General features: G+C 41.4%; 21 protein-coding genes across 31 annotated transcripts; 10 read left to right on the top strand and 11 right to left on the bottom strand.

The window, feature by feature from the left end:
* Positions 1 to 27,158: 27,158 nt before the first annotated feature.
* On the bottom strand, positions 27,159 to 30,666 carry rps15a (ribosomal protein S15a). Of its 2 annotated transcripts, none has more exons than XM_010741411.3 (5): positions 30,546 to 30,666; positions 29,573 to 29,710; positions 29,367 to 29,446; positions 28,967 to 29,052; positions 27,159 to 27,292 (listed from the first exon to the last, which is right to left on the bottom strand). In XM_010741411.3, the coding sequence occupies exons 2-5, from the start codon at positions 29,703 to 29,705 to the stop codon at positions 27,199 to 27,201; spliced, it is 393 nt and encodes a 130-aa protein (XP_010739713.1). In that variant the 5' UTR covers positions 29,706 to 29,710; positions 30,546 to 30,666; the 3' UTR covers positions 27,159 to 27,198. The 2 variants fall into 2 exon arrangements, with proteins under 2 accessions (XP_010739713.1, XP_027138115.1); XM_027282314.1 differs by lacking the exon at positions 30,546 to 30,666 and adding an exon at positions 30,450 to 30,474.
* A 988-nt stretch (positions 30,667 to 31,654) lies between these two features.
* On the bottom strand, positions 31,655 to 45,282 carry notum2 (notum pectinacetylesterase 2). The gene is made up of 14 exons (XM_019260154.2): positions 45,175 to 45,282; positions 39,528 to 39,786; positions 38,112 to 38,378; positions 37,610 to 37,943; positions 37,414 to 37,466; positions 36,686 to 36,781; positions 36,514 to 36,574; positions 35,511 to 35,623; positions 35,265 to 35,367; positions 34,669 to 34,857; positions 34,427 to 34,527; positions 33,722 to 33,869; positions 33,548 to 33,595; positions 31,655 to 32,997 (listed from the first exon to the last, which is right to left on the bottom strand). Exons 4-14 carry the CDS (start codon positions 37,939 to 37,941, stop codon positions 32,697 to 32,699), a joined length of 1,545 nt encoding a protein of 514 aa, XP_019115699.1. The 5' UTR covers positions 37,942 to 37,943; positions 38,112 to 38,378; positions 39,528 to 39,786; positions 45,175 to 45,282; the 3' UTR covers positions 31,655 to 32,696.
* Positions 45,283 to 49,474: 4,192 nt separating this feature from the next.
* coq7 (coenzyme Q7 homolog, ubiquinone (yeast)) lies at positions 49,475 to 53,096 on the bottom strand. The gene is made up of 6 exons (XM_010741412.3): positions 52,915 to 53,096; positions 52,478 to 52,656; positions 51,590 to 51,704; positions 51,110 to 51,249; positions 49,957 to 50,025; positions 49,475 to 49,786 (listed from the first exon to the last, which is right to left on the bottom strand). Exons 1-6 carry the CDS (start codon positions 52,985 to 52,987, stop codon positions 49,709 to 49,711), a joined length of 654 nt encoding a protein of 217 aa, XP_010739714.3. The 5' UTR covers positions 52,988 to 53,096; the 3' UTR covers positions 49,475 to 49,708.
* A 14,322-nt stretch (positions 53,097 to 67,418) lies between these two features.
* Positions 67,419 to 93,303, top strand: abcc6a (ATP-binding cassette, sub-family C (CFTR/MRP), member 6a). The gene is made up of 31 exons (XM_027282336.1): positions 67,419 to 67,847; positions 70,966 to 71,142; positions 71,331 to 71,456; positions 76,224 to 76,361; positions 79,090 to 79,212; positions 80,329 to 80,390; positions 80,528 to 80,659; positions 82,025 to 82,231; positions 83,563 to 83,740; positions 83,939 to 84,100; positions 84,180 to 84,272; positions 84,793 to 84,996; positions 85,708 to 85,854; positions 85,987 to 86,074; positions 86,633 to 86,702; positions 86,794 to 86,920; positions 87,016 to 87,192; positions 87,287 to 87,454; positions 87,686 to 87,869; positions 87,988 to 88,072; positions 88,170 to 88,287; positions 88,481 to 88,688; positions 88,852 to 89,162; positions 89,461 to 89,660; positions 89,829 to 89,955; positions 90,263 to 90,364; positions 90,486 to 90,632; positions 90,753 to 90,911; positions 91,077 to 91,243; positions 91,436 to 91,630; positions 91,876 to 93,303. Exons 1-31 carry the CDS (start codon positions 67,806 to 67,808, stop codon positions 91,982 to 91,984), a joined length of 4,533 nt encoding a protein of 1,510 aa, XP_027138137.1. The 5' UTR covers positions 67,419 to 67,805; the 3' UTR covers positions 91,985 to 93,303.
* A 539-nt stretch (positions 93,304 to 93,842) lies between these two features.
* On the top strand, positions 93,843 to 96,020 carry cep20 (centrosomal protein 20). The gene is made up of 4 exons (XM_010741413.3): positions 93,843 to 93,964; positions 94,580 to 94,777; positions 95,049 to 95,133; positions 95,625 to 96,020. Exons 1-4 carry the CDS (start codon positions 93,844 to 93,846, stop codon positions 95,752 to 95,754), a joined length of 534 nt encoding a protein of 177 aa, XP_010739715.2. The 5' UTR covers position 93,843; the 3' UTR covers positions 95,755 to 96,020.
* Positions 96,021 to 100,935: 4,915 nt separating this feature from the next.
* Positions 100,936 to 126,791, top strand: myh11a (myosin, heavy chain 11a, smooth muscle). Of its 3 annotated transcripts, XM_027282333.1 has the most exons (43): positions 100,936 to 101,091; positions 104,221 to 104,585; positions 104,728 to 104,884; positions 109,815 to 109,842; positions 113,151 to 113,250; positions 113,386 to 113,412; positions 115,285 to 115,377; positions 115,479 to 115,542; positions 115,855 to 115,953; positions 116,193 to 116,336; positions 116,436 to 116,531; positions 116,676 to 116,794; positions 116,909 to 117,061; positions 117,166 to 117,339; positions 117,486 to 117,659; positions 117,816 to 117,930; positions 118,108 to 118,301; positions 118,516 to 118,637; positions 118,731 to 118,800; positions 118,902 to 119,062; positions 119,235 to 119,343; positions 119,470 to 119,601; positions 119,803 to 120,009; positions 120,166 to 120,303; positions 120,394 to 120,517; positions 120,632 to 120,803; positions 120,948 to 121,160; positions 121,248 to 121,392; positions 121,501 to 121,707; positions 121,808 to 121,912; positions 122,018 to 122,170; positions 122,336 to 122,584; positions 122,682 to 122,894; positions 122,979 to 123,191; positions 123,308 to 123,469; positions 123,577 to 123,705; positions 123,789 to 123,877; positions 123,972 to 124,095; positions 124,185 to 124,393; positions 124,513 to 124,621; positions 124,747 to 124,919; positions 125,202 to 125,234; positions 125,717 to 125,853. In XM_027282333.1, the coding sequence occupies exons 2-42, from the start codon at positions 104,244 to 104,246 to the stop codon at positions 125,224 to 125,226; spliced, it is 5,832 nt and encodes a 1,943-aa protein (XP_027138134.1). In that variant the 5' UTR covers positions 100,936 to 101,091; positions 104,221 to 104,243; the 3' UTR covers positions 125,227 to 125,234; positions 125,717 to 125,853. The 3 variants fall into 3 exon arrangements, with proteins under 3 accessions (XP_027138134.1, XP_027138131.1, XP_027138133.1); XM_027282330.1 differs by lacking the exon at positions 125,202 to 125,234 and having other exon boundaries at positions 125,717 to 126,791; XM_027282332.1 differs by lacking the exons at positions 113,386 to 113,412; positions 125,202 to 125,234 and having other exon boundaries at positions 125,717 to 126,791.
* Positions 126,792 to 126,807: 16 nt separating this feature from the next.
* Positions 126,808 to 132,202, bottom strand: LOC104927356 (nuclear distribution protein nudE homolog 1). 2 transcript variants are annotated; one of them, XM_027282334.1, is made up of 9 exons: positions 132,030 to 132,202; positions 131,569 to 131,692; positions 131,304 to 131,457; positions 130,472 to 130,620; positions 130,211 to 130,347; positions 129,556 to 129,732; positions 129,362 to 129,447; positions 129,104 to 129,249; positions 126,808 to 128,841 (listed from the first exon to the last, which is right to left on the bottom strand). In XM_027282334.1, exons 2-9 carry the CDS (start codon positions 131,652 to 131,654, stop codon positions 128,748 to 128,750), a joined length of 1,029 nt encoding a protein of 342 aa, XP_027138135.1. In that variant the 5' UTR covers positions 131,655 to 131,692; positions 132,030 to 132,202; the 3' UTR covers positions 126,808 to 128,747. The 2 variants fall into 2 exon arrangements, with proteins under 2 accessions (XP_027138135.1, XP_010739716.2); XM_010741414.3 differs by having other exon boundaries at positions 129,095 to 129,249; positions 132,030 to 132,201.
* A 3,882-nt stretch (positions 132,203 to 136,084) lies between these two features.
* On the bottom strand, positions 136,085 to 138,531 carry LOC109138791 (butyrophilin subfamily 1 member A1-like). The gene is made up of 6 exons (XM_027282365.1): positions 138,479 to 138,531; positions 138,052 to 138,148; positions 137,525 to 137,866; positions 137,171 to 137,446; positions 136,940 to 137,067; positions 136,085 to 136,425 (listed from the first exon to the last, which is right to left on the bottom strand). The coding sequence occupies exons 2-6, from the start codon at positions 138,137 to 138,139 to the stop codon at positions 136,237 to 136,239; spliced, it is 1,023 nt and encodes a 340-aa protein (XP_027138166.1). The 5' UTR covers positions 138,140 to 138,148; positions 138,479 to 138,531; the 3' UTR covers positions 136,085 to 136,236.
* A 1,549-nt stretch (positions 138,532 to 140,080) lies between these two features.
* Positions 140,081 to 142,137, top strand: LOC109139541 (lipoyl synthase, mitochondrial-like). 3 transcript variants are annotated; one of them, XM_027282366.1, is made up of 5 exons: positions 140,081 to 140,093; positions 140,190 to 140,318; positions 140,686 to 140,756; positions 140,848 to 140,959; positions 141,845 to 142,137. In XM_027282366.1, the coding sequence occupies exons 2-5, from the start codon at positions 140,291 to 140,293 to the stop codon at positions 141,889 to 141,891; spliced, it is 258 nt and encodes an 85-aa protein (XP_027138167.1). In that variant the 5' UTR covers positions 140,081 to 140,093; positions 140,190 to 140,290; the 3' UTR covers positions 141,892 to 142,137. The 3 variants fall into 3 exon arrangements, with proteins under 3 accessions (XP_027138167.1, XP_027138169.1, XP_027138168.1); XM_027282368.1 differs by having other exon boundaries at positions 141,806 to 142,137; XM_027282367.1 differs by having other exon boundaries at positions 141,504 to 142,137.
* A 2,172-nt stretch (positions 142,138 to 144,309) lies between these two features.
* LOC104921924 (pannexin-1) lies at positions 144,310 to 150,251 on the bottom strand. Its single transcript, XM_010734604.3, has 6 exons — positions 149,802 to 150,251; positions 147,281 to 147,402; positions 146,829 to 147,019; positions 145,515 to 146,016; positions 145,268 to 145,427; positions 144,310 to 145,175 (listed from the first exon to the last, which is right to left on the bottom strand). Exons 1-5 carry the CDS (start codon positions 149,980 to 149,982, stop codon positions 145,278 to 145,280), a joined length of 1,146 nt encoding a protein of 381 aa, XP_010732906.1. The 5' UTR covers positions 149,983 to 150,251; the 3' UTR covers positions 144,310 to 145,175; positions 145,268 to 145,277.
* Positions 150,252 to 152,150: 1,899 nt separating this feature from the next.
* Positions 152,151 to 167,475, top strand: marf1 (meiosis regulator and mRNA stability factor 1). 4 transcript variants are annotated; one of them, XM_027282625.1, is made up of 27 exons: positions 152,151 to 152,247; positions 152,826 to 153,036; positions 153,365 to 153,580; positions 154,422 to 154,584; positions 154,807 to 155,021; positions 155,926 to 156,043; positions 156,129 to 156,301; positions 156,622 to 157,146; positions 158,050 to 158,204; positions 158,344 to 158,505; positions 158,658 to 158,844; positions 159,010 to 159,188; positions 159,283 to 159,363; positions 159,481 to 159,720; positions 159,850 to 159,969; positions 160,083 to 160,261; positions 160,368 to 160,588; positions 160,674 to 160,816; positions 160,967 to 161,100; positions 161,264 to 161,466; positions 161,887 to 162,114; positions 162,304 to 162,543; positions 162,644 to 162,892; positions 163,034 to 163,094; positions 163,333 to 163,434; positions 163,618 to 163,782; positions 164,489 to 167,475. In XM_027282625.1, exons 2-27 carry the CDS (start codon positions 152,881 to 152,883, stop codon positions 164,680 to 164,682), a joined length of 4,809 nt encoding a protein of 1,602 aa, XP_027138426.1. In that variant the 5' UTR covers positions 152,151 to 152,247; positions 152,826 to 152,880; the 3' UTR covers positions 164,683 to 167,475. The 4 variants fall into 4 exon arrangements, with proteins under 4 accessions (XP_027138426.1, XP_027138424.1, XP_027138423.1 ...); XM_027282623.1 differs by having other exon boundaries at positions 153,365 to 154,246; positions 157,015 to 157,146; XM_027282622.1 differs by having other exon boundaries at positions 153,365 to 154,246.
* Positions 167,476 to 167,542: 67 nt separating this feature from the next.
* On the bottom strand, positions 167,543 to 182,322 carry bmerb1 (bMERB domain containing 1). The gene is made up of 6 exons (XM_027282626.1): positions 182,040 to 182,322; positions 178,083 to 178,203; positions 174,059 to 174,132; positions 171,565 to 171,679; positions 170,004 to 170,086; positions 167,543 to 169,915 (listed from the first exon to the last, which is right to left on the bottom strand). Exons 1-6 carry the CDS (start codon positions 182,143 to 182,145, stop codon positions 169,797 to 169,799), a joined length of 618 nt encoding a protein of 205 aa, XP_027138427.1. The 5' UTR covers positions 182,146 to 182,322; the 3' UTR covers positions 167,543 to 169,796.
* A 714-nt stretch (positions 182,323 to 183,036) lies between these two features.
* Positions 183,037 to 187,149, bottom strand: LOC104921926 (mpv17-like protein). The gene is made up of 4 exons (XM_010734606.3): positions 186,503 to 187,149; positions 185,683 to 185,753; positions 185,314 to 185,343; positions 183,037 to 185,080 (listed from the first exon to the last, which is right to left on the bottom strand). Exons 1-4 carry the CDS (start codon positions 186,804 to 186,806, stop codon positions 184,853 to 184,855), a joined length of 633 nt encoding a protein of 210 aa, XP_010732908.2. The 5' UTR covers positions 186,807 to 187,149; the 3' UTR covers positions 183,037 to 184,852.
* Positions 187,150 to 187,814: 665 nt separating this feature from the next.
* On the bottom strand, positions 187,815 to 192,170 carry ntan1 (N-terminal asparagine amidase). Its single transcript, XM_019263456.2, has 10 exons — positions 191,926 to 192,170; positions 191,118 to 191,220; positions 190,837 to 190,902; positions 190,649 to 190,757; positions 190,489 to 190,562; positions 190,347 to 190,400; positions 190,188 to 190,241; positions 189,833 to 189,930; positions 189,489 to 189,602; positions 187,815 to 189,324 (listed from the first exon to the last, which is right to left on the bottom strand). The coding sequence occupies exons 1-10, from the start codon at positions 192,004 to 192,006 to the stop codon at positions 189,160 to 189,162; spliced, it is 918 nt and encodes a 305-aa protein (XP_019119001.1). The 5' UTR covers positions 192,007 to 192,170; the 3' UTR covers positions 187,815 to 189,159.
* Positions 192,171 to 192,309: 139 nt separating this feature from the next.
* LOC104921928 (probable ATP-dependent RNA helicase DDX17) lies at positions 192,310 to 199,739 on the top strand. The gene is made up of 13 exons (XM_019270565.2): positions 192,310 to 192,605; positions 193,415 to 193,574; positions 193,804 to 193,900; positions 194,138 to 194,271; positions 194,398 to 194,463; positions 194,576 to 194,717; positions 194,951 to 195,111; positions 195,204 to 195,376; positions 195,504 to 195,614; positions 195,745 to 195,806; positions 196,001 to 196,060; positions 198,047 to 198,283; positions 198,425 to 199,739. Exons 1-13 carry the CDS (start codon positions 192,553 to 192,555, stop codon positions 198,949 to 198,951), a joined length of 1,983 nt encoding a protein of 660 aa, XP_019126110.1. The 5' UTR covers positions 192,310 to 192,552; the 3' UTR covers positions 198,952 to 199,739.
* A 1,259-nt stretch (positions 199,740 to 200,998) lies between these two features.
* Positions 200,999 to 208,740, bottom strand: LOC104921930 (ADP-ribosylation factor-binding protein GGA1). Its single transcript, XM_010734609.3, has 17 exons — positions 208,611 to 208,740; positions 207,855 to 207,939; positions 207,600 to 207,675; positions 207,342 to 207,440; positions 207,023 to 207,146; positions 206,413 to 206,513; positions 206,115 to 206,195; positions 205,667 to 205,804; positions 205,465 to 205,546; positions 205,252 to 205,362; positions 205,026 to 205,169; positions 204,678 to 204,727; positions 204,325 to 204,515; positions 203,915 to 204,153; positions 203,645 to 203,814; positions 203,402 to 203,512; positions 200,999 to 202,915 (listed from the first exon to the last, which is right to left on the bottom strand). Exons 1-17 carry the CDS (start codon positions 208,657 to 208,659, stop codon positions 202,805 to 202,807), a joined length of 1,962 nt encoding a protein of 653 aa, XP_010732911.3. The 5' UTR covers positions 208,660 to 208,740; the 3' UTR covers positions 200,999 to 202,804.
* Positions 208,741 to 208,780: 40 nt separating this feature from the next.
* On the top strand, positions 208,781 to 223,599 carry micall1a (MICAL-like 1a). 2 transcript variants are annotated; one of them, XM_019270564.2, is made up of 16 exons: positions 208,781 to 209,691; positions 212,553 to 212,601; positions 214,830 to 214,971; positions 215,222 to 215,322; positions 216,507 to 216,655; positions 217,324 to 217,913; positions 218,002 to 218,062; positions 218,262 to 218,695; positions 219,785 to 220,137; positions 220,223 to 220,357; positions 220,485 to 220,611; positions 220,753 to 220,843; positions 221,658 to 221,731; positions 222,034 to 222,148; positions 222,254 to 222,300; positions 222,402 to 223,599. In XM_019270564.2, exons 1-16 carry the CDS (start codon positions 209,549 to 209,551, stop codon positions 222,545 to 222,547), a joined length of 2,757 nt encoding a protein of 918 aa, XP_019126109.2. In that variant the 5' UTR covers positions 208,781 to 209,548; the 3' UTR covers positions 222,548 to 223,599. The 2 variants fall into 2 exon arrangements, with proteins under 2 accessions (XP_019126109.2, XP_010732912.3); XM_010734610.3 differs by having other exon boundaries at positions 208,783 to 209,691; positions 219,743 to 220,137.
* Positions 223,600 to 223,922: 323 nt separating this feature from the next.
* Positions 223,923 to 226,432, bottom strand: cxh22orf23 (chromosome X C22orf23 homolog). Its single transcript, XM_010734612.3, has 7 exons — positions 226,299 to 226,432; positions 225,847 to 225,940; positions 225,679 to 225,741; positions 224,952 to 225,125; positions 224,683 to 224,820; positions 224,476 to 224,576; positions 223,923 to 224,159 (listed from the first exon to the last, which is right to left on the bottom strand). Exons 2-7 carry the CDS (start codon positions 225,938 to 225,940, stop codon positions 224,061 to 224,063), a joined length of 669 nt encoding a protein of 222 aa, XP_010732914.3. The 5' UTR covers positions 226,299 to 226,432; the 3' UTR covers positions 223,923 to 224,060.
* A 2,221-nt stretch (positions 226,433 to 228,653) lies between these two features.
* Positions 228,654 to 232,213, top strand: klf1 (Kruppel like factor 1 (erythroid)). The gene is made up of 3 exons (XM_010734644.3): positions 228,654 to 229,029; positions 230,019 to 230,880; positions 230,987 to 232,213. Exons 1-3 carry the CDS (start codon positions 228,955 to 228,957, stop codon positions 231,160 to 231,162), a joined length of 1,113 nt encoding a protein of 370 aa, XP_010732946.2. The 5' UTR covers positions 228,654 to 228,954; the 3' UTR covers positions 231,163 to 232,213.
* Positions 232,214 to 240,650: 8,437 nt separating this feature from the next.
* On the top strand, positions 240,651 to 243,206 carry LOC104921933 (nuclear factor interleukin-3-regulated protein-like). Its single transcript, XM_010734614.3, has 2 exons — positions 240,651 to 240,824; positions 241,368 to 243,206. Exon 2 carries the CDS (start codon positions 241,414 to 241,416, stop codon positions 242,689 to 242,691), a length of 1,278 nt encoding a protein of 425 aa, XP_010732916.3. The 5' UTR covers positions 240,651 to 240,824; positions 241,368 to 241,413; the 3' UTR covers positions 242,692 to 243,206.
* A 2,877-nt stretch (positions 243,207 to 246,083) lies between these two features.
* Positions 246,084 to 255,962, top strand: nfil3-5 (nuclear factor, interleukin 3 regulated, member 5). The gene is made up of 2 exons (XM_010734615.3): positions 246,084 to 246,609; positions 251,944 to 255,962. Exon 2 carries the CDS (start codon positions 252,500 to 252,502, stop codon positions 254,375 to 254,377), a length of 1,878 nt encoding a protein of 625 aa, XP_010732917.3. The 5' UTR covers positions 246,084 to 246,609; positions 251,944 to 252,499; the 3' UTR covers positions 254,378 to 255,962.
* Positions 255,963 to 267,934: the final 11,972 nt, after the last annotated feature.

Here is a 267,934-nt window from a genome sequence, read left to right as displayed (position 1 = left end):
ATTCACAAATAATTATGTCTGATGTGAAAGGGGTCGCTAGTACTGACAACCCCACAGAGAGTTATCACACCCCTCAGCTTTAAGGAGCATTTTAGTGTCTTTCAGCTTATTGTTTTGGTTTTAAAGCCCGTAGCTTCACTGTTTTGGTTTTTGTTTTGGTTTTAAAGCCCGTAGCTTCACTGTTTTGGTTTAGCCTCACTGCTCTCAGCAGAACTGTTTCCAGCTGTAGCAGGTAAAAAAAAGCTACAATCGAATGTTCGGTACCTGCTCAGCACCAAACGGAAGAAAAAATTTGCGACATAGTGGAGCATTAAGCAGCTAGAGACAGATATTTCCCTTAGGAGTCAGTGAATTGCAAGCAAGGAGCTAAAGCTGAAAGTGAATATTGGACTTAAATGTGTCTGTTAGATGTGTACATAGGAACCTTGTTACTCACGGTTTCAGCTTTTTTTGCGACAAGCAAAAAGCTTTAACAAAATAAAAATATATTTCAAATGGTATTCCCATTTAAAAACTTGAGAGATGTTCCAGTCTCACAGTTGGAAATCATTTCGGGCTTTAACCATCACTTCATGCCTTAAGTATGTTCCTCAGTCAAACTGGGGTAGTCGAATTGTTAACTGTGGGTACAGCTAGTTGCTCCCATATGTTTTCCACCAAATTCGCCTCTCACAGAGATTCTCACCCAACACCCACATCATAACACAGTTCTTAAATATGTGGCTGCAGGGAGAGTTAAAGCATTTCAAATGAATGATGACTTCCTATAAACCAGATAATCCAAGTCCCACCGTTTGCCCATAAATATAGCTAGGAAGTGCAGCTACACTTGTTCTGATTACAGCATCTAAGAACAAAAGCAGAGAACACAAATCGTAATTCACTCTTTATGTGTGTGTGGGAGTATGTGTATGTTTGTGTGTGGGTGTGTATTCCCCAGAGGCAGTGATGTTGAGTGTTTGACAGGCCTTGATCAAAGGAACACTACAGTGCCAACAGATCCCATTTACTGTCCCATAAGACTTAGGATATGCAGCCTAATTAGTCCTCACTTACTCTGCTTTACGTGAGTGTCTAAGTGTGTGTGTGTGTGTGTGTGTGTGTGTGTGTGTGTGTGTTTCCTGAGTAAGCAAGTGAGAAAGCAAAAAAAAAACATTGCATGCAGGTTTTCCATGCATGTGTGGGCGTGCCAGTGAAGGCGGATGTGAAAAGAAATGTTGCATCTTTGTGCTGCTGACTTCTCCCGCAGCAGGATGAGTGGTATTATGTTTGTTCGACTGCGATGTGAAACACTAAGAGCTATCCTGCTGATGTTAAGAGGAAATGACTCAGATCAATGGCAGATAAACACTTTGATGATCATTTTCAGCTTTTAACTCGAGCTCCTTGACACACACGCTGCTTGATTAATTAGCATCCTTGAAAAGGAGGGAGATTGTAATAACAGTGATAGTAATAGGCATCTCTCTTACTACAGTAACGTGACCATCTGCACATGCAGAGCACGGGAAGGCTTGTTTATCACCACTGAATACATTTGAGTCACAATACATCTTGTATTCCATCAGATACATCCATGTTTAATTCATTTCTATGTAACAAAGAAAAATATGATTCTCAAATTGGTTAAATAAAAGCTCTGATTTTTATTACTGTCAACAAATCTCATTAAAAAGACCAAATCTTCCACTGCCTCCATTGTTGTACAAAAACTATTAAAAAACATCTGCGAGTCACACTGCTACACTGGCTGATTTAGTATGATGAACTTGGGCACTGTTATTTATTTTAAGTGTATCCCACGTTCACAATGTCCTGCTGGTGTAAACACTCTTTAGCTCACCCAATGCGTATTAATCCACGGCTGAAAATAGCCCACAACAAAGGCACTATTTACTTCTGTTTGAGGAATGTTTGTCTAACTGTGCCCAGCTTCTTTTTTTAGGAAATTATTTAGCCTAAAATGAGAGCATATATTTGTGACCCATTTTCAAAGATTTATGTCTTCCGTTGGCACCGATGGGTTTGGGGCTCAGAGCCACAAGAATGCCAGGAAAATTAAAAAGTATTGAGAGAGGGAATGTGTTTTGGTCTCTTTGTGGAATTTGTTCACGAAAAAACAAAAGTACAGATCGGTCCAGGGTGTTTTGTTTGGCATAATTATCAGTTTGTTTCAATATCATAGCAGATTTTGGTTTTAACAGGTTTTAAGAGCTACCATATTGACAGGACAGCAGATCTTCTTATCAACAGAGTGATTAAAAAAAGATTTTAATTATTTAACAGCTTGGAAACCAGCAGTCTGCACTGCAGTGATAAACTCTGGTCTGCTGCTTTTCTTGATTTTACTACAACACATCTGGCATTTCTTGGTTTTATGTTGTTGTAGAGCACTTTCTAACTTGTTTTTGAAACGTGCTATATAAATAAAGTTATTTCTATTATTATTATGTCAATAAAGTCAGGGGACCTTTGGTGTCATGGTTACAATGACTAATTAAAATCCAATGTTCTCACTTCCTCTTTTGCTCCCATCATAGTTACTGCGGAAGCTACAGGGCTTTAAACCTGTGATGTGTTGATTTTTATAGATTCTTCTGTTGCCTCTGATATTCTCTCCTGCCTTCTTCTTTCTGTATATCTCCCCTCCATCATACTGTATAACTGCATTATAAGACAACATGCATATCACTTCTTTCCTCAATAATATTGACTTAAATCAAATGCAATACGTGATAGCTTTTATTATCAAATCACTAACTCACCATCTAATAGTGAGATACTTGATGACTGATTTCACCTCTCATCCCCCATTCTCTATCTATGTCGCCTGGAGTTGTGAGATAGCTGAATATCAAGATGTTCAGCTGGCAAAACTTATCTTCAAACCAATTCAGCATCCTCAAGGTACACTGAATGCAAATGATTAAAAACGTATGACAATTGCAAATTGTAGTCAAATCCCAAACAAAGAGTAAATGTATTTATTTTAAGCAACTGCAAAAGTGTAAACTAGATGGATGTCTGAAAGTGAACATGATTGTGTTTATTCAGAGGACAAGAAATTAAACTGAATGTTGCAATGAAACTTACAAGAGTTTACTTCAGCAAGAAGTTTACAGTGTTCCAGTTTTTTTTTTGTTTTTTTTTTAACTCTAGCACAGACATGGTACTCTGCTCGGTGTTCAGACTTCGAAAAGCCACTTTTGCGTTTGGAAACAAGCAAGTCTTTATCAGTAAAGCTGGCGGACATTTAACCGCAAAGCTCATAGCCAAGTCAAGTGTCAATCCAAGTAAGCATCAAGTGTCCATCTGGTCACTTGTGCCAGTCTGCCTGCAAACACCCAGATGGACGATATTTCTTTTTTTTTGCTTTTCTGTGTTTTATGAGTCAGTCCACCAGTAATTCAAAACAAGTGTAAAGTAAAACTTGAAACTTTACTGATGTCTTCCAAAACACTTAATAAAATAATACAATTGCACATTGTGTCTTAACTTTCTATCAAATTACATAAAAATCAATTGGCAGAGCCTCCATACTAAGCAAACACACATGCATATTAATCACAGACTGAGCTTGGGTCGAGTACCTCAATTCAACCGAAAGCTGCATATTAATGTTGCCTCATAAAATAACCAACCCACTCTCAAAACTAAATGGAACTTAGTCCACAGTCACCCACAGTGCAACTCTAAGTAGACAGCATTCATTTCTAGAGAGTGGAGGGAACAGATGTGTAGGTGGAAAACTTCACAAACAGCACATAGTGTTTATTTCCCCAACCATGTATGGAAATAACTTTTGGTGACAAGAAGTTTCGATTTCAAATTTATAGAAAGTGAATTTGTGGGGTGACAAAGATGATATTCTTGTCGACAAAATGTGGAACATCTGCCAATATTTTATGGTTAAGTCTGGTTATATTTTTGTTGTGTTTAACAAATCCCATAAAATGACCAAAACCCATGATGATTGTACTAATATGTCTTTATTTTCTGTGTAGCCAGAACATTACCACAAACACGGGCACTGTTTCAAATTTAATCTTGAGTGTATTATTCTGTTGCTAAAAATAGTCCCCATAAAATACATGTTTTAATCCTGTTTGTGTAAAGTTTAATAAAAACTACAGTGTCCGGCTGAATGAAACTCTACAATCGTGACATGCTTTTAAAGATTTGGTAGGAACAAATAGGCTCGGGCTTGAGTGCCACAGACAGGGTAGGGAAGTCAAAATGTGTTGGGAATGTGGATTTGGTCTTTTTATGGTATTTGTTGACAGAAACAAAAATATAGAACATCACCAGCCTTATTCTTTCTCCCATTAATCAGAATAAAACAAACACAGAGGGGACTCCCTTACAAGAAGAGCCATTACTGTACAGTATATTACATTATAAAGGCCTGTATTAGATTTACTTCCTGGAAATGTTCACAGTTCACAATTTACACGATTACAGTCTTTAACAATCACACATACCATAAAGTGACACTGCATTTTTCACTGAATGCCCCCAAACTTGGGCTCCTTTTCCTAGGACACTATTGATGCATCGGAGAGGATGAAATTTATTCAGCTTGAAGAATTTGTGACAGCTCAAGGGTACGCATGTATTCTTTCATCAGCTACACTGAATACGCGATGAGCTTCACTGACTTTCTCCTTGCGTGTTTGTTATGGTCCAACCCCAGCGTTATGCTTTTTTGAACAATTCCTCCCTGCAACATTCAGCAGCAGAAAGCCGGAGCAGCCGCACTGAAAATGTTGTTCACTGCAGCCAGTGAAACACTCAAGCTGAGATGAGAATCGATCCTGAAGCTGTGGGTTGAGGAAACTACCATTTGAAGCCACTGTCACCAGCCACTAAAAGATTTAAACGAGATGGAAATGGTTTGACTTTGATCACCAGCTGGTTTGTAATGATGTCTTTCCAGTGAACACAATAATGACATCATCCTTACTGCTACTCCACGGAGAGCAGCAGGCTTCAGCCCTCACACATCCGCCGAACGTGAGTAAAAGATCTTTAAGAGTCAAATGTGATTTTGAAGCACCTCCACCTTCTCCAACTTATACTGCCAAGCCAATATATTTCCAGCCAGGCAGAAGAAAGGCAGGAACATGCTCGTGAGCTGGAGTGGGTGCTAAATATTTCAACAACAGCTTGCTGACAGTGAGAAAGAGACCGAGAGAGCAGGAGGTGCGGCAGGGCTCAGCGTTAGACGTTGTGGGAGCAGCAGCGAGAGGTGACAGGTTGGTGTCTGTGTTACATGAGGAAGTGTCTGAAAGCATCAGCAATCGGACGAATAACATCACCAGGAATGATAAGAGCGAGAAGTGGGCCATGGCCACGTGGCATGTTGATCAAAGAGGCATTCACAGAGTCTCCACTTACACACCTGCTGGTACAAGGTGTGTGTGAGGGGAGGTAGGGAGGCAGGAAGAGAAGAGCTTTTACTCTCGTTGACAACATGACCACAGGTGAGGAAGCCCAGCTGAGAACGCTGAGTTCATACACAGTTTATTTTTATAAATATATGTATGGAGAAGAAGAATGGAGAGTGGCTTAGGCGATCAGCTGTACATCAAGAAGACACGAAACCTAAAGAAAAACAGCAGAGGTGTTTTATAGATGTTGGACAAATATCCCATTTTCTTTGAGGAAATACAAGCAACTGTCGTCTACTATCACGCTGCTTGGTTCAGTGTTAGTCATACATTTCAAAGTCTGGACCCAAATCATGAAAAACAGTAGGGGCAAACCAGCATAGAAAACAAAAGTCTGGCTGTTTTATACCTCCTGTCTACCCATCCTTCACCCAGAGTCTGCCTCCTGAGTGTCCCAGGAAGTTCAGCGGTGCTGGAAATGTGACCTGCACACACACTTATATATATCACACATTGTCCCTGGACTATCTTCACAATATTCCAGCCTGTATCGCCTTAAATTTCAAGGGAAAAAAACATCCCTCTATCACATTAATCATCAATCTTGTGTTTTCCAACTCAGGGATCATTAACCAGAATAATATGTCTCATGTAACATCTTCATCATTGCAAGTTGTAGCATGATGAACAAATAAATGCCTATATTTGTGCATGTCATACTGCACTAATAAGCTTGTCACTGGACAGTGGCTGACAGATTAACAATTCAGCCAGGACATTATGTAACACTGTGCAGTGCTAAACTTAAATGAACTGTTATATTTGGGTTATTTCCAGGCTGGAAAGAAAATTACATAACTCTTAGGATGGGAAAGATTCCATATATAAAACGGATACTTCCGTTAACACGTAGGTAATGACTTCAAAGTTTTCAAGCAAGTAAAACTGATTCGGTTTATGTGTTCGTTAGCTAATGGTATACTCGGGTAGGGTCTATTATATCCATCCCCATTGTTGAGACCTATTTGTGCTTTGAATAGAATAAATTTTTGATCATTTAACTGCTTGTGCTATTCAACTAGTCTCCATTCTTAGTTTGGTTTGGTGGGATGACAACATTACACTTAACCTCACTGGAAAACATCCGTTCAGTTAGTATTCTTCTTTTAAATACAAAAACTATAGTGAAACTATTGATAAAAGAAAAAAAAACTGTTCTTTTTAAAAGTAGAAAATGTTCAATTAATTCAATTCAACACTCTAAAGCGGTTTTTGGGTTTTGGTATGACCACTAGCTTTTGGTAGCTAATGTTAGCAAACTTTGCTTTGACATCGTTGTGTAACTGACATTACTACATCACTTTGTTGACTTTATGGCGCTCCTCTAATTGTGCAACAGGTTTTATAATTATTCTGAAATAAATATAGTAGATTCACTTCAAACACGTTTAGTTGACCAAACTGATCCAGAGTAGAGGATGCAGTTTAGAAAATACTAAGATATTTAAAATCTTTAAAACAGCCTTTTGTACAGACAAGCAATGTTGTCCTGGTCATTTTGCAAGACAATGACATCGACCTGTTTTGTCATTAGGTTGGAGAACTTTTCGTTCATAGCATCTAGAAGTATGTTCTTATGCAACTTATCACGTCCAACAACTATTCAGGAACTACTTGTTAGACATTTATTAATTAGTTAACACTCACTACCTTCCCAGGAGTTTGTATGCATTCTTGTAAGGTGTGATCATACCTGTGCAATGGCAAATTGGAAATAAACCTATGTTGGAAGTAATCAACCTGAGAAGGAAGAGTACAGTTTGTAGTACCAAGTAATACACACCTAAAAAACACCGGTGTTCATTAAATTGAAACACCTGCAGGAGAGAGACAAGAGAGAGTTGTTTTTTAACAGCTTTTATCCTAAAACAAAGCAGACATTTTCCTCAAGCCCACGGTGTTGAATTAACATATTAGGATTATTCATTCCCAGCATAACTCAGCTATTGATTCACTCGAAGCAAAGAGCCTGTGGTCGATTTTTAAATGCTGATCAGCCGTGTGTTCGAGTTAAGATGTACAGTGGAAGTAAGTCGAGGGGTTGGGGGGTGAGAAGGGAGAGAGAGAGAGAGAGAGAGAGAGGCAACAGAGAAAGAGACAGAGACAAGGAGACAGCTCCCAGCAGAACTCTAAAACAACAGCGTGTCTTGCTGACGGATGATACGCTGAGGCCGGCTGGCCAGCCATGCGAGCAACCCATTCCCTCCTGAGCAACCCGTCACAGAATAGGATCCACATCAGCAGTGCACAAGAGGAGAGGAGAGGAGAGGAGAGGAGAGGAGAGGAGAAAGGGGAAAGGAGAGGAGGGGAAGATCAGAAGAGGAGGAGATGAAGATGAAGGGAGAATGATAAGGGAAAGATGTAGATCAGAGGGGGAAGGAGGTGAATAAGAGAAGAGGCCGGGGAGATTTGAAAAGGGCAGTTAAGCCGACTTTCTCAATTATTCATTTAGAAATCAATATGACCCCCACGCAGCGGCGAGGGAGGTTAAAGAAAGAACATCAGAGGAGGAGAAGGTGGATGAAACTCACGTGATCTTGTTTTTAATTTGTGCTCAATTATTTACCTTTGGATGCTGGTGACTTCCAAACCAACTTTACTGTATTTTCTGTTAAATGTCGTGTCCTGAGAGGACAGACTGACCTCAGTGGTGTTTTATTGTAAGGATCGAGTCGGGCTGACAATTGAAAGACAAAACAAACATGAGCATTGTGTGAGGAATGTGTTTTTTAATGACCTGCCTGGATTAGGGAGAGGGTTATAAAAAAAAAGAAAATGGTTGTAAAAATAACAATAAAACTACGTCATGGACTTACCTTCCAGAGTGCACTCTTCCTCTCATTTTTAATGCGTGGCTGTTAAGTTGTAAGGCTGGGAAAGCTGCTGACTGGTATAACAACAAGAATTACACATTAAGTGAGGGCAATAGCCTTTTGTTTGTGATCAGATCAACCCATTAAACCTCCTGACTCATCAGGTCCATGCAGTTTCCTCTCCAAACTTTTCCTTTGTGTGCCGTGGCCAGAGGGATCGAGGGACAGATCTCTTAAATGTCACGAAGACTGATGGCGGGTGTGTTAAAGTGTGGTGACATTACTGCCTCTACTCTCCCTCTTCCTAAGTCAGGCTTGTCTGCCTTCCGCACTGACATTTCGCCGGCCGTGTTTACGTGGGACTTGCTGGCCAAAATGCCACTCCAAGATTTATAGCTGTGAACACTGGCTGGTGGAGCGGAGAGAAGGTGTGTGCAGCCAGGTAGAGAGCAGGCAGGGAACAAATGAATTTGAGCATTCATTGGTTCTCCATCTTCTCACTTTCCTTTTTTAACTTTCATCTCCACCTCCTTCCCCAGATATCTACTGTCATCTCCTCTGCACTGTGAAATTCTCCCCTCCAGTTTTTATTTTATTTTATCCAAAACAACTGATTCTCTTTTTATGCTTCAGCTTTTTTCTTTTCTGTTATGCACATGCTTTTTATATTTTTATTAAATGGGGAAAATTTGCATTTTATGTTTTGTTTCTCCTTTTGTTGTTCAATAAATAATGCTGGCTATATTTTTGTTTTTATTGTCAACAAGTCTCATAAAAAGACGGAAACCAGCAGTCTCTCTTTCAGTTCTTTCAGACTCTCCTGCCGTGGGCCAAAGCTCATTGCTGAAGATGTAAATCTTTCAAAAACAGGCCACAAACTCAAACAGGAGTAAATACTGGGCCACATTTGTTGGGGACTATTTTTAGAGGTGGCTAAAACCACATTTTATGCTCTATGTGAGTATTTCCGACAACAGGAAAGTGTATGTGCGATTGACTCAAAATAAACTGCAGTGTTCATCATGATGAAGGAACATGTCACCAACAGTGTTGCTTATTAATGTGCATTTATGTTTAAACACCCTTGTTAGTAGGATCAATCCATTGTTGTTGTTGTTTTGGTCTTTTCATGTGATTTGTGCACAATATATAGAATATCAGATTTAAAGGAGCAATGTGCAATGTTGCTCCCAAAAATATGGGGCAGGGTTTCACCTCTATTTTTATCTTCTATCATGTATAATAAAGCATGCAATGTCCTTAAAAATCTACTGCGAAATTTTCAAACCATCATAACAGTAATGCCAAGTTGTGGGATCATTTATGTTTATTCGTACAAGTAAGCATAGATCACCAAAAGTCTGAATTCATACTTTGTCAGATCTGTCTGTTTTCTGAAAGGAGTTAACATCGACCCATGCTTTTCCAATTTAGTTCATAGTAAAGCTGGAATCAAGTAACATACACAGACAGATATTCAACACTCACAAAGTTGTTCAATTTCTTCTTCGCTTGTATCATCGAGCTCTGGGTGCCCACAGATGGCTTCAATATGGAGGGATGTCTGCACCTCCACTGACGCAGACAGGTTGAGAAGCAAGAGTGAAGATAAATCCACTTTTTAATCCCAAAAACTTAAATAAATAAACTCTGAGCTCTCTGAGCTACCACTGGTAAACGGCTCCAGATCAGAGCAGAATCCAACATAAATCTGTGTGTTTATCCCTCAAGAAACTCTGACTCTGCCCCTGCTGTCTCTTCCTAGAACTAGAGCCCTTAGCTGCTCTTAGCTGTTTTGGTCTCTATAGCTAATTTCCCCATTCATAACAACAACAACACATATTTTTGGCTCCAAAACAGCATAACAGAATGCTGTTACCTCTACATATTCTGTGATGGTATGATAATTGATAATTTCATTTTTTTTAAATGTTTAAACATTCATGAAATCGTTCATACCTGGTCATGCATCAAAATTCACACGTATGTCTATGTGAACATAGAGGTCACACCGTTATTAAAAAGACATATTTGTACCATTGACTCATGGGTCACAAAAACAAACAAACAAACAAACAAAAAACATTCCTGTGTTGTGGAGTACTTTAGCTGTCATATTTTAGTTCAGGATATCGACCCAAATGCACAAAAAGGTAACTTTAATAACCTACTGAATAGGAAAACACAAAATAACAAAAAGCAGCTGAAATGTTCAGGCAAAAAAAATCCAAGAAAGTCCAAAACCAAAAACAAAAAAAGGACAAGAAAAAAAAAAACAGAACTGAGGAAAGCAAGAAGCAGGAACATGGGGAAAAGCACCAAGACAGAACAAAGGACACAGATCTTGGTAAAAGATACTCAGGAACAGAATAGAGTACTCAGAAACTGACCGAGAACACAACACGACCAGAAACAAATGAAACATGATGATGAGACAGAGGTGAAAAGTGGAACAGATAATCAGATGTGGCAGGAAACACAAAGGCAGGAAGTAACACAAGACACGGAGAGGGGAGATAACCATAAACTCAAAGTCCTGACACTGACAGAAGAAATAAAACTGGATGATGAATGACAGATATACTATTAGCTTAATTTTGGACTCTTCCATCAAGAGTAAGCAATGTCAAGGAAGGTTCCTATTGGTCAATTGTTGACCCAAGTCAAATAAATCGATTCACTTCACCATGTGCGCTTCACCACTTGATCTGTTTGAAATGGATAGATTTCACCACAAAATTTCTGTTTTTTAATGCTGGTGTGACCGGGCCTTTGTTCTCAGTGTTCCTCCTCTCTCTGCTTCTCATGTCTCACGTGTTTCTAACTGACTATTTTCTACAGTTTTTTTCTTCTCTTCTCCATCTTTTCAGCAACTCTTACGAGTGACCAAAATTTTCCTTGCCATCATAATAAATGATGTAAATTGTAAGCGATGAAAATGAAGTTGTGATCACAGAGTGTCAGATATCACAGTTTCTCCGAGCCCCGTTTCATTCCCTGGGGAGAAACACAAACCATATGACAGGAAAATCTCATACTTGCAATGCGCTTCTGCCTTACACACCATTTTCTTTCTGGTTAAAAGACTCTTGTAACATTCCTGGTTAGTAAAATGAGATTTAATTAAAAAAAAGAGGAAAATATTACTGAATAGTAAGAAAGAGAAGAACACGTAAAAAGCGTAAAAACTTTTTTCACGGCTCAAAGTCACGGACGTGTACCACATAACTCTGCATGGTGATTTCCTGTGAGATGAGAAGTCACATCTCAAGGGCATTGTTTTTCTTTCCTTTATGGGTTGCATGAAAAACGTCCTTTCTCCCGCACCGCGCCCCAGCACACCGCATGTGACCCACATAAAACAGTCAAAAGGAACAACAGCCCCGGCCTATGTGCTTACTGTTTGTACACACATCATATGTCACACCGCACTGAGTGTCATCATCGCATGGTGGGGACATCAACTTCCTCTGTGGGAGCAGCTCCGCTGTATAATGTGTGGGATGCATCATTCCTCAGCCGCTGCACCAACCTCCAACCACCACAATCTCTCAGCGTGAAGAAGTGATCTGTCATGCTGGCAAGGTGGCACACTGAGTCCCACTAAAACATGCACTGTGAATGGTTTCTTTATGTAATGAACTACATCTCACTGACACCATGTGTGGATCTTTGCTCTGAATATATTCATCATGTATCAGTACATGTACACTCAGTCTGCACATCTCTTTTTCCCCCAAGATCAACATTTTAGGACATAATAATCAGCCTTGATGTTACTTGGATGAAAATGCATTTTTGACATTATTAAATGAGCTTTGGGGAGATTTTATGAGCACAGTGGGTCACATTAACGTCCTACACGGGCTCTTATAATATCTGAAAACCTGAAAACAATTACAGAAATTGGAAACAGATGGTTTTAAACAGACACAGTCACATTATTGTGATATATTGTGAACAGATAGATACGTATAAGTGCTGCAGGAATGAGTTCTAAACTTAAAGGTTTGCGGTTAACACAAGCTTAAGAGATTTTCATGTTTTGTTCCACGGCATGAAATATGTCAGTGAATAACCCAGTCGTGAATTCTGAAGCTTTTACGTCACATCAAAAGGCAGTTGTTAACAAGTGGCTAAATGAGACGACAAAGGTTGTTTGGAACATTAAATGTCCTCATAGTGAACACTTAAAGCTTTGTGGTGGTGACGCTTAAGTCATGCAACCACCATGTTTTTGGTTTATAACCAAAGCTTTTTAGCATTTACGCTTCAAAAATCATAACAGTGGTGGTCATTTGTGAAGATTATCTCGCTGATGTGTACCACAGAGCTTATTAACTGCAATAATCCAATACAAAAGTCCCAGTGTTTTTATGTTCAGGGAACCAGGACGATGCTAACTTCTGTGTTGGCCTACAAAAAAATACGTCATTCCTGCAGCACTCCATCAACCTTCACCACAGCTGCAACCACACTGTGCAGCACTGCCGCCTGAACGTACACATTAATCACGTGCAAAAAAGGAGTAACAAGTATTGGCTACAATTGATTCTATCTTTATCATGCTGTCAGTACACCTCTGACTTGGCCAGTAAAATGATATGAATGTTGGATTTTGACTCCACAAAAGTGTGATCTGCTGTGCCTGTTACTGCCTCCCACAGTGATGTCACAATGTGCTGACCACAAGCTGGAGAACACGTCTACAACTCTGCAATGAGCTGAGAAGCAGCTCTCTTTTGTAGACATGAATGTACACTTATGTAATGTAGACTTGAATGTACACTTGATTTTTTGTGTGTCTATCCCATAATGAAATGCACAAATGAAGTAAAGGAGCTGATACAGAAGGTAAAGTTGGCAGTGGTATTCTAAAGTTAAAATCTGATTGATGTCTGAGAGGTGCTATAAACTATAGCATAATTTCTTGTCAGGAGAAGCAATAAAGTGGATTGATTTCTTGTATACTACCTGCAAAAAACTAAACATAATGTATGAAATAGATCACTCACAGGGACTTTTTTTCTGTATATTTACATCTTTTCTTTTTTACTTGTAAAGTTTTAATGGTACTTTTACTTAAGTAAAGGATGTAAGTAGTTGCTGATTATTGTTGATATGCTGTAGTATATGCAAGCTTCTGAACGTTATGATGAAGACTGTTGGATTAATCCTTTAATGCTTGTATATCTAAACTGTTCACAACAGCCGCCTCTCATTTTCCTCAGAAGCTCTATTACCAGGTCATCTCTTGTCCTTCCTCCAACACTGTACAGCCCACTGCAGAACACTTGTAAGTAAGACAAACCATCATCATATCCTCTTCCATCTCTGAGGTTTCTTCTCTTCTCCCTCTTGTCTTCCCTCCATGCCTGCCAGGCTCTACCAGTCTTTCAGTCCTGCCTCCTCTTCAGGCTCACAGGCACAGCCGGTCATGATGAATGTGGAACAGGGCCCAGCCCAGTCTCCTGCCATTACCCCGTGACAATTTATTACCCTTTATCTGTAGGCACAATTAACCCAGGCCCAGGAAATAGGGACTTATCAGTCCTTCATTACCAGGACCTGCCCATGTCCTCATCCCTCCCTGTCACCTGACACATACACACACACACACACACGCACGCACACACACACATACGCACGCACGCACGCACGCACGCACGCACACACACACACACACACACACTTCAGTCTGTGCGGGGTTTTCACTGCCTCTTTTTTGTATATGGCTCGCTGCTTCTCTTTTCCATCTCCATAGACTCTCTCTCTCTCTCTGTCTCTCTCTATTTCACACACACACACACACACACACACACACACACACACACACACACACACACACACACACACACACACTCTTATTCTCTGTCCTTTTCACATGTCCTTTTGTTATCTGTTACACACACACACACTATGACTATTTTAGAGATTGCATTTCTAAACTAAAATGAACACCCAGAGAGACATGTGATCTGATCTTGGTTTTATGATCCATTACATTTACACACAATTGGCCTAAAATAAGAAAGGAAAAAGAAAAAAAGTCTTCACCATGGACAGTTTTCTTTGGAAGTGCTTTGCACTGAAGAAACAGTTCCTGCGAAATTTGCTGCTGGTGTGTTTTGAGGGATTATCCGAAAGGAATGGAGACACTCTCTGAAACAGATGTTGCTAAGAATCTTTTTTTTAAATGCTGTTAAGATTAGAAACTAAATTCATCAAATGTATTAGATAAAGCCTGGACAAATTTAACCCATGATATGTGAATGGTCGAATATCACCAGAGATAAGTGAGAAAATTCGTCCTGTAGTTTGGGTGAACTGAACCTTTTTCACACAGATGAGCCAGCAGCACGTCTATTTTTACAGCTGTTGGTACAATTGTTTATCACAAAAATAATAGTGCTGGCTTATCTTCTTTTTGGAGATAACTAGCATTTTCTGAGGAAATTTCACAGAAAATAAATCTTTGAGAAGTAAACATCAATAATTTGTACATATCCAACACATCCAAATTCATGGATTCACACAGCCATTTAATTTTGGCTTTAAAGGTCCAGTGTGAAGGATTTAGTGGTGCCTACCAGTGAAGTTGCAGATTGCAACCAAATGAATACTCTCCCACGTCTCACCCTCTCCTTCCAAGCATGTAGGAAAAAATCGAAACGCGAAATTCACATAAAAAGCAAAAGGGCATATCTAAATCAGTGTTTGGTCTGTCTGTTCTCGGATACGGTAAAAAAAAACGTGGTTCAACATGGTGGACTCCGTGGAAAAGGACCTGTTCTCTCTGTTGATATAAGGGGACTCAATTTAAAAAACACAAAGGTGATTATACACTTATGGAAACGTAATTATGAATAGTATATTCAATTCCTGCCAATAGATCCTCCTAAATTTTACACATTGGACCTTTAAAGGGCCCAAAAACTTGATAACAATGGCAGTGTGAAAACAATGTGACCATTTTTAGAGGTCACTTGATGTGATGAACCTACAGTGAATCATCACCTGAATCTGCAGCTCCCCCTCGGCTCTGCAGAGCTTTATAGCCAGTTTGTTCAGCCATCTGGCCAACAGCCTTACTGTTTTGGTTCACTCGCTGCTCTCACAGCATCATTTTCGGACAAAGCAGGCAGCTGTTTTCATCGGAAAAGCTCTAAAAACCCACTGCTCAACACCAAAGAGCACAGACACAGTTAGCGACTGCCTGGTGAACAGAGTGGAGCGTTTAGGAGCTAAAGAGCCAGATATTTCCCTCAGGAGTTGGCTAAGAAAAGGGTGTGAATATTGGACTTGCATTCACCAGGTGGCTACGAACAAAATTTCAAATGAATGATGCCGCTCTGTAACTTCTGGATATCTAAAGAAACAGTTTCCTAACAAGTTTGCAACATCATTTGATAAGAATATCAATAATAAGGTAATGAAAAACACCAAGAAAGGAGCGAGTGGGAGGTTGGGCATCAGAGAGAACAGAATATTTTCACATCTAACCTGAATAAAGGGTTTATTTCTACTACCAAACCAAAGTTAGTGATTGTTGGAACAGTGAGAAGACAAACTGAGACAGTTTTCATTTGTTTCTATCAAGTGTTACAATGTTACGAGGTAAAATTATCGTTTTTATCAATGAAGTATGGTGGCTTTGAGCGATAAACTGTTTCTTGTTAAACAAAAAGGATCTTATTCTTTCACAGAGGTCTAGCTCTGTCTTTCCATAATGTTGCTACACACTTAAAATAACAATCAGTGTTGTCCCGATTAGGCACAAAAAACATAGGAAAATATGGTCCGGTCCAGGTTGCCCATGGTTAAGATGAGCAACCATGCTACATCACAATATTATAATCCCTAATGACATATGTATAGTCTCACACAGTATGGATAATACATCAGTACGTTGCAGTTACATAATCTCTACCTTATGAATGATCGAGCTAATCTGTCCACATTATCCATGCATGTCAAGGGGATATCCTCCTAGTGTGCATCCAGCCATCAGACAATAGCCTACTATGTACACCACAGACCAGGTTGCCATTCAGGCTTATTCAAAGCTAATCAGTGCCAGCCTATGAGCGATTGCCATTGGCACCAACAACTGGCTACGCTGCTCTACTGCAAAATGGAGGAACGGTATAAAGAAGAAGAAGAAAAAAAAAAACCCCACAGTCGATCAGGTCCAGGGTGAGCCAGCTCTCCTGCAGTCAGCGCCCAGAACAGGCCTCACTGGAAGCACCCAGTCTCTGCAGTCTTATATACTGCTGCTTGTAAAATTATATAAGAGTATGAAGTTGACTAATGAATGCAGGCCCTGTCCAGTTTGCCAGGAGCAGGAGGATGATGACAACCAGACTTAAAAAATACGGACATTTAGGAGAGCTGTTATGTATTTGTGTGTGGGTGTGAGTTTGGGAGGTGTTCTTCATTTGTAGCCTTGCAGGCTTTATAAAGTGAACAAACTAAATTCATACGTTACATAAACCAGATATGATGGATGATTTATGCAACTCATCTGCCCTTTGCTCTCTGACTCATTCTTTCATTCATTTTATTCTTTCGGCAGCAGCCAAACATGTCTTCTCATCCGTCTTGAAATCTCTAACAGCTCCCCTTCCCAGAGAGAGAGCATCTCCCATGAAACTGTCGACATACATTAGAGAGACATACAGTATCTGAATCCGCTTGACGATGATAACTTTTACCCCCGTCTAAGCTGGTCGGGGGCTTCAGGGAGCTAAATCTGGGGACGCAGAGTCACTGGAAGCAAAGAAGAATCGGAAAAGCCAAGACTCCTGCTGCCAACTGATAACAACATAAACAAATAGTCCCCGTTATGCATCCCTCTTGCCTTCCTCTCTGCATTATATATTCCACTGTATGTGGTTTGAGAAATAAATTAGAGGACACATATTTCAATGCTGAGAGGGGTCTACACGTGCTAAAATGTATCCACCTGTAGACAAACAACTGACCAGATCCTGCTGCCTTGAAGGAATCCCCTCAATAAAAAACATTACTCCTCTTGTCATCTCCTTGCTGTAGGCTGCAGACAGAGATAGACAAGGATCTAAGGGAGCCAGCAGTCAGTCATTCTGGATGAAAGGATGAATTCAGCATTCAACCCCAAAAGGACCTGGAGCCACAGCGAGTTATTCTAACAGATGATGTTTCCTCAAAGACAGCAGTTTGCGAGACGTACATTCAGAAAAAAATATCTCAAATGTCTCTGTGAAATGAGCAGCATTAACACATGAAACTCCTCAGTGAAAACAGCTTTCATAATGGAGAACACTATTTCCGTCTACAGGGCTTTGAAAATCTGGTGTCTTGACAAACACAGAAAGAGGATCTTAAAGCTCATAACTCCTTCTCCCAGAGGCACACCACCAAAATTGCAACAGCTTGCGTGTTGCTTGGTTGTCTTGCCAGCAGAAGAGAAGGTAGCAGCCATCAAGGCATGCTGGAGGCAACATGCCCAAACAAACGTCCACTGGCAGAAGCCGCTTCCTTTACAACTTACAAACTGCATCTTTAAGCAAAGATTAGCTTGAGGATTACAGGGCTGGATGCTTTTAGCTCCTCGAGAGCTCCTCGATCTTTCTCCTCAGAGAGTTATCCTCCCTCCCTTTTCACTCATCCTTTATACTCATTAAACAGAATGGAGATGTGTGATAGAGTAGAAAGGGAGAGTCAGAGAAAGACAGAGGGAGAGGGTGAAAGAGAGAGAGAATTAGATTCTCTGACACCCCGCTAATTGAGCGATCTCCTCTGTGCCCGGCCCAGCCTGCCAAGTTTTAATTAGCAACTAATCAAATCAATATGGAGGCTGCCAAGCGAAGAGGAAGGCACCTAGATTGTGGGATGGCTGCCTGGATCACAGCTGCCTCTGACCTTTGCACCTGGAGGTAGTTTTTTCAAGGCTGGAAATGATGAGGGCCAGTGACACTGAGATCTCGTTGTGAGGGGGTCTGAGACGGGCGAGGTAATGATGTCTTTGTGTTGTCTTGACCGGGACTCTCTTGAGAATGAGGCCCTGTGTCTAATCTAAATAAAGGTTCAATAAACATTAACTCATCTGCTTTGAACACAGGGATAAAAGCTAGAAGCTGATGTTCAAAATGAAATCTTTTAAAACGGCCGTTTGCATGAAAAGGGGAGAGATATTTCCACCTTGTAACTTTTACGTCCAGACATAAACACCAAATGCATTTTAATACGAGACATCAGGAGTTGTAGGGATGCACATCTGCACAGCCATTTTTGCATGAATTGATGACACATGCCCACACATACACACACACCTCCCAACCCCCGTCAGACACGCCTACCCTTCAACAGAACCTTGAAAAGTGTTAATTACAGTTAACCTGACGTGATGTGTTGTGCCATCTTCAGAGACGTCCGCATAAGCTGGAGATGAGAGGCAGAGCCACTTCTGCTCTCTCATCTGCCTCGGGAAGCTGTCAACACATCCTGACCTCCCCTGGAGGCGTCCAGCTGGGTCTGACGTCTCCTTCAGCCCAGGGGCCCCCTGACTCCTACAGCTGCTACCTCTCTCACTCACACAAGTACATAAACACTTACACACACATAAAAACACATAAAAGCACAAATGTGCCCCAGAACACTAATATCCTTTAAGTTTTCCAGCGTGCGTGTACGTGCACACGTCTCATCACACAGGCCCTTGGACCACTACTGTTCTTCCCTCTCATCACACACAAAGTCAAAGTATTCATCCTCTTCACTGGCTCACGACATTTATGTGTCTCTCTTGCCCGCAAAGATAGGGATGACGTAATTGGCAGGCAATGTTGTTTCACGAAGTCTTTGGTGTTGAGAGGGCACTGACAGCAGTGCAGAGGCCAAATGACACAAACATCCTAACTGAAAAATCTGACCACAAACAGACTCCGCTAAGTGGTTAGAGAAAGAGTCAGTTAACATAAGGGTTCAGTTCCTGCGTATTTATCAGCTGCCAGTCTGTAGTCAAAGTGTCCTTGAACAAGACACCAGCTCTCTGTGAGTTATTCAGAATAAAAGCACCAACGAGTTTAACAAGAAACTGCGACTGAGTGCAGGAAAATGCCAAAACAGCAACAAGTGTACCCACAGCAGATTGTTCTAAAGCAAAGATAAGACAATATAGTTTTCCTATCGCTGCCTTTTGAGATAAGATTGTAAGGATTTTGTTCTGTAATGGACCCAATTTCTCAGATTGAAGGGATTTTCAAACTATTAACATATTTAGTAAAAAAATAAATAAAAATCCTTGGCTTTCGGAAAGGCTCTGTTTTATTTCGATAGGTATTTTCATCATCTTTGTAAACGAAACACTTATGTTCGGAGGGCATTACAGAAAAAAGGGGGTTTTATTTTTTGAGACACAGAGAATACACAACCTTAAAGAGGATGATTCACCACCTGCAAATAATAAACTGACTCAGTTATTGGCAGATAGGAGCCTGCAGCGGTAACTGCACAGAAAATGTCCATCAAGTATATGATACAAATAGAAAATGAGGACCTGCAGGAGATCCAAGGAAGAGCCTCATCCAGATTTTGTTTTTACAAGTCAAATATAACGCAGTAATCTCCCAGTATAGTTTGATGTGTGTGGGTTCAAATATTTTATTTTATAAATGCGAGACGATGCAGCGCTATGATATGGTGCTATAGCTACGATTTGATTGATCATTTGTTCAAATGCATGAAAAGACTTATGTTAACATTTGCCTGACAAATTCCCTCTTGTGTGCAGATTATTACAGTTGTCTGTGAGTAGCTGACGTTAATGATTTGAACGGCCATGAAATTCGGTATATTCATGTTCCTCACAATATGAGTTGTAATAAATTAGAGAAGAGACCCGTTGAAAGCTAATTTAGCACCATCATCCAAAAGGTCAAAGATGTCTGAGAAACCTGCACATGCTTAACTCTGATGCATTTATTTCCCTGCTCTCTTCAGGATCAGGAAAACGTTACTTTGTTTACGACCAAACAGAGAGAATGACATTCCCACCAGCCTCAGCTGTACCTTGTGTTTTGTGCCAGTTAAACATTACATTATGCTCATTTGCCAAGTGATTTTGTTCAAATCACTAAAACTCAAGGAGCAAGGAGCTAGATGTCAGTGCAACCCTCCAGAACCACAGTATAGTACAAATTAGCAATCGTTAGCATGCCACCAAATTGTAAACTCAAATTGTGAACACCATTGTCACACACATTGTCAACATGTTAGCATCGATGACAGGATGTACTGCTTCTTGTGCCTCCCAGTTAATCTAAATATCGGCAGACCTGGGGCAGGCTAGATGACAAGCCATCTGTAATGGAGCTTGCCTGTCAATCAAAGTGGTCATGCTGTTAATTATGTGCAACTTTTCACAAAACTCGCCCTCAGTGCAGTTGTTATAAACAGGGAAATTGGTTATAGAGACCAAAACGGTTGTCTGAACCAGGCCGTAAACATGTTTATCTCTGCTGTAAAGTTAGGCATTTTAATATGGGCACTTATTGCGTGCTGCTTGAGGAATTACAGCTTCCGTATGCTTCATTTCCCAGCCCCTGAGGTTGCCGCTTGGTTAACATGTTACCAAATTACAATCTTTCCCTAATCCTAACCGACCTGTGGCAGATCAAAATCAGTCACGTGAGTCGTGTTTGTGATGGCGGTTTAAGAAAGTCCTTTCAAGGATCGCCAGCTGATTGAGGAGTTTTTCAAATTTGATTGGTTGTTTAATTCGGAGTACTTGTTGAGTCCAGTAAAATTCTGTGTGATGTGATGAATGTTAACATTACTTACCCACTTTTATGATTTATTTAAGCCTAAACAGTAATCACTTCTTACGCTGTTTCCTGCGGGGCATACTGTAGCCTACATCATCCACATCTGAGGCTAAACTGCACTGTAATGCTCAAGGTGCTCTATAGCGGACAAATGAGAGGCCTAATTAATAATGGCAGCCTCTCGCTGGCACCTCCTGGCCTCCCTGTTATTATATGTACATTAGCAGCTTGTGTTCATTGCCTGCTAATTTACTGTTGTTTAACATGCCGTGAGGGTAGGAGGACGAGGATGGCTGCTGTGTCGCTTACCTGGAAAACCTGGGCATCATCTCCCCAGCAGCAGCAGCAGCAGCGGTGGGATCCCCTCGTGAGCCACCTAAGATGGGACCCGGAGGAGCGCGATGCCCTTGAGGACAGCCAGGGACTGCAGGGCAGAATGGATGGCTGCATTCACAGCCATAAATTCACTGCTTCCTAACTATCTCATTCATCATATGCACACCAGACTCCTCCGCACCGTGAATACACCAACACACATTCCCACACATGCACACTTCCCACTCCTGCCTCCCTGGTTCGTCCTAGTAAATAAGGCATAGAGACAGAGATAGGGCAGAGAGTGAAAAACATAGAGATAAGTGTATCAGTGCAATGACCATATGACAATGCACAGTCCTCTATTTCACCTTGGAATGTGTGCATTCGTTCATTCTTCCCTACAAAAGATACATTTTCATATCTTCTTCTCTGCTGGTCACCATTAATTCCAGACTTTCCTCGGGTTTCTGTAGATAGGGCGTCTATCGGAGCCGCATTGGGTGGTGGAATAAATCACATGGCTGGAAGAAGAAGTGCAATGCAGAACATGATATCATGCAAAAGCAGTATAGTAACATAAACAAGATGTGTTTGTTTTGCACGGGAAGCAGGCCTGCCTGAGACGGTGTAACCTTATAAACTCAAATCACTTTTATGTGGTTGTTTACACTGATGCGAGAGGCATTGTCTGCTTTTGATTGTGTGGTTTCCGACTTTTCTTTCCACATAAATGCAGACTTTTATTTTTTTTTTTTGTGACAGCATGATCAAAGTTTAGATAATTCATCTACTTTTATCACAAAAAACTCTGAGCTGTATTGTTTCCCCGAAACAACCTTCAACCTCTCTCATCAGATTAAATATCCAGCATCGTTTCTCACCCTTTGTCTGAATCTTGATATTAAAAGGATATTTAATATATACGTTTATAAGCAAAAAATGGCCTCAGTTCACTTCTGCACATCCACTTTTGCTTTTCTAATCGTCTTTGTTTTTCTCCCTCATTTCACTGTGACCCACTAAGTGATTTATGGCGGCTGAAGACAATGTAGAGCTGAGTGAAAAGAAATTTCTCTCTTTTGACTGTATCCACGTTTCATACTTTTACTGCTATTCCAATATTAATTCTGTTATCTCTGAATCAATCATAATTAGTCTTGCTGCTTGCCAGCCAGTCTGGCCTGAATGCAGGATGAGGACCAGGACTGAGGAACACTGAACATGAGGTATATTTCTACTGCCCTCAAGTGGTCAGCAGGGGAGCTTCAGTCAAAGTACAAACAGAGTTAGTGGTATTAGACCTTACTGACACCATCAATTATCCCCAGTACAGCTGGACAAGGGGGTTCAATGAAAACTGATGGCATGATAGCAAGCAGCTAATAAGTTTCCAGACTCCAATGATCAGTCGCTCGGTTTTCTGTGGTAATGGATGTGATGTTTGCACAAGGACCTCAGTGTCAACTGTAAAATGCTTTCTTCCTGCCAGGAATTTGCAGCATTGAATTGCCTTGCTCGAGCTCCATCATCATCACGCTGGGAAAGAACACCGAGAGACCAAATCATTTCACAGCACACTCATTTTTCAAGCCCAAGTCGCAAAGAGAATTACTTGAGGCGATGGAGATTTTGTCTACAGGAATGACAGAGGTTAGGCGGTAGAACAAAAATCAATGCAGCTGGAGGAGCTCTATTTCAACACTGGAAAGACACATAACAAAACATGCTATTTACTCCATACTTTGAGAAAATGTAGACTGTAATTCTTTACTTTTTTTTCTTTTCTTTACCACAATAATAAAAAAAACACAGACAGACAAACAGATTCAGTAATTATTTCATCCTGCAGTGCGATTGCAACATCGTCACAGCTGGTGGACTGCATTAGGATGAGCCCTGAGACAAAAAACAAAACAAAAAAAACAACACAATTCAAAGGATCATCCAAATAACAACACACCTCCCCCATTATGATATACAGCGGTGTGAAGTTGCAGAATTTTGCTTTTAGTTGAACAGGTTTTGAGATAACTACCTTTTCATGGGTCCCAAAAACTGTTGACTGTGGATTATCCAGAGCAACTGAGTCTGTTTCTAGGAATATGTGTTGCAGGAAAAAATAAAACAGACATTTTATGACTTCGGCATGTTTTGGGAAGCACAAACAAATTCCAATCCGCATTGATTTAGGGATTAGCATTAGCATGGTGGTGGCTGAAAAGTTATTTCAAATTTAAATGTACTGGTTGCAACTGTTGTTTCTAGAACCAATAACTAGATGTCATTGTGTAGGTAAAACCTGTTTTACATTAGAAATCTTTCTTTGTTTATTTATTTATTTTTTCTGTTAAGATTTTTTATTTTTTTGGTTTCTTTTGACCTCCAAATTACCAAATTTATTGATTTTGAGGTTGTTGATTTGTGAGATGAATGCTTATTGGGAAATCTTTTTTTATTGAGTTGGTGACATAAATTTCAAATATAGAGTCAAGTCAATTCAAAATGATCTGCTAGGTTACATACCATTCACCCTATAGCTTTCCCACTGTTCTATTCTGCCAGCGTGCGCTCTGGTTTAACCGTCTTAGATTCTGTGCTAAAGAAAACATTACACGTATAAGTGTGTCATCATGTTTTCATAAGTACAGACTCAAACATTCGGCAGAGGCTCACAAAGACACAACCGAGTTGCTCTCTCACTCTCTCTGCCTCTGGCTCTCTCTATCAAAGCAGGCCAAACAGCAGACTTTTTGTTTCCATATTAATGTATTCTATTTGTTTTGAGAGCTGCACATCTCTTCTCCTCCACAGCGATGTTTTAAACCCTTCAGGGACATCTCAGCTGACATATGGTGAAGACTGGAGAAACATGTTGGAGGCTGCCAGGCTGTGAACCCCGGTCCCCAGATGTATGGTGGCACATTGTCTTCAAACAGACTCTGTCACTGAAAGAAACACCGAGAGCTTCGGAGGAATGAGGGAAGCTTTTCAGAATGTGCCTCTAACTTCACATATTTTCCTCCTCAAGCCATTTTCAGTTTGAAAGAGCCTCGGGTCTTTAGTCTCACTGCTACAGAGATGTTCTCAACGCTACTTATAGCTACGCTGCTTATCTTGGGGAGCTAGAACGAGTCTGAGGTGTGTTTATACTGCAGTATCTTCACCTAATGCAGGCTAATAAATAATAGAATATTATTCACTCATCAGTAGAATATAGGCAAGATTATATGAATGTTTTAATTATAGCAGGCTGCTAAATCTTTAACTCAGTGCTATCTTTCATTTCGCCTCTCATTTATGAGCCTTTCAGAGAAAATGAAACTTCTTCCTGGAGTTTACTTTACGTATAAGTTTACACTAGAGCATCTGTTAATGTCAAACCTTTTCAGCTATTCTTTGTCTTGTACTGTTGTTACAACCATATTCTTTCTCACCATTTGAGCGGGAGTCACATTTTATAGTATACTAATAACATGAGGTGGGTGTTTTATAGGTTAATCACAGAATTTATATGCTCATTATATTTAGATTTGATTATTTTTAGGTTCCCCCTTATATATTAAATGGACTCGATCCTGGCTACAGCCATGTCTTATGGGGAATGGTGTCCATTAAAGGACCAGTGTGTAGTTGCTAATAGCAACCCCGTCAACTCACCCTCTCGTTCCTAGTCTAAAGGAGAAACTACGGAAGCTGCAAACTGCACAACAAGGTGTCTTTTTAGAACAAGTCTTTAGTTTGTCCAGTCTGGGCTACTGTAGAAAGATGGTAGACTTTGTAGAAGAGGCCCTGTGAAGTCTCGAAATAACAAAACCACAGCGATTTATATTTCATTTTACTTGAATGAAAACATAGCTATGAATATTATATTGCAAATATTTAGTAACTAGAGCCTCACAAATTTGAAACACTGAACCCTATTTATTCAGGTCAGCTTTGGGTTAAACATGAAACTGCATTAACTGGATACAAGAATTATTGTTAATAAACAAGAATAAAATCATGCGGAAACACTGACCTTATGTGAAATCATTTTGAGTAACTTCTCAACTTTCTTTTTGATATTTCAGTCTTCAGTTCATTGCGGCATTTCATACCTGTACTTTGTTTAGTAAGAACATAGTAATCTTGATGAGCTGTGAGAAATTAATTATTGCTTTTTATCCCCTTGAAAGGGTATGTAAATGTCACTATCCAAAGCTCACCAGAAATTCATTTTCAAAAGCAGATTTTTGCAGATGTCTCCCCAGGGGAGGATCTTTAAGGGGAAGTCTGACAGAGAGATATTTCTTTTTCAAGGTATTTCTGTTTTATTGTAAAGTTTAAAGTGAAGAAAAAGTCAACAGAGATGGGAGAGAGCGGTGTTTGAGGCTTTTAAGGTTCCTGGGCGATTTTAAACTGTCACAAAGTGATCAGAGCATCTGACCAAACCAGTTAAGTCCTGGTTCGCTCTTTAAACTAAAGTAGCTATTTGATACATAACAATTTGTTTATTTCTTGCTGCCAAGACAGCTGACCCTAGATGGTTTAACGTCAAAAAGGCTCACTGCTAACAGAGCATGAAAGCCGTACTTCTGTTCGTACAGCTCTTCTGAACTCTGAGATTGGTATCCTGGCTAGCATCCCCGATCTTTTAAAACAGTGGCAGCATAAGAGTTCCCTTTTTTCTTTTACAAGGCAGCGTGCTTAAGTGCTGTGAAGCCATGAGGGACACAGGCAGTCTGCGTGCTCTTAGCCCACAAGGAGCACTTGGACAGAGCTGTTGCATTAGTGAGCTGTTACTGCTCACCTTCAGAGTCTAATATAAGGTCAGCAGCCAAACTCCAAAGAGGTTGGGGACGAGACAAAACACACAGAGGACCCCCAGAAAAGGTCACACTGGTTCTGTAGGGGCAGAAAGCCAGAGCTTTTTACAAGCTGGCAGCCATGTAGCAAAGATGTACTCTAATAGCTGCTGGAGCCACAGCTTCAACATAGAAGAGTTTTGCTTATACATGTAGTCCTCTGAGGTGTGTGCCCAGGTCAGGTCACAAAATTCAACCACTTAGGGTTGTTAGTCTCCGTAATGACTTTGTGGTTTCAACCGTCATCCTCAACAGCTGCTGTATGTGAACGCATTATCACTTTCAGTTCTCGTTGATAGATTTCACAAGCTTTCAAAGTTGATAGAATGTTTCCACAGTCTAACAAGTATCCCATGTAACCATGTTGTTGCCTAGTTTGAGTCCAAATCCACATCTCGTCTTTAGTGTTTAGACTGTTCAGATCTGCTGTCATATGGTGCCCCTCATTTTTAAAAGCAGAAACAGTTTACCTGCAATTGACGCCATTGAACATTGTTCATCCTTTTAATTTTCTATAAGCTACTTTCTGATGTATATATATTATTGTGTTCTGAGTAGACCATCTAAAAACAGATCAGTTTGTTTCACAAAGACTCAGTCATAGTCAAGTAGTGCATGTACCCTGCGTACAAAGGCTGAGTCATGCACGCTCCCCTCTCCCTTCAGCTGAGACTATCAACTAAAGGCAAAAAGACCCCAAAAATATGTTACTTCTGTTTTTTTTCACTTTTTGTCTACATTCTGTATTTATTTATTTTTTTAAAGGGGACTAAATCAAACACTGTTGCAGCCACCTTATGTGCATTCACTAAGGTTTTTCTCTTGTCCAAAGGACTGCTTTAGAGCTGACAAAAAGCTGCAGTCTTTTAAAAAGCCGTCTCTCCACGGACAGACACCGCTTGAAATAAGTCACAGCAGACTAGCAGCTTTTCTCTGGTTGTTTTTTTTATTTGCAGTTCTTTACATTTTAGAAAAAGAATCCAAGGATTTTGCCTCCTGTGTGTTTCCGTCTGGCCTCTTCGTGGTCCATGATGCCAGCTGAGGTGGTCAGCACAATGTATCTGTGAAAACACAAGTCGATACGTTATAACACGACTCAGACTCATCCATCACAGCAAGTGAGATGCCCAGTGTGCAAGATATAACAGCAGTAATATGACATTTATAACATTTCAGATTGTCGTGACTCGACTGTCAGAGGCCTCTCAAAACATCAATAAAAAAAACTTCAACTGAAGACTTCAAAAAGCTACAGAAACTATTCTATGACCTCCAGTTTAAACACTTTAGTAAGCAGTATGAAGAAAAAAGACGCAGTACGTCCTCCAGTGAATGCATTTAGCTCCATGGGTAACTATCAACACCGGGCAGGTCAATAAAACGGTGTGCACAGATGGAAAAGCCATTTTGAATATAATAGGAGCACATAAAAAAAGAAACGTGTACTGCAAGTTAAGCAGCATTCAGACCAATCACAACACTGACGCCAAACTGAGAAACACATTTGCTACTTTGCTTGAGAGAACATGCTAACTTCTCTTCAAGCCTAACCATAACAGGTAACATTAAATGACCGACGTGAGCTTCAGTCCAGCTCATGACCTTTACATCACAGTCCCTACTGTCTCCATGACATCCTGCTGAAGCAAAAATGCCACAATAGCAAAGACAAAACTATTTTATACTCTGGCTGCATGCGGCAGAAAATCATTTTGGGCAGTGTCACAAAAAACGACTCACTTCTAGACAACTAAACAGCCAGTGTCAGTGTTCTCAGTATAACAGCAGTCTGTCATCAATACCGGTAAATCTGTTTAAACGAGTCAACTCTGACAGATAAATACAGCAGATTAAGTTATGATTCTGTACACAATCAAGTCATGTTCATTGCCCGTCAGTGTGCAATTAGGCTCATTTTAGGCAATTCCATAATCAACACATACAAGATGCATTTAAGCCTCTTCGCATCAGAGATAGAAACAATGCCAGTCGCTCTTCACTAAAGTCACAACTTGTTTGGCATCTTCTCTCTCAGACAGGATTACTGCCCTGCACACACAGCTCAACTTGATGGATACTAGTCTCTTAGTAACATCTACTCTGTCTCAGTGACAACGTCAAACAAACACTAATGAAAATGATTGTAATGTACAGTCGTCCCTCGCTATAACGCGGTTCACTTTTTGCGGACTCGCTGTTTCGGATTTTTTCAGTGTAATTTTGCATGCTTTTTTTTACAGCGTACTGTACAGTATGAACACGCATTGTGTTCTGCGTCCTAAATTGGCTAAGGGAGAACTGCACGTGTTCTGCGTCCTGATTAACTAAGGGAGTACTGTACACAATGCGTGTAAAAAGGTGTATAAAAGTGTGTGTTTTTTACGGCCTTAAAACATGTATAATAATTGTAAAACTTACTTCGCGGATTTCGTATATTGCGGGTTATTTTTACAACGTATCCCCACGATAAAACGAGGGACCACTGTATAGTCAAGTCATGCAGTCTTAGGTTTTCTTACTTTGATGGGGAAAAAGCAAGCAAACAAAAAAAAAAAGTTTGCCAAAGCAACACGGCAACAAAACCAAGGATTACAGCAGGTAGGTTGAGCATGAACTCAAACCACTGTAGTAACTACCTCGTGTGCAAGACTAGGAAACCATAGGGCTAAATCTCCGGTTACCACCAGGTGATTCAACACGTCCTTGTTTAAAAAGTTAGTATCTGTGATTCTCACCCGAACTGTCTTGAAGGCAGCAGGTTGTTCTGCCACTTTTCCAGGTCCTTGAGCTGGAGATCAAAACGTGGACTGATCACGCCACACTGGAAGATTAAAAAAAAAAATCCCACTGGTTTAACCTCCACATTCACACACATACACCAGGTAACAAATAAAAAGATACAGGTTGCTTCTGTGTTAGCGTTAGTATTTCCCCCCTTAACTTGGGCTGCAGCATTTTGCACATAATAAAAAGCAATGACAGACTATACAGCCGATCAACATGACCAAAGGCACCGTACTTTAATAGAAGCAGTTGCTTAGAAAATAGTTTATCTGGAGTGGAGAAATTAAAAAAAAGGGAGGGGTAGTTTAGATTAATCCACGTTTCACTTACAATGATAGAGTGGTAACTCACCTTGTTCAGCCTGCCTGTGAGATTGACAACAATTTTCCCGGCTCTATGGTCGTCAATGATCTCAAACTCACCAATGTAACCTGGAGGTAACAAATGACAAACATCGTTAGGCAACACACTTCAAACTACTAACTTCTGTGGGTCACCTTCCAGCACACCAACATACATATCGACAGCATAATGTTTCATGGTGGACGTTTGCTCACCGTGCTTCATCATGACGGTTAGGAAGCGCACAATAACCTTGGAGCAGGGCCTGATGAGGACCTGGCGTTTCCCACGCTTCTCAGCATTGTTGATGCTTTTCAGAGCATCTGCGAGAACGTTCATGCGCACCATGATGCCTGCAGACACATTACAGACAAAACATCAGGAGGTTAATATAAAAAATAAAAAAAAACACGCGAGTTTGAACTTAAGCGGTGCCTAATTTCATATCGCAGCATCCTCAAACCATTTCACACAGTCCCAGAGGAGATCTGTGTGTTCTCACATGACCGAACGATGTGTGCCATTAGTCTTTGGTTTGAAAGGAGTGTTTCTTTTAAGAGTATTAAAAGGAAAAAACGCCGGGACAGATTTAAAAACGGAGCTGGAGGTGTAAAAGTAGTCCTACCTGTGTTAGCACAGACAGGGTAACCTCGCACATTAACACATTAGGGAGCTGCTTTGTGAATATTTCAGTGAATCAAACAGACTCGCACCGTTTCTCTGACATGACACCGAGCACAGCCTTCATCCCGAGCATGGTGCTTCATGAGCACAGACCAGCTAGCTGCCCACCTTAGCCGACTACATTCACAAAGCGCCTCATAACACCAGACAGACTTTGTTCAACGCAGTTTCGACCGCGTATTAAAAGTGTTACATACAGGTAAAAAACAGAGGAGCTCACAGGTGTGACTTGTTCAACGTGAACAGACGCTTGTGTGGCGGCAAAGCTCAGAAGTTATCGAGGCGCATTGAACGCACAGACTCCAGGGCCGGACAGAGAGGACGGGGGGGGAGGAAATATGTCGCCCAAATGTGTCAAACTGAACACACCAATCGACACGATAATCACCGCAAATGATTAGTACATACTTTGGCTTTAGGATGATCGCGGAAATTGGACATTTAACGCACAGATGGCTTAGATATTTAAAGGATTGAAGCTGACAGTGTAGAAAGGCATCTTACCGGTTCTGCAATATGGCGGAAAGAGGAAGTAGAAAAAATCTGCAGTGCATTATGGGAAAAAATCCGAGAGTTTTTTTCAGGTCGAGATAAGTCACAGCGCCACGACACGACACGATAGTAACGATAGTAACGATAGTAACGAGCTACGTGACGACATAAGACGACACCAAGTGTATCTGCACTTTAATGTGACATAAATCTGTTTATTTGACTTCAATACCTTTTATTATTTCTAAACATTTTTTTATCGTAGCTTTTTATGTTCACACATTTATTTAATGTAAACAATCCTCAGATCAGTTCACGTCAAATATGCTGCACAAGGCCAATTTATTAAAATCTTAATTTTGTAGACATTACATGAAGAATCTCAGGCAACTGTGTGTCAAATTTAAAGCAGCACCCCCCAGTGAGTAGGATGAATAACTGCATGCACCATAGTTTATCCAACATATGTATACTACTGCACAAATACACAATAGAGAATATGATATATATGTGTGCTTCAAGAGCAAATATGGATGCATTTAGTTCATTTTTTTCTTTTCTTACAGTACAATCATAGATTAGGTTATCATTGTTGTGATATCTGGACAAAGCACATTACCTTCACCATCCAGGTGGGTCAGAAAACAGGAGAGGTGCAGCAACATCATAGGTCAGACATTATGTCAGCCGCTTGCTTGCCTGTTACGCCCACACTCCTCTGATGTGTTCCTTTTGGTTTGCAGATTTGCTAGCAGACTGTGAGGGCATGATACTCCAACGTGGGAATTGTGCAATGTACGTTTAAAAATGTTCTTCTGCTGACCAGTGGCTTTAGATTATTTTACATTACATTACATTACATACTTTGAAGAGAATTTGCAGATTTTACCACACTGATATGAACAAATGATCAAAATCAAGCATGGATCACGTCTGTTTTCTTCATTAGCCCCATTGACAAAAACTAAGAAAAATATTAATATCCAATTGGGGTTGAGTAATTAAAATTTCCATTTTAATCCTCATTGAATATAGATAACAATAAAGCTGTCAAGACAATGAATACACCGGACTGTATGAGCCACAAAAGTAGAAAGAGTTCATGTTCTCAGAGCCAACTAATATCTTTATTCCCTGTTTCAACATGTGCAGCAGAACAGTCTGATACATTTCAACAGCAGGAACAGTTCTTGTGAAATCCTCGACACAGTTATTGGAGTGTCTAGATGAAAATGAAACATCTGTAAATGCCTCGCAGAACTAGCATGACATTGTGAAAGAAGAGTTTTAAATGTTGACATTGAAGATTTCCAACAGTCTGTATTATTTCCATGTATATAGATTATCCTGACAACTGAGCGGTGAATAACCACAGCGTTACTTACTCTTTTTCTTTTTATTCCAGACTTCACGTGTCAAATACATAAACCTACACAGAAGAATATCAATAACTAATCACACTTTTGTCTAACATGCACATAAAATCATCTGTATTATGTAATATATAAATGAGTTAGTATAGTATCAGGAGTTACAGACTAAAAAAGTCACAAAAATCGGTGTGTGCAAAAAAAATCTATTGAGTTAGTGTTAGCACAGTTTTTGTGTGTTCTGAGTTGTATTTTATTGTGTAGAAATATGACTGTTAGTTAGAAAGAGCATAAATAAACCTTTAAAGCTTTAAAATGCTAAAACAACTACACTATATAGTGTGCAAATGTTTCTTTTTAATGAGTCCTGTCCAAGCAACATGTTTGTATCTCTGACATTTCAGCTTCTATTCGTTAAAAGTATCCAACCCTACTACCATGTTCTGAAGTTTAATTTTCATGTAGAGTGATCAGGATGAAAGTGTGTTGTAGGAGGTACAGTATGTCCAGTCACCTGCTAAAACTCAAAGCTATGCAACCACCTTTTGGTTTAGACCCAAAGCTCTTTCCTCTGGTGTCCATCAAACCACTCAGTATCGGACACAGTGACATACCCACCAGCCAAGTCACCAATTTAACAGACACATGAAGCATAATGGAATGCTGAGCAGCACAAGACATAGTAACCAGATTTCTGTACTATTTCTATGGTTACATTAAAATTTCAACACATTTTTTCCCTTCTAGTAAGCCTTTGCACGGCTATCTCTTAAGCTGCTATCCACTTTTACACTTAGCCACCATTGGCCATGCTAGCCAGAGAATCTGCATCTCCCTGGGGATCCAGGCCCAGCTTCTGGAGGTCAAGGCCCATTGCTACCAGCATCTGGAGCAGGGTGAGCTCCTGCTGGGTGGCCTGGTCCACCAAAGCTGGGCAGGTGGGGTTACATTGGGGCGTCTGGCAGGTGTCCACCAGGTGGAAAGGACAACCTTTGGCAGGGGTTCTGTTGTTGCGGGTTGCCTCTAGACTCCTGTCCCAACATTGCAGGGCACGTGGCAGAGAGGTGCCTCTAACTTGGAAACTCATCCAATTACTAGAAGAACAACAAGACAAGGAAGTTAGGGACTAGAAATAAACAGAGGCAAAGATAGAGACAGAAAAATATAATGATGATGGTGTTAGGGTTATTGTGGACCAGGAAAGTGTCACCAGTGAGGTCATGGTTTGATCTCAAGTTTGCTTTTGGCTCATTATTTTAGTGCAACAAGTGTAACATTACGGAACTGCCACTACAAAATTACCTACAATGACCTTTGACCTTCAGTGCCTCCCATAAAGAATCATTGCCCTCAATAAATACACCTAACTTAGCCTAACTCTATAAACCAAGCTAAGACTGCACCGACCCATCAATGTCCATCTGTGCAGCAAAATGATGAGTATGTTCAAGGGGTACTGAAGGGTCAGGGAAAGTGTGAAATGGCATTTGGTGACACAGAGAATGCGAAATGATGAATGAGCAAACGAAAAGAGCAGCATGAGCTCACTCGGTAGAGATGACGACTGGTACGGGGGAGAATAAAATGAGGGACGGAAGGCATAAAAATGCATTACCACCACAGGAGTCAAATATCCATTCTTACCTTTTGGTAATCACTGTGTGGGAGAGGCAAGATGGAGCAAACACAGCCCTGAAAAACATACACAGAAGAACACAACCATCTCTAAACTTTAGTCCATTGTCTATTTGAATCACCTGGTGCATATAAGATCTGTGGTTATCATTATAGCTTTCAAACAGTGTGGTGGGAACTTACGTGACATCTCTCAGCGAGTTCTTGAGCTCCCTGCCCAGGTTCTGTATGTACTGCCACTGCTCCTGAGACAAACTCTGTCCTCCCATGTAGATGTTCTCCACTCTCAGCTGCTCCTCATCAAACAGCCATTGCACAACAAACAGAGGGGCTACAGGGAAAACAAAATATCAATATTAAAGATGCTCTAATGTATATTTAAGTTAACAATGGATCAGGTGGATAAAGGTGATGTCAAATGCGACATTTTTAGTGATGAACCTGCAGAGCTTTATAACTTGTTTCAGCTCATTGCTTTGGTTTAAACGTATGGCTCTCATCAGCGTTGACTCAGTGAGCAGCTGTTTTTAACACAAAAAATGAGTTGTCTACTACGTACTCAATAACAAATGGCAGACAGACAAAGTTAGCGACCAGCTGGTGAACATATTGTAGCATTTACAGTAGCTAAAAAGCCAAATATTTCCCTTGAAAGTTGGTGGTTGTCAGATCGACAAAATATCAGCTGTCCAGGAACTGAGGGTTTCTGATCCAAGATTTGCAGTGTGTTGCAAAAGATCACACGCTCCTTCTGCTCAAGTAAAAGACACTGGCATATTTGCAGAGTCTGTTCATTTTCAGCTTCTGAATGAATTAAACATGCAGCTCTTATATTATTTTTTAACAGTTTAAGTCAAACATCTTATTTAGGCAGCAGGCAACACTCACAGGTCAAGGTAGAGTACAGTTTGTGGCCAAAGAAGCACTGCCACTCCTCTCCCCTCTTATAGAGCTGCCGACATCTGTCAGGGACAACCCCATTCCACAGCCTGAAGAACACAACACAGGTCGTCAGCACAGACTTGCTCAGTCGGTTTAACACATCGCAGCCAACTATAACAGCACTATATAGCAAAGATGTTTCTTCTCAGAAAATCTATATAGTCTGACTGAAGAATGCATGACTTTACCTGAGTCCTATCTTTATAGCGTCTTCAGGTGAGCAGGAAATAGTCTCGGGGCAGTTAGGTGATCTCTGCTGTTTACTCTCTAGGAACCACCCAGAGTCCACAAGGCCCCGTACCTGAGCATCTGCACCGAGCTGCTCCAGCTGACTGGCCACCCTCTCAATATTCAGCAAAACACCTGTTCCACCAGCGCTACAGGGGAGCCAAGAAAATCCAAAATTAGTTTGGCTTTGAGAGTGCAATTTTTGTTAGGGCTGTCAAAATGACGGCACACGCCAGCCAATAGCATGAAAGTCCTAATTTAGCAGCTTTGCATTAAGTCAGTGGATCCTGTTTTAGGGCTTGGGGGTGTCCCATTTAACCATGTTGCTAACCTGGGAGGAATGTTCACCATTATAGGGCAAGGCCCTTTAATAGGAATTATGTCATTGTTCACAGTTGACTGTAAACATCTTTATTGTTGACAAGAGAATGCACCCAGAATACAGCTTCTCTTGTTTAATGTTAGGCGTGGGGATGGTCCAGATGGGACAAAGGATGTAGGATCTTGTTCAAACAGTGTGGTCAGCATCAGAGCGTGAGCTATAAAACAAACTCACCTTGTGCCAGACAGCATGACAACCTTGGCCTGCTTGATTCCTTTGGGGATGAGGTCTTTGATGACCTCGCGGACGATCAGGGAGCCCATGAAGGTGTACTCAGCTGTGAACAAATGCACACATCAAATGTTTGGGAGCACCAAACTAAATAAAAGGTTAGATTAATTATGTTTTCTTATAACCTGAATGGAGGCACAGGATTTTAATTATTCTTATGATGGACTTGAAGGATCTAAAGAAACGTACTTGCATTTGCATTTCTATCTCTCTCTTTCTCTCTGCCTTGTCGCAGCCTTGGAGGAGGGGTTGGGGCAGGCCCAGTGCCACTCCATACATCACTGGAACAGTATGGGATGAATCTGCAGAAAAGAAGACAGTCACATTTGTTATACTAAAGTGTGAGGCCCTCAAGACAATGAAAATCAACTCAGGCTGCAGTTGGCCTCTTCAGTCATATATCAGAAATTGGCAGACCTGTGCTGCTATAAACTACTAAAGCAGCAAACCGCCTGAAGTATAGTGTAGTGAAGTGAACAAGGGTGCACCACCATGCATTTTATTGCTTATGAACACAGAACATGTAATTATATTTTTCAAGGCAGTCTTGCCTTAAAGGAGCACTAATCAATATTTTCATATTAACACTGAATCAAGTGGCCATGTTTAACGTTAACTAGGATACTCAAACAATAAATCCACAGAGACTCTGCAGTTCTCCTCAGTCATGTGGCACATTGTAGCATCTTTAATTTCATTGTTTTGGTTGTTCAGCCTGCAACTTCAGTGTTTTGGTTCAATTAATGCAGCTTTAAAGGACCAATGTGTGGGACATGTGGCAAACAGTGTTGTTTTTGCAGAATGCAACCTCCCTCACCTCACTCTCCACTCTGTGTGAAACTAGGTGGCAGTGAAACACATGAAAAAGATGAAAGACCCTTTCTAAATCCAGTATTTACTTCATTCTGGGCTACTGTGGAAACATGGCAATTCAACATGGTGGACTACGTAGCAGACTATAGATATAAAAGGTTCATTCCAAGGTAACAAAAACACAATGATTCTTGCAGCCTCTCAAATCATGCACAGCACACTAGACCTTTAAGCTAAAAAATTAAAACAACTTGAGAGGCAAATAAAACTGATTTCCTGCTGTGTATTTAACTTTGTCCTGTTCAGCATGGATGGGGTCCATGTCTCACAAAGGTTTACAAAGGAAGATACAATGAGGACATACCCCACAAGCACTTACACAATGTTTGCATTATGCCAGTGTGGGTTTTCCTCTGCCTGAGAAGATAATATTCCAGTTCCTGTAAACACAACAATCACAGATGAGACTGACTTCCCTCTGTTTGTATGTAAAACAAGTAACATGATGGGAACATGTGTGACATGCATGCAAGCATGGCCAGCTGACCTACCTCTTTTTGTTTGGGGCCACCCTGATGAGCTCATTAGTCGGGGTATATTTTGGTACCTGGAATCACAGGTCTCTTTGCTGTGACAGCACCATCCACCTAAAAATAATAGAGACTAATATTAGACTTTCACATCAGGCACAGCAGGGAAGACCCTTGTTAACCTATCATAGAGGCAATGTAAGGAATGGACAGGGAACAACTGCACCTGTAGCCTGGTCTGCTGCCGAGACTATATAATGACTCAAAGTTGGACAAAAAAGACAAATGATACCTTTAATTTGCAAACTGTCAGCACCCAATTTGTTGAGTGACTTGTTTTTTAAACAAAAAAAACCCAAAAAATTTCCTCCAAACACAACAACAGTCATACAGTGGCTCATGACATATACAGGGGGGAAGAGCAAAAGCAATTTATTCGGCTCTACTGCTCAGAATAATGTAGTAATAAATCCTAAATCCTGTCAGAGAAAGCCACTTCAGCCAGGTAAAATGTTTGTTTTTGTTTTCTGCACTCTCAGAATGCACACATTAGTCAAGCTGGAGGACAATCCACAACAATTCTCCACCATCTTAAGTCTATCAAAGTGACAGGCAACAACCTAAAAAGGAGTAAAATGGAAGATGACGGGACAAGATGACATCCCCATCAAAATTCCAATGAGGGCGTCACGCCAAAACAAGCTGACCTTTCAGGACCAAATGAACCAGATGGGGTTTTAAATACTCACCTTCCAGAAATAACAGCCATCGGCGGCTTCCTCTGAGCTCCTTTAGGTAAAACCTGTAGAACCACAAATAAACAGGAAAGAGGAGATGGTGAAGATAAAGCAGCCATGCATGGACACACTGGTGTTATATGAAGCTTCTAAAATCACTGCATTAGTCAGCAAGCAAATAGCAGAGTAAAACAAGTGAAGATCTTACCCAGCTGCTGTTCCATCATTACAGGTAACTTGGTTGTTCCTAAGGAAGTGTAGCCTCATATCATCTGTCGGTTGTCCAGCTGTTCGAGCACCTGCAGCACCTTCCTGTCCTGCTTCAGCTGAGCCTCGATTGCCTCCAGTGCCTCCAGTGCTTCTAGTGGTTCCAGTGCTTTCAGGAGTCAGATCAACCACGGATGTAGATTGACCAACATCAGCCCCTTGGTTCCCACCAGTCTTCTTGGTGGTCTTTCCACTGGCTTTAGCATTACGGTTGTTCTGACACCAGATTCCCCCGAGCAAAAGCAAGAAAGCAACCTGACCCAGTATCTTCATATCTGAGGTAACATAAGAAAAGATACATCCAATGCATCAATACTCAGACATAATCTGACTTCTATATGCAAAACATGAAAAATCACAGTTTCTAGGACCTGATCTAATTGTCTATAATTTGTCTAAATTAAATCCATAACTTTTCAATTAAAACTACAAAATTAACTTACCTCTCGAAGAAGAATCAACTTTAAAGATCTGGCGGATAACTGGTGCTGCTGAGGAGACGCTGAGAAGTTCAGAGTGCAGTGACCAGGTGTGAGAGGAGGATGCCAGTCGTCAGTAGTGATGAAGCCTTGACCAGGTTTTGATGAAGCCCGCAAATCAGCGGTGAGCTTTATAGTGCCACCATATGGATCAGATTTCCTCCCATTTTCTCTTGGAGCTCCTGCCAGGGCCTGAGATAAACTGCTGACGACACACCGCGAGGGGAGGTACTGGATGGCCAGTGGCGAGGAGAAAAGATAACACACGCATCTCTTCAACATATTTCAAGTCTTTGCACACACCCACCACTCTCCCATCTGAGCAAGGCTCAAGAACAAGCTCTCCTTCCCCCATCGTTCTCTTCTTCTCCCTCCCACCATCCACCTCTGATTGCCAGCGTTTTGATTTAAACATCTACATGGTTAGCATAACTGCATAACCCCTTTGCGTGGTATGTGACCCTGAGGTCATTGGAGCATACACCTCAAACACTTTCCGACACAGGAATGAATAGTGCCGTAAGGTTCCCGCACGGTCAACAATTCAGCCGACACTCTCAAGGCACAGGTGGTGGAAACTCAAGTTAGCTGTGGCACCATGCGCAATATACATGTTCCCAAACTTTTTCAAACACATCAACAGTTTCTCCATAAATTTTACAATAAAATTAAATATGGCACTATTAATCCCACTGGGAGAAAAACAGGACCCGAGGACATTAGTGGAAAGATGCAAGGGTGACGTGTCTGCCACATACCTATAACTTACTGCTCCAGTAAGTTAGGGGCTTCCAAGCCAAGTCCCTACAAACTAAACTACTCCGGATATTTAGGTGTTAACAAATATTACATAACAGATTCAGATAACAGCCAAGTAAAACAATTCTATCGTGCAGAGTGTGTGATAAGTTGTCTTTACATATTGTCGTGTGGCAGGTTAGGTTACTTTGCTTTTGGTGAACAAAGAGAGAGAGTATTTGAAACTGACCTTTGTGTTGGATAAACCTCCTTTGGGGAACCAAGACCAAAAATGTGTTGATGGACCCCTATTGACCCCCACAGCACATGGCAGTTACATTATTTAACCAAATACCCAGAAACCAATTGCTACTGTAAGATAGAAATAATTAGTTGATTGGCAAAAATGTTGATAATTGATTAATCATTTAAGAATTTACAGAGAATATTTGTTGTTTTCCTTCATTTTCAATGATACTTTGAGTTTTTGACTGTTGGTCAAAAACAATTTGAACATGTTAACTTGGGCTTAATGATGCACATTTTATAAACTAATCAATTATTAAAGGAATTTATAGTTAGATGATTGAAAATTATTGTTGGTTGCAGCCTTATAGTTCTCCAGTGATTGATTAATACTACCTTGCTCAAGGGCCTGTGGAGGCTTGGGGCCTCTGGGTAGTTGCCCGCTTTACCCAGTTGGTAATCCAGCCTTGTCCCCCTGGGATTGCTGGAGGGTGACGTACCAGTGAAGGATCATGAGCTCCATAGCTCTAAAATTCTCATCAATGAAATGTACACCATCCCAACGTGTCAATCACAGCAAATAATGATCGCTTGAAAGGCCAAAGGATGATCGTGGGGCTGCTGGGGCTGAAAGGACTGCAGAGTGGCAGCAGGTCTGCGAATGAGTTAAGGACAGAAAAAAAGAATACACCCATTATAATAAAGGCAATAAACCTTTAGTTCACATCTCCCTTAAGAAGATTGGACACATTGACAACAGCACACACATTTTCACAATTGCACTTGAAATATGAAACAGATGAACAGCTATATAATGATTTCAATTTTGAAGGGACACATAAAAACATTATGATTAGGTCAAACATGTAATGTAAAATAGGTAGCAAAATGTCTGCCTTTATTCTGGGTGTGTTGAGGATTATCTCTTTCAGATAAATAAAATCATACAGTATGCAATAATCACCTAGCTATTTAAAGACATATAAACAAGGCAGACAGATTTATCAAGGTTTGTCTCATTGCTCTGGCAGAAAAAATGGTATTTTTGTCTCATTTTCAAGCATTTCATGCTATTTTAGCTACTTTCAACTATGGCCAGAAAGAAAACAAAGCTACTGAAAAATATGTCTGTGAGATCATATGCACCTACGCGCAATAAAAATGTAGCCTAAGGACAACACTATACTGAATTTGATCTACCGAGCTGAACAATTCTTCATTCCTTCAGGTGTCTTGAAGCATGCACACCACCATCTGTCTTCCCAGAAATCAATGCAACAATCTGTTTAACAGATACCTCAAATAGCTGAAAAACGAAAGAAGTTGCTGTAAATCTATCACTGTTTCGCTAGAATGTCACGAACAGAGAGATGGCATTGCTGCTATTTTGTTTTTCTTTGATATGGGATTGGACAGAATGATACGTTTTTCACAGCAGGCTTCAGATCAGTGGATTAAAGGGAATTTGTGTTCTACACCTCCAGTGATTCAGCTTCTACAACTTGTCATGGCTTAAACTTTGCCCCTCTTAGCATCTACACAAGACATACTCACATGCCATTACACAAAAAATGAGACTTGACACACTTACATTTGTCTCTTCACCTCTGAAAAACAAACATGTTGCATAACGCATAAAAGGCTCATGAGACATTTTGAACTTCAGCCTGACAGGGGCAACAGCTTGACCCTTTGTGCAGTATAGGGGTCATTCTTTCTCCTCTTGCGCTGTTATTTTTCACAGCCACCCTCCAAGGTCAGGAAACCTAAAGCCCGGGTGGTCCGGGCACTTTGTCTGTTGAGCATGTGTGTCATCACCAGCCTCAAGAGCTGAGGGCTCAGCCACGAGCTAGAATGTTTGTCGGCTGATAGCTTCAAAGAACAACGAGCCAGAGACAGCAGTCATATGCTGGATTCTTACGCCTGCAATGTAACACAGAAAGGTTGCGACTTGCAGGTAACAACCCCAAAGTCTAACCGTATGAACAATAAATTCAAACCATAGAGTGGTTCAATCAACAAACTCTATTTGTATCAAAAATGAGGCAACAAAACCTTCTGTAGGGTCGTGATGCATACCATGATCATGGATTGCAGCTCCCTTTGCCGTGTTGCGTGTAATTTGACAATCTGCAACAGCATCACTCTGAATCTATATTGTCACCAGCAGTGGAGGGCATAGCTGGGGAAAGAGGCCCATGATTAATTGGAGATGAGAGTGGCATCTTTACAAGCCACATGAAAACAAGCTTCAGGCGAGAGACATGAGACCTGGCAAGAGTAACACTGCCAGAGCTCTCCGTTCAATCAGTAAGGATGACAGACGGGGTCTTAGCGGGATCGGTGTAAAGTGCTAGGCCACTGCAGGAGGCTAGCAGGTGGGGTGGGCAAAACTATCCCTAAAACCAGGTGTTAAGAGGCCTTGCGTGGTAACCTTCTGCAGACTGCCAATGCATCAGTGTGATAGATTGAGGAGGGGTCGTTGGCAGGGATACAAGGTGTTGGATTCACGACGGGGTGGGGTTGGGGGGGCGGTTGTTGCAACAGGCATAGAAAAGGATAGCTGACAAGTGAATAAGTTCTGAGTGTTACGAGAAGCTGCAGCTCATTCTGCTGAGCCCCTCACAACCAGCTATTCATTCTGTTCACCTTACTGACATGCCAGGCACACCTTCATCCAGGCAAAATATGTTCAGCCTCTAGTATGAATGCCACAACCACAATCCCAAACAGTCAAAGATGTGTAAAGGACAAATTGTGAGATTAGAGAACTAGAAATATCAGATCACAAACGTTAGAACATGCAAATGTTTACAAGTGATATATATCAAGTAATGCAGCCTGCATATGAGCTGCTACTTAAAAAGCTGTGGCGATAAAAACCTTTTGGGTGGAGGTCACTTTTGGGAAGAAACAGAGTATATGGGAGAAGAGTTGCCTAAAATTCTGTTTTCTTGCCTAAGTGGTTCTGATGGTGTTTGGGGTGGGGTGGTGGGTGTGGGGCATACTGCGCTTGAGTAAACAGCTTGAAGTGTCTTTGGGGCTCATGACACAGTGGAGTAGCAACGTGGCCTTGGAGTAATGCTGCATGAACCACCAGACCTGTCAGTGCAGTGATGGATACCAGCGTTGGGGTCACGCCATGCTCAACTCAGGCACTCGACAATATGTCCGTCACATAAGTCTTCACACCTGATCAACAATACAACTCTCACACTACACCCAGTGGAAACAGTTGCACAAGCCCCATCTGATAAGGGAAGATACAGACAAATGTCACCTTGATGTGTACTTGTTCATTTAATATCATGGTTTAATTATGTATACTTCAGATCTTTGTACAAATAAACTCCACACCCTTAAAACGCTTAAACATTCTCCAAACGGTCCAAACATATGTTTACCTACTGCTGTACAGCTTTGATTTGAGCTAAATGCTAATGTGATGACAATGGCAATGTTTATCATGTTCATCATCTTAATTGAGTCTCTTAGCATGATAACATTTGCTATTTGTCACTAAACTAAACAGCTAATGTTAGCTGTATTGGTTTAACTAGTTTTGCAGGTATTTGGTTATAAGTCAAAGGAACAGACAGTGAAAAGTCAGTGGTCATCAACCAGAGCGGACTGCAGTGGACCATCTTCTCCATATAAACATCAAGAGAACCCAGGTCATATGTTTAAAACACATTCACATGTGCAATTAGGATAGAGTGGCGTGGTACTGGACAATGCTGAAAACTTACAGTGACAATGGAGCCAAGGAAGACATCAAAGCCAGGATTAACAAAGCTAGAAATGCCTCTTGTTCAGTCTGCCCCATCTGGAATCCACAGGTCCAGGTCTGAGGTCCACAGCCTCAAGACATAGATCAGGCTTTACAAAAGCAATGTGAAGTTTCTACTGCTGTTACTGCTGTATGGCTCTGAGTGCTGGAGAGTCATCAAAAATGAGCAAAACATGAGCATTCCTCAACGCCTGCCTCTGCACAACCCTCAATATCTACTGGCATGACGTGATATCAAAGAAGAACCTGCGTAAGGTCACAGGCTGCAAAAACAGAGAGAAACAAAGCACAGAGATTCTACATTTAATGTAACAAAGTCAGACTCCAGTGGCATCTAGCAATGTAGTAGCTATTGCCACCACCTCACTTCACCATCTTCTTAGTGTGAAGGAGAGAGTATGGTGGCCCGCAAAATGTGTGCAAAACATAAAGAAAAGAAAGGTTTAGGGGGTTATGATTTATCCTCCGGAGACCATGAACATCTACTAAATTTCCTGACAATCCTTCCAGCAGTGGTTACTTTTTTCAGCTCTGTTGGACTGACAACATGATCATTCAGAAAATGTGTCTACGTATTCATTTTGTTCATTGCATTTGCATTGCATTGCATTGCATTTAGCAGACGCCTTTATCCAAAGCAACTTACAGAGGAGGACATAAGCTGAGAAAGGTGTAAAGGAGCACAGAATAGTAGTTAGTTTTGTTAGTTTTGTTAGGCAGGGAAGCATTCTCGAAACAGAAAGGTTTTTAGAAGTTTTTTAAAGGTCGAAAGGGATGTTGCTGTTCTAGTAGCCATTGGTAGGTCATTCCACCATTTGGGGACGACCACAGAGAACAGTTTAGAGTGACCTCGCTTTGCGAGAGGCGAGGGTACAACTAGACGGTTTGTATGAGTGGAGCGTAACGCCCTGGTCGGGACGTGAGCCTTTAGTAAGACGCTGAGATAGGCAGGGGCAGATCCTGAGGTGGTTTTGTAGGCTAGCGTCAGAGCTTTGTGTTTAATTCTGGCAGCTACAGGCAGCCAGTGCAGGTCGCTGAAGAGTGGGGTGACATGTGACCTTTTAGGTTGATTGAAAACCACTCGCGCTGCGGCATTCTGGACCATTTGCAAAGGTTTGATCGTGCAAGCAGGTAGGCCAGCCAAGAGCGAGTTGCAGTAATCGAGGTGGGAGCTGACTGTAGCCTGAATCAGGAGCTGAGCGGCATATTGGGTCAGGTACGGTCTGATTTTTCTAATATTGTACAATGCATAGCGACATGACCTCGCTACGGAGGAAATGTGTTCAGAGAGAGAAAGACGATCATCTAGTACCACGTCCAGGTTTTTTGCAGCATGGTTAGGGGTAATAGTGACAGTACCAATTTTCAGGTTGAAGTCATGGCAGATTGACTCATGGGCAGGGATGACCAGGAGTTCGGTTTTTGACAGATTAAGCTGGAGATGGTGGTCTTTCATCCAAGTTGACAGATCAGAGAGACATGCGGAGATGCGTGTGGAGACCGTGGTGTCGTCCGGCTGGAACGACAGGTATAGCTGTGTGTCATCGGCATATCAGTGGTAGGAGAAGCCGTGTGAGCGGATAACATGGGACAGCGAGGTGGTGTAGATGGCAAACAGAAGGGGACCCAGCACCGACCCCTGCGGCACCCCCGTGGAGAGGGTATGAGTCGATGACAGACGACCTTGCCAAGACACATTAAAGGAGCGTCCAGCGAGGTAGGACTCGAGCCAGGAGTGGGCAGAGCCTGTAATGCCCATGTTAGCAAGTGTGGTTAGGAGTATGTCGTGACTGACTGTATCGAAGGCAGCCGATAAGTCGAGAAGGATGAGTACCGATGATTGCCCTCGTGCTCTGGCTGTTTTTAAGGCTTCTGAGACAGATAGTAAGGCTATCTGTTCGAACATCAAGTTATGATAAAAATAAAACCACACCCTAAAAATGTTTATGTATATTGTAGATGCTTCAAATTATCAGTTTGTCAGTCCATTTGTGTGGCACATGCAGTATAAATACATCTACATTTAGGTGTAACCCCAGTTGAAAGTCTAACTCTAAAATGTACTTCTTGAACCTCTTTAAAAAAGGAGAGAAATTGTACGTGCACTTCAGGGTTTCTTCACCACTATCGTGGCTGTGGCTATTTTCTGAATGCCAGTTTGTAAAAATGATCATGTGGTGACATGAAACAGTTTTTAATCACAAAATTTGATTTAAAACAATTTACTCTGATGAACTTTCCTCAAAGACTGACCTTGGTGTGTTTTTTTCTACCCCCAAAGCGATTGGTAGATGGCACTGTGTGACAGGCCATAAATCAGATATTCCAGCTGAAGTGATGTCAGCGCTTTGCATCATGTGTTGTCGCTGCACACTGTGAAGACATATGGACACGTGGTCACAGCTCTTTCAGGCCACACACCCCTTCAGTCACCCAAAAGATTTATTATGGGTGCTCAGATGCACGTGAACATGTACTTACATTGTACATCATTCAGCAAATAAATGTAACATATGTTTGTCACAAGCAACAGAAACATATGTAAAATCATGAACAAATTCACTACGTGTGACACAATAATCTAAAGCATACAGTGACATCACTCTACAGGTATTTATATGTATAGACATACCACAGAACAGTAAAAATGTTTACTGTTTACTATTTATAGAGTTGCCTCTCTGCATGTGGCTGTTTTTCAGCCCATGCTGCTGTATGTGAATAGTTGACCTGGATAACGAGAAGTATATGAAAAGCTCTACTGAGTCACTTCGAGTTAATGGCCCCTCACTTCTGAGAACCCCTTGTTAAAGGGTCAAGGCAATGCATACTCTAATAAGCATGCACATGATTTGTACATAAAATTTATGGTGACATGACAGTTAGCATATGTGTTAGCTTTATCATCCGAGGCAGTCAACTGGGCTGAGCTCATCAGACAAAACTTAATATCAGCTCAGGATAGATCAACACTCATGTCAGACTTTCTGCAAACTGATAGACCTGGCAGCATAATGGGCTTAAAGTAATGAAATAACAGGGTGATATGGAATTGAAAGGAAAGTGAATAGGAACATTAGTAAAGATAATAATTTTTATGCGTTGAGGGATTGGGAAATACAACTAGATGTAGGTCAGTACCTTTAAGAAATAGTAAGGAGGTCAAGAGTTAAATGAGGAGATTGATACCACTCTAAAATGTGTTTGTTAAATAATAAAAGCTACAGTCAGCAGCCTCTTAACTTATCTTAGCATAAAGAGTAGAAATAGCGGTAAAAAGCTAGCTTGACTCTGTCGAAATGTGCCTTTTAATCTGCACAAAACACAAACTAAAAAAACAACCTGTCGCGGTTTTACAGTAACAGCCTGAACTTCGTTCTGTTGGTTGTCTGGCAACCTCGCGTCACAGTAACACCAGGAAGTCAGTCGTTGTGCTAAGCTAAGCTAACGGACCGCTAGTGGACTGATTTGTTGTATGTAAGTGTGAGAGCGGCATTGATCTTTCATCTCAGCAATAAACATTATGATCTAACATCAGAGGACACAACACATACAGTTTAAGTGTAACAAGTTATGTGTATGTTAAAAACTATATATATATTCCATAATTTAAAGTGTTTCATGAGAAATTATTTTGTTGTATTTTAGTACATGTACAAAACTTATCTATGTTGAATGTTGTCAGACATTAAATTAGTAGTGATTCTGAAATGAAACAATATTTATGCATTCCCTTTTGGCTTGTTGTTAAAGCTGCAGATAGACCTTATGCTACATATACCATGAACACCATAACGGCCTGCTGACTGACAGTCTACATATATCCAAGCCAAGAAGCAATACAGTCTGTATCCGAAAGGTTTTATGACTTATAAGGATTTGTATTATTCATGCTGCTGAAAATTTACAACCTCAATTATTCACGGGTAGCAAGACTGTCCCAGTTTAGTTAAGTTTTATTACCCATTTCAAAATCTCGTTGCCAATGTCTCAGTCAGTGTTTCAGCAGATTCCTTTGGACCTGATTCTGAGAAAAGAACCTAAACAATTCACATCAACTCCTGATGGCCATAGACAGATACAGAAAGTATAAGCATTTCTGTTTTAGTGAAATTAAAAGTGATATCAAAAATCTATAGTTAAACAATGGCAGCTAATTTAGATGTAAGGTTGATGGTTTACAGTTATTAACACCTGCGTTTTGACTGACTCATCACTCCTGTTTTCATTTACCAGTAATTTCGTCACCTAAAATGGTGCTACAGATGGAGCTGTACATTTGTTGCTTTATTTAAACAGTTGCACCTTGCTATAAAACTGTCAGCACTATTAATCTGGAACAGAGATAATATATGATGATCTCATGTTGCTCATGTATAGTAGGTGACCTCCTCTGACTGGTGAAGTGAGCTTTGTGCCTTATTGTTCACATCAAAACAAGAAAAATACAACTTTTGTTTAGTGCATATAATATAGTAAGAATTCTTTAATAAATTAGAAAATGCAGAAACAATTGTTGCAGCACACGAAATTGGGACTTGTGTACAGTGTGTGCAAACCTATAAACTATAACCAATTAATATTGTCAGAAAGCCAGAAAATCTTGAACGCATATAAAAGAAGTTCAGGAAATATTAAATAACGTGTAAAATAGCTACAACACTGAGGCAGCTCTTATCCTGCTGATAACGATTTTGTGGTGTACAGAAATATTTCTAAAAAGGTCTTTGACCACTAAACTATAGTTTAGTTTTACGTTACTTAATGAATGTACACCATCATAACAAAGTTGGGGTGGGGGGGGAGCTTAACCCTTGAGGTCAGGTCTGATATGCAAACCCACCACAGCTAAAATAACCCATCTGACCTCATGCTAGGCAAAATAGATCAGAGCATGTGAACTTAGGTAACAGCTCAGCTCTTTGAAACATTTTTATATAGACACTGATGTCTGATGAGGTGAAGAATTAAAGACTTGAATAGATTTTTGTTAACCTAATGGTTATTTTCGTGATCAGTTGATGATCTATAAAATATCAGTGAAATAACATTTCAAAGGCTGACTGATTTTGACAAGAGTCTACAACTGTTAGCAGCAATGCTTTGAGATAAATGCTAACATCAGCATGCTAACATGCTCACATTGCTAACATGCAGTTACGCAGGTATGTTTACTGTGTTCATCATCTTGGTGTGTTGCATGCTAACATTTGCTAATTCGTACATAAACTATAGCTAAAGCTTATGAGAACACCATAACCCAAGTAATGGACAAATGCTAAATGTACCTTTTGACCTCATGATGGTTAAATGTCAGTGGATTACCTAGTCATTACAATACATGGAGGAGGGCATAAATGTGTGTACCAAATGTCATGACAGTCCATCCAATAGTCGAGACATTTCACTCAAAACCACAAGAAGAAAAAGCAGGATCACCACAATGAGGATGTCATCAGGGCGCATCCCCTGGGTACCATGAATATCTGCACAGAATTGAATGGCAATCACAGACTGTATAAAACATGGACATAGTATCCATGACATCAACCATACAAATGTTTTCAATAGCATATAGTCACCTTGTGTGTTTTCATTAGGCTACCTTAAAATGAGCAGGTCTTCTTACAGAGGCCACCATGTTAAACTTCAATGTTTCTACAGGACAGACAAATAAAACACTGGGTCTAGATAGCGATTGTAGCTTCTCCTGTGGAGGATGAGGTGAGTTGGTTGCAAACTGGTTTATTAATTTGGCTGATTAATTTACTAATTGTTTCAGCTGTAGATTGAGCATAAAATGTACATTGATGTGTTAGAGCTCTGAACCATCATCAGACAAGCAAATTTGGGTATTTTCTTCGGAAGAAGGGTGTTTTCATCACTCCCAACTTCCACAGACATGTAGCTTGAGGGTGTTTAGGTGGATCATGTTGCCCAACCACCCAGTAGGACACTCCTTTCCTCCCATCTGTTTACTGTAGATTGTATAGTATGAAGTTTTCAATTTAACCAACCCTATTGCCTACGGGAAACTATGAAACAAATAACCATCAAAGGATTTTAGCCCTATCAGCCCCACCATTGACCATAAATCCCTATATCAGCATGCCTCCAGTACATGAAAAGGCTAAACCATGGGTAAAAAGGCCTTGGCCTTGTACTCAATGTACAGTAAGGACAAACTGATATTGACTAGGAGGGGAATGAACACTTTGCTCAACCCGCTGAAAGGACTAATAGATTAGGGGCCCCTGGACAAGCCTCTTGTCAATCCCTCTTTCTCTGTGACCTAATGTCCCCAGAACAGCTGTGTGAGGGCGCTTACAGTAGCAGTTAGGCCAAGATGACAAGCCATTGCTCAGCTTGATATATGAACTACTACATGTGAAACAGGAGAGTTCATTGAAGGGTATGATGGCTGTGTATGCGGGTAACAATATGTCCTCATTACATATAGTTTAGGTATTTTTCTTTTGGTGAACGGCAGGCAAAAGATCTTTGTCTTCTGTTAGTTCTCCTATTAGTTTAAGTGTAGCATTGCAACAAGATTTACAGAGACACAAGAGTGTAGAGATCTGCTGTTTAATACAGTTACCTCCACCTACTTAAACAGTCCATGTGTTATACACTGTATAACTGTGAAAATTTGTATACAATACTTTTATTCCAGCAACAGTACAACACCTTGTTCCAAGGTGCTTCATTTACAAAACTGACTTTCAAATTCAAGTTCAACTTATCAAAACAAACACTGGTGAAAATTTTTCAATATTATAATACACTGTTACACACGTTCAGACACATATATTGCAGCTCTGCAGCCTAACTGTATTGCATTTTTTAGTAGCCAGTATCCAGGTACCTAAAAGACAAAACAAATAAAACCTACTTAGAATGCAGTGCATTTAAATAAATTCATTAAATTCACCCTTTTAAATGACTATTGATATTCATGTGTTTTGGTTTTTAGCTTTTTTAAAGGCAGTGATCACTAAACATTATCAACCAACCACGTATATTAAATATACGTACTGTTTCAGCATCATGCTCCAGTCCGGTGTCATGATGCTCCATCTCTTCGTCTCTGAATTCCTTTATAACCTTATAAAATAAACCATAAGATAATTCATTCAGTGAGTAAACTCGGTTATAACTAGACATATGTGCTGCTCTGACAGGACTGGCAAAAAAGGAGTGTTGCTCCAAACTGCTGGTTATATGGAAACCATTTTCACTATTTCCATTCAAAATTAACTGGATGAATCAACCGTGATGGCCACATATGTTCTGTAACATGATCAGACAAAATGACAGATGAAATCACCGTCTTTGAAGGAGGTCTAGCTTCGTGTGCTAAGTGTTGGTTTGACTCATCTGGAAAATATCTAGATGTGCAGGAAAAGTCTTTCCCTTTTACCAAAGATAACTGGCCATTTTCAACCATTTTAATAGTGGGTTAGTCATGTATGCAAATGAAACACGCTTTTGTGGCTTGGGGAACCTTTCCAAACTTGGAAAAACCTGCAACAGTGACCAGTGATAAATCTCAATAGCCTCAATGCTCTGGATAACACTGCCTCCCTTCAAGTCCTCCTTTTGAATATACAGTCTCAATGACCACTTCACCCAAGTTTCATCTATATGGGCGGCTGTGGCTCAGGAGGTCGTCCACTAATCAGATGATCGGCGGTTTGATCCCCGGCTCCTGCATGCTCTGCATGTCAAAATGTCTCGCCAAGATACTGAACCCCAAATTGGTCCTGAAGACTGTGCCACTGGTGTGTGAAAGTGTATGAATGGTTAGCTCCTAAAACTGATGAGTAGTTGGCACCTTGTATGGCAGCTAATGCCATCAGTGTATGAATGTGTGTGAATGGGTAAATGAGATATGTAGTGTAGAAGCCCTTTGAGTGGTCGGAAGACTAGAAAGGCGCTATATGAGTACAGTCCATTTACCATTTAATTTCTTCCCCAAGCAATGTTTTACATTCATTTTTACTGTTACATTTAATATGTGCACACATACACATGCATATAATACACCAACCTGAGGTAACTCTATAATCACACTTTCATTTCAGAACTTTTCCCTCTGTCTTATTTTTTCTTGCTCCCATGTATGATCACCACAAAAAGGTGAGACAATGTAAGTAAGTTAACTTTGAGAAAACAGTGACTGACTCACTTGTAAAAGTTCAGTGTATCTCTCGGGGTCCTTCTCCATCAGTGCTCTTATTTGGCTGTTGTAATGTTCTGAAATGCTCTCCTCCACCGCCACAGTGCAGGCCATGGCCCCTTCTTTTCCCAGCAGTGCGGTGGATGCACCTGGAGTACATTTAAAAACAGAATGAACGCACAGTTCAGATTTAATAAAGACACATATGCATACACATGACCTAAAAAACTGCAAGAGAATAACTAGTGAAATAGAGTTTAAGCTAAGTAATAACTTGTTTATATACTTGAGTGGACGAATGCAACATGAAGACATTTTATCACTCCTACAGCAGATACAGCTTTAACATTATACAGGTCAAATTATTATAATAACTTCAACTACATACAGTAAATCCCAATCCATGTCAAAAACTTTTGTTCTTCTTCATTTGTTTTGTTTCGTTATAACTTACATAAACCCAGCTGTATGCGTATGGGCCGTACCAACCTAACACAAACCCAGCAACGTTCCAGAAAGGCAACAGTGCTGTGGGACGAACTCTGTTCTCAGCCAAGATTTCATTGAACTTCTGAAGGTGTTTCTTTTCTTGATCCCACATTTGCTAAAGAAAAACAAACACGGAGAGTCACTCACAAATAATCACAAATTATGACCTTTATTAAATCACAATATAGCAACTAGAGATGGTTCAGCTTATGAAGTCCAACTATAGTTCATTCTGTAGGGATTTAGCTGGGGAACCAGTGGGCGGCCGGTTCAATTCCAACATGGACCAAAGTATGGAGGGTGGACTGGTGGCTAGAGAGGTGCCAGTTCACCAAGTACGCAAGGTACCTAACCCCTATTTAGGTGAGACTGCTACGCATCCATCTCCTCTCTCCACATTTACATTTAGTCATTTAGCAGACTTAGAAAAATGGTACTGTGACAATACTAGATTTTAATTTAATGCAGGCTGCTACAGATAGCCTTTTCAGGTTGTTTGAAAACAAGGTGCGCCACTGCGTTCTGGATCATCAGAAAGGGTTTCACTGTGCAGGTTTGGAGGCCCGTAAGGAAGGCGTTACAGTAACCGAGTTGTGAGATGACCACAGCCTGTATCAATAGTTGGGTAGCACGTTGAGTCAAGAAAGGCCTGATTTTTTTTATTTTTTTTATGATGTGAAGTGCGAAGCAGGGCGAGGCGACATGGAAAAGCATGTCCTTCAAGCCGGATTTGAACAGCGACCTTGCATGTCTATGGGCCCTTTGTCTGTGTGTGTGTGCGGTTGTATTTCAGACCTATGCATGAATAAAGGATCTAGATTTTGGATGAAATGTGTAACACATGACCAGACTGTTGTCCAGAGCATGTTAAATAACACTGTTACATACCTGGATCAGAGGTCCAGTCCTAGATCGACCCAACACTGCCATCTGCCCGGCATAGATGCGGTTGGCCCCGTATTCACCCGCGTGGTCCACGCGCAGGATTCGGTCCAGCATGTCCTTCTCCTCACTGTCGCGCGGGGTCGGGACCACACTGTAGGCACGTGAGTTCACCTGCAGGGGCACTGTTGTACACAAGCTGTGGTTATCTCATAACACCGTAACAAACACGACTTTAAACATGTTTTAAGGACGTCACGGCTCCATGTCTGTCCGTGCTGAGAGCTCAAACACGTGTTACACCAAACACGTTCAGTTTTAAGCTTGATGTCGTGTCAGCAGTTTCGTAGTAACTACATATAAAACACTGTTTTTAGCATTTTTAGCACCTCGGCTAGCTCTTAGCAGTCGCTGCTAAAGTAAACTACACCCCCACAGCTTACCTCTGCACTTTAAACACCGACGAATCATCGCTGGAGCGACAACACATACAGCTGTGTGTGCGGCTCTCTGCATGACAGTCACTTTGTGGTTTAAATACCCGCGTTACCAGAGAAACGGAGAAAAATGTGTCATTGAAAGTGTCAAGGGGTGGACGTGTCGCAGACGCGTGACGTCACCGCACTACGACTTGCACACCACACTTTGCATAGTTATTATATATTATATAACATTTTCAGTTATTTATTGCTGAAAATGTTTATGTGATTGTTTTGGATGTACTATATGGGCTCTTTGACCTTAACAAAAATAGAGGAAAAATTAACATTTATTATCAGTCTCATCATGCTGATGGCGAAATTTCATATTCATAAATGTAAATCTACTCGAAGAAAACCATCTTTTGTTGTGAGCTCAGGCAGTACATTGTTTCCATTTGTTGTTGTTTCCAACAACACAAAAGCAATTGAAAGGGTTAATATTTGTGAACATTTAAATATACTACTGTAAGCTCTTTCTCCCCCTGCTGTAGAATATACATGTGAAATGTTTTTGTAATGTAATTTCTATGCTAATCTTGTTTGTGAAGCAAGTTCTAATAACAAAATAAAAAAAAAACTTTGCATAGTTATAATTCATTGTTCACTGTTGTTCTTCAGAGCAGTGAAAGTGTTAGTTAGGAGGCACAATGGCTCTAAATATCATATATGCAGGCTCATGCATAACATTTGATTTGACTACTTTATTATAATAAACAATCTGCAAACAGTCGCTCGCCTCTCACAAAGCGAGGTCACTCTAAACTCTTCTCTGTGGTCGTCCCCAAATGGTGGAATGACCTACCAACGGCTACAAGAACAGCAACATCCCTTTCTACCTTTAAAAAACTTGTAAAAACCTTTCTGTTTCGAGACTGCTTCCCTGCCTAACAAAACTAACAACTACTCTGTGCTCCTTTACACCTTTCTCAGCTTATGTCCTCCTCTGTAAGTCGCTTTGGATAAAAGCGTCTGCTAAATGCAATGTAATGTAATGTAAAAACAGTCACAACGGATATGTGCTTCAGTGTCAAACATAATTATATTATGTCATTGGGATGATTCTAGTCTCTAAAACACAACTGTCCCAGGAGACACTTGAGACAATTGATATAATTCTTTTGACAGTGAATGATAGTTCAGGAGTTTTTGTTTTTTTTAAATGAGATGTTACATCTAATTGTGCCTGTGTGACTGGAGAGCTGACAACTGTGAAAAGAAAACTATACTCTAGTAAATTCACCATGTCTGCTGTCATACTACTGTAGCAGATGATTCATGGGTCACATTTTGTGGGCCTGTGCAGCTCCAGGTTTTGTCACTAGATGGCATTATGTTTCTCTAAAGTTCATCTTGCTGAAATTCACAAATTTGACTGAGCTATGTGATGTTTGTCTTCTCTAACAGGTCAAAAATTAATCAGTAGCCCCAAAATATTCAACATAAAGGCCTATGCAGCTGCATGTGGGTACAGGAAGTGTATGATTAAATATGTTATTCAATATTAAATAACATTTAACCTCATGTTATGTTTTCTGTGTGGTATGAATCAGAAGAGCCCAGTGGCATCTGTTACATACTCATCCATCTACTCTCTACAGCTGCTTCTTGCTGTGCAGGGTCAACATCCTGGACTGGACTGTCACATGGTTTTAACACAACACAAACAAGCAATTTAGAGTTCATGTAGCGCACCTGGCCTACATATCTTTGGCCTGTGGGAGGAAACCAAGCATTTAAAAGAATAAAGTAAATACAGAAAATTACCTTTTGGCCAGACACTCTCTGCTTTGCTTTCTGTGACAAACAAATCTTGATTGTGTATTTTGTTTAGGCTCGTTATGTAAGACTGAGCCTGACAATAAGGCAATCAGGCAAAGAAAATGGGGTAGACTGGGGAGTAATCAGAGTCATTTTTGAGCTATAGATGGCAGTGTTGCACAGATAAAGAGCTTCTGGGGCAAGTTTTACCTTTTAAACTCCTGGTTGGTCACAGTTTTCATTATTATTTCAGTTTCATTGTCATTGCAGTGTGGCTCTCCAAACAAGACATGCAAGAACAATAATTCAGTTTTTCAAATGCAACACCAAAACAATAAGTCTATAACTCCTGTTTTTACTTGTATGTGATCTGCCACTGTCATTCACTCTCATTATATTAGTCAGCATTATATTGTAATGCCTGTATGACTCCTGTCTTCAAAGACCCGAAAAAAATCACGAGTGTCTGAAGAGTGCATAAAACAGTGCTGGGAAGCAGGAATCTGTGGAATGATGGGCTGACTGCTGCAGAGCTGTGATGGTCATGAGTAAACAAGGTCAGGACAGTGAATGGTGGGGCGTGTCAGTTTTCTGTGTGTGTGTGTTTGTGTGTTTGTGGTGAGACACCGGTTATGTGTTTCCCTATCTGTCTGTCTGACTGTGGGTGGCTACGCATGTGTGGCTGCACATCGGTACGTGTGGGTTGCCTTTGTCCTCTCTGTGTCTGTAGGTCACAGGTGTGAGCGACGCTGGATTAACAACAGGGATAGGTGTACGACTGCTCTAGGGATCCAAATCCCCAAAAAGGTGTGAGGTGACAATGCTAACCAGAGCAACACCATGCTGCCAGAATGAGGTAGTTGCACGGTGTAAATAAATATAATTGCACAAGGAGATACAATATGATATAGACTATATGATATATGGTTGTGTTAAAGAGTCTGACTGGCACTGGAATGAAGGAATTAAGAGACTAATCACATTTAAGCAGATATGGTGAAATTGATAGAAATAAGGTGTTTGATTCCAGTAGTTATGGAACAACATTATCACACATTTGGATTTGTGTTTCTGTCCACCTGATGAATGGCTCTGTTTATGGTCTCTACCAACTCCTAAAGGAAATATCTGACTGTCTAGATACCAAATTCTCAATTTCATTCACCAGGCTTAGCTCCATATGTTCACCATGTTGCCACTTGTCTGCTTGTCTGCCTGCTGTTTGGTGATGAGCAGGTAGTGTACACCGGCTTTTTTTTTTCTTCTTTTTTTTTTTTTTTTTTTGTTCAGAAAACAGCTGCTTGCTGTGTCTGACAATGACACGATAAGAGCAGGGATCCAAAACAGATATGTTGAATGTCAGACAGCTTAACGATGAAGGGAAACTTGCTATTAAGTGTGTGATATCTTGTTTTTGTTTTGTTTTTTAATTATAGCCACTTTAACCTCCACTATCACCATGTGGCACACTGCTGCCACTGCCAAGGGCAAAGGCAGACTGCAGCATATCATTTGCTCCACCAAGAAGGTGATTGGCTGCAATTTGTCATCCCTCCAGGATGTGTACTCCAAGACCAAGGTGTGCAGATAAGGTTTTAATTAACCCTAGACACTTCCCCACTGCGGTCCATCAGGACCAAAACCTCACACCACAACAACAGTTTCCTCCAATCTGCAGCTGGCATTATCACTAAGTCCTGAGATCCCCACTGACACCGACTCTTTAAATCCCCCTCTTTGCATGGTAGCAAGTTAATTACTTGTGTTCAAGAAACATAAAATCAATCAATAATCAAATCAGATAATCAAAATAATACCAAATTAATATGCAAAAGTAACAGGAACAGGTTAATCCAGGCATGGGTGTGAGGAGTCACGAGATGGATACCTGAACATTGCTTGATTCATTATGATGTCAGGCCCGCTGGGCCTTTAAATGGAGGTTGAGACTGGGGCTTGATGTTTGTGGACAGACCAGAGTGTGTCTGGCACACTCGGTACACATGTTTGGAGGATTTGTGGAGAGAAAACTGAGCCTCTTAACACAAGTGGTTTTCAGGAAAGCTTTGCAGAAATGTCTGACAGGTGTAATGTCTATCCCAAAAGCGCAAACAGACTCAGTCTCAGATTATTGTGTAATGGATATATGAAGTAACCAACAGTAAAGTGTAATATTTTGTGGTGCAATTGAATGAAAGAAAGACTTGAAGAAATGTATGGTTTTGGGGTTTTTTTTGTGCTTGTGAGTGAGCTGTGGTCAATGAGTGGATTAAAGAGCAAACCACAGAGCTATAGAAAAAGTGAGACCAGCATATGTAAGCGTCTATATACCTGTATGTGTGTGTCTGACTGTGTTTGTGTAATGTTTGCATGCATCCATGGACGTGTGTGAGTCTGCACACCCTTGCTCCGAGGCTCTGGTCAGACAGTGCATAGCTGTGGTGGGACTCAGGCTAAGCGCCTCAAGACTACAGTGAGTCAACAATGTCTGCTCTCACTGAGAGGAGACATGATAGGTCTTGTCTCATTTGGTCCTTGACTGGTGTGGTGGGACACCCTAAGCTTGTGTGTGTGTGGGTGGGTGTGTGTGATGCGTGCATGATTTTAAGTAAAATTAGTTATTTACCCAGATGTAAAGTCTATGACAGCAACATGCGTCAGTGTCTGCGTTTATGCACGTAATATTGTTTTTGACAACCTTCTACTCGAATAAATATATAAAAAAAAAGAAAAAATGAATTTGGTTTGGAGCTTTATGAGCAGGGGCGTCCTTAGGCTTTCTGAGCCTTGGATGATATTTAGCTTTGGGGTCAACATCTAGATGTAGAAACTTGCAAACGTCTTTGTGGAAATGGTTGTGTGGGTGTGTTTTGGAAGAAAGCAATGAAAATATAAATTGACATTATGCCTAAAACTGTTTTTAAAATTCCCATGGTGAGAATAACATGAATTATACAGCGATCTATCATTACACTTCCATAAAGTTGGGGTACTCACAAGAGACGGATTCACATTTAAAGGAGCAGGGACTAAAATATCCTGACTTTTATTCCCTGGCGTGGGTCAAACTTACTGACGCTATAAAGAATGGAGGCGTATGTGTGACATCACTCAAAAATCCACCCTCAGTTTAGTTGTCATGAACGAGGAAAATTAGCTACAGAGACAAAAAAACGTTTTTTTGTACCAGGTTGTAAACATTTAACATGGATGCTTATGGAGACTGACTCGTTTCTGTAGCCAGCCTCAAGTGGTCGTTTGAGGAACTGCAGTTTTTGGCACCTCCGCATAGGCTTCACTTCACACCCACAGACTGCCGCTTTTTGGATCCTACATTTCCCATGATGCAACTGGGTTGCTGTCTTTTCCCGTCTGGTAAATATTTTGCTTTTTTCAAACCCCACAACCACAGTTTGAAGTGCAAGTTTCCTGTTTTCTGATTAAATTTATTACCAAGAAGCACTCCCTGCAGCGCTACAACATGATGGATAAACTCAACTTTATGTGTAAAATTGTTGAAGTGGCCCTTTAAAGTCGATTCAAATAAAGCTGGATGAAAATAATGTCAAACGTTACGGTCATTAGACACTTGAGTGGGATGGAGAAACAACCACACTGTGCTCTACTTTCCTACTGCATGAGTCTTACAAAACAGTGTTTGTGAAATTGTCCTTTGAATCTTTCAAAGAAAATGTCACTTTGTAAAATGACTCAGGAATGACAGTATTATCCAAAACTCTTGTAAAAGCTCTTTTATGTGCATGTTTACCATAGCTACTGGCACCACATCGAGCCAGTGCAGGCGCCAAAATGAAAACAAAAAAAGACTTATACATACAGTTTCAGATCGTACTGGAGTTGTTACAGTTGCTTTGCAGCATTTGGAAATGGACACTGACTAATACCTTTACCAGAAGACCATAATGCAGGCTTGAAAATACAGCCATAGCCCCCTCATGACTGAGGTAATGTAGCAGTTGTTGTTCACTTATACCATAAGTCAGCTCTGCCCATGAGTATACTTAAATGCTTGTTTCATAAATATGCTATATCCTCCTATTTCAAGTCAGGGTCACAGTGTGGGGTTGGCTTCTATCCCGGCACAAACATATTCACTGTCACACCTAAGGAAAAGGCCCCAGTTCACCAAACCTGCATGTTTTTAGACTGTGAGCTGACACTGGAGCACTGGGTGAAGAACGGGAAATGCAAGAACACGGGAAGAACTATGGCTCAATAACCCTGTCCCATGTGTGTTTACTTACCAGGCCTCTATGGATTTTGCACATTCGTCCTGTGTTTCTGCTTTTTTGTGCTGTGACACCATGCATAACTGTTACAAACACTCCTGCCATTTTACTTTATCAAGCCTGCTGTGTGGGTTGGTGTGTTGTGCTGTTGTTGCTCTCTGCTTTTGAGCAGTTGTGAAACACTAAAGATGAATTCCTCCCATGAGAAGTGATAGAAAAAGAACAAAAGCATGTGGAAAACACACACAGTCCAGTGACCAGACTTGCTGTGAGGTGACTTTGTGTCACAGTTCTTGAGATTTTAAGATTTGATCAGCTTTATTAGCTCAACCTCATTACTAATTCTGATGACAAAACAAAAAAAACAAAATCAGTCTGCAAAATTGCAGTCTTTATCATGTTTCCTGGTAGAATTGCTCCAGTTTTGACCCGATTAATCAGAAGGTCACAGTACAAGATCAAAAACAGGAAGGTGCTGTTAGATGGCTTACAGTTTGGGTTGCGCCAACCAGAGTTGCATGTCGTATTTATTTTTTTTATGACTTTGGAGGAGCATTTTTGATGTTCACAAAAATTGTTTGGGCTGCCCTTAGCTATATAAATTCTTTAACTGCATGGTATTCCCCTGGAAAACAACAGTTATTCCTCCCAAACTGTTACAAAACTAGGTTAAGAAAGAAATTAAAGTTATGCAACATTGTTTAAAAAAGCCAAACATTTTATGGTTTGGTGGTATCCCTCTGGAAAAGGCAAGATGTCTCATAAAATAGTACAAAAAAAGAAGTTCATTTTCTGATTTAAATTCACCAAGTCTCCAAAAAACCACCATCTAACCCTTTTTATAGATGGCTGTACAAGATTAAAACCAGAGGAAAGTGATTTCCATTATTGAATTGTTTACACTCGAAAATCTATCTTGTGCACCATACAGACCCAGTTAAATTGCACTCTGAACCGCCTGTTTTCATGGACACTGGAGAGTGTATTTAGCTTCGTCTGGTACAAGTTAAATGGCCCTTGTCTGTCTGGCACTATTCCTTCCAGTGATATTTTTTTTAAACCAATGGGATGGGAGATAACTGTTTAAATCTGTTCCTTATTGTAGGGGAATTGAAAACTTATGCATGTTCAGGCAATCCTCGTCAAGACACTTAGAGAGATTTCTGAATGAACCAGTTGGATAATAACAACTATTTCAGATAGGAAGCCAATACAGAAAACACTTTCATGGCCAACCGACACAAGACTGTTTAGATGAAACATGTAAACAAGCTTGGGAAAATGAGTGAAAAGCAGCCTACAGGCTAGTCAACAGAAATTAGATGTGCCTCAATGGCAAGCTCAGACACATCAGAGGGTTTATATAAAGAAGGTGTGCTCAGTATGAGAATTAACCAAGATGAAACTGTGTTCATTTTTGAATAAAAAGAGTCATTGTTCATATCTGATACAGAAGCTTAGTATAGAGTCATCATTTTTACACATATTTTCAAACACAGAGGCAGACACATTTAGGGAAACAATCCATTTAAAGGGTGTGATGGCAAGCCAAGCAGCCCTTCATTTATGAAACCTGTCATTTAACCAGGATTTCCTGTTAGCCACAGGATGTGGCTCTTTTTTTGCTTTTTTTGCTTATGCCAAATGGTTTTACCGGAAGTCGTGTTTGTACTCTTTGATTTACAGAGTGCAAACTGTTGGTTTACAGTGCATGAGTACATACTGTAGAACAAAAGGCCTTGAAATAGCAAGCTGAGTGACGAGTGCTACTGCTGAATTTTGGATAGGCCATGTAGACAGATACATGATTTATTGGGGTGTATGGTGCTCATTTTTCCAGCATTTTATGACTTTATATATAAAAGAGATGGATAGTATGAATACATGGAAATAATGGTATTTCACGTCACGTCATTTTGCCACTTAGGTGCTGTTAGGATCGTTACTAAAGAGCATATGTTAACTTTATTTCTTTCTTTGTTGCTGTTATTGTGAAACAGCCATGACTCAAATGGGTGCTAAACAGCTGGCAGCGATCCAAAAGGCATAAAATGGGAAGAGGCGAAACAGACCAGAATTAAAACTGCGGCTGACATCTGCGGTTGTCAGAACATAGAAATATGACATTATAACAACAGCCGCCAGTGGTAGAAAATCTGCTGGTCATCACTTCAGCATATGACCACAATGTATTCATCCCATTTGTTTTCCACCCTGAAACACAATGTTTTTAGAGAGCACAGGGAGTGGATGATTCCCTAATAAATGTCACAGCCACGATCTTGGCCTCCCCCTCAGTTTTTCTTGGGGATATTTTTAGAGGGGCTCGGTCCACAATCCACAAGTGAAAAGGCAAGGAATTGTTTTTGTTGATGCTCTTCTTACCACTTCAGTGCGGTGACTCGTGATGAGCTGGTGCCTCCTACGTCACAAAAGGCCAGAGTGAGTGGGAAGCAGGCTCCGGGATCTATTAAGGGGGGAGCCAGTCACCCAGGTTATTGGGCAATGAGTGACGGGGGAATGTCCCGTGGATTTCCACTTGGTGCTATTTTAGGGCAACTGCAGGTCTGTTTTGAGTTTAGAGAAAAGCCACAATATCCTATTAAGCATTGTTAAAGTAATTGGGCAGTGTTTACTCAGAGAGCCTGCCTGGTTAAACTGAGACTCTGAGTCTTTGGATGTATAGATGGATAGAAGATTCCAAGGATGAATGGAAATAAATCAATCCACAAGTTTAGTTCAGATATGTCCATATAAACCAATCATAAAGAATATACTTAATCTGTACTTAAAGGACCAGCAAGTAAGATTTTACTGAGCCTTCAGCGATATAGTCACCATCCTTCCTAGCATGAAGGTGGAACTACCACAAGGCCACAAATGCATGAAAATGAAAAAGGCCCTATCTAGATTGAGTGTTTTTTGTCTGTTCTGGGCTACTGCAGAAACATGACGGTTCCTGACGGTTCAACATGGCAGAGCCTATGGAAGAGGTCATCATCTGTAGAAGGGTTCGATCTATGGTAACAAAACAGCAATTTTTATTTTCAGGTGATTATGCACTAATAAGACATAGTTATGCATATTATTTTCCATTTCTGCCATATTCCGTAAATAGAGCTCTTTTAAACACAACTTCATATGTTTAAATTTAAGGGCACATTTATAAACTTTGCTATTGTTACGAGAATTTTAAAGAAAAACCCTTAAATAAGGAGGACCGGATTCAAAGTATCAAATTTTAAGTTGAATTTATTGTTCATGTACAAGAGGAGCATTTCACAGAGAAAAAGGCTCCCCGAAGAGCTCTGACAGTTGGTTCTTATACATTTTCCTTAAAATGGGCTGTCTCAACCCCTGCAAATTGTTAACAGACAATTTGCATAATATAGCATCTAAACGGTTTTCTTCAACATATCCCTAATCAGTAGCCAATATATCCCCAACCTAAATGTCACCTCTCTGACCTATCCCTCTATTTATACGTTAGCCTGAACTGTACCTTAGTCCCCAGACATGTAATAAATAGGAACAAACATCATATAAGTTAAAACATCTAAATAGCAGTGTAATCCTAATTAAATAAACAGCTATAAATGAGAGATAGATGTGTGAACTCCTGATTTCTTGCCTGCAGCTGCAAGAGTCCAGCCATGCTGTGGCCTCCTGGCTCACATCCAGTGTCTCAACTTTGTTTGGATGGACTGTGGCTGGGTGCTGTGTGACACAAGCAGGTCAGACCCAACCAAAACTCACCACTGGCTGACACATAAAGCAAAGCTACCCAATGTTGTGCCTGTGGCTTGAATTGAGTACTCCAAATAATTCTAAAAGAGTGTGAGAGTTGTGACGCGTCATCTATTTTGATTCTATTCATGGAGTAAATGCAGATGACTGAATGATTATAAAACATACTAATTGGTTTTTTTTTTGACCCACTGGAAAACAATAAAAGCAATCTGTCACATTCCTGTACAATTATCATGTTAATTTTATCCAGATGTGTCTAATTTTTTTTCAGTTAACAGGGATGATTAGTCATCCCATAGAGAAATAAATAGCTTACATCACTTAAATACTAGTTTTTATGATGGTTTACTTGATTTCAATTAGCAGAGCATTAAAAACATTTTTTTTAGAAGAAAAGACTTCAAATAAGGTCAAAATGTTTTTACCATCATTGCAGATCTTCCATTTACTGTAAAATGAACTAGATTCCTTGAACTGACTTGTGACAGACAGTGATATAGTCTAAATTGCTGATGATAGATTGCCTGCTAGTCTGATGAAACTCTAGAGAGGAAGTGTGTTTCTTCTTCTTCTTTACAGTGTTGACATCATAAGAAGTCATTGACTCATCGTATCATCCAGCACCGGTTTTGGCTACATTTGCGCCCTGGGCGGTCGCCCACATTGCCCATAGCTAAAACCGGCCCTGGTATCATCATCATATATGATTTCACAATCATTTCTAACAATTTAAAGTTGTTACTTTATTGAGAGAAAAAAAACAACAAAAAAACAACAACAACAAAACAAACATTAAAGTATGTAGAAGCAAGCATGATAAATGCTTAAGCAAATAACTGACAAGTCTTTATTTACATTTTTTGTTGGAGAGAGGGTGCTCAAAACCAATCCCGCACCACCTCTGCCATTCCTGGCTGGCTGTTGTCCCGTGTGGTTTTCCTCTGAGGGGTAATCACAGTACCAGCAGGACACCTTCTGGTTCCAGAGCAGTTGAGAAAATGATGGGAGGCCATCTGCTGTCTGAGGGGAAAAAGAGCATCTTTACTGTGTCTGAGGTTTGGAGATGTCGGGTTGAGATTAGAGTCACACAAAAAAGAAAAGAAAACAAAAACCGGGGCCCAGCAACTGTCTTGCTAATTCTAAATTGGTTGTGTCTCTGAATCTTGCATAAGGGGACTAAAATGTGAGTAAATGTTTGTTGTTGTTTTTTCCAGAAGAAGGCCAGATACACAGCTTTTCTGATGAGTAGGGTCCTGTGTGCAATCAACATTTTGGGAAAGATTTATTTGCTCTTTTTGCCAAGAGTTAGAGAAGATCAACAACCAAAGGATCAAACCAATTAGCTCATCGTGCCTTGAGCTTCAGATGTGCTGTTTCCCCCACTTCATATTTACTGAACAGATCTGAGAGTGGTATCAGTGTTCTCATCTAATAAGTGTTAAGAAGGCAAATACCAGTAAGTGTATTTCCCAGAATACACTAATTTGTGTGTGTGGAGCTATTTCTTTAATAGGGTGTGAGTAATCAAATTCAAAGTATTTGGACTTCTTATGAATGACTCCTCAGCAGGTGCCAGGGCAGTAAGGTGGTAAATACTTTTCAGCTCATATCACTCGCAGAGGCATGTGAGACTGGTCTGGAGTCTACAGACTGAGGAAGCACGTCTGACGCATACAGTACTTATCTTTTTCCCCCATATCAAGTAGGGACAGTCCTGCTGAGAGACAGGAAGCAGCTCAGAGTCAAAGGTTAATCTCAAACTACGGAGCGAAGCAGCAAGGTCAGAGTAAGTTGGCACTGTGGGTGAAAGCAGGAGGGAGAGAAGCGGAAGACAGAGCCCAGTTATAATTGCTTGCGTAGGCTGAGACATCTGAATTTACAGGCTGCGCTGGAGCTGCGCCACTCATTTAAGATGCTTATTTAAGAGCAAAGAGAGAGAAAAAATACAGAGCAGATATTTTGTTCACTTGTTTCTTAATCTGTTTTAGGCCCCTCCCTTTGCTTTGAGGTTGCTAAATTTGTCTCCCCCTGCTCAAACGTAAGAAGCCAAAATGACACCATTATTTTGACTAGACTGTTTTTCCTCCCAGGGAGAGAGGCCAGAGGAAGTGTAGGTGACCTAGACTGGTTAACCACTGCTTTACCACGGGTTGGCTGGGGCACTGCCACCCCCGCAGCCACCCTCCGCATCCACCGCCTGCCAGGTCCACATTACTACTACTACACGCCATGACCGCAAGTGGCCCCGCTCCAGTGCCAGACTCCCATCAGGTCCCTTGCTGGGTGCTTTCTATCCCTCTATTGGTGTAAACAGTCTGCCGTCTGGCCATCATCTGGCACAGAGCTCCTTTAGGTCGTATTTACAGGCCAAATGTGTGTATGTTTGTGTATGTTAACCTGTTTTGGGACTGTACCAGCAGTTTGCACAGCTCTCGGTCTTCAGTGCACACAACTACTGCGTGTGTGTTGTTTTTCTCCTGCTTTTTCTCCACGAGTTGCAACACATCCAACCTCAAGCTGCTGTCTGGGACCAATCAACTGAAGAGTCTTGGCTCAGATTCTGCAGTGAAGTTTATTCTGGACGCAACAGGGGTGATATTAAACTAGAAAAGCCATAGAATATATGCGCACATTTACCTACAACCTTTATGGAAAAGGTTTACAAACAGACAACGCAGCAATTTCAAGACAGCACGTAAACTTGGTCTAGGGGAGACCACAGTACACAGGGCCCCTTTTTTAAAAAAAGTTCTCACACACCCCTAAAAATGTCCTCCTACAGCCAAGGACCAGATGTTGTCATCGGTCTACTGTTGATTAGAAAACACAAACACACGCGGCCGCAGAGATTCAAGCATGTCAGAAATGTGAGTAAAAACAAAAAGGGACAATATGCTGAGTCTCTTTCTCTGTCAGTGTTTGGCACACGGGTATTATTTGGGACAAAAAGGTAGTACTGTAAACAGTGCAGCCTGTGCTTCAGTCACACACACACACACATACGCATACTGCCCGCCCTATTGGTTGTGGTACACTGCCTGAGGTGTTTCGGACCATTTCTTGGTGGTAGCAACTCACTACTCAGGCTGAAGGACTGAGACATAACAACAGTCGGTCAGACCATGGGTATTTGTTTTGTTTAGATCTGTCTGACAGCTACATTAGGCTTTGTTACACTAATTTATTTTGTCTTAATCTTCCATTGGGTAACATGGAAAGCCAGCAGGATAAACTTTGGGGAGAGCAAAAGGTCATTCTGAACTTCCTGACCTTGCAAACACCTCATAACAAACCACACCCAACACACCATCATCAGTTCAAAATATTTATTTCTGACCAAGATCTTTTTTACCATAATTATAGTTCAGGTTTCCTGTCCTAATGTCACCCCCATAAAATAACACACTTTTCAAAGAATTTCACATTTCATTGAATTCACGTGTGTCATGTTACAGTGCACCAGGAGCTAACTTGAAGTGCTGAATTAAAAACACTTGCTGGAGAAGCTTGGAGGAGAAACATAAAGTGATGACTCATTTTTAAAAGAATAATAATCTCATATTTGCACAGGGCGAGACACAGGGCCTGGTGGTGGTCTGCTTCTCTGCCGAACTTTCCATGTTTCTTCTCTGCGGTGATGATGGCGGTGATGGTGTTAGTCCCAGTCGAGACGGTGTCATACTTTCCTGCGCAGCTGCTCTGCTGAAGTTTTCCCCTGTGTCCTGACCAGAGTGACCATCATCACGCCACCCGATGATGCTTTTCAGCAGACTACAAAGAGCTTTAAGGACACACACTCTTGTTTTTAGGCTTGTACAGTGTACGAAAAGGTCACATTTTGTTGTATTTTGGTAATTTAAGAAGATCTGTCCCCATTTCAGTATGTCAGAGTGATAAAGAGCACTGATAAGCTGCTGTTAATGTCACTGTACTCCGTCAACTGAACAATCAAGTCCCTTTTTATTTCCCTCAGCGTCCCTTTGCTCACAAAAGAGAAAAGGTTTCACACGTAAGGCTTGTATAATTTGCACAAAGTTGTGTAATGATTTCACATTTTCCACTTACATAGCAAGTTTCAGTGCAGTAAGATGACTAATTAACCAACCATACTCTCTATTCTTCCCATATCAGCAAGTTTTATTTAAAAAAAATGGCATGTGATGCTTTGTGCCACCGTGGTCATTTTCCATAAGGAATCAGATTAATATGCATATCTAATGAGTGAAAAACAATATTTCGTGCCTCACCCAGTATGTTAGTGCTAGAGTCCATTTGCAAAGATGTTTCCACACATTCATGTTAATATGCGTATTGTCACCGTGGTGATACATATGAATGGATTTGACACAATAGTGACTAGAGCTACTAATATCTTAGGTTTAAGCATATAGGGGGTGAAATTATGGCAATTATGTTATGTGAGTGTTGCTGGTCTCAGTTTTAAAGGTATGTCTGTGCACAAACAGACTCTGTGTGGTCAGACGACTGGTGGTTTGGGATGTGGGGAAAAGAAGGGGAGAAACGAGGTAAGGGGCAGTGAGTGAAAGTGGGAGGAGTACGTCTGAGTGTGGGACTGTCATCCCATTGAGGGGAGTAGCTGTGGTGTTTTGATTGAAATCCAGCAGATGTGGGAGAGAAAAGAGGGGTGAGAGAGAGAGAGAGAGAGAGAGAGAGAGAGAGAGAGTGAGAGAGAGAGAGATATTTCCACCCACCCAACAAGGAGACACACTCATAAACAGCAGGCAGACGGAGTGAGAGTCAGAAAGACACAGGATCCTAGGGTAGCAGCAGTTCAAACAGCGAGGCAGACAGAAACAGAGTTTCACTGAGAGAAGATGTTTTATTAAAGGGGAGGAAAAGTCACACAGACACACTCCAACACACTAATAAACAGAGAGAGAGAAAGAGAGAGGGAGTTACACCCAGACACACAGACAGGTAGGAACAGGCAAAACCCAAGATACACTAGCTAGAAAGCAAAAGTCTAATAAGGACACAGATACTTTTCTCCCAGTCACACACTTACAAACACACACACACACACACACCGGTGCTGGTGCTCCTCAACACGTGGAGGAAGAAGCAAGCGAGTGGATGGATGCCTTTTGCAGACTCAGTGGCCTGGACCCTCTGTGGGTGAGTTTGTGATGCATTCACTGACTCTGAACTCACAATATTTTGTGTATATGTGTGTGTGTGTGTGTGTGTGTGTGTGCGTGCTTGCGTGTGTGCGTGCGTGTGTGTGCGTGTGTGTGTGTGTGTGTATGTTTGCAGATAATGTAGAGCCATGTCTTGTTCACTTATAAAGAGTTTGATATTTTTGGTACATCAAGCAAAGTTTTATTGTCACAAAAGTCATGCTTGTTTGATATACAGTATCCCAATATTAATTATGTTTATTAATGTTAAGCCTGCTGTTTATGTATATTTATGTATAACACACTAAGATGATTAATATGTTTTACTTACTCTCTCATGTAAACCGGTTATTCCTGACTATGGATGTCATTTTGTGATTCATATCTAATCTATCTAATCTAATCTATTAGATGTAACATTAGCCACATTACCATGCTGTTCTTGTTTCATTGGCAGTGTGGTGCAGCTCATTAGAATTTGATCAGGTCTTTACTTTCTATTACTACATAAAAGAATGAGAAATAATAGGCTTGTGTGTAGAAGAGGAAGAGAGGGGATTTGTTAACCTAAAAAATGTTAGTTGGCAGCGTTCAATCGAACAGGAAGAGAATCCCCAAACCAAACACTGACCTTCTCAGTTTGCTATGTGAGTGCACTAGAAATCTAACCTAAAACAAGTCTGAATGGGAGAACTTATCTTTGATGCGATTCAGTGTCAGTGTCAACATCACTCTGCTCTGTTATTCAGCACAATGAGATGCTCCGAGGTCACACTGTGTGAGCTGCTGTTGCTGGAAAGGCTTTTTAGTCTTGTACATTAGCAAACCTTCACATTCTGAATCTGGGCTCGAAAGTAGAAGAATGGCCGCAATCCAACTGGAAAGCAAAATTATTGAATGCGCTTGATCCCATCTTGCCCCCTTCCTCCTCTACACCCTCCTCCCCCTTTCTCTCCCTCTCTCTCTCTCTCTCTCTCTCTCTCTCTCTCTCTCTCTCTCTCTCTCTCTCTCTCTCTCTCTCTCTCTCTCTCTCTCTCTCTCTCTCTCTCTCTCTCTCTCTCTCTCTCTCTCTCTCTCTCTCTCTCTCTCTCTCTCTCTCTCTCTCTCTCTCTCTCTCTCTCTCCATGTCTCTCTCTCTCTGCCCCCCCCCCTTTCTGTTTCTCATTATGACTCTTTCTTGTTTTTTTGCTCCTGAAAAACCTCAAAACATCTACAAAGTGAAAGTAACCATGTGTATCTCATGCAGCTGTCTTTGCCATGAAGGTTCAAAGAACAGATGCAATGTTCTCAGCTACATTACATCCATCACGCATGCATCGGGGATGTATTTGTCCCACGTTGCCTGCAGATTACCTACAGTTATAGTAATCAGCTATACGCATAGTTTTAGGATGGCGTCATTGCTTATTCATTGGTCACAGCCCTAGGGTAGCACTGGGGGTTTATTTGGCTTTAAATACAGAAGAGGTTTGATGCAGAAACACATACCATGTAGTGTATTTAGGGTGGAAAAATTTGAAAGGGGCCAATTTAGGAGGTAGAAGTGTATTTAGTTACTTTATTTTTACATCAAAATGTCCTGTAATTTGACAAACAAGACAAAGTCTAGGTGAAACTGTCATGAATGATCGATGCCTTCTAAAATGAGCGTCTTTACTTCATACTGTATATGCCACATACTCACATTAGACACATAATGCTGTTTTGCTCATAACTCAGTGCAAGGTTCCCATAATTTAACTTATTAGCACATGAACTGGATGAATTACAAGGTTATTAGTCACTGCATTGCTCTATCAAGTCTAGAGAATGTAAAAAGGGACGTTCAGCAGATTTGAGTTCACATCACTGTGTTTGTCAGGTAAAAATAGACACCTTGCTGCACCCACACTGTTGGCACTTCCTAGTTTTACTGAAACCACTTCATCCAAGGGTGAGAAACAGGATAAGGACTGAGCAAAATGCACAAGAAAGTACCTGGAGAGGGTTTGACAAGTTGGATTTCTCACATAAAAGTGCTCTGTTCATCTGTCTGCCATTGACCGCAGGAGTCAGAAGAGTCTGTGAAAGTAGCCTCCCACTCACTGCCGCTCAAGAGATTTATCACTTAAATGGATTTTGGTGCATCAGTGCTCACAGAGAACACTAGTATACAGTATGCAGTAACCTGGTATGTGTACCTACACATATATTCTATGGGAAATTTAGGTAGCCTACAATTAGACTCTGAATCAGAACCCTTGCGGCAAACAGTAAAGATTGGTGGTATTTCTGAATTAATCACTGTACATGCTGTGACGTGCCACCTCTCAACCCAACCAAGCAGCGGCATCTTTCTGAGTGAAGTGCGTCTTACCTGTCGTGGTTCACTGACAGGGCTGTGGGTTGACGATTGTTACATAATGATCCAACAGCTGCCACCAATTGTGCCCTCTCTCCCTTATCCCACTTGGGAGTCTACCAGCAGGGCCAGACTGCTCCGCCGTGCTAGAAGCTTTAAAACCACATCCTGTGGTGACTCCGCAAGGGCAGCATCGTTAGCACAGCCAGACACCCTGCCCCTCATTAGGCCTGTGAGGTGATAAACAAGGGAAGCAAGACAACAACACGCCACTTAGCTTCTGGTATTTCTTTTTTTGAATAACATAAAACCTATGCTTCTGCTGCTGTTACATAATCTCAAACCTTTGGCAGCTTTTGCCCAACACACCTCGTCTGCATGGACTTTTACTGTTTATAGGCTTCATTATTAGTATAATCCTTGACCTCACATTTTAATGTGTTGACAGCTTACATTGTGCTACTCAAATTAGGAAACAAGCCAGAGACGTGGTCAGAAAAATTCCCAAACTGACTCAGCTTTTTAGCAAGAGAAAAAAAGGCCTCTTTCAACTCACACTCTCAGGATTGGGCACAGACACATTTTTTGTTGACTTGCTGTGGTTTCACTCTCCACTGCCTTGATGGATGAAACGTAGGACTTGCACCAAGTCTGAATTCTCTGGACTTGGCCCTCGCCTGCTCTGTCTCTCAGATGATAGATATAATCTCACAGTTTTACCTCAGTTTTTGACTCTTAGACATACTGTGTTTATCTGAACTTCTCTTTGTTGCAGGACTGGAACCGTACGTGGTACACTGCCAACCCAGACCTGACCCAGTGTTTTCAGAACACGGTACTGGTGTGGGTCCCCTGTATCTATCTATGGTTGCTGGGCCCTTTCTACTGCCTTCACCTCTACTGCCATGACCGTGGACGCATTCAAATGTCCTGCCTCTGCTCCGCCAAGATGGTGAGACACAGACTTTGGCCAGTCTTCAGTTTATTGTTCAAAGCTTTTCACACGACTCAAATCAGACACAAAAGTTACATTTCTGCCAGTTTTTCTCAACAACGTCAACAGAAATATACAGGCAAATGTGAATGTAGAACAAGCAAGTTTCTTCAATCAGTCTTTCAGTACTTTCCTGTCCTGTTCAGGTGTTGGGTTTCCTGCTGGCTTCCTTTGGCTTTGTGGAGTTCTTCTACATCCTGCTGGAAAGGAGCCAGGAGATCCAGCAGCACATGGTCTTCCTTCTCAGCCCAATCATTCGCAGCATGACTGTGGTAAATACTGAGTCTCTTTCCTAATTTTGTGCTTACCCACATGTTTATATCTCTGTAAACAAAAAATTATCACACATTTTGTATGACACTTGCATCAGTATGTTAAGGATTGATGAACAGGTTCCTGTAAAGTAATGGCACTAATGCATGCAATGTGTGGAGCAGAGTATAGCAGAAAAGACAAAAGTTCATTTCATACATACCAGTGAAATATGTATTTATGTATGAACCTATATAGACTGCCAAGGAATCATTAGTTTTACAAAGTCCCAATGCATCCACGTTAACTATTGAGCAATGGCACTGATTTATAGTCCAACTGGCACATCTGACATCCATATGCGTCGCTCTGAGTAACAGAGAGGTTTTGGGAATAGTAGACATGTGAGTCCTGCTGGCTCACATGTCAAAGCGTAGACAAATGAAAAAATATATAGTCTTTGGACAGTATGTTGGCCAGACACTGAGGTGCAAAGATGCACAACCAGGGATAGATTTATCGTGCTGCAGGCAGTGCAAATATTACAGTACCCCGTAAACACACTGTGTATTTGACCATCAGTCATCAGAGTGCAGAGTACATATGTAATGACATCAGTTACTATTTGATGTGGAATCAATGCATGAAAGTAGGTGGAAAGTCTCAGTGCAATGAAAAATGTGATTTGTAGGTGCTTTGTAAGTGTCATAAAGAAAGAATGTATATAAATATATTAGATTCATGCTTTTAGAGGTATATTCTCTTCCAGGATCTTCCAAGTTATTAATATTAATATATTGTATTATATATTTTATTGTTTCCCCCACATCACTTGTGAACCCAAGATGGACGTTTAGTCAGTCATGGACTCGCATGCAAATAAGTTGTTCAGAGGTGGACGTGCCTTGACTAATCATGTGCTCTAAATCAAGCTCATTTGAATCTCTTCCAATCTTTTGGTTCATCTTTAAAAAAAACACAAAACCGCCAGATACAAAGGTGATGAACACACAATTGTAGCCTATGTTAGACCTAATTATATAGAAAAGGTTCAGTCTTTATATAGGCTACAGGTGTGCTGTTAAACTGGAAGTTTTGACGCCAATTTCTTCTTTTAGCGCCATTGTTCTGACCAAAACTGTATTTAAGGTGCAACATGTTTAATTGCAATGCCTCTGCAGGAAGGAAGAAAAGATAAAGGATGAACCGTTCATTCAATTTCTATCAGAAAAGGACCCGAGGTTTTGAATAAACAGGACCATACCCAAAATCCATAGTATATAGTACATAGTATCCACATGATTTTGTTGGAGAGAAACAACTCAAATGTTTAGATCCAAATCAGCGCAAGACCTGCAACAGATGTATGCGGTCTAGATGAGATCTTTAATCTTTACAAATGTTGTTTGTCTCTTCTCCTTACAAACAACTTGAATCAAACTATTATGCCCCCCCCCCCATACCTCAATCATCTTAGCATATAAGGTAGGCTACAGAACTTTATTTATAAAAGATAAGGGCTGGTGTGCAATTAGAGAAATGTTTTCAGTGGTTTGTGTTGATGGAAACAGCCCTGAATGTTTCTCACTCCCACTCATTTTTGGCAGATTTTAAATGATACTTAAATGATGAGTAGGAGCAAACAGAACAGGGGTGCAGTTCACAACATGGGTGGTGTGGCAAGCTTAAAATGTTGTTTATCTTCAGCAGGAGTTGTTATAAAAATCAGGGTTACACAGCTAGTTAGATGTTTTAACTTATACGATGTCTGTTCTTATATTATATGTCCTTAGGGCACTTCCCTTTATTGCCGTTTTCCTGAGACTGGCAGGGTAAGGTAAAGTTCAGGTTAATGTATAAATAGAGGAATTTCAGAACAGAATGAGGCCTAGGGACAGGTCAGAGAGGTGACATCTAGATTGGGGACATACTAGCTACTCTTTAGGGGATATGTTGAAGAAAGCTGTTTAAATGCATTATATGCAAATTGACTGTTAACAATTTACAGGGGTTGAGACAGCCCATCTTCAGGAAAATGTATAAGAACCAACTGTTAACGCTCCTCAGAGAGCCTTTTTCTCTGTAACCCCTTTAGTGTGTTGCAGGGTGAAATGCTCCTCTTGTACAAGAACAATGAATTCAACTTAAACTTTGATGCTTTGATTCCGATCCTCCTTATTTAAGGGTTTTTAAAATTCCCGTAACAGGAGTGATATATGAATTACAATGCAGGACAAGGGTGCTGATTCCACATAGGGAGGGTTGCTGTAGCCCAGTGAGCCTCTAAAGCTGACCCACAGAACTTTATAGCTTTACTCACAAAGCTTCCTCTCTCTGCAGCCTTACACAGGTCCTGCACAGTCTCACTCTCTTAAAGTCAGACAGCAGTTCCCACCTGTGGTCTTTTCAGACTACTGAGTAAATAACAGCACGTGTTTCGGTAAAAATACACTGAGACGTCTCTTGTATCGAGGTATACATTTCAAAAAAGGTTGTTTATTTTGAGGATTTCATTTATCACAAGCGGTGGGCAGACAACAAACTAAACAAAATCATTAAGTGCTTGTTGTCAATCTTTTGCCAGACCTATCTTTATAAAAGAACATAATTATCTTGATGTTGACTGCAGCCACCCACCACCACCCGTTCCCTGGGTGCAGGCCTGGAACACTGTGCTCTTGTTGCTCTGACCAGCCTGTTTTGTTGCCCTTCAATGTATGGGAATGGTTTTGCCTGAGTCAGTCAACCCACGAACAAATCATGGTCACTATTGATGAAAAGTACACACACAACACTGACTATAATCAGCAATACCATGACGTAAAACTCCTATTCCTTCCCCAGCACTGCACACTTCCCAAGTAATTATAAGGTAGGGTTTTGATTCGGGGGTTAGTGATGGACTTAGTTCCACCCACTGACTTGTGCAAACAGATGGGATGATGGTTTGCAGCAATATGGCAAGTCAGAGTGGAAGGCTAGGAATAGGAGGGTCGTATCCCTGTGTCAGCTATACGTTTCCTTCACTTATGTTAAGGTTCAGATTTTGGCTTATTTAATCTCAACCACAACCTCATAATCGTTTAGGACTTTAAGTACCCACAGTCAAGGACATAATGTTCTTGCTGTGGGCTTCTTACCAACTGCTGTACTCTGGGTCTGATAGATGTCCCATAGACAACTTGAGAGGTTTCTCTTAAAAGCAAGAGCTGGGGAAAAAAATCATGGTGCCATATTGGATTATATTTTTTTATTCACTTTCCCTGCTATCATCAGCCTTGTTACCAGATATAGTGGCAGCTGTTTTTAATAAGGAAACTTTAGCACCAAAAAGCTGACAAAGTTACTGACTACCTGGTGAACCGAGTGGACAGATATTTCCCTCAGGAGTTGGTGGAGACCAAATTAGAGCTAAAAGGAGAGTGATTATTGGACACAAACACCTCCAAATAAATACTATTGTTGCTTCATGTCAGCCAGATGTGTAAATAAGCAACTGTCTGCACTATTTTATAAAGTGAGTAAAGTGAGACAGTCAGTCAAGACAGAGTATGAAAGTAACAAGCTTCAAATCTTTGGGCATTCGTGTGCTTGGAGTTTGCTGTATTCACATCCCCTCTGTAGGTGTGCCTTTGGCTTCAACATCCCAAAAGACATTCAAGTAAAGTGGACTGGAGACTCTAAATTCCCCATTGGTATGATTGTAAGCGCCTGTCTATCTGTACTCATCCTCCAACAGAATGTGTGTAGAGGAAATGAATGAACAAGAGAATAAATAATCAGTGTGTCACCAAAGCAGATACATGAGAACCTTGGATATTGTTTACATCAACCATCACACATCAAGATGCTCACCCTGTTGACCACCACAGAAATCTCCACAAAGTGTATCAGGTTGTTGATGGGAAAAACTTATATAATTACCAGACCGCTACAGTTTATAACAGGACAGTTTTGTGGCTCATCTCAAAGTAACCAATGTGGTACTCAGTTTAAAACCGACACCCGCTTTCTCTCCACTTGGTGATGAGCTGGCATGACAAAGTGACGTCTCACTTGGCCAACTACTCAGAGTGGGACCAATTATAGTGGTTCAATGGCAGATGCGTGACTCCTCAAAATACAGGCAGACAGCTGTGTCCAAACACTGAATCAGTCCTACTTTTGAGAAAACATTACAGCATGGAGTTTGTTTTCTACGGAAAGTATTAAATAACATTAAGCAATGTGTGCAGGGGATGCAGCATACCGTACATGTGTCACTTTTTATAGGCGGAAATCAGCCAGATCACATCTGTGCCTATGGCCAGGGAAAACCCTGAAAGTTCCTTCTCAAAACCACCTTCAGCTGCATTAGATCAGCCTGAATCTGATTATACCCTCCATGCTCTGTTGGCAGTAATATCAGCCACTAATACAGGATGGACAGTGCTTTTTTTGATTCAACTCAATTAAAGTGGAGTCATTTTTTCCCAGAGGAACTCCATCTTGGCTAAAAATTCACAACCAAAACAAGCTTAGCTTAGAATAAAAGCTTAGAGCTACATAGATACTAGCTATAATAAAGTTCATTGCTCAAGTTCAAAAAGTCATTTCATACTTGGAAATCACGTTTTCCCGTCAGTGGAGTCGCTCCAGGCTGTTCATAAACGTGGCATCACAGATTTGACTTTTGGCTCACAGCTCTGGCTCATGGTGCAGAGTTGTTTCTTCTCTCATGCTGCAAGAACTGCACATGTGAATTCTTAAATTAAGTCTTTTGTCTCTCTATGTGTGTCTCTCTCTAGATCTTGGCCCTATGCATCATCCAGTTGGAAAGAGTAAGAGGCTGTCGTTCCTCTGTATTCCTTTTCCTGTTCTGGGTCTTGGCTGTTGTCTGTTCCCTGGTGCCTCTCAGAGCTAAGATCCAGCTGGCCTTGGATGAGGTATGACTTTTATTATGGACTATTAACACTTACTATACCATTTAATATAAAATAGAAATATCAGTACTATGTCCTACTGTATGTATTAACACATGATGCCGATCATCCAAAAACCTTTCAACAATACTGTCTATATTAAAGATGAGGAATAATTCAGAGGTAAAGTAAATGTCTTTTTCAGGTTTGAACTCTGTGACCTGCAGTGTCAAAAGAAACTGTGCAGGACTACCCATAGTCTAGACATGAAACTCCAGAAGCACAGCTTGAGATATACCCTGTGTCAGCAAACAGTTTCTATTTCATCCCCCTATTTCAACCAAGGTAACCTAAAGTTAACCAAGTGTTGGAGGATGACACTGCCAATTCTGGTCAAGCTTGTGTGTGTTTAAGTTTTCCTTTTCTTCCTGTGTCTCCTGTCAGAGACACTACAATCATTGTTGTATGGGGTAGGTTTTTATTTAGGCGCACGTAGCCGTGGGGCAGTCACATTTGCATTTCTATAAAAAACACACAAACACACACATCCATATTTCTGTTTTATCGTCCTCAGTGTGACATTCCCACACTGCTTGGGGGAGAGTAATGATGGCCCTGGGATAAATTCTGGTGAGACATGGCAGCCCAGGGTCAGACCAGAGGAACGTCAGTGCTGTGTTTATGAGCCTACACTGCTGTAAACACAGCCAGATGGAAATCTATGCATCCGCACATAATGCAAGGCCATTTAGAATTTTGGCACAGATGTTTTCTTTTCATGCATTCACACACGTGCGCATATGATACATACGTGGACACACATATATTTCTTCATATCATATATCTACATCTCGATAAACCAAATTCATATGACCAGATTCTGTTCATCAGTTTTTTCAAGTGCAGTGCTTTGTTATAGGAGTTAAGGGCACCACCACACATTACAGTAGGTACAACAAGACTGATATTAAATGCTATGCTGCAGTGTCAAATATGCAGAAGATGCATTCATTATTTCCAGTGCACAAGTTGCCTGAAAGTCCTAAGATGGAGCAAGGACCGCTCACTGCACCCTAAAACCAATAAAACAAAGGAAGTTATTGTTGAATTTCACTCAAAAGTTAACTCCCATTGAAGTTCAACATTTGGAAGAAATACGCTTACTCACTTTATCCCCAAGTTAGATGAAAAGAATGATACCACTCTGACATTTCTATGGTAAATAAGAAGCTACTGTGAGCTAAATAAGCTTAACTGAAAACCAGGGGGAAACAGCAAGCCTGGCTTTAAAGCTCACTAATCAACATTTCCTATCAGATTTGTTTAGTCCCTAAAAGAAATGTGTACAAAAATTGAGTGTAAAAACAATGTTTTGTGATTTTATATGGTGTCCATCTAGTATACAAGTAAACAAATAAGAAATAACATTAAATATATAATATATTTAATATATAACATATAGTTTTAGGTGCTGGTAAGCACATTTTGTTACCTTTGATGGAGCTAAGCTAGTTGTTTACCTATTTCCAGTCTTCTAACTAACCTCTGCTTGTGTCTAGCCTCTATATTTAGTGCACAAACAATGACTCTCAGCTAAAAAAGCAAATAAGTGTATTTCCTAAAATTATAATATAAAGATAGATATAGGATAGATATTCAGATTAAATTAATCAGATAGATCAAGAAATCTGACATACCTCACATACCAGATTATTACATTATTTTCTTGTGCTTTTGTGAACAAAAGTGTTGTCAGCTCACATTTAAATATTTTAGACATTTTTTAAATATTTATAAAGAAAGTGTCTAATTCACATTGCAGCAATGACGGCTCCAGTTGACAGAGTTCATGTTTGTGGATTCTTAGTTGCTTGACCTACATTTTTCCCACTCTCCCTCCAACCATGCTGACCCTGTTTTTCACTATGTGGCCGGATCCATTTGGCCCCTTCATATCTCCTTTCTGGGCACAGGACCACATTTTTCAGAGAAAGTCACTTTACTGTTTACCATGGCTCTGAATTTCATACATACCCCTACTGCTGCACAGGAGGCTGCTGTGGCAGTGGCGTTGACCCAGTAGTTGACAATGCCTCTGCCAAAACCCACAATTTCTCTATGTCAAGAATAACATGTGAGTCCTACATTTCACAAAAGTCTCCGAGTGGTTAATATCACAGCTGCACCCTTGATTGAAAGCAAGGCTGCTGGTTTGTAAAACCACAATCTCCCTATTTACAGATACGGACTCTTAGCGTGACTGAGGCTGCTTTAACTATCGCTTCATTTATATAAAGTACACCATTAAAGACTTTGGGTTTTCACCCTGATTTAGCTTAAACGTCCAAAATACTCTTTATTGTGTCTGTGATCTTGGCATAAAAAAAAACATATCCTCTGCTATACAATGTGTAAGCTTGGGAAAAGCCATGTAAAGAATTTAGTGTTGTTGTGAAACTACACACAAAGCCACAGTGAAGAGAAATAAGACTGTATGCCACAGGATGTTGTGTGATTTGTTAAGTAACGTTGAAAGAGATGAAACAGCCAAAACAGATTTTGAAGGTCTTGATGCAAGGAAAATGTTATTTTTCTGTGGCATGTGCTCTGCCACAAAGCCAATTAATTGTGTCTTTGGTTCAAGATAAAAGTAGAACTCATCTGGAGTAGTTTAAAGCAAGAAAATTGGAGGAACTGTAAAGATTCTGGTATTTTGAGCTCTGTCCTTAATCTTTGTTTTCCTATTCAACAGGGCATTGCCTCTGATATTGTACGGTACCTCGCCTTCTTCTCCTACTTCACAATCCAACTAGCCCAGCTCTTCCTGTGTTGTTTTGCTGACCAGCCTCCAGAGGGAAAAACTGTCTTGGAAAAGGTAGGCAGAGGAGAATGTATCCCACTTCCGTCAAAAACCTTCCACTCCGATCCAATACCCAGGAAAGAAAATGCCTGAGCAGCTATCTTGTGGTTTTCAACTTTTGTTGTCAAGACACTTTTCCCTTTTGGAGGAAATGATGTGATTCAACTCCCTCCCTCTTTTCTCTCCCACTCTCACTTCACCACTTTGGCTTCCTATGAGGAGTGTGTGAATGTGTGTGTGTGTGTGTGTGTTTGTTTGTTTTTCTCCTGCGTACCATCAACGCAACTCACTCCGTCAGTGTTGGAGAACATCATGACCGCTGCAACCACACAACAGCACAGGCATCACTTAATAGTCATCTCACTATCCCATCAAACATGAGCGTGAGGAAATGTTTTCAAGCTCAAAATAGCAAGGTGGTTCAGGACAGATGACAGGTGAATGAAAATGATCTCCTAATCAATCAAACAGACACGTGACATAATATTTCCCTGGTGATAAACAATCAAAATAGCTGGAAAAGTCCCTAACAAACTCTTGGCCAGTGGTAAGGAGGAGAAGCCGCAGTCTGGCGTGGTAGACACACCCATTGGTCGTTCCTTGGTGTGTCCTCCGCTTCTTCCTCCACCTACTCCTCCTCTCCGCCCCACGCTCTGGTTAGAGTTACTCACAGGAAGAGAGGAAGCGAAGGGACGAAGAGCAAGAGTGCTGGTAATGAAGAGAGCAAACACCCTGGTGAGGGGGAGGCAGGGTGGAGAGATGCCATAAAGCATGTGTGAGAGGACAAACTTTCTGTATGTGTCTGTACGTCTGTGTGTATGTGTATCCTCCTGTTGGAGAGTTTGTTGATGACACATTTCCGCTCTGTCTGCACTAGACCTCAAAACGTCATCTTCATACTGAACTCTATTTATTCTGTCCTGTGGGAGTTCATGGCCTCTGCACAATAGACCACCTGATTGTACAGAGCTGTTTACACACATTAGCCTTCTTAAACACACTCCTCACAAGTGTACCATTCAACCATCAACGGGCGGCCTCTGTGAAGCTGTGTGTGTGTCTCGAAAGCCTTTAAGCGGCAAGAGATTTATTGCGAAAACAACACTGAGTCTGGTCTTTAATCTGTTGCAGAATCCCTGTCCCGTGAAAGATGCCTCTTTCCTGTCAAAGATCCTCTTTTGGTGGTTCACTGGGTAAGATGGTTCTTCAAAACCCTTTCATTTTTAGGCTTCGGCTGACTCACTGCAGCAACAGTGTGTACTTGTTTACAATAATTTGTGTGTTTTGTTGACGATTATCTGAGTGAATCATGTCTGCACTCCATCCTCAGGCTTGTTGTGAAAGGATATCGCACCCCACTGGCAGCAGAGGACTTGTGGACCCTGAGGGAGGAAGACACGTCACATAAGATTATCTCTGAGCTGCAACAGGACTGGACAGCTGAGTGTGCCAAAATTCAAAAGTGAGAACTGATAATTGATGACAGGCAGTGTTCAGGAACTGTAATGGTCACCATGTTCACAATCCTACTTTAAGTGTATTAGCATTCCAATATGGGAAGGCATGCTGCTTAATGAAAAAGTAGAGCTGAGTCTGATGGGAATCACCCAGGATATTACAGTTTATCCAAAAGGAGGCATGGCTGAACACCAAATCCCATGAAAATCCAAAAACAGTTGAGACAATTTGCTCAAAATCCACAAATGTAACCCTCATCGTGGTGTTACATTAAAAAAATCAGACAATTGGGGCAGTCGGTAGCGTAGTGGGTCACTCCCCCTCTCTCTGCCCCCTGCTTCCTGTCTATCTTCAGCTGTACTATCATAAAAGGCCCAAAAAAAATCAGACAATCAAAGTCAGTAGTAGTATTTGTTGTAGCACTTGTTGAGATATTTCAGTCAGGACCAAAGTTTTGGACCAACTCAGTGTAACACAGCTGTCACGTCATGTCTTTATTGACGCAACCAAGGTTGAGACATTTTGAGTTTTAGTCCGTAGCATTGGTCAAGTTCTAAAAACACTGAATCCTACATTTCCCACAATGCAACCGATGCCTGCACACATCTCCAAGCCCAAGCCTGATGATCTCATCAGGGTTATTTTTGTAGACTCTTGCTCCACATTGAGCCATAGGAGATATAATAAACTGACTTTTATGTAGAAAATCTTAGAGTACCCCTTCAGTGGCCTTGCGATTGTCTGACTAATCTTCTATGTTTATTAACCAATAGTTTTAGCAAGACTTCCCAGAGACAAGATATATGCAGAACATGCACATGCTGTCTTTCATGTTTCCTCTGGCCCATGTGGCTTTCTATTTTTACCCAGACTTATGATCCACCATACAGCTCTGACTATTGTCACAGCTTAACAACCAAAGAATCACTTCCATTTTATTGCAATGTGGCCAAATGTCAGCATGGTGCCGGTTGAATTAATTGCCCAAGCAGAGCATGGCTAAGCTATGATTGCGGTAAATTGTAACTCAGGATGTTTCATCACCGGAGGCCTTTTGGGCCAAAAATAAGTCCAAAGGAGTTTGAGGACATACTGCACCATAATGTCAAGACAAGAGCCCTCTGTCATTTTCAAAGCTTGTTAACATGATCCAGCGCTTTGAAGATAAGTCGTTAAGTCCAATAATTATGTCAGCAAATAATGTTTTAAACTGCTGCTGGCAAAAAAGTCCATCAGTGATGTTACGAATAACAACAGTTTTTTTCTTTTCAGTCTGTTTCACATTAAAGACTTAAAAGGCGCCAGCACCATGTTGGGCTATCTCTGACACAGCTGTCTTGTCTGTAACTGCGCTCTCCCACTATGACAGGCAGGAGAAGGCCTTGGCGTCGGGTGCTGCATTGGGGAGCAGACTGCCAGACCAGGCTCAACTTCTCAGGAAGCTGCAGAAAGAGCAGAGCTCTGGCTTCTTCCTGCTCAGGACGCTGGCTCGCAAGTTCGGTCCATACTTTCTGACCGGTACCCTGTGTATCATATTCCACGATGCCTTCATGTTTGCCATCCCCCAGGTGCTCAGGTAAGACTTAAAAGACCACCAAAACCCTAAGTCTGCTCTCACCATGAGTTCACCCTGGCAATAAATAGCTGTGGTGTGCTGTGCCAACGTTTGGAGATATTAGCTCTATCCCAACCCAGTAAGCTCAGGGGTATTTGGTTTGTGGTGCAGACAGTCCCCAAAATAACGAGATAATCCACAGATGTTCTTGTGTACACTTCACTCGTTCTGCATGAAAATAGAAATTGGGCAGTTGTGCTTTGATAACAACAAGTTGTCAATAAAATTGCTCATAAAATGGCAACTACTGCATGTAACTGTGTCATTATATCTGGAAAGAGATGTTGTTGTTGAGTTTTTCAAATATAACTTCAGTGCTCGGACTCCCACAAACCAAATGGCATTGAGTGCACCGTATTAAGGGAAGCTGCAGCCAATATCTCCAAACCTCAGTTCAGACTGGAATTACCTGAATGGACAGCAAACCAGGCTAGAGTAAAAATAGCTTTTATTGTGTTTTTTGGGATGAACTGTCCAAATGAATTTGAAGATTTAAGTTAAAGCGATGATATTTTTGCAGCATGATAATTTAATTTAAAGGGTTTAGCAGTAAACAAAAATACCACAGTCTATATAAATAGATAGTTACAGCTGTATAAACAACTCTTTGGTTATCACCTCAGATATCACCTTCATTGTCCTATTTTCAAAGATTTGTGACACCAACAACCAAACAACAACAGAAGCTGGCAGTAGTGAAAACAGGTCATGCTGACCCCGCCACCCGCCGGACCATCCCACTAGCCAGACTGGAATGTTGTTGTTGATGCACAGCACAGAATCAGTGGAAGTGTTAATTACGGTCATGGAGCTGTGAGCAAGAAAAGTAGACGAGACCACAGTCCTCTGTGCTCCAGTAAGGGGGAAAAGGCAGAGAGGGAGAGGAGGCTCTAAATGGCAGAAATGTTGTCGGACCACAATAAGGGAGCCGCTGGCCAAGTGTGAGGGCAGCCCGGCCACAAGCTGAGCACTGTTGTGCAAGCCAGTCGACCAGTAGCCACAGCAGCGCTCCAGGGCCATTGGTTTCAGGCACACAATGAAAGTCAAATAATACCAGATCGAATGAAAAAACACACAAAAAATTCATGTTGACAGGGTAAAAACCTGTTTGTGTCTGCTTTGTATCATTCACTACTTTCCAGGAATTATCATACATAGTAGTAGGGTTCTGGTGCTGCATATTCATGACACTAAAGTGCACTGAAGGTTCAAACAAAAAAAAAAACTGAACTGTGTGCAAAATACTGAACATCCCAGTAAAGTATTAATCATATTCTTCTCTTCCTCCACAGTCTTCTTCTGGGTTTCATGAGAGATGAAGATGCTCCGCTATGGAAAGGCTACTTCTATGCCACTCTAATGTTCCTGCTGTCCTGTCTCCAGTCCCTCTTCAACCATCAGTACATGTACACTTGCTTCACAGTGGGGATGAGGGTGAAGACAGCTGTTATGGGCTTGGTTTACAGAAAGGTCTGTATCCATGGATATGTAGCCGCTAACCTCTAGACACAATATAAAAATGCTTTCTATCCTCCCAGACAAGAAAACAGTACGCAGTGTATGATTAACAGCTTAAGCTAAGATGAATGATTGTCTGGAGAGTGTAAATTTATTGTACGCAGTGCGCTGAGAGCTAAAATGTCTTTGTCTCTTTTGTTGTCAATCCAGTCTTTGGTGATAAACAGCGCTGCCAGGAGGACTTGCACTGTGGGCGAGATTGTGAATCTGGTTTCAGCAGACACTCAGAAGCTCATGGACTTTGTGGTGTACTTCAATGCTGTCTGGCTGGCTCCCATTGAAATTGCTCTTTGTCTATTCTTCCTCTGGCAGGTATGTCAAAATGTAGTGTTTTCGCAATGGCGCTCATTTAAACCAAAAAGCCCTTGACACTATTCTTTGTTTTATTCAGCATCTTGGCCCATCAGCTTTGGCAGGGATTGCCACCGTCATTCTCATTTTTCCACTCAACGGATTCATCGCAAAGAAAAGAAGCAAGCTGCAGGTAAATGCTGTTACAGGAATCCTTCACACTTTCACTCCAGTAGCCCTGACATCTGGCATGTTAGGTCAGGGATGCCACAGCTGGTTTAGATAGTGGCTGAAGAGCCGTGTGGGTGTTTGGCCTGGATGGTACATTCTCTCTTGTCCTTTTGATGTCTGCCTCATATAACATGTTTGAAAAACAATGAGAGGAAAGGGTGGGCAGTAGGAAGACATAATTTTCTTTGGAAAAACAACAGGCGGTTCTGTAAATTTGGATGCCAATTTAATCGAACTTGGTCTTGAATGCGGTGACCGCATCCCTGGCCCTTTGTTGTTTCCTTGTCATAAAAATCACTAAAATGTAACAGGCAATAAATTCTTACAGAATTAAACAAGTTCCATGATGTTCAGGAAAACTGGAAGCTGTAACTAGAGCAGACAAACCCATGTTCACAAATGCATGTATTTGCTTTGGTCTGGTAATTGTCACAGTGACCCATTTTTTTTGTAATAAAATGTCAAAACATCTTTGTCAACAGGAGATTCAAATGAAGTTTATGGACGGCCGCATCAGACTGATGAACGAGATCCTGAATGGAATAAAGATCCTGAAGTTCTATGCCTGGGAGAAGGCTTTCCTGGAGCAAGTTTTGGGCCACAGAGAAAAGGAGCTCAAAGCCCTGAAGAAGTCTCAAATCCTTTACTCCATTTCCATTGCATCCTTCAACTCGTCGTCTTTCCTGGTAAGAGCACTGAACTGAAAAAGCTATTAATAAAACCTCCAAAGTTGGCTTCAAGAATGAGCCTGGTTATGTTTCCATGAAAAGACCAAAACCAGCAATTAATTAATTCTGCTAACAAAAATGTGTTCCCAAATCCCAAAACAGAGCTTATTCCACTGTGCCAAAGACCTACCGGCCTGCAAAATGTTGCAGGGAACATAAATATATCTACCTAATTTTATGGCATGTTTTTGAAACATTTCATCAAAAACCACAAATGCGAATCCCATGGTGACGCTAGAGAAAAAAGTCAAAAAACAGTCACCATCAATGTCTGTACCAAATTTCATCTTGATTTATCCAATTGTTAGATATTTTGTGTCTGGACCAAACCACCAGACTGACAGATCAACATTGTCTTCTCCAGAAACATGCTGCTAACGTGGCAAAAAATGAAACAAAGAAATTAAATTACATACTTGTGACCCATTTCATGTCTTCAGTAGGATCAGCTCGGCGCTGAATGCCACAGACAGGGTGGAGAAGTCAAAGAATACTGCGAGACAGACTAATGCATTGCTGTTGGTTTTTGTCTTTTCATGGGCTATATTGACAATTAAAGAAATTGAGAATAACACCAGCCTTATCCTTTAAATTGTGTCTCTAAAGATCACCTATCACACAAGCCTTTGCCTGTAAAGTTAACATTTAGCATCTTTTTTTCCCCAAAAGATTGCCTTTGCCATGTTTGGAGTCTACGTGACTATCGATGACAGGAATGTCCTGGATGCACAGAAAGTTTTTGTCTCGATGGCTCTAATCAACATCCTGAAGACCCCACTTAGTCAGCTTCCATTTGCTATAAGCACGACTATGCAGGTAGATGACATTTAAAGTATAAGTCATGATTGCTGTGAGATGTTTTCCCCATCTGTGGTGCCTGATGAGGTTTATTTTCACAGCCCTATATGACAGATACAGGTCAGTTAACCAACATTGACTCTCTTTTAGGCTATGGTTTCACTGAGACGTCTGGGAAAGTACCTGTGCTCCGAGGAACTCAAAGTGGACAATGTCTCAAAGGCTCCATTGAGTTCTGGTAAGAACTCCACCCATGTATAAACTATTACACTAAATGAATAAACTTACAATACTGCTCTGTTTAATTTAACCAATTTCAACAATCTGTTCTCCATACTGCTTGAAATCATAGGCTGTCATAATCAATATAAGCAGCCCACATGATTTTGTTGTTTATATCTGTGGGGTACCACAGCCTTGTATGGATCATGTGCACTGTCACTTCCTGGGTCCTGGGCTGACTGGTAGACAGGGTAATTATAGGATGTTCCCATTTAGTGGTAAAGCATAAATCACAGCATGAATTCAGACATATGATTCATAGAGAAAAATACTGCACTCTTCTGTCTATAATCTGTCAGCACTTCCTAAGACAGCTTGTGAAAAAGCAACAGCTCTGTAATTTGTATGATTAAGCAAATTCAGTTGTAATTACGCCCAGGCGGCACTATGACGAGTAACTTCAAGGAGGAGATTTTGTTTTGAAAGTTTGTTGCTCAGGTTGAAAGAACATGCCCTTTCTTCAGTGTTTATTGCAGGCTTTGTTCATTTTACTCAATCTTTCTGTTTTGTTCAGATGGGGAAGACGTGGCGATAGAAAACGGCACTTTTAGCTGGTCTGCAGAGGGCCCTCCATGTCTTAAAAGGTAGGAATTGTAAAAAAATAATAATAAAGAAAATGACTAAACCCTGAATAAAAACAAAAGGAGACTGGACAATTTCTGTCTTTGCTGACAGGATCAACGTGCATGTCCCACGAGGTTCCCTTGTCGCTGTGGTTGGACATGTGGGCAGTGGAAAGTCCTCTTTGTTGTCTGCCATGCTTGGTGAAACAGAGAAAAGAAGCGGCCGTGTTGCTGTTAAGGTACTGAGTTCATGTTCCATGTGCAAGTTCCATTCATATTTGAGGGTTTTCCTTTAATAAATACTGACAGTCTCCTCTGACATCTGTCTTCACAGGGCTCTGTGGCGTATGTGCCCCAGCAAGCCTGGATCCAGAACGCCACAGTCCAAGACAACATCATATTTGGCCGTGAAAAACTGAAGACATGGTACCACAGAGTGCTGGAGGCCTGTGCACTGCTGCCTGACCTGGATATCCTACCTGCTGGAGATGCTACAGAAATCGGAGAGAAGGTATGAAAATTGAGAAATGGAATTCCTATAAAATTTCTTCTTGATTCTAAATCTTCAGAGTTTTATCTAAACTGGAATAACTGTGTTTGTGCAGGGACTGAATCTCTCAGGTGGGCAGAAGCAGAGAGTAAGCCTGGCCAGGGCTGTCTACAGAAAGGCTGATGTGTATCTTCTAGATGATCCATTGTCTGCTGTTGATGCACACGTGGGTCAACACATCTTTGACAAAGTCATTGGACCAAAAGGAGTCCTTAGGGACAAGGTAATGCATGTAGCAAAACCCGTAACATGCAATTCAGTCTGTTCAGTTGAGCTGCAAAGAGCCAAAACATGATTTTACAACACCTAAACCGCATACAAGCATGTGACCTGCACTGTTGTTATAATAATATAGAAACCACCACTTTGCTGAAATCTTTGTTTTCAAGAAAACCTCAAATTAGTGTTGGATTGTGCTTATATCCTATTCTGACTTGTGTGGCTTGCTATACAGACCCGCATCCTGGTGACACATGGGATGAGCTTCCTGCCGCAGGCTGACCATATCCTCGTACTGGTAGATGGCGAAATCACAGAGAGCGGCTCCTACCAGGAGCTTCTCAGCCGCCATGGAGCCTTTGCCGATTTCATCCACACCTTCGCCAGCACAGAGAAAAAAGAGAGCGCCATACAGAGAGGTGAGGGAGATATGTGTTTCTTTGCATTTTGACAGTTCTTAGTTCTTAAACATATGTTAAAAATAAAAGTAAATGTCAATAAACAATTATAAAAAGAAAAACTTTACTTTTCTTGTAGCTGGTTCCAGGAGGTCCAATGCTCGTCTCAGCATGGTTGACTTCATGCCATTCTCCAGAGACCTGTCACAGGAGCAGCTCATTGGGTGCGTAAACTAACACATGAACTGTAAAAATTTTCATAAAGATGTTTGGCATCCTTTTTTTTACAAAACTGATATCTGGCCTCTTCATATCCTCCAGGGGTGACACCACTAATACCAACCTGCAGAATATGGAGCCTGTGTCTGAAACAGACCAGGAACAAGTCCCAGAGGATTTGGGCAAACTGACTGTGGTTGATAAGGCACGCACTGGAAGGGTAAGTTAAAAACGACTTGTTTGCTAACACGTTTGTCATATCAACTTTTAGTGTCTTTAGCCTTGTTTGTTTCTGCTGTCCCCAAGTAGCTTAAAAACAATTTAAATGAACTTGAAATTGTTGATCCAAAGATAAAGATAGAGTTTTCTAATTCCTTGAGATTGACTGGTACTTTTGTGTTGTTCTACAACAGGTGAGGTTGGATATGTACAAGAAGTACTTCAAGACCATTGGCTTGGCCATCATCATTCCCATCGTCTTCCTGTACGCCTTTCAGCAGGGCGCCTCACTGGCCTACAACTACTGGCTCAGCATGTGGGCTGACGATCCAGTTGTTAATGGCACCCAAATCGACACAGACCTGAAACTGACCGTCTTTGGCGCACTGGGCTTTGTACAAGGTTGGTTAGCAACATAGCATAAAAATGCGTAGATAAGATCAAATACAAGGGATGTAGGTTGCTCTGTTTAACTGAAATGTTGATCTTGAAGATAGGAAATTGTTCCCAAAAAAATTTCATTCACCCCTAGCTCTGATTTAATGAAACTTACCCCTCTTCTCAGGTATCGCCATCTTTGGTACGACTGTTGCGATCTCGATCTGTGGCATCATCGCCTCTCGCCACTTGCACATGGACTTGCTGATCAATGTGCTTCGCTCACCCATGTCTTTCTTTGAGTGCACGCCCAGCGGTAACCTACTCAACCGCTTTGCCAAAGAGATTGATGCCATCGACTGCATGGTCCCCGATGGCTTGAAGATGATGCTGAGCTATGTCTTTAAACTCATGGAGGTCTGCATCATCGTGCTGATGGCGACACCTTTTGCAGCTGTGATCATCCTGCCTCTCGCTTTCCTTTACGCCTTTGTACAGGTACATTTTTCTTCCTAACATTTAAACTCACCACTAAAGACTTTGATGTTTAGGTTTTTCTGGAGAGAGTTATGTTAAAGGTGGCAGCGCTAGAGCTGAGTTCCATTATAGTGTGTTATTGGAAAGCTCTGTGTTCCAAAACCAACCCTGCTGATTTTGCCGTTCACTTGTGTTTTGTTTCCCACCTGCTGACATAGATGTTACACACATTCACTTTGAATTATGGGAAAGCCCTCAGTGCTCCTTGTTGGTTTCACTCATTAAAGCTGGTGTTTTACTTTTCCACTGCGGGCTACAGAGCTTCTACGTCGCCACATCCTGTCAGTTGCGGAGGCTGGAAGCTGTGAGTCGATCGCCCATCTACACTCACTTCAACGAGACAGTGCAGGGTGCCAGTGTCATCCGGGCTTTTGGCGAACAGCCCAGGTTCATTCTGCAGGCCAATGAGAGGGTCGACTTCAATCAGACCTCCTACTTCCCCCGATTTGTGGCCACCAGGTGAGATGATGTGATTATAATGTGATTTAATTTAATTTCTATATTATTCAGCTGCAGTTTATGATGAACGGTGGTGATTCCAAGAGTTACCACGATTGCTGACTTTAGTAATGAGAATACATTTTGGAACTTGCCATCCCCACAGCTAAATTAATGTTACATCCACAGGTGGCTGGCAGTCAATCTGGAGTTTGTTGGTAATGGTGTGGTCTTAGCAGCTGCCATTCTCTCTGTGATGGGAAAAAACACCCTGAGCCCAGGCATCGTCGGTTTGGCTGTGTCACACTCCCTCCAGGTAAAAGGCTCTGCCCACAGACACACTCATGTATATGTTCGTACAGTAGCACTGCTGGTGCCCCAATACCCTACTTATTATATATATATTATATATTACATAAGTATATATAACATTGAAAGACGGCCAGTTTCACACACCACACAGCCTTGTACGACTCATTCCAGTTGCATGCTGCATGTGGCAATTAGAGGTTAAACTGGAAAAAGTGAAATATAAATACATGGCTTTGCTCAGTCAGCAAATGCATTTTCAGTGCAGTGAAGAAATCGATTTTATTTAAACCTCATTGCATTGGATTTCACAGGTGACTGGAATCCTGAGTTGGATTGTGAGATCCTGGACTGATGTAGAAAACAACATTGTTTCTGTGGAGAGGGTCAATGAGTATGCTGATACTCCAAAAGAGGTCAGTGTTTCCACACGCATACACAAATGCATGATGAGTTGTTGTGATACATTTGCAGAGTGCGTTTCCAAGTAACAATTTGGACACTAAATCCAACACCCTTTGTTATTGTCTCTTTCAGGCCAGTTGGAATATAGAGGGCAGCTCCTTGCCTGTGGCCTGGCCCCAGAGAGGTACTCTAGAGTTCCAGGACTACGGGCTGCAGTACCGTAAAGGCCTTGAGTTGGCTCTGAAGGGCATTACCTTGAATATTCATGAAAGAGAAAGGGTGAGTCATTTTATATGATAAAAGCAGTTTGCAGTCTTTTCAAGTCTCCATCCTGGATCACACAATTGCTTGAAATGAAGAGTTATGTCACACATAACTAAATCTAAATCTCTTTTCCAGGTTGGAATTGTGGGTAGGACAGGAGCAGGGAAGTCCTCACTTGCCCTGGGAATCTTCAGGATCTTAGAGGCAGCAAAGGGAAAGATCTTCATAGATGGAGTCAACATCGCAGAGATCGGACTGCATGACCTCAGATCACGCATTACTATCATTCCTCAGGTACGACAGCAGTAATAACAGAAGCTGAGCTCTGGCTTTCATCACATAAACTGTTTGCACTAGGTGCAATCCATTATCTAATGTTGACTAAGCTGTTCTAAATTGTATTGATTTTTTAATCTGGACAGCGTAATGAGGAACAACATCTGCTGTTCTCTCTCCTAGGACCCTGTTCTGTTTTCAGGCTCCCTCCGGATGAATCTCGACCCCTTTGACACTTACACCGACGAAGAGGTGTGGCGTTCGCTGGAGCTCGCTCACCTCAAAAACTTTATCTCTAATCTGCCTGACAAACTCAACCATGAATGCTCAGAGGGAGGAGAAAATCTCAGGTACACACGATTACACTGATATGACACACTGCAACACAGTTAAACCGCTATTATTATTATTATTATTATTATTATTATTATTATTATTATATTTATTTATTATTTTATTATTATTATTTTGTCAGTCACTATTACAGGGATATCCACACAAATATGCAAATCTAATGTGTGGTCAACTCTTTCTCTGTGCAGTCTGGGTCAGCGCCAGCTGGTCTGCCTGGCCAGGGCCTTGCTGAGGAAAACCAAGATCCTGGTTTTGGATGAGGCAACAGCTGCTGTGGACCTGGAGACAGACACACTCATCCAGTCAACAATCCGCACACAGTTTGAAGACTGTACGGTCCTGACCATTGCTCACCGTCTCAACACCATCATGGACTACACCAGGTAGCTACTGTACATTACAGTTCACTAAGTAGTCAAAGTTTTGTGGTATTTAGTGGACTGATAGAAAGCTAATTAGTGACAATTTGTATTATCAGTTATCCATTTCAAGTCACTGATCATGTAAAATACAAAATATTTGATAGTCAAAGCTTCTCCAACTACATTTAATGAAATGCTAATGACATGTCTAGTTATAGACCTGCTGGGTCTAAAATCAATCTCCCTCCTTTTTCAATGCTTTACAGAGTGATTGTCATGGACAGAGGCCACATTTCTGAGATGGACTCTCCAGCCAACCTAATTGCACAGCGAGGACAGTTCTACCGAATGTGCCGGGAAGCTGGTCTGGTCTAAGTCTTCACTGGGCTTTGTACCATGGAGCTGGTGTCTTGGAATAAAGATGTGGCACCTTATTTGTGTGGCTGTCCAACTCACGTTAAATCGGGCCATTCCAAGCTTTGTGGCAGCTCAAAACGCCTCTACCCACAAGGGCATTGTCAATGAATCTCAAGAGCAGCTGCTGACGCAGTCCCTATTTGTTGGTTTTTTAACACACACAGTCAGGAAAAGACATTGTTAACCTCAGACGATGAACATTTAAAAGAAAGCTACAGTGGATTGTTAGGAGTCTTCAAGCTATAAATATTGTATATAGAGTAGTGGAGTCAGTTTATTCCTTGTAAGGATTAAGCCAAGAACTGAAATGAACCATTTGAGTACCACAAATCTTAAGGATTTTCATTCTCTTTTTGAATGGAAGCTATATTATTTTTGTAGTTTTTGTAAGCGTTATGAAGCACATGACCTATTTTTTTTTAATGTTGTCTCAGGCTTAAACGTTGATGTTTACTCACACTTTTTTTTTTTGCCTTGTATAAAAAAAAATTGTAATTGTAAATTGATAGAAATCTATTTTGTCTTCTTGTCCCAGAAACTGGGACAGGAAATACTCTGACACACTGACCTTCAAAAGGTTCACCCTGGCAAACGAAGGGGAAGTGAGGTTTTCACAGCCGTCAAAACCTGAGCTGGAAGCAGTCAATTTGGAGTTTTTATAAGTCAGGGAAAAAGAGGAAAACATTGATGTGAGCCAAGACATTAGCAAACGTCCAACTATGTTGTGGCTGTTGTTTATTTCTGTCAAAGTAAACACATAAAAAGTCAATAGAGACCTTGCTGGTCAGATTTAACCTGACGCCGGTAGTGAAAACCGCCGTGAATGAGGAGAATGCCTCAAAACAATGGTGATAAGTCTCTGTGTGATTGTCTTTGCCTCCACCACACAACTCAGGCCATACATATATATGTAGAGATGAAAAAAAAATCAGTATTGTTCTTTTGGTGCTGACATGACAGACTGTAAATAGTCCACGTTGACCTTTACTCTTGATTCAAAGAAAGAACCCGATGAACTTTTCAAAGAGAAGAGGCATTTACTGTTTTTGTCTTACTGGTTTAGACAATATATTCTAAGAGAAACCCTATAGTTTATTTATGTCATATGACAAAATGCATTAAGTGTCCTTAAACTTCTGAGGATTGTATTATATTTATACTTTTTATAACAAAGCTTGTTCATTTTTCACTGACCATTTACTGTTAATGTACTGTCTTGATCCATACATCATGCTGGATAATAAAATTTATTTGAGTCTATAGTATGGTTATACTTGAATATACAAACTTTGTAAATGAGTGTGGGGAAATGCTCAATAAAAACACATTTAAATATAAAATGGTGATTTATCAGAAGGCTGTGCTCCAGAAGGAGCCCTCTGATGAATGACAGCTGACAGCTATAGTGACGATTTAGTTGTAAGCATTAATATCAGTTGCACAACTCCAAGTCGAGTCTTGAGCCGGCTGGAGGACATCTCAAGGCTTAATGAGCAAATTCAAAAAACGGGTGCATGCCATTTAGGTCTCTGATAGCGGATAACCATTAAATTAACACATGCCATGTGTCATGCACATGCCTGTAAAAAGACCATATTTCTATGCATGCAACCAGGGATGTGACTGACTCTGAATCCATCTACATTCAGGATGGATTTATTATTAGGACACTGACTGTCCTAATAATACACAATAATAAAAATAACAATGTTGACACACATGTTTAAGGGATGTAAAGCTTAAAATAATAATACACATCACACTGATATAGTATCCATGGTGTAATGTTTGCACAAAGAAATCAAGCGGTGGATGTGATGCGTGTCCATGAACAGGTTAGTTGTAGTTACACTCTCCGGTCGGTAGATGGCAGAGGTCTGCAGGCAGACCGTTTGTTTACACATGTTGCAATGGCGACCATCACTGAACTGAAATGTGGTAAGCGTTTACTGCCATTCCTGATTTTGTCTACTTATTACACTCTTTAATCAAACTAGACTAGATAAACGCCTGCAGTGCTTTACTGTGCACGTTAATTAAGTTGCTAATAGTTTGCTTAGTTTACATAAACCATCACACGACGCACTCACCGTGTCTCCATTCAAAAATTCAGCGATTTTTTAAAAGCTAAGTGACCCTAAGTGTTTAGGAAGGTTACTCACGCTTTTCTTTAATGCTAAAAATCTCTGTTTCAATTCGGCATATATAAATATGAGCTAGGTGCCGCAAAACTGTAGGTTTTCCTGGATTTCACACTAACCGATGGGTATAAGGAAAAGGTGCATTTATTGCCATTAAGACAGGGGAATAATAACCTCACATATCCCGATTCAAAGAGCGATTCTTGGTGATTATGATACACGATTGAGTCAGATTTGAAGCGGTCTATATATTTGTCATTTGGTAAGGTATTGTTAAATTTGCAAATGAATAAGTGAAGTACGGCAAACGTTAGAAAGAAAACCCGCCCATTCATGCTGCATGTTAGCTGAATATACGACAAACAAAGTAATGTAACCTGCTTTTTAATCCAACAAAACGTGAATATTTTAGCCGTGAGGGATACACTGGAGTCCCGTGGTGTGCTCGGCCAGCTGAAGGCTCGTATCCGGGCGGAGGTGTTCAGCGCCCTGGATGACCAGCGGGAGCCTCGTCCGCCGCTGTCCCACGAAAACCTGCTCATCAACGAGCTCATCCGGGAGTACCTGGAGTTCAACAAGTACAGGTACACGGCGTCAGTACTGACAGCAGGTGGGTGGAAAGATGCCAACATGACTAGTGATTTCGCAAACATGACCACAGATGTGTGCACCAGTCACATGTAAATAATTGTGACGTGTTCTGGTTGTTGATCCCTCTCCAGACATTACGGGAATGATCATTTTAATGGTTTGATGAAAGTTGGGAAATGTGTCCTTGCGAAAGAAGTACTTTACTTAAACTGCACTTTTTGAAACACAGCCAGTCACTATTGTAGAGCAAAGTGTACTACCAACATTAACTCGGCTGTTTGTTTTCTCAGAGTCAGGCCAAGCTGAAGTTCCTTTGGACAGACAGTTCCTGGCAGATGAGCTGAAAGTCACAGAGGATTTAAGCTCCAAGTCTGTGTAAGTATAGCCTGCTATCCAACTCAGTGTTCAAATATTTATTCAAACTCTCCTGAGGTGTGCTCATTTTTCAGATAATAATCTCAAAAGGCTCTGTGAATCATTTCCGTTGCCACAGTTTCATCTTAAAATACCCTTTTTAGATTTTCAGTAGTTCAGTTCATCCTCACCTTGCCTTGGAAAAATATGACATTCAGTTTGGGTTGTTAAATTACATAATTTCTGTTGGCTCAAAAAATGCATCAGGCACTGTGATCTGGTTTGTGTCACTCTCATATTACTGTTCCTTTTCCTATCACGTCTACTTCTATCTCTGCTCACCATCAGGGATATAATTATCCATTTTGGCAGAGCATGCTCCAACGTCACCATAATAACCTGCGTCCAATTCTGGCCCAGCTATCAGTCAACCCATTTTCTCTTACTCACTCTTCCTTTAAATAAAAAAAAGTCAAAATGTTAATCGCAGGTTTTCACATTTTGCTCTCCAGGCCTCTTCTCTACGGCTTGGTGAGCCACTTTGTCAACAGCAATGATAATGGTGAAAAGGTATTTCTGCGAGGAGCCTCTCTGCCAGCGGGTACTACTGGCAGCCACACAGTACCTGGACCTGATGCTTAAAAGTTGATGCTCTTAGTCCTGGAGCAGCATGGACTGAGAAGACTCTTTTATACTCCAATAGATGATTTGAAGTGTTGCAGCATCTTGTTGGATTTGATCTTCTCTATAGTTTTCACCTGAGTGTATCAGCATTAAAGCACAGACTGTATGAATTCTGCTGAGCTGCTAAAATGCACAAAGCCTTTGTATTGCTTTTAAGTTGCCAGTCACACCAGATGGCCTTTTTATGTTTAGGTTTTAATATCTGCCTTTAGATTGACCATCAATCCTGGTGGTATTACATGTTCTCAATAATTCAGGTTTTATACTTTTACATTGTCTTTTAGTTGTTCAAAAAATAAATGTTTTATATTTATTCACTGAACTGAGTCAAGATCATTTGTGGAAGTGCTGTTCTATTGGCCACCACATGGTGGCAGCCACACCAAAGAAAGCAGAAGACTGCTGCTGCTCGAGGACTGACTGGTGATTCTTTTTTGTAAGCTGTTGCAGCCTCATAGACACTCCATCTCTAACTAATGTGTCATTGTGCTTAAAACAGGGTACTCTCACTGCATTAATACTGTCCTATAATATCCTATAATTTACATTATGTCAGTTCAATAATGTAAGTTATGTAATGTAGTTAACATTTATTTGAAACAGTGTATGATCAGAAGTGTATTTGCAAGTACAGTACGTACTTAAGTAGCATTTGCTTTATGTGGTTTTCATCACCATTTAACTAGTGATGAATAACCTGCACCTAAATTTACATTCACTTACTTTCCTGTGATTGTCCGAACATTTTTGGCACTCATTGTGTCGGCCTCTGCAGCTGAACCCACCCATGTTGCCCCTGCACTCTTGTATTTCAGCTAATAATATCTCGTGATGACGATGATGTTTTATCTTGGTTTCTTGAGTTGAATGACACATCATCCATATTTGTTTATGTACTTACTCTCTTGCCTTTTCCTCTCTTTTGCTGTGTTCTCTGGAGCTTAGGAACTGAGGCCCAATGACCTCCCTAAAAGCTATGATAGCAATATTAAAATTACAGTAACTGTGCAGGAAGCAAAAGGTCCTTCCTGGGGTGTCGTTTAGCTCAGTTAGTAGAGCAGCTGCCCCATGTACAAAGGCTGCGGCAGCCCAGGGTTCGAATCTGACCTGTGGCTTTTTCCCACGTGTCATTCCCCATCTCTCTCTCCCCACATTCAAGTCACTCTTCAGCTGTCTCTATCAAATAAAGCTCAAAAAGGCCAAAAAAATATCTTGAAAGGTCCTTCCTGTGATTTGAATAAGCCATAAAAGATGCACCAACTCTTTAAGGGCACACAAACATCTCCTGCAAAACCAAACCGTTCCCCTCTCACCATTTAAGGGAACGTGACATTCTTATCTCACACGACTTAAAACCCAGAGTTTCTGGAACTGATTGTCTGCATAATTATTTCTCAGTCTGTTTACTGATGCTGGTCACTGTATTACACCATTTATTCCATCTATAACTCTAAACTGTTTTGGAAGTGTATTTATCTTGTCTCCTTTGCCTTTGATAGATGACATCATAGCTCCTAAATTAGTTCATTGAAACACTGAACTGATAACAGTTTGCACACAGTATAACTTGGTGAATTTACCCGTGCCTCTGATGGAGCAAGGAGCTGTAAAGATGAGACATGATCATTTACCATCAGCGTAGTTTGTGCAAGAATATGTAATGTACCCTTAACTCAAATGTAGTGTACACTTAACTCTATGTAGTGTCCTAATTTATTGGTTTTTAGGCCCATTAGAAAGGATAATGTGTTGTTTAATGCATATGGGTGCTGAAAATAGAACCGAAGCGAGCCTCATCTGAGACATTTGGAGTCTGAATTTACTCACTTTTCTTGGAACAAAACTTGTTTGCCCTTAAAGGCTGTGGCCCTGAGGCACAGAGTTTATTGGCACCAGATATGAGTGTTCTCTTGAAAATGGCTATATAAGCGGAACAAGTTGAACAATGGCACATGATTGTTCATTTGGCGGTTTGCCCTATAATAGGTAGCATTTCTCCTCCGCTGTATAAATTAGTAGTGTGTAAAAGAGACAGCTGTATAAATACTATTGAATGCAGTGGTCTTTTGACTGCAGCGGAGTGAACTGATGTTTGCCCCTGGGCTCAAATTAGAATGCAATTGCATTCCACGAGGGTCAAACATATCCATAAACATATTTTCTCTCCAATAGACGGCCATCTATGGACATGCGGGCGAAGAAAAACATTAAACATACTGTATGTAAGACATCTCTGCAGTGCATGTTGTTTTTATTGTGTATTTATTCAAGCATGTTGCGTTAAAGGACGGTCCACATGTGTGCTGACAGCTGTTTAGTTAGTTGAACTACAAAAATGTGAGTCATGCAAAATCAGTTGTAAATTTAGTTGCCGTCATGTATTTTATTTTTAAATTAGATATATTCAGTATGATTCTGTCTAAACCATCCCTCTCAGATCTGATTTACTGACTACTATTAATATTATCATCCTTCACTCAGGCTTTTTATCCATGTTCACTCCCTCTTCCTCCTCTCCTCCTTGTCGTTGCAGACTTTTCTTCGGTTTATTCATTGCTCTGAGGAATCACTGAGAGATTATTCTCCATCTTAGACAACCAGAGGGGTGGGGTGGGGATGGATGCGTTGGCCAAAGTTCAAAACAGACTTGTTTTGTCAGTACACGGTGCCCCAATACTTAAGTTTTTTAGATTCCTGTCCTCCCTCCTCCTGACGTTTATCAACCATACATCACATTTAAGACAAATATAGAAGTGGTCTTTTTTTCTGACAGCAGCCAGAGAGTAATGATGCTATAATATGCAAGTGAGGATTAGTATAGAGAGCAAAGCAGTGTCATGAAGTTTAGTGCATGCAAAAATCATCAGAAATATAAACTGTTGTCTTAACAGCATTCCCATGGTGTGCTGTAAATTGGGAAGGTATTAACCATTCATCTGTCAGGGTTAGCTACAGGTAAAGAAACAACTTTTGTTTGTTTGAACAATGATATTGGTGCTGGACCATATTTAGTCACTTGGGCTCGGGGTGCTTGCCTGTGCAAGACTTTGAAAGTAACACACAAAGCTGCCGAGATTCCATACAGACCCCACTGTCCTTATATGGCACACACTGCAACCTCTCTGTTCAGTGTATCTGCTGCTTTGTCTCCCTCCTCCTCCTCCCCGTCTCGTTCTTCATCCCTCCCTTTGCCTTGGCTCTCGCCCTCCATGAGTTTCTCAACCCTAGTTTCTCCTTACTTAACGCCATCCCACCTCCTTGATGTTGGCCAGAGGGAGCCCTGAGGTCCTCCATGCTAGTCTTCGGTCTTTCAACAGGTTTCTCTCTCTCTCTCACACACACACACACACACACACAAAACAGGCCCCCAGCTATCAACCAGGAGCTTGATTTATTGGAGCAAATAGATCGGTGTCCTTATATAGGAAGTTCCATTGGAAAGAAGCTGGAGACAGGAGGGACGGAGGAGGGTAGGGCTGTTTGGGATAGTGGAATGCAATGTGCGTAATGACAGAAGACACACACACACACACACACACACACACAGAAAACACATTCATTATGTGAATTATGAGTTATGTACTCGGGGGGGAATCTCTTGGAGTGGTTACAGTAAAGGGGGATTCCTGTGATGGGGACAGCTTGCCTTATGAGGAGTAAGAGCAGATTGCATAATCTGGTGGTTTTAGTAGTTATCTTCATCATGTTAATACTAAATATGTAAATATATATCATGTTATACTAAAGATGCTAATACTGAAAATACCCCAAACCCAACTTTACATATGAGGTAAAAATAGTCCTTGGGACTTTTTCACCGATGACATTTTAAAGCACAGGTGTACATAATAACATTAACAATGTCATATCTTACTGGGACAGTAGTACAGAGCCTTCGTTAGTGTTAGTGTTGTATTCAAAATATATAAGTACTTAAACTTTGCTTTAGGAAGCAGAGTGAGAATATTTAGTGTCTATAAATGAATGGCATATTCAGTATCATATATCAATTTCTTCGTTAACACCACCCCACCTTCTAGGGGTTTGGCCAGAGGGAGTCCTGAGGTCCTCCATGTTGGAGGAGCCTATAAAGTATCCTATAAATACAAGGTATGCTTTTGAAGTCAAATCTTAATCTGTAAATGCTATAGGTATATAAGTATTAAGTAACATAAAATGGAAAATAAAGTGCAAAATACCTCAAAAGTTCATACACAAACCTTATCTGACATCGAGGGGGTGTCAGTGATGGGGGACAGCTTGCCTTATGAGGAGTAAGAGCAGATTGCATAATCTGGTGGTTTTAGTAGTTATCTTCATCATGTAACCCAATATTTTACCTGACGTGTTGTATACTGAATAATCCTCACAACAAAAAAGAATATAGATGCTAATACTAAAAATACCCCAAACCCAACCTTACATGTGAGGTAAAAATAGTCCTCGGGACTTTTTCACCGATGACATTTTAAAGCACAGGTGTACATAATAACATTAACAATGTCATATCTTACTGGGACAGTAGTACAGAGCCTTCGTTAGTGTTAGTGTTGTATTCAAAATATATAAGTACTTAAACTTTGCTTTAGGAAGCAAAGTGAGAATATTTAGTGTCTATAAATGAATGGCATATTCAGTATCATATATCAATTTCTCCTTCGTTAACACCACCCAACCTTCTAGAGGTTTGGCCAGAGGGAGTCCTGAGGTCCTCCATGTTGGAGGAGCCTATAAAGTATCCTATAAATACAAGGTATGCTTTTCAAGTCAAATCTTAATCTGTAAATGCTATAGGTATATAAGTATTAAGTAACATAAAATGGAAAATAAAGTGCAAAATACCTCAAAAGTTCATACACAAACCTTATCTGACATCCTATAGCACACAGACACATCATGTCCTTGTGCCAACTCACCAACTAAGAGTTTCCCCGTTTAATTACATCGACTTTATTATCAACGTTTTATCAGCAGGAACCTCCTTTCAGCACCCCTTCATTCACATCACATCTTCCTGTGACTCGTCAAAGCCGCTGGTGTCCGCAGTGCGCATGTCCTCTGCCTCTTGCGTCGCTGTAATGGATGCTGCCTGCCGCGAGACGATGCTGGAGGAGGAGGGCCAGCTCGCGCGGCTCCACCCTCGCGCAGCAGTCCGCAGTTTAAATGGTAAAGGTCTGAATTTGACGGGGGTCATTTGGACTGTTCGTTTTTGGAGTACCTCGTCGACACCGGCCGCTCCAGACCCTAACTTTCCAAACCCAAAGCCCCCCTGAACAACAAATTTCTTCATATTATGTAAGTATATGATTTACTGCACAGTGTTGTTTTATGAGTGGAGATGCTGCAGTGCACTTGTCATCCCTCTCACACTTTAAGTGCCCAGAGGTAGGGGGGTGTATGTTGTTTATCTATGTGCTAAGATTGTGTGGAACAAGATGCCAGACAAACTTTTATATTCATGTACTTTTATTTCCTTAAAAAAAAAAAAAAAAAGTTTTATTAGTTTATTTATTACCTTGCATTTTTCTGATGGTGTGTGTTGCAATTTGCCTCACTTCTTTTAGTTACTCATTAAAGAAAATGAGACCATTTTGTATCCAGACAGGTTCCTGGGTCTACAGCGCATCATGCATTGAGTTTATTAATAGTTGTCATGTATACAGTACTAGATTCATGTATTTAATCTGTATAAGTGTTTTTAGACAGTAAACTGGTTGTCAAAAAGATGCTGCATTCACTGCACAATGCTGCAGTAGCTATACAGCAAACTAGTAAAGGGGAAGTTATGTCTGAATAGCTCAGTAAAGACACCAGCATCACTCTAACCATGGAGTTTCCTGTATTCCAAATATGGTTGTATAAAGCTGCTTGTCTGTCTTGTTTGCGGCTGAAAAATCAGCCACCATTGTCAGAGCTGACAGTACTGATGTTTTTTACACGTCACCAGTGAAACCAGTGTCAGTAATGGCTTTTGAAGGAGTTGATTTAACTTGATGGATTTGTTTAATTGAATTGTTTCAATTGGTAACAAAAAAAACCAAAAAAAAACAAGCATTTCTCTCATTTAATGTCCTCATACTGACAATAAACACTTTTGACATATCATTTTCGACATCTCTCAAAGAAAAGGAAGTGACGCGTTGAGAGTTTATTTGGTTGCCACGTCTGTACTTAAATGGACAGTCCTGCAGCCAAACACAGAGTGGGACCTTATCTCTAATGGGAGTGTCGTCATTAGTCTATTTTAGTCTTCATGATTTAATTATTTTCACGGTGTGATCCTCATCAGGATACATTCTATACAAGGAACGTGCATGGAAATCCTAATGTGTTAGGGTTTATTAACAAGATGATAACGGGAAGAATGTTTGTGAAACAAGCCAAGAGAGGAAATGAGTAAAATCATTCACAGGCCCTGCAGGTCAACCTCTTTCATCCACAAATAGAACGGTCACGTAGTCTCCTGGGTGACAGTTCCACTTGTTTATTATTATGAGGAAAATTGAGCTATTACACATCATAGATTTGTATAATTTTCTCTCCTCAGCCTTGGTGTGATTAAGATCATTGCTGACAATGATAGACAGAAATGTGACACTGCTTTGGGTTGATGGTTTGCACTAAACTGAGCAGGGGATTCGGTTTGTGTGCTGCAAAGGGTGTTCCTGTTCCTGTTCCTGTCTTAAAATTAATATTCTTTTCAGTAATTTATGGTATGACTGTGTCACATTAATTATAATGCAGTATGGGGAGCTTGGTCTGCATGTGGTGACAAACAAAGTCTTGTAATGGCGCTGAGCCCTTATCATCCTGTAAATTTCCAGTCAGTGTGCATCAACCTGTTATCCTGTCAACCTCACTTCAGACGGCTGTCTTCAAGATACCCCGGCTGACTACAAAGCTGTGTTGACACAACACAGACAGCGAGAGGAGGCTTTACAAAGGCATTAAGCCACAGTGGTGAGGAAAGTTAAAGAGTCTGAGGAGGAGGACATTGATTGGCTGCACACCCTTTGCCATGGGGTGGACGAGGGGGTGTCAGGAAAAGTCTATTTACTTTTATCTGCAGAAATCGCCGGTCATCAAAGCATCAGCTGCTCCCTTCCTTGTTTCCTCAGAACTATCCTTGCCTCATTGGACTTTGGCTCTGCAGGTTTTGACAAATAGGAAGTGTCTCTCTCTGTCTACAGCTAATATTTAAGCAATAACTTTTAGTAGTTTCTGGGTGGCTTGGTTTGGCTAGTCCCTAGGGTACATTTAAAGGCTTTTCTCAGAAGACTCAAGTGGGCAAGTTTTACATATTTCCCACTCAATTAAGTGTGTGCCAGTCTTGATGTACAGAGTGAAGGAGGGAAGTAACAGCCTGAGTCCTTGTCTGTAATCCAGGAATCACAAAGTTTTTCTATTCAGTAGTTCAGATGCCACTGAAATTTAACACACGCTATGGATTGTAGTATAAGACTCACTGGTAGATTAAGACATATAGTGCAGAACATGGTGAAATATTTGCTACCAAGCTGTATTTATGACTTATATATATTAATAGTTAGGTTCAGGTACAGTTCCACTGCAGAGGTACTACTCCCAGACATGCTCCCAGTCACTTGTTCATGATTTAGCCACTGCCTGTTGCATGCAAAAATGAATGCCGCTAGGGGCCCATATGAAGCATGATTGTAAAAAATCTCTGGGCCCCCCTGAGGCTCCCTGCCGCTGTTATCATTTTGGAGTAAACGACGAGGCCAGTAAGAGACATACTATTCCCTATATGGGCTTTGTTTGGGAGTTCACTTGCCTTGCTGTTTAGGTCCGCAGAAAAGAGTCCTGCTCCAGAGAAGGGGCCCATATATGGTCATCACAGCACGAGACTGAAGCCTCCTCGCAGAGGGAGAGAGAGAGAGAGAGAGAAAGAGCGAGAGAGATGGAGGGGGAAAGATATGGAAAAATGGATCTTGTCAATTAATAACTGGCTTAGTGATTGTGCATGGGTAAATGCCAGTTAGTATTTCAGATAAAGCTGTTGAGAAAATGTACTTGTATTTGTTACAGAGTTTATTCAATCTTTTGTATCTCAATTGGGAGGGGAATTGTTTGTGCGTCTCCCTTGTGGTGTATGTGAAAGTGTAGGGTCGAGGGGGGGGTGGAGGTCTGTGAGAATAACTGCACCCTGGAACTCCCCGATGGATAAAACATATTAACTCTTTGAGTTACAGGCAGGAGGAAACTTTTTGGAGCACGTCTCCTGCCTTTTCTTGCCTTTTCATCTTTATTTATTTCCTTCCTTCCTGCCTTGCTTTGTTCCCCCTTGCTTTCTTTCCTACATTAGTTCCTTCCTTCCTTACTTCCTTTTCACCTCCCTTCCATCTTTGCCTCCATTATCATTCACTCTTTTTCATCATCCAACTCATTTGTTTCCTTCAACAGTTGGCCCTCCACCTTAATCCAAGATGTCTAAGAAGGCTCCAGCCGATGACGAGAAGTTCCTCTTTGTTGACAAAGACTTCCTGAACAGCCCCATGGCTCAGGCCGACTGGTCGGCCAAGAAGCTGGTGTGGGTCCCGTCAGAGAAGCATGGCTTTGAGGCGGCCAGCATCAAGGAGGAGCACGGCGACGAGGTGCTGGTGGAGCTGGCCGACAATGCCAAGAAGATGACAGTCAACAAGGATGACATCCAGAAGATGAACCCCCCCAAATTCAGCAAGGTGGAGGACATGGCTGAGCTCACCTGCCTGAACGAAGCCTCTGTGTTGCACAATATCCGCGAGAGGTACTTCTCTGGCCTTATTTATGTAAGTATGCAGTAAAAATATATAAATGCTCCCACAGTCATACACTCACACTCTAATAATGTGTAGTACAAGATACAAGAACCCAAACATGTACCAGCAGTCCTCACACATGCTCTATCTTCCATGTGATCTCATCTCTCAGACGTACTCTGGCCTGTTCTGCGTGGTGGTGAACCCCTATAAAATGCTGCCAATTTACTCAGAGAAGATCGTTGACATGTACAAAGGGAAGAAACGACATGAAGTCCCCCCTCATATCTACTCCATCGCTGATAATGCCTACAGGAACATGATGCAAGGTAAGATGTGATATCCAGGTCTACTCATGTTTATCTGATGGAGCAGAGGTATCATTCCTGGTCTTTTTTTTTCTTCCTTGTGTGCTTATAATGAATGAAGTGTCCAGCGTTTTGTGTTTCTAGCTTTATTAGCTCTGTGAACTGTCCAGAGTTACTCCCTGCCCAGTATCCAATAACTGAAACTGATCTGATCAAACACAGAGGCACATAACTAATCAAACTGTTAGCGTATGCGGTTCAAAGCTGCTGGTTTCCTGTGTGTCCATTTGATTTCTGTCAAACTGAAGTGTTTTCTGGGTATCTTTAAAAGCTTGGAATGTGTGAGCTGTGGTATCAGCTGTTAAAAGTCTCAATTATGTCTGAGTGATGACAGCTGGCAGCATTTATCTCTGTCATGTTGACAAAGTGGTTAGTAAGAACAGCAAACTGTCAGGCTTAGTTTCAAATGCAGAACGGTATTTATTATTATGTACAGTCCCAGCCCCATAACTTCAGCTATCTGCTGGCAGTCCAGTACAAAGTAAGTGATAAGTGGCCTGAGCAGAGTCACACTAACGATAAATGGCTCTTGGAGAACCCTGCAGTGGTACGACTTTAGAGCATCTGGTTTCCCATACAATTTGATTCCTGTGGTTGCAGGGGGTCGTGCCCACTGGACTTGATGTTGGCGTGAGGATGGTCTCTCAGAGGAGTTGACATCTGGATTGAGAGATGGGTGGAGGGCCATTAAATATTTCCTGCTTCAGCAGCCTCCCCTTCTTCAAACTGTATTCATATCTCTTTTGGTCACTCCTTTCACTCCTTTAGTTTGAAGAGTCATCCAATGAAGCAGGATGTTTGGACAGGACTTACATAAAAGTTAGGAAGTAATTGTTTAGAAAGCCTCAAAGAAGATGGGATATACCACCCAACCCTACTGGCTGCAAAGAGAGCTGCTGAAGCTGTTGTTAATCCTGTTAGATCCAGTTAGCCAGCTGAAAACAACATTTCTACTACACAAGAGAGGGTTCGGGGATATAGATGTCAAAGTGTCTTAAAAATGATTTTACTGTTTACATACACTGTACGCAATGTTTCACTTATAGGACTTTTATTTGAGAATGAAAGATAGCATCATGCACAGAAACAAGCTCTTACAAACTCCCCAAATTGGTCCAATTAAATGGGTCTGAGATTGTACTTCTCTCCTTTAGTTTGATGAGTCTTTCGCTGAAGCAGGATGTTTGGACTGGATTTACATAGAAGTTAGGAAGTAATTGTTTAGAGAACTTCACTTTCCCAAAGAAAGTGGAATTATCTGCTAAAACTGATGATAATGCTGTCAAATCCAGTTAGTCAGCTAAAAAAAATACATTTGTGCTACACAAGAAGAGATTGGGGGGTGTAGATGTAGAAATATCTTTCAAATGATTTTTCTTTTTATTACATATACCGTGGATCACATATGTCAATAGGACCAGACCAGGGATAGAAAATCCCAACAGAGAAAAGGCGTTTTTCCACTCAGGGGACTTCTGTTTAAGAATGTGAAGATAGCATCATGAACAACCACAAACTCGTGTTTTTGCAGCACGTTAAGGCTTTTTACACACTTACCTTTTCATTGTGTGTCCATAACTTAATTTACTTCAACAGATAAAATGTTGCGTTGCAAATCTGCACTCCATAAGAACACACATGTTTGATATTAGTTTGGTGTTCTGTCATTTTCTAATTTAAAGGTCCAGTGTGTAAGATTTTGTGGGCTCATGTCAGATAAAGACAGTAATTATGATGCGATGATAATGATAATGAAGACAACAACTCCCACAATCTTTTGTGATTGTTTTGATGTGAGAGATCACGTTTAAAGCATCCACCCATCCATGATAACTTGTGTAATCACAGATTGATATTTTTACTGAGCCTACTATGAGTTTTGTGTTGACTCCCATATGATGTCATATGTCAAGAATATACATTGTTACACACTCCATTCCACATTAATCTAACTGTACTGACTGTTGTTTTCTGATAAACTACACCGTAAGCTAAGGTTTTGAGTTAATGCTATAAGTGGTGGTGAAATATCAATATCAATATCCACCTCTAATCTGTGGATGGGCATACCATAACATCAGATTAAATGTTAAGATCATGTTTAATTTGCTGCATTCTTTTGGCACTATCATTGTAAATATCGGAAATCTGCACTGGGCCTTTTATAATGTGCCTTAATGCTGTCTCTGGCTTTAGGTATGCAAATGTCACTAAGATGTGTACATTGGAGGATCTTAAATTCCATCAGGCTGGTATACAGGAAACTATTGTATTTATCGCTGCATCTATGCTGTGTAAACAAATTGTCACAAGTAAACAAGAAGGGGAGGATTGATTTGTGTTTGTGTGGGTGTTTGGATTACACTTCTTCAGCTCATCGCTGCAGAAAAACACATACAGCTGCAACTTGGAGGCCATTTTCGGTTCACACACTTCGTACCACCCACGACACTATGAGCACAATAAAACAAGTGCGTCTCGATATGCTGCATTTATTTCAGACTAAACAAATCCCACGTTTACTTGGGCTCATGATATATGAAATGACGATTGATTGAAGCTCACAGACCACCCATTCAGTCTTCAAAAATAAAACATGACTTTATACTGATTTGTATGGCAAAGTAAGCAAAAGAAGTCAGCAGCAAAAGCAATGACTAGACTGTCAGTCAGAAATGAGGTAATAAACACTTAATAAGAAGCTATCACACAATAGGGGCTCTATCTATTAAGTGAGTTTTAAAATGTGACAGAAATTTTGTCATGGGAATGTTTTTAATGTGTTTGTTTCAAAGTTTAAGTTGAATTTATTATTCTTGTACAAGAAGGAGCGTTTAACAGTGCAACACACAAAAAGGGGTTACAGAGAAAAGGCTCCCTGTAGACCTCTAACGCTTGGTTCTTATAAATTTTTCAATGGGCTGTCTCAGACACCTCCCCACTGATACAGATAATATCATAACTTCCTTTTTTGGTTTTCTGGATGTTTCCTTATCCAAATAATACTACCCTAACATGTCTCTCCTGTCCTTGTACTATTGATTTATAATGATCTCTCCCTGCCAGCCCCAGTAAAACAGGCCAAATTAGGGAAGTGCATGAGACATGCAAAAGACAGGATACACACACACACACAATTTATGAATTGAACCCCAGTATAATCCTAATTTTTATAGATTTTACCACAGTGACCTCTTTAGATAAGTTGTTTAAAAGCCTGCGATATCTGATTTAAAGATACATTACCTGTTTGTGTCTAACATGGGTTCAGATTTCTGTGAGGGCCCAGATGTGGTGAGTTGCTTTCACTAATTTGTGAGGTTTTAAAGAAGAGATTAGCTGCAGGTTTTGATTTGCAGGTCTCATAACATACATAACAGGCAAGGTCTTGAAGCTGTTTCAAAGACTGTTATCCAAGAAATGTAAAGCTTCAGAATAATCTTAGGGTTTGTTGTAGCATACGTGCTCTCAAGAGTCCTCAAATACCAAAAGTGTGAGAATAAAAACTGCACATCTATTAACCATATGAGCCATTGTGGCCAGCAGGGAGTTGTTATTGTTGATGCATTAGTGGGATTTCCCATAAAGTAGTGATTAATGATGCCGGATGTTCTATACTGAGTGCTATAGTATGAACACTTCACATGTTAGAGTGGAAGTGGTGCATGACTAAAACAAATCCAGATAATGCTCTGTAGCTTTGAAACATTGTTCCTGAAGGCTTGGCTGAGATCCCATTTTCTCCGAAATTGGGCTTTAGTCTTTGATGTCAAAGAGATAAAAATATGAAATTCCCACAGGGATCTGCTGTCCCCTGCAGCCGATGACTGATGTGTTGTTTTTTTGCACTCCCAGTGTATATACAGCGCTTGCTAGACAGACAGACTTCAACATTCTCATGTAATCAGATTTTAAATTACATTACATTACGCAACTGAATGACTGTCACAGAAATATTCTTAATATTTGTGACAAACAGTGACAGAAAGTGTTGTTTTTGGATGTTTTACAAGTTAAGTTCACAACTCTGGCCACTTCCCTCTCTCCCTCTCTATCTCTCTCTCTCTTTATCTGCCTTAATTAGGAAGTGTAGAGAGGGAGTCTGCAGCATTTGTGTTTGTATTTAAGGAATGAAACCAGTGGCCAGCAGCCAGTTCAGTTCAAAGCAGACCGTACAGTGTAAATGCGTGTGTGTGTCGTGCACATGGTAAATCACAGTATGAAAATGATGACACTGCACATGAGTAATGCTCTTCACCGTCTTTTTCCCACATTGGAACATTTTTCGCAGCACAGCTTAAGGTGTCATCTGCTGAGAGGTTTAATGTCAAAATCTGACAGCAAAGTTATCTTTTGTCTTAGCAGTACTCTCTGTACTCCCCCACGGATGGTTTGCATTGTAGGATACAGTTACAAATAGCCTTACATGGAATCAGTGTATTCTCCAAGGAGTATTTTTGGAGACAGCATAATGAGTCATTGCTCAGCACATTCAGAATTGATTTTCATGGTTAAAAATCAAAGTACTAGTGGGAGTTACATGTTTGTTTAGGCAGACTTTGCAAAGCAACCTCCAAAAGTGTTGAACTGAACTGAGTCCCAGGTGGTGTCTTACATTTAACTAGATTGATCTTTATTCATGGAGAAAGGCTTGTGGTTTGACATGTGGTATGTACAGTAGTGTACTGTGTTATTGTGTATGACTGTACAAATATCCTGGGGCCAGACATAGTGCTGGTAATACATATTTGTACTTTGGTTATTGTAGATTCCTCTGGTTTACCACATCATTTTGATGTCTTTATAAGTGATCCAGGCACTCACATCCTGTATATTTGTGAATGAGTTGTCGCAAAATGTGTCTAACCCTATAAATTCTTTGTTCTTACAGATCGTGAGGACCAGTCTATTCTCTGCACGTAAGTAAAAACTTGATCCCTATCTTTTTTCTTTTTTCTTAGATGTCACATGAATGAATGCTAGAAGGAAGGTTTTATGTGTAAATTGTGTATGTGTGGAAGAACAGTTACATAATGCTTGTGTAAACGCAGAGTTAAACAAATGAGATACCTCTCTGCTCTCTCAGCACACAGCCTCAAACAGCAAGAAATCATTCATAATATCACCCTGGTATTTGGAGGTTTCTGGGTGGATGCAGAATGCTCTGGGATGTTGAGTTATGTTGCAGTGAAATGTGTGCTGTATCGAAATGATGCCGAACTGGATGAGCACTAATGCGTCCACAGCACTCCCAGAGGGCTGTGGCCTTGCTCCCCTCTTGGACCCTCGGTCAGGAAGTACACCCTGCATCCTGATGGGAGAGCCAGATTAGCTCTCCAAATGTTTGGGCTCCATTTTGTTTGTTTATTTCAAGCTAATTATTGAGAACTTTGACTGAGGCATCGTTCATCCAGGGACAAACCAGCCTCCTTTTGTCTGGCAGTAATAGCCTGATCTTTGGACTGGCCTGAATTTGACTTTAAGTCATCAAAAGTTAAATCAACAAACCCAGTAATGTATTTTTCCTTTCTTGTTTTAGTGACTTATTGGCTTTGCGTGTTGTATGAATGCTGTATGTATGCCGAGGCCATGATTCAATTCAGATTTTCTGTATTGCCTTCGTCTTCTAGGAACTATTGGCACTTAGGTCGCTCTCTACAAACTAATTTTCCACTCTTGCATACTGAACATGCCACTGGCTTCTATTAAAAATAAAAATGGACAGCTTACATCATCAGAAGGATAACTTTGGAGACTTTTATGCACTAAATTGAACAAACAGAGACAGACCAAATATGAGATAAAAAACAAAAACCCCACATATCATAGCGCTCCCTAGATGGACCTACAATGTAATGTGTTCTTTTCTCACTTCAGTGCAGTCATTTGAACTGGCTGATTAGCATCACGGAGCTGGTACAGCTTTACGTAAACATTGCAGTGTTTCCTTTCTTTCACATTAGCACCATTGCTGCTCAGCATTCAGTGCTACCATTAAAGGAATGAAAGGAAGGACTCTTCCCCCTCAAGACTCTTTCTACTCTAAATTCATGGTGAAATTCACTGATGCCAGGATGCAGCTAATTCTTTAATCGCATCAGCGCATTTCCTTAACTATCAAGATTTCTTTATCAGATGGAAGATTTGGTAAATGTTGCTGGTATTTATGTGCCTGAAAAGTGATGGTTAACAGCTCTGGTAACAAACAGTTGTCTCACATAACATAAGACAACTTACATGAAACATTAGTTAAAACAGTTTAAAGCAAAAAGCTGAAACAGTCTCTATGGAAGTCAATTTGAGCTACAGCTGGTCTCAGCCTGGAGCCATATATGGGAGAAATGTTTCTGGTGCATTATGGAATGTCATGTATGACGTCCTCCTCCTTGCCTGTGTGCAAACACACCATCCTGTTCACATACACACATGTTTAATTGCACTGTACTGCATGTTCTTTGGCGGTATTGCTTTTACAGCCATTTATCCCAGAGGCCTTCCACATAATTTTGCTTTCTTGTTCTTAAAGCCACCACAAACTAAAACTTAAAAAATATCTCATACCTCTCTGATACAGTGTCAACAAAAAACGTAAACATGTAGCATACATTGCAGAGCTGTTTTCATATTCCTCAGATTCGTCCTCACAGTAGAAATAATTTGCCATGGGAAGTAGCTGAGAGCCAACTAAATCCATTCTTGAGATGTTGACATTTCATCTCAGCAGGGTCACCATTTTCCTTGGCATAATATTCAGCGCATGTGTGTGAAATACTGACTGATGGAATGAACATAGTGGCCATGAAGTGACAGGATGTTGCTAAAGAGGGCAGAGTGCAGCCTTTTCTGACCCTGCTGAGGACTCGAAAGCAAAAGCAAATATTAATAGAATCACCTTGATACTGCTTCATCAGGTCCAATCTCAGTTGTAGACGGTTTTTAAGGTTTTTCTTTATTTTTTTTTTTGCAGAGAAGTCTTAAAATATTTGTATGTGTATATATATATATATATATACATACATACATACATACAAATAATATATATTGTAATAATATAATCAGAATAATAATAATAACAATAATTATATATATATCTATATATATATATATATCATATTAATATTTTTAAAAGGGAACAGCACACATATTTAAATAAAGCATAACAACACATCTGAATATTAGCAATATTGTACCCTTGGTGAAATACTCTGTCACTCTACTGTCACCTGTCAAGCAGAGGTAAGCAGGGCAGTTTGATAGGCACTGTGCTAACAGCTGCCTACAGTAGGAGCCTGGATGTCCTTAACAAACCTGAGCAGGATAGAGTAATTAGATTCCTCTCAGAGCTGCCAAGCTTCAACGTGGGGAGCATCCCATGCCTTTTATGGACCCATGTCTGAAGATGTGTCCGTGTGTTGGGCGGCTAACTGGTGGCTCTGGTATTGTTCATGTCTGGCTTTCTAAGTGTCTTAGATCATTTTCTGGAAAGAATGCGTTCCTGCTTCTGTTTGAAAAAGTTTGACTTAACTGTTTAATTTCCTTTAACAAATCTTTAGCACCTTTTACTCTGAGATTATGTTGTCAGGCCATTAGTTATCTGCTGCTTACAGACAGACATTTTTTAAAAGGCATGAATCAATATTTCATGAGAGACACTTATTTACTTTGTTACAGAGAGTTGGATGAGATGGGTGTTACCACATTCCTCATGTCTGTTACCTTAGCTTAGCATAGACTGGAAACAGGGGGGAGCCTGATTCTAGCCTAAACATTAAGATGTATACCGCCTTATTTGCATGTCATACAACTCTATCTCTCCCCTCTCTGTTTTGTGTCTTCTTCTATTAATTAAAGGCAGAAATGCCAAGAAAATTCTTCTTTAAATCCTTCTTTGTTTACAACTATTCCTTTAAAGGTCTAAAATAATTGAAGGGAGGTTTTAAAATCACATTTTCCCATAAATAGGTATTGATTATGAATGTGATAGCAGGTCGAAGGATGAGGGCATACAGGGATCAGTGTAGTAGACAGACTGAACAATAACATTATGCTTTGTGTCAGACATTGGTGCAGTTATCTCTGCTGCACATGATTTCCATTCAATTAAACCGGTTTATTGAACTGTGAACAGAGCACCTGTCAGTGCTGCTTATCTTCTCATTCTCTCTCATTCTCTTTCACTATCTCTCCTCTGTATCCTTTAATCCCTTGCTCGCTTTTTCCTCTCTAGTGGAGAATCTGGTGCTGGAAAGACCGAGAACACCAAGAAGGTCATCCAGTATCTGGCTGTTGTGGCCTCCTCACATAAAGGCAAGAAGGACAGCAGTGCTGTAAGTATCTGCACGCAGGAGATCATGTTAAATTAAAAGTTGAAGTTTCGGATCTGTCAGCCAGTTCCCTCACACTTCAACATATATAGGACACTGTCCAGTTTAATCATGTATATCGCCATTTCCTCCAAATAGCAACAATCAGGAGCACAGTTTGCCTACGTGAGTAAAGGGGAATGCCCGGAGTGTGTTTCTGTGTGTAGTGTTTGTGTGTTTCCCTTCCTTAGGTTAGTTAAGTGCATGAAGAAAGTGTCACTGAGTTAGCCAAAAGAATTTCTTTTCTGTTGCTAGTTATTTTTTTCTTACACCAAGGGTCAAGATCCCAAGTCTTGCTGTTCTTGAGTTAGAAGAGGTGTACTCTAACATTTGTATGGGTGGTTTATCTGGTTGAGTTTTGTATCATCCATCCTTCTATGAACACCCTCTCACTGCCAGCGGAGATGAGATTGAAGCCTCCCTGGCAGTGAAAGGGTCTCTCACAGATCAACGAGCACAGTGTGAGCATGCCCATCTCCTGTTCTTATCTATCAAACACAATGAAAATACCCCCCTCTTTTCCTCCCCTCCTCAACATCCTCCCACTCGCTGTTTCCCTTGAGGTGCGTCGATGGCTGTCCTGTCCGGTCGCGTTTACTGTTTTTTAAACGTGTTGTCAGACCGACACCCTGACTGGGCTAAAATGAGCTCCATCATCCTCTATAAGCCTTAAAAACTCTTTTTGAACAGCACTTTGTGGTGTTGTTGTAGGTGTCACAAGCACTCAGAGCAATGCTTCTCTTTACTGTTACCCCCATGTACACAGGGTCTTTGCCCTAGAGGATACACCACACAGTATGTTGTCCTCGAGGCTCCCATGGACCTCGCCTGTACAGAAATAGCACTGGGTTGATCACTTTACTCAACTTTCACTTTCTCTCTTCTTCTTGCACTGCTTTGACTCAGCCAACTGCTTCTCTGTATCGATTTGAGTGTTTTATTTATTATTATTAAAAATGTTTAAGAACAATCTTTCCCAGCTATCGCATTCTTGCCATTTTGCTCTGCTCTGTTTCTCTTCTTGCCTTCCCCCAGCGACTTAAATGAGACCCTCCCCTCTGCTCTGTCAAATCTGAACTGCATCTCCCGAGCTGGTCTGTATCTTTCCTGTTTTTCCTGAAACATTTTAAAAAGACTGACTTTGATCACTCAAGTTCAAACTCATATTCTTTTTCTGTGAACTCACTGAAATTACTTTAAGCTCAGTGAATTAAATGTTTGAACATGTCCATCATTCATTTTCATCATTGTTTTCATGGCCCTTCTCTCCATCATGACTTTAGCTCGTTTACAGGGTATCTGAAGGGAGTGTTTTTAAGCGAGAGAGTATTTAAGGTGGAAGTCTACAGCACCTGACCTTGATGCTAGCCTGACACAGACCCCTTTGATCAGGTGGATTAGCTCGATGCAGAGTGATGGGGTGTCTGCCTCATTTACCAAGCCATCATCCAGCTCCACCCACTGGTCACGCTGGAAGCAAATCACAGATGTTTGTGAATCATTTTAACTCGCTGACACATTGAATGCAAAGACTTGCAGGATTTCTCAAAGGTTTTGTAAAGTTAACATTATTCAGATGCCTCGCCTGACCTGACATAACCTCACTCATCACTCTCTCTGTTTTCACATCAACAACAGCCGCTTCTCCTCATTTTAACATGTCCTGTCAAAGGTTATGGAGAAGTCTTTAGGTCACGTGTCTGTGTAACATGCTGAAGAAAGTCCAAGAAGATTAGTCAAGAATTATATTGTGTATATATATATATATATATATATCTTACAGCTAGTTATAGATTTACTTGTCTGGAAATTTCTATTCCAAGTCCTTCTACTTGTCGCTCATATATCAGTGATGATATTCTGATAAACCTTCCCCGGCCCATACCCACCCTGAACCACTTCATTCCCACTGATCACCACCATTCACTACACCACAACCCCAGAAATCAACCAGTGCATAGTAATAATGTTTCTCTATATCACTGTTACTGTCACTAGGGGGAGCTAGAGAAGCAGCTCCTGCAGGCCAATCCCATCCTGGAGGCCTTTGGAAATGCCAAGACCATCAAAAATGACAACTCCTCCCGATTTGTGAGTTTGACATTTATATCCAGACAACTCTTTTACAATTTATATATTATGTGCATGTTCTCTTAAATCACACCATCTCTTCCTGTAACTTCTTCTAACAGGGTAAATTCATTCGGATCAACTTTGATGTGACTGGTTACATTGTTGGAGCCAATATTGAAACGTGTATCCTGTCTGTGTGGGTCCATGCAGCTGCAAAGCTTTTGTTAAAGCAAAAGGCCTTAAATAAGCAGTTGTTGTTTCATTTGACGATAGTTATTGGATGTTTTGGTCCCTGTGTTTTTAGATATGTAATCCACAGATGTACCAGTGCTGCCAAAGTCATGTGACACAGATTATTATTCTTATTTATGTGTCTTTTTTAAAATCTTATTGACGTAATACAAATCACAGAGAGGGAAGCAGATTAGCCAAAAATTGCTTTGAACTCAACCCTCCTCCACACAAAGTGTATTCTTTAACATCTGAAACTGTCAGACCTGCTGGAGAAGTCTCGCTGTATCAGACAAGCAAAGACAGAAAGAGCTTTTCACATCTTCTACTACATGATCGCTGGTGTCAAGGACAAACAGCGGGGTGAGTTAAATTTTACTGCTTTTCTTTATATGCCAATGAACACTTTAATTGACATCATCACTGTCTGTATGACTCTGTTTTGGTTTCATTTTGACTGTCATGCAAATCTTTTGATGTCCATGAAGTTGGATAATTCACTTAACGCATAGAGGTTTATGTAATCCGTCTACTGATGTTAAACTGAGAAAGACTGAGCTGAGAAAAAGTGCTCAAACTGTCCAACTTTGTTATATTTTCAGAGGAGCTTCTTCTGGAGCCCTTCAGTAATTACCGCTTCCTGAGTTCGGGCCACGTTCAGATCCCCGGCCAGCAAGATGACGAGATGTATGAAGAGACTATGGAGGCCATGAGTATCATGGGCCTCACCGAAGAGGAGAGACTCGGTATCAGTGGCAACTCTAATCCTAACTCATCTCAGATTAAGACAGGCTACTCGAAGTGTGATTAGAGCTGGCTCTAAATGTCAAACTTCTGTGTTTCAGATATCCTGAAGGTGTGTTCCACAGTCATGCAGCTAGGAAACATCGAGTATAAGAAAGAGAGGAACCAGGAGCAGGCCACAATGCCTGACAACACCGGTTAGACACCACAATGTCTCACTATTAGAAACTTGTTACCAACTTCCACAAACTAAAATATAGTCAAATAATTATATCTACAGATATACAACAAAATGTCTTTTCAAAGAAATATACCAACGTATTTCACATCTTTCTCTCTAGCGGCCCAAAAGGTGTGTCACCTGCAGGGCATCAATGTGACAGACTTTACCCGTGCCATGCTCACCCCTCGAATCAAAGTGGGCAGAGAGGTTGTGCAGAAAGCACAGACCAAAGAGCAGGTACTACAGGGAGTGCACCGTGTCAGACTATCACATCAACAAATAGCGCACTTACTAAACACTTCCAGTCACTTTGATCTCTCATCAGATATGTTCTCCATGTGTGTTTGTTAGGCTGACTTTGCCACCGAAGCCCTGGCTAAAGCTGTGTTTGAGCGTCTGTTCCGCTGGATCCTGGCCCGAGTCAACAAGACACTGGACAAGACCAAACGTCAGGGAGCCTCCTTCCTGGGAATCCTCGACATCGCTGGCTTTGAGATCTTTGAGGTGTGAACATGTTGCTAGCTGATGAGTCAGAAACCAATAAGCTGTTTTTATTATTGACACACACATGATATAGATCTTTAATTCTGTTTGTTTGTTTGTTGCAGGACAACTCCTTTGAGCAACTGTGCATCAACTACACCAATGAGAAGCTGCAGCAGCTCTTCAACCACACCATGTTCATCCTGGAGCAGGAGGAGTACCAGAGGGAGGGCATCGAGTGGAACTTCATCGACTTCGGCCTTGACCTGCAGCCCTGCATTGAGCTCATTGAGAGACCAGTGAGTGGCCTTGAGACAATAAAAGCACAATTTCATTTAATCCCCACCCCCCTTTCATTCATCAAGCCAAGTTCTCCTGCTTAGTGCAGATATTTTGCAATTCAGTAAAATGTTTCTTAATTTAAAATTTTACTCAAACTCTGCAGAACAACCCTCCAGGCATCCTGGCCCTGCTCGATGAAGAGTGCTGGTTCCCCAAAGCCACAGATATCTCCTTTGTGGAGAAACTCTTAAACACACAAGGGAACCACGTGAAATTCGCCAAAACTAAACAGCTGAAAGACAAGACAGAGTTTTCTATTTTCCATTATGCTGGGAGGGTGAGTATGAGGGAATGTGTATTATATGATAAAACCATGATATGGAATCCCCTGTTGAGGACATACTTTAATAATTTGGTCAAAAACATTTTTGTAATGACCATTGATATTTTGTAAAGAAAACAACATTTCATTGAAGCTTGTGTGGTTTTGTAGGTGGACTATAATGCCACGGCCTGGTTGACAAAGAACATGGACCCTCTAAATGACAACGTCACATCACTGCTCAGCAGCTCCTCTAGCCAGTTTGTGCAGGACCTCTGGAAAGATAGTAAGACAAACATACCTTACCAACAATTGGTTGCATTTATATATGTGATGGATTTATCATTATTATTTATGCTAATAACTAACCATATTAATTTGAAACATTTTACATTTTATCTGCATTAAAATTGTACATGTTGGGGCTTTTATTGACAATAGAATGATGTGTTGTCTACTTCAGCGGACAGAGTGGTGGGTCTTGACACATTAGCCAAGATGACAGACAGCTCCATGCCAAGCACCTCAAAGACCAAGAAGGGTATGTTCCGCACGGTGGGACAGCTCTACAAGGAATCTCTGGCCAAACTTATGACCACACTGCACAACACCCAGCCCAACTTCGTCCGATGCATCATCCCCAACCACGAGAAGAGGGTAAAGACAAGTGCAATGTCACAAATGTTTCTCGCAAGATGCAGCTAATTTAAACAGAGTGAAAAAAGTCAGGATAATAGGTGACAAGAAGACTGACTGGTCATGTTGTTTAAGAGGAGGTCAGCTGTCAGCTGTGTTGGCCTCTGTGGTAGATTAATGATCTGTCCAGATACAATTGATCAATATAATAAAACTAAAATGGTGTTCTCCTCAGGCAGGGAAGCTGGATGCTCACCTGGTCTTGGAGCAGCTGAGGTGTAACGGTGTGTTGGAGGGGATCCGAATCTGCAGACAAGGATTTCCCAACAGGATCGTCTTCCAGGAGTTCCGCCAGCGGTGAGTGTTATCTAACTTAGAAAGTGCTACTAGAGTGTATAATATTTCTGTAAACCTTTCTCAACATTTCTTTCTGTCTTTCCCGTCTGGTAGTTATGAGATCCTGGCTGCTAACGCTATCCCCAAAGGATTCATGGATGGCAAACAAGCCTGCATCCTCATGGTAAACTCACAAGTTCAAAATTCACCTCCACAATAACTGATCATTTTGTATTTTGTTTGTATATGACCGTCCTTTTTCTCACTGATCTAATGTCTGTGTAGATCAAGCATTTGGATTTGGACCCCAACCTGTACAGGATCGGACAGAGTAAGATCTTCTTCCGCACAGGAGTGCTGGCCCAGCTGGAAGAGGAGAGAGATCTGAAGATCACTGTGGTCATCATTGCTTTCCAGGCTCAGGCCAGAGGCTTCCTGGCCAGAAAGTATGAATATACATGTGTACTCTCACATAATGAATAGTGCTGTGCGTTTTGACTGTTTACAAGTTCAGTATCTAATCTTTTAGATAGTATTTGTCTCTTTTTATGTAGCAGTAGTGTGAGTCTTTTTGCTTTTTATCATACATGATATATTGTTTTTTGTTGTATTTTTTAGGGCATTTGTCAAGAGACAACAGCAACTCACAGCCATGAAAGTGATCCAAAGAAACTGTGCTGCCTACCTCAAACTAAGGAACTGGCAGTGGTGGAGACTCTTCACAAAGGTCAGCTGATTATTCTGCGTAGGAACGCAACAACACCACAGTACAACAATATATTTGAGGCTTTTCTCCTGTGTTTAATGTAGTCCATCTTAAAAATGTGTTGTTGCCCCTCCTCCTGAACCACAGGTTAAGCCTCTGCTGCAAGTGACCCGACAGGAGGAGGAGATGAGTCTGAAGGAGGAAGAGCTCCAGAAAGCCAAAGAAGTTTCTATAAAGTTTGAAACTGAGCTGAAGGAGATAACCTTGAAACATGCATCGGTAAAGTACAAGGACACATTTCTAAACTCTCTTTTGCCTACATTTTCTGTCGCAGCCATTTAAACCTGTGTGGAAGCATTCCATTTTTTATTTTCAGAGGTTATTTAACAAGAGCGAAACCAAGCCAATAAGGTTTTTTTTAAAAAACGTGAGTCTACTACAATGAAACTGAGCCAATTTTTTCCTGTGCATCTACTGCAGGTTCTGGAGGAGAGAAACGCACTGCAGGAGCAACTTCAAGCAGAGACTGAGCTGTATGCCGAGGCAGAGGAAATGAGGGTCCGCCTGGGGGCTAAGAAGCAAGAGTTGGAGGAGATCCTCCATGAGATGGAGGCACGACTGGATGAAGAGGAAGAACGTGCTCAGGCGCTGTTAGTGGATAAGAAGAAAATGCAACAGCAGATGCAGGTCTACACATCTGTTTTTGTTCATAAAGTTATTGTTTCTCGTAGCTGTTATATAGATAAGGAGCGTCACCTCGCTTATTTCCACGCTCAGATTTGTCCACTCTGATGATATGATGAGATGCAGCAGCAACTAAAGATATGGTTATTTTTCATGCAGGAATTGGAAGAACATTTGGAGGAGGAGGAAGATGCCCGCCAAAAGCTGCAGCTGGAGAAGGTTACCTGTGAGGGAAAGATCAAGAAGCTGGAGGATGACATCCTGGTGATGGAGGACCAGAACAACAAGCTGCTGAAGGTACATATAGATAAACTGGCTCTTATATTGGTCAATCATTAGAAATAAAGTAGACTTTGGCAAATTGATTACCTGTTTGGTGTTTTGTAGGAGAGGAAACTGATGGAGGAGAGGATTTCAGACTTTAGTACCAACCTAGCAGAGGAAGAGGAGAAGTCAAAGAACCTCACCAAGCTTAAAAACAAACATGAGTCCATGATCTCTGAACTAGAGGGTAATCATGTGCCATGCTTTAACACCCTTTAATGGCATTACTAATGTTACAATCTAAGCCACACTTGTAGTTTTTAAAAAAATGCCAATTGATGTCTCCCTGCTATACTTCTAGTCCGCTTGAAAAAAGAAGAGAAGAGTCGACAGGAGCTGGACAAAGCTAAGCGCAAGTTGGAAGCAGAGTCGAATGACATGCAAGAGCAGATAGCCGACCTGCAGGCCCAGATCGCTGACCTCAAAGCTCAGCTCGCAAAGAAGGAGGAGGAGTTACAGAATGCCTTGGCGAGGTAAAGATCGATCAAGTCCATTTACAGATTTAGTCTTCAATACTTTATCTAAGGCAGTAGCACCACATCAGCTTGTAACTTCCTGGAAGTTATTTCTTGTCATGCTAACAAATATCCTCATTGATGCACTTTTCTTCTTCTCAGGTTAGAAGATGAGACAGCGCAGAAGAACAACGCACTGAAGAAGATCAGAGAGCTAGAGGGACACATTTCCGACCTGCAAGAGGATCTTGACTCTGAGCGGGCGGCTAGGAACAAGGCCGAGAAAATCAAACGGGACCTTGGGGAGGAGCTGGAGGCCCTCAAGTCTGAGCTAGAAGACACATTGGACACCACTGCCACACAGCAAGAACTCAGGTTGGTCATACAAGACTGTATGAATGTATTCAAAAGGAATTAAATGAAGTTATTATATTATATAACGTGCATGATCCATCCATACAGGGCCAAACGTGAGCAGGAGGTGAACCTGCTGAAGAGAGCCATTGAGGATGAGAACCGAACCCATGAGGCCCAGATACAGGAGATGAGACAGAAACACACGCAGGTTGCAGAGGAGCTCTCAGAGCAGCTGGAGCAAGCCAAACGAGTAGGCCTGCATCATTTCATACAGCGCTGTTAATGCTCAGGTGTTTTTTCAAGTTGATACCGTTTCTAAAAAAGACAAACACCTTGTATTTTTATTCTTTCTGTTCAGGTGAAGACAAACCTGGAGAAAGCTAAACAAGCTCTGGAGAAGGAGACGTCAGAATTGACCATGGAGGTGCGCTCACTCAGCCAGGCCAAACAAGACGGGGAGCACAAGAGGAAGAAGCTGGAAGGTCAGGTGGCAGATCTGCAGTCTCGCTTCACCGACAGCGAGAAGCAGAAGGCCGAGCTGGGAGAGCGCTGCTCTAAGATCACTGTAAATGACTATAAGTACATCAGCACTGTAAATTTTTTTAAAAAGCTATCTCACTGATATGCAGAAATATCCCAGCAACCTCAACTTTGTCTACACACAGGTTGAACTGGAGAGTGTGACAAACCTACTGAATGAAGCAGAGGGCAAGAACATCAAACTGAGCAAAGACGTTAGCAGCCTTACCTCCCAACTCCAAGACTCACAGGTAAAGTTTAGAGCTGCATATGTTATAATCCCAATACAGTCTACATGCAACCTCTTCTATGACAAATATACTACATAATAACATTTGACTGGTGTGCTGCAACAGGAACTGCTAGCTGAGGAGACACGCCAGAAACTGCAGTTCTCTACAAAGCTGCGGCAAGCAGAAGACGACAAGAATAGCTTGCAGGAGCAGCTTGAAGAGGAGATGGAGGCTAAGAGGAACGTGGAGAGACACGTGTCCAGCCTTAATATCCAGGTCAGAGTTCAAACTAGGGGTCACTAATTTCCAGGTTAATCTATAAGTCATTAGGCAGAGACGTTTTACCGTAGGTGAGGTCTTAAGAAGTTAGCAGAGACATTGGCGGCTGAGCAAACCTCACGTCTTCATAATAAGTGCCTCAACAAAGTCTTCTGTCCTCAGTTGTCGGATTCAAAGAAGAAGCTAGATGAAATGACAGGAAACATCGAGCTGCTGGAAGAAGGTAAGAAACGTCTGCAGAGAGATTTGGAGGCAGCAAACACCCAGTATGAGGAAAAGGCCTCTGCGTATGACAAGTTGGAGAAGACCAAGAACCGCCTCCAGCAGGAGTTGGAGGACACACTGATGGACCTGGACAACCAGAGACAGAATGTGTCCAACCTGGAGAAGAAGCAGAAGAAGTTCGACCAGGTCAGTTAAATCAGAAAATAAATGACACAATAAAACTTTAAAACTACTTTAATTACTATGACCTAAAACAGTGTTTTCTGTCCTCTCTTGACTCCAGATGTTGGCCGAGGAGAAGAGTATCTCCAGTAAATATGCAGATGAGAGAGACCGTGCTGAAGCCGAGGCCAGAGAGAAGGAGACCAAGGCTCTGTCTCTGGCAAGAGCTCTGGAGGAGGCCCAGGACTCCAGAGAGGAGCTGGAGAGAGCCAACAAGGCCCTGAGGACAGAGATGGAAGACCTGATCAGCTCCAAGGATGATGTGGGAAAAAATGTAAGTGCTAGAACATTGTTCCATTTCAAATATCACTGAATGTGATAAAATACAGTAGCTAACTTGACAATATATTGATGATAGGTCCACGAGCTGGAGAAGTCCAAGCGAGGCCTGGAGGCCCAGGTGGAAGAGATGAAGACCCAGCTGGAGGAGCTGGAGGACGAGCTGCAGGCGGCTGAGGATGCTAAGCTGCGTCTGGAGGTCAACATGCAGGCCCTGAAGGCTCAGTTCGAGAGGGACCTCCAGGGACGAGATGAGATGGGAGAGGAGAAGAAGAGACAGCTTGTGAAGCAGGTAAAAGAGGCATAAAATATCTCGTCGTCCACATGGATTCATCCTGATCTGATCCACAGTCAGAGAATGTCAAATCAGCTGTCTGTAGTCTGAACAATGATGCATATCGACTGCAGGTTCGCGAGCTGGAGACCGAGTTGGAGGATGAACGTAAGCAGAGGGCCCTGGCGACAGCAGCAAAGAAGAAGTTGGAGACAGACATTAAAGATCTGGAGGGACAGATTGAGACGGCCAGTAAGGGACGGGAAGAGGCCATCAAACAGCTCCGCAAACTCCAGGTGAGAGAGTAACTACAGCACCAGGTTCAACACAGGACAATAAGTGGAACTGTATTAAATGGACTCAGCATGTACTCAGTAATACTATTGTACAACTAAACCACCAGGCCCAGATGAAGGACTTCCAAAGGGAGCTGGAAGACGCCCACGCTGCCAAAGAGGAGGTGTTGAGTTCCGCAAAGGAGAGTGAGAAGAAGGCCAAGAGTCTGGAAGCTGAGCTCATGCAGCTACAGGAGGTAATGTTTGATTTCTATCAAGGCGGCATCATGTTTCAGAACAGAGGCTTGAAATAAAATATTCACCTCTGATATGTTTCTAGGACCTGGCTGCTGCTGAGAGGGCACGGAAGCAGGCAGAGGCAGAGAGAGATGAGCTCTCCGATGAGCTGTCCAGCAACTCCTCTGGAAAGTGGGTGAAGATTTCACTCTGTTTGTCTGCGAGATGAACGCAGAAGATGAATTATGTTTACATTTGTTTTTTTTGCTGTGCTCCGCATGTGCAGGTCAGCCTTGGCGGATGAGAAACGTCGCCTGGAAGCTAAGATCTCCCAGCTAGAGGAGGAGCTGGAGGAAGAGCAGAGCAACATGGAGATCATCAACGACAGGCTGAGGAAGAGCACGCAGCAGGTGACTGAACAGTAGCGGACGCTTTCTGCATTAAAGGGCTCGTGAGTGCAGAGGCCTCACCCCTCTTCTTGCATACTTTCCCTCCACAGGTGGATCAACTGACCAACGAGCTGCAGTCGGAGCGCACCACCTCCCAGAAGAACGAGAGCGCCCGACAGCAGATGGAGCGCCAGAACAAGGAGCTGAAGGCCAAGCTGCAGGAGATGGAGGGCCAGGTCAAGTCCAAGTTCAAGTCCTCCATCTCCGCCTTGGAGGCTAAAGTGGCACAGCTGGAGGAGCAGCTGGAACAGGAGAACAGGTCAGGGACAGAAAAAGATTATTTCTTATTAAAAGTTTTGTGTTATTACACTTATTAACAGTACTATTACAATATTAGAGTACTTGTAGTCCTCTCTAAATTCTTCTTTACATTCTCAGGGACAAGCAGGCATCTGCCAAGACCATCCGCCAGAAGGACAAGAAGCTCAAGGACCTGATTATGCAGGTGGAGGAGGAAAGGAAACAGGCAGAGCAGTACAAAGACCAGGTACAATCACTTAATGCACCCATGCTCAAACACAAGCCTGTACATCTTGTCTGTATTTTGACAGTGAACAGATCGATTGATTAAAAGAGTACTAAGTTTGCGTAATTACTCTGTTCATTTACCAGGCGGAAAAGTCGAATACCCGCATGAAACAGCTGAAGCGGCAGCTAGAGGAGTCGGAGGAGGAGTCTCAGCGCGCTACAGCCGCCCGCAGGAAGCTGCAGCGCGAGCTGGATGAAGCCACCGAGGCCAATGATGCCATGAGCCGCGAGGTCAACTCTCTCAAGAGCAAACTCAGGTAGGACGGAGTGACCTAGCGAAGAAGAGTTTTTTCTTAGGTAGGAAAGACGGTTCGTCTTGTTCAACTTTTTATTCCTGTGACCTTACAACGGGACACAGAATGGTAAATAATCTGTGTTATGTCTTTTCACCCAAATGAATCAACTCAAATAGCGTAAACTATAACTGTTCTCAGGTCAGTTACATTTGAGTGCACACTGAGTCATTTTCAGAGGGTTGGTTATTTAAAGCATTCAGATGGCCTTATTGAGCAAAACAATGGTGTCCATCTCTATTCCAGAGGCAACCCTGAACCCAAGGAGTAACACAGCAGGTACCTCTGCGCCTAAAAGTTACCCCATCACCGTTTCTTATTAACTTACTATGACTTTTCATTCCCGCACAAACTTTTAATGCTCTTAATTTCTTCCATTGGGCCTAACTGAGAGAAACATGGCTCATCAACTTCATAATTTCCATAGAAAAAAAACAGTATACTGGGCAGCGAGTGACCTGCCATTACATCAATTTCTAACTGGTGGCCATATTTTTCTCAGTGCTTGGTTTAACTGCCATAAACCAAACTCATTCTCCTGAGCCAGGAGTCAAATGAGTTACAAAGATAACCAGCGTGCTTGAGCTGTTACCAAAGCACAATCTGTATTCTGTACTTCATCAACACCCTGGTTGGTTTTTAAACAAACTTTAACCAGCTCAGGCACTGTCACATAATCACGCCTCTCACTATGGGGATATGTTTTCTGTCTTTGTATCGCTGTCTTGTGTGTGTGTGTGTACATCTCTGTGGGATTTTAGGCGTGGAAATGAGCCCTCCTTTGGCAGCGCAACTCGGCGTATGGGCGGAGGCAGAAGGGTAATCGAGGATGCCTCAGAGGAGGAGGCCGACTCCCAAAGCGACTTTAATGGAACCAAGTCTGCGGAGTAAGGGATGCCAAAATAACCAGAAATCAGAATTACCTACCAGGGCAAGGACTGCCACTTCAACAGCAAAAACGTCAAAGCCTGTTATGCTATCTAGTTCTTCCATATCACTTCAAAATATATATCTTATCCCATTTTCCAATAGTGTACTGATCTTTCCGCACCTTTTCTTGACACACAATAGTCAGAAGGACTTGATAACAACTAGGAAGTGAGGTTTGTTGGCTCTGCTGATGTGTGATTTGCTGTTCCTTTTATTTTATTATTTTATTTTTTAATTGACACTGTTTTGTACTGCACTGAATGACTGTGTCTTCATTATGCCAGGTTTTGTACACAAGGCGCCTCTAATTACCACGCTAACCTGCCAGCAAAGCCTCGGGTCTCCACAATACCATAGAACTTAAAAGCAGAGACATCATGTAAATCTATGGATCTGTAACTATTATCAGCGACTGTCGTCCTGTTGCCTGTGACTGCTGTTAGTGTTTCAGAGCGGCACTGAAGTGGAATTAAACGGATTGGATATGTAGATACATTTCTATACACAATCTGCATCCAGTCAGTGCTGCTTGTTTGTACCCCAACAAACAAATATTTAGCTGTCCTCTTACATTTTCTAAAGTCACCTTTATATATTATTTGCACCTCTCTTGTGCCCAGATGTGTTTAGATTAATTTTGCTCAAGCTCCAGAATGTTTTCCAGACAAGGTTTAGGGTAACCCTCAACTCTCAAAGCACGATCCAGATTTCAGTATTAGGCACTTAGCAGCACTTCATTTTCTTTTTCGGTCCAGATTTATTGTCCATGTTCAAAAAGCCCCTGATGACCCTAAGCCAACTCATTCTCATTGATCATGTTTAATGTAATCAACTGATGTTTACATGACACCAAACGTATCTATTAATTGTTGAACCACCTGCACAAGAAATAAAGATCTTTAAAAAAAAAAATAAAAAAAGCTTTGATTTTTCTCCTTTTAATGTTTCTGTCTTGGTCAGTAACTCATCACAACACATCGTTATTCTGTTCAGATCAATAGAAAAACAACAACAACTGCAAACCATCAGGATCAAAGTTGGGTATAGTACCTCAGGCACATACAGTTTAAAATCCAAACACAGAAGCAGTTGCGGCGGTGCTGCATACAAACAAACACCAAGTACACAGTGGTCATGGATAACGATTACAGTTAGCTCGTGTTAGGAAGGTTAAACAGCAAAGAGTAGCAGGATATCCAGTTCTGATATGTACGATCCACACGTTAATCCCTACACATAGGCTACGCTGCGGTATGCAGTGACGACCACTGTATAAACACGATATTTAGATATGCACTGTAATATTTGCTTGATGAGCTGCTGGATGGCAGTAATGACAAATCAAGATTAACCAGAAACATTTCAGTTTATCACTATTTTCCCCATTTGTCTCTCACTAAAAGGCAGGAAATGGGTTTTTAATATAGGCTCTATATACCTACACAAATATACTATGAACTGTGCTTATCTTTGACCTGTTAAAATCTATTATTGCTTGGTATTTTTAACCTTTTGGCCCACTATATAACTCTTGACAGCAGACAAGAGGTCTCACACCTATTAGGGAATTATTACTGTACATTCAGTAGTTAACAATTGCCAATCTTACTTCTACACTCAACTAAAAATCAGTATAAAAGTTATTCGTAACACTAGAGAGTACATCTGCAGCATGGCAAATTAACATCTCATCTCTGAGGCAGAAAACCTATTGCTATGTCAGTTTCAGAAGCGTTGCATAACAGAAAATGATGTCTGCTAAAACAAGTCTGTGCAATGGCAGTATGGGAGTGGGCAGCTGTGTCAAACTGAATTGAAACAATGCAAGATTTAGCCTGAAGTAAAGTGATAGTGCCTCCTTTCTAGGAATCTGGCAGCATTAAGAATGCTTAACCCAGTTTGAACTCTTGCAACAAAGCAAGGCCTAAAAAACTGAAGAGGTAATAACGACATCGATGAAGGCAGCGATGGCTAAAATACTAACACCAGTTCCTGGCAGCGACTAACTGATTCTTAACTTTTCATTATTGAATCTCTTCTAGACAAAGAAAAACTAATTATGGACTCAGCTTTGAAACATTATTCAAACATCTTTTTCTTCTATTTTCAACCAATGATATCTCACTTCTCTACAAGAGAGGTTATTCACTTGGGCGTTGTTCAGTGCTACATTGTTTGAGCCCATAGTCGAGAGAATAAAGAACAGACTTATTCATGTTTTTCAGATTCATACAGAAAAAAAAACTACCTTATTACTTTTATGTTTGATCCATTTTTCATCAAGTTTATCAACACTTTGGTTCAGACTTATAATAATTTATACTATCAACCCTTTTTATAAATCACACTCCAGTTTCTTGGTCCCAAAATCGGGGTACTATCTAGTGGCTGTTACTAATGTAATGATTGACGGGCAAAGTGCGGCAACAACCCTAAATGTGTGTTTGAACAGCCCTGTTGTTCCTGACCCACCACGGAAAGCAAATCAGAAGACACAGAAGGATTGCCTTCAGATGCTACCCACCACAGTGTCAAAGATACAATAGATGATACAGTGTGCGCAGTACAGTCCTCATTCTTCGATTTTAAGCTGTCGTGCTGCTTCCTATGAGAGCTGCTATGGTGTGATACTAGCCTGAGGCAGCAGAAGTCCATGCACTGATTATGTGGGGCACTGGAGGAAGGAGAGTGGGCTGTCTTGTTCAAATAGTACAGCAGGGCTCGTGATGGCAACGGAAGACAGCTCAAATTCCCATTGCTGGAGTTCATTTAATGGAGGGGGAGACAGAACAGGGGGTCTGTGTCAAGTTATTGAAGATTGGGGAGGAGGTGGTGGGAGGTGGTCTGCCCTCCTTTCTCCTCTCATAGCAGAATCTTGACCCCTCCCTGTGGAGACTGGGCACCCTGGGAGACTCCTCTTGGAGGAGCTGGTCCAAACTCTAACCGCTTCACTAGACTGCAAAACAAGATGGAGCACATGCACTCATAAGTGCAAAAACAGTGACTCGTTTCATATTCTAGCATTTATTAATGAGTCGGTAGTTTATATCAGGAAATCAACAGCAGAGTTGCAGAAAGCTGGATCTTGAGAATTGGACAACTCAAGTTTGCTTAAAAATGCCTTACATATTTAATGATACATTCAGCCAAGTACTTTTTTTCCCCCCAATCATTTCAACTTTAGACTGCACTGCGGTTGTTTTCCTCACCTTTCGTACTGAGGAGGGGGGCTCATGCTGGTGGCTTGGACCTCAGGGCCTCTTTCTAAACCAGAAGGACTACCAGGGCCAGCCGGAAGTGCCGGTCTGCTGACAGACGTGTCGTACACAAAGTCTCGACAGGACGCCAACTTTGACTCCAGATTCTGGCAGGGACATCAAGAAATTATCGGTCAGCCCATAAATGGAAAATCAAACATGTCATTTGTAAAGCTGTATTCACTGGGGACTGTACTGCTATCATTTTTAATCTCTTACCCCAACTTTTCTCAGCAGCTCCCCGACAATGTTGAGTGCAGATATTCTAGCAGACGTAGTGAGGGGAGTCCCCGTTAGACCATCACCTAAAACAGAAACAGTCATGAGCACATTAACACATAGTATGTTAATGTAAAGTTGGTATATTTACTGTCACTGAATGGATTACTGCAGTCAAAAGTTTTTCTGTTTACCTCGTCGGATACTGGATAAAGGGGGCGTGGCAAATGAGCTGATTGGTTTGGAGGGTGTGATGGGGATGGATGGGTTACCAGCTGAGGGACATTGTAGATCCACTCGATCTGTGTCTTTGCCCAGGCTGCTAGACGGTCGTCTTTCCTTCTGACGCACAGCCAGCTCCTGGCGAAGGTCTGGCGCGGACAGGATGGATACACAAAATCAGCTTTCTGTAAACTGATAAAAGATTCCAGTGCTACATGTACCACAGCAATCTAACATGCTCAATCAACCAAGCGGCGAGACCAAGAGTCAACTGACAGCGATAGCAGCAGGTGCCAGATCACTCCTGGCTCAGCATGTCAGGGCCCCAACATTAACAATAAAAGCAGATATAATATAAACTATGATGGATGACGGACTTAAGTTTCACTGAAAATATGTCACACCACTGTAAAATTTATAGAAACAGCAGTACAAATATAAATTAGAATACAACTACGCATTAGATCAGATATATGATATACAGGAAAGCATGGACAGACGGGATTTGGAGAATTAATCAAGCTATCAAAATTCACTGAGTTAGTCAGTTTGTAGAGAAATCAGCAGTTCTTGTAAACTTGAGAAGCTGCAGTGAGCATGTTGGTGTGTGTGTGTGTGTCTCTATACCCCTGGCTTCATCTTTGAGCCTCTGAACAGACTCGAGCAGATTCTCTTTCTCATCCAGCTCGCTCTCAAGAAAAGCATTCCTCTCAATGACGTGGTTCATTCGCTGCTCAAAGTCCTCCAGAGACATGATGGTAGCCCTGGGACAAGCAGAGAGGATGGGCCAAGAGTTAACAATACTGGTTTACAGCGATACAGTCCAACTCCGCGTGGGTTTACGGAAGTCAGAGCTCGCATTTGTGAGATAACGACAAAGACGCTGACCTTTTAGTCCTCTCCAGGTCGTCGTTGGACTGTTCGAGCTCTCTGATATATTTCTGCAGGTGATCTCTCACTGCTCTGGTTTGTGCCAGATCTTCCTCCAGGGTTGAGATGTGCCTAAAAGCATCTGAATGCTGAGTCTCAAATTTCTCCTGCAAACAGCACACAGACATCATTCATTCATTGATATCGCCAGCTTTGCAGTGTCACCTCAGATCAATGCAGCTGCCAACATATTTGAATAAGACATATACTGTTTCATAGCTAAGAGGAGAAAAAAAAATCCTGTTGAATGTCCTTTCTCCTTCTTGTCCCCAACAACCTTTAAGCAATCAGTTTTTTTTTTGTTTTTGTTTTTAGCACAATCCTGCATTCACTTCTTTCATTAATGTTCTCTTCCCCATGGACCAATGAACAAAAATAGCAGTCAGCTGCCTTATAGCTAGGCAGCAATTTTCCTAGTTGCAGTGGCAATGATATGCTTAAATTTGGGTTGGCTAAAAGCCTGCCTGCCTGCGTGTGTGTGTCTCTGTTTTAATGTCTGACAGAAAAAGCAATTACATCTCCTTCATCACCGAACCCCCTAAGTGCTCCCCAGGCACCGCTATGTGGCCGCCGATTACTTCACCATCGCACCACATTTACATGTCTATAAGGCCTTTGTGTTGTGTTGTGTGTGTGGTTTTATTTCAGGCTTATACGTGTAAAAAACTGAGTGAAATAATTTCCCCATTGAGGGATTAATAAAGTAACTCATCTTCTGATCACTAACTGGAGCGCCACAGCTTGTCCAGCTCCGCAGGGCAGAGATCTATTTATAATCAAGGTGCTCTACCTTTAAGTTCTCCAGCTCCATACAGAGTCGGTTGTTGTCCAAAAGCAGCTCCTTGTTTCGACCCTCACACTGCTTCAGCTCTGTTTCCAGCTCGGCTTCATAGTCTCGACTCATCTGCTGGAACTCCTGCAGCTCCTCCTGAGCCTCATCCGCCCTGATGACAATGCAGTGTTAACTACCAAGGATAACTCACATGTGTACAGCTATAACACATGATTATTATTATTATTTAAGTGACCCCTTACAGAAAGCCTGATGATGTTACCTTTGCTGATGTCTCACTGCCTGCTCCTTCCAGAAGCCCAGCTCCTCTGCCAGAGATGCAAACTTGCGTGGTGTTGGCTCTACCATGTCTGTTTGTGTCAGGATGATGGGGATAGGAGAGCTAACTGTGAAGTCAAAACACAGCACATCCTCATTCAAACCACAAAACTGTTGCGGTTAGCGAATGCTAACCAGGTTAGCTAACCTAAATATACAGCGCCGTGCATTTTGTACCGGTACACTGAGGCTTGGAAAGTAGAGAAACGCGTTTTGGCATTTGTTTTTAATCAAACAGGGAAGAGTAGAGCTGGGAAGTGAACGTGTTAGCTACTTTTTAAAGATAACAGCTGTGGAAAGTGTCAAGGCTAAGCTGCTCGGCTAAGCTAATGTGGCTAGCCGAAAGCGACTTAGCCAGAATCTGTGAGCCCGACACAGTGAAACACAGAAAGTAGACAGACTCACCTGCACGTCAGGGAGCGATTAAAACATGTTATCTCCGAGGGGGTGTATTCAGAGCAGAAGTTTATATTGTCCGGATTTGTGTAACAAACGGATTGCACAAACTAATCTCTCATTACGTTAGGACGCTGCCCGACTCACCAACCAAATACAAACGGAGCTGCTGTTCTCGGCCGCTATTGGACAATAGAGATGACGTTGCGAAAATGTTATCCAATCACATCACTCGACGAGCCTGTCGCCGCGGAGGGCGGAGCCTAGCGCCGGCGTATTGTGACGTATGGTGCTACGTTACAATACGCTAAAGTTGTGCTATCTCACCCATAGACACATGTACATAGACATATATACATAGACATATATACATAGACATATATACATAGACGCCACATTGAGCGCTGAATCGTACGTCCCCCGCCGCCATATTGGATGTGGCAGATCTGCCCGTAAACTAATACAAGGAAATGGACTGAACTTCATAAAGCGCCTTTCTACAAAGTTCTTTAAGTTAATGTCTCTTATACACCCATTCACACACACACTAATATATCTGGGAAACAAACAGGCACCAAAAACAACGTATGTAACTTTTAAAGTGATGATTATAAATGTTTACTCCTTATGTAAGCACCAAACCAACGTATGTATTTTTCTAATGCTGAGTGTTTACAGCTACTAATGTGTGTAACACCGTTACTGTGATTGTAGGAGCCAAATTGGTCATTCTGTTTCATGAGTGTTGTACTCATTTGTGCCAGTAGGTGGCAGTACCTAATTAGGCTATTGTTTGAGTCTATATAGGTAGGTGGGTTAATCAGCGCAGGGGCGCTTGCTGGGGAATCTATACGGTTTTTGACCGTGCCATGGCGTGTAACGCCGCAGGTCAGAAGTGTATTATTGTGGAAAGTGAGTACTCGTGAGATGGCTGTGTGTATCTTAATAAATATGCAACATAATCAGTAATGCTTGGACAGGCTGTGTTATGCACCTACACTGGCACCCCGTACAAGCCCTTAACCACCAGCGTGCGCGTATAGTGACAAAGGGCCACTATATATATATATATATATAATTATCTAAGAATATTGGCTTTTGTTCGACTATCCTGTTTACTGTGTTTAAGAGATATGATACAGGGTTGGATAAGATGTTTAAAACAGGTGTTGGTTGTTCTATGCTAAGGAATTGCGAGGCCCCGTGACTGTGAACGTGTAATAAACGACGGCGTGGTCCGAGCCGCAAATACGACAGCCGTGTCTGACTCGTCCCTCCTCTACACCCCCCAAACGCAACACAACCTGTCTCCAGCCAGCGTGAGGAGACCCCTCTCCAGGATCAATGCTCGCAAGGCTGCAGGACCTGACAAAATTCCTGGTCGTGTGCTAAAGGACTGTGCAGAGGAGCTCACAGATGTCCTCACAGATATCTTCAACACTGCCCTGAGCCAAGCTGTTGTCCCCACCTGCTCCAAGAGCACCGCCATCATCCTAGTTCCAAAGAAGACCTCTCCATTCTGCTTCAACGACTACCGCCCTGTGGCACTGAACCCCATCATCATGAAGTGCTTCGAGCGGTTAGTCATGCAGCACATCAAATCCATCCTCCCTCCCTGGACCCCCACCAGTTTGCATATCGGGCCAACCGGTACATTGATGATGCAATCTCCACCACCCTCCACTCAGCTCTCACTCACCTGGACACTAAGGACTCATATGTGAGGATGCTGTTCTTAGACTTCAGCTCAGCTTTCAATACGATCATCCCCCAGCAGCTGATAGAGAAACTGTCTGACTGTCTTGGACTAAACACCTCACTCTGCAACTGGTTGCTGGACTTCCTGTCCGGAAGACCAGAGGCAGTCCGGGTCGGCAGCAACGCATCCAGCACCATTATGCTGAACACATGGGCTCCCCAAGGATGCGTGCTCAGCCCCTTACTCTTCACCCTGCTGACCCACGACTGCACACCAACACGGGACAAGAGGGAAACGCAATTTCAATTCTCTGTATGTCCTGTACATATAGCAGCATTGGAAATAAAGTTGACTTGAACTTGAACTTGAACTTGGACTTGAGAACAGATGAGGAGGAGCAGGAGCAGGAGGAGGAGGAGGAGGAGCATTCCAAAGTCACTGGCAGTTACATCGAAATGAAATTCAATAATATAACTGATTCAACTCATTAAGTCTACCTGTCACCTTTTGCACTCTGTGTCTCAACACTCCATTCCAAATACTGGAACATATACTTCATATCATATGTGATATGCTGCAGCACTTTGAAGTTATTGATTAATATTCAGATTAATAATCAGTCCTTATTTTCCCAAATAAGTGCTGTAGTGTAATCTGTAGGAGATCAATGAAGTGTGTAGTGATTTTGGTAATGATCTCGTAATTATGAGATCTTTTCTCGTAATTATACAGGATAGATAAGGTGTCTATTTATTTATTTAAATCCAGTGAAATTCTGTTACAGGCCTCAAGCTGAGTCACCATGGTCTCAGAAGATAAATGCCCTGTTTTCACAGGAAAAGAAGAGACAGAAGTCAGTCCGTACGTTCTCCATGGCAGGCTGATAGCTGTCTTTTATTAAACAGAATTTTACTATTTTTCTTTACTTGCTTGAAACAACTAGGTTTTCACTTAGTTGTTTCATTCACCAAACACACTCCATAAACTGTCAAAAATCAATAAACTGTATCATGTTCCCAACACGGGATTAAATCACAAAACACATCTGTGTCTTCAAAGTTACATTTCCACAGTTTTTTACCAAAATAATCATGTTTTACTTTTGTTTTTAACACCTTGAATCTCCATTTTATGGACTCTACTACTATACTGCCCGTATGAACACATCCTATACACGTAAACAATAGTATGAGCAACGTGTCAGCGTACTCTTTTAACCTGACTCAATACATTAGCATGAACATTCACATAAAACACATTAGGTCATCATGGCAGAACTCATATTACACATCATTCTTAATTCGGTACCTGTTACACTTCGGATATACAGTCACTCATGAAAGAAAATGAAAATAAATTCCCAGGAGCCCTACAAAACTGAGAGAAAACATTGTGGTGAAATTATGGATCGGCACTCTAATACTCTCAGTAGAAAACATAACAAACTGGTTTATTCTTTTCATACAAAAAAATACATAAAATTCAATTTAAAATTTGTGACCATACACATTTGTAGGCGTCACAAATGCAATGCGCTTCCGTACAAATGTAAAGCCTCAGAACTCAGAGCTCAGAGAACAAGACATTGCTGGACAAGGGAAACTGTCACAACTAGACATTGATGAGGTACAACAACGAACATGCTAGGAAGCCAGGACGACAGGTTAGAGGGGGGATAACAACCCCAACAATCCCAACAGAAAAAGGAATGAATGAGAAAGAGATGACAGTTAAAGTTACCTGTATCTCCACTGTCAGTCACTGTCAGTCAGCACCAATGTCATCCATAGTCTTGTACACAGTACAGTCTCCTGTGTACTGCGAGGAGACTCCTGAAAAATTCAGTCCAGTACACAGGAGACTGAACTAACTGAAATCTACTTTTCAAATCTAAAAATCAGCAAATATGAATCATTGACAGACCTCTCCAGTTAAACTGTGTGTACTTTGTACAGTTTAGTTTTAGTTTTAGTCACCAGTGTGTACACCACGGTCTCAAAGTACTGAGTCAGAGAGTCAAATTAACTTTTAAACTCTGAACTGGGTCTGGGTCTCTGTGAACTGGAGTCAAAATCCATATATACACAATACATATTTAGGGTACATATTTACATATTACCCAATGCTTGGGTTTGGGTATACCACACAGATGTGTATCTCTATAGATATATTGTTGTTGTCATTTTATACTGTATTAATAGTAATAATAATAATAATATATTTTATTTAAAAGCGCTTTTCAGAGTACTCAAAGACACTTTACAGAGAAGAACATTAAGTCATCAAAACAATATAGGATAGTTCACTAAAAACACATTAGACATTAAACATTAAAAGCAATTTTAAAAAGATGTGTTTTTGTTAGAGTTTTGAAGGTGGGCAGGTCAGTACAGTCACAGATGTGTTTGGGGAGAGAGTTCCAGAGGGAGGGGGCAGCTGCAGAGAAGGCTCTGTCTGTCTGTTATGATTATTATCTAAAATTATCAATCAGCCCCAGCTCTCAATGTTCACTACAACTCAACACATCAGATGAGATGTTCCAGTGTCACAAAGATTTCCTGAGATGTTCTTTTCTGCCACCTCCTGGTTGTTTTTGGTCACTTTGGGAGGTTTCAGTCCATGTTCAAAGCAGCGTCTCATCTTTTGTCTTCTCGACATCTGATGCTGGTTGCTGGTCCTCCCGTTGCTTCCTCCTTCCCCGAGCGTCTACATGCATCAGAAGGTTATAAGTAAGACTTTTTAATGACTCTGTTTAATTAAACTTGAGGTCAATTTTGCAATAAAAATAAACACAACTGTAAGAGCCATAATGACAGTTTTGAGAGTGTTTAACAATTTAGTTGTAAAATGTTTGAAATGCTCCTTTAGGTTGATTGTTAGTGATGTCACAGCCACTTAAACGTCAGATATGGTTAAGCAGCCAAAGGAGCAACACAGTTTTTTGACGGTTCGTTTAAGATTGAATCTTGTAACTTTGTTTTTTGCTTTTAAAGTAAAGTTTTTGGAAAATAGTTACTTTGTCGGAAGCTTCATTACCAGTCAAGCTTATTGCCGATGGTTTGCTTAATAGTGGCGGTAAAGAGGATTATTGGATCGATAAAAGATTGCCGCTACAACAACATTTCTTTTGAATGAATCCCTACACATCATAACAGGTGGTTAAAAAGTTCTGACAGTAACTTGACATAAAAAAAAGAAAATGGAGGTGTGACTTACAGACCTGCTTTTTTAACCATAATAATCTGAGCATCACCCCCAAGAATCCAACACTAATGATGATGATGGAGAGGATGATGATGATGATGGAGAGGATCACGGCAAACTGAAATGAGGTCCCGAAGAAATGAGCTGAAATGACAAAAACCAAACAGCATGATATTTATAGAAAACTCGACCTCAATTGTTAAAAAACAGAAACAATATGTTGAATTTCTTTTGAACTCTTTATAACCTGGAACATAGATGTGTGTCTCTCTGGTCTGGTTGATGTTCTTCTGTTGGACTCTACAGGTGAAGCTGTCGCTCTTCTCCACAGTCAATCTTCTGCTGACAGTATAGAGGTCATCAGGACCTCTGACTGTCTCTGTAGGTCCAGCAGAGAGGAGGTTTCCCTCAGCGTCCAGCCAGAACACCTCAGGCTCTGGATACCAGCCTTTAGCCTCACACTGTAAAACCACCTCTCTGCTCTGATTGGAGACAAACTCTATGACGGGCGTGGAGATGACACCTGATGACCAGAGAGGAGGAATTATAACATACGTCACTGATTTGTATCAAACTGCTCGTGGCAGCAAGTCTGACTTACCAACAGTGAGTTGGATGGACGTGTGCTTCATCAGTGAATTCAAGATACACAAATATTTTCCTGTATCAGAAATTTTCACTTTGAAGATTTTCATGGAGGCGTTTCCGTTCTTCAGTTCATCCACAAACAGAGCGGTGCGATTCTTAAAAGATGGATTTTGACTCCTGTACACCGGTCGTCCATCTTCATGAACATGGATGTACTTTGGGTCTAAATCAGTTCTGGTCCACACCACGGTCTCTGACCTGACATCCATGGGAGGTTCAAGGTGACATGGTAGAATGACATCATCACCAGCCAGGGCCACGATCGGTTGATGTGAACAAATTAACTGTGACTGCTCTGCAAGGAAACAAGAAACAGAAACAAACATGAACAACAGTGAAAAGTAGAGAAGGTGAGAACAGCCGTGCTTTCTCTGTAGCCTCACAGAGCCTCACTGTGGCTGTACATTTATGTTAACGTCTACTTCTTTCCAACACATGCACACATCGATGTGTTACTGGAGTGTTTTGTGTTGAAATTACCTCCAACAGACTGAAGAACCATGAAAATGAAAACACTGCAGGTCCTGAAGGACAGTCCATCACTGGGCTGGATCTTTGGCTGCAGCATGCTGGACTCCTGAAAAGTTCACTTTGCAGTTACTTTGTGCTCCATGTGACTTCAAAACACTTCATCTGCACAGACTAGTAGAAAACACTGAGGCAGAGGGGGATGACAGTGATACAGCTCACTGGATAGCTCAGTGGTAATGCTGCTGACTTTGACACGAGAGACTAGGGTTCGGATCCACCTTAGAAATAATACACATAAATACATACACAAAAATAGGAAACTATCACAACTACAAAACACGAACACGCTACGGCGAGGGGGAGCCAGGACGACAGGTCAGAGGGGATAACAATCCTAATCCCAACAGAAACAACAAAGAGAAAGAGATAAAGTTACCTGATGGTGTCAAGACAGTCGGTACAGTACTTCATGAGAAGGAAGGAAGTTATCCCACTGATCCCACCTTCACCTCATACACATCTTGTGCTCCCTGCTCCCTGCAGAGTTAAATACCTGGGCGGTGAGACAAACCAAGTGGCAGATAACCAAGTGACACTAACCTGACTTGTGTGAGCTCCCTTGTGCAGGGAGCACAAGCTCTGACATTGTGCACCTCCGCGCACCTGAAGAGACAGGAGACTTTTACTTGGAGGATATAGGCATAAATTTGGTTTCCTTATAAACCTAATATTACCTATAAACATAATAACGTATGCACGTAACGTAATGCAATGTTTTTTATTGCATTAGCTTCACAGTTGTTACAGGTCTTTCGATTAAACTTGTTTTAGTCTTAAGACGAACAGACCGTATCAGACGTTTTCACTACTTTTCCAAGCAACCAGGATCCTCGTGGTGCTGTAGAATCCACAACTACAACAACATCTTCAGGCATGAAACTTCTTTTTTCCTTTGTCCATCTTTGTCGTTTTTGTAACAATGGCAGATACTCAGCAACCCATCTTTTCCAGAAGAGATTTGCAATATATTGAACTTGTTTCCATCTTCCCTTTCATATAGATCTTTTTTTTTTTTTAAAGTCCTGGTCGCAGAAATGGCCTCTCCCGAGGTGTCTTTAATTTGTGTTCTCTGGAATGCTTTGAAGCACTTCCCGACTGTTGTTACTGATCCATCTTGTGACATTGAAACCTCCTCTTCTGCAAAGAGCTATGAGGTTCTCAACCATGATGATGGCAGTCTCTTCAGAGGGCAGACTCTTCAGAAGAGCGTCCAGATAAAAGTTTCTCTTGACTGTGTCAATCACCTCTGCTGGAAAGCTGGTTTGGTTATCTTCAGCAGTCCTCCTAAGAGCAAAGCATGCACGGCTGGGTGAAGATACTGCCCCAAATAAATGGACAGTCATGCGATGTTCTACTAGACCACGTTCAAGATTACCTTCAGGCCACCACAGGAATCTTACAAAGTCCACGGCCACCTTTACTTGATAGAACATGGCTTGTATGTCTGCCATTATTGCCACAGGATCCTGTCTGAACCGCATGAGAACTCCTACCAATGAGCTGGTCAGGTTAGGGCCCTGTAGAAGTCGACTGTTAAGTGAGACACCTTTAAATTCTGCTCCACAGTCAAACACAACTCATAATGTTCCCTTTCTTGGGTGGTGAACTCCATGGTGAGGTATATACCACACCTTACCCTCACGTAGTTCCAACTGATGTTGTGGCACTGGTTCAGCATATCCTTTGCTAATGACGTCAGTAAGAAAGTTTGTGTACACACTATGAAAACGTGCATCCTTCTGAAGTTTCCTTTTCAGACTGTGAATACGTAGCTTGGCAACACAGAGGTTGTTTGGCATGGTGACATTTTCTCTTTTGAAAGCTAATTATATTTTCCAAAGTAGCTTTGACACAGTGTCCTCTGTAAAGGTTTGCAAGAACTATAAATGTCCACAAATTCATAATAAACCTCAGTGATGTACACATGTCTCTTTGTTTTGCAGATATCGCTGATGGAGGAGCAGCACACTTTGCTAAGACCTGAAGGAAAGGTATAACCTCCTGTACATTTTGGATTGATCCAGTGTTTTCTATCTTACATATCTGTTCCAAATGAATAAAGCAGCTCTCTTGTCGTCCTCATGAAGGGACCCTCAGCTGCTGGTTGAATGTCTGACGCCTGATTTTCGTGGTGACCTGGCAGTGGTGGAGAAGATCACCCTGTCTGGGTTAGACGTGTACGCCCACAATGTGGATACAGTCCGAGAGCTGCAGAGGTACTGACAGACACCGAACACGTGGCCTCTGTGTTTGACCAGCTTCTTTATGTGTCGGCTGGAGTTCCTGAGCTTGTGTAAGATGCTAAATGATCAAGGGTAGAAGCTTAAACATCTAATGTCTGTTTAAACATTGAGACAGACAGTCTGACTTTGCAGCTCTGCCACAAGAGGGACATCAGTCCTAGGCAGCAGCACAGTAATACACTCATTAACCAGCAGGTGGTAGAGGAGAGCCAGTTTCCCTGTTACCTGTCCATGCTGGTGTGCACGCTCGCCACTCACTCACTCACACACAGACATACTTGTACAAATGTTTAAAGTGTTTAAAGTATTTCCTGAGCGCTCTGTTGTGGTGATGTTGCAGAGCTGCGAGAGGCCGGAGTGGACTGTCTAACACTGGGTCAGTACATGCAGCCCACCAAACGCCACCTGAAGGTGAGAACATTATCTCCTCCTGTATTAAAGCAACAGAAAGTGGATGTTTGGTGAAGGAATGCTCACCGTGATGGTGTTTGTTTGGGTTTAGGTGGAGGAATACGTCACTCCAGAGAGGTTTGCCCACTGGGAGAAAGTTGGGAATGAAATGGGCTTCGTTTACACAGCCAGTGGGCCGCTGGTGAGATCGTCCTACAAAGCAGGTGAGAGACGCACGTCATCCTGCACAGTCATGACATGAACAAGCTGAGGACGTCCCAGTTTATTCCAGTGACTTACAGGACTACTTTATTCTACAGCTGCACTATATTTATACAAAACAATTGAGTTTTTAAAATCAACATATATCCTGTAACGAGGAAGACCAGCTGCACTTGTTTCTCTGTTGTCCACATGTTGTAAGTTTGTGGACAAATATCCAAACTTAACAAATTATTTAAAATTCATACCTGTAAATATTATGTTGGATTTTCTGGATAATTGATCTAACTCTTATTCTGTTATTCTGGTAAAATATTTCTAATTAAACATCAATCAAACTTCAAATCTAAGTTTTTATTTAGTTTTATTTCAAAGCTATTGTCTTTTGTAAGAAATATTTGCTACAAACCATTTTAAAGCGGCACAACATGTATGAAACAGGATTTCCACGCTTACCCTCTAGTGTTATTTAAACTTGCAGATGTTTTTTCTTCTGCTCTTCTTCCCGACCTATAAACCACGCACACATCGACTTTACTCCTGCAGCTTCATCAGCCGAAGCACAGAAGACACGTTTCATTTACAAGTAGCACAAAAAATTAAAAATAAGGCCGTTGGTATTACATAAGGGTTGAGAAGTGACATTAATATGACTCATTCTTTTGCACTTGTCTTCTTACTGTTTACCTGTGACAACCCGGAGGGGCTGCAGTTTAGGGGAAGGGGATGAAAGCGAACAAGCCTCAGTTAGAAGCCTGAAGATATGGAGATGCTGTCCGTGTACTCCTGCTAGAAATACAAGCTGCTGTTTGCAGAAGTTGTAATTGTCTGTAATCTCTGCACCTCAGGGGCAGGAGGGCCCTAAATCATGAAATCCTTCCTCTCAGGGGGGCACCAGAGTTCAGGCGAAGAGCTACTGACCTTTAACCTTTAACCACGTGTTCGCTTCATGAGCTCTCTGATGTCTGCTGCTTCAGGACGGATGATTTAATGGTTTGATGGATTCTGCAGCGGCTTCAACAAATGATGTACAACACAAACAAATGTACAGTATGATGATGATTTGTTACACTTTATATGACAGTAGAAAAAGAGCGATTTGAGCCCTTATTGGACTTTAAGAGTACTCTTGATGTCTCTGTATCGGCTCAAACTGGATCTAAAACTTGTGTTGTGATGTGAGCAAGTTTTACACACTGAACAAAATTAAACTAAATCAATAAAAATGTACATTTATATTTAAGAATTAAAAACTCTCAGCCCACATGTGCATAACAATCCTAATCCCAACAGAAACTGTCAAGACAGTCAGTACAGTAGGAAGGAAGTTATATACTGCTACGGTGTGTGAGCTCCCTGCTCAATGGTATGCGGAGTTACCTGCAGAGAAAGCTGTACTGTACGGAAACTGTTCAAGGGAAACAAACTCGTAACATAGGTTGACATTGCAATACCGACGATTTGTCACGCTGATACCGTAAAAGGTACCCTTCCTTCCTTCCTTGTATGAAACACTACACATCACCATTGATTATGACTGATAAAATAAAAAGTTAATCACTTCTTTAATGTGCTTTTTATAATGTCTGTTTTTAGACAGAGCTTGTTATCAACTTTTGAGAAGGACAAATGAAATTTCCTGTGTGCAGTTTGCGCTGGAGCTGTACTGTGTATATATTCATATACAGTAACAATTTTATTCATGGAAAGCTTTCTGGGCTGCTCAAAGGATCACAAAAGCACCATGCAGCACACTCACCATGTGAGTTTTGTTGAAGAAATCATCAAAGTCGAATTGACATATTTGCTAGGGTGTGTTTTATTAAAAAGCATGCCGTCACACTGGTAAATTGACAGTCACAGAACATATCTGAGCCACCTCAAGCTGACCCCAAGGTCAAGACCATATCCCCCGATAACTCATCAACGCTTTGAGATAGGGGCCTGAAATCTGCACCTGCGCATTGGGACAGCATGGTCGACCACGGTGTCGATTTTCAGACCCGTGCGCCCTTCGGGAGGGTCAGAGGTCAGCCATTCTGTACAGATTAAATGTTAAATATAAATAATTCAAGATTTATCATCACAGTAACAGTGTTACACACATTAGTAGCTGTAAACACTCAGCATTAGAAAAATACATACGTCGGTTTGGTGCTTACATAAGGAGTAAACATTTATAATCATCACTTTAAAAGTTACATACGTTGTTTTTGGTGCCTGTTTGTTTCCCAGATATATTAGTGTGTGTGTGAATGGGTGTATAAGAGACATTAACTTAAAGAACTTTGTAGAAAGGCGCTTTATGAAGTTCAGTCCATTTCCTTGTATTAGTTTACCGGCAGATCTGCCACATCCAATATGGCGGACCCGTTGACGTATCGCGACCAACGACCAACCCGCTCAATGCGGCGTCTATGCATATATGTCTATGTATATATGTCTATGTATATGTGTCTATGTATATATGTCTATGATCTCACCGTGTTAACCCGGCACGGTGCGACAAGGAGCGACGTCTGACTTTTTAATGCAAGATTGTGAAAGTACAATTTTATTTTTACATTCCATTGCTTCTAGTATTTCTCCCACCCAGTTTATATATGTCACAAGGAACATCAACTCACTCTCACAATTCAAGTCTGCACTTAAAGCCCACCTGTTTATAATAGTCTTTCCCATCTGATTGTCCCATTTTAACCTGTTTTTAATGTTGTATTCTTGTAATGTGATATACTTTTATGGTTCTTTTTGTTTGTTTCTGTTATTTGCTGTCTACTCTCACTCATTGTAAGGTGTCCTTGGGCGACAGAAAGGCGCCTATGAAATAAAATGTATTATTATTATTATTGTTATTATTTAGAGGAGGTTTTGCAATGCAATACCTATACGATGCATTCCCACAAAGAGAAGCCTCAATAAACAACATGAACTTTTTAAAAAAAATCATATTTATTGCAGGGAAGTTGTTTACATTATAATGAAGTGTACAGATGTTTGCTAGTGAGTTAGTCTAGTCTATTGTAAATGTGACGAGGAGATGGAAATGTAATTTATCCATATTTTACAATAACTTGTACATAATGGGCACATATCTAGGAATTTCTAATGATTGGATGAAAGCAATAGGTTTTTTTTTTACTATGTATGATTGTTAGTAAGCCAATACACCTTTTTCGCAGCAGCCAAATCGACATTAAATAGTAGGATCGACACAGGTGTTTCCAGTGATACTAATTACTGTAGGTTCAGTTCCATTTAGTGCAGCAGAGACTTTCCATTGAGCCAACATGCACCACAGCAGCACCCTGACCCTGTTTGACCTGGATGGAACTGAGTGTTAATTAGTATCATTGGAAGCAACTGTGTTCACCTACTATTTAATGTCAAAATAGCCAATGTTTAGTATTATAGTTAGAATATTTAATATCTAAAGGCTGGTAATGAAATGAAACCCGTAGTGATAGAACTGAGAACAACAAATGTCTTTAATTGTATGAGAGCCCATGAAAGTCTGAAAAGCTTTACCTCTGACAATAATTGACATTTTATTCATTCATCATTCATAAAATGCAGAGCTGCCATCAGTTTGGACAACCCGAGGGTTTGTTATTTTCAACATGCACATACAGTATACCATCCGTTGTTAACAGCACCTTTATGCACAAATAATCACGTTTTACAATCCAGACAAAGCTAGTCCAGTGGTAACTAACTAGCCATTTATGTTTTTGTTATGGTGTATGGACAAACTACATCAGTCACTTCATCCTTTTTTATTATCAATACATCTAAACCGTGTTCAGAAACGTCTCTTATTCTAACATAAAGGGCAGGAAGTAGGCTTTTGCACCTGGGAATTTAATGTACAGATTTCAGCCCAAGGAACATGGCTTATATTATAAATTATGACAGGAAGGCATTTAAGATCCTGAGAAAAGACTTATAGAAACAAATGTAAACATTGGAATTTCATTTTAGACAAATAAAACAAAGTCAGGGGTCAGCAGCAGATCACCTCAGACCTGAGACCCGTGTATTCAAATATTCAAATTTATTAAAAATGAGACATCTGAGAGGTAAAATGAGGTGGAATACCCCACCAGAAATTCAGATAAAGGTACAGTAAGTGCACAGGTTTTTCTTCCAGTTCTTCTTTTCCATCATGGCAAGGCTTCTCCTCAGCGGGTCGATCATTCAGTGACAAGACAGGGAGATCTGAAGGTAATAAGACACATTTAAAGTCAAATCCACCACATAATCAGTTCAGTTCAATAAAGTTATACTGAAAGACTAAATGTTCTTCTTACCTTAGAGGAATCATTCTTCAGCTTTATTAGTTTCTGTGTTTGTCTTGCGTGAGCACGTCTTCTTACTGTCCAACACGTCAGTCTTCACCTGACCCAGAGTTTGCAGTAGGCACATGGTGTCAAACCCCTCATCACCAGCCTCTTGTAACAACTCAAGCACCTGTAAATAAGACAATGTTAATTCTCAAACACAGGTGACATATCTTAACCACCGCACTGGACCTTCCGTATCTGTGCTGGGACCCACCTGCAGACACTTAAATGATTTGAGTTCGCTCAGATTCTCCTGCAGGAACAACAGATAGATACTGAGGTCGTTGTAAAAGGGTGTAACCACACCCAGAGCACCGAAGCCCGGCAGCATCTCATAAGGCCGGAGGAAGCTGGAGCTCTGGCGAGCTGGTCCGAGAGAGGCGTACACCACCAGCGGAGCAAGAAGCACATACACCCCCAAGTTGATGTAGCTGAGCAGCCCGAAGACACTCACTGCCACGAGCTTACATTGTACAGCAGTCGGCACCGTGCTGTCGTTCTTCAGAACACCTGTGCGCAGATTACAGGGAAACTCATCGGTGAGAGACGCCAGTCGGATGTAGTAGCCAAGGTAGAGGCAGGCCAGCAGCAGGATCAGCAGAGTCAGGCCCCGACATGCAAGGTACTTGAACACTAGGCTGCGAGAGAAGCGCTTGGTCTTCAAATACTGCTCCACTAAAGGGTATTTGAAGCAACCCTCAGTCACGTCCAAAGCACTGTAGCAGAAAAAGGCACATGAGCACCATTAGCATGGGGTGAGAAGAACTCTGAAATAGTATTTACCTGAAAAACAAGAAATACAGTGACATTCCCCTCAGCTTATTCAATGCTGTTTTATTTCTTGGATGTTTTAGCAAATTAAAGCCACAATGTGTGGATTAATAAAGGCCTTTGTGTTGTTATCATCCCATTCATCAGGAGTGAGGCACTGGCATGCATTGCATTCTGTCATCATATGTTTTTTTTAACACTGCCACTAAGGGGCACCAAAGACAGAACATTTCCAGTTCTGTGTATAGTTTTATATAAGCAGTAGCTTAAATGTGTAGTCACTTATAGACACAAACAAACAAACACAAAGAATGATTACCCAACTCACTCACGTACTGTACACTACATGTCCAGCACCAAATGGCAAGGTTTGAAACTAGCTGGTCAACATAGTGGAGTATTCAGCAGCCAAAGAATCAAATATTTCTCTTACTCTAGTTGAATCTTTATGCTGCGTAGATAGGCAACTGTTTGCTGACATTTTAGATATAACAACTTTATGAGGCGCTTATATGTCAGGGCTGATTACAGCTTGTTGTGCTACGCCAAAGTGACAAAAAAAAAGTACACGCAAGCTCAACCTGATAACGTGGCAATTTTATCTCAGACATTATCGGTCAAATGACAGCCCATACTACGTTTTTATATATGTGGTCTGCTATGTTGTTCCCTTCCTGATGTGTCACATCTCCCACTAAAACTGTGTAACAGTAAATTGGTGGGTAGATCTGGTGGCAGGTAACAACATAGTGTTTACCTCTGGGTGTCCTCGGCTGCATCTTTGGATGCTATATTCTTAGCCAGTCTGATGGCACGATTATAAAAGCGGTCCAGCTCTTCCATGATGAAATTGAGGTCAGAGGAAAGTTGGGGCGCTGCAGTGAAACGCCAGAACAGTGCCGGGATGTACAAGAGGATGGCCAGTGAGAGCAGGATGTATGGGAAGAACTGAGGGACGAAAGGGAGGGACAAAATAGAGAAAACAGAACAGAAGAAGCCGAATTAGAAGAAAAAGACAAACATCCAAGATGGATTTCTGGACATCATTAGCATGCCTTTAACTATAGAAACCATTTAGCTTCTTTAATCTGAGAAATGTGTAGTCAGTTTGTAGTCAGTTGATCAACGCACATCTATATCTGATAGTAATTTACCACAAATCTGGATGCCCTAATTAGTATATTTATGAACAAACGTTTGGGCGTGTACCTTGTGCAGCCATAGCGGTGAACTGTCGGCTTGTTTTTGGAGTGCTGCCCAACAAAATGAGTCCACATACGCCGCCTGTCTCCAGGAGAAGTTAGTGGGAGCAAAGCAGCTGATCTGTGTGCCTGTATGAGGAAAGTGAGGAATTAGTCAGAGCTGACAGGCATTGTGATGATTCAGCAAAAAGAAACAAACACTACAACAACAGCCGGCCCTCCCTCCAACTGCAGGCATGACCTAATTTGTTGGTGGGCTGTTTTCAGCAAAGTCTGTGCCGATAATTATGCAATCCTCTATTATTGTGGGTGTACAATGGAGAGTTCAATCAGGCAAATACAATACTCAAATGACCCAGATAATCAACAGACAGTATTATTTTGGCAGCACAGGAGCTCTCATATTAATATGACAGAATGATGCTTTAAACAAACTGAGCATATTCTCATTGTATTATTCCCGTTTTCTGTCCAGTTATATCAGCTATAGTAGTAGTACCTGTTGTATAAAGTAAGTCAACTTGTGTTTGTGGTCGGAGCGTGAAGCAACAAGCTTTCACATAATGACAGAAAAGCTAATTCTGTCAGCGGCTGCCTAACTTTTACAAGTTCTGCACAAGAGATAATGTTAAACACAGAATGAATGCTAATTTTCTATAGCTATAATCTCATCAGATACTACATATATTTTCAGTAACTTTTATGTTTTTATTTTGAGTCTCTTGAGACTGTGGTGGAGAGGAGGACACTGAATAAACTCTTCTCCATCATGGATAATGAACAGCACCCTCTCCACCACACAGTGGACAGACAGCGGAGCAGCTTCTCCCACAGGATGCTACAGCTCCGCTGTCGAAGGGACAGATACAGGAAATCTTTAATGATTTAATTTATTAATAACAGCTAATAATTTACAGTCACTGCACATTTCTCCTTTCTTACTTTGCACCAAATCAACACTGCCAATTTGCTGTATATACTCTTGTACAATATATTTTATTTACTATTACTATTTTGATATTTTATTATGTATAGTTTGTTCTTTATATTTTTATTCTTATGTTGTCTATTGTCAATGTGTGTAATGCTGCTGCTGCACAGTAATTTCCTAGCTTGGGATAAATAAAGTATATCTATCTATCTATCTATCTATCTATCTATCTATCTATCTAAAGTAAGATCAGTGGTAGAAAGGAACAAAGTACATTTACCTGTGAAATGTACTTAAGTAGATTTTTATATACTTGTACTTTACAATTATGTCCTTTTCGGGACATTACACTACATTTAAGAGAGCAATATTTCTTTACTATTATGATGTGTGTTATGATGTGTGTTATTAAGTTACCTTGCAGTATATAAAGTACTCTCGTTTAAATTATCTCCACCTTTACCTGACATTAATAATGTCACACATTAATGCATCACTCATTATAATCCAGTGATGTGATATTAAAAATATCATTCTGCGTAATAAGCACTCTAACCTATTGTTGGTACTTTAAAGTATATTTTGAGGCTAAAATACTTCTATTTTGTATGATGTAACAGGAAACACTTTGTACACTGTGGTATTGGTCAGTAAAAGGGTTGAGTACTTCCATAATAGTCATAAAATATTCATGAAAATCAAATGATGACATTAATGACGTCATATTAATCATTAATGTTAATATTCACACGTGTTTTTCCTACTGTGACATACCAAATATCTTTAAAAAATACTGTGAATTTTGCACATTCCTGCCAACTGTACAGCTCTTCATATTGTAATATTTGTTTGATATGTTGTTGTGTACTTTCTTTCGTCCTTAGTTATATTTTTATTTAGGCTATATATTGTTTGTTGTTATGTACCAATATACAAAGGCAAATCCCTTGTATGTGAAAGTCTACTTGGCAACATGTACAGAAGTCCATACTGCACCTACTCTTTGTGATTGTTATGGATTTAATCAAGAAAACCAATGCTGGATAGTGGCCATCATATGCATTAGTGATAACCACAGCTGTGCACAGTAACAAAAGTTATTGTTAGGCTTGCAGCTCACTGGATCCACCCTGTCTAAGTATGAGGCGCCTCTAGCAGGACTATCAGTATTCACAAATAACATTAACAACAACAGACTGTGGCTGTAAGAGGATTATGGGGAAACTGCTCATGGGGCTGTAGATATTTGATTACATTAAATGTAGAGGTGTCTGTCAGTATGTGAAGCTGTCCATGCACATGTGCAGGATCATCATCATCACAGCAGCAGCAGCCTGACTCAGTCTGGGCGTGAGATAAACAGAAGGGTGGAGACATAAACCACACCTTCTCCAGTTTTCACACCTCCCTCTGTATCTCCACCACATGCATAAACACCACATTGCTTCCACCACCGCGTTTGGAGTGAGACAAATATGCTCCAGCAGTGAGTGTAATAGAGGGATAAGACGACAAAGAAGCTCCACTGGACTTGAGTTAATACTCACGCCACATGATGAAATTATAAACCTCACATGTCACAAATTCAAACACTCACCCACGGACACCTCCTGAGCAAAAGCGAGTGAGATGAGAAACAAAGGCAGTCCCACCGCTAGAAACGTGACTATCTTGTCCAGGGCCAGCTCCAGACGCACCCCTTTGTACTTCCCCTCCGTGGGGTCCTTCAACAAAAAGTCGGAAAAAACGTACTCGGTGGCTACGGTGGCTATCGCCATGACGGACGGGAACAAAAAGCCGGTGTCTGTCTAATTGATGGAAGAGCCGTATACTCTTTTCAATTAGCCGAAAGCGAACTACGTCTGAGGTTTAATTTAATTACAGAATAACTCCCTCCCGCCGTGTGGAAAGGTGAACAATGTATAAAGCACGGAGCAGTTATCGTTTGTCCATCTCCATTCAGCCGCGGCACTGATGGTTGAACCTGCTGTCCCGTTACAGTACCCCAGGCATGATCACAGCAACAGGGGGGGAGCTGGCCGCCTGCCAGCCGCTAGAGGGCGCTGTGGTGCCGGTAAGTGCACCTGCTAGGCAGCATTAGCCTGATGGATCCCGGACAGTGCTGGACGGTGCCACTTTAACTATAGTCAGTATATGATTGCATTTAATTTTCAGTGACTTAAATTAGTAATTCAATTAGATATAGAGTGTGATGGGATTTTCTATCCTTAGGTTACACGGGGTCACGTGTGGGCCTTGGCAGTATTAGTTGTTTGGCTTTGGTTGAGAACAGTAGGTGCCAGTCTATCTCAACACCCCAGGGTCGAAGAGGCCTTATGTTGCCTTCATAGATAGCTGGCCGTTGACGTTTCTTTAACATAAATAGACAACAGTGTCTCCAGACTACAATGTGCTGTGACAGTAACACTAACATGGGTAAAGACATTCTCTTTGGCTAATTCTGGGCGTATAGTATTTGTGGTGTTATCTTTGGGTTTAAAGTCTATCCACCAGCACAAGTGCGGCAGAATGTGAGATCGACTCAGGCACTTCTGACGAACTTTGAGAGTGTCTCTAATTCTCCTTGGCCAAGCATCAATAAATATTACAGCATAAGACATCAGAGGCTCCTGAACACTTTTTTTCCATCCTGACTTCACCACTGACCTTTGACTTCAGCAATTTCTCCACAACATAGAGTTTTTGTGTTTTAATATAGTAACTGTATTCAGTGGTGGAAGAAGTAAGTACATTTTACACAATGAGTACTTTTTTTTACTTCAAAGTACTCATGCAGTATGCAGGATGGCTTCCTTCAGTGTTACTATCATATTACTGGATTATTATTAAAGGTCCAGTGTGTAGAATTTAGTGGCATCTAGTGGTGAAGTTTCAGATTGTAACTGAGTGAATACCTCTCACCGCTCCCTATAGATTTAAGCATGAAAGAGAAACTACAGTGGCCGTGAAACTTGTCCAAAGGTCCAATGTAGAGCAAGTCTTTGGTTTGTCCCTTCTGGGCTGCCATAGAAACATAGCAGTTCAAGATGGCGGGCTGAATGTAAGAGGACCTTCTCCCTCTACAGATATTAAAGGGTCACTCTGAGGTAACATAAACAATTGTTATTTTAGGGTGGTCATACACTAATGAAAACAGAGTCATGAATATTATATTTCATTTCTGTCAATACATCCCATTAAAGTTACACACTGGACCTTTAGTGGGGTAATTCAGCATTTTAATGTTACAACTGTAACTGCTTTACGTGCTGTTTGGATAGAAAATATTCTATTTTAGAAGATCTTAGAAAATCTTAATCTGCTAAATATAGCTGCCAGATAAAGGTAGTGGAGTAAAAGTCTAATATTTGTATCTGAAATGCAAGTAGTAGCTGGAAATCATATTTAACTACAGTAGTTGAGTACCCTCCACTTCTTAGGAATACTACTATACTATACTATACTACACTATACTATACTATAATATAATATAATATACAGTACAAGACTTTACTTACACAGGAAATAGGATAGTTGTATTATAATTATTCAACCCCAAGACTTTTTGGGGGTTGAATAATAGAGAGGCTCTTTTATTATAGGGACAGTTTTTTAAATTAATTATTACATCTTATACATATTTTAAATTAAATTATTACATCCATGACTTTATTCAACAAATAATGTTTACCCCAAATAACTCAGAAAATGATGACATGCAATAGAAGAAATCATATCACTTTGACTGAAAATATAAAAAATAAGTCTCTCCATTTTTGTCCATTGATCATTTATAAGGACATACATCTGTAAGATAAATAAATATTATCATATGCATATAGATAAAATGCACGATTTTTCCTGTTAAGTTGTCCGATATACAATGATAATGTACTAAATGCCGCTCACTTGATAAACAACAATAACATTTGCGACAGCTGTGCGTGCTTTCTGGCAAATGTAGGTTACAAAAAGGTGCGGGTTTCTAGGGAGACAGACGGGGGGAGAGCGGTCCTTTGAGGAAGATGTGAGCGGCCTTGCAGGTATCTAAACAACAAACTACTCTGTACATTTCCCGCCGTTACCGAAACAATATTGCTTTTATCGTAAAGACAGCGGTGGCATGTCGGTGGGGGGTCGCTATGTGTCAGTTAAACGAGCTGACTAACGGTGTCTGTTGTTAGCTTAGCTCCAGACAAACGTTAAATTAGCTCATGTTAGGCGGCAGCCTGGCTAATCAACTCGGCTAACCCCGACACAAACAACAAATGATAAATAATACACTCAGACTGACGGCTTTAACGGGCGCTAGCTGGCGGCTAACGTAACGTCGGTAGTTTTACACGACTCGTTTCGGTCTGTCGTGTTAGTTAGCTCCGGATAAGCGATTCAAACTTTACGCCCGTGTGATGTACACAGACACAGACATGCCCCCTTTTGGGTTTTTTTTTTAAGCTGGTGTTACGAAGCTGTGCTCTCACAAATGAGTGAGTGAGTAAGGAGCCACAAACACAAAGGTCTGCATGTGAACGGAAATAACCCCTAACTCGCCGGGTCATTGAGAGGTGATGTAAGAGAAACTAACCGGTGGAAACTTTTAACTTTCGGTTTCTCTGTGTAGGAAAGCATGAGAGAGAAACGAGACGAGAGTATGGTGAAAGTCCTCTCCGGGTTGTATGATGGAAGGACTGGAAAATGAGCGATCCATATGCAGCTCTAGTCCCTACCCATGGCTCAATCACCCCAAACCGGAGGCCTCAACCCTGCTATGGAAACTCAAAGACTGCTTCTCCACCTATGAGACGACCTCCCTTCATCACAGAGATAAAGAAGTAAGTGTTTATCCGAGTACGGGCCAAATATCTGTACACGTCGGTGCAGGTATCTCACGAGGCGGCAGTCCTGGAGATGCTGCGGTGAACTTTAAATTCAGCTTTTGATGAGATTTAATAGTATCTCCTTTTTGGATTTAGCTACAACAAAACGATGTGAAGTTTGTTTAATCCTGGTTGTCTCTTGCTTTCATTGTGCCCATAAACTCATCAAACACCCATTTATGTTCTTTACATGCAATGTTTGTATGACTTTTGCATACATATTTATCAATATTTCCATAATAAGAAACAATAATCTAACAATACTGCCTTTTTAATGTTCCAGAACAATTACATGGACAACAGAAAGGCCGTGCTGGAACTGAAAGATGTCCCTCCTCCTCCTCCGCACCATACTTCCTCTTCCCAATCATCCCAGCCCTTCTCTTCTCTGGCCCCTCTCCCAATGCCCCCTCCTTGCTTGCCTCCTCCTCAGCTTACACAAGACTCCCACCAACCACCACCACCGCCGCAGCAGCATCAAGAGGGGGCTAGCCCCAAAGTAAGCATTTGCACTCAGTGTGACTATTGCAGAACAGATGGCTATGGGTTATTGGGTGGCGGAGGTGTTGTCGGTAGCAGCAGCAGCGTTGCTGGTGTTGTGTCCGTCTATATGGCCCCAAGCTCTGTGGGTGCCCCCATCAGCAGCAGCAGGTCTGACTCATGCTCTGTAGCTTCATCTGTTCATCAGTATAAACATAACCTGAGCTGCGGAAGTGGAGGTGAAGTCCTCGATCCTCTGCTTAGTCTTGGTTACAAACCTCAGCTCCTATCCTCTGTCGCTACCTCACAGCCTATTTCATCACATCCCTACCTCTCCTGCTGCTCAGGGCTTCTGCACACCTACCCATCTGCACCTCTGTCGTGTAGCCAACCCAGCCTGTTTACCTCCTCAGCGCCTCTGGCTTCCTCTCTCCCCTGTGTTTCCACTCTACCCACTCCCTTGCATGGCTCTTGCCTGGCCTCTTCTGGCTACTACACCTGTGGTGTGGACTGCTGCCCATCAGCCAGAAGATCCCAGAGAAGCACACTCGGTGATCACCCAACCACCACCACCATCACTACTACAACCACCTCCGCACACTTCTGCTCTAATCCTATGCACCTAAATGTAGAACGCACGGTTTGTGTGAAGGGGGCACACTACTGCCAGGACTGCCTGCTGAAGGTTGGTGGAGCTTTTGTTTGTATTTGTGAATGAAGATCACTGTGGGTGACTTCTGTATGCATGAATGACCCAGTCTGGTTTTGTATTTGTCTTTATAAACTGCATTTGGTATCGTATTGCTTGCTGATATTTTCTTTCTGTTTTCCCAAATTCACTGATTTGTGATTATTTGCAGCCCATGAATGGACTGCCGTCAGAGTCCGACAAGGTGTGGCCAAATATTCCTGTTCCCCACACGGCTCCTATTCCTATCCCAATCTGTAATGGCTGTGGCACCTCCTCTGATAGCATGATGCTCATGCCATCGACCAGCCTTGGCAAGACTGGCCAGAAGTATGGTTAGTGGACCCTGCAGTACAGCTGAACTCCTGCACATATGTTGTTCATTGGAACTGAAATGGCAAGCTATTTGGGCTTTTAAGTGTAGTGTAGTGTACAAAACTTCCATCAAATTTATCTGCAACATCAGTGAGATAAGTATTAATTAATAGGACTTTAAGATGGTTTCAAACCGTCAAGCGTTTGTTGATTGAAATCATTGTTTGCTATCTGTCTGCTAGGTTCTCCAGAGAGTAGTGGTCCTGAGAACATCCCTCCAGTCGGTGTCTTCTGGGACATCGAGAACTGCAGCGTGCCCAGCGGTCGCTCCGCTGCAGCTGTGGTCCAGCGTATCCGCAGCCGTTTCTTCCAGGGCCACCGCGAGGCAGAGTTCATTTGCGTCTGTGATATCAGCAAGGAGAGTAAAGCCGTCATCCAAGAGCTCAACAACTGCCAGGTACCAACAGCAATGTGTTTTATGCTATTACAGATAGTGAGTGCTGAGTGGTGAATAAAAAAAATGGGCCAGCTGTGTCAAGTTATGTGTGTCTTTATACATGGTGGGTATACGCTTCATAGCTGCGTCTTAATAGCCTACCCGAGCTAAACATAGGCTTTGTCATGATAAAGAAATCCATGGTAAGTTAAGGTCGATTTTATAGTGTACAGTTGGTGTAGTTGGTAGCTCCTTCTAATCTTCCCAATTACCCCAGCCTTTCTCTGTGGTGCCCTCTCCCATTGCCCCCTCCTCATTTCTCATTACACAAGACTCCCACCACCACCAACAGCAACAACAACAAGGAGCTAGCTGCAAAGTTAGCATGTGTGCTCAGTGTGACTATTGCTGAACAGATGGCCATGTGTTATTAAGTGGTGGAGGTGTTGTCGGTAGCAGTACTTGGAGCAGGTGCACTGCACTTCATGCTTGGGGGGAGAAAGGCTGGTCTGTTGTGCTGGCTCTCTGTATACACACTTGGCATGTGAGAATGAACTGTATCCCATCACTTGCTTCAGCACTGGGCTCTGCCCCAGACCTGTCAAAACCAGGATTCACTGTCTTCCCCTCCCCCAACCATGTCCTTCTTCTCTTTTCTGTACATGCAATAGTATTTTTACATGATGCAGTAACGCGTGACCTTGGTATATTTATTTTTTTTCTCTTCATGGGCACTCTGGGGCTCCATACTGTTTGGCTAAGACGAGTACATTCACCATTAATTTGGGCGTATTTACTCTGACTTTAGACTTGGCTTCAGTCGGGCATTCGCATTATGTTCCATTTTATTTTGCACCAAATCAGATACTATATATTGAAGACTTAAAAAGTAAAGCTATGTATGCATATTTTGTTGCTTCATCAGGTTACTGTTGCACATATCAATGCTACAGCCAAGAATGCCGCCGATGACAAGCTTCGCCAAAGCCTCCGACGCTTCGCTGAGACCCACACCGCACCTGCCACTGTCGTACTAGTCTCCTGTGAGTCCAGCTCAGATTCATCAACTACAGCCACGACACATAGAGGATTTATTGATAACGAGAGATATCTTTTCATTGGTAACAGCTGACGTGAACTTTGCAAGCGAGCTGAGTGACCTGCGTCATCGCCATGGTTTCCAGGTAATCCTGGTCCATGGCAACCACACATCTTCAGCCCTACTGCAGCACGCCAACTGCCACGTGGCCTTTCAGGAGATCACGGCTGATCTGCCACCACGCATGCTTGTCAAAGCGCAGGTAGGCTTCACAAATGCTTCATTAGGACCTAAAAGACTTTTTTGATTGACTCTGTATTAAATGAGGTAAGTAGGTGCTGGCAAAATTAACCAAGGACAATTTCATTATAGTGTGGACGTAGTAAGATGGCAGACAGTGAGGCCATTGGAATGACTTTGATCATTTGTTTACACAATTTTCTTTTTAGAGGTGATCACAATTTTCTTTTTTCAAATTGTTGTTCTTAGATGAACAACAATTTGGACTACTGCTTTCATTTTTTTTAAAGTGTAAATTATACAAACCAGACAGGCGCGCTGTCTCTTCCTCCCCTCCCTCAGCCCAGTTTCAACCTCCTCTATGCGCACAACCTCCCTGTCAACTGTGACAAGAGCCTGCGGAACGCTGTGAAGCTCAGGCTCCGCCGCCTGTCAGACAACTGTGGTGGCAAAGTGCTTGGCATGTCCCAGGGCACGGCAGTCCTCCGTTTTGGCAGCCCTGAGGCAGCTGCGCGTGCCCGCAAGCGAATGGAAAATGAGGATGTGTTTGGCCACCGAATCAGCCTCTCCTTCTCCCCGCGGCCCCGAGATGATGCAAGTCCTGAGCCTGAGCTTCAGTCTCGGTCCCATCACTTGCTTCAGCCTCAGACTCTGCCCCAAACCAGTCAAAACCAGGATTCAGTGTTCGCCCCTCCCCCAACCATATCCTCCTTCTCTTTTCTGCCCCTGGAGAAGCCCAGGTCACCCAGGAGGCCACGGCGAACAACACGCCCGTGCCACACCCCAGGCCCAGTGCCTGAAAGGCCCTACAGCCCCAGGAGGGGGTGCAGTGGGCCTCCCGGTGGTGCTCCAGCCAAGCCCCATCAGGTCAGCAGACTCGTCAGTGCCTGCTTCCCCTTAACCTGCATTGCCCCTATCATTGTCTGGGCTGCATTGTAAATCTCAGTAGCTTCTTTCCCGTCCAGTGTCCCTCTAAGTGCTGCTTTGACTAACAGCTTGTAGCTGCTCCCTAAGCTTTGTCTGCCTGTGCTATGTAGCATGTATTAATTGCTGTCCTGCATGTTCATTGGTCGTTCATCATTTATGCATGATATAGCTTTTGTGCTTTTTTTCCTGGCTGTGTGTTGTCCTGTATATCAGTGCTGATATACTGCGTCTGTGTTTTGTGCAAAGTTTGATCCATGCCTCTATTTGTTGTGCTGCTGTATTTCCTGACCTCTGGTGGGTGGAAAGACTGACTTGTCTCCTGTTTCTTGACTATAACTAACCAGACCTGGAAGTCTCGAGAAAATGTTCCATAAACCTACCAACTAAAACTAGGGATGTGTATTTTAAAAATTCTCTGTAGTTGGAAGAGAGACAGATTTGAAATGTACTACCTGACAGGTAACTATCTCAAATCTCTTTCATAACAGCCTCCGCAGCTGTCATAATGGCAGCCTTGTTGGCTGTTTCAGGTTGGCCTTGCACTCAGTGTTCTTGTCATTGCTTTAATCAGAGCAGCTAACATTGTGTATACTACAGTGCGTTCAAGTTCAGCCAGTTCAAAAGTCTTAACTTTCCGAAGAAAGCAGATGCAAAATAGCTTCTAGCAAGTTAATTTAAAATGTGCATCCCTAGTTTAAACCTAATGACCAGTAAATAAAACCTCAGTTCATTCCCTTGCATGGTTCTTTCCATTAGCTTGACATGCACACACACAAACACAGCAACGGTATCCATCCCGTCAGCACCCACAGTAATAACATCTGCTGCCTCTGTCTGATCCAGGAGCTGGGTAGTTTGGAGGGCAAGCCCAGAATGGGCTTCCACCTCCCAGAGAAAGGACGCACCGCTTCCTCTTCACCCCACAGCAATGGTGAGACAGGAGTCCTGGATCAGCTGTCCAAGCCTGGCCTCACTGGAGAATCCATATACAGGAGGAGGTATGTGCAGAATGCCAAAACACCTCTACATACACACAACATACTTAATACAAAATATCCGCTTGTGTGGGCAGTTTATGTCTTGCTGTTTGTTAATAAAGGTCCTACATGTCCCTCTCTTTTTCGTGTCTTCATGTAGAAGAGAAGGCTCCAATCCTCGCAGTGTGAATGAGTCTCCTGTCGAACAAGTGGACAGGAGCTCAGGGGAGTTCCAGATTAGTACACCCTCAGCCTTCAGCAAGTTGAACCTGCACAGGAGTTTCAGTCCCCTCGTTCTGTCCCAGGGCTCCTGGTCATCCAGGTAATATGTCAGGTTTAAATCAATCATGTTTGATTAAAGTTGGCCTTTTTTATTATCATATTACTCGCGCTACATATAAAATCTCTGCTCCCTCACATTACATGTAATGTTAGTTGTTATTTAAAACGACTCTTCCCTTTGTCTAACAAAAGGAGTGCGTCCCCCTGCCTGTCCAGCCGGTCCTCACCTCTTTTGACTGCTCCTCGCAGTCCGTGTCCTGAAGGTCCTCCTCAGCCTTTCTCAGATGGGGCAGAGGTCCAGGTGGCCAACCTGGACTACAGAATGTCCCGCAAGGATCTGCAGCAGACTCTGCATGACACCTTCTCCCGATACGGGCGGGTAAGACCTACTCCAGTTGTACTGATTTAATGTATAAATCAAATATACCTGTATCCATGCTTGTGTCTTGCCTTTCAATACGATTGTTTGCAGACTTTCTGTTTTGAAACGAGATTCACACCCATCTCAAAACATCTCGTTGTGGGTGCGACTTGTTTTGTCTAGGTGAAAGCGGTGGAGCTTAGCCCCCACACTGACTATCAGCTGAAGGCCACAATCCAGATGTTATTCCTGCAGCAGGCCATAAGTGCCGTCAGTGGCCTTCACCGTTATAAGATCGGTGGCAAGCGCATACAGGTGTCTCTGATCACCGGTGGCAACAACAAATCCCTTGCCATGCTCAGGTACAGTTGAACATTTGAGATACAAATACATATTTTCTTCAGCTAGTCTGTTTTTGGATCATGGTGATTAAATTTCAATTCTTTCATTATACAGCACTGAGATCATCAGCATTCTTCAGGATGCACCTGCCAATTGTCTTCCCCTCTTCAAGTTTACTGAGATCTATGAGAAAAAGTGAGTTTGTCTCAACTCGAGGCTTTCAAACATGAGCACCTTTACTCATACTTGGAGTGTTAGTGTTTGTTCTGCTAAACTATATGCTTGTCATGCTCTTCCCTCTTCCCCTCGCAGATATTCCCGTAAGCTCGTGGTTGGGGATCTGTACAGGCTACCGGAAGTGGTGGCAGTGCGTGAACAGGGAGGCTCGAGGCTTGTCTGTCTTCTGCCCAGCAGCCTAATCCGTCAGAGTCCACTGGGTTCCTCCCAATCCCAGGAGGGCTCCTCCTCTACTAGTGGCAGCCCTGTGGTGTTTGAGGAGCTGGAGTACCATGAACCTGTCTGCAGACAACACTACACACAGCAGGACTTCAGGTTGGGGTTAGAATTTAGCATAAAATGCACATGGTATAAATGATTTATTCCACAAACGTGTGTAATACAAGATGCTGAACTTCATGCTTCTCCCCATCCAACTATTCATGGTTTCATTTTTATTTTTAGTGAGGCTGACTTTGACCCCGACTCTTATAAAATCCCCTTTGTCGTGATGTCTCTGAGCACCTTAGCCTCTGAGGTCCACAGTCTGTTGCAGTCACATGAGGGAACTCTGCCACTGCTCAGGTGACAAACAGCTCCTCATTTTATGGATTCAAGTTTTGTTTTTTTCCTTTTATCAAACGGAGCATGTTTTCACACAGTATGAAGTCAATGATGTGGTGTATTTTTCTCTTTAGTTTTCCAGAGTGCTATGCAGCAAAATTCAGCCCTCTGCAGCTGGGCAATGAGACCCTGGAGGGTGGCGTTTCTCTGGAGCACCTCATTACTTGTGTTCCCAGCATCACAATAGTTACAGCTCAGAATGGCTTCAAAGTCATCAAGTGGATCCACAACAAACCACCAGCACCAAACTCCGGTAGGAACTTTTAATATCTTGAAATCTTGTTGCCCTTCACGTAGTGCTAACTCTACAAGTCAGGTAGAACAGTTTCTTTAAAAAATGTATTTTTCTTTTAATACAGAGCCATGGATTCAGCGCTGCAAGAGTCCGGTTGGCAACCCACAGCTCATTCAGTTCAGCCGAGAGATTATTGACCTGCTGAAGAGTCAGCCTTCTTGCATCATGCCAATGAGCAAGTTCATCCCTTCCTACCACCATCACTTTGCCAAGCAGTGCCGTGTCTCAGACTATGGCTACTCCAAACTGCTGGAGCTTCTAGAGGCCGTGCCACATGTCCTGCAGGTATTGACGAGGATCACACACACTTCATCACATATTTGCACTCTTGTTTGTGTTCTACATATTCTGTGATTTTATTTATCTATAGATCTTGGGTATGGGTACCAAGCGTTTACTGACCCTGACCCATCGTGCTCAAGTGAAGCGCTTCACCCAAGACCTGCTCAAACTGCTTAAATTTCAAGCCAGCAAACAAGTGGCCATCAAGGACTTCATGCAGGCATACCATTGGTCAGTCATCATCACTCGGAGCTGTAGATTTTCACGTTGCCTTTTGTCTGTGAAGTCCCTTCATTAACAGTTGGAGAAAAGTGTCAATATAAGTGCCGATCATCAGAGTCGTGGTTGTTTTGTGACATATTCTCATACGTTGTGTATCAGGTGCTTCTCCAGAGACTGGAGGATAATCGACTATGGCATATGTGACCTGATGGACCTGCTGACTGAGATTCCTGATACCACCATCACTATTACACACCAGGACACAGACACAGTCATCTCTGTTCCCAAGAGAGGTCTGTTTTAAAATGTTATATGAAGTGAATGGTAACCATACTCTTCACTTAGTCCAAAGCAAACATCTGTGAAGTTGTTACATATACGCAGCCAGTTGAAATGTGTGTAAACCGTATGAGCACATGTTAAACTTGCACCAATTTGCCTCTTATTTGCCTGCAGAGCGTACCGTGGAGGAAATGGAGCGCACCAAGCAGTTTGGGAAGGAGGTGGTGGATCTTCTTCGTCACCAGCCTCACTGCCGAATGCCCTTCAGCAAGTTTATCCCCACCTACCACCATCACTTTGGTCGTCAGTGCAAGCTCAGCTACTACGGCTTCACCAAGCTCATGGAGCTCTTCGAGGCGATCCCCGACATACTGATGGTGAGTTAAGAAGACAGTTTGTACAGTGTGAATAATTCCTTGTGGTCCTCTGTGCTCCAACACTGAACTATGAGGAATTGATATTGACCCTCAGGACAAAAGGGAAGTAAGACTGAGAAGTATAATTATGGCCCCTCAACATTTTGACCAGGATAATTGAGTGTCTGAGTCTTAAATTTCTATTCTTTATATTCTGTGCTTCTTTTGACTGACTTGCTCTTTCACACTGATCTGCTCATGGCTCATCAGCTCCCATAATATTTGCTCCTCTGTACTTTAATTTTTTCCTCATATGTCCTGTACTGTAATTGAACTTTTCGTTTAACATTTTTTAAAATCCACCTTTATTCAAGCCTAAATGTCTCCTCCCCTGTCTCTGTCTGAACACTAATTTAAAAAAAAAACTTGTACCTTGGTCAGGTGTTAGAGTGTGGTGAGGAGAAAGTGCTGACACTGACAGAAGTGGAGCGTATCAAAGCTCTGGCAGCTCAGCTGGTCAAGCTGCTCCGGGCTCAGAAAAACTCCAGCCTTCCCGTCAGCCAGCTGCTCACCGAGTACAGCAAGACTTTTGGTTATGGTCTGCGTCTGCAGGATTACGACGCCAGCTCCCTGCCGGCTCTGCTGACCAAACTCTGCCATGTTGTCAAGGTAAAAAACAAAAACAAAAAAAAACGCCTCTAAGGATTAGTTTTTGTGCGGGAAGCACACCAACACAACAACCATCTAAATGTAAACTCAAGTATAGTTTGTGACCCCCAATAGCACAGTAGATGATAGTTGAATTTATTTAATTTTAATCAACTCAACTCTGACATCCTGTAAAATGTCCATTTCTAGGTGGTGGATGGCTCTGAGGGTCGGGAAGTACAGCTGATCAACAGGAAGTCTTTGCGCTCGCTAACCTCCCAGCTCCTCAGCCTGCTCATGTCCCAAGAGGAGGACCAAGTCAGCAACGGTCTCAGAGTGGACGTGCTGAGTGAGCAGTACCGGACCGTCCATGGAGCCCTACTCAACCCATGTGAATATGGGTTCCTCTCCCTCAGCGAGTTGCTCAAGAGCCTGCCCTACCTCGTGGAGGTGAGTGGACGAGTTTGTTTATCTTCTCAGTCCAGCTCTAGTTTACCTGAACTCCCCACACAGACGGAGCTGACTGCATTCCATTTTTTTTTCTCCACAGTTGTACCATGAAGAAAGTGATGACAACAATGCTGGCGTCACGGCCGGTGGTCGTGGTGAGGACTGGGTGAGGCTGACCAGGCTTTATCAGTTTGCCCGTAACATCCGCGCCCTGCTTCACACCTACCATTACAACCAGATCTTCCTGACGGAGTTCCAGGGGGCTTACAACAAATTTACAGGCTGCTCCCTCGAACCACGTTCCTATGGATACATCAGTGTCGATGAGCTGCTCAGCGCCATTCCACAGGTGGGAATATATTAGATATTGCAGCACATCTAGAACTTGTGAAATGTGTTATTCAAATCTTCCATAGCTTTAACATTATGACTGCATCCTCTACAGTCCTTGTAGTTTATTTTTGTCTTGATTGTGATGTGTCATCATCAGGTGGTCTGGATCAAAGGGCACGGCCGCAAGAGGATTATCGTTTTGAAGAACGATATGAAAGGTAAAGATGACGATGGACATCTTTCTCATAGTTCACTTGTTGAAGTCAAGCCTATTATCAAAAGCAGTCACATATTCAGACAATCCATAAGATCATTTCAGTCAGGGGTCATTACTTGGAGGTATATGTGGGAGCTGCCGGACAATATTTGCAGTGATTTCATGAGACGGTGCCTTCTCAGTGTGTTGAAGCTGTATAATGTGGATATGTGTGTGTGCACATGTGTGTTTTTGTTTAGCAAGGGCAAGCTCTTCAGCCCCCAACAGCCCTCAGCCAGAAGAGAACATGGAGAGCCCGAGAGACAGCCCAGTTAGCAGCGCTTCTGGAGCCCAGAGTCCAGGTAAGACAGGACACACACTTATTTATATTTATATAATTATATATATTTAATTATTTATATATACACACGCGTATGTAGCTCAGATGCTTTTTTTTTTTAGGTATTAAAAATACAATCAAGTGCTTAATGATTTTTTTTTAAGTACCCGAGAGATGAATAAAAAGCTGTTCCTTTACCCGCCAGATGGCGACACAGCATCAGAGTCAGAGCTGCTGTGTCTGACTTCACCAGTAGACCTGCTGTGTGGTCCTGTACCATCCTGCTTGCCTTCACCTCAGCTCCACCCTGACCCCATTCTCCTCCAGGAGACAGACCTGATCCACTTTGAGAAGACTCCACCACCACCAGGTCAGTCATGGGTTTAAAATGTGAATACATGAAACTCAGCTTGCCATTTCATGATATAGTTCTGGTAGTATTGCAGAATAATTACACAAGCCCGTCTAAGATATATTTGAAAGATTTGCCTGCAGGATGTGCTGATGGTGCATCCAGATGCTCTGCTGTCCTGGTTTTTAACATTACGTGTTTTTTCCATAGAGAGCGTATGATAAGATGGATTACATTTCATATGGGATAGGAAATCGTGCCTCTCACTTCCATGTTTTTTTCCCGTTATGGTGTCACATATGAGCCACACCGACAGTTCCCTTTCAGAAAATTCGAATTTCATCAGCATTTGTCATGTCAGGGGGGCGTTTGAGTTCAGTTTTAAGTAGTGGTTTCTTTCTTTTTCAAAATCTCAAAACCAAGAGTGGAATATTTTAAATAGCACTTAGGACCCTTGTTTGGTGAAGATGTAAATTTTTTAACAAGGCACTTTTCATGTGTTACTGTGCTGAACCTGACCAGTGGGGCTTTTAACCTTAAACAAATCTGAGGTTAATGAAGCTTTTGGGTCAGGCAAAGTGCAAACACACAAGAGCATTACATTCTTAAAAAAAGCAAAGGAGAGCAAAAATACATTTTAATGAGTACGTTATGTTGCTTCATTTGCACCTTTCCTGTCTTTCAAGAGGTGTTTGCTCAGTCTGTACTGTGTGTGTGATTTCAGAGAGTGAACCTGCGGTGGCAGCTGTCGCCGGCAGCACATCTGAGCTGCTCGGCAGCACAGAAAACTCCGCAGCCACCAAGCCTCCGCCGCCCCCTGACATGAAGACCCCGCTGTCAGCGGAGAGTCCCAGCAGAAGAGCCACACGCAGTAGAATCAAGCTAGCTGCTAACTTCTCTTTCACCGCAGGCCTCTGATCCACACACACACACACTAAGCAATACTAGTTCACACATAGTGTAACTCTAAATACAAGAGTTGACCGGCTACACTGAACACACACCGCACAGAAGTGACCCCAGAAGAGCATCGGTATCGTCCCCTCTACATCCCACACAACAGGCTGTTGCATCCTTCTTTCTTCTTTAACTGCTCATCGTTGTTCTTTGTTTGCTCGTCTCACAATCCGATGGCATTCACCAAGCTGTGATTTTTCTTCTTGCAGATTCTCTGCAATTCTTTAATTTGCCAAAAAAAAAACCTACTGTAACCTGTGTTTGATTTCATCCGGAGGGAAGTTAAATTATATTTCCATGAATGTGAATCTTCAGTTTTGAGCCACTTTGTGTCAAAGAACACTCACTAGTGAACGCAGGGTTTAAAGTATGAGTTAGTTGTCACTGTATACACAGTATTGGGTAATTGGGGGAAACACTAGAGATGAGTAGCTAAGTTTTCTATGTAAAATCCAAGAAATGTAGTTGCCCACGTTCTGTTTATAAGATGACAAATAACAGAAGGTTTAGAGATGTTTTGTTCATGTACCATATTGTGAAACCTTCATGCAATCCCCAAAGACAGAGCATTTAATTTAAGACATTCATTTTTGAACTCCTTTCAAATTTTTGGGAGATTTTGCTTTGTAGATAACTGTAGACATGACAACCAAACTGGTCGCCGAGCACCTGCCTGTTTCATGCTTTGTCTTCTTTTGTGTACAGTTTTTTTAAAGACGTAGCTTCTCTTTGAGGTCTATTCTCGACTTTTGTCTCTGTTTGTAAAGTAGCCCAAGGACAGTATTTTCAGTTGCTTTTATAATATGCAGAGTATTTAGTAGTCTGTGGAAGAGTTTGGCCTGAATGTGTGGCATATTTGGTGGCAATTCAATGATGAAGGGCTGAAGAGATAAACATTGCCTGTTCAGGTGGTGGCTTTTATTAAAGGACGCTAACCGCTTTTGAACAGTTCAAACATCGGTGGCAAAGTTCTGATTGAAGCGCTGCTCTCAGGAATTTTTATTCTTGTTGTATTTTTGACTTAAGTTATAGCAAAGATTTTGGCTTTGTCTTTCCAGAGGCCACTAATGAAGGCCTGAAAGGGAAAACGGCTCCTTAAGACTCGGGCAACGCGTGTGCTTGGGCAGCAGGAACTGAGGTATACTTTTGATTGTTGGGCTTTAGCCAGCAGCCAGTGTGTTTGTGTTGTTTTAGGTGTATTTTGTCTGTGTGTGGTTTACACTGGAGTCGGTGGTGTGAAATATGCATGGTGTGCATAAATGAGTTTATGCATGGTGTAAGCCCAGGAGGAGCAGACAGGAACAGACGATGGTAAGACATTCTTTAAGATCGGACCTTTTATTTCCACCATGTTTTAGAGATCTTAAGAGTTGGCATCACCCTGGCAGTTGCCACATAAACGCTCAAGGTTTTTTAAGTTAACCTTGTCGCTCGTAGTCGCTGCATCTGTGGTGATGTCCACGCCACCTGAGTTGAAGAGTTCAAGGGGAGCAGTGGGCACTCCTGAGTTTTTTGGTTTTAAATGACAGGGTGAATGGTTGTAAGTTTTTAGGGAGAAGAGATGTGACGGGAGGCGGTGGGCTGTTTTGTGGACCACCATGGGGGGCTCTGGGCAGCCTCCTGAACAGACTGTGACGTTGCACACAGAGGGACCCTCTGCGGCTCTCTGGAATCTGCCGGGCTTTTACAATGGCTTGTATTTGCCACGGTGCCAAAGGAAATCGCCATCGCACCTCCCCATACCTTGCATCTCAAGTAGAGGAGTTTTTACTTAGCGATGTGTGTTTGTTTCTGTTTTCCTCTGTCTCATGTGTTTACAAAGCCGCTGGCTGCTGAGTTGCCACCAAATGATGTCAGCTGCATGTGAAGTTCAGCACAATCCGGGTGCTGCTGCTGCTGTCGGAAGGTTTGTTGTGTTCAGAGAAAAGGTTCAAAGAAATGGGTAAGAGCCCATTTTATCAGTTTCTGTCCAGTACAGTGTTTACATCTTTAGGCAGTGTTGTGACACAAGTTTTCTTTGTCAGACTTGATTTTTGTCTTGGTGTGAAAAGCCTTCTTAAAAGATGAGAAACCATCTGCCAACGCACCGAAACGGCAATGGAAAAAATGTTTTTAATTCGGGCTGTTAGGGTTCACGTCTCTCCTGCAGTGTGTCTAGAAACCTCTTTTGATTAAAGAATGAGCAGCTCACAAGAAGTTAATGATTTAGAATTAGTAATGATAGAAAGGGGATTAAAATGCTGATTAAAATGTATTACTTTTTGTGAATTTCAGCAAACCCTAGCTCTCCCTAGTACTACAGTGGCAACTAACTCAGATGAATACATTTAACTTCCCTGTTTTAGCTTTCTCTTTGTTTTGGTTACATCAGCGAGAAGCTATAGTACCTGTCAAAATATGCACTTTTGCATAGTTTTGGTTCATGAAATGCATATGTGAAGTTAGTTAGTGGCCAGAGAGTGGTTGAAACATGTTTTCGTGTCTTTACCTCAGTTTAACTATCTGACCTTGTTCAGTTTTCACGTTGCATGACAGCATTTCCTTTTATTCAGCAGTGTCCTTCAATCTCCTGCCTTGTTGTTGTTGTTTTTGTTTACTTAGTCAACAGTTGTCTCACTGATGTGTCCTCTCCACATTCGCCTGACCCCCTCTGTCACATCGCTTCACTGCCTCACTGCACCAGAAGTCGCTGTAACAGTCTAATGTTGTTGAAGGGACCAAAAAGATTTCGGTAAATAAATTTCACAAGCATCACTCCGGGCTCCTCTGTGTATTTTGTTTTTTTGCAGTTGTTTAAAAAAACATATCACTCAATCACAAATCCTGAAAGATGCTCTTTATTTAAACATATATGTACAGGTAGTTTCAGCTTATTTTCTGCATATTTGTTCAATAATTCAACATTAGGACCTTCATAAATTCACTACTACTACAAGAACGCCAAGTTATCAGAAGGAAGGTAAAGTGACAAAGGGCAACACTTTGCTTGACATGAGTCACTAATGTCCTAAATACACTCAAACATACACCGTCTATTGGAGGCATTTACAAGAAAATTGCATTCGTTTCCTGGTGTTTTATCATTTAAAAACGCAAGATTAAATTCAGAGGATGCAAGTTGTTTGTCAGCAATATCCATAATATCTATGAATGATGTCATATTACCGCAGTCCGTAACTCCCAGTAGCTGTTGTCTGAGATGATGTGACTGTGGGGAATGAGTAATAAGTAGAGTGGATCACAAAACTTGGATAAAATGATGAGTATGTGTTGCATTTACAGGAGTTAACCAAAATTATGAAACGTCATTGGCAGGAACACTGTTACAAAAGTGGGTCAGATGAGGTTGCATGCTAGTTAGTGTTGGCCTTTATGAAGAGAAATGCAAAAGTCTGGAGACTTGAAGCCTGGTTCTGAGTTTGTCAGCTAGAGATGAAAGTGTTTTTAACCACCCAGTCAAATTTGAATAATTACAATATCGATAAATCTATGAAATTAGGTGTAGAAATGAGCAGTCGTCTCAGCTCCATGACTGTGTGGGCGTGTCCGCTAAAGGTGCCACGCCCACTCAAGCAGCAATTTTGAACACTGAGCGAGATGAATTAATCTATCTCTGCGAGGGGTGCAGTGGTATGCTCAGGGTGGCCTCAGCGTGTCATCGAGCCTCCCTTTTAAGACCGCCCAAGAAATCCTGGACTGAAAACTGGTGATAAACAGTTTTAACCTTTAACTCTACTTTTCAGTAATGTATTGTTCAAAGTCTTTTCACGTTTTCAGCAACTATTTTCCAACATATTTAATATATTTTGAAACAAATCTCAGAATTGCAGCCGTCTGCCTTTTTGAGCCTACATAAAAATGAAATCAGACCTCAATGCAGTATCACTGGATTTACTGCAAGTATATGATTGACGCATTATTGTACAGGCGTGGTGGGTTTGGACTAACAGGCACAAAATTCACAATATTTAGACTTAAATGATCATACCATGTTTTATCTAAAAAGAAACAGGGAACCTTTCCTGGGGTGTGCATCGTTCACTACCTGAGAAGATCCATCAGAAACACCACCGTATACAGCACTGCATATGTCCGCATATTCCTTCATCTTACTCCCACTGTTTGTTTTTGTCTATGCAGTTTGTGCATTTTTAAGTAACATGAAGGACGATTTGGCCTCTCTGAAGTTCTGTTTATTGTCTCACGTTGCTTTGAACATTTACATTTGCTTTTCAGATTTCTTTTAAAGCAGGCTAATGTGATTTATTAGCATTCAGTCTAATATGACCCAGCTTTGTAGCAAGTATTTCTGTGTGGGTTTTGTATTTTCAGTGACACAGATAAGAGAATTAAACTTCTAAACTGGGCAAAGGATGGACTTAAAAATATTGTTCAGCTCCAGTACAAAAGCATCCACCAACTCTCACTCTTATTCGGCAGCCATAGTGTTAGTTTGAACCACGCGTGCTCGTCACACCTGCGATCAATGATTAAAAACGTAGAGTTGTGGGTCTCCTGAAAGTGAAAGAGGTTCACTGGTTGGTGTTAAAGACCTGAAATGAAAGAATAAATACCCGTTGTCAAACATGGCGGGACGATAACAGATGTGTTTTTCCTGTCAGACAGAGAACCTCAACATTTACACCTCACTGTGTGGACATTGTGCTTGTGGTTCTATAAATGCTCGCACTGTCTATCAACCACATGATCATAGACCATATTTTCATCTCAAAGGAATGTTACATGATGGAATGACCCAATCTGACTCATTTAAGACATATATATTTATCAGATTTTTATTTACAGTTCTCTTTCCTTCATAAACACCATGGACGAGCTTACAGAACCTTTCTTACTGTTCCCCTCGAGTACTGATTAGGGATCAGTTTCCAAACTCTTTGCTGAAACCAGGTGGATGAAACTCAAATAAGGATCCTGATTCCTGAACAGTTTCGAGGGGATACACAACTAACTGAGGTCCTCTGAGTCACAGGAAATGATGTATGGCATGTCACGTGACGCGAGTGTGTAGGTTCTGACACGGGGGCAGGGGTCGTAAAGAGGTCTGTGTCAGTTTACATGACGGCACACTGGGTGGCTCCACAGCAATCCTTAATGATGGCCACTCCTGACTTGGTGATGGATGGTTTGTTGGGAGGCGGCTCCAGGATTTGTCTCTTGGGTTTTGGAGGATCTTTTGAAGAAAAAAAAAAAAGATGAAGGAAGTGAACAATACACCTGACTGTGTGTGTGTGTGTTTTTCTTTAAACACCATCACTCACGTTGTGTGACTTTAAGCTTCTTCTCCAGAGGCATCAGCTTCAGTCTGAGAAACTCAGCCATCTCCTTGTCCTCCTCTCGCTCCCTGAGTTCATGAAACAGTCACACATTTTAACACACCGCAACTGATTTATAGGACTGGCCATTACATGCAGAGCACACAGCATAGCACATGACCCCAGGCTCACCCCCCAGCCCATTCTTCACACAGATCTCTGGCCTGGCTCCTCCTCCAAAACCTTGGTAACTGTCATGTCTGTAGTCATGTTGTGATGTATAATGCATCTATGTATCTATATATACAGACCATCCTTGAAAGGATAATAAATAATATATTTTTAGTTGTCCAGTACTCAAATCTATCGTTAATGTCATCGGTTACACCTCTGCCTTTCCTACGATGACGAGGCAAAATGCTGTTTCCGTTTCAGTCAGATCACAGAGCTAAGCATCTGTTCCTCTATGATACTAAATCCTTTATGATCTTTGGAAAAACCCAGAGCTTTATCTGATTAAAAAATATTCTTTCTGCTGCACAATACAAAAATAAAAGATTTTAACCCATTTGCCAAATTGCATTTGTAAGCCAAGAAACGATGGCAGCCAGATGTAAGATATCTCCTTGCTCCTGTTTTTTTCTTACAACACAAGATGTAAATGCATTATTTTGGCTCATATTGTACAAACAATAAGCAACGATTTATGTCATTTTGCGGTTTCTTATCATGCATCATTTATAGCTACATTAGCCACTACACAGCTCAGTAATATAAATCAGTCAGTCCAGCACTTTAGTCCAGACTGAAATATCTCTACAGCTATTGAATTTAAATGTGTTGCCGTGTAGTACAGATATCAATGTTCCCCAGGAATCCCAATGAGGGTCCCAATGAACCTCTGGTGGTGTTTTCTTCTAGCACCACATTGTTACTGCTGGTCAATTGCTGATGGATGGTTCATCAAATTTCAGGTTAATTTAACATAATATATAATAACTTTGGTTAGGCCTTCACTTCAGCCGCAGCCGGTGTTTTGTTCTGAAACAGAGCTGCTAGCGTGGCCTTGATTTTGAAAACTTACTTGGTGCCTCATAAAGAATAATTAAATACACAATTAAATGAAACTATCTTCACCTTTCTGAACTGATCTTTGGAGTTGCTCAGAAATCCCTCACAATTTGCTCATCCAGTGTTTTCAAAGCAGCCTGTGATTTCACATCATTTTATATCACAGAGTTATCTCTGTGTCACACTCTGTGGGTTATCTGTGGGTGCAGAGGGGGAAATAGAAAATGACAATGTAGAGCCATGGCCATCAGTCACCCACACACACACACACACACACCAGGCAGTGCTGTGATGATAAAGTGACCCTGTACTCCCTTCAGTCATGCTCACATTTACTCTAATGAGTCTCCTTCCCACTGTTTCTCAGCCATCTTACGTCTATCAAATGGAGACATAAACAGTTATATCCAGCACTGTCTGAGAAAACAAACACGCTGTCAGCTCCCGCTGACGTCCTCCCAGATATTATCTGCTCCTGTGTGCGAGATCGCTCTACCTTAATCTCTCCACCTCAGCATCATCGACCAGGAAATCCCTCTTCTGCACCAGCTTATGGATCTTCAGGATCAGCTCCTCTTCCCGCTGCTTGTGCTTCTTGGTTTTTTCTTTCTCTGGAGGAAAGGAAGAAGAAAAAAGAGTCAGAGTCATAAGCACATCAGTAAATGGATAAACTGAACTGACACCTTAATAGTTTACTTTTTTATTTTCTGTATGTTTAGTTACTTGCAATTGACCTTAACAAACTGACCTTAGAGCAAAGTCAGCTGGCTCTTAAACACTGAGTCACTTCACAAACAGATCCTGAATTCTAACCTTCATGTATAATTTATAACAAATAAAGCACTGACTTAATTATGCAAATTCTCCTGAGCTTTATTTTGGTTTCATTTAGCAAAGGGATTTGCATTCACAGTCACAGAGATCCATGGACGCAACATCCTCTTTGCTTTGTCTCTTGTTCCTAACCTTCACAGTCCAAAGCACAGAAAAAGACACACATTAACAGACCAAACAAACTGCACACACACACACACACACACACACACATATGTTCACAGACAGCTGCAGAGGTAGGCTGTCGGACACTGCTTGTATCTAGGCTAGGTGGAGAAAAAAGGGGGCTGAAAAAACGACTGCAGACATCAGCTCTTTCTTCTATCCGGAAATAAAGTGGAGCGTTGCAGCTAAAGTGTATATTCCCCTGAGGGCAGAACAATCTGAGGGGCGCATGGCTACAATGTCAGAAGAGCAGGAGAGGCAGCAGGGTCTGTTTGTCATGTGACTCATTGTGCAGGAGCGAAATAAGGCCCCAACAACTGCATGAGGCCCCAGTGACTCATGGGAATGTCAATGAGGGGTGTTTTTTGTGTGACAGTGAGCTGTTTGTGTGACCAGTAATCCCAAATGCATAAAGGGCAGACCAAATAATAGGGAGGCTTTACAATAAATGCAGTGTAGTCAAAGCTGAAGTGAGGTTTTACCCACCTGGAGGAAGTATCAGTCCACAATTACAAGACTGAATCATTTTAAATTCGATATATTTAAATTTGACTACTTGTCAGGCAGCAAAAGTAAATAAAGGGTTCAGTATTTGTCCAACACAATTACATTCCTGTATTTTTTTAGATAACAAAATATGGAAAAGCCAAATAATGTTCCTTTTTTTCATTCATCACACAGTCGTACAGCAATCAAGATACAAATGAAGACCTGTGATGTGGTCAGAAGCTCCAGAGCAAGTGTATAGGTGGACCTAAAAGCCAGATTATGTTCTGATGAAAGTATTTAAATAAAACTTTCTCACTCCTCATATTCAATGTTGAATTCATGAGCAAAAAAATGCAACCTTGTTTAAGTTTTGCTTCTGGCGTGGAGTTTTGCTGTGCAACTGATTTTCCTTTTCTGACTGTGACTGTGTCAATGACTCTTTTCTACAGCAACTACATTTTGACGTTTGACATTATTCTGTGATTGCCACATGATGCCACAGTTACAAAAGTTACATAGGATTGCTTTAAGTTGGGATTGTTAACTTTCTTTTTTTGGTGTCTGGGCCAGTGCTGGTTCGGGCGTTGCACTCGGGGGAGTCATGACTTCAGCATTTTTAAAATCCTGACTACAGCTCTGAATCACATCAGCACCCTCAGCAGCACAAATTAGGAGATCAGAAACGGCCACAGAGGTAAATCAATGCCTTTCTGACAACAGCCATACATTCATTCAAACACAAGATTCACGACAGTGGTGTTTACTGCAGGACTGTCCACTTATTTTGGACTCAGGCTTGCCAGGTGCTTAAAAAAAAACCCTGTGATTGGTTGGTTTCCTGAAACAGCTGATGAACATCTATGTGTCTTGTTACCATGTGTGCGTCCTTGAACACGACACCAGCTCCTCCTGCTCACCCACACTAACATATACGCTCACTGAAGACTGTTGCCAGGTTCTCTGCCTGCACGTGCTCACATACCGTATGCTTCATGTATGTGTTTCTGTGTTTGAAGGAGCTGACGTCACTTTGGCACACTCTCGCTGCATTTTGAACCCCGCACTGAGGAGTTAAACCGATATTTGATTCTGTCCTCTGCCAAACAAAAGCATCCAGGGAGTAAAAATGATTTTCTTTTACTGAAATTCATTTTGGACACCTTACCTGGAAAGCAGCCCCTCAGCTCATATTGCCTTCACGGTGATGATGCATGTGTGTTTGTGTGTGTATGTGTGTGTATGATTATCATATTTCCAGCACATCCCCGAGACTTATGATCAATCCTGCGTAGTTTAGTCTAACGACACTTCCTATAAATCACCATGACGTCTGCTGAGGTTATGGGACTCTGGCGAGCTGCAAACAGAAGCACTTTCTGCCAATAGTCCAAACAGGGAGCGTGGACACTTTTGCACACAGAGGATCAATTCTGAGTGGGTTATTTACTGATATGCTTACAGCTGGTTTTCCTTATGTTGATATAAGTGTGTTTGAACTGTACCTGGTACTGCGACAATCTGTCTCAGCTCCTGCTTTAAACTCATGATGTCTTTGCAGAGCTGGATGTCATCCATCCTGAAGAAAACGAGAAAGAAAACAGTAAATCCATCAGATTAAAGAACAACAGATATTATTAGCTGCCTCCACTTCAGTCTGAAATGATGTTAGGCAGAGTTATATCGTATAGTGAACCTTGAAAGAAAAGCAGCATCCATAAAATGATAGAAAAATGACCTGTCAGGTACAGAGTTTATGTCTTGATGAAGTGAAATATTCCATCAGTGTCCGAAAGAATGAAGACTCATTCACACAGACGAGGTTAAACATGTCAACTAAGGCTTGGAGAGAACAATTATATGTTATCTGTTAACTCTGGGGTTACACAGTGGTGCAGCGGTTAGCACTGTCGCCTGATTGCAAGAAGCTTCCAGGTTTGAACCCTGGAGTTTGCATGTACTCCCTGTGTCTGCGTGGGTCCTCTCTGGGCACTCCGGCTTCCTCCCACAGTCCAAAGACACGCAGGTTAATTGCTAACAAAAATTGCCCAATTGTGAGTGTGAATGTGCCCTTGCAACTTGTCCAGGGTGTATCCCAGCTCAGTGCTGGCTGGGATAAGCTCCAGCCGCCACGACCCTGATGAGGAAAATGGATGGATGTTAACCGTATCATTCCCAGGCTTTCACATGATCTCACTGTCAGTTAACATATGCTGTATGTACTTCCTTGTGTGTTGTAATTGTGATCCAAGCAACATGTCCACATCAGAGCTGTGTCGCATTCTCTTTGATGGGGATGGAGGCTTTTCAGTTTTCAGTGCCTACCTGTGGTATTTGTTTGGATTTGAGGAAGGATGAAAATGTGTTTTAATAACACAACTATATTAGGTTGAATACATAATATATTTTAAATGCAGTGATTCACATAATTCTCTTCAAATAATTCTGTTTCTTTCTGGAAAAGGGCAGAGACAAGGATAGAGAGAACTAGGACTGTTTTGTCCTTGGACTGCAGTAGTGAATCTAATTTAATCTATTCATCCTGTTGTATAAAACATCAGAGCACTATGAAAGACCCAGAGCTCAAATTTCATGTTTCATTTCATCCAAAATAACAATTAAAAATGATTTAATATTCAATTTTTGATATGAATCAGAGAAAAGCATTATATTTTCGTGAAAGATGCATGTTAAAAACTGCTTAATAAATCACTGAAACAATTAATCAACGATTCAAATTGACCGAATAATTGATTGATCAACAAATCATGTTAGCACTAATCTCTGTGCCGTCCTGTGAAATCCACTCATGCACTTGTCATTTAGACATCACGGCCTCGAGCACCTGACATGTCACTCATCAGGAGAGTGTGTGCAAATGGAAACATGCAACATAAATCCATCCATGCTGCTCTCGGAGCCCTCGGGGGCCTCGACGTTTTCCCCTCTTCGCCGTTAAATCTCCACCTCTCCCTCTCTGCGGAGCAGTGACAGCTACCACAGAATTATTTCTCCCTGTGATAGATCAGGCCGATGACTCATCCATAGCCTCCTCCACCCTCCTCCTCCCTCTGCATTTTGCTCCGTTTTACACCTCCCTCCTCGTTCCTTCTCCCCCTTGACCCCTCCCTTCAGCTCTTTTCTCTCCCTCTGTCTGTTTCTCTCCCTCCTTCTGCCTTGTTTTTCACTCTCTCAATGCTATCCGTGGATTCCAGCAGCTTCTGCACTCTGACAGTCCATCTGCTAGTTTGTGCGCAAGTGCGTCTGTGTGTGTGCGATGTGTGTTTACGAGCCGTCTTGAGTCACACAGAGCCTGACAACAGAGACGTAAGCAGTAAGCAGCGTGGCGGCCTAATGAAGCCTTTCAAGTGGGCGTGTGAACCAACATTATCAACTGAGTGAGCTCTCTAAGATGTGTAGGAGCCTCAGCCGTCACACTGCAGATGTTTGGGGTGTAATAATGCACATAATATAGCGTTCAGTTCAATATGTTAGACAATCTGATGAAGTTTCAACGCACATAAATAATACAGTGGCTTGTATTACCACTATCAATTCAGTGTTGTACTGGTGCAATATTGGACACTTCTTAGCAATGTTATGCATTTTTTACTGTATTAAACACAACAAGATGTGCTGTCGCAGCTCGCCTGTTTAGTTGTTGTTTGATTTATCACACATACTGTGCAATAGACCTTTTTCACAGCAGCCATTTTGACATGAACTAGTAGGGTCAACACAGGTGTTACCAATGAATCTAATTCATTCGTATCATTGGGAACACCTGTGATGACCCTACTATTGCATGTCAAAATGCCTGCTGTGAAAAAGGTTTATATATATATATATATATAATATATCTATATATCTAGATATATATATATATAGGGACATTGTTCATGTTTTTATATGTTTCTTAAATCATGTAATCAATATATCGTGATATGGTAACATTTAAAAAAAACAAATGAACTGAAATGATGAATGTTTTATGCTAATCCAGCACATTAAGTAGCTCAAGTACTTAATTTTATTGATGACAAATATCCTCCTGTTCATTGATTTGCAACATTTCCTCTCACAACCAGGCATATTAAATATAAATAAAATAAAATCTCAGACTGGTTGATAAATTATTTGTATTGCCTACGACCCTACATGTACTCTGAGTCTGTATTAGAGACGTGACAATTAGTTGAATTAGTTGATTAACATGAAAGAAATAAAAATAATAAATACATTATTTCAGGTTCTCATGGATCGTGGCTGCTGCTGTGATCCTGCCCGACGCCCACTACATATATTATTACTGTCATAATTACTACCATATCTGTTACTGTAATCATTTTTATCATTCATTGTGATTCATTGTCATTTTATCAGTCATTGTAATTGTACAATATGTTTGTGTTGATTTGTCCTGTACACGTGACATCCATTGCACGTCTGTCCATCCTGGGAGAGGGATTCCTCCTCTGTGGCTCTTCCTGAGGTTTCTTCCACATTTTTTCCCTGTCAAAAGGGTTTTTGTGGGCAAGTTTTTCCTCACTTGAACCGAGGGTCTAAGGACAGAGGGTGTCACTCCCTGTACAGATTGTAAAGCCCTCTGAGGCAAATGTACTTTGTGACTTTGGGCTATACAAATAAAATTGATTTGATTATTTGAGTTGGGGTTTTTTTAAGCAAAAATGCCAAATGTTTAGTAGTTCCAGCTGCTTAAATGTGTCCTTATGTTCTGCTATTAGTATTGTAGAAAACTGAATATCTGGCCCTTCTGGACTGTATATGATTGTGAATTATGCTGCCCACGTTATATAATATCTTATAGTGCACAGGAGTTTACTTGCTCACATGCTGTGATGTGAAGCAGTTGGCATAAATGAACACTGAAAATACATAGAGAGACTGTCAGATTATTATTGCAAGAGGGTGGTGATGATGAAAATAATGATTGGTGGCAGCTGTGGTCTGTATTGAGATCTACAGTAAGACATCATAGTATTAGACTCTGTCTGATTAATTAGTCAACATCCATGTAGTCATGCTATATGCAACATTATTGTGATAAAGGCAAAGTGGTTTTAGACCCACAGTTGTTCATCCCAAACACTGATCCATAATTCTTGAAGCTAATGTTAATGAGGAGCCAACGAGTTCACCATGGTGACTCATTCAGCTGTTATTGGCATATCCAGTCATCTGCATAATCAATGGACAAATGGGCTGCCTCCCTCATTACTGAGCAGAAGAGCCAACTTCACAGGGAGACAGCATTTGAATGTCTTTGCAGTATGTCATGAGAGTCCATGTCCGTGGCTGTGTCATGGCAACGCAGCCAACCTCATTTTATATCCAAGGCCAGCAGCGGGGATTTTTTATGAAATTGCACTGACTGAATCTTTGTCGCACTAGACCACGTTTGTACTCTAGAAGCACTAGACTACGTTTGTAGACTAGTGCTTGACTAGACTACGTTTGTAGTCTAGTGCAACAAAGCAAAAACGTTTGTTTCACAATTTAGCAACTCACATGAAACGCAGCTCGGACTCCCGGCGTACCAGGACTTCTCGCAAGCGCTGGATACGTGCCATCTCCACCTCAATCTCCTCTGGAGCCATGGTGCTCTCTGCCATCGACACATCTGAGTGACCTGGGAGGCAGGGATGACAGTAAACAGTAAAAATGAATGAGGAGGAATAAAAGAAATATAGGAGGGAAACATGAGAGTTTAGAGAGAGGAGAAAGGAGAAGAAACAAACATCCAACATCCTGGTGGTGAGATTGTTTTCCTCCACAAAGACACGTCTGTTACACGCTTCTCTTCACATTGGACACTGTTTGTTTATTACAGAGAAAAAGACACCCTACACATGGCCAACGCCTGTATCTAATTTGAGCTAATGAGTTAACTGTAAATATGCTTTACTATGATTTCATGTGACAAATGCATCCAAGAGTTCCTAATTTCTGTCTTTTCATCCTTGAAAACTTTCCCGTAGAGTCAGCATCTTGACATTTCTCACCTCGTCTCCCTGTGGCGTGCCACCTCACATCGGCCAGGAACGTGATATTTTGGAAAGAAGACAGCGTGTGTAATTGAGAGAGCTGATTTGTATTTTAAAGTCGCAGCAGTGCTTCAGGCACGAATGACTCAATCACTGAAGATGTGAAAATGTGTGTGATGTGAAGAGAAGCAGGATTCAAGCATGTATCTCTTCTCACGGAAAGAGAAAAAAATACAGTCATACTGACGTGGATTAGTTGCTGATTGAGTCATTCTTCCCTGAACCGGACCTCTGACCTTAGACTCTCCATATCTGTCACTTAACACTTTCTACACTGACCAAACACTGATTGCACTGACCACTGCAAATGCTGCAGCTCTTGTAACAGGCTGACCTTTATGGGCTTTACCAGCATCTTGCAAGAAACCTGCAACAGTATGAATGGTAATTTGCCAATACAAATATATGTCATCAATTTAAAGTGTGGAAATGAGGAAGCTGGTTGCGTATTAGGGTGTTGTCTTTCTCCCAGTATTAGTATATGTCTCCATCACGAACCAGTGAAGATTCTTATCAGAAAGCCTGCATTAGGTGTGGAATTTCAAATGTGGGAACTTCAACCGAGCAAGTAGCATCATGTGAAGTGTATGATCCAGGGTTTTGGAGTTAAAAGTCAGGATATCTGGGCCTTTGCTGTTTAAAGTTTGATCTGTCTCTAACAAGTTTGCCGTTATGGAGACCTCTCCGTCTCTTCGGGCCTGAATCGTTAACAGTTATCTTGCACTTTTGTGCACAACATGAATATTTCACAGAGTGAGAGTGGATGTGAACAAAAACATGCAGTTGAGCCTGAACCCTGCAGTCCTGTGAAACCATTATGACTCCAAGTAAGAATTCACTGATGTGCTGGTTATGGTCTTGACTCAATTAATCATGCGGTGTATAATATATCAGAGTCCAAAGTGATGTCTTAACGTGGTGTTTCATCCCATCAACAGGTGAAAAACCCCAAAGATATCCAGTTTCTAATCACGGAAAGCAGAAAATATTTACATATGAGAGGCTCAAACCAGAATGTCTTTGGCATTTTTTGTTTAAAAATGACTTAAAAGACAGCTTCACACTTCTTTAGAGTCCATTATTTGGACACTTACTTGTCCATATAGACATTAAAAGAGTGAAAGTGTCCATGCTGGCTGTGAAGTGATCCTAACACGACTGCACTGTACAGGACAAAATCCCCATCCCACGAGCTCACAGGTTTTTGAAAAACAAACTCTTTGCATCTTTAATCCGGAGCTGCCAGATGTGATGCATGACATTTATCCACAGTGTGTCTTGTAACAGAAGAGGACTGGATCAGCTCTTCTTCATCCTCCTGCAGCAACATAAACTGCAGTCTGCGTTCGTGGTACTTTTCATGGGTGCTTGCTGAGGACAGAGCTGACTCACCACAGCAGACAGAAGTCTGCACAGGAGGGCCCTGGCTTTGTTTGTGCCAACGTGTGAGCTGACAAAAGACGCCAAAATCAAAGTTCAAATGATGGAAGAGCAGAACGATATGAAACACAGCGGGGGTTAAAGTTTGATAAAAAGTTATTTTCTTCATCTCTGTGACTTGTTTTTCTTTGCACACTCATCTCTCTCTGTCTCACTCGTAGCCACATGCTTACCATCAATAAGACCAAGCCGCATTAAGTCCAGAATGATGGCAAAACGCCAGCTCAATAATGTATTAACAGCTCCCTCTCTGAACAAGCTGCTCACACATAGACACAAACACACTCAGCATTAAAAACATAACACGAACCAAACAGCATTGATACTCCCTAATTAAAAGCAGCTTGTTCACCAGGGACCTGTGAGGTTAACTGTGAAGTTTCAGGCCAACACAAACGGTGCTGCTCTTCACATCACCTGCAGATGTAAACCAGTTTACTCACACACATAATTAATCAGTTTGAATTACCCCTGTTTCATTAAAACAAACTGGCTCATCAGTGCACTGGAGAGTCTGGATTGAGCGTGGTGAAGCGGGGCCACATGGGGCTCGCCAACAGGGAAATGTCAGTATCTGACAGTCAATGCAGACGTCTCTGACACATCCTGCAGTCACACTGTGTGTAGACTGGCGCTGCTGCCTCTGGATCACACCTCCCGTCATAAAAAAACACACACACAAAAGCACAAAATGCAAGATAAACTCTTTGTCTTTGTTTTAGAAATAAGAGAAGATAAACCTGCTGTCTTGTTTTCTGGCTAAATGCGTGTTTGTGGTAGACACACAGAAAAAAAAAGAGAGAGAGAGCAATGACTGGATCTGTGTCTAAAAATATCTCCTGCATTTTTTTTTCTTCTTCATCTTCTCTGACTTAATCTGGAAGTTTCTTCACACCCTGCGCTCCTGTGATGAGTTATCCTCAGTGGAACCAACTAGGGCACAAGGACGACGTTATCACTTGGCTGCTTCCGTCAACACATGCGTCATTCACAGAGCTTCATCACTTTGATAATAGGAAAAAAATAACGGAAACATCTAAATACAGCGACCCCGCAGCTAATAATGTTTATTCATGTCCACGCCGTGTTTGCTCGGCTTCATGGTCGATTTCGAGGCTGTCGTTTAGGGTTTGAGAGCTGATAAGTAAATTGACCGAAAATGAATTGTCAATTATTGTCATGCATCACACAAAATCACACAAAACATTCTCTGATTCCAGCTTCTTAAAAGTGAAGAATTTTCCTGTTTTTCTTAGCTTTTTATCACTGTGTATTTAATAGTTTAGACTGGAAAACAGCAAATCAAAGACGTCACAGGCAGAGCTATTTTCTCATGTTTTCTATATCAAACGATCAGTTAATCAGCAGAGGCAATAACTGTTAGTTGCAGCTTTAAATAGGACAAATAAGATAGATGCAGGACAAAATGATGGAAACATTTAATCCGGTCGCTTTATTTGTTTTTAGCTGTAACTGTTAGAGAGAGTGTTATTGTTGTGCACCATTTCAAGTGATTCCCAAAAGTCATGTCAAGTGCAGATATAGCATTTTGAAAAAAACTCTCCTTCAAACTGCCAGCTTTCACTCATTTTGCCATGAACTCAAGTATTCTTCTCAAAATGTGAACAGTATTGATCAGAGCAGAGGACCGGGGTGCATTGACTCATGCTTTTTCTTCATGCTCCTGCATCAGCTCACACTGAATCAGATGCATATAAGTTTGAAAATGCGCTGGGCTTGCTGTGTTTGTGCTACATTCATTGGCCCAAATTCATGCAGGCACACATAGTGTGCATGTAGGGGGGTTTTAATGGGCCTTTCAGCAGCAGCAGGGCAGCGTTATTGATACGTCCCAAACCTTTGTGAGTCACTGTTAACCCTTTAGGCGCCGCATGCTCACACAGTAAAACATATGCCGAGGTGATAACTTGCTATTCGTGAGCATCAGGCTGTAAAACAAACATCACGTCTGCACGCTCACCTTTGTCCGTTGTCCATGCCGTTTCCGACACGGCGCCGTAGCTCCTGAGCGCGCGCTCGGTGTCCGAAATAGATTTCTTCAGTTCCATGTCGGTGCACGCGCGCATAAACCAGGATATAAACGAGTCTCGTCTGATAAATCTAACACTGTGTGTGCCTCCCCTCTAGATAACTCAGTTTCACCCGGTGACAAGGCTCCAGCGACCCGAGACGTTGAGCATCTTTCTTCAAGCTTTCAAGTCCCTCGACGTGCGGATGGAGGTGAGGATGCAGTGAGCATGCGCAGTGCGGGCTGGGACGTGAAGGCTTGGGAGACACCCACTGGCACCGGGGGGACATTAAAAATGAAACAATAGGCACACAGTTAATCCAGAGTCGTTATTGTCAGCCTGTCCAAGAATCTGTTTTAGTATATCTGAATGTCAAATCTCTGAGTGGATATATTTCATGTATTCATCATTAATAAAAGGTTATGGAAGCTAACAGGGGGTAACAGCTCTTTAAACATTTGGTCTCTAAAGTCAACCTCCAGTTATTTGGCAGGTAGAGATAAACACCAAATGTTAAGTGGCAGGTGTTTACACATGAGGCAGTCTGGTTGAATATGGCAAAGAGAGATGAAATCTGTTTACAAATGTATTAACTTAATTAGGTTTTATTTAATATTTGAGGTCTTAGAAGTATGGAGAGATTGAAAACACAAAGCTAAAGGAGATAAAAAAGCTCCATGCAGCAGCTGGCAGGCCTTTCAAAGTACATGCTGTGCTCAATAAATTCCCACAAGAGATGGAGCTGCAGTTGCATCTAAACGACGAGTAATAATTCTATCTAAACACGAGCCAAAATAAACCTGGGGTGCACCTTCGATGGCAAAAATATCAGATGAACTGTGAAGCATGAGGAAAATACTGTGGGTCAGTTGTATGATACTGAATGAGTTCATGTACGCAACCAGAGCTCAATAATGTACACTCACGCAATAATTCAATGGTATGTTTTTAATTTATTCAATAAATATGATTTACCTGTACCACAATTAGTGCAAAATGTGATCAAATCTTTGTTTCAATACAGTCAGCAGCACTGACAGACATTTCAGACTGTGTGTGCAGCAAACTGATCTTTGAATAAGTTAATAATATTACCCAATGTAACACATCTAATCTATAATTAGAAACAAACACTCCAATACTACACTAATATTAATTTAATATACTTAAGGATGCAATTTAAAAGATGTCTGATAAAAAGGGATTCATGTTGACATTGGTTTTCTGTACCCCAATTCAAACAATTTGTATGTTATGTATCATATAATTTAATTCTGACAGATCAAATAATAGAATTACACATGGTCTCTATTGACAACTACATTTTAGGCTCAATTACATCAGAAATAAAACAGAGAGATCTCTTAGTAGTGTGAATAAAAAAGCTTTTTGATCATCTGCCTGAGGTGGAAGAGAGAAGTTTGACCTAAACATTTTAAATTCTATATTTAGGAATAACAGTCAGCTCTTGAACTGAAACGAACTCTTCTATTTATAACTAGGAGGGCACTCAGGGTGTACAGATATGCAAACACAACCACTATCTATGTTTGATTACAGTTGACCTACCTCACAATGTTAATGTGAGTGAAAAAGAATGTCTGCTAACCCTAAAATTGGCCCACACTTCATCAATCCACCAAGTTTATGAGAATCTGGACAGTATTCTTTCCGTAACCCTGCTGATTACAGCACTCTCTGACGGAGGTCAAACTGACGTCTGTAGAAAACTAATAACTAGAACAGCAAACTGTATGGAAAAATTAGGGAAGGTGCAAAGAGAGACGAGCACTCAACAGTATCACATTAACATAAAGTCTGACAACAGGCAGGCAGCATTTCCACATTCAAGTAAATGTTTGAGATTTTCATCAATCATTGTTAGACAAGTTCAGAGTAATCTTCAGTAGTACATGTAAAGAGATAATGGTTCGAAATGTGGAACTCAAAAAAGCATTTTTAGATATCTTTGAGTGTTTTTAATGTGTTTGTTATGTTGTTGTATGAATGATGCACTCATACTGCACCCCCTGTTCAACTTGTTATGGTCCTTGTGTACCTGCATATACATTGATAACAAACACTCTAGATAGAATATAGTATAGATTATTGATAGCTGTGTATTTGGCACGTTTTTGTAATCACTGTAGACAGTCCTTAGAGATCAGGCACTCTGTTGCAGTCGCAGTCTAAGCAGTTGTGCTAATACAGGCAGTGTGACAGAGTAATGTGATGTTTAGAAAATGTGTCCAATTTTATGAAGTTATGAAAAGTCTGAGCTAAAAGGTTAGCTGCCACTCCACATTGTGGAAACAATTATTTCCCACTCTCATTCCAGATTTCCAGTGTAAAGCAGAAGACTCTGGAACATCAACCTTACTCTTTCCCGGACAGAGAAGTCCTCATAAATTATCCCAATCATGATTAAGCAGGGTCCATTTATAAAAAATAAATAAAAAACAGAACCTGATGAGAAATACAGCATGGTTTGTCACTAGATAGAAAATTGGGACTGAATTACATTTCCCCACTGAGGTGATGTTCTGTATGAATATTAAAAATATAATGTATACACATTCCATTTGCTGGATGATGTTTTTTAAAGCACCGTACAGTGTCACAAGGATGCACATTTTTAGTTCAATCACCCCGGTGAGACTTTGAACTTGAAACTCTGGCAGTGATGGCTCAATATCAACCTCAGACAGCACCGCTGTCCACTGGACCAGCTTTCCACCTCCATTACAGAGAGACTCTACGCACATCATTTCTGAGCAGGTTTGGATACTACTGTTGCCTCTTTGGGAGAGTCTGCTTTCTCCTTTGTGGATTCTGCTTCATCCTCTTTAGGAGGGAAAATCCACGCCAGAGCAGCACCGGCCGTGCCATCGCCGCTCTGGCGTGAGAAGCAGAGGAAGGTGGCCCAGACGAAGGCACAGCAGCCGGTGAAGGTGGTCCGCACGTACAGAGGCACCAAGGCAAAGTTCAGAAACTAAAGAAAAATAAATATTAGAGTGTATTTATATCCTATGTTTACATGTCAATACATAATTAAGATGTATTATTTGAATGGTCCTTTCTAAAACTAGTTTGTTGTGAGATTTTATTGTGGAATTTAAACTACAGTATCAAGGATCAAAATCATTAATGAGTGGATCTTTGAGCTTACATTAATTACATTTTTACAATAATTAACATTTATTAATACAAGATTTTCATATTTACCTGCATAAATGGCCAGAACATTAGCCCGGTCTGTAAAGAGAGACAAGGAGAAGGCACACAAATCTTTTGTAGACTTACAAAATGTTCATGTGAAAACCTACAGCCTGAAGCTATGTGAACAAAAACTATGTTTGTACTTTAGTGACTGAGAGGCATGTGACTTAACTGTAACGTAAATTCATCAGGAGAGCTCCCCTAAAACCAAATAATGCATTATAACTGATGATCTATGGATATACAACAGATAAACTGTCTATACATATTGATTTAGGCACAGGTTAACTGTCAGAACATATTACAGATGACACCTTATATAGTGGTGAGCACTCTGAAGACGCTAACAAGAAGCACATCGCTGCTCGTACTCACCTTATACGTATTGAGGAATTTTTCTCTCCAGTCTTCTGTGATGTCCTCCTTACCCTCCAAGAAGCTGACACCTGGGTGACACAAACGACAGTTCATCTGTCAGCTGGAAAATTATCTGTTTTTTTTTATGTCTGCCTTATATAGAAACAGGATAAATAATCACCATGATGTGTTTTCTCAAGCTGTGTGACAACATTGTCTTGCAATGACAGCATACACTGCGTGGTTTCAGGGTTGTATGTACAAATTGTATATTTTAATGTAGTTTGCTGTTTTGGCATCAGATTTATACAAACTAATCTACTATAAGGCTGGTGTACTTGTTGTGCCAGGTCACCCACACACCACTTTGTCTTTGTTTACTGAATGAAAGCTCACCTGCAGCTCTTACTACTACTACTACTACTTTGTGGATGTTAAAGGGAGTGTTCAGCTGTACTGATGATGTGATGTTTGATCTTGTACACACCGCTCATACAGATCTAACATTACCTTCTCTTTGCATGTTATCTGTTCACTGTCTTTCACATGACCTCTGCTCAACACGGTTTGTTTCAGTGCACAATGAGCAACTTTACACCACACAAGAGGAGTAAAGTGGACTTAGGTCGAGTTACAAATTGATAGATATGTGATCTGTTCTGAGGTTAACCATTAACTGGCCGGCGTGCTCTCGTCGCTGTGACCCGGTGAGCTGTGCTGTGAGCAGCACTCCTGTCTCTGAGTTATTGGTCAAGTATGCGTGTACACAAAGTGAATGTGACTCCGGTTCACTGCACTTACACCAGAAACAGAGCTGGTTCTCCTGTGAACTACTCACCTGTGTAGAAGACGCTCGTAGCCAGAGGTGCCGCTGTGGTCTGGTCCAGGATCAGCTTCCTCATCACCATCCCGGCAGAATTCCCGGGAAACCTCCGCTCCAGGAACCGCATCCAGAAGAAATTGAAGTTACCATGGAAACTGAACGCAATGACGGCGACGTTGCGCGTGTGCCTCCAGTCTATCTTCTCCCTGCGCGAGAGACACTGGTGGACGAAGTCCCCCCCGGCGAACAGACAGCCGTACAGCGTGACGTTGGTGACCCACGGAAAGCGACGGACATGTCTCAAAAACGGCTTTATCATGATTGCACAGTTATTACCGCCGAGTGGAATGATATGCAGCGTTAGTGTTAGGAAAGTGTATAAGCTAGACGAGTGTAATAAATTATACAAGCGCCATCTCTGTCAGCAAACCTCAGTCGCATCACAAACACTGTGTATTTACCGTCCGGTTTTCGATGGGAAACGCTCACAAACAAACAAATAAACAGATTATCGACGACGAAATATATGTGTTTCTCATATAATTAACGTCATACAGTTAAATAATCTCTGATATCTAATATCTGGGACACTTGGTCGTCGTACACCATCCGACACCCGGCACGGGACTGCGAGTGTGACACCGGCCGGTGTTTTCCGTCGATTCTGCGTAAATGTACTACGCCCCTTTTTACGTCAAATAGTACGTAAAAAAAAGTCCAGGAGGCTATGGTTGAAGGGTGGAGCAAATTTGTGAATACCATGCTCAAGTTATAGAAGGAGTACTACATATTTTCTATGATAATTATATAATATTTATGTTAATATATATGAAAAACTGGTATTTTTAAGTGTTTCAGCACAAATGACCTTCAATTTCTTGGGTTAAAAATAAAGGACTAACATAATCTCTCTCCTGTTCTCTCAGACTCCTGTGTATCTTAGTGCTTCACACAGGATCAGCTGAAAGAGACAAATGTTAATTTCAGTAACATTCTACCAAATAATAGTAACGCTGAAAATTGCTTTAAAAAATATGGGAGTTTTCATACAGGCCTGTTCACCACCAGATACAACAGTTTAACTGAGATGATCAGATGGCTATATGATGCATCAGCTGGGGTCGTGGAACCAGCTGATTCAGGACTTCTGAGGCCAATGTCTATATTTACACTGGAGAGTTTGATGTTAGCTGATTGTGAACAGTGTCATTATGGACAGTGTTATCAACTGGCACTGGCAAAACCTCTTTTAGTCTAGTTAGTGCTGAGCTTTAGTTCAATCAATTTTCCACTCTTCATTCACTCTGAACACTCAGGCATTTCAAACTAGATATCACCATTTACATTTATTCAGCATCAGGTACAGTATGTTACAATAATAAGTTGCACTGAATGCTTTAAGCACCTTGCAACTTTCTGAATAACACAACTGATGAAAAGGCCTTATACAGTGTATGTTTTCATTTTTTAACAATTTCAGAAAAGACAGAACTAGCAAAGCATATTTGGTTGAGTTTGACAAGAATTCATACCACTGTCTGCAGAAGAGTACTCTACACATTAACACATGCAGTTTCCTAAAACATACACATTCATAGCAAAGTATACAGCAGTAATGTAGTGTATAGTAGTAGTAGTATGTGATCAAATATCATATTCTACTCTCATCAGGAAGGTGCATTTGTAGAGAAAAATAAACTTTGCTCAACTCTTCAACAATGCAGAGTGCAGCAATTAGTATTCTCTTCCCTGTTTTCATTGTTTTCAACAAAGTGCCAAAATAAATAGATTCTTTAATGTAGTTGCAGCAAGTTTTCCACCTGTAATTATTCCTTAACGATAGATTGGCTCTGCATTTAAGGACCATACATGTGGTTTTACATGTTTTTTGCCCATTAAATACATATTGTGCATACATTTTCAAAGCATACTTTGTAGTTTTTCAGAGCAACGTTTGATTTCCTGGTGACTAACATTATCTGGCAAACAACAATAAAAAGGCAATTAAATGAAGTTTGATTTCTGGATGTTGATTGGTTGTTGTAGTATAAACTGATGAATACATGCAAGCTAGGGATAAACTAGTTTGTTGTAGTTTTTGGGCTAAAAAAAACAACATACAAAACAATGAGAATTTGTTGGGCATAAGACAACAATGTTAACCATTTCCTTTGAGAATCAAAACAGTCAAGCATAGTAAGACATTAATCTGGACTGACAGCGATACAGCAGATAGCGAAAGGTGCAGATTTTACACCACCTCACAAGAGTGAAACAAGCGCAAATTCGTTATGGCAGCAACCAAGTACATGCATGCATTCATGCATTCACACAAACACTTGAGCTCCATGGTGAATTTCAGCCTCCAGTGACGGAAAGTATGGCCACAAAAGGGTAGGGAGACCAGCCAACCAACCGACAAAGAGAGCTATACATATATAAAATGAAGTGTTACAGGCATGAACAGAATTCACAAGTGCTTCCTCCACTCTCGCTACTGGACCAGCCAGCCAACCACTTGTGGGTTACCTCCATGTTAAGACACGATAAACAAAGAATAGACAATGGGTGGATGGGTCACAGTGTATCCAATGAGCTGAAAGGCAAAAAAAAAGTCAATTTCCATGCTAAGGTTGAATGAGAGATGGAAGTATTATGTACTAGTACTATGACTAGTCAGCTCTCTCCCAGTCCCCTGTGTCAGTCCTGTGGTAGAGCTGTGGCTGTCCTCCGGGGAACAGGCTATCAGAGTCGGGGTGTTCTAAAAGGAACTGGATGGTGGACTTCATGTGCTGGACGAAGTGTGGTGGCTCAGCCATCGGAGAGGTGGACAGGTACTGGGCAAGAGAGAGAGAGAGAGAGAGATACACAAGTCTGCAACTTTCTGGATTGCTGCTTAACACTCACTTTTGTAGTGCTTTGTGTGAAAAACTGTGAATTATAACAATGGATGATGTCGATCACCTTTATTGGACTACTAATAATGTATACATTCCTTTACCTTTAAAATTGTGTCATCATCTTGTGACAACCAGAAGGCAATATCCATATTTGGAGACCACTGGCAAGGCTCTATTTTAACAAGTCCTCGACTTGAGTCATATATGTCAACCATCTGCAAGAAAACAAAGTAGAAATTATAATAACAATCTTTGCCTTTTGTTTCTGTTTCTATGTGATTTTTTTTACAAAATAAAACAATTACTATTAATAGTTTTTTTTTGCATAAAATACAGTGAAATAATAGTGAATTAAATGTTTTATCTCATTCATTGACAAAAGTTTCATTCACAGAAATGTCCAGTATTCACCCTTCAGAAAACATCTTTTTGTGACTTAGAGTACCTGTCCCCCAGTGAAGGTCCTTGCTGATCGCAGCTCCTCTGCAGGTCCTTTATGAGTGAATGACGATGGGAACACATCCCCTGTTTTAACATTCACCCCTGTGCAGAACAGTGTGACATGCCATGAAAGTCAGGGTGTGCCAAATTATATTGTATTGAGTAAACTGTTGAGAACAGCTCAACAGTTATTGTAAGTTATCAACCAAAAATATTTTTCAGTATTTTGTCAAATCGCCATCAACAGATATACCCTGATATATCATGATGATATTTTAGGCCCATATTTCCTGCCTACCTCTACATGAAAGCACTGAATCCCTCTCACACTGTGACACTGTAGCATATTTGTTACTTACCTATGCCATAAACGACAGGCCTATGAGTTCCATCAACAACAATGTCATTCATTTCTACAAAAACAAAGAACAGAAGGGTTAATTGGATGAAGGTCTGGGTGAAGACTAGTAGAATATTTCTAAACAACAGTTAACAAGTCAAACAGATATTAAAGTTACCTGTGATGCAACATGTTTCCAGATAAATCTCCTCTTTCTGTTTGTGGAACGCTGCTATAAAGTGGAAAAAAAAGTTGTTCTGTGTTACAAAGCTAAAAATTTAAGCTGCCATTACAATGAGACATAATTTAAAAGACTATACCCAGTATGTTAAGGCTGAGTTTATGGGATGTTTTTGACTCATCATTAAATCCCCCGACAAGATGGAGCTCGAGTCTGCAAAATGGGAAGCAAAGGAAAGACAATTAAGAACAACTGAATAGAATGGGTACTTTTATTACGCGTGTTTGTGTGTTTCATACCTGCCCTCCTTACTGACGTTACTCAGTGACGTGACAGCTTTTACAAGGAGTGGGACTTCACACCAAGTGCTGGAACCATCACAATGAGCAAGGCAAACAGCTCCACTTCCTAATAAAATTCAATCACGTCAACATTAAGAGCAGGCATAATAAGGCACGCCGCATAAATTCAATAAAAAGAAAGTTACCAGTGTGTCGCAGCACAACCAAATGGCAGGTGGTGGCATCGTCAGATCCAATTACCGAAACACAATCTGTGATAGGTAAGACAAAAACGCATGTGTTATCATTATGATCCAGAGTGGACTACTAACTGGGAGCTGGTTAGAGGCTAACAAATAATGAAAGTTCAGTCAAGAAAAATCCACCAGTGCTCCTGATTCAAAAAAACATGTTTTGACTACTTGATGAATATGTACTGTACTATATGTATGTACTAATATATATATATATAGACATATTTACTCACTGTCTGCTGGCGTTGTCGCAGCAAACTCTCTCTGCTGGACATATAAGAGGCACTTTGGGTCGACATCAACAAGTGACTTGGAGCTAAATTTTCTTCCATTTTCCTGTGGCATGAGAGTAAAGATGTATCACTTCAAAATATTGAACTGACCCTTGGCTTTGTGTATATGTCACATTCAAACCAAACACTACGGTATTCAGTAGTATTGCTCCTAGGATGCAAAATGATCTTTTTGGTTCACCAGTCAGTATATGTTCAATAAATGACCTGTTTTCCATGAAGTGAGTGAAGCAAATCTACCAGCCACCTGCATATTTTAGCAGCATTTGTCTGGTGGCTGAAGACTTTCAAAATAAGAGTCCCTTCAAAATAAGAGCCCATTAAAAAGGCAATGATGACACAGTTTGTTGTATTAGTACTGAATTTGCTGAGCAGTGTCAATAATAATGTATGGGGCGACCTGGCCAGAGTCAGGCAGACTCAAAATATCTTTAGAAATGTTTCTAGTTTCTATATCCTGTTTATTTGTACATACTCTGCACTTCTGGTTAGATGCTAAACTTAATCTCGTTGTCTAAGTATTTGTTACTTTGTGCAATGACAATGTAGTTGAATCTAATTTAAAAATAGTTGTCATAGAGAAGGAAAGGTTAGCTTAAACATTACATTTCAAGTGAATTTCTTTACCATATTCGTTACCGTATCACTTTAGTCTGTCATTTAGTGATTACTTACAGAAAAGTACTGTTAACTGGTGACTGCAGCTAGCTCGGCTGGCTAAATGTAGCCACACTTTGAGGAAACAAACCTGTAAATGTGGATATTTGTCGAACAGTTCCGCTGTCGAGGTTAAGCGGCCAAGTCCTCTGTTTTGAATGAACAAAGGCATTTCCTTAAATGAAGTCCACTTTAACTGGTTACCATACTATTATGCAGACTACTGACTTCATGTTCTCATTGTCTTATTTGACACATATCGCTGTGAAACATCGGCTTGAACTTCCTGCGAGGTTTTCTTCTTCTTCTTCTTCTTCGACCGTAACAGCGGCAGACACGCGCGCACAGATCTGTCACACCGCCGCCAACCGTCAAAAAGAATCGAATTCAGCATTATTACGAAGCAAATATTTTTACGTAAACTCCGTCGTGTCGCGACGTAGCTACGTAGAATTACTAGCTGACGTTACGTCGCTGAAAAGGGCAGGGAAGGGAAGGCGCGACGCGGCCGTTTAGCGACGTGACGCATACAACAATTGTTTACCAAAATCCCGTATTTAGTCTAATAAACATATAGTTTCGCGTGTGTAAATGACCGTTGTTGCGTTATTTTGCACGTTATAACAGCGCACAACCTGCAAGAAACCCGCTGTCAAACGTTAAAGCTAACTTTACAAATACTGCGGAGACCTAGGAGTTGTTTTTTCTTTTCGCCAAAATGAGAGGGGGATCTTCCTTCGGTGACAGAGACAGGGACCGTGGACGAGACAGGTAGGTACAGCACTCACACATTTAAACAACACGCACACAGACCACAGTTATTTTGAGCCAGAGTCAGTGTTGTTGTTTCAGCCTCCAGTGTGGGCGGATAAGTGCAACACGAAAACAAAACCCCCTCAAGGCCTCTGCTGCTCAGATAGTGGGTACACATTGCACTTAGTTGTAGATGACAGAGCATTTTATACAAGTGCAGCATCAGCTTAAAATAAACTTTAAGGCAGAGCCAGGATAAATGGTAGAGGTCATGTTATCGCCAAAGTCTCCAGAGTGGAGCACAAATATCTACTGAGAAATGTTGGCCTGAAGGTGGCGCTGGAGGGGAGGTCGAGGGGTCACCAATATGAGCTGGTTTGTGCTGCACACACAGCACATTTCAGGCATATTTTAGGCATTAACCCTGCTAATATTACACTCAGCTAAAAAAAACTACTAAAAAAAAACACGTAGGTTATAATAATGAGTAATAAGAATAACAAATAAAATGATTGCATTTTACAGATTACAAATATGAGAAAGAGATATAGAAATGTCTTCAAATTGACATAGAACATCTAAATTGTGTGCAACTTACATCTGCAGACTAGTAGAGCTCTATAGTGAAGCAGTTCATGTACATACAGTCGGCATAAGCCTCCTTGTGGACTGGAATATAGAATTGCCACACTGAACCTCTCTGTCTCAGTGTTGTGTTTTTGTATTAGTCGTATGTGTATATAGACACAATTTAAAAACTACATTTAAAAAAAACGAAAACATGACATCTTAATGTCTCAAAATGTCTCTTGACCCTTCTCTCCCAGGCCACGGTTTGGGGCCATGAGCGGTCGCAGTGGACCTCCACCAATGAAGTTTGGGAATCCTGGTGAGCGTCTCCGCAAGAAGAGGTGGAACCTGGACGAGCTGCCAAAATTTGAGAAGAACTTTTACACCGAACACCCTGATGTCCAACGCATGAGTCAGGTAAGTCTTTATATCTCTCTCTCCCGTACACGCACAGAGTGAATCATAAAAAAATTGAGAGCATGCCAAACTATTACGGTGGCAATCAATAATTGTGTTCTTGTTTCAGACAATATTGATACACAAAGCAACTGGCCTAAATGAAAGAACAGTCATGCCTTTTAATCATCTATGTTAATAATTTATATACCAAATCCAAATGTATTTTCTCTCTCGCTGTTCTATCCAGTATGAAGTGGAAGAGTTTCGCAGAAAGAAGGAGATCACCATCAGAGGCTCCGGCTGTTCAAAGGCAGTCACCGCTTTTCACCAGGCGCAGTTTCCTCGTTAGTAAACTCTAATGTCTGCACAAATGATCTCTGGGGAACATTAGAACATTTCATTCACTCACTCCAGCACCAAGGACTACAAACTATCATTTGTTTTGTATTTTTTATCATTCATTTGGTTTGAAGTACATTTTATTTGTACAATTTAAATTCTTTTAAGAAGGAAATATTTAGGGGTTAGGGGTTGTCCTTCTCAAAGTAAAATGTCTTGTTGATCCCTCCTTATTCCAACAGAGTATGTGATGGATGTGCTGATGCAGCAGAACTTCAAGGAGCCAACAGCGATCCAGTCTCAGGGCTTCCCTGTGGCTCTGAGTGGCAGGGACATGGTGGGGATCGCCCAGACCGGCTCTGGAAAGACACTGGCTGTAAGGGCTGCCTGGATAACATGGCCATGATGACACTTTATTGGGTGTTAAATTGCCTGATTTTAATTTTCTGTGCCATGATAGTAGGATAAGTTGTCTCTTGCTTTGTGCTTTTGTGCCCTGCAGTATCTTCTTCCTGCTATTGTACACATCAACCACCAGCCCTATCTGGAGAGGGGAGATGGTCCAATTGTAAGTACAAGTTAGATAGGAGTGTTTAGTGTATCTAACTCATATTACCTTAGTGTCAGGATACAATCCGTCTCTAAAACCTCCCTCATTCCTCTTCGCCCTGTCCTCCTAGTGTTTGGTGCTCGCCCCAACTAGAGAGCTGGCTCAGCAGGTTCAACAGGTTGCATATGATTATGGCAAGTCCTCCCGTATCAAAAGCACCTGTGTCTATGGTGGAGCACCCAAAGGACCACAGATTCGAGACCTTGAGAGGGGTGGGTATGGTTGTAGACAAGCACATGTATCTTTCAGAATAGTTTGAGATCCACAACCTTTATGTCAAAAATCCTCTTCAATATATACTTACATTCCCAGCTTTCAAATCAAATCAATTTTATTTGTATAGCCCAAAGTCACAAAGTACATTTGCCTTTGCAGAACCCCCGCACCAAGTAGACAACAAAGTATCCAATAATGGTTGTTTGTTGTTCACTTTGTTTGACGCTAGGTGTTGAGATCTGTATCGCCACTCCTGGTCGGCTCATTGATTTCTTGGAATCTGGGAAAACAAACCTGCGGCGCTGCACCTACCTCGTGCTGGATGAGGCTGACCGCATGCTGGACATGGGCTTTGAGCCACAGATTCGCAAGATAGTTGAACAAATCAGGGTGGGACAAAGGCTCCGTTACCATGACTACTGATTTTAAAGTGATCACCTTGACTCGTCAATGTAGAATTTTGCCTTCTCTCTTTCTTTCAGCCTGACAGACAGACTCTGATGTGGAGTGCAACCTGGCCAAAGGAAGTTCGGCAGCTTGCCGAGGACTTCCTGAGGGACTATGTCCAGATTAATATTGGTGCTTTGGAGCTCAGTGCCAACCATAACATCCTGCAGATTGTTGATGTCTGTATGGAGACCGAAAAGGACAACAAGTAAGGATAGTTAGTGGGAAAATATCTGATCCAAAATGACATTATCACATAAACTGCGTGTCCTTTTCACACAGTCGAAACTGAGCTATCACACTGATGCGCTGTGATTGTCTTTTCGTGCTGACAGACTTTTTCAGCTGATGGAGGAGATAATGGCAGAAAAAGAGAACAAAACCATCATCTTTGTGGAGACAAAGAAGCGCTGTGATGATCTTACCAGGAGGATGAGGCGTGACGGGTGAGAAACGACAGACTGTCTGTTCTGACACAACATGACAGCAGCTGAAGGATTATGCAAATATTTCATAGACAGAAGCTATTCAGTGTGTTCTCTAATCCTGCAACATCACTGTGGCTTTATTTTGCAGGTGGCCAGCCATGTGTATCCATGGAGACAAAAGCCAGCCAGAAAGAGACTGGGTACTCACAGGTAAGAATATTTCCTATTCAGTCCACTACACTCCTGCCTTTTGTTGTTTTCTTTGTTTTCTCATCTAGACTTGTGTTCATCCGCTGTACCAATAGTTTTAGAGTTCACAGTCACCTTCCTTTCTGCTCTTCCCCAGTTTTATTTTTTTGCTGTTTTCTGCTAATTTCCGACTTTTTTTTTATTTCATCCTCCAGAATTTCGGAGTGGTAAAGCTCCTATACTGATTGCTACCGATGTGGCCTCTCGTGGTCTGGGTATGTCTGCTCACACATACAGTTCATGCATATTGTCTCACATGATTGTCTCTTGTCAATCTTTTTGCATTTTTTTCCTGTAGTTAATACAGTATAGCGCATCAAACACTTGTAGAGTGACACAAATAAACACCTTTGCAAAGTTATAGGTAAGGGTAAGTATATTACAGAGTAGACCAGCTATGTTAAGAGTAGATCATCTCACTTTTGTCAGGTTGATATGATGACAGTTTGTCCCTTTTTTCTACCAATATTCCATATACAGCTGGTAAAATATGTAGTATTTCAGCTAGAGGGGTGAAAATAATAATGTCACCTGTTTGTAGTGATGTACAATGAAATAAGTCTCCATTACTAGTATGAACTGTTAGGTCCAGTATGGATGATTCAGGCCTTCTGGTCTGCTGGGTTTATAGTCTGTTTCTTGTTACTGCAGTTTAAAAGCTTCCTTCAATCGGGGCTCTTTGGCACGCTGCTGCCTGAAAGGAGGGGTGTGCGGGCCAACGCTCCTGTGCACCTTTTCTTATATCTCCTTCATGGTGTCAGTACAAAACAAATGAAGATGCTGCTCATGTTATCCAATCTTGCACATAGAAGATAACAAATTGTGCAAAATGATACATACTGTTATGTTTTGCAGATACATTTACATAGCAGAATTACCTCCGCTCCACTAACTGGATGGCTAATTTGACATCTAATTTGTTGTCAGGATTAATGTGAGAAGGGGGGATAAATGAAGTGTCTTTGACTTGCCAAAACCCCTATGACCGTGTCCTTGTTCTTTTTTCCCCTCTTCTCCTCTCAGGGTTTGGCAGCACACGGCAGCTGTAACAGTCTGCGCTGCTGTCACTGCCCCCCTTCGTCACATAAAAAAAAAAGCTCAGCTAATTTTAGAGGAATTAAAGCCTCTCTTATTCTTCTTGGGTAACTAAGATCCCCCTGCCCAGTATTGTCAGAGTTTGTAAATCCAACGAGCCTTCCTTGGGAGCAGCCTGAGGTGCCTGTATGTCTGCCCAACGGTCTGTCCCCAAAAAAGCAGACAGACAGGGGAGAGAGAGTTAGACGGGCTCGTCTGGATCCAGTCCTGGCCAGGGTCTGAGGAGGGTCCCGCAATGCAGCGAGAGAGCAACAGAACCAGCCGTTGTGTGCGTGTCTCTTGAGGTTTAACGGTTCTGCTCCCGTCTGACGTTGCTGGTGTGAATCCTGTCTCCCTCCTCCTCAGCCCCTCCCTATTAACCAGGACTGATCAGGGGGGACTACCTTTGTAAAAACAACATGAAGGGGGTAAGTACCTCTCCGCCCCTTTCTCTTAACTCCTCCATGAGCTCACCATATTTTCAGGTACTTCCATCGTGCTTATATTCCAAGTCAAAAGAATAGCAGAGTTTTATCCTGGCACATCGTCATTCTGTTATTCATTACTGAAGTGGCTTCCCTCTGTCATGATGGAGGGGAAAAGGTTATTGATCAGCAGTGCTGTCAGAGCCCCACGTCTTCTGTAATAAGAAACAGACTCCTTGTCTTCACACATTCTGACCAATAATCACCTTGGTGTGAAGATTGCAAAGCCTAAACGTGGTTTCTGTGTGGTTTTACCTCAATGCCATGCTCACTACATGTCACGTGAGTGTGAGGACCTGAAATTAAGTTCAGTTTGAACTGTATTATATTAATTATTTTAATGGTAGTTAACTGAAATGAATCTTGGGATGTATGGACAGCAGGTAAGCAGGTAAGTTACTTTATTTGTTTAGATTTTAGATTTTTTTTTACTTAAATAATTTTCAACAATATCCTCTTAAATCTATGTTTTAAAGATTTAATTAATCATATACTGTATATTTATTTATTTAAATACAAACATAAGCACTTGAAGTGGATTTAAAATGATCAATTCATTCTCCAGAAGCTTTTTCCCCCTTGAGATGATCTTTTTTTTTTCTTCTCCCCATGCTCTAAAATCAATTGTTGTTTATCCACAAGACGTGGAAGATGTCAAGTTCGTCATCAACTATGACTATCCCAGCTCCTCTGAGGATTACGTCCACCGTATTGGACGTACAGCCCGCAGTACCAACAAGGGCACTGCCTACACCTTCTTCACCCCAGGGAACTTGAGGCAGGCTCGAGACCTTGTCCGGGTGTTGGCGGAGGCCCGGCAGGCCATCAATCCTAAACTGCTTCAGCTTGTGGACTCAGGGCGCGGAGGAGGAGGAGGAGGTAAGAAGGACTGTCACCATTTTTCACCTTAGTGCATCAGTCGATTGGAGGGTAAAATAGCATAGATGGGAATATTTAAGACCGTAGATGTGGTGGAGAGATTGTTATGATTTGTTTGAATAGTTTTGTTGTTTGTTACAGGTGGTAGAATGCGTTATCGTGGCAGCAGCTCCAACAACCCTAACCTCATGTATCAGGAGGAGTGCGATCGCCGCATGCGCCCTGGTGGCGGCGGCGGTGCTGGTGGCAGCAACAAAGACAACCGCGGCAGCTTCAGTCGAGATGGCCGTAACAGCCGCGATGCAGACCGCTCCACGTCCTCCTCCTCTTCTTCCTCCTACAGGGACAGAAGTCGGGATCGCAGGAATAGCTACAACTCAGGCTCAGATCAGTACCAGAGTTATGGCGGCAGCGGGGGCTACAACTCCCGCAGCGGTGCCAAGTCCGGCGGGGGTGGAGGTCAGGATCAGCCTAGTCAGCCTCAGGGTCAGTTTGGCCAGCCTCCTCCTCCTCCTCCTCCACCTCCAGCATCAGGGATCCTGCAGCCTCTGATGGCTCAGCAGTTTGCTCCACCACAACCACCGCTCATGGGCTTCATGGGGCAACCACCTTATCCTTTTACTTCTCCACCCCCTCCTCCTCCAGGTCCTCCACCTCCCCGCAAGTAGAATTATGAGAAGGGACCACTGAGTTAATTTGTGCTACTTGGTGTAACTTTGTTTTAAATCTCCAACTCTTATCACCAAGAGCCGGGGGTCTGAAAAGATATATATCTAAGGAGGTAAGGGCTTGTATTTTTGATTTGTTTTGTACTTGTAATACCACGTGTGGAATTACAGTTTTCCCTATAGAAAAGGAAACCTAGAACATTTTACCCTTCAACATCAAGTCTCACACAGTCACTCTCAATCATGTATCCTGGAAAAAAACTAGCTTCAGGCAAAACCCTGCAGACTGGATTTCACCAGTTTGTTGTGTTAGGATGTGGTTAGAATCAATAACTGAGGCCTCAGTGATTCGTGGTTGAGATTGCTTGGAGAAATAATAGATACCGTCACATTCCACACGCCGTGTCTCAAAAATCTTTGATTTATATTGTTTGAGGGAGACTTTGAGCTTTTGACTAGCAATATATTCAAAGTGTGGCATTGATTTTTAGGTTTGTTATTCTGAACACTTCCAAGTTGTGAATCTTCCCATAGTTTTGATACTATGCAACCACTATTCTAGTTTTGTTAGCGTGACTTTAGATATCCTTGAACTTTTTCCTGCCCTACAGTGTTTGTATTTACTTGTAGCTGTTTCACTCACATATTGTTTTAATACGCAGATCAGCCGATGCTGTCTCATTTTCATGTGGATCGTTGACTAGAGTGAAGTTTGTTGCTTGTTTCCTCTTTCATTCATTGTTTTCTTTTTACAGTGCGTTCTTAATAAATACATAAATGACTCAAAGCTGTATTTTCTCTTTTGCAAATTCTTGATATACATCAGATGAATCCACTGTACAAATGACTTTATTTGCCTTAAATACACATTTGCAGTACATTCTCATTCAGTACCCAGTAGTATGTACATATATGTCACTTTGATTGATAAATATACACGATGACATGAAGCTTTTATTTACATTAGGAGCATTCTCAGAAATACATCTGTATAGGCCTCGTCACAACACTTCGGTTTTGTTGTATTTGTATGAATCTTGACGTCGGATCCAGTTAAGCTAATTGACTCAATTGACTGGTTGTTTTCTTCTTGCCAGTCCTCGATCATGTACGAGGTCAACTCAGACAGCGGAGCATGCACACTGGTCATGTTTGAGTGACTTCTTGCAGTGTACTGCAAACTAAAGTTATTTAAAAGAATGAGGTAACCAAGAATGGGGAATTTTATCCATAATATATTTTGTAAAGGGGGAACTCTAACCTACAACTTCATAGTGTATCTTAAATGCACTTCACTGAATACTAGAGCCAGTCATGAATTAACATGGACATGTCCCTTGTCCTGTGTTTCAGGCAATCACATTTTTCCAGGTCGAAAGAACGTTGCGATAGCTGGTTCTGTAACTTCCGCTCCATCAGTGCAGACGGGGATAACAAATCACAGATGACTCACTGAGTTAATACACCCCAAGCCAAGACCTGTCAAGAAGGAAGAGCTTTAGTCTCTGTCATCATCATCGTCCTAACGTCTTCTACTAGAAGCCAGGCCGCGCTAATTTGAACATCTACTGATAGAACTATTTCAGTCGTGTGTACAAGTTAAATCTGAATCCGACTGCCTCGATGCATAGTTTACAGCTCGTCATCCTGGGAGTGCAAAGGTTCACTATTTACAATCTGATTGAGACATGAAGGACTGAAAGGTGGTTACTGAGGCTACTGTTGTGTCTCATTATTGCTGTCTTCCTTCCAGTCCTACACAAGTTAGTCATGTAAATGTATCCGTAAACAAATAGATGATCAAATCTCTGTGGAAATGAAGTAACTGATTCTATTAGAGCAGCCTCTCAGAATGATTAATGGCACTGTGATGTCAGTTGATGTGAGTTTATCTGCTATATGAGATGTAATACTTGTTCTCAAGTATGAGTGAATCAATATTACTTAGTGGGTAATTCTTATATTGATCCTGCAAGATGCTCCAGCTCTGTTCTGATTAGTAGTTACACACATTTGAAGTTTGACATGTATTTAAGAATCTTATCTCTCCAGTCTGCCTCCAATCTCATTTTATTTTAGTCTTCATGATCCTAAGAAGTGACCGTGGACCTGTGCTCCAATCAACTCAAAGATTGTGGATATTAGGATGATTCTGTAGCATCATTTGTTTCACAAAGTCTTTTTTTCTGAACAGGACATGGACATCAAACTAGTCATCTGTATACCTATATGTACAAAGCAAACTGAAAAGTCAAACATTTCATCCCAGGCACATGTGGTAGAATCAAAACCAGATGTCAGCAACGTCAACTCAGGACTTCACGTCCCTCTTTGGGTCGATCAACAGTAGAAAAGCAGCAAATGAGAAAAGACTGTAATAGGGAATGGTTTCCATGTGCAAAACTTAAAATAAGTGCATGAATGTTTGTGTAAAATAAATCTCCAAATCAGAATCCTGAGTAAAAAAAAAATAATCTCAAAAACAAAGAAAAGTGGAGAAATTAAAAGATGAAATTCAGCATTTCAACCGAGGGTGGAGACGCAGCACCCTTCCTTCATAGTGCCTCTTTTTGTTGACATGTGGGAAAATCACAGGCGCAAATAACAAAATCAACCATGGTTGAATTCCATTTAGTTGCTTCAGCTTCAGGGTCCTGGTATTGCATGTGCTGGCTCACTGTCACACTTATAGAATAGAACAGAGCCATTGTTAATGTTGTCAGTAACACCTGTGACAAGTCTGCTGTGTTAAGAGACCTGCTGTCACTCAAATATAATTTCCCAAAGCGTGACACAAATATTAAAACAAAGACAATAAAATGATGTAGCTATTCATTATTTATGCTGACTGGAGACACAGATTACGTTCTCCTGATACTTTTCCAGTTATAACAATTTCAGACAGTCTCTACTGGACAAAAGGGAATAGCACTTGAATGACTTCATTGTGTTTATAATTAAATTTATCGTTTTAATTTTCCCTATGCAGCTCTGTGTTTGACAAATCAACAACAGGAGGTTTAATTAGTAGTTAGGTGTAAGTTAAGCCTGACACCATTTGACTATTAAATCCTCCTGCAGAAATAGTGCTGCCACTTTATCAATGCGTTTGCTTGATATCAATTTCAATTGTAATGATTTAGTTTCATTTTAAAATATCAACTATTCCGCATCATAAGCTGAATACTTTGGGTGTTTTGGCTGTTGGTCGTGCTGTAAACACATTTAAGATATCACTTTAACGGACTGAAAAGGGTCTAAAAGAAAATCATGATCTGTTGCAACCCTACTCTGACCACCCAGAACAAACACTAGACACACAAATTACAATAATCAATACATGTGGGACATTTTTGCTCAAGCCGTCCAAATTTGGGAATGCATCGGACACTTGCTTTAAGGTTGACCATTCTGGTTTTGTAAACAGAAATAATGCGAGACACGTTGCTGTTACATGCAATTCACATGACACGGGGACATCTGAGAGGATTGTTGAACAGTATGTAAATCAGACAAATGCACACATTCGGTTTTTAAAAAGGCTCAACTTGTTTCCCCCATAAGTCACTGCATTGAATCAAAGTTTTTGACAGTTTGCATTGGACTGATTGTTGGAAGAAAAAAAAAAGAAAAACAGGAACACAGATGATTGATGATTAAGGACGGGAAGGCTGTGAAGGAAGGCACAAGGTAGAAGCTGCTTCCCACAACTGGTCTCATGTTTGGATTACCAAACCGGAGTTTGAAACCGCTCAAGTGTAAAGAGGCCATCTTGCCTCGACGACGAGGTACAACTTCGACCTAAATCTAAAAGGAAGCAGCAGATCAGATAACAGGAGGGTGGTCGTTCTCACTAAAGGTTCCCCCATGTGTTTGGAGACGGGAATTGGTCCACATCACCAGATTCATCATGAGATTTGTCTCCCAGGTTGAAAGTCAGCTTGTACCGCAAACGTACTTTTTCCTGGAACACGAGAGAGAGAGAAAAAAAAGTCATTACAAAATGTAACAAATCACCAAAAGGGGAAAGTGTGCCTCATTGAGGTTTACCAAAAGAAATATTGTTTGCATGTTATTGGGACAAACTTTAAAATAGCAGAACAGTGTGCACAAAATTTGGACCTACTCTTTTAAAAACTCACTACATGGTTAAAGTTAAATGAAAAATAAAAAGGTCCCCTACAATACATATCTCATTGTCTCTAATGATGTAAAGCAATATTAGTTTAAATGTTTTGTTTGTTTTCTGCAAGTGTTCCGTTTCAAACATGTACCAATAAATTGTGCTCTGACAATCAGATTATATAATTATCATAAACTCTTAGTATTTCTGAGGTTTCACAATTGTTTTTATTAACTTACCGTCAGTAACATTCAGGGCAATGTGAAGCTCGTACATCAAACAATAGCCGACAGTTTGAAAATTAGGAGGGGTTGAGTGGCAGAGTACCTTGTAAGGGTTAGCCAAGAGCAGGATCTGTGTGACGGCAGCTGGAGGCAAGATGGGATTGAAGGCCGGGAGCTCAGTACTAGAGGGAGGCTGTAGCTTCACTTTCATCACCTAGGCAACGCAGACACCATGTTAACAGGTGATATTCACAAATAACAGTATTTTAATTGAAGGATAAGTTGTTAGTTTTTTTTTTGGAGTTCCTCTGCTGTCATCAGTAAACAGAAGACAACAGGAACCCACCTTTGGCACAGCTGCCTGAAAGCGGATGTTGGTGACAGGGATGGGGGCCGAGGACAGCATTGAGATGATCACCACCAGTACATCAGGCCGCGATGGAGGACAATCACGGGCAAAGGTGAACAAAACCCGGAGACTGTGTTTGTCGAATACAGTCACTGGTAATAAGCTGCCTGAAATAATAATAAATAAGAATAAAACAGAACATGAGGTAGAGAAATACAGAGAGGACATGACACGAAAACCACACACAGCCTCACTGCTTATGCTTACTGGGCTTGATTGATTCCAGAGGCACGGTAACGTCAACTAGAGAGATTTTGTCATAAGGGTCAGTGGGATTGGAGAGGAGGAGAGTGTCAGGCTGCTCTGACTGGATGGCCAGGCTAGATGTGGGTCCCAGAGCCGGACCAGGACCAGAGGAGGTGGTGGTTGCATTTGGAGGTTTTGAATTGGTGCTGGACTTCTGTAGATCTCGTAAGGTGACTCTGGATTGAGGTTGTAGTTTATCCCTGTGTGGCAGGGAAACAGAAAACACAAGTTACATGATGTGTGCATGTGAAATTTTTTTTAAATTTTAAAAATACATAACTCCCCCACGAGTGATTTACCAGTGCTGTGTAGTATATTACACTTCAGGGCTATCAGGTGCATCAGCTCCTTGTAATGACAGACACACTTACCATTTGACCTGCTGGCTCTCTGGAGGTAAGGACTGCTGTAACAATGTCTTCCCCAACAACTCCAACTCTTCCATGGGTTTAGGTGGAGCAGCGGGCCCACCTACTGGTGGAGCCTGTGGAGTTTGGATCACAGCTGGTAGCAAAACTGCAGCCGGGACCGACGTAGCAGACGATTCTGTGCTATCAGAGGACTGAGAGAACAAACAAGAGGTTAAAGTACAGGGAGGTGATGTCTAAATATAATCAGTATTGAAACCTCTATGTGTGAATCTTTATGTGATCATGGCATATATTTAAATGATTCTGAGGGGAAACGTGTTTATCTGTACAAGAGCAGTACAGTGTCATCTTACAACTTGCTGAAAAGTGTTCTGAGAGTCGCAGTTTTCCGTTGCATTCAGTCCTGAGAAATCAGAGACAACAAAATGTTTTAATTACAATTCATTTCCAATTTCTGCTTGTTATAAACATATTAAAAACACACAAACATAATTTGTGTGAATGTGAATGTGTGTAGCTTTGTTGTGGTCTGTCCAGATGTGGCGTGCTGGGTTTCCAGTCAGCCAACAGGAGGGATACACAATAGCCAATGGAAATAGGTTACACCTGTGCTGTGCTTACACTGCCGTCTTGACTCATTCTGGGCTCATTAAAAAGTTAAACCTTTGTGTTTACAAGCCAGATGAGTTTTTTGTGCTTACCCAAAGACATTAGTTCATCGTCCAAGAGGCTGATGCCGATGTTCTGAGTCAGGGTCTCTAGGTTGGAGGGTTCTGGGTGGGACGGTGCTGTGTTGGCTGATGCATTGAGCCCCATCAGGTCTACTAGTGCTGAGCTACTGCTGCCTGATTTGGACAGAGAATACTCATCTGATTTCTGGCAATGAAAGATGCCAAATCACACAACTCACTGCCATTTTCAATCTACCTGCTTCTGAGTGCGTGGTTATGCCATCCTTTGACACATCCTCCCCCTTTACCAGCTGTCTGTACATGTTGATGACCTGTGTCAGGCTGTCATTGGCCTGTAAGATATCCGCTGCAAGGACAAAAAAAAAGGCTCATTAGAAACGACAAATGATTCCATTCATATATGCCTTAATATGACATACTGTCAAAGTCATGGGGTCGGCAAACTTACCCAACGCTTCATCACTATCCTCTGTATCACTTGCTAATCGGAATAATGTGGGCCTCATCTTTTCACAGCGCTGGTACAGATCCTGCAAATGGACGCGTGTTAAAACAAACAAACAAAACAAAACACCAAAACCAGTCTGTGGTGCAAGCAAAGATTAGAGACTGTAGCTGCAGCTAGTTTTAATGTGCTGAGCTGTGCTCACTTTAATGAGCTCCTGGTTGCTCTGGGAGCAGCTCTCTTTGCTGTAGCCCTCCAGCAGCTGGCTCAGCAGGCTGACACTCTCCTTCACCTCCTGGATGGCGTTCACCCTCTTTGATACCTTCTCCACGCGCTTTTGATCCTGAAAAAAAGAGCGATAAAGCTTCATCTTAAACTGATGCTATCACAATAAATATGCAAGTATGTGGGTTATACAATACATAGAGAATCTTGATCATCAACCGGATAGTTTCTGATTTCCACATCCTTTGTTAAAGTTGAAGGATATCGAGTGCATAAATCACACCAAAATAAGAATCAATATTCAAAAATGAATGCTATCATGCTACATAATCAGCCATTTATTTTGTGCAAATGGAAAAAAACAAAACACAAATACAATACACATGCATACTATACAGCACATGTGTTAAATAAAATTGTTGACATACCTCCTGGACCATTTCCTTAATGAGCTTGTTTGCTGCTCTTAAATCTTCAGGGTGGGTGCTGTTTAGTAAGCGCGACAACATCTACAAAAACAGGATAGGACATAAGTGGAGAGGAAAGAAAATAGGAAAAGTACTTTGTAAACTTCAGGCCCCTTAATGATTTTCCCAGGAGGTTCGCCTCAAAAAGGGATTCGCTGGGTATAGAACATTCTTAGAAATCTAATAATACACAAGTCCTTCCTTTTAGAGACCTATTCAGAGCAATCGGCACGTCTTCATCATCACTCATACGTCATACCTTGGATTTCTCCTCATCCTCAAAGAGGGCACTTTCGGCTCTGGGTGGAGGGGGTGGAAGGGGCTTGTCATCAGGAAGAACGGGATCCAGCTTGACAATGCCTGGAAGGGAACAGGGACACCTATTAACCTCACTTGTCAACAGCTCCCATCTTATATACGTACACTGTATTTATTTCTCAGTTACAGAATCTAGGTCACCTCCGACTCCGACGTGCTCCGTAATGTTGATGATGGATGTGACAGTGGTGCTACAACTCTGTGCCTGACACTTCTTTTAGATAAATGTGCGCACATTACGATAAGAGAGTCAGTTTTCATCTGTCAGAATATATCGGTGTGCTACAGATACGGTTTATACACAACCCTACATGGGAGCCGTTTATCCTACGGTTAACTTTAGTGTTTAGTGCATTTTTGAATATCACTAGAGTCGACTAAGCATGACTAAGGACATTAGTCTCATGCTTGGGGCTTACAAACAAAAAAGAGAAGTGACACAAGCTTGTACAAAGTAGCATTTGTTCAAATCAGGAAAAATATCAGGAACCAAAAACACAATTATCAGTGAAAAATGGGAACTAAAAAACAAATCTCCTGATGCAGCTCACCCTGTTTTTTCAGCATCTGATAGGCGTCTGCTATCTTGGTCTCATCAGGCAGCCTCACCGTCCAGCTGTACACCATTTCTAACACCTTCTTCTTCACTGGCTCTGGAGCCCGTGCACCCAGATACTGCAGAGAAGAAGGGACCGATGCGATTAACTACAACAACTAGACAAATACACTGACGGCTGGCCCACTGTAGTTTTCTTTAACTTTTCCTGTAAGTTTTCTACAGCCACATAAAAGCTAAAAAAAAGAGTCCTAAATGTCATAGATGTACAGCTGCAGCCAAACTGGTATGACAGCATAAAAGAGGATCATTACCTTAGGTGAAACCACCTTGATGAGCTCATTGAGAAAGCGAAACTTTCCCACTTCACTGTGAAATCGCTTCCCACAGCTCTTCATGCACGTTTCAAGAACCTGAGAATCGTTTAAAGAGTGTTTATTTACCTTTATACAGACGCGCTTTTACAGTAAAAAAACATAGCAAGGAGAATCCAGTGTGGCATTTTGCAGCCTTTTACACATGTTAGCTGAATAACACTTCCCCTTTGGAAGTTTTGATGGATGACCTCTTACCGTAAGCGCTTGCATAGCTTCCCACTCCTGAGGGGACTGGATTTTATGGGCCAGAAGTCTGGTCGCAAGCTGGGGGCTGATGAAACAAACTAAAGTGAAACCATCTCTTTACAGGCATACAAAAGGAGTCATTAATACAGTAAAACATTAATCAATAAAATAATTGTTTTGGAATATTGTGGAGACAACTACTCTGAAACGGTGTAATATTGTTCACCAACATCATCATCATCATCATCATCATCATCATCTCACCCTTCTGGTTCATTGTTGAGCTGATCACAAAATCCCTTGATATTGTCCCAGTCCGTCTCCTTATTCAAAGGGTTAGTGGCCTTGTCTGCATACAAGAAGAAACAAACTGCTTTAAAACTGCGGCATGTGAGGAGGGTTTATTTTAGCTTTAACAAACAAAAAAAACATAAGAAAACATAAGTCTCCTGACATCTTTTATTAAGTCTGTCAACCTCTCAGGCAGTGACAGCTCACACTCACAGGTCGTAGTAAAACGCCTGTGCCATCAGCTGCAGCCTCTGGCTGTTTTCAATATGCAAACTATCAGCTCTCTGGTTTGAAGCAGATGGAAAAATCATGTGATTACAGCAGTAGCAGCAGTAGCACAGCTCAGTTCCTGCTTGTGCCTAATGTTGCCCTGGTCATATGAAGAGGAAACGGCCAGCAGCTAACTGGCTAGTTGACGTGTTAGCATTGAGCATTTGTAGGAGGTTTACATTTAAAATGTCAGGACTGTGCAGCATTGTCAACAATAAACAAAACGTGAGCTTAAAAAATCAGAGCTGACACGTTATCTGACTGAGTTAGGTTCTTATCGACAGCTGCACTTTCTGATTTGATGACTCTCTTAAAAAAAACAAAAATGTATTCCCCGGAGAGAAACCGTGACGGACAGCGGTAAATTCAAACAGACGACATATATCTCCGTGTTCTCGTATCAGGCTACCGCCTCGCGTTCAACAGTGAATCTGATATTACACAGTATTGCTGACTTACTGATGCGAGACTGCAGGCTGGCCTCATCTGGAGGCGCCGCCGCCGCCATCTTTCGGGGGTTCTAAACAAGTGACCGCTCTCGCGCGAGCTTTGTAACGTCTCGCGTGCACACACGTTGGGCTCCGCAGCGCCGCGTTTGGGCGGGAAGAGGAAGCGCGTGAGACCTGAGGGTGACAGGCTGGCTGCCAACGCTTCAATCAATGCGGACAGGGTCGGTCTAGCACCGGCGTTTGTCTGCTTTCAGTCTTAATTATCCGGAATGTTTTTATTATTTTATTTTTATTACAGTGTGCTTTAATGTGAGTGTCCTCGAGAGGGCGGAGCGAAAAGCGTGACAGACTTTTTATGCAACGTTTCAAACAGCCGCTTTGCAGTCACTGCAGCAGCAGCAGCAACAAACAAAACCCGTATTGTGGTCCAACACCTCAAGGAGGAAACTGTCACCTCTCCTCTTCGATAGAAACCGCATCATCGCCCGACACTGACAGAGACTCTCCTCCAGTGAGCCAGCGCTCATTTTGAAGACAGACCCGGGCTAGCAGCGGGCTAACCCACCCACCCACCTTAGCCTGGTGAGCTAAGTTGACTACGTCGAGAACTTTGTTGGCGTGCTAGCAACTCTGTTAACCCGGAGGCTCTGCTCGAAGGTTGGATGCGGTTATCTGAATAAGTCGGTACATAAAGAGGGACGCCCGATGAGCTAATATCTAGCTCGCCATGCTAGTTTTGAACGTGCCTCGCTGGCTGTTAATGAATGTGTCGGATCGGATCGGGTCGCCGGGTGTTGCCTAGCCGTCGCCCCCTTCACTGAAAACGCTGCTGATGACTCGTCTATGACTGGAGAAGAGACTTTGTGTTGTCTCCTGTCACCACCGGGACAAAGAAACCCCATCTGCCTTTTTATTTGACAAGAAAAATACTCGGATTTGTGCGACGACATGGGATCTCTGAAGGCTCTCCAGGAGTGGTGTCGGATACAGTGCGAAAATTACAACGATGTGGAAATAAAGGACATGTCCTCGTCCTTTCGGGACGGGTTGGCGTTTTGTGCCATTATACATCGTTACAGACCAGAGCTGATGTAAGTAACCTAAAGTCTGATCATCTAACTAAGTTCATGTGGAGCTGATGTAGGTTAATATGAGGGAAAATGATTTGACTGGCTTTAGTGAAAGGTCGTTTTGCTTATTGATGTCTTTCAAGTCCTTTAATGTGGAAGGTTCTTATTTTAATCTACCCAGGATACAAATGCAGAACAAGTTTTTTAAAAACTTCACTGACCTTTTAACAAATATTCAATATTTGTTAAAATATTGAATATTTTATTTGTTTTATTTGTTTTTTGAGCATTTTTTAGGTAAAAAGCTGCTTTAGCACATCTGAATGTGATATTAAAGTAGCCAGTAAAAGAAACATGCAGTTTATGTAATATTTGTCAAAAACATACGGTTTGATGAAATTTTTGTTTTGCCCCAAAACACTAGTAAAGAGGCCAGTGTGCTGTAATTAACTCAGGCTGACACGCCATGCTCTGTCTGTAACAACACACCCCTCCTCTCTGCATTTTACACACACACACACACACACACACTCACCACTAACCGCCGCAGTATCAGTGTTACTTAAAGTGACTCATTACAGTGATGAGGAAATGATGACATGCCATTGTTTGGTAGAGCCCAAACACAGTAAACATCTTACTCATTAACTTACTCAAAAAAAAAAAAGACAGATAACCAGCCTCTCAGTGTTTTCATCTTCCACACGAGAAGGCCGTCACGTGTCCGTTACAGAGATGTTTCTAGAATCAAGACAGGTAAATCGTTTTAAAAGTTTCCACTATTTTCCTTGTGACAGTAAGTGATGTCGTAATCTGTGACCCTCATATGACTCACGTCAGACATACATCTCTCTCTTGTGGAGCTGCTGTTGACAGCATCAGGATTAGTAGTTTGATTCTGTCTGAAACAAATCAGTGAAGTCTTGTTGTTGTTGTTGTTGTTGGAGGATTGTGTAAAAGCATGCAGGACAATGACTGGTGAAGTCCCTCCTTTTGTCCCAGAGGAGAAACTGTACTGTGTCGTGACGGGATGATATGAGACAGTAAGCATGTTGCTCATGCTGTTAACCTCTCAGGTGGTCCAGTCTTTCGTGAGCAAATTGGACCATGCTTGGATGGTGGGAGAGCAAACATTCACTGGACCGGCCACTGAAGGACAAGTCAGTGAAGTGGAATATATCTGCAAACACAGCACAGCAGTAAAGCTGAAATTAAGAGAGCGAGGAAATCCTTAAACACCCAGCTTTCAGGCTCTGCCTCTTCAATTTGTGTCCCAGCACGCCTCCTCGTTCGGCCCTCTGCAATGCCGCAATGGCCCAACCGAACTCGCTCTGATCCAGACAGACAGTCCGTCAGAGTAATCTGCAGCTGAGACCTCCGCCTGTCAAACTGGATTTAGCTCTAATGTTGGAGCAGGCCATTGCAGCGCCATCGTGCACTCTGCGGCCGATGTATTCTAATCCAAATACATCAAGTCGATGTACAGGAAAGACGTTAGTACGGCAAACGGCCTCATCTGAATTTGATCCAAGGCCAACTGTCACTTAACCCACTGGAGAGGGAGTAGATATGGCTGCAAGAAATCATCCAGGGCCTAGTTAGCCAAATTGCCTGGGACAAAAATTGCATGTAAATTGAATTGTGTTCATGTGTGCAGCTCCTGTTCAAAACAGCAGTGCAAGCAGTCACATCATCTTTTTTTTTCATTTGGTCTCATCTTCTCCTCTGCTAAATCTGATTATGACGTATTCACAGGCTTCATTTTTTTTATTGTCACGACATCACTAAATCCCTAATCCCTGTACTCTGTGGCACAAACTCTTCCAACAAACTGAACCAGGTTGAGCAGACCTACTGGTTCACCCAGTTTTTGATCATGTGGATCCTAAATGTCTGACACGCAGTTCACACACACCAGTCTACAGCAGCCGTGATTCCCAAAATAAACCTTTGGAGTGAGACTCTGAGTCACAGCGGATTAGGTTCGCAAATTTGGATCACTCAATGTGCTTCATCATCCATGTCAGTGTCTGCTGGCACCGTCTGTTCTATGAGTGAAATTACGTCAGTTTCCGTGATGTTTTTTTAACGTTGCTGCAGTCCAGTCTGTTAGTAGATCTGACACTGTGGACCTGTTTTGACATGATCTTGACATTATAGCTGCTGCTCAGTATGTTTGTGACCATGGGAACTAGATTAGAGAGAACAGAGGTCACTTTGTGTGGCTCCAACACGGAGCTCTTTCACAGGGTTTCGCCTTCTTGAGATTTCCACATGGTCTCCACAAGCTCCAGGATCATGGTGTTTTTTTCCACCATATTGTTGTCCCACTTCTACAAACTTGTGGCAACACAACCGCGCTTTTATCCCAGAACACCTCAGACATTTTCTAGTTTTACTGCAGGATGTTTACTGGTGAGAGGTCTGCCTTCAGTCCCTCGCTCCAGGCGTTTCAGAGCGGAGCCTTGTAATTATCAGCCCATCACTCCTGTTTGATGCAGCCACTTCTTTCCTTTTGTCCTGCTGGTGTTTCCACATCAGACACCATTTATGTGCAGTCTCGGAGCAATTGTCAGCTGTGGTAGTCGGGAAGCTTAACTGCTTACCACTCCTGCCTGTCATGCTGTCAAGCCAATAATAGCTTTTTGATGGGTTATAACATAAGTGGAAATAGGTCAGCAAGCTAAATACAGTATCGTCCTGTATCAGCATGACTTGTACAGTTACAGTACTTCTTTATGGTCTTCCACGAAGGTTCTGATACAAGAGGAGATACCATGCGGTTTGCGATTGTTGTTGCAGGCTATATAACTGTACACTAGTTATCTGCACACTCAAGCTTATTTCAAAGTCTAACAAATATTTCTGTCTTATCGTTCCAGAGATTTTGGCTCGCTGTCTAAAGAGAACGTCTACGAGAACAACCGACTGGTGAGTCAGTGTTACAGCTGTGCTTTGTCGTTTGAACACACCTATCTTTCTGTGTAAACGTGATGATTTCATTTTGTGTGACAGTTGTAGGGAGGGTTATGATCTAATGCAGCCCTGCTGGGTGTGACTTCATTGTATTTGACCCTGTGTGTGTGTGTGTATGTGTGTGAATGTTTGATGGATGGCAAAAAAGGGAGAGGGAGGAAGCCAGAGCATTCAGGGTCACAAAAAAGTCCCTGACATAAGCCTCTGGAGAAATCACGTAAAGAGGGTTTTAAGTGCAAAAGTGCTGAATTTGCAGCTTAAGTCAGTGGATTGAAACCAGCGACCAACTTTTTAAAGTCATATTTGCCTTGTTGGGTTTTTCCACATCGTCGGTAAGCCAGCAGAACATTGAGGGATGAAATGGGAGTCTCCTCATTTTCAGTCTGAGCTAAGCTTTGGCAGCTCTTCACTGCTGTTTACATTTTATCCAACAGCGTACAGGGAAAGTGAAGTAGCTGATGGTAGCACCAAAAACAAACCCAATGCGTTGGCTGTCGTTTTGATTTGGAAGCCTGTAACTCACTGTATCTATAAGGCCTAAGCCTGACTGAAAACATCAGACTACTTTTACTATTAAAGGAGCCAGATGGGAACGCTCTCCCAGCACTCTGTTTACATGTGACTGTCACAGGTTCCTCCCTCGTTGTCAGTGTTCCAGCTAAATGAAGAAGCACCCTGAATAAATGATGCAGGTAGTAAATAAAGTTAGTGTGGATGTCAGTTTCAGTTCCCTCTTCTTGCTCACAACCTGGCACTGGTCCACCATGCACACATGTAATCTTGCTCCTGCTCTTGCACAATGTGTAAAATGTCTACATTGTGAAAATCCAGTTATAACATCAAAACACAAAACCTACATTCATTTAAAATGTAACTTCAATTGGCCATAAGCTGTTTTGAGTCACAACGTCCCCGTAAACTGTGAGTGCACACGCCACAGACTATAACTGTGCATACTGATGAGTCTACGCTCTGACGTCTGGCCACGGGTCATGAAAGGCAGGTTGCGTTGTCAGACATGAGTTTGACCTGCTTCACTGTGTCTTCCTGCAGGGTGTATGACTCATAGGCACATCCTGATTTAGACTCACTGCAAAGAGCCAAATATTTCAGCTACTACAGCACTTATCTGAACCGTTAATCATATATTTTTCATGTAAAATACAAAATAGACCCATTAACATTTTTCATAAAGGATAGCAGAGTGGTTATTTTGTTGCTGTGAAATAAGTCAGTGTAGTGAATATGTTATGTTCACTTTTGGAAAGTATGTAATTTGAACAGCTTGTACAGTGTACAATGCACTTTGATTAATTTGGCTTTAGTTCCACTTTGCCCATGTGTTGCATTTGCTCGCTGGATTATTTCAGTGCTGCATGACTGCCAACGATTATATCCATGTTATGTAACCTTACCCGCTCTCTCATTTCTTTAGTGGAATTTTTTATTAGACTGATGGTTATCCTCAAAGAGCAAAACATAACATTATGAGCAGATGAGTTGCTGTTTTGGCAGAAGAGTCTGTTTATTCAAGGCATCGAGTATGCGCTGGTTGGCGGACCATGGCAACCATCTGAAGATATTATTCTGCTCTCAGTTTCTGCATGTTTACATGGAGACAAATAACCTAATTTCTGTGAACACAAAGGTGAAAGGTTTAGTTTGAGTAAATCATTTTCATGGTCTGCAGTATGCAGACTTCCTGAACAAAACGTACTTTCTTGTTCACCTCTTCTGGTTTCAAGTCACACACATAGTTTTGGTTTTATCATATCAGTTTATCAGTCTCTGAGATTTTTCATGTCACCTCAGTACAGTTAAAGTATTTTGTTTGTTTTGCTTGAAGCACTGAAACTAATATTTCAACAGCAACATGTAGACCATAAACATGAGCCTTGTTATCCCCAGACATAACTGTTGACACCTTCCATTGCAGATACTTTATATCATAATAGTTTTACCAAATCTGACCCAAATATTTAAATAATTTTAAATAATGATGGGGGAATGATGACATTTGGATTAATCAGATAACTGCCTTTGGTTTGAAGTAGAAACAATTTCTATTTTTATATTAATTTATTATTGGTGTGCACGTAAGCACACAGAATACAGTTCCTCTGCGTTGTTATTCATCTCTGACATCTACCTACCTCCTTTTTTCTGTCTTTGCTTCATCGTAGGCGTTTGAAGTGGCAGAGACACAGCTGGGGATTCCAGCCCTGTTGGACCCGGAGGACATGGTGTCCATGAAAGTGCCTGACCGGCTCAGCATCATCACATACGTCTCTCAATACTACAACTTCTTCAACAACAAGTCTCAAGGTGGGTGCAGATAATTCTCTTGGATTTTACTCAGGGACGTTTTAAGGTTAATGTTTTCACAATATATTTCTTTAATTTGATGATTTTGACTCATGGACAAACATCATTTAGCTTGTTACTCACCTGAACATAATGCCAGAGCCGCCCTCTGTACATCTTCAGTTAAATCAATTTGTGTAGTTCATAGGTATGACAGCAACTTACAATACATAATTAGTTTAGATCATTAACCGATGACTTACTTTTGCAGCAAATCCTCCTTGCATGAAAAGGCTGAGTTCTGCCGGTCTCAATGAGCCAGCCCAGAAGAGGCCCCCAACCCCTTTGGAAGACAAAGCGGTTGAGTCTGAGGTAAGAACAAGACTTGGCACCAGGCGAAAGTGTAGAGATGAACAGGAAGTACTAGTATTAATTAGCCTAGGCCACACACAATACATGTAAAAACGGCATCACTACATTATTTCTGCATGATACCCTGCATGTTAACAAGCTGTATTTCTTCAAGTAACATTTATGGTGTCCTTCTGGAGGCCCGGATAACGACTCTGACACCTGACATATGACAGTATAATTCTGCATGCTCTATTTGGGGGTATGAGGTGATCAGGTCTGTACAATACAAATCCCATTCTGCTGTTGCAGTACAACAATGTACAATATCCACACGTGTTCTTTATAATTACTACTTCCTCTCGTGGGCTTTGTGCTGCACAGCAGGGGAAAAGCAAAGCAACAGAGGTCGAGTCTATAAAGATAGCTTTTGTATCCTGTCTCTCTTTTCTTTCGCATGCCTTCAACTTCTTTCCTACATCCCCATACTCCCATACTCCCATGTACTGGCATCTTCCTCCTCAACTTCCTACCCCCCCCCTTCAGATGGAAATCCATTCCACTCCCTCCTCTTCCTGCTCTTCTTCCTCCTCACATCTGATCCCCCCTCCATTCTCTGGTCCTGAGCCTAGGCAGTAGGATGGGGGTGGGGGTGGGTTAGGAGGTGAAGGCAAAACGGTTAGGTCAGTCTTTTTTAACCATTTCTTGTACATAGAAGACTAACCGTAGTGCTGTCCTAACACTGTGTGCCAAGTTTTGAAACATGCTGCTTCTAAAACCTTTTTTTACTAAACATAGCCAATTAAATTCAAAATGAAATGCCTAAAAGCAACATATCAATCTTAAATATGAATCATATCCAAAATATGTGACCCCCAGAGGCACTAACCCAGCTGTTTGGATTTTGTTACTAATAAAAACTTGTTTTATCATGAAAAACCTTTTTTCTATGAGTCAAATTCTCTTTTAAACTGAAAAAGAAATGCAGTAATGAACCACATGAATCCATGAACAATAGATGTTAGAGTAACCAAGTAGATATAACTATAAAGTATAGCTAAACAGAATGAACGATCCACATCCTGAAATCCTGACTCCGTGTTTGATCTCCCCCTCCCCCATTACTCTCCATCTTCCCCCCCCTATCCCTGACGTCTCCCTCCTGTACCCTCCCTGCGAAACAACGTCTCCGTTGCTTGCACTAGCCGAGCCAGCCCGCGCAGACCGGCATAGCAGTGTTTGGAGCGGTCAAGCACAGCACGCTCAGCAGCACCTGCTCCGCCTGCCAGAAACATGTCCACCTGGTGCAGAGGTTTCTGGTGGATGGCAAGCTCTACCATCGCAACTGTTTCAGGTGAATAGTGCAGCTATGGCTAGTGACTACCTCTGCTTTATAGAGACTTTTTTTAGCTACGTAACCATGATACATTTCGAACAATGCAATAAAAACCTCTTTGAGCTATAATCCTTACGGTTTTAGTTGTGGTTGATGTGGCAACACCTGGTTGTTGGTTACTGGTGGTAACAGCAAGTGCAATTCAATACTACAGTTTATATACGAGCAGCTGGTTTATCTATTTACAAAGCAGGCGGCCACACTAACTCACATTGTGTCAGTTGATCATTAGCCTGGAGTCTACCAGTTGAATTCTTTTAATGTGAACTAGCAGCAGTAGGAAACGTTTAGTTTGTATTAGCAGTACATGCATGCATCATTTCCTGTCAATTTCTCATGGGTAGAATAGCATTTTGAATGGCGGACCCTGCCACTAACAATGAAAACTGCAATATAGAGGCACAGAATGTGTGCAAATATTTGGCTGTTGCTGACCATAAATGGTTTCACACACTGGATTTGATTTCATGAAAATCGGAAGGATTATAACTTTTTGAGGAGGGAAATAAATGTCAAACCATACCAGATGACATGTGTGTAATGTTTTAATAGACTTGTTCCCATGTTATTAATCATTTGAAGCCTTATAGCTCAGTAATGTTTGACCTGTGTCATTGTTGTCTCAGATGCACAGAGTGTCACAGCACTTTGCTTCCTGGATCCTACAAATTAAGAAGCAACTCTGGAGTGCTGGTCTGTACACATCACCTTACAAAGCCCGGGCCAGCCAGTCAGAATGGCCGGCCAGATATTAGCAAGAAACCAGCGGTATTTCAGTCTGCCAGGATTGGTCGCAGCACAATACCTCACACCTCGCCCTCAGAGAGGGACCAGGCAGAGAGCGCTTCTCCAGTAAGCCAAACAAATGATACTGACATGCCTGCCAAAGACTCTGTTACTGTCAGTGCTGTTACAACAAATGAAGCAGACTCTTTGGAAACAACAAAAGACGTGGACAACGGTGGAGTCACAGAAGAGATACCACGTTCTTCTTCTCCTCCCAACCCTTTTGACGAAAGTGATGAGGAGGAAGAGGAGGAGAAAGAGGAAGATACTAAAACACCAGCCAAATTAACGACTAATGGGGACCTCCCTCCTACACCTGTCAGTCATCAAGAAGGTTCCAGCCGACCAGTACCTGCACCACGCCGGGTTTCTGAACCCACCCCTCCTCCTCGTCCTGCACCTCGGGTGCGACTACTCCGTACAGCAGACGGTGGGTGCTCACTGCGGTATATAATATTATAGATGAAAACAGGAGCTGTTGATCTTTATCCTCTTTAACATCTCACTTGAAATCACAGGTGAAAGCCAGAAGCCTCCGACTCCTCCCAAACCTCGAGAGAGATCACAGTCACCTGGAAGGTAGCTCAACTTGTGTTAAATATCTTTTTTTTCTGTCCATTGCCACCATTTCACCGGCTTAAATCATATCATCATAAGTCTTTCTCTGTTTACAGCATGCACTGTAGTCGTTTGCCCCTCCATGCCTCCGTTTGGCTGTACTTTGTTGTCCTCCCTGTTTGTGACCCCACCATCACTGTCTGTGTGTCTCACTGTCCAGCCTGCCCAGTGGCACCCATAAACCCAAAGACCCACCTTGGCTCGCCCTGGTCCAATCAGAAACCAAGAAGAAGAAAGCCCCCGCCCCTCCCCCTGCCGGCCTGGCAACACCTCCCAATACAGGCTCTCTGTCCTCTCTCAAAGGGGAAGGCTCCAGACCCAGCACGCCCCCTCCGCCTGCCAACCCATTCGACGAGGAGGATGACGAGGAAGAAAATAACGAGGTGGAGGAAGAAGAGGGGACTGAAGGTGGTGCAGTGCCACCCACGGTTGTGGCTAGTCACCCATGGTACAGCATCACCCGGGCTGCTGATGCGACAGGTGGACTCACTCCACCTAGTGGAGGAAGCTCATCCCGTTCTGCCAGCCCAGGGAGCGCCAAGAGCAAGAAACGGCCGGCACCTCGCGCTCCGCAGCCACCTGCAGGCCACCAAGGTCAGTTTAACCAGCATTATATTTGACCAAGCATCAAACTAAGACTAGAGCTGCCTAACTGTCTGTTATTTTATACAGTGAACAAAATGCAAAGACAAGACATTAATAATATTAGTAAGTCTGTAGTGAGTATTTGCTTGTGTAAAATTTATTTTCCCTATCTCATAAGGTAGTTTTGAGGGAGACGCGTTTGCTCTTGTTGTCGTTCTCTACGCTGCCACTAAAAGTTATTAAACAAGCAGAATTTAGACATGTATTTTTAAAACTATTCTCTCTTTTGCAGTATTCTAGTAAACAGGTTTTGAGATGAAACTCTGAGAATTTCAGCTTGATGTAAGACTTTCAGCCACTTTTATACATACTTTAAATTTATTGGATCAAATGTAATTGGATTGTTCAGCGACCTTGGTTTGCGGCAAGTGACGCGTGCTTTATTTGACTGAGGTCACATGATTGACTTGGCAAGTCAACACTGAACTTTTTGGCCTAAAATGATTTACCTAACCCTCTGAGGTTTCGCAGATGAGCTGGTGTTTTTTTGAAAGCTCCACAATTAGTCAGCTACATCCTGTAGAGTGTTTTTGATCTGTTCTGTTGTGGTATTTCTACAACCTTTGTTATCAGCTACACTTGTCTTCTGCGGTCCACCAGGTCCATCATATCTTCTGAGTTAATCAGAGTATTCTTTCTACGATGCACCAAACAGTTAATTAAAAAAACACAACAACATTATTTTTTAGCCCTGTGATAGTCTGCTTCACTGACAGTACCACTTCCTCACAGACATGTTGTCACCACAAGCAAAAGTAATAACAAGCAAAAGTCACACCTAGAATCAGTTTCATACTCAAATTGAAAATGCAAGCCGGCACAATGAGAACAAACTGGAACAATGAGGCTGGAGAACACAGTGTGGTGTTGTTTATAGATGTTCATTGTCTTTTGTTCTTCTCTCCCATCCTCTGTCCATTCTGTTCAAACCGCTTTGATTCCTGTTTCATTTCATTTCTGCTCTTTGGTTTTTACTAAACCTTCTTTCCTCTTCAGTTCTCCCTTACTCTCAGCCCTCCTCTTGCTCCCCCTCTCCAGCTCTCAGCACAGAGAGTCTGTCTTCTGGCTCAGACCACAGTTCCTCCCAGCCCCCGTTGAGTGGCAGTGCCAGCAGCGACCAGCAACACCCCTTCACCAAGAGCGTCTCAGAGCCTTCAATCTGTTCACCGTGTGACTCTGTGGCCTCTCCTTCCTCCTCGTCCTCCAGCGAGCGTCTTCCTCATCCTTCTCCAGGCCCCTACCCTTCTCCCATGCCATCAAATGCCAGCTCAGCTCCAGCCACACCACAGACTGGTCGCAGCATGAGCACCAAAGGGGCTGGAACCCCTCCGCCACGACCTCCAACGACCCCCAGTCCATTGGCCTCAGGAGCCTCCCAAGCACATAATAAGGTAACAGGGCCTCCTCTAAGCAAAGCAGTATAGAGCAATACACTTTGCATATTATACTCCAGCTGTGTATCTTTTCTCATTTTAGCGGATCTGTAAGGAGAACCCGTTCAACAGGAAAGCTTCTCCCTCCCCTGCTAAATCCAAAACCAAACCACCAAAAGGACCTCGTCCTGCCAGACCTCCAGCGCCCGGCCATGGCTTCCCTCTCATCAAACGCAAGGTACAAAAACCAAAGGGGAAACACGGACTGTATGCATTAACTCTGAAAAAATGTATAGAGTGGATATTTTCACGTCTGTGTCAAACACAGAAGAGCAAGTACTCAAGTGATCCAATCATCCATCCAGGTGCAGTCAGATCAGTACATCCCAGTAGAAGACATTCACGGGGAGATGGGTCAGCTGGAGAAACAGCTGGATGAACTGGAGCAGAGGGGAGTGGAGCTAGAGAAGAAGCTGCGAGACAACCCCAATGGTAACACATCACACTTTACTAAAATGGCTGCTCGAGCTTAAATAGCTCCCAAAAGATCCCAAGACTTCATCTCAAAAGAACAATACATCATAAAAGATTAAAAAAAAAAGTAGATAACAAATATGTATGTGTGTTTTTCAGATGAGGATGAGGAACACCTGCTGGTGGACTGGTTCACTCTCATCCACGAGAAACATCTTTTAGTACGAAGAGAAGCTGAGCTTGTTTACACGTAAGTGTCAGACTGCAGCGAGGGCTCGTTCACAGCAGACTTATTCTGTGTAATGTTTTTTATTAGTTTGGGAAAAACAATTAAGTGTATGTTCGGATAGGGACAGGCAAACCGGACGCCGGCAGCGTTTTTCAATTAATTTCAGTGGGGGTCGTGCGTTTCCGCACCGGCAGCCAGCAACACAGGCGTTGCTGCAGAAAAACATTGCCAGCGCCCGGGAGAGAAGTTAAGTCAGATTTAACTTTTGGGAAAATGGAGCCCATGTCACGTCCCGCAAGCCAATCAGACACTCGATCAAACCTCCACAGACAGCCTGAAAGCAGAGACTATCCAGGTGAATTCACAGACTAAACTCTGATAATCTACCTGTGTGTGTGTTCTGACTTTATTTCATGTACCCAGCTTCTAAATCTGAGTCCGACACGCAATTTTACGCCGCAAAATAGAGACATGAAGAAGTTTAATTTGATTTGTGTCTGATGATTAGAGAGAGAGTGCTTTGGTCGAGAGACATAGAGTTACAACAACAGAGAGCGAGCGCCGGCCTTGATAAAGCAGCAAAATAAAAAGTTATTTCCTAAACAGCGGTTACATTCAGCAGGTATAGCCACGCCTACAGCAACCCACCTCAGCTCCCCCCACCTGCCTGTCCCTGTCTGAACGCTCACTAAGCGTGGTTAGCCATTTATTGTCTATTGCAGCTGTCTTATATTGTAGCTCATTATATTTTTTACGTAAAGATTTTACAAAAAGTTTAAAACTACATTAGAGGAAATTTGTGTGTAACGTACGGTGTCAATGTTTCTCACTGCAGAGCGAAGCAGCAGAACCTGGAGGAGAGGCAAGCTGATGTGGAGTATGAGCTGAGGTGTCTCCTCAACAAACCAGGTGTGTTCATTCATCATGTTGAGACTAGTCAAAAATGATTGTCTGTATGTGTGTAACGCTTGACTCAGGTTACAAAGCAACTTACTGCAGTTCACCTGTACACACAGGTTATATTAAAAAGAACCACTGTAGTTTTTTATCTTCTATCTACAAAAATAATCATGTTCCCAGCCAGAATTGTAGATGAAATAGGGTTTGAATCTAGCTGATGCTCTACTGGTTCTTTAATAATATATCTTTTTTAAAAGTTAACCCAAAAAAACCCAGATAAAATTATCCATTATCATCCCTCTCTTCTTTAGAGAAAGACTGGACAGACGAGGATAAGAGTCGGGAGCAGGAGCTAATGGCTGAGCTGGTTACCATCATTGAACAGCGCAACCAAATTGTCAACAACATGGACCAGGACAGGCAGAGGTAACCAATGACTGGTAGTTAACTGTGTAACTCTGCACTATCCCAGAGTGTATTGATCAGTGATTCTTTGCTACTACCAGCACTCTAACAGTCATTCTGTCACAGGGAAGAAGAGGAGGATAAACTTATCGGAGCCATGCTGAAGAAAAAAGGTAGGATGACGAGTTAAAGATTCAGCAAACATAAGATGTTCTCACTTGTTCTCTCTCTAATGTGTGAATCTTCTTTGCTTTCTTCTTTTCATCCTCATCAGACTTTCATAAGGATCCAGAGGGTGAGCAGCAGCAGCAACAGCAGCAGAAGAAAAAAGGAGCAAAGTTCAAACCCATTAAGGTGCTGAAGAGGCTGAGCCACAAAGGAGAACCAGGCAAAAGCCCCCGCAAGGAGAAATCGCCATAGAAAGGACACATTCTCCTCCAAGAGGATATGAGACGATTTTAATGAGACCGAGGAGACAAAAATAGGACGTAAGAAGACGAGATGAGTTCTCCTTTAACTGTCATTAACGACTTGAAGTGAAACCCAGAATCCACTCCACTCACATCTTACGTCACTATTTTCAGTTGTATGTTGTTGTTTTTTAAAGAGACAGTATAAAAACTCAGCCGCTTTAAGAGCCGACATGTTTGCAAGCTCTCTGACCTTTCAAGCTAGTGAAGAGTAAAGTAGGTTTCCAAATTACTGCACTGATTTGTCGTGTTCTGCATCACTATCCCTGCATTGCACGGCGACTCTACCCTGTGGGCCTTTATCAAGGCTCAGCATAGGTGTGTTCTGTCAGTTCACTTTGAGTGAAGTCAAGTTGATCCCTGATAGCTGTAAGGTTTTTATGTTTTACTCTGCTCCTTGAGTACTCGTGTCCTCTTTGATTCCAAAGGTCTGTAGATGAATATCTGAGAACGGTTCATGTCTCGTCTCGTTTGAAACTGTGGTACTAGTGAAAGGAAAGAGTTTTTTTTTTTTTTAAGATGAACTCTGCTTTAAATTTTGCAACATCTACCCTTAAACGCTCAGTCAACAATGGATACCTAAGCTCTTCTTCTTGTTCTTGGTTACATCAGTAGTAGTTCTGCGATGGTGTCATTTGTGTAAATGCATATCATCAAAGGTGTGGATGAACGTAGATCCAGTATTTATGTGTGCGCGCGCGCGCGCGTGCGTGTGTGTGTGTGTGAATGGAAACAAATTTGGAGACTCAAAATCAGATTAATTTAGAAAATGTTAGGTCTAGTGGGGAGCACTATAGAAAGTGTTAAGTTGTCTGTTAATATGAAAGGTCATACAGGCAATAAAGAATATTAGAAAAGTTAGACATACAGTATTTTGACACCTGTGAAGAAGCAGTTTAACAGTTTTAACCGTTTGGGGAAAACCTGAATATGCAATCATTAATTTATATTTTACTATGCCTTTCTGTACGTTCCCATGTTTTGCCTTAAAAATAGATATGACATGAAAAAAAACAACATTAATATTGTTTGTACGAGTGCCATTTATTTAACTGCAGAATTTGTTTGAGCTAATGTGATGTCAGTATGTTTACTCATTACTCAGTCATTTAGAGTCGCTTATTTGTCTACCATTTTAGAAACTGTGTGTTTCTGCTCTGTGCCTGTTCTCCTGTCCAGCTGAAACCAAGGGCTTCTGTAATGTCACATTTCTGTCAGCTATACATTGTCCTAAAACAGCAGCAGGATTTAAAAAGAAAAAAAAAAATACTGACACTGGAAGGCAGAGGAATAAAATAACTTAAAGCAAGTAGCTTGTGGTTTTATTTTTTGTAAATTTAATGCTGTCACTGCCTGACCTCACAGTGCAGGCGGTCAGCTCTAACTACCACACATAACTTAGTATTATCTAAAGATGAGGTTACATGGCAGTGAGTTTTCTCTCCTCCTGTCTCTTAGCGAGTTCATGTTTTCTGTTCTGCAGTCAGCGCTTCCTCCTGTGATGTCAGTGCATCCTTGTTGGCACTGCGTTTCTTTTCCAACACCTCCAGTTCTCGGATTTTCTGTTAGTGGAGACGTGACATAGCACAGGTTTGAGTGCAAGTTGCATTTGAGAGAGATTAAATAACACACCCTTTCTCTGTCAGTTTGTATGAAATCTGAACCTAATCCTTCCTGAACACTGACTGACGCTGGCGCCATTTTAAGGATCTATTTATGTTGCTATCGATCAGTCTGTCAGCATTTAATCGTATTGTTTTAAAAGAACATCACACTGAACATTCATAAAGATAAATCAATGAAGATTGAACACCCATGTTACTAAAAGCTTTTTCAAAATCAATAATATTATCATTTAAGCCAATATTTCTTGTTTACCTGTGATATCTCTGTGTTGATGATGTCGATGTACTGCTTCTCCTGGCCCAGAGAGGCCATATGTTCCAGAAACTGTCTTCTCTCCTCTATCTCTTCCAGAACTACAAAAGAGACGGACAGGTTAATATTAGAATTAATTAATGGGCTTCAATTGAGACAGCAGGTAGTTAATAACTCTACATCATCTTCCTGTGCAGTCAGCCTCACCTTCCTGGAACTGGTCTTTGTCCTCCTCTACCTCTTGATTCCGACGTGTAGAAACATTTTTGGATGATGCCGGTGTGGGCTCGTCTTTTCCTGTTGCCAAAATATTTTGAAGCCTCCTCTTCTCTTTCTCCAAGTCTCCTAGGGTGAAACAGAGGGGAAAGAAGAGTTACATAATAAAGTTAGCCTAAATTTAGTGATGAATGGTGACCAACAGTGTTGTTTGTTGTTTCAAGACATAAAATAATAACTACGTCAGTTTCAAAACATACTTATAGGACCAGGACGGAATTTTTCTCTCATGTAGTTGTTCCCAGAACGACAAGTTTCAGCGCTGCGTTTCTGAGGCTTTCCTGGCAGACGTCTCTGGACAGATTTACTGGCTTTAGGCTGAGATGGGGAAGCTGACGGTGTGGAGTCAGAGGTCAGTGGTAAAGGTGCTCCATCTGGGGAAGTTTAGAAAAGCTTTTAATGTGGCAAACCAGTATGTAGTACTGCTGATGCAGTGTGACAGTACTCCTAAACAGTGAATGCAATGTGAGCTGACAGCCTAATGTCGGGGAGGGAAACACTAGTGGGCTCCTATTATCATAGAACATTTGAGCCTGGATGTATAACAAGATGTTCTAAACATTAGTTTATAATATTTTAACAATATATGGAGTATGTATACTTGATGTCTGTGTATGACACAGTGCTACTGTTGTGGAGAAAACCTTCCAGAACGCAATGAAATAACAACACGGAGACAGCTGCTTGCGAATCCGAACGAACCTTTACTTTTACTTTTCACAACCTTTTATAGCCATTTTTACGTCATTCTTACATCACTGTTACATAGTAAAATCACCAGATCTGGACCCAAATGTCCTGTACTTTCTTATAATCATATGTTGGTGTTCTGAGCGTCACATGAACGTAATATTGTCTATGTTTCCCATGAGCCTGCATGGTGTGTGTGTGCTCGAAACAAAACCAATCCAAACGTCTCAAACTTACTCTTGAGGCATTCGTTGATCTGTTTTCTCTGGATGTTGGTGAGCCTTGATTCCTGCATCATTACTGAGGACCAGGAGAGAGTTGAGTGATTAAAACAGTTGTTTGTACACCAGCAACTCCTTCATGTGTGTTTCCCCCCATCCACATAGGAACAGTGTATCATCTCACATCTCAGCATGTCCTGGGTCTCCTTGCTGTACTGTGTGGCTCTGGGGTTGTTCCACAGTCCACCGCCAACTCTGCTCTGTGTTGAGGCCTCCATCTGCAACACACATACACACACATAAAAGACACGACAAGAGTTTAATGTTATCTTTGTCACATTTAAAGAGCTACAGCTCAGTTTTACGCTGTGATGATCATGTTATTTAAAGACAAATCCTGGAGCTGTAGACACTGACTGATTTAGCTATACTGTTAATAGTGTGACTAATGTGACAAATAAAACCTATTTGGGAGTAATATTATGATAAACTACAGCGGTAAGATCATCAGCTCAAATAGCAACACTGTGTTTAACAGCTAGATTGGTGCTAGGTGGCTAACGTCAGAAGGTAAAGGTGACTCTGTATGAAAGAAACAAAGGAAAATAAATGACATAACAAACCAAAAAAACTTACTATGTCAAACGTCGCGTCTTCTTTTTAATCACAAGTCCTTCGTAAACACTTAGCGTGAGCTAACTTCGGTTGTCACAGCGTTACACGGCAACAGTCTGTTGCTATAGCAACCGAGCAGCTACAAGCACCACCGCAACGGCGACAGGACTTTGTCCTCTGAACTTAAGCTGTGTACACACTGTTTTCAGTGTCACGACAACACTGCGATAAAACACTGAATATCTGTAAGTCTGTAAAGGTCTGTATTTTTACCGTTTATTTTGTCCTAACGCCGTAGGCGCAATGACAACACATGACCACTAGATGGAGACAAAGACATTGTTTAGTCTGTGTAGTTACTGTTGCTATTGTGCAGAAAGACTATCATTATTAAAGGGGTATTTTTAGTGTGGTGATACCAGGAAAAATACATCATTAATACCGCTATGATGTTTCTCTTTGCTTTGCACACAGGAATCTTCATAGATTTATGTCGTATCAGAAAGCCCAAAAGGAATAAGAAAGAATATTAAGAGTTTGTGTTTCTAAACAAGGTCATCACATTAGAACACTTAACACAGAGAAAAGTGACCTTAGTTCAACAAATTAAAAATACATTATTTTAATGTTTTATTTCATATTTTACAAATGATTTCATCTGCATCTTAAGGTACTTATGTTATATAGGACATTATTTATGGTATTGTACAGGTATCCCTCAGGTGTCATCTGTTCTTCTGTTGGTGTTCTGTCACATGAAGTGAACTATCTTCTGGCAAACAAACAAAGAGCAGATAAACTTTATGTGACGAGCTTAAGGCCATAAACAGGCTCTTTTTTAGTGAAAGTGTCCAACATAGTTTTCAGCTTGTGTCGTGAAGATCTTGTGTAGTCGTCACTCTGAGGGAAAGAGAGAGTCTTTATCAGTGGCAGGCTCATCATCGGAGGTCAGCAGCAGTCAGGAGTCCATTATCTGGGGAAGACAGCAGCTTGCCTCTGCCCACGTCAACAGATAAACAGCAGCCAGGCTATAATCACCTTTCACACACAGGTCTTCTTAGAAGTCAGAGCCGCATGTCCTCACCGAGAAGACAGAGACCAACCTGTATATGTGTGGAGAGAGTGATGAAGTTACTGCTTCAACAAAAAGGAAGGATTAATTGCAGACTGATTACTGAATCAGAAACTGTGTTGCATGTTGGTGTCTTTGTTTATGAGCTATACCAACCTACTTACCTGTTTACCATTATTCACTAATACCTTGTTATAAGTATTCATATATTTTTTATTTGATTTCATTTAATTTCTTTGTTTATGTGTTCACATTAAATGTCGTAGTAAAAAAGTAGCTCTATAATAAAAGATCATTACATGGACTGAAACATGTTATTTACTGTGCCTGCACCAACACACTCTGCACTCTGTGCCAAAGCGTGCTTTATAAAATAGTAGTAGGACATGAGCTGTTTACTTCTGAATGAACCGTAACACAGAGACCTCTGCATTACTCTGCAGTGTAGTTGATAGTTTCCGGGTTTTAATTATTTATAGTTAGTTATCACTGTATCCTTATATATTTTGTTATTTTCCATCTTTATAAAGATTGAATTCATTATTGCTTTTAATACTTTGTGTAATTTTTGCAAATCAGATGTCAACATTCATGAATTTGCAGCAACTTTTTTTTGGAATTGTAACTTTACCAGAACTGTATAATTCTATATTTTTTTTTGACTGATTGATTTAAATTTATTTCCAGACTGTAGATAAACAGTTGCTGTCACTGTGAGGATATTAAAAATCCAGCAATCTTTACTTGCATTATTTATTTAAGATAAAACTCAAATTTGTGTGAATCCTCACCAATATATGTTTTTCTATTATGACTTTACACCTATAGGCATGATCATTTGAATAAATTAGTTTGAATTACTTTGATAAATAACTCCATAATAATTGTTGATATCAATTACAAGGATATATTTAAATTGCTGTACTGGTAGCCAACGCCTCATAAAACTTTGAAAGTGGCCAGTCTACAGGTTTTAGCAAATTTTGAATATGTTGTTGCCCATATTGATATACTGGTAAAGATTCAGTAAAGTTATCATACACTGAAAAGATTATTTGATCTTAATATTAGTCTGGATATAAGAATGATGCTTTTAATAAACTAATGTTTCTTGGTGAAATTACATCTCTGTACTTGTTGATTTTTTTGCTCTAAAACCCACAAAACAGGAAGACACTGAGTTTGAGTTTTTTTTAGTGATTGTAAATGAACAATCTTAATGGATAGAGAAAAAGGAGTAAGTAACTCAGAAACTCACACTTACGCTCCACCTCCTAACGGTCAAAACCTACATGAAAAAGAGAGATTTGAAGTTAGACTTGCAGCTGACAGCTATAGACAAGATAGAGGAGGGAGAGATAGTAGGGGGGGGGATTGAAGAAAAGGAGACAGCTTTGAGAACCTGTTTTTGCGGCCTTTTAGCGCTCTGAGTGGACTGTAACTGGGATGAGTGGTCTGGTGAGCTGGACTTTCTGATAGCTAAGGTTGAGATGGTCATGTGAAAAGTAAAAAGAGAGAAAAACCAAAAACCAAAAAAAAAGTAACAAAAGAGAAACTTCACTTCTGCTGCTGCCTCTGTTATTCTGCGTCATATCAAAGTGCTTGATGGCTGTTACACAGGCTGTGCTCCCTTCTTTTAGCTCCTTCTCCAGCCTCGCTCACACCGGTGACAACATGAAAGTAAGTATCAGGTTTGCTTCAATTTGTTTGATTCTTATACACTGACAGAAACAACACTTGATTTAAAGAGCTGGTACCAAAGTAATATGTGTATGGAACATAGTATGATCTATATTATTGTGCTGATTATTTATTTGTATCATGTAAAAATTCTGTCACTTAATATTGAAGTGGCAAATGTGTCAGATTTGCACTATAATGCTGAAGTTGTGATTTGTCTCATAAAAGTTTAAACTTTTACATTACACCTGCCACGAACATTAGTCTTGCACAACTTCTATGGTTGTAACAGGTTAGGAAAAATACATCCAGTATTTTTAATGCGGGTGTTTTAGAGAGTAGCTTCGTATTATGTAACAAAGCAGTTCTGAGAAGTCTGAGAAGATACTCTTGAGAACTTACATACTGTGTCACTGAAGGGGCCCTTAGTTGTTGTTTGGGAGGTATATACTTCTGATTTTTGATGAGTTCTTATAATATAATAATAATTAAAAAAACAAACAAATCTGAAGATCATCTACAATGCAAGTGACGGAAGACAGAATCCACAGTCTGTGCAAAATGTTCACTTGAATCTAATAGTGTATGAGTTTGGCATATGGTCAAGTGGGTATCTTTAGATGTTTACAGTCTTGCTTTGTTGTTTCTTGCTGATTCACAGTGGAGCGATTGTAACACAAAGTTTTGAGGTAAAAAACAAACAAACTGTAAAATCGAAGATAGACACTTGATTTGTCTAACTCAGACTGCTGTAGCTTCAGATGAACTCTGCAATGTATTTTTACATAAAGCCGTGGATTCTGTCCCCCAGAACTTACACTGCACATGTATTAGAAAGGAACAGCCAGTGTGAACACATAATAATAATGCTAAGTACTATTTTAAGACAGCATTGTGGTCTTACTTTTTAAATACAAAAGCAATGTGCAGGAATCTCTGTTTAAAAAATATGAGATAATCACTTCTCAATGCTCTCCAACACCTTCTAGGTGTGGAAGTCTGAGAGTGCTCCTCTCCCTCTGGACTCTCTAAGCAGCAAACTGTCACCAAACAGCTCTGAACAGCTGCAGGTCACTCAACAAATGGCGGAGGAGCTCCTGGACGATGAGAGCCAGGCATCCTGGGACATTGAGTTCCTGCTGTCTGATTGGAGCAGCCCATCGCCTGACCTCAACCCCTCTTTGGACCATACTGATCAACGGCTCCCTCAGTTAGACCTAAACAGAGCGTACCAAGAGGCGGCCATGTTTAAGGACCAACCAGTACAAGAGCACCTGCAGATGAACAATGGTAGCCTCATGGCGGATCTCCTGTCCCCTGTTGTATCCACAGTGTCGGTCCAGCCAGAGCTGTACCATCATGGTTATACTAATGACCAAACAGGTCTGAGTTCATTTCCTGGTCGACCAAATGTAGATCAGTTTGGCTTCCCCGAAGGAGACAGTGTGGAGAGGCAAAGCAGAGGAAACCTCAGTACAGTCTCATCAGGTGACTTTAACACTTACTACCCCCTGCAACACCCCTCCATAGTGACCTTCCCTGACAGCAGGTTCATACCACCTCAAGCTGTGACCCCTGACCCTCGACACTACAGCTATATGCCACACTTTAACCCCAACGGCAACCTTTTCTGTGACTATGGCCACAGCCAGGCCACTGGTCATCATCTGCCCCTTCACCGGCAGCCCCTCCTTGTTGGACCACAGCTGCCCCCTGGTGGGTTGGAGGGGAAGCGTGGGCGAAGGCCTGCCGGGAAAAAGAGGCCCGCTGTCCACAGCTGTGAATACCCTGGATGCAGCAAGACCTACACCAAGAGCTCACACCTCAAAGCTCACCTGCGCACCCACACAGGTACACCCAACTGATTCTACCACAGAAACAACAAAGAATTACTCTTAAGATATGATTTCATGCGTTTGTCTGGTAGTAACCATCTCTTTTATTGTTCACTCTTCAGGGGAAAAGCCTTACCACTGTCCTTGGGATGGCTGCAACTGGAAATTTGCCCGCTCAGATGAGCTGACACGTCACTACCGCAAGCACACGGGCCAAAAACCCTACGAATGTCTGCTGTGTCAGAGGGCCTTCTCCCGCTCAGACCACCTGGCTCTGCACATGAAGAGACACACTTGATGCTCTCTCTCTCTCTCTTACACACACACACACACACACCACAGATACATATACACACACAAAACCACTGCTACTTAAACAAAGAAAATAAAAATACATTAAAATATAGGACACAATATGGTGATTTGAATTGACTCTCAATATGACCTAATATGACCTTAGTACACTGAGAAGATGAATTTGGGACCTCAGATATTAACTGAACAGTATTAACTTGTAACTGTACTTGGTTATCTGGCTGGTTAACAATTGTTAGTCTAAAACATTTGTTTTATCTGCTTGTCTGTTTCGAAAGATAAATGGGATAACCTGAGCCCAAAAGAACAAATTTTGTCCTTATTCATCCAACTAATGAATTGACGACCAGCCAAAATGTCAAAATCAAACCGGTCCTTTTAAAGTACAGTCATGTAATGTAAACTAATGTAAAATTAGCACGCTTTCAGCAATAAGAGCCACTTGGACAAACACTGTACACACTGTGGGCATGTAGGCAGCAAATATTAACACTAACAAGACCTACCATTAATGTGTGTAATATGGGTTAGAACACAAACAGTGTATCCTGTTGGTCAAAGTCGTGACTGCATAGTAACAACGCTTAGCTGTATTACTGCCAAGATTATCTGATATCTTTGTCTGATTTCCAATAGAACATTAGTTAAGTGTAATATAGTGTAATATTAATTGTAATACAAACAAGCCATAAAGTACATGCTAAACTTTTTGATTAAATGCAAGCTTATGTATATTTGTCACTTAAGTTTATGTTTGTCTGTTTGGGTCTGTTTGGCTTTTGTTTTTTCTAGTCGAGCAGAATTTCAAACTGTAAATAATCTGCAGCTTTCGCTGTTGTTTATAATCATCTGAAAATGAGCAACATATTTATTAACATAATCTTTTATATCAGCAGAAGATATTATATTAATGTACAATGTTTTTTTTATTCTCAAAAGAGTGCTTTAAAGTCTTTTAATTATTGTTTTTATCTTCATAATTCTAATAAAGAAGTAATGCTGTAAAAGTGTCTTGGAAAAATAACATGAATTCCGGATGATATTACAGTTCATTTGTCAAGTCGTTATTAGTCTTTCATTAGACATGATTTTATCAACTCAGCATTTCACGTGCTGTCCTTGGAGATCTAGGCTATAAAGAAGAATAAACTATTATTTTCCTGTGTGAAATCATCCACCAAACACATCTGGAAAATTTGGAACATGAAGTGCTTAGACTTATCTCCTTTTCTTACAGTGGCAAAAACGGTCCATTGAGAAATGAGTAAATACAAAGTGTAAAGGCAACTCTTTGGCCTTTAGATGGCAGTTTTCTGCTATCCCATCAGCGCTCATGCCTGCAGGCTGGTACAGGCCGTTGGCAGTTGAGTGCAGTGTTTCTAATCTGGGTGAGGGTGAGGTTAGGACGGGAATCTGTTTATGTAATTCGGTTCACTGATTCATCCTGATTATGTCAGATGATGGAGGTCATCATCACATTATGGAGCTTCCTCTATCTCATGTAGCCCCAGGAAAGTCAAACACAAGGAAAAACACAAATGCACACTTATTTACCAGAACACACACACACACACACACACACACACAAATGAATTTGGATCTAGAGGAGAGATTCTTTTTGAGTGTTGTTTACATCTAGTGTGATCCATGGTGGAATATCTCCATCAGAGTTATTTCAGCTGCACAAAACAGCACAAGTGAAAAGTGTCAGATGTTTTGGTAACGCAAATCACAGTATATAAATCCTTCAAAAGGAAACTGCACTTTTGTGTATCCTTTGAGTTATGATCACATATTCATTTGAATCCCAAAGATGAATTACACTCAGCTGTATTTAATCTGGCTGATGTTTCATTACCATTACTACCAGGTTTACACATTACACATTGGCTTTAAAGAGTCATATTTAACTTGCAACTAACCAGGAAGCTCTGATATTAATGACTTTATATAAGTACCTGAAAACTAAAGAAATATGGACAACTCACATCAACCAACATCTCTCGATCAACGTAAATAAACCCAAATTGAACAGATGTGTTGTTATACTGTCAGTATCTTTCTAACAAACATCTTGAGTCATCCAATAATGTGAACGCTCACAAGTTGTTAACCTATCACGTCTCTACCATCAATCATCTATGATGTGAGCTCCATGTAATATGAATATGAAATATGCCATTGTGCTGCATTATGGGATGTGAAGTTTTTCGGAACCTGATCAATATTTGAGACTAAAAGTCTCAACCTCTGCTTCCCCCATGCTTCTTTTATGTAATCTGTCCCCAATACATCAGTGCCAAATATACACACATGAAGTAAGTCTGATAATTGTATTGCCACAGATTTGTTTGTTTTCATGTGGCGTTCAAGAGTAAGTGATTTGGGATTTAGAGGTAGCATGAGGACAGAGGCGGAGCTCTGACCTGTAGTGCCCCGAAAAGAACAAACAATGAAACTCTTACACAAATCCTCTTTTTTACTTCCACTTTCCAGTTCCTCCTTCCATGTTTACATCATGTTATGCCTCTACAGATGGTATTACACAGGCATTATGCATTCATTGCAATATTCAAGTCTGCAAAGCATGCCATGAAATATTCAAAGTTTCTGTGTGAGCAGATAAACAGGTCAAAGGTTAAAAAAATGTAATTATTTTAATGTTTGTGACCAGACCAAAGCTTAAAATCTAGATACAATTCCAATAATGTAATGTTTTTATGTGAATTCGGTTTCTATTAGCAACAGCTCTCAAATTTTAAGTTCCATTTTCTGCAAATCCCCATTGCTAGATGGAGAAAGCTCATTAAACCACTTAATTTGATTGTTTTGTGGGGGAAAAAAACAAACATCATATTTCCTTCTTCTCTACCACACACAGACCCGGCAGAGAGAACAAGGCTTCATAAACATGGAAAACACAGAAGAACAACTTGAATGTTGACCAGCTGAAGAAAGGGTTTACTGGGGACAGATGTGTAATTAAATTCCATCTCTCTTTCTTGTTTTCCTCTGTGGATAAATGGAGATTAATTGGTCGCTATGTATAACTTTTTCCCATGCAGAGGGCATTTCAGGACACTTAATCAAATGAAAGGGAAGGAACAGCTGAAAAAAGGCGTCAGTACAGATGAGATATAGTCAAACCTACTATTAATAATAATTACTGCAGTAAAATAATAAAACCGATACCCATAATAACCCATCTATGTAATGCATTTATATTTTGATGAATGCTATTCTTTAGCTTTTACTTAAACTTGTGCTCTGCATTAAGCTGTTAAGTTATTTGATTTTCTCATTTAGTAGCTGTTGCATGAATACGCTTTTTTGTGTTTACTTTTCATTGAACTCTGTGTGGTCAGAAGTATGTCTAATTCAGTCTGTGCACATTAAAGAGAAAATCCATCATGCATATTTGTGTGGCGTCAAACAAATCATGTGACATCCAGACCCCCCCACAGCTACAGCTATCATGGATTTAAAAATGAAGGCAACATTTTCAGCTCAAATCTATGCCAACACTTGTCATTTCACTTCTTTCAAACATAGTATTGTTTCCTCATCCTGCAGGCACAGACACACTGTGACATCCAGTGAATGGCAATAGTGTGTGAACTCAGTAGAACAACAGCTTCAGTGAGAAAATGCAGGAACATCTTTGACACAGTTTCAGCCACGTTAGTTGAACTTCTGCACACACAGCAACAGCCACAGTGAAACTTCGACACATTCACTGTACAGTATATTCTAGTGTTAATATTTTAGAAGCTCTGCCTCTCCAGTGAGCATCTATAAATAGATTTTCTCTGCATTATTAAAGCCTGCTACATCCAGACAACACCGATACCAGTATTCAAACTGGCATATCAATCTACAGTATGCATATATCCAAACTGGTCTTGTCCAGCAGAGTAGCATGAGTACTTTGTATGGATGAGTGGAGTTATCGACCGTTCTGTGTGTTTTGCTATTACACAATCTCACGTAATGGGAATCTTGGCCTGAAGTCCGAAAAGCAGGATGAGGATTAGAGTGGTGAAAGCTGCTGCAGTACTGAGACCGTTGAAAGGGACTCTGAGTCCAAGTGGATCAAGGGATGTAAAAAGGAAAGAGAAAGAGAGAAAGAGAGAAGGGGAGAGGGAGAGAGGGAGAGAGAGGGGGGGGTATGAGCAGATTCCCCTTATGCGAACTTGAGCATACACACAAAGTCAAACAAGGCCACTGTCCGCTCTGTGCTCAGGCAGACAATCACTTTCTGCTTTCTGTTTCAAGGATCTAACATGGCTTCACATACACATTTGTGCTCTGTACTTATGAGTGTTGACATAATACATTCACTAGGCCCTAACCTTAAAAATAAATTATGTAACTCTGCTAGCATAACAACACTTCTTTTTCAATTTAATGCTACACTGACATGTAATTGGGTGAATTGTGCCTCTGCCATTCCTGTATGTCTGTTCTTGCATTTTGTGACTTTGTGCTGAGGCGACAGTCACCCACGAAAAGTATGTACGGTTTTATAGCACTAAGTCACACATCACCAATTTGTTCCTTAATTTTGGTGAAAGTGGAAATTTCCAGATGGACAGTAAATTAAACTGCTGTGAACTGTAGCTGCTGATAGCTAATGTTAGCTCAGTTTGTTAGCCAAACTGTAACTGTAACTGTAAGCACGGTGAGAGTGTTAGTGTTTGTACTGGCACCGCAGGCTTTTTGGACCGCCACGATGAATGTAGAATGATAAATTATGGGGTAGATGGGGAGCAAAGCCAGTGTCGACATTGCACTTTGATACAGAGGGCTACCAATTTGCTTTAACTTTAAAGGGTGCTTTATTGATTTACAATAGGGGGACTAGAATGGTCAGAATCAAAGCTGCACAAACTGAGATATCCTGACTTTTATCTATGGATTGAGGAAAAAACGCCACATGCGCATTGTTCTGCTCAGAACATATGCTACCCTTTGATGTTATTTATCAGGATTATACAGCCTCCATGGTATGTAGTAACATACAGTATACACGCCTAAAGCAATAAAGATAAAAGCAAGCATATAATGAGCAACTGCTGCTCAATCATTGCGACACTATCGATGATGAAATTGCTACCTTTTGCCAACATCCTGGCTCCTGGTGTTCTTACAGTCAGTAATTGCTTTAGATATGAACTGACTGTGAAGGACATTATACAACACTAAAGTGAATTTAAATGTTGTATCAAAGATGCCCTGTAGAATCTCTGTGTAAACAAAATATTTTTATATTTTCCTCCTCATGAAACATTTGCAAAGCCAATTGTTTTCTTCTTCCTTGTCTTTGTGGGTCCATTTCTGCATTTATTGCTCCATTATCACACATCTTGATCAGTGAAATAATGTGAAAACTATTGAATACTATTATGTCACCGGTGTGAGTTTGCATGTTTGTCCTGGACTCATAAAAAAGAATTGCTCTACAGCACAAATAATGGTCATAATCTCCACAGGATACCTTTAATCTAATCTCTAATCTAATATCTAACCCTAACCCTAACCCTAACCTTTAATTTTGACTACTGACTGCCAAATAAAATATACCATTGCACACACACACACACAACATTGCTTTCATTTTTTGCACAATGTCGCAGTTACATAATCCAAGGTACAGAGTGGGCACATTGTAAGTGAAGCATGTCCAGTCATGCAGCCATTGTTGACTGTCACAGCATCAACCTTGAAAACATCACATGGGGTTATGATTAGAATCATGGAGGAGCTGATGTTCAAAGATGAGTCAGTTCAGTGTCTGTAGTTCAAACACACTGTAAACTTTCTAATAACTGCTCCATTTCTGCTGTTTTCATGTAAGCCCAAGCACTGAATTTCGCTTCCCCACTCTTTCCAGTTCTCTCCGTGTGTCTGTCTTTTTTTCAGTCTTTCCTCTTCTAAGTCTCGATGGTGAAGAGGAGGTTGTATAGCTCAGGTCACAGTAACACCTGAAATTGTTCCTTGTCCTCCTGGATCCATTTTATGATCTATATGTATCTGTTGGTATGTCCTGTACACGCCACATCTATTGCATGTATGTCCAGGGAGAGGGATCATGTTATAAAAATTAGGATTACACTGCTATTCAGATGTTCCTATTTATTACATGTCCTGAGGGCACTTCTCTTTATTAATGTTTTGCTGAGGCTGGCAGGGTAAGGTAAAGTTCAGGTTAATGTATAAATAGAGGAATTCCAGAACAGAACAAGGGTCAGAAACAGGTCAGAGAGGTGACATTTAGATTGGGGATATGCTGAATATTGATTAAGGGAAAAAAAAAACGTTTAGATGCTGATATTGTCTGTTGACAATTTGCAGAGGTTTAAGGCAGCCCATTATCGACTGTATAAGAACCAACTGTCAGAGCTCTTTAGGGAGACTTTTTTTTTCTCTGTAACCCCTTTTGTGTGTTGCACTGTGAAACGCTCCTTCCTGTACAAGAGCAATAAATTCAACTTAAACTTTGATACTTTGAATCCAGTCCTCCTTATTTAAGATTTTTTTTAATTCCCCTAACAGATCCCTCTTCTGTTCCTGTTGTTTCTTCCACTTTTTCCCTTGTTACATGGCACTTTACAATCTGTAATAGCAACTTGAGGCAAACTGAGAGTCTTGCATGAATGTGCCGGAAAGATTACAACTCCATGAATAATTCTACCTAACCTCAACACAGCAAATGTCTTCTTCATTCTGACAGAATAATAATATCCCATGTTGTGGTTTCTGTGCTGAGACAGAGGCACTATGGTGAGATGGCACACTCTGTATTCTTTTTAGGTAGACTTATTAGGTATTAACACATGTTTATGGATTGGACAGTGAAGTCTGTGAGTGAGTTTTCCTTGAGTGAAATGACTCATGACATTAAATTTGGTAACGTTCAACATCATTCATGTCCCCCTGAGGATAACTTGTAATACCTGATGATGGTCAACATTTTAATTTGTCTAAAACTTCACTTTATGACCAAATACCTGTAAAAATAACGACAAAAATATGAAAATGTTAGCATTCTGACACACAGAGATAATAAAGATGGTGAAAAAACATGATTTTTTTCACAGTCAAACTTGTTAAGATTGATGTTGTTTTGCAGTCTAACCTCGTGTTCAGGAAGCTGCTAGCAATTCTAGAAAAATATTTTCCAAAGAGATAATCCTGAAAACAGGAAGAAGGAACTGAAATCAAAATGTTTCATTTGATCTAATTTGTTGGCAGCTCATTCAGCTGAACTTTGGGCAGCAGTACAGTTTTCTTTTCACAGAATTTCACCCTGACCTCCTCTCGCAGTCTTTGTACACCACGGCATGTCACAGCCTTGTGCCAACACATTCAAACTGATCTGTCAAGATCATAGAAACACGTCAATACTGTCTACTAACCAACTACTACAATAGAAGTTAACTGTTGTTTTGGGGAAACTGGTGAGATTGACACAGAGACAGAGAGGTCCAGTGTGAAGCATTTCCACGTGCAGGGAGGAAGTATCACTGTCCAGCAAAACACTCAAACAATGTTCCTTTTTTTCTGTTCAATCTCACCCCAACTGAACTTCCAGCTCTGTGCAGTCCTCATATGCTCTGTGTGTGTGTGTGTGTGTGTGTGTGTGTGTTACATAACAGCTCTCTTTTCCATTCAAACTATTTACTGGCATACGTGACTCTCTCTGTAAAGCCATCTTTACATTCTTCATTTACAATACACGGTTATATAATTTCTTTTTTCTCACTGGTGCAGTAAAACAGTGATTAACTTCTATTGCTCTTACACAGTGAGGCAAAAAGTCTCTGGAAAATGAAAAAAAAAAAAACATACTCAGTGTGTGACATTACACATGCTCATGTTTGTTCTTTGAGAGCAGCTGGTGTGTCTGACAATCTATAATCTAATTCTATGATCTATAATGATGATATAATGTTGTGAAGGAAATTAAAATATATTCATATGTTCTATTTATGCATATATCTCTGTAGAGAAACAAAGAGGGCACATACACAACACATATTTCCATGTAACTGTGTTACCTTGAACTTCTCGTTATTGGTGCTCACCCACAAAGAGCAAATGAGGACAACTCAAGCCACTGTGACTGCTGTCCACACTGGCTTTTGTAAACTGGATTACCTAATCTAATACAGGAATGTAAAAAAGTGCAGGAGAAAACAGAAACCTGTAGTTGACGTGCACAGTATCTAGGGTTAGATATCATTTAAAAACTTGCAGTATCTTCTACCAGTATCTTTAAAGTGAGGCTGACACCAATAAAATACTTGATTCGATAACTTGGGGATGAAGAAGACTTGTGAAAATCATCCAGCCATCCACCCTGAGATTTTCTCCATGTTTGTCACATTACTTAGGCGTGTAGTATAGTCATACTTTCCAATGTTAACTGGAGAAGTCAAGTACCAATACCCAGCCCTAACTTTTTTGTTTCAGAATCAGAATCAGAAATACTTTAATAACCCCAGGGGGAAATTATAAAATGTGTTTGTTTGTTTGCTCAAAATACAACTGAGGCTTGTGGCAGCATTTCGAACTAGTTTGTGCCAGTTTGAAGAGGTTTAATTGAGTGAGACAGCAAATACAGCAAGTTGTGTTGTTGGAATCAGAGGAGATATAGATCTGTGAGTCATCCGCATAAAAAGAGAAACTCATGTTGTACCTATAAAAGATTTGACCTTGAGGTAACATTTAAATGGGGCCAAGAACTGAGCTTTGAGGTACTCCATAGAAAATAATTATTTTATTATTAATAATTATTAGAAATTTCCATCGGCCTTGGCTGTGCTTTGCGTTTAGAGCTAATTTACAGCTGTTGGCATGCTAACAACTAAAAGGCAAACACTGTAACATCAGCATGTGAACACTGTCCATTTTGAACATGTTAGTATGATTATGTTAGCATTTAGGTGGCCAACTGAGACTTTGCCCTATATGTAATAAGTGAATATAAGAAAAGACACTGACCTGCCACAGAAGCACTTTTATCTATGTAAAAGGACACATGGTGTGTCAGTCAGAATAATAACCCTCAACAATAAAAGTTTATGGAATTTAAACTCAGACAAGGTGTACTGAGGTTTGCACCGGTTACAAGGTGAGCTATAAACAGGTTATTGCAGTATGCTGCAGTTTTTAGATAATTTTTACTATCTCTGTGTAATTACTGGCACAAGTAGGTCCTTGAATGCCTCATATCTGAGGCAAGCATGGGGACAGTTTGGAGCAAAAAATTGTTGGTTAGACTTTCTTGCCATGCATGCATTAAACCACATGTTATTATTTAATCAACTTGTTCAGGTTTATTTTGAAAGCAGCAGTTTTGTTGCTGTTTAATCCGTGTTTCTCTGCTGGTTTGACTCAGCTGGCTTCCCGTTAGGGAAGGAGGAGGAGAAGGAGGAGGGGTGGAGGGGGGTCAGCCGGGGTGAGGATCCGACCCTGGCTGAACCAGACATCCATGGGCTGAACCGAAGAGCGGGAGGGGGGTGAGGAAACGACAGAGAGATGCGGAGCTTTTGAGGAGCAGAAACATCGGGGGAACCTGTGAAGCTCCACGTGTCTCCTCTCTCTGACTGAGGAGATCATCACCAGCTGTTTGATTTGCAAGTAAGATCGCCTTTATTTTCCCCCTGAGCTTCATCACTACAGTAATTTCATTTGTTTTTATGGTGTGAGGTAATGTAATGCATTTAGTTCAAGCGTTTTTCGATTATTATCATCTCATATCGTATGTAATCGCATGGGAATTTAATATGTGCTCTAGATTACCTTATTATTTAGGGTTTAATGAAAACACTTGTAGTGATAGCATTAATTGTGAATGCCTGGTTATGACACTGGGTAGCAAATAATTAATAAGGAAGTTTAAGTTTTTAAGGAACAACAAACATTTTGGATTTTTGGATCACATTTCTCTCTTTACCTCTCTTTATAAGAGAGTTTGTTATAGATATGATAACTTGTTGTAAAGAGGATATATTCATGTAGTTTTATTTGACTGCTTCTTAGTGTTCATTTAATATGAGAGCTTTTCCTGCTGTGAAATGCATGCAACATTTAACTCGCAGCAGTTTAATGCCGATTTAATGTTTGGCAACCTTGTAAACAAATCGTCTCCTCACCCCATGTGTTGTTTGTTTCCACCACTAGGTGGTGCCATTACAGCACCCGTCACAGCTCCTTCAAGTGTTTGATCATGACAGGTCAAGCTGTGGGAAGCATCATCCAGGAACTGTCAGTTCCCTCACTGCTGGCAGTGGAGGGACTGGGGTCCAGACCTTGTGAAAGAGCCGGGTCCTTCACTGATGAGGCTGTTTCTATACTGACCTCTACAAGCCAGCTGGCTCGAACCCTCCTGGGTTGCACCTTTGCCCTCAAACGCAAAGACAGCCTCAGCAGCACTGAAGCTAAAGCTGGTAGCAGCTGCGATGAAGACAACAGCAGTCATACACGCCGCAAACGAGAGTTCATCCAGGAGGAGAAGAAAGATGACGGCTATTGGGACAAGAGGAAGAAAAATAACGAGGCAGCCAAGCGGTCCAGAGAGAAACGGCGAGCCAATGACATGGTGCTGGAGCGCCGAGTCCTGGGCCTGCTGGAGGAGAATGCTCGCCTGAGAGCTGAGCTGTTGGCGCTGAAGTTTCGCTTCGGCCTGGTCAAGGACCCATCTAATGTGTCTATCATGCCACTGTCTGCACCCCTCTGTCCTCACTCAACACCCATTGCAACACATTTCTATCCACCTCACACTGATGCATCCCCATACCACAGTGCACATGACAATGCAACCACCCACCTCATCCACCCTCACCCTCACCCTCACCCTCCACCACAGGGTCCCATCTTTGGACCGAGGGGAGTCGGGCCTCTGTCAAATCATAGTTTATCCGAGGAGTCCGGTGTCTCCACCTCATGTGGCTCAAATGTGAGCAGCCCTCTGTTTTTTGATGGCACATTGAGTGAGCGCAGTGGGCCTTCTCCGAGAGAGCTGGTGGAGGAGAAGCATGGCTACGACTCCCACATCTGTCCCTTGGAGGTCAACGAGAGTCAGTATGTAAACAGACAAGACTCGCCCGAAGGTTTGAGGAGCCTCCCGCACAAGCTCCGCTTTAAAGGGCCCAGTGGTTGCAATGAGGGAGGAGAGCTGTCTCCATCCTCTGATATCAGACACAGTGGACCACCTGTAGCCACTGTGGGGCCAAACATCCAGGTGAGGAACCACCAGCAAGTGGGGTGGGAAAGTCGGACAGAGGGTCAGACACCTTGGTCCAGGGAGGAGGCCTGTGGGGGAGTTGGGCAGCAGTATCAGCGTCCATCTTGTGGTTATTACAACTCCACCTCTCTGCAGTACTCTAGAGACACCAAGTATTTGACAGAGGACATCAGTCTCAGGTCTAAGATCAGCTGCTTGTCTCAGGAAGTGGCACAGCTCAAGAGGCTTTTCTCTCAGCAGCTGCTCAACAAGATGGCTTAAAACCTGAGCACAAGAGGATCAAGGCTGAACCAAAGTTAGTAAACAGATTTCACACTACATCTTTCCAACCCATCAAGCTTACTGTTGATTGCCACAGCACAGCAGGAAGTGAAAAATCTTCAGAGCATGTCTGTTCTCTGATGGTCAGCACCAGACAACAACGTGTCCTTGGATCATGTTGATTTCTTGAGAATACTTGACTGAACTAATCTGTCAGAAACACTGGAAGATCATGTTAGATACAAAACAAAGCATATGTTTCAAACTCACCATGTTCACTTGATGCAGACGTGGTCATTTTTTAGTTCTTTGGGACATCAGACTCTCTGTAACTGTATATCAACATTGCCTATGTTAAATGTGTGGAAAAGAAGCCACTTGGTTGTGTTGAAAAATTACCTTTGACATCATGTTGGTGTGTACTTACTTTTGTGATCTTAGTGTGTTGTTTACTGTATCTGGTTTCTTTTATGACAGCAAGGTAAATACAACTGTAACTGAAGTGAACTGTACTTGGAAATAAAGATATATTTTATATGAAAGACTGCTTATTACAAACTATCTGCACTTAGTTTCATTGTAATAACAGAGCTTACAGTCTTTGGGAATACATCTGCATCTAATAATGATGCAAAATCACAAAGTGCAACAGTCACTTATTAAATCTTTGTTAATAACTTAGAGACATTTAAATACTTTTTTAAATATGTAGCAATATGCAGGAGAGTTTAAATCATTTTTAAAGTAAATTTTGCATTACATCCCAGGCATAGGTGGGTAAAAAACACTAACCCATCTGGGACACAGAGAGCTATGGTAGGTGTGGCAGCCACTGGAGTGAGGAGGTGCACTGCGCAAGAGTATAAATATATCACAAGTTTCCCTTTCAGCTGAATATCATTTCAGTTTAATTCATCCCTCAATAAATTTCTTTAACACCATGGTAGCATCAGTCCACGGTGACTGTACTAAGGGTACTGAAAGGAGGTGGGACAGTGAGGTGTAGGACAAGTGCCAGGGAGAGAGGGGTGGTGCACGGATGCAGGGAGTGGAGTGAGACTGCATGAGTCATCTATCACGTCAGCAGTATGAAAGCTATTTTTAGCAATGAAGCAGCTACGCTGGAAACTGATTGGCCCATATGGAAGTGAAGGATACAGGTTCAGAATACGTTAACACCTGGAAACAGTGCAAGTCTAGGGATGGACATCCTTAAAATTCATTCTGATATGGGCGGGGAGCCAGAAAGCTGCAATACATAAACCAAATTATTCATTCATGACTGATGTTGCACTTGAATGAATGTAATTATTATATATTGCCACATACTTGAATGTTTCCATCTTTAGTATTCAGTCATTTTCTCTGAACACCAGGTGGCGCCAAGTGACTTCATCAGCACGGACCACTGAGTCTCAATCATTCATTCATTCATTCATTCATTCACAGCAGTGTTACTACAGAGGTCGTCTCCTCCATTGTGCTCACTGTAGTACCACATGCTGCACATACAGAACAAACAGATGCATTTTAATTTTGGAAGTACAGCACTCCCACCTTCAAATCACCCGTCTTCATTTAAAAAGCACCACACAAAAATGAGGCTTGTGTTTTGAAAATGACATTTTTGACCTAAACAAACAGGAAACATTAAGACATGTGCAGCTGCAGATAATTCCCATCCTTTTGACCCGTACAACAACAACATGAGATAGACACAAGATCTTTTGTCTGCAACCAATCTCCATCCAGCCCTTTCTGCAAACCGACATGCCATGAGCAATATAGGAAGGAGAAAGAGGCTTCTGGTTGCTAGGCAGGCACCACCACACCACAGTTGCCAAGGGAATGCCTGCATGCAGAAAGATTGAGGAGTGTGTTGGGGGTTGGTGGTTATAACAGAGGACTGGTAGGGGGAGGCGCTAGACAAGTTCAAGGCCACTGTTTCCCCCAACATGGCTTAATGGTGGTGATGATGGTGTGTGTGTGTGTGTGTGTGTGTCTGTGTGTAGTGAATGGATGCACGTGTGTGGGTTGAGACAAAGCAGGGGGAAGGGATGTGAGTGAGAAAGTGGGTTGGAAGTGGATGTGTGTGTGATACAAACCAGGGCTGACGTAACTGCTCATGAAATATGGTGGTGATGAGGACAACAGGGCTTTGTGGAATAATTGCAAAGCCCCAGAGCAGAAAAAACACATCCATTTGGTGTAAGGATAAACAAAATGAATGACACAAATATCAGAGGGTGAACACACAAAAAAAATAAAGAAACAATGATACATTTATTCATACTAATGAAAGTAATTACTCCACATTAACAGTCATGGATAGTAATAATGATTTCAGTGTCTATTTTTAATTTCAAGGTGAGTTTTTATTGTTTTCTTACATAAAATATCAACAACCGAAGCAAGATGGGAGACTGAATTTATTATTGTTATTATTTTAAATTGTTACTGTTTTATTGTTAATTATGCTAAAAGACGAATGAATGAATGAATTAATGGGTGAATTAAGCAGTAAATAAAGCAGATCAATAAAAACATATATAGTAGGTGTTAACAAAGGGTTAAACTCTGTTGTCTGCCACAGCAAACACGGCTAGATCCATCATGTTATGATTTTGACACTAGTGGGAAAGAGTTTGTGTGTGTGTGTGTGTGTGTGTGTGTGTGTGTGTGTGTGTGTGTGTGTGAGAGAGAGAGAGAGAGAGAGAGAGAGAGAGATGTCAGCTAGAATAAACAAAATATGAAAATACCAGTGTCTTATAGTGTAGTGTAAGAGTGTAATAAGTGGGTTGGTGAGGACAAACCGTAGCCACATACACCCTGTGTGTCTGTGCAGTTAAAAGTCCTCCCAGGACCTACATCCTGTCCTTCAGCAGACAATGATGTCAGTGGGATTACACATAACCCTTCATGTTTCCCACATGACGGCTCATGGGCTTATAAATCATTTAGATTAATAACATAACAATTACACAAGTGTTTTATCATTAGAGATAAGTGTAAAAATCAAGCTGCTGATGACCTTTATGTAATATATTTAATCTGTCGTGTTGTTTTAAATCAAAGCAGAGGCATAGCGAAATAAAACAAATGGCAACTTTTATACAGAAATCATTTAAAATATTTTTTTATTAAAAAGAAACTGTTCATGTTCAAGTTGTGCTGGCCAGCAGATATTTTTTTTTTATCTATATTTTATCAACTACAAAGTATCAGCAGGATTAAATATGTTTTTTAATAATGTCTAATGATGTGGATATGTAACACAGCTGAAGGACAAGCTGTTACATGCTATTATTGGACCCCCCCTCGGTAACATGGTGTCTCTGTATACGCATTCATGTCCTTGTTGTAAACTTAACCACTCCCGTGAAAGAGATGGCATTACATGGTGTGAGAGATGGAGATCGAGATGGAGGGGTGGAGAAGAGAGAGAAAAGAGAGACGGGCTAATAACACACACACGTACACACACACACACACACACACACACACACACACACGCACGCAGATAGATAGATAGAGTCTCGCGCGGAGGGATAGAGGACAAAAACGTGACTAGGCAGCCTAAGAGCTGTTATGCAACCGCTGACCTACTAACACATATTTCTAGAAAGGGAGCCGGAGAAACTGGAGCAAAGTGTCCAGCATCGCACAGCACACAAGGCAGCCCGAGCCAAAAGACAGGAACAGCTTCCACCCGACCCACTGACTTCACGACGACTGAGCCGAGCACCGTCAGGAACCAGGAGGAGAAAACTTTTCGCCTTTTTTTTTGTCTGTGTGTGTGTGTCGGGAGGTTTTTCTTCTAAAGGGACAAGGAAAGGAGGAAACGGGAGCGAGACAGCTTTTGTGTCGGGGAAGCCGGAATCTTTTTTTCCCCCTCCTCCTCCACCAGGACATGGAAAGGTATGTTATGACTGAGTGCTGCTTTTCGCCTTTTGTCCTTGTCTTCTTGTCTCTCTATTTGTCCTTTATTCGCCGTGGTCTAACATAAATGTGTCTGTGTGTGTGTTGACTGGAGAACATGATGCTTATGGCCGGTTATTGTTCACATGGCGACTCTCGGCAGACTCGCGCGTCCGTGACTGAGCTCACACGTTTGCGGCTGTTTTTGTCACATTTTAACGCATCTCCCGCAAGACTAATGTGCCCCCCTCTGTTGTTGCGGGTATTTTTTTTCTTTCTTTCTCTTTGTTATCCACACGAACCATGTAGCAGGACTGGGAAAAACGTGGTTGGCCCTATCCCACGTTATGTGTTCAATGTCAAGGCGAGGTTATTTCCCTCATGGTGGTGGTGTTTTCCAGGGAATGGGGGGCAGCTGCTCGGGCTGTGTTGTCTGGGTTAATGCAGACACACACACACACACACACACACACACACACACTGTATTATATGAGCTCCTGCACGTGGCATGCTACAGTCTGTATGTGCATGTAGTCTTTATGTAGGTCACTAGATCACCTTAGCTGCGTAGATTCATGTTTGAGGCAGTTCATCTAATGCAAACACTAGACCGGATTAAAGCATGGCTTCTTTTTGGGATAATGACTAATATAAAGGATGTTAGTAACATCATATTTTCAATAAAAAGTAGTGAAACTCGTGTCAGAGTGGAGGTTATAGGGAGATTATATGCAAAAAAAAAAAAAAAGAGTCTAGCATAATGTTTTTAGTGTGTAAATATTATATACAAATGCGTGGGATTGTTCTAGAAATAATTCAAGTGAAATGAAAAACAAAAAAAAAAAGAATAAAGTAATTTATTTTTAAGCCTCTGTAAAGCTTTTCTCCAGATGTGCAGAGCTTCTAGTTTCTAGGTTACACGTTTGTTCTCCAGATGTGCAGAGCTTCTAGTTTCTAGGTTACACGTTTGTAGATGTTCAAGTTCAAACCTACCAAAATGTATGATTTCTCTTCAAAGTGAGTCACCGGGTGACTCTCTTTTTCTAACTCATAAAGGTGTGTTAAGTAAAGCACAGAGCTTTGCTTTGAGGGAGTCGGAGGGTATGACATAACCAGCACACAGCAGGGAGAAGCAATAAACAGCAGCTCTCTCCTGGGACAGAGAGGCCTGTAATTGATTCCTGTTCACACCCTGCGCTTTATTCCCATCATTCATACCCAGATTAACACCAAATCCTTATTTCTAAAGCAGATAGATATGAAGCAATTCTGAATGGGTGGAAATTGTGTTTTAGAAACGCTTTCATCAATGATGTAAGACAGCTGCACGGTGTCCGTGAGCTATTTTTAACTTGCTCAGTCTTCCAAGAGGAGTCTTAAAAAAGCAGAAGCGAATTTGATACATTGATAAGAACCTTGTTTTGATCTGGTACAAAACTTCAGTAAATCTTGGCGCAACTTTGTTGTGAAATCAGAATAGCAAGTGAACATCCAGGATGTGAGGCAACGCATGGAAACCCCTGTCTGGCGAAGGCACAGTTTTTGGTGAGCTCTTAGTCCAACTGCTGCCAGCTGGTCTGGTTTCCGAGCCGTCTGCATTGCTCCGTCTCAGCCAGCTCTCTGAATATAGGTCAGACCTGTAACTGGGCGAGTAGACACATGAGGTATACAGGCTAAACTGTGGACTACTTTGACCACTCTTGTCTGTTGCTCTCCGGAATAGGAGTCCACAGATTCATGCAGTAACTACTTGTCCCAGTTCTTCTACTTTAGTGTCTATTAATCTTTTTTTTTTACTCATCTTTGGCAATTTTACTTGAATCTCTAAGTAGCTAAAACCTTTGACTTTTTAGTAAAAATGTGTACATGTTGCAGAAAATCAGATTGAACTTTAAAAAAAGATGTAGGTCACATGTCACAAACTGACCCACTAAAGCTCAAAAGGCTAAACATAGTATCATGAAAATGTGTACGCATGTACAGATTTGTATATTTCATATTAAAGACATGCTTATTTATTTAGAAACAAATATTCAATTCACTCCTCAAATTCATTAGTAGGGAAGGAGTAATCATTAGTGAAGGCAGAAGTGTTTTTGCTCACATATTATGGCGGGGAAGTGGTAAATGGCATTCAGCCATAGGTCTCAGTAGCTGACCTGGAATGTCTGGATTCCCGTCTCCTAGTTTTGTTTCTTGACACAAAGCCGTGGGGCAAAATGGAGGCTCCTAGCTGGGGCCCCTCCACGTGTGTGGTGTTGGATCACTTAAAAGATGGAGGAGGGGAAGAGGATACCATGCCTTTTACTCACACTTGCCTCAGAGGAGGTCAGAGGTGAAGCATTCCGGCAAGTGCCTGGGAACTACTTCAGAGCGGTGTTTTCCAAAGCCCGAAAACAAAGTCATTACAGTTGCTGCAGTGACTCATTAGTTTTTTTTAAAATAGGGAATTATCCCCCGCACAAAGAGCCAATCGCACAATCTTCCATCTCCAGTATGTCTTTATTTTCTCGCTTTGGTCTTGGCTTTTATTCAGAGCACAGCATGCACAGATAGGATAGTGAAAGACGAGATTGCAAGGCATTCACAGCCAGTAACCTGTAGCTTCTGCTGCGTATGTAATATGCATGCGTTACACAAGCTTTGCTTTGCAACAAGAGAGATTCAGAGCACGTACGTTACAACAGCAGCCCCTCCCCATGCAGTCCAGAGAGAGAGCGCGCGCGCGAGAGAGAGTCTGTTATATGTGAATTTGGCTGCAGAGATGGGTGTGTGCTCTGACGTCAATGCCATCTCCCCATCCCTCACTATCGTTTTCATCTGCCGCTGATGCGTATTGTTACGTGCTGCATAAATCTAAAGCGCACAGGAGTTAATGTTGCGTGAAAATCACCGGGGCTTCCATAATCTGAGGCCATGACGTACTCGAGTTTGATTCCTTTATTCCTCCAGCTTAAGGTTATGTGATATTTCCCTCATTTCCACAAAGTGAATTTCTCCTGTCACCCCATCTTTCTCCTGCTTCCACCCTCCCTCACCTATTTCTGTCACTCTATTTTTAGAGTGCACTCTAATACTCTCTTTCCCTCTCCTGCTCTCCCTCCCTTGCAGTCCCACTGACCTATTTTATGGCGCACCGTCAAAGACAGGAGGAGTGTTTACTGCTTAGCGTCGTTTCTAGGTCAGTGGGACAGCACAGACGTATGCGTGCTTCCTTCCCACCCGCCTTTGTTACATGAACCCCCCCTCGGACCCCCTCCCCTGCTGCAAGTCTTTATGAAAATTATTCAGGGTTAGGGGAGAGGAGGGGCTGACCCTACATTTTTCTACATCTGTTGCTGGTTGTGTTCACATACCTTTCCGTTTGGTGTAGCTGTACTCCAGTTTCTTTGAGAGAAAGACAAACAAGACATCCTGGTTTTGGCGCTGAAGGAAAATTTCAGTTTGAGGAACAGCCTGCACATCTAGACTTAGCCCCTGAGTTACAACATAACAGACGGGTAAATAAATGGTGAATTATTCAGAGCAGTAGGCAAGCTGTTTCAAGGTCACAATGTGGGGTTTTTTAATGTTAGATTATGTAACGGGGTCATTGACTCCAGGGAAGCAGAGCAATGCCGTAACCAGTCTGGAGAAGACACATATTAGATTAAGTAGTTATGTGGTTTTTGATATGGGAACAATTCACCGCAGCACGGTGAAAGAAGGTCCACGTGAGCCAGATTTGTTTAACCTGTGCACTCTCTTTGGGATATAAGTGTGGGTTTTTTTTTTTTTTTTTTGCCGTCTCGCCATCACAGTTTCAGTTTTCAGTCAGTCTTTGTTCAGGTCTACTTGCATAAGACATAAGACCAGTATGGGAGCATATACAGGGATTAGTAGCTGCATGCCGTTTCTTTAGCGACACTGAAATTCCTCCTCATTGTTTCTTGTCTGATTTCAGCTTGGCACACAAGGTAAACTTTAACTTGGAGCTCTCAAAGTGAAACTGTTTTGACTGATACCAGGTTATATTTGTTATCTCACACGATCTCAACACAGTAAGAGCAGCAGTAACACAGGCACAACCTGACCAACTGCTATAGTCTATATTAATACCAACAGTTTTCTGTGAGTGGTTTTAAGAAGCTGTGCTTATCCAGTCCTTGATGCTTCAATAACATAACTCAAATTCCAGTTTACAATATTAAAAACTTTAAAAATCGTATTAAAAAAGTCAAATGATGATAAAAGTTCATATTTGTGCCAGAGGAGTCACTGTTACCTACAGGCACACTGACCTAGATTATTATATTCCCTCTGTGTGTGTGTCATGAAAAGATGTTTTCATGTTTGTAATGGACTCCAGGGCTCAGTGTAATGATGTGATATTAATTACTGCATATCAACTGTGTAATGCCGTGCAGAGAGAGCGAGAGAGAGAGAACCAGAGGAATCAGGCCTGAAACAAGAGCTGATCTAGTTATTACATAACGCTGGACTGTCGTCAACATCCGTCGGGGCTGAATTCAGCATTGTTGTGAACTTTGTTGCGCAAGACATGCGGGGTGGGGAAGGCTTCCTGTAGACATATGATGTTAACACTGGATAGGGAAGTTCAACAGCTTGTAGTGTTGTGTAATATCAGAGAGTGTGACGGCTTCCAGAGAAACTGAGACATTCTTGTCGTGACTGAGATCTCCACCTCCCCCATAGACACACACACACAGCCCATAAGTCAAGTTCAGCCACTCCTAAAGGACTTTAATGTACTACCATCAGTTTGGTCCAGTATTCATAGCTCCCATTTTAGTCCTTCGGGATGCATTAAAAAAAAGCAGCAACCGTAAAAGCAGAATTTATAATTACACATTTGTTTCATCATAAACCAAAACCAAAATTTCATCATAGAGTGTTATGACACATCAGATAATCCCCTGTCCATTCCTTGCCTCTCTCATCCTTTTATCTGTCAGTCTCTGCAGAGCTGGCACCAGGTCAGCTTGCTTCAGTCCTTGTTATGTGACTATGACAGCGCCCTGTCTTACGCAAGAGCTCTGCAGTAGCAGCAGCAGCAGCAGCAGCAGCAGCACATACAATCCTAGCCACAGCCCTCTTTACTCGTGTGCATGCTGCTTAGATTCTGCATCCACCCTCTATTTCTCTGTGAAAATGATTGTGTGTGTGTGTGTATATATATATATATATAATATATATTATATATCTATATATATATATATATATATATATATATATATGTACAGTATATATATACATGTGATAATGAACTGCAGTGGTTTTATAGGTGATCTAACTCTTCCCCTCCCTCTCTCTCTCCTTGTCTCCATAACACAGTTAGTGGTCAGCAAACAGCAGCACTGAAGCACAGGATCCTCAGGGAGCCCCGAAGTAGACGGACTGACCTACATCCTTTGTGAGAGGCTGAGAGAAGCAGGCCAGTGTCCTGACAGGCATCACAGCTCTGCTGAAGATTGAGGAAGACGCCGATAAACTCAAAATCACCTCCAGCGAGACTCCACAGACTGCTTTGAACTAGTTGCCAAGACAGCTGGAAGGCTTTTCAGTCAAAACACAAAGTTGTTTCTTTTTATAGTTTCCCCTGTTCAGAACACTTTTTCAATGTCTGAGGTTTTTGTCGAGTTCCACCTCTTTTTAATCTTCTTGGCTAATTTGGACACTTGAACCTTTTAATCTTGAGAGATAAGTAACAGAAATCAATGAGGCTATCTCTTCGAGGAGCACAAATACCTCATCAAGAAGTTTTTGCGGATCCTACGACATAGGTCAAACGCCTTAGTAACAAAACAGAAGGATCATATAGTTTTACATCTTTTCCCTTCCCCCCTTTGCCCTTTGCTAGAGTTACACTCTGGCCCCCAGCTGGGAAAAAATGGAAAGTCTGAGTCTACACATCCCATCCACCAGCAACAAAAATTCCATGGATGTAGATACTTTTTCTAACTACAGTGGGAGCATACCATCCCCTGATCCTGAAAGTGGAGGGCGGATCAGCCGCCAGGCTAAAGGTAGCAAGCCTAATGTGACGTGCCGTCGTAAGCGGGAGTTCATTTCTGATGAGAAGAAAGATGCTTGTTATTGGGAAAAACGGAGGAAGAACAACGAGGCAGCCAAACGCTCAAGGGAAAAGCGTCGCCTCAATGACATGGTGCTAGAGAACCGGGTCATGGCGCTGAACGAGGAGAACGTTCGTCTCAAAACAGAGCTTCTTCAGCTCAAGTTACGCTTTGGCCTCATCAGCACAGCCTCCTACATGGAGAAAAGTCAGCAAATCTCCAACAGTGCGGCTGCTGCTGCTGCTGCTGTTGCCAACGCTAGCAACAATGGGAGCAGCACCAATGGCACCCCAAACAGCAACGCCTACCTCTCAAGCAGCGGCTACTCCAGTGCATCCCAAGTGATGCTGAATTCTGACTCATCTGAAACTGAACAGTCGAGGTGTGGCGACCGGCACGCAGCGCTCCACAGTTACTCTCCCCGGGGCTCTGTTTCTGACATGTCTGACGGCTCCTCCAGAGACAGCCCAGAACCTATGGGGTACAACATAAAGACAGAGCCCTCAAGTATGGAGATGGCCAGACTGGAAAGCAATGGGATTCCCAGTGGGATTGCTAATGGTTTGCCAAATGGGGCTTACCATGGCAACCACACTGCTCTGGTTTCTCCTCACCAGCAGAACACATTGGCTGAAAGTACCATTGACTACCAGCACCACCAACAACAGCAGCAGTGCCACATGGAGGCCTCCAGCCCCGCTCCTCAGGCCACCTCTGCACAGAGGAGCGTCATCTTGTACCGCTCCAGCAGTGGATGTTACCCCATGGAGGGTCAGAGGACAGAGGACCAGCAGTCCCAGCAGAGCAGACCGCTGCAACAAGGCCAGCACACCTCAACCTCCAGGTTTTCTGACTGCTCAGTGACCATCACAGAGGTCGCTGAGAAGCTAGAGAGGACAAAGACCATGGACTCACCTCAGTATGAATACACTAATGGTCATGCTGAGTTGGCAGAGGAGCTGCAGCACAGGTACAATCCCAACGCCCAACAACAGCGTGAGAACAATGGGCACTACAGCTACCAGGGTCAGGAGAGAAGTCTTCAGCATGCAGAAAGCCATCGGAATCCCTTTGCCCCTGATCTGATCCACAACACTGAGGAGGACAAGTCCTCTTTCCCACAGCATAACAGCTACCTCAACACACTGGACGAAGAGCCCCCAGTGCTCACCTATGAGGGAGGTCCCCGCACTGACGGTTTCTACCAGGAGAACTCTTCCACTAAAGACACGTCATCCAGTGATGGGGACCCTCGTAGCTCTGACAAGGAGGGCTCCACAGATGACGAGTCCCCCTCTTCATCCTCCTCAGACATCAGCAGCTACCATCAGAAGGCAGTGGGAGCTGCAAGTTTGCATGTCGAGTTCCAAACTGAGGTCAAAGCCACTGCCTTGCCCCACAAGCTCCGTCTCAAGTACAAAGCTCTATCCAATGGGGCAGCAGGAATGCAGGTGGAGGGATCAGTCAACACCTCCATGTCCCCCTCTCCCAATTTGCCTCAGCACCCTTACTTGGCTCTACCCAACAACCCTCACAGTGCCCAGGCCAATGGGGAGAGCAAAGAGGTGGAGAATGAGACTGAGTTTGCAGAAGAGGTCAAGCCTCAGGTTTATGAGAGGGCGGAGGCTAAAAAGGAGGGGGGGAAGAGGGGATTCGGTAGCAGCAGGGGTGGGCGCAATAAGAAGCGAGATTAAGGACAAAGAGGAGCATATTTTCTGACACCTCTGTGTTGTCTACAACAGACAACTACATCTATGATTCACATTGCTACCTTACAAAACAGAGAAGAAGCCAATGATCTGTGTGAGGTGGTGGTAGGATGTGATTTCATCATAAAGTTTCACTGTGTCACCTATTCCCTATCCCTTTACTCTTTTTACTCCTACCTCCCACCTATCCCTCCAATCAAAACAATAGATCACTTAACGAGGGAGGGGACAGAATGAAACTCTCCAGAGCTGGAGTCTGGGATATTTCCCTTGTGGAGAACTCAAACATTATTCAATTATTATTATTGTAAACTGCCTTGGTGGCTGGCCAGCATTTATTGTGGCATTATGGGAACATTCCTTTGACCAAAGAATACACATCCTTCCTTTAGCGACAAAGAGTTACATTCTTCCTCCCTCTGAACACATCTGTAACACTTCATCCTCCACCCTCTTACCATTTACACACAAGACCCCTTCACTTCTAAAGCACTTAGATTGTATATTACTGTGACATAAATTTACATATATGGAATATATATTTTAAGAAGAAAAATGTGGCAAAAACAACAAAAAAAATAAAACAGTGGGATACCGAAGTCGTAGACTTTAAAAGTGATGAGTTTGTTCTTGTTGAGACACCTTGTACAGTCCCCCCCTTTTGTCTAGAAAATGCCTCAAAGATTTTCTTTTAACTAAAAGTATGAGCCACAACTTGTAAAAAGAAAAAAAAAGTACTTTTTCATATTTCAGATCAGATCACAGGCCTCGTTCAGGTGATCTGAGCTCTTAGAAAACTCAAATCTGTCAAAACAGTGAAGGCCAGTTATACGCATATCAGTCAAGGCTATGCAGTCACACATTTCTGTTGGCAAAACCTGACAAGCACAAGGCAAGCCTTGTTTGCCAGCTGTTCGGCAAAAATCAATACATCTTCATTTCCAGACAAAAACAGTCTGTCTAATAAATTAAATGGCTCTCCAAACCAGCAAAGCTGCTCTCTCTTCATAAGGTGCCTCTTTATTGTGTTGTCCCTCGTCCCCACTTTGGCCACTGTCTTAATGATCCCACTCACCTCCGCACTGAATTGTTTTAGCTAGATCATACAGTCTGTACAAGTTTAAATGTTTCACTTCCTGGTGCCTGCCTCTGGCCACTATGTATAAATGTAAAGTTGTCTCTTGTATACTGCTGTCATTATTTTATTATTATTTTATTAATAATATTGTTATTTTCTATTATATTCGTTTATTATTTTGGCTATTATTATGTGTATTTTTCTGTCATCCTGTTGTGTCATTTTTGCTCTATGCTCTTCCTGGTTGTGCTGTGTATTTACCCATGCTGCCCTTTGCCCCCAGTTACCATTTGTACTCTGTGTTACTGTATAACCTTTGTTGTTCGCCGAAAGGCTTTCTGAAAATGGAAAAAAAAAAAATTGAATAAGGCTTGTCCAGAAGTGATTATGTATTGCTATACTTCATGTGGATATGCAAATGGTTACAAAAACACTCATTTTTGATTGTGAAAGATTCAAAATGGGGAAAAAAATAAAGGGTTGTTGAATTTACGTACGTCTCTGGAACTTTTTGAGTCGCTTTTTTACGAAATGCATGTTGAAAAGTCACTCGGGCACATGGTCGCATCCAGACCAGACTCTTTTAAGCAGAACACCAACCAGCTGATTCATAGCTCACAGACCGCAGCATCCCAGTCTGCCAGCCTGACAGCTTAGTGTGAGCTGACGCAGCCAGAAAAACTTCACCGGTTCACCACGTCATCGCTTAATGCTGCCTACTGGCAGAGATTCACTGAGATGAAAAAAGAAAATCACACAGACTGTGTGGTACAGCAGTTCAGGAGGGAGTCTGTTTGTCAAACTTCACCTCAGTCTGAACATGGCTGCAAAAAAACCCACAAAGAACATCTCATATTTAAGAATAAGCAGACTGTCTGCTCACAAGGGTGTATTCAGTGGATAAAATATTAAATAAACTCTCAAGGTTGTGCAGTTAGCTCAAACAGAAAGGGACTTAATTAAATACAAATGGCCAAACCTGTGAGCAGGGCAGAGAAAGTCACAGCGGTGCAAGAACATTAAACATAAGGCAAAGAAATGTATTAAACTACTTCAAGTTAGGTGCAGAAATAAACTTTTTATAGTTGTATAATATTAATAGTTTAATATTAACAATGTATACTATGATGAGCAGTGTGAAAGGAGTCAGTAGAAAATATGAACTGATAGAGATTGCCAACCCTACAGTATGGATTTTTTTTAGAGCCTCTCAGCTCTTTGTTTTGGTTTTATGACCCGCAAAATTCCTGTTTTGGTTCACCCTCTCCTCTTTTGTCAACCTTAGAGCTAAAATAACTTTAAACTCACTATACACTACCTGTCCACATAAGCATAGTTGAGTATTTAGCAGCTGAATAGCCTGATACTTCCTTGAGGACAGAGCTAACAGAACTAAAAGGAGAGTGTATAATGGACCTAAATTTGAGCAATCATAGTCAGAAACACAACTCCAGTTAAATGCTACATAATAGGTGAATGTGAGCAACTTTATACACCGATGCTGTATCTACAGCATGTTCAGCTATCCTGAAGTAGCTAAAACAAAAAAAAAGAACTTTTAAATTAATAAAAAGCACAAGGACTGTTTTTATTTTAGGTTTTTAGTGCTGTGTTAAAATTGTGGTGCATTAAAGATAATCAGGAAGTTGATTATACCAGTTTCAAATCATTTTTCATTTAATTTCAAGAGCAAACTGAACTGAAAAAAGCCTTTAAAACCACATATTAAAGAGTGTTACAACACATCAAGCAATGATTACATATAACCAAAGTCACATATTTAGATTTCACTTTCTGATGTAGTCCAGAATTGCTCAATGCCATGGACCCGTAATTTTAACAGATGTGCTTTAGTTGGACAAAAGAAGAGAAGTAAAATCCTCTTCCCAGAATGTATCAGAGTGCAACAAGCAAAAACAAGTTACACAACTGTCTTGGGAGAAAACTGCGTCAGACTGCGAACACAGAGCATGGCAGCCTCCATCTGACCCTGCCGTTAATGGAGCAATAACTCATGGGGAACAACACGTTGGCATGGGCAGAGTGTGCCATTGACAAACGTTACATAAGAGCCATTACAGGAACAACAGCCTATCAAATATAGAGGTGTTGCAATTTCAAGGACACACCCAAGTTTCTTGCGAATTTTTGGACAGCAATTAGTCAGAAAATGTCAGTAAGGAAAAAAAACACTTGTGGATATGTTTTCATTCTCAGTGTTTATTGCCAGAGGGCTTTGTGTCTTCAGATTGTGTGACGCAGATAACATGCATTAACAGCACTTTTTATGTGCGAAAACATGCGCTTGTTCCCGCATCTCAGTTTCAGATAGACAGAGGAAGGACGTACACATGTAGGAACAGCTGACCACAGACAGACCTCCTGATTTTCATCAGAAATATGAAACTCTCACTTCTGCCCACCAGCCAGCTATAACAAGGTGACATTCCTGACAAAACCGCAGTGCTTTGTAGTGCACTATCCTTTCCTCATTCTCTCCCACACCTCCCTCCCCCTTGCTCTTAGTATGTCTTGTTCTCTCTCTCTCTCTCTCTCTCTCTCTCTCTCTCTCTCTCTCACTCACTCACTCACTCACTCACTCACTCACTCACTCACTCCCTCATCCCCCTCTCTTTCCCCAAACCCATCTTTGAGCTGTAAAAGCTGCTTTGTGTTGTGAGGAGGCTTGTGAAAACGGGCCAGTAGAGTAAAAGTAGGTCAGTGAGGAGGGATAGGAGAGGATGGAGGAGGGGGTGAGGAGCGAGAAAGAGAGAGAGAGGGAGAGAGAGAGAGAGGGGTTATTCAGAGTGAGGGGAGGAAAGAGGGAAGGTGGGAGGGAGGGATGGGTTACGTCACATGCCTCTACAGTGTAAACTCGAGCAAACTTCTCAGAAAAGAGGCTCTCTCGTTGCTGCCTGAGGGAGCAGGTCAGTGGTGTGCACACACACACACACACAGGTTACATGGATGTCTCAGTTTGCATCAGGCTGACATTTATTTAAAAAAATTACACACACGGTCTGATTAATCTCTCAGAGCTAATAGGATTATCTATTGGAAAGTTACATAACATTTTCATATGATCATTACTGTTAAGTTTTAGTGACCTCTTATCAAAGATTGAAGGTTATTCTAATGATTCAAATGAATTTATGACTTGAATTTGGGATTTGGGCACGCATAACAGCGACTCATGACGTTACCAGGTGCCAGCTTTCCTTCAGATACAAAACTCTGGATATTTTAGTTTGACCTAATTTAGATTTTGTCTGTTTGCTCAGACACACTCACACCCACACACACACACCACGTAAATCCACCTGTCTCTCAAATGTGTGCACAACAGATGAGGTACAAGCTTAACTTTGTACAATGTAAGGAGGTAAATTAAAACTGGTAAGTTCACAACAAGGAGTGGTTGTGTGTATGTGAATGTGTGAGGTGGGGGGGGGATTCTGGCCCTGCGCTGCCTGCGGTGATCAACATCCCTGGCTGGTTATGTAACTGGGATGTTGCAGTATGTAGGTCAGGAGCACAGGGAGAGGCAGGGATGGGGTAACGAGGATAAAGCCGAGGAGTGTGTTAGACCGTGTGTGTGTTGTATTGAGTGCGTTCACACCTCTGATTTTCAGTTATTTCAGTCGGTAGTCCACACACAGGATGTACAGTTTATATCATGCCGAGCAGTTGTCAAATACCATCACTGCTGAAGAAGAAACTCGCAGGAAATCATTGGCAGTCAATGAGGCTAAACTGACCCAGCCTTAAACATTACGTGTATATAGCAGACGTTTGTGTTTCACCATTACAACCCCATAAAGTCAAATGTTTTTTGTCTTTGATGTGAAAATAAAATCTTTGTGAGCATTCTCTCATCTGATCATATCAAATAAAAACATTATTAGCTCGTTAACACCAACATGCACTGGAAGGCAAATGAAAGTCTGGATTTGTTTAGGATCAGTCAGGAGAGAGACCTGTTGTGTTTGTTGGGAAAACGGGGGGAAAAAAAAGCTATCAAAATGATAAACTTGATGAAAAAAAACTAATATTACACACAGACTTTTTGACACAGATAATGGTCACAGAGAAGTTCTCCAGTTAAAGAATAAATAACTCTGGAATGCAGTTAATCAATTATTAAACACTTTGCAGCATGACTGGACACAGTGCTAATCGAGAGTCTCAAGTTCCCTCGGTGAAGCTATTATTAAACCTTTCGTGTATCCTTTGAGTTTCATCCTTCATTTGCTGTGAGGATTACTATAAACATTTGAATAAATATGTAGTGCTGTAAATCGCTTTCTGTGTCTTTTCTGTCTGAATTTGCAATTTCAAGGCTTCAAGTTCTGTCATTTTTTTATGTTTTTTTTAATGCTTTTCACTTAAAACCTTTCAATATTGTTGCACTACATTCTTAATTTCAGGGTAAATTTCGATATTTGTAGCAGTTTGGCACCACTGACTAATTCAAACTTCTGTGATGAGTAAAAGTACATAGAGTACCACTGGGTAGGGTGGTTTTAGTGCAAATAATAAAAGCTATGTTTTTATTTCCATCACCAGAAACAGAGCTCAGATTCGGTACACGCCTGCAGGAACCCTAAAAGAGAAACAGTGCGAGGGGGAAAAACAACTCCTCTGTTGAACATGCTTGGCTGGCCGTGGTTAAGGGAAGTTATGTTGCTTGCCATGACCCATTCAATCCCTGCTGCCTCTGTAGTACACAGCACTATAAAATAGGTCAGTGTGTGAGTGTGTGTGCACTGCTACAGATGTGTGCACAACAATGATTTAAGGATTGTCACCAGAGTGGCACACTATGACACACAAACACACACACCACACATGCAGATATAAAACCAGTGCTTTTACATCACATTGTAAAAACAGGCCAGAAGAAAGTTGGGCACTTTTGAAATGAAAGTAGGCCACTAGGACTAGGATAACTGTGTGTGTGTTTGTTGAAGAGAGATGAATCAGCTCTATGTTATGCAATGCTAAACCACCCTTGGGTCTCATTACCATATCTTGTGCCCTTGCGCTACAGGAAGTAGCCTGTTAGCGTACGTGTGTGTGAGAGCATGTGTGTATTTGCGCAGCGATACCCTTTTCATATCTGACATGCTGAACCTTATTTGCTTTTTTAGACGTTTTTGCACAACAGCTTTGTGAAAAAACTCGTGTTTTTTTACCCCCTACAAGTATACTGTGAAATAATCAGCATTTTGTGAACTTATGTGGCAAAGGTTAGGGTTAAATAACAAAATAACTTTAAAAACAATAGATCATTATTTTGGAAATTTGCTTTCTTGCTGAGGTTTAGACAGGACGATGGATCACTCTCATGTCTGTGCTACACATGAGCAGCCGGTCAGTTAGCTTAGCATAATGACTGGCTCTGTTGCTGGGGTCTCCACTGGTTGCCTGGCAACTTCACTGTAATAAAACTCCAGGGAGTCACTGCACCCAGCCAAGAAAAAGTCTGGCACATAACCCCCCCATAAAGCCACAATGTGTCATTTCTATACAGTTTTTTAGTAGGAACTGACAAACGAGATAACTTGTGAGCTTTAGAAGTGCAGATAGGTCGATTTTGTTAACTTTGGACAGAGCTAGGCTAGCTGTTTCCCCCTGTTTCCAGTCTTTATGCTAAGCTAAGCTAGCTGTTTCCCCCTGTTTCCAGTCTTTATGCTAAGCTAAGCTCATCGGGCTGCTTCCTTCAAAACTCAGGAACTATTAATTTACCTATTTGTCTCATCTTTATTTTAAAATCTAAATCTATGTACTATTCAGTGACATTGTTGACAATACGTAACCAAAGTAGAGCTTCATGCTATCTTCCATAATCATCAATACTGATTTTGTCCAGACAAGTTTCCCATGTAGCTGCTGGAGAACTCTGACTCAGGTGTTATGAATGTCTCTCCCCTATCTTCCCGAAAAAGGATTCATATTTGTAAGCTGCAAGACCAAATAATGTACTGACATCAGAGGAACACTCATGATCCTTGAGCTCAAGTGCCCTAGTTTCAAATCCAAGCTACCACGTTGTTCCATAAATATGTGAACTGGAATGTCTGTGTTATACAGAATTTATTAGTGGTCTACTGATCAGATCTGAGACATTAAAAACAAAAATAACAATGCAGTTGTCAGGGTGTGTGAACATATTTAAAGGTCCAGTGTGTAGGATTTAGTGGCATCTAACGGTAAAGTTGCAGTTTGAAACCATCTGAATACTGCTTGCTTACATTGGCTACAGAACTCACATAAAAACATTAAAGGCTCTATGCCTTGTCTGTTCTGGGCTACTGTAAACATGGAAAGGCAACACAGTGGACTCCATGGAAAAAGACCCGTGGCATCCATAAATATAAAGAATTCGTTCTGAGGTAACTAAAACGCAACAATTCTTATTTTCAGGTCATTATACATGAATAAAAACATACTTATGAATACTACTAACTTCTGTCGTATTTGACCAATAAATTCTCTAAATCTTGCACACTGGACCTTTAAGTTTGTGGCCTTTATTTTAGTATCTTATATCAATTTAGCTTTCTTTGTCCTGGACTCTTTGGATTCATTTTTATACATTATCATACATAATTTTTTAATAAAACCATAACATTTGCAATTAAAGGGTTGTATATTCTTAAGTTTGAAATAAGTCATCAAGCCTGCCTATGCCTAGCTAAATATGAGCTAGCTAGGTGCCATGATGATGGGGACCTTTCTACAACATCCTGAATGTGACACTGACCTCTGACCTCCCAGTCATCTCAGAATTGTCAACATAGTACTAAATAAATACTGCAGTATACTTAAAGCCAATCACTCACATGCTTGTATGTAGCTACTTTGAAAAAGTATGGTGCACAAAATCCACAGTCCTTGTTCTAGCTGAGCAAATATGAGGCTAGAAAGTCAAGTGTGAGAGAATCTTTAAGGACCTCAACTCCCCAGATAAAGACCTTTTCTCTCCACTGTGATCAGGAAGAAGAGACTGGATACATCAGAGGCTCAGGAAGAGTTTTCTGCCTTCTGGCCATGAGGACTTTATACTTACTTTCATAGTAACCATTAATATTTATTATGCTTTCTATTCTTTATTACTTTTCTAATTTACATTCTTTTTGCTGAACATTGGGAGCTTACAGAAACACATTTCACTATGATGATCTATGCAACAATTGTGGGTATCTCAAAGCTATGCTCTATTTAGAAATTATTCCCTTCTCGTGTTACTACAGTATGTCTCGACTCTTGCACACACACTGTTGTGCTTAGCATCATATCTCTGTACAGGAAACACAAAGGCGATTTTACACTAAAAGGTCCATGAATATTTAACATATCCACTTGATTTGGCGAACACAGAGTGATGGTGTCTCACATTAACTTAAGATACACTTTATAATGAATTGAGGACACTGGATTTTGTCCCCCATCACTTGTGTTAATATCACTTGAGGAAGTGATCTCTTCAGGGCCAGTATTGAGGGGACAGATGATTACAGCGATTTACATGTGGGCATGTGAGTTTTGAATTCAGTTCAGAGTTCATCCTGATAGATCGCTTAGATTTATCCCCAGTTTATTGCAGATACAGCTGATACCGTTTCCATCTACAGTATTGCACAGTTGGCATTTTCCATGTAAGCCAACATTATTGGAGCTCCAGCCGCCTGACAGACAAACAACATGTTGGAGCTATGGTGAGTGAGGTAACCTGCAGTCCTTCGTGGTGGTTATTAAGTGGATTAACCCCTTTAGATTAGTCTCAGCCATTTCTCCCATCTGTCTACTGTTACACCACCAACCTGCAACTGTACAAGCACCACAGGACACACACACACACACACACACACACAAAGCCAACACTAGGCATTAGGAATGTTTACATGAGCATGTGAGCAAATCTATCCCCTATGACCTACTGCACTGTATATGTTTGTGTGACTATATAGTCACATGCTATTAGCTTAAGGTTGCAGTAGTATACGTTATGAAAATAGACGGGAATCATACCATCTACATTTGCTTATCTACGGCATTTAATCATACCATAATTGTGTAAAAATTATTAGGAAGCCAAAAGTTCTTTTTTCATTCCATTGTATTTGTTTCAACAATAATAATTGTGTAATACTGCAAACCATGACACAACAAAACTGAAGCGTTTATTGAACCGTGAAAATCTTTTGAAAGCTTCAATTTTACCATTGACATGTAAACACCATGACCTCTGCCTCACACACACACACAACTTCGTGATTAGTCGTTGGTCATTATTCTCAGTTGAGTGAACAGGAGACATGTGACCTATGTACAGTACCGACACAAGGAGGTGGAGTTAGTGATGCGTGACTTTGGGCACAGCTGTCTGTATGTAGGGATTTAGACTAAATGGGTAAGTGTGTCACTGTGCATGTGTGTGTGTGTGTGTGTGTGTGTGTTCAGAAACTCCAAATATCCTGCGGCAGTTTCATGTCAGAGTTTTGTGTCTCTTTGTATTTCTACGTATTCTTGTCTATGACAAGATTTTTTTTTACTTTTAATCAGTAGTGGTAATAACATTTGCTTCACTAGAATCACTGAAATAGTTACAGACAAAGACATCTTTAGTCTGATTATGGATTAGTCTGAATGATTATTGACATCCACAATTTAATTTTCACATGTTGAGGAATGATGGAACTAGTTGGTGTGACTATGTGACTAGTGGAAATGTAAACTTCCCATTTCAGATTTCAACAATTGCATTTCCAATATCAACAAATCATTTTCGTATATGCTGCCCAAATTAGTATATGTTGTACATTACTCAAAATATCTATTTTGACTAGTAGATTTTTTTTTGTCAACTCGACATAGCACCCAAGCTAAAATGCAGGAGGTGTTTGTTTAACTACTTTTCTGTACTGCATGGAGTGTCGTGATTAGCCAACATGTTTTAATAACTTAGCTAAATAACTAGTTATTTTTTATTCTACACTCAATTTTACTGCACTTTGGCAATAGTAGCTCGTGGAAATGCATTTGTAGTATGGCAAGCCCTTTTTAACATAGAATCGGTATGACTGACAAGTTGTTTTTACTTGTGGAAATAACATGTCACTGTGGATATCTTAAATCTACATGAACATGTGAAATGAATGCTCTAATTAGGGTGACATATATGGCAGGCCATTTTAACTTTTTGTCTGTCAAGTTGACAGGTAGCCATTTACTTTTCACTAGTGGAAATGTTAATTTAAAATAGCTATAAAACAATTTTGACATGTAGCAATATATTTTCACATGGAGAAATTACACAAATTTGACTAATCAAACTGATATATTACAGACATTTAATTTTAAAATAACATTTTAGTAAAACGTCAAGATGACATTTTGATATATGACCCTCACTCCGTTCATGTGGAGGGTCCACCACATTAAGTGTTATTCCAAACCAATTAGCTTTAAGTGGATGTGGGTTTCCCTCCAACACCATGTCTGCATCGATGTGGGCATACAAACCACACTCTCAGTTGCAGCACTTCTTTTGTGTCCAGGAAAGAGGAAATGCCCACATACCTACAAACCTGAGTTCTGTGTGGTTATTTCCAAAGTTAATAAGTCATCTTACCTCAAACAGACATTTGATACTTTCAATAAGAAGAAAAGTAGAAAAAAAAGGAAGAAGCGTGGGATTGAGTTTTTATTTATTCAGTTAATCATTTTCCTAGAAGCTTACTATACCTTGAATGCAAGTTTGCCCTGCCATTGTCCATACACAGATCTTTGTCATGGTTGTGTATTAGATGATCTTGTAGATGTATATTCATTTAATTAAATCCTTTATGAAATTAATTGGGTCACTGGTTGTTGAACCTTTGAGTGTTTTGTGATTATACACACTGCTGTTAAACAAGATGTTGACAATTATTTCTGCTTCCATCAGAGAAAAGGTCTCCACACAGAGTTACACTCATCTCGGAGGATGTAGGGGTCACTCCATAGTCACTTCAGATGCTCCGGTTCAAGGACGACTTACATCATTGTCCTGTTCAATAGTCCAGCAGCGATACTAACAAGCCAACTACCACTGTTTTACTCTAGAAAGGGCCACAGAGGACAAGAAGACACACAGATTAAATTTTCAAAAGAATGATTGTATGATTACACGCAAACCTAACCTCAAAACATCTCGGCATCTTTCAGCTTCTCTCATACACAGACACTCTGTCAAACAACCTTATAATCGCCTCCACCAAAGGTAATGTCTGTTCAATTCTGTTTTTTTCCTTTTCAGATCCATCTTTGTGTAAGTAAATAGGCCACTGCCTTTACCAACAAGCATAGATGATGCACCATTTTTAGTTTTGCAAAATTACTGAACCACTGCCGCTATTAATCCCATTAAATCAATATCTGATAGAAGTATGAAAAGAGGTACAATTCATCCTTCGAGAAAGGCCTGACATTGCCAGGCAGATGGAAAATGAGTATGATTATCTATTGCCGTGTCTATTTTGGCAGGCAGCACCCAGATGAAAAAGCTTTGCACATAAATTTAGAAGACTACGACCCTACAGGTGTTCTTTGAGCGTTCTGAATTGCTCACCAAACCACCGTGGTTGGTGCCCACTCATCAAAATATTTCTGTTTACATTAAACGTCTCTAAAATTTTAATCCCAAAGAAACTATTATGACCATCACAATATGAGATACTACTAAGACAAACTACGAATGATTAAAGCTGCAGGCCATTTAATCGTGTCACACTAATTCCAGCATATCGGAGTGAATCCTGCCTGAGACCAATTTATATATTTAGCTCTCACATGATACCAGTTGACTGAAAGTTAGTCAGTCAGTCATTGACTGAACAGTTCCTAGGTTCATGTCAGGAAAGTGGCCTCATCCGTACACACTGGAAGTCATTAAGACTCAATTAGCAATGCGGCCCGGGGCAGAGGAGGACAGCGACGAACCATAAGTGAGAAAAAAAAAACAAGAGACCTGCTTGTTTATTTCTGTTCCTTTAGCTGTGAACACACATGCATAGATCATTTAATGTGATATAAGTAACCTGAGGGGAGCTTGTGAGCAAAGTGGAGATCCTGCACAGGTGGTGACTAATAAAAATAATAACATACGTTGATCTGCTAAACAATACAAACCATTACTCAACACTATGTACTGCACATACAGGGAAACAGGACAAATAAGCAGTGGCACTGTTGAGGTAGCTGAAATGGAAAAAGGATAAAGGATAAGCAGAGAGGAAAAGTTAGTTTACAGGGTTTAAAGAGTGTGAGTAAAGAGAAGTGTGTTCAAAATATGGAAAGTTGAGCTCAGACAACATGCAGCAGAGCTGGCCAGACAGGTCACGACCTCCCACAACCACACACACACAAACACACATCTGTCAGTGTGAACTCTGACCTCTCACACAGTTTAGCGCTTCATCAGGGGGCAGAGGCAGGAGAACGACCCCGCTGACCCGACTCTCCTCTCGTTACCCGCTTTTAGCTGCTCATCTCTAGTCATGATGATTTGTGTTTGTACTCGATTTATTCACATCTTAATTTCTTCAACTTCTGTGACGATATTGTTTCCCCACAATGGTTTGATATGAACTCTCTCTATGTTAAAATGTAGGTCACTCCTGAAAAAAACTTGATGTTTGACTGAAGGATAAACCAGTTGTTGTTGCTGAAGAAAAACAGGATGAGCACAGCAGGAACAAAACATTCATAGAACCTGTGTTTGGCTCCACCTGGTGGTCACATATATCCAAAGTTTCAGCTACAGTTTCAGTGATTGTCAGACCCTCGAAAACAAAGTCAGAGTTTTACAAATTATTATCATAAAGTGAAGCCTCAATATTGACCAGTGGACATATTTGATATGATGAGAGTCAATAAATCCCTAAAGTCATAAGCAATGTAATAGATAAAAAAGAAATCAATACAATTGTTGAAGTATGATAAACAGTAAGTTGGCTTTATTAATAGACATTTAATACTAATTCTAAAGAGCAAGTGCTTGGATTAAACTTTAAAAATAAAGAATCTGTTGAAATAAAATATGAGAACTAAGACAAATAGGCTTAAATTACAACTTAAGACAAGGATGAAAGCCTACAGACAGTCAACAGACAAACACAGACAGACACAGCAGAAGTTATCCTGCAGACTTCTTCATATTGTATATTGCACCTTTTATACCACTCTTTAACCTGACTTTTAACAAATCACAGCAGCACTAAAGCTGCACCCAGAGATGCAAAATCCTGCACAAAACTGACAAACTTCACCAGTGTGTTGTGTTTTCCCCCCCCAAACAGGAACCACTCTGTGTAAGTCATCACAATAAAATTTGACAATAAACCAATATGCACTTTTTAATATTTGCAGAAAGCTGCCTTTGAGTTTTGTGCAGGATTTGACATCGTTGAGATGATCTT

Source organism: Larimichthys crocea, chromosome X (assembly GCF_000972845.2).
Source record: "Larimichthys crocea isolate SSNF chromosome X, L_crocea_2.0, whole genome shotgun sequence".
Classification (NCBI taxonomy): domain Eukaryota; kingdom Metazoa; phylum Chordata; class Actinopteri; family Sciaenidae; genus Larimichthys; species Larimichthys crocea.
Note: the sequence above shows the minus strand (reverse complement) of the source record. Positions and strands in the feature narration are given on the sequence as shown.

Coding starts and splice junctions, on each gene's coding strand:
- rps15a (XM_010741411.3), bottom strand. CDS start 29,705: ATGGTGCGCATGAACGTTCTCGCAGATGCTCTGAAAAGCATCAACAAT. Junction 29,447..29,572: donor AACCGTCATGATGAAGCACG/GTGAGCAAACGT, acceptor TGTTACCTCCAG/GTTACATTGGTGAGTTTGAG. Junction 27,293..28,966: donor CTGCCTTCAAGACAGTTCGG/GTGAGAATCACA, acceptor GTGTTTTCACAG/ATACATTGTGCTGACCACCT.
- notum2 (XM_019260154.2), bottom strand. CDS start 37,941: ATGAAGATACTGGGTCAGGTTGCTTTCTTGCTTTTGCTCGGGGGAATC. Junction 35,624..36,513: donor TGGCATAATGCAAACATTGT/GTAAGTGCTTGT, acceptor TCTTTTCTGCAG/ATTCATCCCATACTGTTCCA. Junction 35,368..35,510: donor AGATAGAAATGCAAATGCAA/GTACGTTTCTTT, acceptor ATTTGTTCACAG/CTGAGTACACCTTCATGGGC.
- coq7 (XM_010741412.3), bottom strand. CDS start 52,987: ATGCAGAGAGCCGCACACACAGCTGTATGTGTTGTCGCTCCAGCGATG. Junction 52,657..52,914: donor TCGGTGTTTAAAGTGCAGAG/GTAAGCTGTGGG, acceptor TGTGTACAACAG/TGCCCCTGCAGGTGAACTCA. Junction 49,787..49,956: donor TGGAGCATGATGCTGAAACA/GTACGTATATTT, acceptor TTTGTCTTTTAG/GTACCTGGATACTGGCTACT.
- abcc6a (XM_027282336.1), top strand. CDS start 67,806: ATGGATGCCTTTTGCAGACTCAGTGGCCTGGACCCTCTGTGG. Junction 67,848..70,965: donor GTGGCCTGGACCCTCTGTGG/GTGAGTTTGTGA, acceptor TCTTTGTTGCAG/GACTGGAACCGTACGTGGTA. Junction 84,997..85,707: donor TCAACTCGTCGTCTTTCCTG/GTAAGAGCACTG, acceptor TTTCCCCAAAAG/ATTGCCTTTGCCATGTTTGG.
- cep20 (XM_010741413.3), top strand. CDS start 93,844: ATGCGTGTCCATGAACAGGTTAGTTGTAGTTACACTCTCCGGTCGGTA. Junction 94,778..95,048: donor GGCGTCAGTACTGACAGCAG/GTGGGTGGAAAG, acceptor TTGTTTTCTCAG/AGTCAGGCCAAGCTGAAGTT. Junction 95,134..95,624: donor GATTTAAGCTCCAAGTCTGT/GTAAGTATAGCC, acceptor TTTGCTCTCCAG/GCCTCTTCTCTACGGCTTGG.
- myh11a (XM_027282330.1), top strand. CDS start 104,244: ATGTCTAAGAAGGCTCCAGCCGATGACGAGAAGTTCCTCTTTGTTGAC. Junction 104,885..109,814: donor CTACAGGAACATGATGCAAG/GTAAGATGTGAT, acceptor TTGTTCTTACAG/ATCGTGAGGACCAGTCTATT. Junction 109,843..113,150: donor GACCAGTCTATTCTCTGCAC/GTAAGTAAAAAC, acceptor TTTCCTCTCTAG/TGGAGAATCTGGTGCTGGAA.
- LOC104927356 (XM_010741414.3), bottom strand. CDS start 131,654: ATGGTAGAGCCAACACCACGCAAGTTTGCATCTCTGGCAGAGGAGCTG. Junction 130,621..131,303: donor TGGAGCTGGAGAACTTAAAG/GTAGAGCACCTT, acceptor TGCTGTTTGCAG/GAGAAATTTGAGACTCAGCA. Junction 128,842..129,094: donor CCCCCTCCTCAGTACGAAAG/GTGAGGAAAACA, acceptor CTTGTTTTGCAG/TCTAGTGAAGCGGTTAGAGT.
- LOC109138791 (XM_027282365.1), bottom strand. CDS start 138,139: ATGCTGCAGCCAAAGATCCAGCCCAGTGATGGACTGTCCTTCAGGACC. Junction 137,867..138,051: donor GGTTCTTCAGTCTGTTGGAG/GTAATTTCAACA, acceptor GTTTCCTTGCAG/AGCAGTCACAGTTAATTTGT. Junction 137,447..137,524: donor GTCCATCCAACTCACTGTTG/GTAAGTCAGACT, acceptor TCTGGTCATCAG/GTGTCATCTCCACGCCCGTC.
- LOC109139541 (XM_027282366.1), top strand. CDS start 140,291: ATGTGGATACAGTCCGAGAGCTGCAGAG. Junction 140,319..140,685: donor ACAGTCCGAGAGCTGCAGAG/GTACTGACAGAC, acceptor GTGATGTTGCAG/AGCTGCGAGAGGCCGGAGTG. Junction 140,757..140,847: donor CCACCAAACGCCACCTGAAG/GTGAGAACATTA, acceptor GTTTGGGTTTAG/GTGGAGGAATACGTCACTCC.
- LOC104921924 (XM_010734604.3), bottom strand. CDS start 149,982: ATGGCGATAGCCACCGTAGCCACCGAGTACGTTTTTTCCGACTTTTTG. Junction 147,403..149,801: donor TGCTCAGGAGGTGTCCGTGG/GTGAGTGTTTGA, acceptor TTCCTCATACAG/GCACACAGATCAGCTGCTTT. Junction 145,428..145,514: donor AATCATTTAAGTGTCTGCAG/GTGGGTCCCAGC, acceptor TCTTATTTACAG/GTGCTTGAGTTGTTACAAGA.
- marf1 (XM_027282622.1), top strand. CDS start 152,881: ATGATGGAAGGACTGGAAAATGAGCGATCCATATGCAGCTCTAGTCCC. Junction 154,247..154,421: donor GCCAGGACTGCCTGCTGAAG/GTTGGTGGAGCT, acceptor GATTATTTGCAG/CCCATGAATGGACTGCCGTC. Junction 161,101..161,263: donor CATCTCTGTTCCCAAGAGAG/GTCTGTTTTAAA, acceptor ATTTGCCTGCAG/AGCGTACCGTGGAGGAAATG.
- bmerb1 (XM_027282626.1), bottom strand. CDS start 182,145: ATGCGCGCGTGCACCGACATGGAACTGAAGAAATCTATTTCGGACACC. Junction 171,680..174,058: donor ACAGATTGTCGCAGTACCAG/GTACAGTTCAAA, acceptor CCTTTCCTCCAG/AGAAAGAAAAAACCAAGAAG. Junction 170,087..171,564: donor GCTGAGGTGGAGAGATTAAG/GTAGAGCGATCT, acceptor TCATGAACTCAG/GGAGCGAGAGGAGGACAAGG.
- LOC104921926 (XM_010734606.3), bottom strand. CDS start 186,806: ATGATAAAGCCGTTTTTGAGACATGTCCGTCGCTTTCCGTGGGTCACC. Junction 185,754..186,502: donor TACGAGCGTCTTCTACACAG/GTGAGTAGTTCA, acceptor TGTGTCACCCAG/GTGTCAGCTTCTTGGAGGGT. Junction 185,081..185,313: donor TGTTCTGGCCATTTATGCAG/GTAAATATGAAA, acceptor ATTTTTCTTTAG/TTTCTGAACTTTGCCTTGGT.
- ntan1 (XM_019263456.2), bottom strand. CDS start 192,006: ATGCCTTTGTTCATTCAAAACAGAGGACTTGGCCGCTTAACCTCGACA. Junction 190,903..191,117: donor TGCGACAACGCCAGCAGACA/GTGAGTAAATAT, acceptor TACCTATCACAG/ATTGTGTTTCGGTAATTGGA. Junction 189,603..189,832: donor GGACCTTCACTGGGGGACAG/GTACTCTAAGTC, acceptor GTTTTCTTGCAG/ATGGTTGACATATATGACTC.
- LOC104921928 (XM_019270565.2), top strand. CDS start 192,553: ATGAGAGGGGGATCTTCCTTCGGTGACAGAGACAGGGACCGTGGACGA. Junction 193,575..193,803: donor ATGTCCAACGCATGAGTCAG/GTAAGTCTTTAT, acceptor TGTTCTATCCAG/TATGAAGTGGAAGAGTTTCG. Junction 196,061..198,046: donor TGTGGCCTCTCGTGGTCTGG/GTATGTCTGCTC, acceptor TTTATCCACAAG/ACGTGGAAGATGTCAAGTTC.
- LOC104921930 (XM_010734609.3), bottom strand. CDS start 208,659: ATGGCGGCGGCGGCGCCTCCAGATGAGGCCAGCCTGCAGTCTCGCATC. Junction 207,676..207,854: donor CTCAACAATGAACCAGAAGG/GTGAGATGATGA, acceptor TTGTTTCATCAG/CCCCCAGCTTGCGACCAGAC. Junction 203,815..203,914: donor TCTGGAATCAATCAAGCCCA/GTAAGCATAAGC, acceptor TTATTATTTCAG/GCAGCTTATTACCAGTGACT.
- micall1a (XM_010734610.3), top strand. CDS start 209,549: ATGGGATCTCTGAAGGCTCTCCAGGAGTGGTGTCGGATACAGTGCGAA. Junction 214,972..215,221: donor CTTCAACAACAAGTCTCAAG/GTGGGTGCAGAT, acceptor TTACTTTTGCAG/CAAATCCTCCTTGCATGAAA. Junction 218,063..218,261: donor AGATCACAGTCACCTGGAAG/GTAGCTCAACTT, acceptor CTCACTGTCCAG/CCTGCCCAGTGGCACCCATA.
- cxh22orf23 (XM_010734612.3), bottom strand. CDS start 225,940: ATGGAGGCCTCAACACAGAGCAGAGTTGGCGGTGGACTGTGGAACAAC. Junction 225,742..225,846: donor GACCCAGGACATGCTGAGAT/GTGAGATGATAC, acceptor CCTGGTCCTCAG/TAATGATGCAGGAATCAAGG. Junction 224,577..224,682: donor CAAAGACCAGTTCCAGGAAG/GTGAGGCTGACT, acceptor TCTCTTTTGTAG/TTCTGGAAGAGATAGAGGAG.
- klf1 (XM_010734644.3), top strand. CDS start 228,955: ATGGCTGTTACACAGGCTGTGCTCCCTTCTTTTAGCTCCTTCTCCAGC. Junction 229,030..230,018: donor ACACCGGTGACAACATGAAA/GTAAGTATCAGG, acceptor AACACCTTCTAG/GTGTGGAAGTCTGAGAGTGC. Junction 230,881..230,986: donor TCACCTGCGCACCCACACAG/GTACACCCAACT, acceptor TTCACTCTTCAG/GGGAAAAGCCTTACCACTGT.
- LOC104921933 (XM_010734614.3), top strand. CDS start 241,414: ATGACAGGTCAAGCTGTGGGAAGCATCATCCAGGAACTGTCAGTTCCC.
- nfil3-5 (XM_010734615.3), top strand. CDS start 252,500: ATGGAAAGTCTGAGTCTACACATCCCATCCACCAGCAACAAAAATTCC.